Source organism: Cetorhinus maximus, chromosome 4 (genome assembly GCF_964194155.1).
Source record: "Cetorhinus maximus chromosome 4, sCetMax3.hap1.1, whole genome shotgun sequence".
Taxonomy (NCBI): Eukaryota; Metazoa; Chordata; class Chondrichthyes; order Lamniformes; family Cetorhinidae; genus Cetorhinus; species Cetorhinus maximus.
Window position 1 is genome coordinate 69,718,133 of NC_135882.1, and position 288,358 is coordinate 70,006,490.

The following is a 288,358-nucleotide window of genomic DNA, read 5'->3' on the forward strand; positions in this document are numbered from 1 at the left end:
TCCAATGAATATAGACCCAACCTACTCAACCTCTCCTCATAAGAAAATCCCTCCCTACCCGGTATCAACTTAGTGAACTTTCTCTGGACTGCCTCCAATGCCAGTTCCTTAGATAAGAGGGCCAAACTGTTCACAGTATTCTAGGTGTGGTCTAACTAGTACCTTGTATAGTTTTAGCAAGACTTCCCTACTTTTATACTCCATTCCATTTGAAATAAAGGCCAACATTCCATTTTCCTTCCCTATTACCTGCTGAACTTGTTTGCTAGCTTTTTGTGATTCAGGAATGAGGACCCCCAAATCTCACTGTGCTACAGTTTTCTGCAGACTTTCTCCATTTAAATAATATTCATCTCTTCTATTCTTCCTGCCAAAGTTCATAACCTTACATTTTCCCACATTACATTCTATCTGCCAAGTTTTTGCCCATTCACTTAACCTGTCTATAGCCCTCTGTAGATTCTTTGTGTCATCCTCACCACTTGTCTTCCCACCTATTTTTGTGTCATCTGCAAACTTGGTACATTCACGTCCCTCATCCAAGTCATTAATACGTATTGTAAATAATTGTAGCCCCAACCCTGATCCCTGTGGCACTCCACTAGTTACAGGTTTCCATCCTGAAAATGCCCCCCTTATCCCAACTCTCCGTCTTCTATTAGCTAGCCAATCCTCTATCCATGCTAATATACTACCCCCAACACCATGGGCTCTTATCTTATTAAGTAGCCTTATGTGTGGTACCTTATTAAATGCCTTTTGGAAATCCAAATATATTACATCTACTGGTTCCCCTTTATCTATCCTGCTTGTTACCTCCTCAAAGAATTCCAATAAATTTGTCAGGCATGAATTCCCCTTCATGAAACTATACTGACTCTGCTTGACTATATTATGTATTTCTAAATGCTCTGCTATTACATCTTTTATGATAGGCTCTAACATTTTCCTAATGATGGATGTTAAACTAATTGGCCTATAGTTACCTGTTTTTTGTCTCCCTCCCTTTTTGAATAAGGGTGTTACATTGGCCATTCTCCAATCCTCTGGGTCTTTTCCAGAGTCTAAGGATTCTTTGAAGATTACTACCAGTGCATCCATTATCTCTGTCATGGCTTCCTTTAATATCCTAGGATGCAACCCATTAGGTCCAGAAGACTTATTGACTTTTAGCCCCCTTAGTTTCCCTAGTACTTTTTCTCTAGTGATAGTTATTGTATTTATTTCCTCCCCCCACTTTGCCCCTTGATTATTCAGTATTTTTGGAATGCTATTAGTGTCTTCTACTGTGAAGAGTATTTAGTATTAAGAGTATTTAGCAAAGTATTTATTCAACTCTTCTGTCATTTCCTGGTTACCCATTATTATTTCCCCAGCCTCATTCTCTGAGGAGCCTATGTTCTCTTCCTTTTTATATATTTAAAGAAGCTCTTACTGTTTTTATATTACTTGCTAGTTTACCCTCAAAGTTTATTTTCTCCCTCTTTATTATTATTTTGGTCATCTTTTGTTTGTTTTTAAAACTTTCCCAATCCTCTGGCTTACCACTAATCTTTGCCACATTTTATGTTTTCTCTTTCAATTTGATGCTATCCTTAACTCCCTTGGTTAACCATGATTGGTTTATTCCCCTTCCTAGGCCAGGATTTCCCGGTTGGCAAGTGGGGGGGGGCGGGGCCGGCTCACTGACGCATAAAATGACGCGGAATGATGTCGGGCGGAACTCCCGACGTCACCCCGCCTCATTTAAATTTTCAGGTTGGCGGGGGCTCAGCAGAATCAGCTGTGTGCCCGCCGACCCGTCAATGGCCAATTGAGGCCATCGACAAAGTAGTTAAAGTAATTAATAGACCTGCCTGTCTAACTTAAGGTTGGTGGGTAGGCCGGGAGCCCTGGCGGGCTTAAGAAAAAGCATGAAACCTCATCCATGGACGGGATGAGGTTTCATGTAGGTTTTAAAATTTTTAATAAAATTGTCAATGAAAGTGATGGACATGTCCCAACCCATGTGACAGTGTCACATGAGGGGACATGTCAAGGAAGTTTATTTCTTCTGTTTTTAAAATTTTTTCAGACAGGAGCTGATCTCCCTGAGGCAGCACTTAGCCTCAGGGAGACCTGTGCGCTCTTTTGTGTGCATGAGCGAAAGAGCGCACTCTTGGCTCAGGGAATCCCACCCCACCCCCCCCACCCCCCCCCCCACCACCTGCACAGGGAGCACATAGCGTTATGACCTTAATTGGCCTGCCCATGTAAAATGGTGGCACGCCTCCACGTGCTCACTCCTAAAATTCCCCCCACAATGGGGGGGAAATTCTGCCCCTAGATTTCCTTTTCCTCACTAGGATATACCTTTGTTGTGAGTCATGAACTATTTTCTTAAATGGTCTGCCATTGTTCATTAACCACCTTTTCTGCTAAACTCCTTTCCCAGTTCACTCTAGCCAACTCTGCCCTCAGCCTTTTGTAATTACCCTTATTTAAGTTTAGCACAGTTGTTTCCAACCCAAGTTTCTCACAAACTGAATGCTAAATTCTACCATGTTATGGTCACTATTTCTAGGGAATCTTTTACTCTGAGATCATGTATTAAACCTGCCTCATTACACATTACCAGATCCAAAATAGTCTGATCTATGGTTGGACCCACAACACATTGTGCTAGGAAACTGTCCTGAATATACTCTGTGAATTCTTGCTCGTGGCTATCTCTGCCAATTTGATTTTCCCAATCTACATGAGGATTAAAGTCACCCATGATTAATGTCCTGCCCTTTTTACAAGCTCTCATTCACTCCTGATTTATTCTCTGTCCTACAATATAGCTACTGTTAGGGAGCCTATAGACTACACCCACCAGTGTCTTCTCCCCCTTATTTCTTACCTCCACCCATATGGATTCTACATCTTCCAATCCAAGATCCTTTCTTGTTACCGTACTTATTCCATCTCGTACTAACAAAGCTACACCACCAGCATTTCCCTCCTGCCTGTCTTTTCAAAAAGTCACATATCCCTGAATATAGGCCTTCATAGCGATAGGATTCGAGGACAGGAACAGGGATGTCCTGCTGCAATTATACAGGGCCTTGGTGAGACTACACCTGGAATATTGTGTGCAGTTTTGGTCTCCTTATCAGAGGAAGGATGTCCTTGCTATAGAGGGAGTGCAGCGATGGATTATCAGACTGATTCCTGGGATGGCGGGACTGACATATGAGGAGAGATTGAGTCGGTTAGGATTATATTCGCTGGAGTTCAGAAGAATGAGGGGAGATCTCATAGAAACCTATAAAATTCTAACAGGACTAGACAGGGTAGATGCAGGAAGGATGAACCCAATGGTGGGGGAGTCCAGAACCAGGGGTCACAGTCTGAGGATACGGGGTAGACCATTTAGGACTGAGATGAAGAGAAATTTCTTCACCCAGAGAGTGGTGAGCCTGTGGAATTCGTTACTACAGAAAGTAGTTGAGGCCAAAACATTGTATGTTTTCAAGAAGGAGTTAGATATAGCTCTTGGAGCGGAAGGGATCAAAGGATATGGGGAGAAAGCGGGAGCAGGCTATTGAGTTGGATAATCAGCCATGATCATAATGAATGGCGGAGCAGACTCGAAGGGCCGGATGGTCTACTCCTGCTCCTATTTTCTATGTTTCTATTTAGTTCCTAGCTTTGATCGCCTTGTAACCATGGGGAGAATTTTCTCCCCATTTGGGGGGGTTGGGCGGGAGCAGACGCGGGCGTGTGCACAGTGGATCGCCGCCCGTGATCAGCTGGGTGCCGCCATTTTGCGTGGGCGGGCCAATTAAGGCCCGCCCAGCGTGATGCACCCCTGGAAGCACTGAGCACTCCCTGTGCAGGCAGGGGGGTGTTGCCTAAGTCGGGGCCTGCGCTCTTTCGCGCATGCGCATAAAAGAGCGCAGAAATCTCCCTGAGGCACAGAGCGGCCTCTGGGTGATTAGTTTAAGTTCAAAAAAGTTTAATAAAGGAAAAAAAATTTTAAGACATGTCCCCTCATGTGAAACTGTCATATTTTATTAAAAATTTTTACAAGACTTCAAAAACCTTCATGAAACCTCATCCCGCCCATGGATGAGGTTCCATGAAAAATGCAAAGGCTGCCTGGGCTCTTCACCTGCCCACCAACCTTAAGGTTGGATGGGCAGCTTAGTTTATTGCTTTAATTGACAGTTAACTGGCCTTAATAAGCCTTTGACAGTTCAGCGGGCGTGCAGCCAACTCTGGTGTGCGCCCGCTGAACTAAAAATCTGAATGACACACGGTGACGTCAGGACGCATGCCCGATGTCACTGTGCATCATTTCACGCTTCAGCGAGTGGGCCCCGCCCCTGCTCGCCGAGCCAAAGATTCTGACCCATGTCACTGTAACGGATATAAGATCATACATATTAACCTCTATTTGTGCGGTTAATTCATTTATTTTGTTCCAAATACAATGCGAATTTAAGTAAAGAGCCATTAATTTTGCCATTTTGACATTTCTCCCTCCTTTGATTTTTTCCCTCCTTATGCTTTTTTATGTTTGTACACTTTTTCCCTTCTTGTCAAACTCTGGGTGTAATTACCTAAATAGCTGCCCAGCAATGCTGCCATATCCTTTTGCTCTGAAAGCCTATACATCTCTTCTCCAGAACCCTGCTGATAGATAGGAACCATCCCCAAGACTCTCTGGCTGCAGTCCTGCTGCAGGTGTTCCCTCCCAGCTATTAGCCAGGCTGCTAGGTGGGAAATGGATCAAAAAAGTTTTAGTCGTCCAGTTGCTAAGTTTGGCAGGACCTCAGTGCCTCTGGCCATGCCAGGTTCTTCAGTCATTATCAGCTTCTCCCATACCCTCCTCACCCACCTGTAAATATTGGAGACAATGGTGGAAATGCTTGCTTATCTGATTCACAGGTGAGGGTGTCGGTCAGAAAGTTGTGGGGAGCCCGCAATTTAGGATTCTGCCACATTCTGATTCAACAGCGGGTCAGTGATATCACCAATTATTGTCCTGCCAGGAGGTCAGCCCGATTGAAAAGCTGGGCCTTGAGTCGAGTGGGGAGCTGGTTAGTGAAGGCTACAGCAGCAGGTAAGTCCACGCCAGGAACAGGGCTTAGGGAGGGAAGAATGGAACAATTGGGGAGGGACTTCGATCAAGGGTAGGAGGAAAGAGAGGGATCAATCAGAGAAGTAGTCATATGCAGGGTGGTTGATCGGGGGGAGGGTTGAGGAGAGAAAGAGGGGAGTTGATCTGAGGAGGTAGTGGGGTTTAATTGGAAGTGTGGATGATGGGGTTATTGGGGGGAAGAGGAGCAGGTGGAGGTTCATCAGAGAAGGACAGGGTAGGCTTCAATATTTGGGCTACCAATCCCTCAGAGAGAGGTCAGAGCCTGAGGAGGGTGAGGTCGTAGGCCTTGTGTTGGAGAGGACCATAGGCCTGACGGCTGGGGGGGATCAGAGATCTCAGTGCTGGGGTGCGTGGTTTTGATGTGAGGTGAATCAGGGGTCTCAGATCAGGAGAGGGAGCCGGGGCTGCTGAAGGAGAAGCAGGTTAATTGTGGGTCAAAGAGGCAGGAGCACTTATATTCATGTAAGTTATTTATCCTTCCCTTAGTTGAGCCACGAGGCCACTGCCTGGTTCAGGGCAAACAGATATTTAAGGGGGTAGTGCAAACAGGCCCCTCATTTGCACATGCAAAGGGCCTAACACCTGTTTTGAGATAGATAAATGATGCCTCCTGTTTGTTGTTACCCCATACGATGCAGTGGGAAATGCACGCATGCTTCCTGCCCGCTATATTGGGGCCTTAGTAGTCCAAGTAATATCTGAAAAATGTACCAATTTCTAGGCCATGCTGTAGAATTATTAAAATATGGAATATTGCTGAAAAAAGAGACTTTTTTGTTGAAGCTTTTTGTCTTGCACTCATCAGGACAATTCACAAGAATACCAAATGTAAAGGGAACAATTTATACTGTATGAGAAGATAGTGCTGATTGGTTGGCAAGTGGTTCTGATTGGTAGAGACATTACCATGGATGATGCATCAGTAGATTGTAACTGACAATTAATTGCCAAGCATTGTTTGAAATTTAAACCAGGTGCCTGACTCTGATTGGTCAAGGCATTGCACTGAGGAATGAACCAGCAAATGACTGTCACTTATTTTGTTTAGCTGAAACAGGTGCAATGTTTGTACATGTTTTTTCTGTCTGCAAAGAACAGGGCCCTGTGTATTAATATATGTAGCTTCCAGTACACGCAAATGTGCCACACTGAGACTGACTGATAATCTTAAATTGGTTGTCAGCGTAATTCTTAGCACACTGAGGATTATTTAGCAATTGTTGCCAATTGCGGAATTACATCTAATGTTGGACATTGTGTTTTGAGTTTTGCAAGCACAGGCTGGTTGGGCATGGTCTGTACCTTGCCCATTGCGAACAGTGGAAGGGACATGTTGTTTGATATGATCCACCAGTCTTTGAGACGTATTGGCACACCTAGCATCACACTGGAGCACTGAAATTCATATACTACATTACTCATTTGTGTGATAGGCAAAATGTCTTTTTGGCTTGATGGCAGCATCCTATTAAAGGTGAATACCACTCGTATTGCTACTGCATCGTAGCAGCGTGAAACAGCTAACTTCACCTGTTGCTCAATCTTTTGAGATAACTTGCCTTTTCAGGGTAATCTGAGGTAGACTGGGCACTTTTTAGGGCAGAAGTGATGGCCTTAAGCCCGTTCATGAATTTGTGTGATATACAGCACGGAATGATCTGATCAGGATAGCCATTATCCCACAGGATGCCTTTGATGTGCCCCACTTCTGTATCAAGGATGCATAGTGAGCAAATCGCTTGGGCTCTATTTATGAGGTTGTGGCTAAGGCCAGTCTTATAGCACACATCCCAACACGTATATTGATCAGTTCCAGTAGTCTTGCGGTAGAGAGTGGTGGAGATCCCCCTTGCAGATTTATCAACTGGTATGTCAAGGAAAGTGAGTTCATTTAACTGCTCCATTTCAAAGGTGAATTTGAGCACAGGATGGAGCCCATTAAGACACGTAAAGAAATTATTACATGCAGCTGCAGAATTAAATATAGCAAACATATCATCCACATATCAGAAATATGCAAGGGCTGGGAGCTTAGGTGTCATTCCATTGGAGACACATTTCTCATGGAACCCAACAAAGATATTTGCAAGAGCTGGGCCTAGAGGGGATCCCATGGCAACACCATTTTTTGGGCATACATGGGGCAGAATATTGCACTCATCGGGAGGGCACATCCCCGACCCGAATGAGCATAAAATGATGCACGATGAAGTCGGGCAAGCATCCCGACGTCATCGCACACTCGCGTGATATTTTGGTCAGTGGATGCGAGTGGGAGTTGGCAGCGTGACCACCAACAATTAACAGGCCTATTAAGACCACTAAAGTTGTAATTAAATGAAACTTTTTGCTGCCATCTTCCAGTTGGCGGGCAGGCGAAAAGGCCAAGCGGCCTTTGGATTTTTTGCAAAACCTCATCCACGGGCGGGATGAGGTTTCGATCAGTGATTTAAAAAATAATAAAAAAATTTCAAACTAATTTGTAACATGTCCCTGCTTATGTGACAGAGTCACATGAGGGGACATGTTATTAACATTTTTAAAATCTTTACTTTTTATGTTCAAAAAGCTTAAACCTTTACTGCGCACAGGGGCTCACCTGCGTAAACTTCTGCGCTTGCCCTCCTTACCCCTCCCATATAGACAATGCTGAGCGCTGCAGCACCCAATTCACATTGGCTGGCTGTTAATTAGCCAGCTAGCGTGAAATGGCGATCGCGGCCCAATCACGGGCAGCGGTCCGATTCGCAGCCACTCCCGCTCGCCCCCGATGAGCCTGCCTGGTGACCGGATTCTTGGCCATGGCATCAGTAAACCTGAACTCAACTGTGCGATTTGCCAAGTTCCTAAGTTTAATGAATGCTATCCATGCAATGATGGCGGGCCTAGATCATCATGATATAGTGCTGTAGCTCGTATATCTATGGCTTCCTTAAGTGGAACATTGGTGAATAGGCTAGCAATGTCAAATGAGCAATGGGCACAGCATTGCTATTGATATGCAAGTCCTGTATGACCTTCACAAATGTGAAGGAATTCTTGACTGTGCATATGGAAAAGTTGCTCAAAACTCATTGTAGCAATTTCCCCAGCCATTTGGCTAATTCATGTTGTATATAACTGGTCATAGATAAGATAGGGCAGCCATACATACGCGGACGCAGCAAGCCTTAAGGGCAAACCCTGTTTTATATATCGTGTGGCAGCACATCACTCTTACCCAAGTCCAGCAAACATTTTATTAGTTTACATTGAAATAAGGCTCTTCAGTCATGTTGAGCAGCAGGTCCAATGGATACAAATTTGGACACATCATTAAGAATGATGTGTACTTTATTGATATAGTCATGCTTATTAACGATGATTATTCATGTTCCTTTGTCAGGTTTAATGATGTGTATGTCCAGATTGGTCTTAAGGCCTTGCAATGTTGCATGTGGAAATCAGACAGGTCATTCGAAATCCTGCAATATGCGTGTGCTAGATCAGTTAACTGTCAGTCACCATCCACTGGTGCATTCTCCATGGCAACTCTGCCAATAAGAGTCCATTTGCCAACCAATCAGTACTCTCTTCTCCTGTAATATAAATCGTTCTTCCCTTTACATTTGGTATTCTTGTGAATTGTCCCAATGAGTGCAAGATGAAAAGCTTCAACAAAAAAAGTCCCTTTTTTCAGCAATACTCAAGTTCTGTACTGCCAAGTAACTAAAATAGAGGTTGATTCTTTCATTAAAATAGCAGAAGTCATCAAATATATTAAGTGTTTGTATGTTAGTGCATACTGTGCACCACAAAAAAAGGCTGTGAATGGAATTCTACTACAAAGTTACCCAAAAAGTTTGAATAACATTATAAATGCATTTCCACTCAGACAATATATGTGTTCATTAGGATAACAGCTCACCTCCTGACTCTCCTGACTGTCCACCACCTACAAGGTACAAGGCAGGAGTGTGATGGGATACTCTCTAATTGCCTGGATGAGTGCAGCTTCAACAACATTCAAGAAGCTTGACACCATCCAGGATAAAGCAGCTCACTTGATTGGCATCTCTTCCACAAATATTGACTCCCTCCATCACTGAGAATCAGTGGCAGCAGTGTGTACTATCTACAAGATGCACTGTAGAAACTCACCAAGGCTCCTTAGGCAGCACCTTCCAAACCCATGACCGCTGCCTTCTAGATGGACAAGGGCAGCAGAATCATGGGAACACCACCACCTGAAAGCTCCCTTCCAAGCCACTCACTATCCTGACTTGGAAATGTTTTGCCATTCCTTCACTGTCGCTGGGACAAAATCCTGGAGCTCCCTTCCTAACAGCACTGTGGGTGTTCCTACACCACAAGGACTGCAACGGTTCAAGAAGGCAGCTCACCACCACCTTCTCAAGGGCAGTAAGGGATGGGTAATAAATCCTTGCCTATCCAGCAACGCCCACATCCCATAAATCAATTTAAAAAGTTAAAAATTTCCCTTAGTTTTCACATGAAACATCAGCATTAGGCGCTTCTATAGCGCAGCCAGATAAAGAGTAACGTTCCCTCTACTTTGGCCCAGGCATGTATCTTAAGACCAGAGGCAGAAGGTTATTCCTGTTCCTGTACTAGTGAAGTTATTTCCACTCCATGCACCAGATATGCTTATGGCCTCAGATGAGAAATTGTAGGCTATTCTGTACGGTGGATTCAAGCAGACTAGAAACTGCATTGAGACTGATCGTTTTTGTTTTTTACATAGAATAAATACAGTCAGCAGAGATTTTCCTTTTGTTAGTCAGGGCTCAATCCAAACCTTTACACCTATAGCGGAAGGGATGGTAAGTGACATGGTACTTCATAAATTGCGAGATATCACTCCCACTGATGAAAATGAAACTGAAGATATAAAGAAAATTTTTTCTGAGGAAATTCAGAGAAAAACAAAATTTTCCTGCTGATAAAACATATCATAACCAACAATTCTTTCACAGATGCACATGTTAAAAAAGCCCTGTTGCATTTGAGAACAAATGGGTGAACATAACCAGTGTGCATGTCCACACCATTTAAACAATGAAAGCACCAGGTAAGTAACAGGATCTAGACAGGAAGTCAATGAAACTATGAAAGGTCTCCTATAATGAGCAAAATCAAACCAATATACTCTGAGTATTTGCCCTTCTTATCGACAAAGGTTGCCTTCAAACACTACACATCTTTTCCCATATCAATCATCACTTTAAATGGATAAACCATTATCAATGATGAACGCATTTTTAAAGGCCACAAGGAAGGTACTTTGAGACAAAGAACCGAAACAGGTTTGGCTATACAGCACAAAGTGTTAAAACTGCTCGGAGGTATGGTATAAAAGAATTCTCCAAAAATAACACAAAATCCTATCTGTTAAAGATGGCATGGTCCAATCATGCATGAAAAAGTGGAAACTGAGATATAGAACTAAGCTGATGAAAGTGATTTATGTACAGAATTAAAATATTGGCATTTTTATGGAGTGAAATGTCACAGCAGTGCTGTACCTTCAAGTCTTACATTTCCTCTTTGAATCCATGTCAGCCTTCTTATACACTAGAGAACTTAATCAATCCTTCCAGAACCTATAAAATAACACTGAATATTTTACTTGCAATGTATAATAGCTGGCCAGGGTGCATCCTGCTCTCTCTCTTATATAAAATATATATTTTATATATATATATGTATATATAGGAATACACATTATGATGAACAGCAATTTATTTCCCTTTTATCATAAAGCATTACAACAGAACTAAAACAATTATTCAGATATTAATCTGAATCTAATACTCTGATGTTTAGATTTTTTTTGCAAAAAGACCTGGACTTTGCAACAACTGAGCATACCCTAAGGCAGTTAGTTTGCTGTAAAGGTTAAGAAGAGTTCAGATATGAAGCTAGCATGTTCTAACATGTGCAGACCAATCTGTCCAATCTGATGGTGAAACAAAAATTAATCAGTAAGCCTATGATTGTTTTAAAATCATCAAAACATTTGTGGTATTTTGAAGAAGAACAGTTTGGTAGAAGTAAATTGCATGGCATCAGTACACATACTGCCTAAAGCCACAACAGTATTAAAGAAGGAAAATGTCACATAACTTACATAACCCTATATCATCAAAACAATAACTGCGCTATTATGTTCACCAATAACCTGCCCTGACATATGCAGATCTATAAAGATCAATTGATTTTAAGTGAAAAGACAAACTAATTGCTCTCTTACGTCAGTGTCTTTTACACAGATGAAAGGAAACATAAACATTGAAAGCTAAAGTCAACCGAGCACAATTCCACATCTTGTCAAAAGGTGAGATTCATTTCTTACAGCAAGATCAAAGTTTTTGTAGCCTCTATGTGATCAGGCAATTTCAACAATCTCCTTGAAACCATGGAATGTGTTAGCTGAAAGGCTTATAAATGAAGCAATCTAAATAGCCTTGTTGATACACACTTCTTATATCAAACTCCAACTAGAAATAAAATATATCATTCTGTAGTTATAGAATATAATTGTAAATGAAATTGACATTTAAAAGTTCGCCCTTTTAGAACCTGGCTGAATAATCTAGTGGGAGCATCTATTACTGAAGTGAGCAACATGTCTAATTGGTTGAGAATCATAGCATTGAATTTTATCAATGATAGTCAAGTCCTGCCACTGCGGTGAGAAGCGGAGCCAGCCCCGCTTCAGCCAGTGGTGGACCCTCAGGCGGCATTTTATCGGTGGCATCCAATTAAGATGCTGCATTAATGGCAGCCTGCCCTCAAGAGCCGCCAGCCTAATCAGAAGGCCAGCAGCTTAGCAGCCTCAGTGGTGCCACTGCTAGCAGTGGCCATTGCTGAGGCTGCATCACTTGTGAAAGGGTACCATAATGTCTGAGCACACTCAAAATTAGGTCAATGTGGCTGGGTGAGGGTGGGGCCTGATCGGGAATATTGTTGCCATGAGGATGACTTTTGCCACCATGGGCATCCCTGTGAGGTATGGAGCACCTATCAAGGAGGGCTCCCCTCAAAACCTGCTGGGGGCAGCCAGGGTTTACCTGATTGTCTCCCCACATGGCTGTGGGCTCTCTTGACGGAGCAAAATGTAGAAGGAGGCAGGAAGAGGCCCTTAGTTGGCCATTTAATTGCCTCAATTGATGGCCTATTTCCCACTGCCATGCAATATTGCCAGTAGCAGCAAAGTGTCAGGCTCCCTTCCCGATGTCCACTCCCACCAATTTGCAAACCCTCCTACCTCCCAGGCCATTGCTGATGGGCCAGGAAAATTCAGCCTGCAGTGATCTACAGTCTATGTACATTATTTGTGCCCTTACCTCAGAAGGATAAATTCAATTACATTTGAGAAAGGCAGATCATCTTGCACATTAAGTAACCAGTAAAGAAAAGTAATAGCTGATTAGTAGCTGCATCTGCTAAAACACAATAGGATTAGCATTTCAAAAAAATGCTATAGTTTTATTATTTATATCTCTTTGTTTGCCCATTAACCTTTAGACTGCTGTTATGTCTGAGATGAGAAAGACGACGGGCAGTATGTTACAGACTTAGTCCTTGGCGCAACAGCAGACCTTCTGGTTGCTCTTTATGGAGGTCAAACAATTAAAAGCTCGCCTCTGGGTTTGCCATTCAGTTTAAGGGGATCAAGCAGGAGGAAGAATCAGAAGCACAAATTAAGGATCAATATTAAAGGGACACCAGCAGCACTCACAGTGGCAGCACTGTCCAGTGTGATTTGTTCAGTCAGAGGCACAAAATAGGGGGAGAATGGTTGAGAGGCAGGGAAGGGCATCCCTTGTTTCTCTGGCGATGATGTTGGAAGCAGCCAGGGCATGGAGGAAGGTGTTTTTTTCCAGAGGATGGCAGGAGGCCTCACCAAAGAAACCTCGGCTGGAGATTGCAGAGGAGGTGAACAGCCAGAGTGTGATGTGTAGGATGTGGGTTCAGTGCAGGAATGCATTCACTGACCTCTTGAGATCTGGCAAGATGAGTGCTATGCAACTCCCAGTGGACAGCTATTACTCTCTAGCCGCCTTAGCAATCTCCAGCGCAGACATCCTCTGAGGCATACAGTTTGCAGCCACACAGAGCAACATCTCCCCAAGTTACACCTTAAATCTACATCAAATCAGGCAGCACTGACACTCACCATCAAACTGCTGACCTTACACTCCCCATCCCACAGTGACCACCTGACAATTGTTGTGCCTACTCCCTGATCAAAGACTGTACTCCTAACAGTTCTAACTTTCTGCCTTTTCGCTTTACAATTAATGACCATTTAGGGGCCTCTGGAATTTTACCCGTAGCAAGGGAGGCCAGCGCCAGGTGTCCAACCACCAGGTGAGACCTGGCAGCATCATTGCTGTGGCAGGGGGGGTTGCCTCCTATTTGGGCATCCTGTGTCTATTGGGGGCACCCCACCCGCACCCCCCACTATCCTCAAGGTGTTCCATCCATCGTAGCATATCCCCTCTCTCCCAATCCAGCCTTCCAACCACCCTTGTCATGTGGTTTGAAAGCAGTTGATAGTCACAGAGCTCCAGTTGCCACATGTCCAATGTGTACACACTGTGCTCAGCTGAAGCGTGCCTGGGTCGGTGTGTTGCGGGTTTCTCTGGAATGCAGATCTATGGCAGTACACAGAAGTGGAATCTCTGGAATGTCATGCTCCAATGGCTCCTCCTCCTCTTCATCCTTCTCCTTCAAGGAAGCAAGGCGCTCCTCACATCCCTCCATTGGCGGTTCCACTTCTCTTTGAATTGCCAGGTTGTGCAAGGGGCAGCATAGCACCACTATGTGGGGGATCATTACCAGCTTATATTGAAGATTGAAAAATACATTTTGAGTAAGAAGGTTCCAATAATTCCTGTCAGGTGCCTCTGCGTTGGAGAGATGCACTGGTTAGCAGTCAGGACTTCAGTGGGTACCCCTTGCTGCCGAGGAGCCATCCACCAAAGCTGTGTAAAGGTGTGAAGAGCTGAGTCGAAGGATGGCAGCTCCCTGAAAACTTGGTATACATCTGCAATATCCTGTCAAAGTAGTTGCGTACCTGTTGCACATTGAAGGTGTGGAAGCCAATACACAAATACATTTTGCTATTCTGATGGAGCCTTGGTCATCACCTGGGTGTAGTCTATCACACACTGGATCTGAGGAAATCCAGTCAGGGAGGCAAAGCCAAAACCATCTGAGCTTAACTGGCTGCATCCACCCCGAACTTAATGTACTTGGATGCCTTCCCAAACAAGGCATCCATCACCTGGCTGATGTAGTTATGGGCTGCAGGTTGCAAGATTCTGCAAATGTTAGCAGCTGAACCCTAGAATGAACAATACTCAAAAAAATTGAGAGCTAGTTACCTTGACTGCCAGGGAAAATGGGTGGACGCCTGTTCTTAGGAGCCTTGTGTCTTCCTCCAAGAGGACGCAGAGGTCAGACTCACCTGAAGCGGCAACTGCAGTCTTTGGAAGCACTGCTGTTCTGAGAGGTTCATGATGCTGACCCTTGACCTAAAGACTCTGCGCAGAGGGTATCACCTTCTTTGAGGTGTAGCCCTGTGGCCAGTCCATCTGTTGCATGCAGCTGCCTCTGGCTGTGTTAAATGCTGCAGCTGCTGCTCCTCTTGCTGCCCCTGTTATTGTGGCTGCTCAGCTGAAGGACACTGCAGCTCATCCTCACTCTGCTTCGCATTATGTGGGCCCTATGTCCTTGTGTAAGCTCACTGGCAATAAAGTCCATAGCTCTATAAAGGTGTCCAAGTCTCCTCAATGAAGTGGCATCAAGTAGCCTTTCCTGAACATAATCTATTATATTTACCGCAAGAGCCTGCTCCTGTCAACATTAGCTTTTGCCTATGGTCAGCCTAAGGCTTGTCACTTTCCCCCTTTATTCTGGTGATTTCAAGTTTGTTTCAACCCTCAATGACTTCCCACTATGTACTTGCCTCCTGTAACTTGCTGAGTTGCCGACACAACATGTGACCCATGTGCCTTTGGGCAAGTGGCACTGCAGCGTAAAATAGCTCTTGATCAACATTTTAATTTTTTCAATTGGTTGACCAACTTGACCAAGAGATTTCCGACTGCACTCCCAACACACCCCTGGGAAAGATAGAAGGAGCTAGGAAGACATCGGGATACCAAACCAATGGAAGTTTCCGCTATTTTGCCCAGCTCACACACCAGCAACCTTCCCACCCAAGACTCAACTTACACTGACCTGGGAAAAGTGAGAATGAAAGAAGATTAGCAGTGAACAAAAATAGAGCTAGCAAAGGTTTTTAATAAGTGCATAAGAAGTAAGAGGATAATCAAAGAAAGAGTTGGACCCCTTTGAACCTATCACAACAATTTTTCAATTAGTATTTATTACGAAAACATCTGTGCACTGAAGTCAGAAGTAATGAATCCACTACCACCTTTAGGGATTTTAAGGATTAAATTAAAACATTTATTAACAAAAGAAAAGAAAACTTAAACACATAAGACTATAGTTACACAGTTACATCTAGTTTTATAATAGTTCTCACAAGATTTCGACTTAACAAGACTCCCAACTACATACCCCTGCCAGGGAACAGGCCAAATACATTCTTAATCTATAAAACATCCAGCAATATTAGCACAAGCGCCCACTGTTGCTATAAGGGAGGGATTTCACAGCTTCTTTCTCCCTCTCACTCGACAATGGAACTCCAACGGCCTTTAACACAACCTTGGTTACTGGAACAGCAAACTTCTCCAGGGTGGCTAGAGGCTTTTCCTACAAGTCTGTTTCACAGTGCACCTTTCAAGATCTCATACGGCCATTCCCCACACAGCTTTCCATCTTTCTTTAATATATTTCCTCCCTTTTGATGTGTAAACCCCATTGTTTCAACCTTTCTTTGGAAGTTACTTTTCCCAGAATATGAAAATCTTTCATGTTGTCATTATGGCCAGCACTTTCAGGAAAAATAAACTTAATAACTTTGCCTTATTTATCTTGCCAGTTGTAAACATTTTATTATGTCCCTTTCATCAAACAACCTGTCAAATTATCTAAAAATGCAAATTTCATTCATGCTGTATCAGCTGAGACTTCATCCTAGTTTACCCATCTCCATTTCAAATGCCTGTTTTACTCCTGATCCCTTTTGATGATTCAAGCCTTGCAGTCTGACTGTCTGCAGTTTAATTAAACTAGACACACACACACACAAACATACATACACACAGTCTCCATAAGCCTGCTTCAGTATTCCACGGTAATATTAGGAAAAAAAATGATGTTTCCTTTACACATCCATTCTTAAGGAAAAATGAACCGCTATATTTCTAAAAGACAGGTTTATTTTCTTAACCCATCTTACATTACTTATTATATTTATCTATATACACAAAACTTTTACACTACCAGGTACATGCATTAACATGACAAAGCCTCTGTATCAACAGAGGTCATTTCAGTCCAGTGTCTACTTTTCGAATGTCCTATTTCCTTTGATCTTTAAACTCTTGACAAAGCATCTGCAATTAAGGTTTTTCATCCAGCCACATGTATAAACTGCAAATTAAACGGTTGCAGTAATAAACTCCACCTGTACAGTCTTGCCCTCCAGTCTCGAAATTGGTCCAGAAATTTTAAAGAATTGTGGTCTGTATAAACAATTGTTTATGAAGAATTGCTTGCAACATAAACCTCAAAATGCTGCAATGCTAACACGAGACCTAGAGTCTCTTTTTGATGGTTGAGTAACTTTTCTGATGTTAATTCAGCTTCAGCTATTGGCCTTTCATTCTAGTTTCATCTTCTTGTAACAACACAGCACCATACCCAAATCATTTGCATCAATTGCCAACTTAAACTGCTTGGCATAATTAGGTACTGCCAAAACTGGTGTGGTAGTTAACACAGTTTTTAAACTGTCAAATGCATTCCAACACTCCTATGTCCACTGAAGTTTCTTGCTCTTTTTTACTAGTTCAGTCAGTGGAGCAACCACACTGCTAAAACTTGGTACAAACTTCCAATAAAATCCAATCATTCCCAGAAATCTCAAAACTCCCCGTTTTGATGTAGGCACTGAGAAATTCACGATGGATTTCATTTTCACATCTCATGGGGTCAACTGACCACGTCCGACAGTCTGACTTAAATATGTAACTTGCCCTTTTGCAAATTCACTCTTTGCCAAGTTAACCACCAAATTAGCTTCTTGCAGTCAATCAAATAGTTCTTTCGCATGTTGAAAATGCTCCCCCTATTTTTGACTGAAAACTACCAAGTCGTCAAGATAAACAGCACAATTGCTCAGTCCTGCAATTACTTTGTTTATCAGTCTTTGAAATGCTGCTGGTGCATTTTTCATATCAAATGGAATAAATTTGAACTGATATAGTCCACCTGGTGTTACAAAAGCTGAGATCTCTTTTGCTTTTTCTGATAATGCTACTTGCCAATATCCTCACAGAGAGTCAATCTTTGTGATAAATTCTGGTTGTTCCACTTACTCAATACAATCCTCCAACCATGGAATAGGATATGAATCCACTTTTGTCACTGTGTTTACTTTTCAATAATAGATCTTTGTGATCCATCTAGTTTCAGTAAAATCACAATAGGTGAACTCCAATTACTGCAACTAGACTCCATGATGTCATTCTGAAGCATGTATTCGATTTTCTTTTGCACTTGAGCTAATTTTACTGGATTTAATCTATAAGGATGTTTTTTATTGAACCTGAATCTCCCACATCTACATCATGCACAGCTAGATTTGTTTTCCCCAGTTTATCACCACAAATAGCTTTGCATGACTGCAATAGCTTTTCCAAATCACCTTGACACCTGCCAGGAAGGTAAATCAATGTTACATTTAAATTTTTAAGTACCCCCTCATTGTTCAATTTAATTAGAGGAAAGTCAATTTCAGAATCCTTCATTTATGTCTCCTTTTCCTTATCTACCAGTACTAATACGTCCTTCTTGTTATCTTTCCTGTCAAAGTACTTTTGAAGCATATTTACATGGCACACCATCTGCTTCTTTCTTCTAACTGGAGTATTTGTTAAATAATTTATTTCACTCAGTCTCTTTTCAATCCTGTAAGGCCCACTAAGCATTGCCTTTAATGGTTCACCTGACACTGGCAACAAGACTAACACCTTCTCTCCAGCAACAAAACTCTGAGCTTTTGCCCTCTTATCTGCATTTGTCTTCATCAACCGCTGTGATATCTTTAAATGTTCCTTAGCTAGCTCACATGCTCTGTTCAATCTTTCTCTGAATTTTGTCACATAATCCAGGAGAGTAGCTTCCAAACTTTGACCCATTAGTTTCTCCTGAATCAGCTTAAGTGGTACTCTTAATCATAGACTAATTCAAAAGGACTAAACCCTGTTGATTCATTAGGGGCATCCCTAATAACAAATAACAAGAATGGAATCCCTCAATCCCAGTCCTGAGTATAGCCTTGACTATAAGCTCTCATCATAGATTTCAAAGTTTGATGCCATCTCTCTAAAGCACCTTGTGATTCAGGATGTTAAGCTGATGACTTAAACTGCTTTATCCCCAGGCTGCTCATTACTTCATTAAAGAGCTGTGATGTAAAATTTGAACCCCCATCCAACTATATTTTCTTTTAGTAACCCATATCTTGTAAAGGATTTGGTCAACTCCTCTACAATCCTCTTTGCTGTCATATTTCGTAAAGGTATCAGTTCCAGAAACCTTGTAGACACATCCTTGATTGTCAGCAAGTACTGATTTCCACTTTTGGTCTTAGGGAGGGGCCCTACACAATCAATCAGGACCCTGAAGGTTCCTGAAATGCTGGAATCAGAATTAAAGGTGCAGGTTTAATCACTGCTTGAGGTTTTCCTGTTACCTGGCATATATGACATGTTCTACAGAATTTGACTACATCTTTATGCAGTCCAGGCCATAGAAATGTTTCTGTATTTTCACCTGAGTTTTTCTAATTCCTAAATGTCCAGCTATTGGAATTTCATGAGCCACTCTCATTATTTTACTTCTGTATCCAGATGGGATTATTGTTTGATGTACTGCCAGCGGGAGGCCCTTCAGCATTCAAAGATCGGCTGCCCCACAGGCCAAGGGAGCAGCCAATCTATAGATGGAGAGAGAGAGGGAGAAGACAAGGTAAGTTTATTTTTATTTTTTAAAATGTCACAGCTGCCTGGAGATGATCCTGGAGGGGGAATTCCTCCAGAGGACGACAGTGGCTGCAGCTGTGGCCCAGCAGCTGTTATGGCTCTGGGGGTGGGGACCCTTTTGTAATTCATCGTGCCCCCCCTCCCATTTCCTCCTTCGACCCACTACATTGGTCCAGGCCAACATGGGTCACCCTCATTGCTGACTGGAAATTTCAGTTGGTGTGGGAACTGGGCCTTAACAGGTTGCATAATTAACAATAACCAGCCTTAATCGGTTGCCTGTCGCTTTTTGGCAAGCAGCCAATCTGACCCTGAGCCACCCTCATTAAAATTGGCTCAGGTTGGAATCATGGTGGGGAACCAGCACAGAGGCTGACGATGCAAAACTGCATGTCCTCCTGCCTCTGACCTGGACCCTGTCCCATTTAAAAATCCCAGCGATGTTATGATTGGACAGGCTAAATGAACCCGTTGTTCTTATTTTCCTGTCCACTGTTGTATGTTCATGTTTTGTCAACAATTAGCAGATTTTAAACAGTTGAAGATAGAAGTAGGATTGCATGAGTATCTGATAAGAAGCACGACAATGTCAACAATTTGCATTTACGTAACATCCTTAAAAAGTAAACTACACTAAGATACTTCACTGGAGCATTAACAAACACAATTTTGCCCAGAGATGTTGGGGGCTAATGGCATATCTTTGGGTGACTCCAGAGGTAATGGCACAGGCAAGGGAAGAGAAGGCAATGCAGGTGATTCTCTGATTATAACTGCATTGATATAGGAGATAATTTTAAACTTAACACTGAATTGTAAAACTGGCTTTGCATGTAGGGTGCCTATAAGAGAAGCTACCTGACTTTCCTTTGCACACCCAATGCTGGTTTAGCACTCGAGCTGTAAGTCGACAATCAGCCCCATAGTATTCAAAAGGATATTTTTAACATGTTACTACCAGGGTGGGAGGAGTGCGCGAATTATCAAGTCCCGCTACTATGCTGGTCATACCATTAATTTAAATGTTTAATTTTCTCATCAAAATGGCCAATTGTGTACCTTTAACTCTAGTACCCAGAAGAAAAGAGACTCTGACCAGGCTTCTTTCAAAAACTAAGAATGATTTATTTATTTTAAAACAGAACTTCTTTCAACAAGTTGCAAGTACTGGTTAACACGCAACTATAATCGAGGAGTATAACTATCTATCTCTTCCTAAAGAATTCCCCCAGCACACACACAAACACACACACAGACAAACAAAGGACAAACAGGTAGAGTTTCTCCGCAGTGATGGGCATAATGAAATAAAGGATAAAGTCCACAGGGCCTTGACGCTGTCAACCTGGAGTTCCCTCATGTGAAGATAGACCACAGGTCCAGGTGGATGCCTGGACATTCTCACCACTTGTCTCAGCTTTGGAGGTCCAAATGCAAACTAGTTACACAGATGAGGGTTTTCTGGCTACAGATTGATAGCCACACACAATTTTAGGCAAGGTAGAGAGAAGGAGCCAGTCAAGGCAGCCTTCCTTTCTCAGTTTGTTCTTCAACAAGACTGCCTTTAAATAAGCAGGCTCAAACTTAAATTTATTTTCATCTCTCCCATGTGATTGTTTTTTTTTCTCCCAGCTTTTCATTAATTAAAGTGCTTCGCAGTTCAACACAAACTCCTTCACAAGTACCATATAGGTCAGGTGATTTTCTTGGAAGAGGCCTGCTTGTTTACAGTTCCAAGGTGAACATATGACCGTCTTTTGAAAAAATCCCAGGTTAACATCCACGTATCTAGATCCTTCCATTTGTAAAAGAGAACTTCAGTCTTGAGAGATCTGATTCTAACATGCCTCTGCCCTTAAGAGATGAAACGCCATTTCCAAATATGTTTCATCGCAAAACATACACAAAAAGATAAGTAAAACATATAAACAGAATTCAAACATTTGCTCCTTATACAGAATCTGTTTAGTTCTCTGACTTTCTTGCTTTCCAGACAATTATAAACAATTTTTACTTGGTAATACATCAGCAATTATATTATCTTATCCAGAAATATGAATAATCTTCAAGTTATAATGTTGGATTAGCAAGCTCCATTGGAACAGTCTGTCATTCTGAGTCTTAAATTTTTCCACTAAGGCCAAAAAGTATATACTAATGTTTCTTTACAACCATGATGGATGTAATACCTCAAAATGATTAGGAGTTAGTAACAATCCCAGGGTTTCCTTTTCCTTCGTAAAATATCTCTTTTGACGCCGATTTATTTTTTTAGAAAAGTACCCCACTGGCTTCTCTGTGCCTGATTCATCTTCTTGCAATAAGGCCGCACCCACCCCCAAGTCACTAGCATCGATTACCAGTTTGATGGGTTTGGTGAAATTAGGGGTGGCTAATACTGGTTCATTAGTTAGAATCACCTTCAGCTTCTCAAAAGCTGTCTGGTACTCTCATGATCATATCACCTTTGCTTTCTTTTGCAATTAATCCATTAGTGGAGCCGCTATTGTGCTAAAGTTTGGCACAAATTTACAATCGAAAACGCACATCCCTAAAAATCTCATGATTTCCCATTTGGTTTGAGGGACAGGGACATCAAAGCCAGTGCCTTCACTGTTCTTGGCAAGACTTGTCCCTGGCCTACAATATGCCCTAAAAAGGTCACTCCTGTTTTTGTGAACTCACTTTTTGCAAGGTTTATTACTGGGTCTGCCAACCGTAAATGTTTAAATAAGGCTTTAAACGGTCTTTCCATGTGTTTCTATAAAGCAATACATCGTCCAAGTAAACCACACAGTTAGGAACATTAGTGATCACCTGATTTGTTAGACTTTGGAAAATGTTGGGAGCAGTTTTTAGTCCAAATGGCATTATTCAACATTGGTATAGCCCATTAGGCGTGACAAAAGTCGATATCTCCTTAGCTCGCGATGTTAAAGGTGCTTGCCAGTATCCTTTCGACAAAACTATCTTAGTAAGGAATGTGGCACTGCCAACCCTGTCAACACAATCTTCTAGACGAGGGATTGGGTAGCAATCCGTTTTTGTTATCGCATTAATCTTTCTACAGTCTATGCAGAATCTGGTTGACCCATGAAGTTTAGGCACTAACGCTACAGGAAAATACCCAACTGCTTTGACTAGGCTCAATTAGATAATTTTCTAACATGTATTGAATTTCTGCTGTCACCTCTGCTTGTTTCTCTGGACTTAAGCAATAAAGATGTTGCTTTATAGGAGAAAATTTCCACATTCACATCACATGTGGCTAAAGTTGTAAACACTGGTTTATCCCTACAGGCCCCTTTAAATTCTGTAAGTAACTTCACTGGATCCTTTCATTGTCCTACCTCTAAGTATGAAAATATGGTATCTAACTGTCCTAATATTTGTGTTAGCTAACCGGAGAGTGGGAGGTTCAATTTGTGAACTGTCTAAGTCTCCTTCTACCACACTCTCACTGTCTCTTTCATCCTCAACTATGCTTACAACCTGACATACTTGCTCTTTCCTATCTTCCTCCCTACAATGGTATCGTAGTAATATATTGATGTGACATAGCCAATTTTTCTTCCTTTGATCCGGTTTATTTATCAAATAATTTACCAACCCTCTTAATTACCTTGTATGGACCACTGAGCCGTGCTCTCAGAGGTTCCCCCTGTAACGGCAATAACACTAACACTTCATCCGCTGGTTTTAATGTTTGGGTCACAGCTTGCTTATCTGCCCATTCTTTCATCTCGGTTTCAGAAACTTTAAGATGTTCTTGAGCCACTTTGCAGGCTCCGGTGAGCCGTTCCTGGAACACAGACACATCATCTAACATATTGGATTCGTCTTCTCTCCTAAAACTTTTCTTTGATTAATTTCTGAAGACCTCTTTTCTCATGTCCGTATATTAATTCAAAAGGGCTAAAACCAGTAGATTCATTTGGTGAATCTCAGGTAGCAAATAAAAGAAAATCCAGCCTTTTGTCTCAATCATGGGGATATTCATAACAATATGCTTTAATCATTTATTTGAGAGTTTGATGGTACCTCTCTAAAGCTCTCAGTGTTTGTGGGTGATATGCTGTGGACTTCAGCTGTTTTATGCCAAACTACTCATTATGTTCTGAAAAATTTTAGGCATAAAATTGGAACCTTGATCCAACTGGATCTATACCAGTAATCCATATGAGTAAAACATTGGGTTAGCTTCTTTACCACTACTTTAGCCGTAATGGTACTTAAAGGGATGGCCTCTGGAAATCGGGTTGTCATATTCATAATAGTAAGGATATACTGGTGTCCTGCTTTCATTTTTGGTAACGGTCCCACACAGTCCACTAACAACCTACTGAATTTTTTTTTTATTCGTTCACGGGATATGGGCCTCGCTGGCTGGGCCAGAAGTTATTGCCCATCCCTAGTTGCCCACGAAAAGGTGGTGGTGAGCTGCCTTCTTGAACCACTGCAGTCCATGTGGTGTAGGTACACCCACAGTGCTGTTAGGAAGGGAATTCCAGGATTTTGACTCAGTGACATTGAAGGAACGGCAATATATTTCCAAGTCAGGATGGTGAGTGACTTGTAGGGGAACTTCCAGGTGGTGGTGTTCACATCTATCTGCTGTTCTTGCCCTTCTAGGTGGTAGTGGTCGTGGGTTTGGAAGGTGCTGCCTAAGGAGCCTTGGTGAATTCCTGCAGTACATCTTGTAGATGGTACACACTGCTGCTACTGTGCATCGGTGGTGGAAGGAGTGAATGTTTGTGGATGTGGTGCCAATCAAGCGGACTGATTTGTCCTGGACAGTGTCTAGCTTCCTCAGTGTTGTGGAAGCTGCACCAATCTAGGCAAGTGGGGAGTATTCCATCACACTCTGACTTGCACCTTGTAGATGGTGAATAGGCTTGGAGGAGTCAAGAGATGGGTTACTTGTCACACGATGCCTAGACTCTGACCTGCTCTTGTAACCACAGCATTTATATGGCTAGTCCAGTTCAGTTGCTGGTCAATGGTAACTCCAGGATATTGATAGGTTTTTTATGGTTCCTCAAAAACTGGTATAGGAATTAAGGGTGCCGGTTTGATTGCATGTTGTGGTTTTCCTATCATGTGGCATGTATGCCATGTTTTACAAAACTGCACCACGTCCTTATGAAGACCTGGCCAGTAAAACTGCTGGTTTATCCATGTTTGAGTTTTCCATACCCCTACATGTCCTGCCATAGGAATTTCATGTGCTATCCCTAATATCTCTTTACGATATTTGGGTGGTACCACTACCTGATGAACAAGCGTCCACTCCTCATCTGCAGGTCTGTAAGGAGGTCTCCACTTCCTCATTGGAATTCTATTTCTAACATTATATCATTCTGGAATTGCCCTGGCCTCATCTTCAGTTTGGGCTGATTGTGCTATCTTACTAAACTCTGCATGAGCTTGTTGAGCTTCAACTAGAGAAGATTTGTTAAACATCACTTTTAGATAATCTAAGTCTGTAGAGAAAGTTTCAGCCAGCCAAATATCTGTCTGTGGTTTCACTTTGACCTTTGTTGTTTGACTTTACTTAGCCATTGCTCGGGTCATCACACATGAAGAAAAAAATCCTGGAACCGTTTCCTGTAACTGCTCCGTCTCTTTAACCTCACTTGGGCTTTCCGTAACTATGGGAGAAGCTACTACCTTCGCTCCAGCTAAATCATTTCCCAGGAGTAAATCAACTCCATCAATAGGTAACTGCTGAACAACCCCTACCGTCACTGTCCCAGACAATAGGTCACATTCCAAGAGTATCCAGTACACAGGTACAGGTATATACTCTCCACCAATACCATTGACTAAAACTTTGGCTTTTAATGGCTTCTCTGGTAGAAAAAGTTATGCCTTTCCCCAGCAAAAGTGTCTGAGTGGCTGCTGTATCTCTAAGTATGGTTATAGGTTTAGCTATCTCATATGAGGGATGGAGGGTTACTTCTCCCCTCGACAAAAATTCTTTATAACTCTCATGTATCTTATTCACCTCTCCTGAACTCACAGCAGTGTTCACACTCGGTTTCACAGCTGCAGTTAACACTACAACTTGGTCTGTTGTACTCTCAGTCAGAGCTCTTTTTCCTGGATTAGCCTTGTATACCCCAATAAGTCCTATGCATCTCCTGTACATCTTCCAGCAATCTGTGTCCCACCTTGTTACAATGGAAAAACGTAGGCCTTCAAATATCATTTCCACCCTTAGCACCTTTCTTTCTGGCCTGAGGAGTTTCCGGTGTATTCCCAGCTGTCCCTTCTCTTCTCTGGCTACTTGCCTTCCTTTCACCTTCCCAACTTCTAACATTCTCGGGTTTGTGGGGATGATGGAAAAAAGGTTTAGATTTATGGACCAGCCCATAATCATCAGCCATCTCCATTGCCTGTATAACTGTTTTAACCCTCTGGCCTTCAACATGGGTTCTAACTACTGGAGGAAGTGAATCTTTAAATTCCTCTAAGGGAATTATTTCTCTAAGAGCTTCATACATTGTCTCTATCTTTAATGCCAGTATCCAATGGTCAAAATTGTTTTACTTTACCCTTTCAAGCTCAATATAGGCCTGCCCAGGCTGTTTCCTTATATTCTGAAACTTCTGCCTGTATGCCTCAGGGATTAACTCATATTCACTCAGAGTAGCCCTTTCTACTGCATCATAATCCACAGAAACCTCTTCTGAAAGTGAAGTGTAAACTTCATGAGCTCTGCCCACCAACCTACTCTGTAAGAGTAATGTTCAGATTTCATCTGGCCATTTCAATTGCTTAACCGCTTTTTCAAACGAAATAAAGAATGCCTCTACACCCCTTTCCTCAAACTTTGGGACAACTTGCACAAGCTTAAACATCTCCCCACTGGGGTTTGGGTTGGAGGTTTTTTTGTCATTAGAACCTTCCTCAGCATCTGAGGCCTCTTTTTTAAGGTCCAGCCTTTTAAGCTGGTATTCCCTTTTTAGCTCCTTTTCTCTCTCCTTTGCCTCTGTCTTTATCATTCCCCCTTGCCTGAAATTCCAGTTCCAGCTTCCTAAATGCTCTTTCTCTTTCCTTCTCTTTTCTTTCTCCATTCTCTTCTTTTTCTTTTGCCTCTAGCCTTTTCAATTCCAATTCTCTTTCTCTTTCTGCCTTTTCTCTTTCATTTTTTTTTTTTCATCTCCAGTTCAAGTTTTCCCATTTGCAACTGATTCTTAGCCAATTCAATTGACTCACCGCCTAGAAAATGTGGTCTCTCTGGTATCCCTTCCTGTTTCAAATGCTGTGCTATTATCTCAACTATGTCTGCTTTTCTTGCCCCTTGGGTAACTCTAACTCCAGCTGATCCACTGATTCCATTAGCTCACTCTTGGTTAATTTCTGTAAACCAGTCATGGTTACATTTTCCACCTGTAAAAAAAGCCTTAGCAACTTCCAATGCCATTTTAGTTTAGGCCTTTTATCCCTTACCAATTATTATTCCACGTTCAGTCACCCACTGTTTGCATTTCAAAATCTCGCAAGGGCCCCCAATTTATGTTAGGAATGGGATGGGAATAGTGCGCGAATTACCAAGCCCCACAACTCTGCAGGTTGTACCATTAATTTAAATGTTTAATTTTCCCACCAAAGTGGCCAATTGTGTACCTATACCTCTAGTACCCAGAAGAAAAGAGACTCTGACCAGGCTTCTATCAAAAGCTCAGAATGATTTATTTATTTTAAAACAAAACTTCTTTCAACAAGTTGCAAGTAATGGTTAACGCACAATTGTAATTGGGAAGTATAACTATCTATCTCTTCCTAAAGAATTCCCCCAGCACACACAGATAAACAAAGGACAAACAGGTAGAGTCTCTTTGCAGTGATGGGCTTTGGAGGGTGGGCATTATAAAATAAAGGATAAAGTCCACAGGGTCTCAATGCTGTCGACCTGGAGTTCTCTTGTGTGAAGGCTGGTCCTGGTGGAGGCCTGGGTGTTCTCACCACTGGTCTCGGCTTTATAAGTCCAAATGCAGACAAGTTACACTCAGATGAGGGTTCTCTGGCTACAGGTTGATAGCCACACATAATTTTAGGCAAGGTAGAGAGAAGGAGCCGGTCAAGGTCGTCTTCCTTGCTCAGCTTGTTCTCCACAAGGCTGCCTTTAAACAAGCAGGTTCACAACTTAAGTCTCCCATGTGATTGCCTTTTTGTCTCCCAGCTTTTCATTAATTAAAGAGCTTTGCAGTTCAACACAAACAAGCAACTCCTTCTCGAGTACCATCTAGGTCAGGTGATTTCTTGGAAGAGGCCTGCTTGTTTATTGTTCCAAGGTGAAATTATGACCTTCTTTAAAAAAATCCCAGGCTACCATCCAGATTTCCAGATCTTCCATGTTGTAAAAGAAAACTTCAGTTCTGAGAGATATGATTCAATAAAAAGAGACAATAGGTAGGGAAGTCACCAGGCCCAGATGGTGTGCATCCCAAGATAATGAATGAGATTGAGTAAGGTACACAAAAAGCAGTGAGCCGAATCCTCAGAAGATTTTGGGATTACCCATGATAAAAATAGATACTAGAATTTGCTCATGGATTTTCCAACTGGACACCATTACTTTGAAGAAACACACCCTGCCTGTGGCAATCTAGGGAGTTCCTGGTGTGAATATTTTTTGTCCGTTTTTAGTTCTATAGCTGCTTCTTTAAATCAAATCAAAAAACAAGAAGAATTAAATTGGTTAACCCCTGAAACTGGGTGCATGGTTCCCAATGTGTGACTAACCTGTGCCCATGTGATCCCTGTGGAGATCCATAAACCAAAATAACCAAATTTACCGAATGACTCCCCCAAAAAGAAGAAACTACTAGACAATATTTTTCACCTTTTTGTAATGTTTCCTTTAATACAAAATCAATGTCAATTAATCATAAATTAACAGGCAAATCATGATTGGCACAAACTATAAATTACACTTCGAATAGTAGGTAATAGAATAGTAAGATAGTAGACTATCTTACAGATGTTTTAAGCACTCCACTCTGTATTGAGAGCCCCAGTTTCAGACCTTCCAAGCTGAATTCCAGTCCCTTTCCTTCAAGGACTTAGCTGATTCTATGCAGACATCAGCTTCCACATAAACAGGATTTTGCTGTGCAATCTTCCACATGTGGCACATTGATTTCTGGAACCTTTTCCATTGTCAGCTCCTGTTGTATGGGGTAGAGTGGATCTACCAGAATCACCTTTACCTTCACATGGTGTGGCTGATTCTGGACATTCAATCACTCAGAAGTGAAAGAAACAGTGGCAGCAGTTCTATGCATGCTGTTTACCACTCAGGAATCCAGCTCTTCAACTCGACTTGCTGATCATCTTCTATTCTCCAGCTCATCTGCTTCCTCTTTGTGTCTGGTCACACGGCTTCTGTATTTCCAGTTGGAACTACTTCCAGGTCAAGGGTCACCAGGTCACATGGACCATTATTTTTTATTATCTAAAAATTGCAATTTAACCCTTTACAAGTATTAGAAACTCTTAAAAATCCTTTTCAAACACTTTTTTTTAAAGACTCACCAAATATTTTAAAGTAATTACAAATTTTCCTTACTGTTATGGCTGGTTCAAAAGGTCATCATGCCATTGAATGCAATGCAGACAACACATCAACTTCAAGCTACCTGTGTGGTTTTATTATTTCTGTGAGCATCCAGTGTTCCTGCACTGTTCATAATTGGCGACACACACCAGCAGAGTGCCCACTACTGTTAATACCTAAGACCACATAAAATGAACCTTTGTTTTATTCGTTCATGGGATGTGAGCATTGCCAACTAGGCCAACATTTATTGTCTACCCCTAATTGCCCTTGAGAAGATGGTGGTGAGCTGCCTTCTTGAACTGCTGCAGTCCATGTGGTTTAGGTACGCCCACAGTGCTGTTAGGGAGGGGGTTTCAGGATTTTGACTCAGCAACAGTGAAGGAATGGCAATATGTTTCCAAGTCAGGATGGTGTGTGGCTTGGAGGGGAATTTCCAGGCAGTGGTGTTCTCATGTGTCTGCTGCTCTTGTCCTTCTAGATTGTAGTGTTCATGGATTAGAAGGTGTTGTTGAAGGAGCCTTGGTGAGTTCCTGTAGTGCATCGTGTAGATGGTACACACTGCTGCCACTGTGTGTTGGTGGTGGAGGGAGAGAATGTTTGTGGATTAGGTGCCAATCAAGTGGGCTGCTTTGTCCTGGATGGTGTCGAGCTTATTGAGCATTGTTGAAGCTGCACTCATCCAGGCAAGTGGGGAGTATTCCATCACAAACCTTACTTGTGCCTTGGAGAGAACAGGCTGCTCTGGAGGTGTTGGTGGAAGAGCTGGAAAGAAGGAGAGATAATCTGTTCCCTAAGGGGGGACAGTACCCTTCAGATACTTGCTCAAAAAAGCAGTGGCAAAAAATAGCAGAGGAGGTCACTGCCATCAGTGAAGCCCCAAGGACCTGGATGCAATGCAGGAAGAAGTTTAATGATCTTACACAAGTTGTCAAGGTCAGTAAGTGCATCTTCAAATGAAATATCCCAGTCAATGCACCACTAGTCTCAACCACCAGGCAAATCACCATATCCCAATCACTTATGTACCAACAATTTCCACCAGAGTTTCATGCACTTTATCTTACTTTCACCCTGTTGCAAGCCTCATATCCACATCTCACAGCTTGCATAAACTGATAACTATTCAACCACGGCAACCACATCACTCAAAGAGATTGTATAACACTCCCTGACACAAGTCTTTCTCTTTGACAGGACAAGGTGGCACACAACCTAAGGCTGCAGGAACATTCCAGAGTGGAGCAGGCACGACTGCATTTCCTAACTGGTGGTCCTGTCCATTATTGCAAAGCCCAGTATTGAGGCTGAAGCCAATGATGGGGCTGAAACCATCAGAAATGACAGTATTCTCATGCTTAATCCTCCTTCTCACATCCCACCTTCACTTCTTCTTACAATCTCTTTTGATTTACAAATTGCAGATGGTCTAAATACGCACGTCTTATTATTGTTATGATCCCAGCTGATGTTACTACTGGATAAGTCAGATCTCAGGGTAGAACCTGGATCAATAGATCCTAACTTTTATTTTTTGTTTAGAAATATGGAGAGAATTACTGAACACATTCACAGAATTCTGCTGGTATACTTTAGCAGAAGAATAAAACATTTATTAAACAAGAAAAGATGAACTTTATTACAATACTCCACCACAACCATACCTTTACAGATATATACAGATTTGTAAGGATAACACAAGTTACAAAATCTATCTTATAGTCTAATGTTCACAGTAAATACACAGTCCATGTAAGCAAATAGGCAACCTGTGGTCGGACACCCTACACTCTGAAACCAAATGACAGATGCCACCCAAGCAGATGCTATGGATTTCTTATCAACTCCCCCAAGATGATAGACACACTGTGAGCCAACTGGTCTCACAGAAACTCGGTCTTTCACATGAGGGTTTCCAATCTCCACTTTCAAATAACTTGCCTTAGAATCTTCCCCCAAACAATGCTTTCACTTGTCTTCAACAAGCATCCACCTCCAAGTGTATGAACTCTCCTTCCAATGTTCCTCTTTGCTGGATTTCCACGTGCATTCAAGCTTCGCCTTCCGCACACTCTCTCAGACACTCATGCCAACTGAACACCAGTAGTTCCCAGGCCCATAGTAAGGAGTCACCCACCTTTGGCTGTCTCCTCGGGGCTTCTGGTTTCTCGCAAGCCTATTTTGCTTTAATTCTGCTTCCTGCAGATTTCTCTCTTTAACTTGGAGTCTTTCCCTCTGTTCCTCGCTTCCACTTCCACTGAACAGGACATGTTCCCGATTCCTGTTCTTGTTCCTTGACTTAACTGTCTTCCTGGGACTTTCTTTCCCCACTCCCTGGTTTCTGGGACTTGCTTCTGTTCTTTTGGGAAATCTGCTGCCTTCAGCTCCCTCTCCTGTCGAGTTTCCTCACCCAATGGTATCCACAGACCAACTGAAATCAACCTGCTTTTCTATTTTTCTCTGTCTTTCTATAAGTTTCCTGTTGCTGTAAGATGTCAGGGATTTGAGGCCTACTGAGAATGTAGGAGTCATGGAATCATGCGCAGACCTGTAGGATGTATTTTGGTGGTCGAAAACCAGATGAACATTCAGTGAGTGGAAGCCCTTACGGTGACATAGTTGACTGCTTGTTGCCACGGAGATCTGAGCGCCATGTGAGTGCAGTCAATGGCACCTGCACCTGTGGGAAACCTGAGATCTGGGCAAATCCCAGCACTCTTGCATCCTGGCTTTCCTGGTCCGGGGAAAAATGTACAAAGTTGTGTACCTTCGCAAAGATGATGTCCGTGAACTCATGGATGCATTTGTGGGTGGAAACTTGCGATATCCAACAGAGGTCACCTGTGGAGCCCTGAAAGGAGCCACTGGCATAGAAATTGAGCGCCATAGTCACTTTCACGGCCACTGGCAGTGGATGTCCTCCTTGTCCCCGTGGCACCAAATCCTGCAGCACATGGCAAATGTGACTGACCAGTTCCCTGGACCTGTGCAGTCCTCGGCGACACTGGTTCTTGGTCATCTGCAGGAATGACAAGCTCCATCAGTAGACCTTGGGTCTACCTAGGCACCGACCAGCAACAGCTCGCTGTGGCTCTTCAGCCGTCCCTTCTTCCTGAGGTGCTGCTTCTCCCTCTGCCCAGCCAGATGCCTCCGTCCCTCTCTGCTCCTTCATTTCCACTCTCTGTAAGCCATGAGGCATACAGTTAGGTCACCAGGCTCCATGCTCCCGATGTATTCCTCCTGCAGGATGAAAGAGAGACGAGTGGGTTAGCTTGGATGTACTAAAAACCTCTGTTTGTTAAGTCTGAAGGCCCCTTAATGCATCCCGGAGAGTGCTGGCCACCACTTGGATGGCCAGAGTTTAGTGCGCTGCATGGCTGCACGAAAGCCCACCCACCTCCGTTCCACTACATCTGACCGATTGGTAGCAGTTTTGTCCATTGGACTGCATGCTGTTCTCTCAGCTCAGGTGCAGCCATTCTCCTAACCTGTACTGCAAGGCTGCACTATTAGATTGAACCATGGGGGAGACTGGTCCAAACCTGAATGATGACATTGCAAGGGGCTGTGAGCGTCTCCACCAGTGACTGCTCCACAGCCAGCTTCCGCAAGCAGATTGTACAATGTGTGCAGGTGACCAATTGTTCTGCAGTCCACTAAAATGGACACTTGAAGGAAACAAACTTCTAGGCTACACGGATAGAGCAGGGGAATGGGACTGCTCTCCAGAAAACAGCATGGCCTCGATAGGCCAAATGGCCTTTTTCTGTGCCACAATGACTCTATAACTGCTTCAATAAGGCACACCATCTGCCTGTTTTTTGGTTTCCAGGCCTTGAGTGCCCACCTCTTTGACCTGGCTGATTTTCGAATGCAGTCAGATGAAAGGTATGAAGATCTGTATCAATGTCTGATGGCTTTCTTTGAGGAGAACTCCTTGCTGAAAGTGGGCTCAGTCATCATGATCTACCTCTTGATGAGATATCACCCTCACTAGAGAACATAGTGACACTATGTTGACTACAACTCATTCATCCTAGCCTACCATGTCTAGTGAAGCAGAGGTATGGCACCGACTTCAGGTCACGCATGCTGGCATCAGTTAAGCCAAAGATCTTCCGAGCCTTGGATCTGCTGTTAGATGGGATTCACACATTTGCTGATACCAAGACTCTTTGCACTGCTGCTTCCTCCTTCCAGAGATGCCTGACGGTTTCACCCTCACCTAACAAGACCAGACTCCACAGCTCTCTTTCTTAATGCACATGACATGTGTCATGCTCATTACGCAAGCAAGCGGGGTGATCAGATAAACATTTCCTCAGCAAGTATAATTATCTGCCATTTCAAGACTGCCAGGATATGGTTAAAGCTTGTATGAAAGCTGGTTGATGATGCCAGCACAGGTACTTATTTAGGTGAAGGGGATGAAGAATCTACTGATGTTTTGTTGGAATCAGCTGCACTCGTGTTATTTCATCGGTCACTCTACTTAGACACATTCTTCAAGTGACCAAGTGACCATTGACAATGGCACCACTGGCAACATGATCCGTTCTTCCACAGTTATGAGACTTGATGTCCTAGTTCAGAGTTTATCCCAATCTCCTCAATAGGCTGACGGTCCATTACCTAAATGTGCTGTTGGTGAAACATACTTTTCTTTGTCCAGAGACCATCAGAACCTTGCCTTTGGAGACTTGGTCATGGAGAACCTTAATGTTGAGGTACTTACAGGCACTCTGCTTACGGAAAGAAACAATGTGTTAACTCAACCAGCCAAACACCTAGTGCTAGTTGGTGACTCCACCAAATATGTTTCTGAATCTCAACCCCATGCTCCCTCCAGCCCATGCAGAGTGAGACAAGCCCATGTCATTCACAATCCCTCAAGGTCAATGATAACCTGGTAGGGGGATTTCCTTGAGATGACCCGACCAGATGATCTTGCAGACCTCAGGACATTTGCAGTTTCTTGTTTCTCTTTTGCTTCAGGACCAAAGTGTACCAAAGGGCATTGTTGGAACACTTTGCCTCCATACATATTTTGACTCATGTTGCTGACAAGATTCTCATCAAGAACATCCCTCGTGAACCACAAGTCCTGTCTTGCAATGAGCATTTTGCTCAGATACGACCTGTCTTCAGCCCTAGCCACCAAGATTCTCAGCCTTCTCAGGACGACATGACACAGCCGCTTAACAAGCAATGCAAATGTAAGCACCGTCAGCTGTTCTTGTAGATCCGGATCACACCTTGCCTCAGCACACTCATTTCCAGTTCCACATACTTCTTCTAGAGTAAGCTGACATCTTCGATTCAACATTCCCAGATTACAATGGCAAAGCTGGATCCTTCAAGGCTATTGTCAACATGGAACCTGTACAACTTCCGCAATGCAAAGGTTGCTTTCCCGAGTGTACCAGAGACAAGCTTGTCGAATTGCAATAAAAGTTCGATGATCATGAAGGCCTTGGAGTCTTTGATCGACCTGAAGATGTGGGGAGCATGGTGGAGTACTTTAACCCAGCAATTTTTACGAAGAAGCGAAATGGGGGTTTTCAACATGTCACAGCATCCGTCGATGTTGGCTGCTACAGTAAGCCGTAACCTTTATCCATGCCAGATGTTGACTCAACCTTACGCAAGTTTTCCCAGTGGAAACAGATTATTACAACAGATTTGACCAATGCCTTTTATCAGATTCCATTAATGCAATCTTCCATGAACTACTGTTGAGTGGTCACACCATACAAAGGTGTTTGTGCATACTGGATCCACCATGTGCATGCCTGGATCTGAAACCACTCTTGCAGAATTGACATGCCATGTCCCAGGTGATCTTCTAGAGGAGGACATAGTCAACAAGCTTGCAGGTGACCTCTACTGTGATGGTAACAGCCCTGAAGAACTTCTGCACAGCTGGTAAGGTGTACGACATACTCTGTCACGATGTGATCTGCGCCTATCTGCCCTTTAAACTGTCATCTGCCCTAAGACTACAACTATTCTGGAATAGAATTGTCCCCAGGCCACTTTGCAAACTAGCCCACACTACGTGGCCATCCTCTCCACCTGCTCTCTACTGGAGAAAATATCTGGCATGAGCTTACAAGATGTTTTTGAGAGCCCTTCCTCAGTGCACCTCGTACACAAACCTCTTGGACGCTGTTACTGGCAGACATCAGCCCAGTGAAAGGATTGAGCGAACAAGTGATTCCCAGACAAGCTTCCAAATGGTACAATCTGTTCTCTCATCTGCTAAAACCATTATCCTTTTCTGGCCAGACGATCAACTTTGGATTGTCACAGAGGTCGCTGTTAAAAATCATGGCTTTTCTTCCACCCTGTATGTGACTCGTGGCAACAGACTCAAACTTGCTGCTTTTATTCGTGCCAGGCTGTGTGGTCGTCAGAACATCTGGTTGCTTTGTGAAATTGAAGCTCTGTCCATCGCAGCTTCTAACAAACACTTCAACCTATATATTGTGTAATCCAAGCACTATGCTTGTGTCCTCACACACAGCAAACCTGTGCACAGGCCTTTGAGTTGTGCAGGGGAGAATTTTCTGCCAGTCCCACATGTCACTACCTTCTTTTTCACAGTCAGCCACTACCATGCCTTTGTTAGACACCTAGCTGAGTATGTGAATATCCCATCAGATTTTGCAACCATCATGCACCTGACTGTGAGGACCCCACATGCCAAGTCTGTTCCTTCATACTCTAGACCTCAAACTCTGCTGCTTACTGGGTATCCTTTGATGACATTGTCTCAGGCTCAGAAAAAGGCTCTTTCACCAGCAGGCAGAATGGCTAGCTATCCAGCCCGAATGTCCCCTCCTTCATTGCATGCAAGCCCACTGGTTGCACCTGTTGCGCACCCTTCAAAGAAAATATCCCTGATGTCAAACGCTATCCCTAGGTTGCTACTATTGCACTGGATGGTTTACTTGAGATTTGTTGTAATGAACCCACTGCCCTCTCCAGAGAATGCATTATCATTACACATAATGATCTGGAATACCTTATCACTGCTCTCCACCTATGTCTTGGTCACCATCATATCATCAACTCAAACCTTCTATACGCTTGACATAGTTATCTCCATTGAACAAGTCACAGTTAGCTGCTGTACTTGTATTGATCTCCTGACCATCCCACATACTGTCATCACCCAGTGTTCTAGTGACCCTCCAGAGGTGGTTGGCATCTTATTTGCTGGTGACATTATCAAGCGTAAGCAACAGCTCACATCAGTTGTATGAGAGTGTGTCACTTCCTACACAGCTGCTTGCATCATTGCCAACAAATGTCATGTCACTCTTCTCCAGCTGTGCATTGGGTTTTGTCCACTAGATGGTCTCCAAGCTGTCATATGAACTGATCCTGCCCCTGGGTTTTTGTCCTGTTAGGAGATAAGCTGCTTCAGGAACACTGCATTTCCATTGAGCTCAGTCGATTAAAAAACCCCAACAAGAACCTGGGAGCAGAGAAGGCAGCTTGAGAACTGGAGGGCAAGCTTATACACCTCAAATCATATTGAGGCCCCTATAACATCCTTGGCCCTGTCTATCATCAACATACACTGACTCAATTCAGTCATTGTTCCCAAAGCTTTTCTGCAAGAGAATTATGGACACAGAGAGCAGTTCACCAATGTTGTCATGAAAATACAATAATTCTCATAATATCATTGTGATTTATTGCAAAGGTAGGTTAAAAGTGAAGTTTGGATAGTTTCTCTGTGTACATATATGTGTGTGAGTGTGTGTGTGTGTGCGCGCGCGTGTGTGTGATTCAATTGAATTGGAGACGGCTGGTCTGGAGGCTTCGAGTCATCAAAAAGGAAGCTGGGTTTGAAATGCTAAATACGTAAACATCGCTAAAGTTTTAGAATGTGAGGTCTAAGGAAAAATTGCATTTTTAGATAAACCAGAGTAGTTTGAATTTCAAAGAGATGGTAAGATGTTATACCTAGCCAGAAGAAGCTAAACCAAACAGCGTGTTTATTTTTCCCAAATGTTACTAATAAAATTAGTACTATGAAAGATTTACGTTATGAGAAAGGTAAAGTTCCATAGACATATCGGAACAATGGAATTTACATTAAACAGGGAAACATGTATAAAGGAGATGAGGCCATATGTCAGAGGAGAAGGCATTCTCAGATCTAACACAAGTGTGTAAAGCCTCCAGCCTCTGTGCATCAAGTTGCTGTCGACAGGAACCGAAGCTGAGAAAACTCACTTTGAATTCCACTATTTTATTCTATTCTATTATTCTATTTTATTATTACTGTTGCCTTAATGGGGGTGTAACTGGGAGCCGGGTTAATTAGGGGTTTTAGGAGTTATTAATGTAGTAATTTGTAAACCTATGTATGTGCTTGACATTTGTTCTTTGTTAAAAAATGTTTAATTTAGTTTTGTAAAAAATCTCTTGGTCTTGGTGGACTTATTACTACTGAATTCAAGGCACACATCTTGAAACAAAATACAATTTGCAAAATCGTTGTGACCACGTGGTCAAGTTTCCCTTGTGGATTTGATCTGCCTGGCACACATCATCTGCTGCATCATAACAAATATGCAGATTCTCCTATCTGACGGCAGGGGAATTGATACTCAACATCAATTCCGCCAACACAATCACCCATATAGTCAGAAATCCAAGGCCCCTCCAAGGGGTGCAAACAACCCTCACCTCAGCTAATGTTGGTGGTTCGATCTACCTTCACATCAATTGCAATAAGCCACAGGCCCACCAACAATACTTGGTCACCTCTGTCGATGACAGCTGGTGCAATATTCACAAGTTCAGTGGTTCCCAGCTACATAGCACAACTTATCGAGTCAAGACATCTGAATTCTACAAGGTCCCTTCCTTCTGCACTGGCTCTGTGATCTGCTCCGCTTCTGGCTATGCTCCTACCAGCCACAGTGAATGCCTCCCACCAGCCCAGCCCATTCCTGCAAATCCTAACATACCGGCAAAGCTTTCTATGCCTTTCACAGCTCCAGTGCTGTCAACTACGAAGTCAACTGTGTAAACTCCATAGCTTATATTGGGTCCCTAGGTGCTGTCCCACTGACTTCAGGACAGATACATGAGCCATCCCCCAATGGGGAGACGGCAATGCTTGATCCAGAGCCATGATCTTTATCGCCTAGTCCTGTGTTGCAGTCCCCAGCACAGGCTCCTGATTTCTTATAATCATCTGATCAAGTCTTGCAGGCCCCTGATCTGATGCAGCCATTGGATCTGGTCTTGCAGCCCCCTGCCCAGGCTCTAGTCCTGAAGCACTGGCTTTTAGCGCACCTAGCCAGGCATCTACATATTCCACAAGCCCTGTTCCCTTGGGCCTGCTTTGAGGAAATTTGATGTATAGGGGAAGAGACAAAGAAAGAGGTCATGCATTATCGGGGAGTTGAGGGTTATAAGGAGCCGGCACAAAAGAGGGGTTGGGGCCTGGAGCAGATCATCCATGACCTTAATGAATGGCAGGGCAGGCTTGAGGGGCCAAATAGCCTATTCTGGCTCTTATTTATTATGTCCTTATGTTATTTTATATGTTAAAGCCCTCTGGTTGCTGGGAGCCCATATCCCATGAGGGCATAGCCATTTTGTACTGTTTATCGTGCAGTTCGATTTTGTGGCTGCATTTGAGCCTGCTGGTGCGGATATCGAAGAAATGCAGGCAGTGGAGGAACTGCGGCGGTGATGATGAAAACGCATTGTCATTTCCACATTCGTAGCCATCAACTCCAATACTGACACTGCGTATAATTTAGAGTATAGAATAATGGTGATACAGTGGGCGCAAGTGCGTTGGAACCATGGCAGGGAAAAGGATAGCATAGATGCCAGCTGGCTGGAGGATATGATTGCATACTAGTCCTGCTCCACAGGGCTTTGATGGATCAAGCTAAAAAGAAAGCTGATGACACCCAAATACTTGATGGGCTGAAAAGACGGCTGGAAAGCCCCCATTCAATGCTCAGGAGAATGGAGGACACTGGAATCAACTTGGCACTGGGCTTTGCACCAAGCTTGGAACATGAAACGGGTAGACAGTTCCATCAACTGACCTGTGGAACCAAACATGATGCAGCATCTGATGGCTGATGTCTCAGCTTCCACTGCAGCATAAGGAGCATCCACTGAACATCTGAATGTTTCAGTCAAAGGTCAGACTGCTCTCGTGGACACGCAGCTTGCTACCATGAAAATTTAGGCTGTTGCCATCATGGTTCTGTATAGCCATGTGCAAAAGGGTTTCCAGGGCACTGAGCACTGCAACAATTTGTTCTACAGATCTGCTCCCTAAAGACCCTCTGCAGATACGGTCTACTACTAAGAGCCTTTCTCCTACTTCTTCTCCTTCCTCTTCTAGCTGGTCTTGGTTTGTGCATGACCATACCAAAGCTACCAAAAAGTACGTCAGCAGCCAGACCAGTTCCTATAGGTTATTTAAATCCTAAATAACCGTGGAAAAGCGACCAAAAAATGTAGAATTGCAGCAACATCCAGAGAGATATTCGGCAACCTAAAAGTAGTACATAATCCATTTAAATAGGGCTCATGGGATTGGACGGACGGGGGTGGGGACATTGGTCCTTCATCGCATTTAATGTTGCTCCGCTCTGCAAAGGATAAGAGCTGCCAGCAGTTAGGATGCACACTAACCAGCTTACAAATATAGCATGCTGACATACTTCCCATTGGAAGAGTGTTCTCATATACCGGACATCATATTGGTAATTGGGAAAATGCCTCGTACATCTAAAAAAGGGACATTATAGAGCCCATCCCGTACACGGTTAAATGAAAATTGATTACACTTCAGAACCTTATTCTCATTCTGAACTGTGTTACAATGTTGGAAGTTTTGTTTCTTACAGACTGAAAAGAAACAACTTAGACGATGTATGTGACTGATTCAGTTGCTTTTGACCGACAGCTGTTTTCTAAACCTGATAGGTATGACATTCAACATTCAAGTTGTTCCACTAACTCTTTCCCAGGATATTAAAAAGAGCTTTGTTGAGTAAAATGTTAACATTAGGAGCACCTGATACTGATGTAGCTACTGGTGTACCTGTGGTGCAATGTCACATGGCTAAGAGATTGAGATCTGGTGCAAAGCAGATGTACAAGCTCATGTAGAGTACTGAGATGTACATATAGATCTATAAATAAACAAGAATGGTTTTTACGAATGCCAATACAACTACGAATTGTAGCATCCTTAGGGTAACAGGCAAACCCTAAAGAAACCCCATCCAGACCCAAATCCAAGAAAAAACATGGTGGCAGCTGGTGGTTTCTGTCAACTGTTCATCTGCACCATCCAAAACACGGTGGCAACCGACAGACCATAAAAACCCAGAAAAACTCAAATGGAGGACTGCAGACCTGAGGGATCTCTGAATCCTTGGAGAAGGACAGGAAAAAAGATTGAAGACTCACCTGAGTGAGACAACGTGGGTGTTGCAGCAGCAAACAGACACGCAGACATGGAGTGCAGTCAGCAGTGAGTACAAATCACAATAAAATAGCCAAACTGCTGAAGCAGCAACAGACCCAGAGCTTAGGGTAAGCTTAGAGTTCAAATTGCCATTCCCAGAACCATTATGAAGTGCGGAAGGCTTGCAAGAGCTCAACACTGAGACAATTGGAGGAAGAGACTCTCTAGATACAGAGCAGCTTCAGTTTGCATAAGAAGGAACAGAAGGATCAGGTCAGTACATTACTCTATGCAGTAGGGGCCATGGCTGACAATGTTCTTACAAGACAGGGCATCGATGAGGTTTCGAGCTCATATGAGAAAGTCCTCCAGGCATTCGATTCGTACTTCAGTGTTCAAAGAATTTGATCATTGACTGAATGAAATGTAATAAATGGAGGCAAAAACCAGGCGAATCCATGCATTCATTTATAAATTACCTGTACACGGAGAATTGCGTCAATCCTTAGCGATAAATTGATATGGTTGGCGTCTTAAAGGAAACTCGATCAGGTTCTTTGCAAATGAGGGAAGATTTAACTCTCACAACGGCAGTACAAATAATGTGACAGACCAAACCTAGGAAGCAAAACAAATCAGTCGTTCATGGAGAAAGTAACGTCGGAAAAAAAGAGAAAGCATTATAATTCAAAAGCCCATGAAATCAGGAAAAAGCACACCAACTGCCATCTTGAGATGCTCTAAGTGCGGCAGGAAAACACTGCACAAGTGGGGAGAATGCCCAGCAGGGGTTGTTGAGTGTAACAACAGTGGTATGTTAGGGCATTTTAAAATAGTCTGCAGATCCAAACTTCCTTTAGCTCATTGGAAGAAAGAAATAACAAAGAAATTAAGTAAAATCCAAGAAGTGGAAGAGCCACAGGAAAAACAAATAATCTTCTTAGGAGAAGTTTACAAAACAAAAATTAATTATTGGAGAGTTAATTTAGAAGTTGATAGTCACCCCAGACAATTCAAGCTAGATACTGGGGCAGGTGTTTCAGTTTGATCTTCTGAATTTAGATGGCTTAAAAATATCACATTACAGCCATCCACCATCCAGTTGCAAGGCCCAGGAGGGACTACAAGTAATTGGCCAACACTTGGCAAGTTTAAGTTACAAGTATAAAGAAATTGTGGAACCCCTGTATGTAATCAAGAACCAGGAGTCATCACAATTGAACAGAAAAGCATGCTTACAGGTAAGGCTCATTTACAAGGTTGATGAAATTGCTGATGAGCAGTCCAGTAATATATTCAGAAACAAATTTCCATTCCTGTTTTCAGGCTTAGGGCACTTGAAAACAGAATATTACATAACCCTAAGGGCAGATGCTAAGCCTTTATGTCTCTTCACAGTGAGGAAGGTCCTTCACCCACTCTTAGACAAAGTCAAGAGCGAGATTGAACATATGTTACAACAAGGGGGGTCATCTTTCCAGTAACCATACCAACAAAGTGGTGTTCTGGAATGGTTACAGTACCAAAGGCTAATGGTTCAATTAGAATCTGTGTGAACTTGACACAATTAAAGAAGCCAATAGAGTGCGAGACCACCTGATGGCATTAGTGGATGAAAGTCTCCTCAAATTAGCAAAAAAAACCCTCTTCGCAAAATTGGATGTTAACAGCAGTTTTAGGTGGTTGCCTCTAGATAAAGAATCCAGATTTCTAACTACTTTTATTACCCCATTTTGTCATTATTGTTTTGACAGGTTCCATTCGGAATTGCTTTTGCACCTGAGATATTCCAAAGATCAATGTCTCAGATCTTGCAAGGCAAGGAAGGGGTAATATGCCATATGGAAGACATTCTTGTACATGGATCATCAAGGAAAAACATGGCTGTCAAGTGAGAGCAGTCCTCAAAATTCTACAAGAAGCTGGGAGCAGGTTTACATTAAATGACAAATGTTAATTTGCAAAGAATATGATAAAATTCTTAGACCACATCGTGCAAGCTTCGGGAATTACAACCAACCCACAGAAAACCAAAGTCATTAGAGAGTTCTCACAACCTAAAAACATCACAGAATTACAATTGGTAAACCAAGTGGGAAAGTTCCTACCAAACATTATGAAAACCAACGAGCCGTTACAACAGCTGTTTCCACTGGTGGAAGGATCGAGAATGAGAGGGCACAGATTTAAGGTTAATTGCCAAAAAACAATGGAGACACGAAGAAAAACTTTTTCATGCAGCGAGTGGTTAAGTTCTAGAATGCACTACCTGAGAGTATGGCAGAGAAAGGTTCAATTGAGACATTCAATAAGGAACTGGATTATTATCTGAAAAGGAAGAATGTGCAGAATTATGGGAGAAGACAGGGGAATGGCACTAGGTGCATTGCTCATTCAGAGAGCCAGCGCAGACATGGTCGGCCAAATAACCTCATTCTGTACTGTAACAATTCTGTGATTTTTGAAGTCTACTTTAGCCAATTCTGTCTTTGTACCTTTATAATTGCCTTTATTTAAGTTTAAGGCACCAGTTTCAGACTCAGGTTTTTCACCTTCAAACTGAACATGAAATTCTATATGTTATGATCACTCTTCCCTACAGGCTCCTTTATTCTACATCTTGATCTTCCGAGCCAAGATAATCTCTCATTCTTTATTAAAATAACTTCCCTACCTACGTTTCCTTTCTTCTTATTCTTTCAAGATGTCAAATACGCTTGCATATTCATTCCCAGCCATCTTACCAACCAATCACCTACATGTTGATCTAATTAATGCCTCTAGATGTCAGCTCTCAGCTCCTGCTGCCTCTTTCTTCCACTCTTGGACCACTCCTTGTCTTATAAAAAGACCAGAACAGCACCTTTTCACTCTCACCAAACTCCTGAGTTACATAATCTATAGAAGCTATACTTTGTTGAGTTGGCCTGTGTGTTACTTACTCCATGCTTTACCAAATACCTCCTGTATTTTTACCAGCAAGAATTCCAGAGACTTCTGTCAGCTCCTGCTGACCAGGTAACCAGTTCTAATTAGTCACCTAATTAACTCTGCAGCTGCCACCAGCAGTCAGTTTGTTTACCATTAACTAACACTGTGAAAGAAACAGCAAGTTAAGGTTAAAGTTACGTTAAATGCTAAATGCAAAAGTTGACTAGAATTTAAAAACAGATCAACCCTTAAAACACTTTGAATTCCCTCATTCACCAAAATCCTGAGTGAAGTACTCTGTCGAAGCTATACTCTGTCAAGCTGGTCACTGTGCTACTTACTCATGTTGAATGTATATTGGCTGGCCGATCTCTTACCATTCATTTTGCATTCCTACTTCAGCAGCATTTCACTCCCAATGATTCTACGTACAGGGGTAGGGGGGATGGACTAAACAGTTTAATTTATTTTCAGGCAGTTGAACATGCTTTTGAAAATAAACCTAATGCAGTTTTAAAATTGCCCAAACATCAGAGGCACTTAGACCAATAATTTTAGTGGAGGCGCTAATAAGTTTAAAATTAATATTCAAAAGTGTGTTGAAATATCAGACAGGCAGAGGATCCATTAAGTGTCAGTGCATTTGTAATAAACTTTGTGTACCAGACAGGTTTTTGTTAGAAATAGTTAACTTCATTTACAGAGCTCGTGAAGAAGCTACACGCTTGATCCAGGTCCACGGCTAGGAAGCTCCGCCCTTAAGATTACCTGCGCTTAGGGCTGATTCATCTGTACAATCACGTGATCCCTAAAACAGTATGAAAGGTTTTATTTACCATCACTACATTCCTCTCCCTTTATTTTTTTACATCTCTTATTTACAAGAATATCTTAATCCATAACACATACAAATATGCACAGTTCATGCGATTATAGATTAAGCCTCTGAAGTGGTTTTCTAATTCACTTAGAGCAACGCAGCTCTATGACTTGAGATTCTACTGAATCGATTTTAGCAGGAACTGCAGCATCAGGGACATTCCTAGACAACGGAAGTTCAGAATTATTTACTTCAACGGAGACACCAGGCATGTCTTTTCTAGGTCGATCTGGCACCTCAGGAATTAAAGGTTCAACATCAATTTCAGGTGGAGTAATGGGTTTTTGGAGTGTATCTCTACTCCTTAGATGATCCACATGTTTTTGAACAATCCGGTTTTCCACTTCCACTTGGTGTGACAAAGGTCCTGTTTCAGAGAGAATTATACCAGGAACTCAGCTAAGCCCATTTCTAAAATTTTCCACAAAAACTGTCACTCCTACAGTAAATTTTTGAGCTTTACTGTGAATATCATGATTCATTTTCTGACTACTCTGGTTTCTCTCTACCTTCCTCTCTAAGTTAGGAAACAGCAGACTCAACCTTGTATGAAGGCAGCGTTTCATTAGTAATTCAGATGGTGTTGAACCCATAGTTGCATGAGGAGTCAAAAAAAATCGCGAAATTCATGTTTCTAATGTTCCTTCAGATAACTTCTTCATTCCTGTTTTAAAAGTTTGCACTCCTCTTTCTGCTAACCCTTTGGATGAGGGATGATATGGTGCTGTTTTAATATGTTTAATTCCATTTAAACTCATGAATTTCTGGAATTCCGTACTGGTGAAAGCAGTACCATTATCCAAAACGATGACTCCTGGTAGGTCATGTACAGTAAAATATTGGCGCAGCTTTTCAATAGTTGCACATGATGTTGGTGATCTAACTTCATACACATCCATCCACTTAGAATGCACTTCAATGATCAATAAAAACATGGTACCCAAAAATGAACCTACAAAGTGTTTATGTAGTCTAACCAAGGGACGACCAGGCCGCTCCCACGGATGGAGTGGAGCTGAAATGGGCAACTTCTGTTGTTGATGACACTGGAGACAGTATTTAACCATTTTTTCTATATCACTGTCTATACCTGGCCGCCAGATGTATCATTGCACAAGCATCTTCATCTTCGAAATACCTGGTTGCGCACTGTGAAGCTCTGTCAAGAGTGGTTCTCTTCCTTGCGAAGGGCCAATGACTCTTGCTCTCCACAACAGGATTCCATCTTGACAACTTAATTCAGTTTTCGAGCGTAGAATGGTTTTATCTGTTCAGGGACTGGTGCATTCGACCATCCTTGCAATACCTGTTCTTGGACTTTTGATAAAATTGGATCCTGGTTTGTCCAATTCTTCATTTGCTTCACACAGACCGGCAAGGAGTTCAGGAAATTCAAAACAAGTGCAACTTCTTGAGGTACTGGAGCATGTGTAATGCTATCTGGCAAAGGAAGACAACTGGGTGCATTTGCATTTGCTATATATACACCTGGACGATGCATAAAAGTGTACTCATATTCCGACAAAATCAAAGTCTATCGTTGAATTCTGGCAGAGGCTATCAATGGATTTGGTTTATCTTCACTAAATAAACCCGTTAGTGGCTTGTGATCTGATGCTATGGTGAAATGTCAACCATGCAAATATTGATGAAATTTGTTTATTCCAAATATTACGGATAAACCTTCCTTTCCAAGTTGTGAATAACCCTTCTTAACCACAGAGAAGGTTCTGGGGACATAGCCTATTGGCCTTTCAGAACCATCTGCCATTCTGTGTGACAACACTGCTCTCACACCATAGGGAGATGCATCACAGGTTAATATTAATTCTTTTGATGGGTCATAATGTACTAGCAGACATGATGAGTGTAATAGTTTCTTGACTTTTATGCCTTGTTGTGCCTTCCATGACCATCTATGGTTCTTCTTCAATAATAAGTGTAAAGGCGGTAACACTGTTGACAAATTTGGCAAGAAGCAACCATAATAATTTATCATGCCCAACAAATACTTGAGTTCAGTGACACTGGTAGGAGAGGGCACCTCCTTGATTGCCCTGATTTTCTCCTGTAATGGATGTAACCCTTGGGCATCCACTCAATGACCCAAATAAGTGACTTCAGTCGCTTGGGAAGTACACTTCTTTTTCTTCAACAGTACACCAACTTCCATAAATCTCCTCAAATCCTCTTCTAGGTTGGCCAAGTGTTTGGCTACCATTGGTCCTATGATCAGGAAGTCATCCAGGTACACTACAACTTGGTGAAGTCCTTGTAGTAGGCTTTCCATGGTTCTTTGGAAAGTCATACAGGCAGGTGATACACCAAAGGGTAGGTATGTATATTAGTAAAGGCCCTTGTGCGTGTTGATGGTTGCATACCCTCTAGATGTGCTGTCCAGCTCTAGTTGTTGCTATACATGGCTCATGTCCAGTTTGCCATAGGATTTTTCTCCAGCAAGATTAGCACACAGATCTTCAATCCTCTGGATAGGATATTTATCTAATTTAGTAGCCTTGTTCACAGTTAATTTGTAGTCTCCGCAAATGCGAATAGTTTGATCTGGTTTCATCACAGAGACTATGAGCGCTGCCCATTCTGAAAACTGGACTGGCTGGATGATGCCTAGCTTCTTTAAGTGCACAATTCTGCATCCACCTTCTCCTTTAGGGCGTAAGGTACAGGTCTGGCCGTAAAGAACCGGGGTGTTGCCTCCGAATCTATGTATATTTTTGCTTGTAGGCCTTTCATCTTTCCCAATTTGTTACGAATTAGGCTGTCATACTTTTTTAACAGCTCAGGAATTCCCCCTGTTCCAACTTGAAAAATTTCTGCCCAGTTGAGCTTAATTCCTTTTAACCCATCATGGCCTAGAAAAATCACTGGAATCACTGAATTACAACAATCACTGGAAGCTAGGCTGTCTGTTGCCTGTAGGATACAGGTACAGAGGCGATGCCTTTCACTCGTATTGCTTCTCCAGTGTACGTCTTCAGCTGAGCTGTGGTTTGCTCCAGATTCAGTGGCTGGGTACCTTCACTTAGGTTTTTAAATGTGTGTTCTCCCACCACTGTGGTTGATGTTCCTGTGTCTACCACCATGACAAGAGGCTTCCCATTCACTCGAAGGGCGACGGTGATTGTTTCAGTTTTTACTGCTTTGACATTTTATAGGGAATAGATATCAGTATCAGCAGCTTCTGGTTCAGTTATATTGTGCTCTTCAATCATCTTGGTCTGCTGTCCGAAGCATTGCTTTATAACGTGCCCTTTTTTGTGACAGTAGTGACATTCTGCCCCTTTAAATCTGCAGGTTTCTGATACATGATTACCCTACATCTGTAACAAAATAATTTATGAATTGCTGGTGAGATGCTTCCAGTATTCCTTCTTGTTTTTCAAGCGGTAGAGACTGTTCCGCGCTTTGTGATTATCTCCCTGATCTTCGCGCCACGCCTGGTGGCAGATTCCCACCCCAACTGGAGAACAGTGCCATGTTGCACACTCAGCAAAGCCTGCGAGTCCCTCTCAGCACTCTCCATTGCTAGCGCTATTTCCATGGGGCGCTTCAAATCAATATTAACTTCTGCAAGTAAATAGTGCTGAATGGCTTTGTTGTGTACACTGCAAACCAAACAATCTCACTACATGTCATTGAGAGTGTCTCCGAAGCCGCAGTGCTCAGTCAACTGTTTTAACTTCACGATATACATTGCGATTGACTCACCCTTCGGCCCTTACTCTGGAGTTGAACTTAAATCTTTGCATAATGACCGATGGCTTCAGCTGAAAATATGTCTTCACGAGGTCTACCAGCTCGTTAAAAGATTTGGAATGGGGCGTGTTCGGGGCTGTCAGACTATGGTAAGGTTATGTGTCTTGATCCCGCAGACACTTAGAAGAGCTGCTTTCAGCTTCTCCTCCGCTGTTATTTCACAAAATAGAAACCTCGGCGTTCTGCGTACTGGCTCCAGTCTTCCATGGACGAGTCATACAGGCCGATTCTGCCAAACAGTGGCATGACTGGTGAGTATACTTTTCTTTCTTTCCTTACCGATCGCTATATTCACATTCGGGAGATGAGGTGCAGCGTCAGAGCTATTTATCCTCTTCACCAATTGCAATAAACTTGGTGGACCGGACAGGTTTCTTGTTAGAAACAGCTAACTTTATTTACAGTGCTCTTGAAGAAGCTGCATGCTTAAATCAGATCCATGATTAGAAAGCTCTGCCCCTAAGATTACCTGTGCTTAGGGCTGATTCTTCAGTACAATCACGTGATCCCTAAAACAGTATGAAAGGTTTTACTTACCATCACTACAGCATTGATATCAACAACAGTAATTTCTAGAATTTAAGCATATCCATGTTCACTTTGTTATACCTTTTTTACCCTATCAGGGTTAAGAATGTGGAATAATTCAGACTGAGTGCAGCCGCACCTAGAATGCTGAACTTCAGCTGCCTGTTCTTTATTGGGCTGACCTTACCATATGTTGTAAGGTCAGCTCATTTAAATACATTTTTATTGCTCATAGCTGTGAACCTGCAAGGTGCAGGGGTCAGGTTATCCAATGCCAGTAACTCTTAAAGGCTTCTGATTGCCCTTAAAGGGGAAGGGAAATGCAAGGTGCAGATGCAAATCAGCACTGCAGCCAAAAGCTGCATTCAAGGTGTTTCTGCAGGATTACTCCCTCGAAGGCTGGATCTTTGGAATAATTGAGGTGGCTCCCCAAATCAAGAGTACCTAATGTAGGCTCATTGGAGCTGACAGGGAAAGCCAGTCCAGTCATACCTGAGGTTTGAATGTTTGCTCAGAGAAGGTAATGCAGAGGTTTCCTGGACTGCACAAGGCAAGTGTATTCACACTGTATATAATGTAAAAGGGGAAGGAGTTCCAAAGTACAGCTTATCGACCTTAATTCCCTCTTCCTTATTTGTTCTTTTTTTTATTTTGACTTTCTGATGCAATCGGAGACACCTATTGAGTCTGGAATTCCTCATTATCTGCATCAGTTGATTCATTTTTCTTCTACTCACCTAGTTTGGCCACATTTTGCAATCTGTTTTTTATATGGTGACAGATGTAAGGGTCTACCTAATCTAGAAACTGACCTGTTTTTGAAAAAAAAATTCTAGGTTTAAAAGAAGTTACTTAAAATGCTGAACAAATACTGCAGGCAGCTAGGATCATGATTTCCTTTGCACCTGAGCAGCTTGCTCCATTGGCTCCATAATTGACAATAATCGTAACCTCAGTCAATGTAAGAACGGTGAGATATTCTCTACTTCTGGCTGATCAGTTAAGGTATTCTGAAAAAAAAAACAGAACATGCTAAAAACACTCAGCAGATCTGGCAGCATCTGTGGAGAGAGAAGCAGGGTTACTGGGTTGGATTTTTACCCCCAGCTGGGGCCAGGAATGGGGGAGGTGGCGCTGCTGGTGTGGAGTTTCGCTCTGCAAGCCTGCATGCTGATTTCACCAGCTCCACCCTGATCCCCAGATCATTATCCCAGTGGTCAATGCAGGGTGGTGGGCAGGGTTGGGGGGGTGGGTTGGCAGGGCTACCCACCTGCAAGCAGCAGATAGCCGATGATCCAAGGCCTATTAAGGCCTATTAAGGCCCATTAATGGAGGCAGACTGGGATTTTCCAGTCAATCTCCAAAGGCAATGGGGGTACAGTTTAACTGCCTGGAAGCGGGCCCCTGGCAGCAGGTGGGGTTGGGACCAGTGCTCCAGGCACTCCAGGCAGTGATCCTCCCTGCCTGCCTGGGTGCAGCAGCAGTCACAGACCACCCTGTGGAGGGGCTCCGCCACCACCACAGTGGTGGCCCAGCTACAAAAATCATTTTGAATATAAAGTTTGAGAAATCTGGAGATGGAGTGCCTCCATTTTGAAGCGCATCCCCCTCCCCCACCCGCCCCTGCTTGCCATGAATAGTACCAACTGCTGCTTTCAAGATGGATGGCATCCTATTAGCCTCTCAGCTTTGCCAGCCTGCCTGCCTGCCATCCTTAATGGGACAGCAAGCTCTGTGACCATTAATTGGCCACTCCAGAGAAATTCACAGGTGACTCACTGTTTCCCAAACACTCAGGCTTCTGACCTCCATTTGAGCCTGACAATGAGCTCCTGCCCAATGTTTCAGGTTGATGAGTCTTCATCAGAACCGAGACAGGTCCAGACTCCCCCCACAAGGAAAGCCTCAGCCTCCCTGCCATGATCTCCCCACCCCATTCACCCCCGAATATGCTGAGCCCTGTGGAATGAAACAGAAGTCAATCCCAGTCCTTGCCGCTGGTGGATAGTCTGAGGTCCTGCAGTTTTTTTTTGCCATTTCTCATTGATTTCCCACCTGGAATGATTGAGAAATTGGCCAGTGGAATTTAAAGAAGCCATGGTGGGAAAATACCCTGGCACTCATTTTCAGAGTGTCATGTGTGTTTCTAAGCTGGAGCTAAAATCGTGACTTTAGGGGAAAAAAGGAAAGACTTTGCATTTATATAGCATCCTTCACATTGCCTAGATGTCCCAAAACTCCTTACAGCCAATGATATACTTTTGTAGCATAGTCACTGTTGTACGTAGGAAATGTAGTAGCCCATTTACTCGCAAAATCTCACAACCAGCAATGACCAGATAATCTGTTTTAGTGGTATTGCATAAAGGATAAATATTGGCCAAAATAGTCTTGTTCTTCTTCAAATAGTAACAGATAATCTTTTATGACCACCTAAGAGGGCTGACTGTACCCTGGGTTATTGTACCTCCAAAAGATGACACATCCACCAGTGGAGCTCTCCCTTGGTGCTGACATGAGGAATGTCACCTTAGAGTTTGTGCTCAGATCTCTGGATTAGGACCAGAACGCATAATCTTCTGACGTAAAGGCAAGTTTGCTACTTACTGAGACAGAGTTTACACCCTGTATTATTACAGACGCAGAATGATTGTAGAAACTTGGACTTTTCAACCTAGAAAAGAGGCATCCAAGAGCCAGGCTGGAATCATCCCAGAATTGCACTAAGGGCGGTAGTGGGCGTGAAAAACAACGTTTTACCTACCGGCCATAATGGTGGGTTTTCGCACCGTATCATCCGCTTCCCACCTCATTAATTATGCTCCAGGGGAAACACACTGGCCAAATTTCTCATGCAACATATATTGTTGTTCCTTCTACTGTTGCTTCTTATTGTGAGCTGTCCTGATGTGTGCAAAATGAAGGCCGGAATTTTCCAACCCCACCCCCCGCCCCTACGACGGGGCTGGCGAACCATTGAAATCTCTGTTCCCATCAGCGGGACCAGGAGATCCCACCAGCGTGAAGGGCTGGAAAATTCCAGCCAAAAAGTTTCGACAGCATGTCCCTTTTCTCAGAAAATTTTTAATTCAGTTAAAAAAAATCTGGAAATAAAAAGTTGGTATCAGACACAATTTTGATTATCTGAGATTTTGACGGAGGTAAAAATAGAATCTTTATGATTCAAACAATAGCTGCACTAACAAAGTATTTCAAGCTTTGCATGTGGACTTTATGCTACAGGGCTGGAGTGTCAGCATCTTCTCCTCATAGGGCTGAGCACCATTCTCCTATAGCAGCTGCATGTGCAATTCTAGTTGCAAAACAAGGTTATGTAATGTGCAGCGCAATGTGATGATATTAGGCAGTTTCTTACAGGCTACTTGAAGAGAACCATCAGACCTGACCAGGTAATGAATCATTACTTCCGAATTCCAATGATCTGCTTGATAAGGGTCCTGCTTGAGAAATGGATCTAATTGTACTGGAGTTTTGCTACCGTGTGTGGTTTCCTAAGAGGTATCAAAAGCCAGGTGTGCATTTATTTCCAAGCAGCCGGCTCTTAAGTGGCTGTGCGTAGGATTAAAGAGCAAAGAATGGATGATTGATGCTATATCAAAGCATAAGAGCAACTTCCAGGAAAGTAGGCACAGACATGAATGACGTACTGCTGCTCATTACACATCAGTTGAACATTTATCAAATGGTATATATATTTGCAACGCTTGAAGGCAGTTGTCTTGTGTGAAGAAGCCTGTGGGACAATGTGCATGCAGTCAATAATATCCTAGACATGGGGAAATCCTGCAGCCTCAGGAATTGCTAGAGTCCTAATTTACTACTTCCGAATGTCCAAGGAGAAAGTGATGGAAGTGTTTGCTTTATAAAACAAGGCATTAATCACCTGTTTAATGCAAGCATGCACTGCAAATTGACTGGTGTTACTGATATCTCCAGTGGCAGCCTGGAAGGAATCAAAAGCAAATTGTTCAGTGATGTGTTAGTTGTAATCGTTCAATGCAACGATGTAGCTCTGCCACTGCGTCCCAAGAAAAGTCAAGCCTCTGCTTGTTCCTTGGCGAATGGCAAGTCCATTTTCCTGTGCCTCTATACTTGATTGGGGGAGCATGGCAATGGGGGGAGTAAGTGTTTTCAGGAGCACGTCACCAGTTTCCTGGCTCTTCACATGCAGCTCTGTTTCCTCTTCTTCCTTCCCAATAGAAGTGCCTCAATGAAGAAGAAGGCTTGTTGATATAAGTTTCGAAAGCTTGGTGAACACAAGTCTAAGGTTTTAATTGTTGAGAGTAGGAACTGAAACTATTGGGGCAGAAAACTCAAGTAATCGTGCTAGGGCCTCAACTGTATCACATGACTCCAAGTTGCCTTCACTTGTGAGCCCCTAGTCTGTTTCATGCAGGAGCCCAGCAAGTCAGGAAGTATTTTCCCTCCAACCAGGATTATTGGATCACTCCAGGTAACAAACTCTGTATGACCAAATCTTTGAGGAGAATTTTCTCCCCGTTGGGCCGGCGGTTCGAGAGTGGGCACCGGCGGGCGTGTAGCCAATCACCGCCTACGATTGGCTGCGCACCGCCACTTTGCGTGGGCAGGCCAATTAAGGCATGCGCGCGAAAGAGTGCAGCAATCTCCCTGAGGCACAGAGCTACCTCAGGGAGATTACTTTGATTATGAAAAGTTAAATTAAAGAATTTTTTAAAAATCAGCCATGTCCCCTCATGTGGCAGTGTCACATAAGCTGGGACATGTCAATGAATTTTAATAAAAATTTTTATTAAACATATAAACCCTTCATGAAACCTCATCCCGCCCGTGGATGAGGTTCCATGAAAAATGCGAAGGCCGCCTGGGCGCTTCGCCTACCTGTCGAGGGGCAGCCCAGAAAAATACCTCAATTAGTTTAATGGTGGCCTTAACAGGCCTTTGACAGTTCAGTGGGCGTGCAACCCACTCCGGTGCGCGCGCGTTAAACTGAAGATCGGAATGACGCACGGTGACATCGGGACACATGCCAGACTTCACACGCATCATTTTACGTGTGGGCGTGCGAGCGAACGGAAGATTCAGGCTTTTGATTTTCAGCGTGTAATCAGTAATTACTTTATGTTTGAACTGAATCTTCCTCACAGTTACACAAAAGCCTTTCCACCTCAATTAATAATCAGGATAAACTTTACCTTAAAAAAAAATAAAAGGTTTGTTTTAGGTTTTTTCAAATAGTTTTGACAAGTACTGTTAGAAGAGAACCAAGGCACCAAGTGGACTGAATAAGGTTAGTAATGCTCGCACTACGGGAACTACATTAAGCTGAAAGAGCTACGAGTCTGGGAAAAAACATTAATTCCAAGCCCAGACTTTTAGGAGAGGCTGAAGAATCAGGTTTAAAAAATAAATCATGATGAATCAGTAGATAAGTAGCTTTCCAACAATGTGGGTCAGCTGTGGCTCAGTTAGCAACAGGGGCAACAGCGATGGCGTAGTGGTATTGTCACTGGACTGGTAATCCAGCGAGCTAGGGTAATGCTCTGGGGATCTGGGTTTGAATCCCACCATCTGCTGTGGTGGGATTCAAACAGTACATCTACTAATTAAAAATCTATTGATGACTATGAAACGGTGGTTGTAAAAATCAGAAATCTGCTGTCCTTACCTAGTCCGGTCTGGCCTACATGTGACTCCAGACCCAATGTGGTTGACTCTTAAATGCCCTCTGAACAAGGGCAATTAGGTATGGGCAATAAATGCTGGCCTAACCAGTGATGCCCACAAACAAAGGTGCCCTATTGAAATTCACTCTTCTGTAATCTTAAAGAACTCTATCAGGTCACCCCTCAGTCTTCGCTTTTCTAGTTACTGTAAGTGTGTTAAAATGTGTCTGTTAAAGTTGTTAAAATGCCCTTTAAGAGCCCTTTAATGTAGACAAAGAAAGGTTTGATGGCACTGCTTTGAAGAAGAGCAGGTTAATATTTGGTTATTATTTATCCCTCTGATTAATATTTATTCCTCCACCAGATCATCTGCTAATCATATTGCTGTTTGTGGGACATTACTGTTCGCAAGTTTTCTGTCACACTTCCAACATTATGACAGTGACTATTTTCCAGAGTACTTCATTGGTTAAGGGTAGCCTGTAGACGAGAAATTTGAGAGGACCAAGGATAGATCCTTAGGGAACACTAGAGGTAACGGTGTAGTAGCAGAAAGAGGCAATTGCAGGTAATCTTCTGGATGGGACTGGATAAATAAAAATGGAATCAGGGTGCAGTCCATACAGCCAGGTGATGATGGAGATATTGGAGCAGAATTTCTTGATTGACTGTGTCAAGGGCTGCCGACAGGTCGAGGATGATGATAAGGGGTAATTTACCTCAGTCACAGTCACACAGGATGTTATTTGTGAATTTGATAAGAAACGTTTAAGTACCCTGGCAGTGGTGGAAACCTAATTGGAGGGATTCCAGCAAGGAGCTGAGAAAGATGGGCTTGGAGTTGGCGTGTTTTATGTTTTTGATTATCAGGTTCGCTTTGACCAGCAAACGCTAGCTGTGCTATTGATAGAAACACATTAGTTGGTGCTTGAAACAATATAGGCAGAAAGACCTATTAACTGAACAAATACTGGTGGTTTATTGGAACTAAGGACAGATTACTAACATCATGTGCGCTTCTTCAATCACCTCCAGCTCTAGACTTCCAGTTACCCGAGAAGCCTGCGCTGTGTAGCGATTGGTCAATACAGTCACATGGTCAACTAACTACATTCTCTTAAGTACATAGTACTCAACTTTACCACATCCCTCCCTCTTTACTTGAAAGTACAGTTGTCAAGCATCACATCATCCCAATTATTTACATGAATACCTATTTACATGTCAAGTCTCTCAGGAGGCTTCCTCGGACATATCAAGCGTCGTAGCTCAACGGCCTCAGCTGGTTTTTCTGAGACCCCCTTTTCAGGGGTCAATAGGCTCTATGGTGGAAGTGGGCAAGTTTGTGACTTTGACTGTCTTGGGCCCAACAGGCCCCACTGGTATTTCCAAATCGTGTGACATTTCTTCCACGTGTGGTGTAGACTCAAACGCAAATGATAATGGCATTCCTTCTTGTGGGACTGTCTCTCTTCTCTGGAGATGATCCTCATGTTGTCTAATTACTCGGCCATTTACCGACACGTTATAGGAGAGAGGTCCTGTCAAGGCACTCACTTCGCCTAATAGCCAATTGGGCCCATCTCCAAAGTTCTGCATGAGAACTGTGTCTCCCACCGTGAAATGTATTTCATGATTATGGTCATCATGTCCAGCCTTCTGGACCTCTTTGCTTCTCACCACCCTCCCTCATAAATTCAGCTTGATAAGAGTTAGACGGATGCAGAGACGTCTCTTCATTAGTAATTCAGTGGGGGCAATACCGGTGGCTGTGTGTTGCATCGTCCGGTATGCAAACAGGAACCGTGACAATCTGGTGCTGATGGAATCCCTGTCCACCTTTTTCATCCCGGAATTAAAAGTTTGGACTGCCCGCTCAGCCAAACCATTAGAGGCGGGGTGGTAAGGTGAGGTTTTGATATGCATTATCCCGCTAAAGGTTGTAAACCTGTGGAACTCCCCACTAGTAAATGTGGTCCCTTTGTCTGACACGAGCACCTCTAGTAACCCGTGCACTGCAAAACTCTGTCGCAAATGGTCTATTGTGGCAGCAGACGTGGGTGACCAGATTTTGTAGACATCGCTTGGAGTGGGCGCCTATTAGTAAAAAGAACATTGTGCCCAAGAAGGACCCCACATAGTCGACGTGGAGGCGCACCCATGGCTGCCCCGGCCATTCCCAGGGGTGCAATGGGCTAAAGGAGGTAGCTTTTGTACCTGCTGGCATTGAAGACAACTTTTGAGTAGGGTTTCAATGCCTGCCTCCATCCGTGGCCACTACAAGTAGCTGCGCATGAGCATCTTCATTCCACTAACGCCAAGGTGAGCGCTATGTAATTCGGCCAGTAATGGCCTTCGCCCTCTTGGGGGCACGATAACCCTTGCTCCCCCGAGCAATATGCTGTCCTGGCAGGTGAGCTCATACCTGCAATTTAAATAGGTTTCATGTCATCAGACTTTGGCTCACCTGACCATCCATTCAAGACCTGCTTTCAGACGCGAGATAAAAGTGGAGCCTGGCTTCACCACTCACGGATTTGTTTCGCCTGGACAGGAGAGAAATCTAAAAAATGTAGTGCTAAGACAAGTTCCTGGGGAATTGGAACCTTCATGTTGTTATCTGGCAGGGGGAAGCGGCTCAGCGCATCAGCATGTGCGATCTGGCTTCCTGATTGGTGAATAAAGTGTATTTGTAAGCAGCCAATATCAGTGCCCACCTCTGGATGCGAGCAGGTGCGATGGGGGTATCGCATTATCTTCTCCAAATAATCCCAGCAGAGTCTTGTGGTCGGATATAATGTGAAAATGGTGACCGTGAAGGTATTGATGGAATTTCCAAACACCAAACACGACAGACAAGCCCTCCTGACAAAAGCAAAATACTGCGGATGCTGGAAATCTGAAACAAAAACAAAAATGCCTGAAGATTCATACGGACTCGAAACGTTAACTGTATTCCTCTCCACAGATGCTGTCAGACCTGCTGAGACAAGCCCTCCTTCTCAATTTGAGAATATTGTCACTCTGCAGCACTGAGCGTGCGAGATGTATAACCAAAGCCATCTACCATCCAATGTAAAAGTACAGCCCCTACTCCATAAAGGATGCATCTCCAAGTTAAAATCAATTGTTTCTTTGGATCAAAGTGGACCAGTAGGACCAATGATCTTAACAATTGCTTTACCTTCAGAAACGCATTCTGATGTGGAACTTGCCAAATCCATTTATGATTTTTCTTAAGCAATGCGTACAATGGAGTCAGTACAGTTGATAGATTTAAGAGAAATCGGCCACAGTAGTTTATCATGCCTAAGAAGGCCTTTAGTTCTGTAACATTTCTTGGAGCAGGTGCCTCGCAAATAGCCTTGACATTTTCTTTCATGGGATGCAGGCCCTGCGCGTCAACCTTATGGCCCAAGTATACTCCCTCTTTGGCTTGGAAAATACATTTTTATCGCTTCAAGCGCACCACCGCTCGTGAGTAGTGTTTCAGCACCTCCTCCAAATTAGCTAAGTGTTCTTCATCATCCAGATAATCGCTGAAAGCTAGTATGCAGGTATAGCAGGTAATAAGGAAGGCAAATGGAATTTTGGCATTTATTGCTAAAGGAATAGAGTATAAAAACAGGAAAATGGTGTTACAACTGTACAAGGCATTAGTGAGGTCACACCTGGAGACCAGGACTGTGCATAATACTCTTAGGCATGGTCTTACTGTATTTACACGCATTGTTGAACCTACCTGATAATAACTGTGGAAATCTGTCTTCACAAAAACCAGATAAGGACAACAGCTGACCACCTGCTGCCAGAATACCTGCTGATCACATGTACCCTTGGTCTGGCAGTCCCACTGACAGTAATGGTCAGCAGTGCCCTCAAGTCTGCCTCCATCTTCTTGCATACATGGAACAGTGCTGACTTATAAGATAATGCCGTGGAGTGGTGAACAAGGAAGATCTACATGCAACCACTTCCTGCACCACCACTGTAGCCACCATCTGAATTGCCTACTCCTGCTCCTAGTTCTTATGTTGTTATGTTCTTATAAACAATGACATGGGACAGTCCTTGAAGCAGATTTTCCACAGTACGCTAGAAAATAGCACATGCCGATGAGACCCCAAAGGATAGTTGAGTATATTGATACAATCCTCGATGTGTATTGATGGTCACAGATTCCCTAGAGCCTTCTTCCAACTCTACCTGCTGGTAGGCATGGCTCATGTCGAGTTTCGAATATGTGATGGCTCCTGCCAATTTCGAATATAATTCGTCAATCTTCAGTACCGGGTGTCTATCAAGTTTGGCCACTCTTTTTACTGTTTACAGTTACTTATAGTCACTGCATAAGTGAACTCTTTGGTGTGGCTTAAGTACGGGTACAATGAGTACTGCCCACTTGGAAAATTGCACCTGTTGCAAGATACCCAACTTTTCCAGCCCATTTATCTTGGTCTTGACCTTGTCCCCCAGCATAAGGGACTGGTCTGGCTCTGATAAATCTGGGGGTTGCGTTAGGGTCTAAGTGGATCTTGGCGTGTTGCCCACGAATCCTTCTGAGCTCGTCACTGAAAACGGAAGCGTATTTTTGTAACAATTCCTGTAAGTTTCTCATTCTGATTTGAAAAATCTCAGCCCATTACAATTTAATCTTTTTGAGCCAATTGCAACTAAATTAAACTGGGACCCATCCCAGCTACTACTATAAGGGGTAAATTTGCAGACTAATCCCCATACAGGACCAGAACTGGACATATCCCTTTCATTTTTATTTCTTCGCCTGTATACATTTTTAATTCAGTGTCCGATTCTTCCTAACTTAAAGGATGGACTCCTTTATTCAAGTGTCTGAACATATGTTTTCCTATGACAGACATTGATGCCTCAGTATCAACCTCCATCTTGATGGGTTATTCATTGACTCTAATAACTACCTGGATTGGCTCAGTTCTATCCACTTTCAGGTTGTATAATGAATAGATGTCAGATTCTGCTCCCTCTGGTTCTTCAATGAGACAGATTTTGTGATTTTTACCTTTGTTTTTAAAATGCTGTCTCAGCCTATCTTGACAGTGCCACATTATGTGACCATTGCAGTGGCAGAAAAAGCATTCGATATTTCTGAACTGTCGATCGCCTGCAGTCTGCCTGGATGCATTTCTCTCATTAGTGTTATAGGTTTTCACTGTAGTACTGTTGTTCTTCAATGGTCTGTACATAGTGGGCGTTTCCCGCCTTTATGCGGAGTCCGACGTTATCGTGCTTTTTGTTACCGGCCCTTCCCGCCATACAAGGTGGACGGCGCCATTTTGTGTATCTTTTATTGCCTCCGAGTCTCTAACAGTACTCTCCATGGCTGTTGCCAATTCTAATGTCTTACTGAAGTCTAGATTAGTTTCAGAGCGCAATCTCTTTTGAACAGCATCGTCCCCAATTCCGTATATCAATCAGTCTCTCAACATGTCATTAGTTGAAGTTCCGAACTCACAATATTCCATTAATTCCTTTAAAGCAGCAAATAGCCAGCGATTGTCTCTCCTGGAAGCCTATTCCTTGAATTGAATTTAAAACCCTACATAGTGACTGAGGGCTTTGGCTTCAGGTGTTTTTTTACAATGTTTACTAGCTTGTCAAAAGCCTTCGTTTCGGGGGTGTTAGATGACATGAGGCTGCGGATCAGCCCGTATGTTTTGCTTCCGCATGTGGACAAAAGAATCGCCCTCTTCCTGTCCTCCCCCGTGATGTTGTTAGCGGTAAAGAAGAACGCTAGGCATTCGATGTAATGAGACCAGTCATCGGAAACAGAGTCGAATGGTTCAAGATGCCTAAACCGCAGCATACTCGTTGACTAAGGAGACTGCACTTTCAAACAGCTTTCAAGGTAGTGGTGAAGTAACGTAGCTGGCTTACCACGGCTTTCTTGATTGCCATCAATTGATCCGGTTTATCCTCATCGTCAGTTTTATGGTTTTGGTTATCTTTGTCCAGTGAACGCTAGCTGCGCCCTTGATGTTAACACATTAGTTGGTGCTTGAAACAATATAGGCAGAGAGAACGATTAACTGAACAAACACTGGTGGTTTATTGGAACTAAGAATAGAGCACTAACATCATGTGTGCTTCTTCAATCACCTCCAGCTCTAGACTTCCAGTTACCCAAGAAGTCGGTGCTGTGTAGCGATTGGTCAATACAGTCACATGGTCAACTAACTACATTCTCCTCAACGTATATAGCACTCCACTTTACAACAGGGTGCAACAACATGTTCAAGGATTTACAGAGGAAAGGAAGGTTTGAGATGGGCAGTAGCTGGCCAGGACAGTGGGGTTAATGGTTGGGTTTTTGAGGAGAGTGGTGATAATGGCAGATTTGAAGGAATGGGGAAAGTGCCCGAGGTGCAAGAACTGTTAATAATATGGCCAGCAGTTTAGTAGGAAGAGGGCTGAGAGAGCATTAGATGGGTCTCATTTACAAATGTGCTCAGACAGGGCATGAGGCGAGAGAGGAGAGAAATTAGAGGAAGATGTGAATTTGGGTTCAGGAAAGGGGGAATCTTAGAGGAAGTTTATCCTGAAGAGCTAGGGGAAGAGTGAAAAACAGTAGAGATAGCTGAATATATAGTAAAAAAAATCTATAAACTTCTAGGTGGAGGAGGCAGTGGAAGCTGGTTTAAGAAGACAGTTTGTAGTGGAGAAGAGAAACTAGGACCTGAATTTTCAGCTTGGCGGGCGGGATCAGCGGGCCCGAGATCAGCCGGGAAATGGACCGCCGACTGCGATCGGCCCCCAACCGAAATTTCGCACTGGCTGGCCAATTAATGGGTCAGCCAGCGCGAAACGGACGCTGAAAAGCTCAGCACTGCCGGGGTGGTGGGCCGGCGATGACGTCAATGCAGGTGCGGGCCAGCACTGATGGAAAGCTCCCTGAAGGCAGAGAGCTTCCCCAGGGAGCTGAAGACCTGAAACAGTAAAAATAAAGGTTTCAAAAGCTGAAAAAAGTGTCCATGCATCATAATCAGTCACCTGAAAATTTAGCCTATGAAAATGCTGTCCACAGAAATTAATTTATATTTTATTTCATCATGGAAGTTTCATCCCAGCCTTGAATGAGGTTTGTTGAAAGATGCAAATCCTGGCCGATTCGCCCGTCCTCCAGCCATAAGGATGTATGGGCTACATAAAATGACAGACAATTGCGCCGTTACAGGTGTTATTTTTACATTCCTGGATATTCTTTGAAAAGTAGGCAGTTTTAGCATTGGCGAACAGGACCCAATAATACTTTAGGTGACGCAGCCTGCAAGGGAATTCAAATCCGCATCCCTTAGACCTAAGAGAGCAAAGTGGGGTTATACCATGACAATGGTGACAGAGTATAAGAGGGCAGTTAAGAGTCAACCACGTTGATATGGGTCTGAAGTCGTATGTAGGCCAGATCAGGTGAGGACAGCAGATTTCCTTCCTTGAAAAGCATCAGTGAACTAGATGGGTTTTTACAACAATCATCGATCATTTTTGGTCACCATTACTGAAACTAGCTTATGATCCAAATACCCATCATAAATGTTCTCTCAAGTGGAGTATAAAGGCCTCTATTGATTCACTAAACAAAGTTATGGTGTATGCATTACAAATTACATAGAATTACAAACAAATTACAAATTGGAAAAAGGTTGACATAAACAGTCAAGAGCTGATACATTTACAGGAAGTAACTATAAAATGATGGCTAAAAATGAGTGAAACAACGAGCAAAAAAATAAAATTATTGTACAAAACGTGCAAAGCATCAGAAATAAAATAGGGAACTGGAGTTAATAATTTGTTTTTCGGAGCCATGTGTATCAGGGATGTCTACGTAAAGAATAGGACTGGCAGCTAAATATTGCAGGTTTAAGCCAAGCACAAAGCTTTATTTCTCAAAGGATTGAATTGAAAAGAAAGGAAGTTATGCTAAAGCTGTATCGAGCCTTGGTTAGACCACAATTGTAGTACTGTGTACAGTTCTGGTCATCATATTATAAAAAGGATATAGGGGCACTGGAGAGGGTGCAGAGAAGATTTACAAGGATCATATCAGTAATGCATGAGTATACATATCAAGAAAAGATTGACAGGCTGTGTTTCTTCTCTCTTGAAAAAAGAAGGTTGAGGGGTGACCTAATAGAGGTCTTTAAGATTATGAATGATGTTGGTAGTGTGGATACAGAGAGAATATTTTTCCTTGTGGGGAACAGCTTAGCCAAAGGCCATCAATATGAAATAGTCACCAAAAGATCCAATAGGGAATTCAGAATAAAGTTCTTTACCAAAGAACGATGAGATTGTGCGATCACAGGAAGTGGTTGAAATGAATAGTATAGGTGCATTTAAAGGGAAACTAGACAAGCATTTGAGGGAGAAGGGAGTAAATGGTTACAATAGTAGATTTAGATGAAAAAAAGATGGGTGAAGGCTTGAGTGGAGCATAAATAACGGAATGAACCAGTTGGGCTGAATGGGCTGTTTCTGTGCCATATATCCTATGCAATTCTATGATGTAATTTATTTAGAAAGGATAGTCAAGGAAAAGGTCGATAGCAGTACTGATTAGAGACAACATAATGATGACACCAGAAAAAAGGAACATAACTAATATTAACATAGAAACAGAATCCATATTTTTAATGTAATAATATGGGGATTTGCATGTCAATGACAAGCAAATATCTTAATTGTCCTTCCCTAATTGGCCTTGAGCAGGTAATGGTGAGTCGACTTCTTGAACTGCAGCAGTCCATGTAGTGAAGGGACTCTTGAATGCAGTTAAGTAGGGAGTTCCAGGATCTAGATCCAGTGATGATGAAGGAACACCAGGTGATTAATTTACAAGTGAAAATGGTGTGTGATTGGGAGTGGAGTTTGGGGTTGTATGGACCCTTGTCATAGAGGTTGTGGGTTTGGAAGGTGCAGTCAAAGAAGCCTTGGAGAGTTGATGCACTGCACCTTGTAGATGGCACACTGCAGCCAAGGTATGCCTCTGATGGAGGAAGAGAATGTTTAAGGTGGTGAATGGGGTGGGGATAAAGGGGCTGCTTTATTGTAGATGATGTTGAGCTTTTTGAGAGTTGTTGGAGCTGCACTTGTCCAGGCCACTGTAGAGTACTGCATCACACTCCTGCTTCAAATATTCACTGTGTTAATAAAAACTTAAGGCTCAACCTTTGACTAGATTTATTAACAATTTTGATAATAAGATAGAAACACACTCAAGTTTGCCAATGACACAGATGGACAAGCAATGTAGATGGAAGCAGTAAATAAAGAGATATTAATAGTTTAAGCAAATGGAGAAAACTATGACAAATGAATTTCAATATAGGCAAAGGGTTACATCTCTCAAAATGTAGAAGGTTAAGGGATAATTTGAAGTTCTCAAAATATGAAGGGAGACAGATGGAGAGAACCTATTACCACTGGTTGAGAAGTCTGGGGGAGGCAGTGGCATAGTGATAATGTTACTCGACTAGTAATCCAGAGATTAAAAACAGAGAGTGCTGGAAAAACTCAGCCAGTCTAGCAGCATCTGTGGAGAGAGAAACAGAGTTAACGTTTCAAGTCCAATATGACTCTTCTGGGAGTTCTCAATATTGACTCCGGACCCCATGAAGTCTCATGATATCAGGCCAAATATGGGCAAGGAAACCTCCTGCCTCATATCCCCAGCCCACACCCCCACCCCTCAGCTGATGAATCATGGTAAAAACCAATTGAAAGAAGCATTGAGGGTGGAAAGGGCACAGGATGTACTTTGGATGGGGGAATTCAATGTCCATCATTCAGTAGTACCACAACTGATCGAGCTGGCTGAGACCTAAAGGACATAGCTGCCAGACCAGGGCTTCAGCAGCTGGTCAGGGAATCTACAAGAGGGGAAACCTACTTGATCTTGTCCTCACCAATCTAGCTGTTGCAGATGCATCTGTCCACAACAGTATTGGTAGGAGTGACCACCGCACAGTGCTTGGGGACGAAGTCCTGACTTCATATTGAATATACTCTCCATCGTGTTGTGTCACACTGCCAATGTGCTAAATGGAATAGATTTCGAAAAGGTATAACACCTCAAAGCTGGACATCCATGAGATGCTGTGGGCCATCAGCAGCAGCAGAATTGCATACAACCAGAACCTGTAACCTCATGGCCTGGCATATCCCCCACGCTGTTAGGAGTTCAAAGTTGGTTCAATGAAGAGTGTACAAGGGCATGTCAGGTGCAGGACCAGACATACCTAAAAATGAGGCATCAGCCTGGTGAAGCAGCAATGCATGACTAAATGCATGTCAAACAGCAGAAGCAGCATGCGATAGACAGAGCGAAGCAATCCCACAACCAACGAATCAGATATAAGCTCTGCAGTCCTGCCACATCCAGTCATGGATGATGGTGGACAATTGATCACCAATCTGGAGGAGAAGACTCCACAAATATCCCCATCCTCAATGATGGGGGAGTCCAGCACATCAGTTCAAAAGCTGAAGCATTTGCAACAATCTTCAGCCAGAAGTGTCGAGTGGATGATCCATCTCAGCCTCCTCCTGAGGTCCCCAGCATCATAGATGCCAGTGTTCAGCCAAATTAATTCACTCCATGTAATATCAAGAAAGGGCAAAAGGCACTGGATACTGCAAAGTCTATGGGCCCTGACAATATTCTTGCAGTAGTACTGAAGACTTGTGCTCCAGAACCAGTTGCGCCCCTAGCCAAGCTGTTCCAGTAAAGCTACAACACTGGCATCTACCTGGCAATGAGGGAAATTGGCCAGGTATGTCCTAACCACAAAAAGCAGGAAAAATCCGTCCCAGCCAATTACCAACCCATCAGTCTACTCTCGATCATCAGCAAGGTGATGGAAGGGGTTGTTGACAATGCTATCAAGCGGCACTTACACGGCAATAACCTGCTCACTGACGCCCAGTTTGGGTTTCGCCAAAGCCACTCAGCTCCTGACCTCATTACAGCCTTGGTTCAAACATGGACAAAAGAAGTGCACTCCAGGGGTGAGGTGAGAGTGATTGCTCTTGGCATCAATGCAGAATTTGACTGAGTGTGGCATTAAGGATCCCTAGCAAAACTGAAGTCAATGAGAATCGGGGGAAATCTCTCCACTGGTTGGAGTCATACCTAGCACAAAGGAAGATGGTTATGGTTGTTTGAGGGGCTCCTCAGAATAGTGTCCTAGGCCTTACCATCTTCAGCTGCTTCATCAATGACCTTCCTTCCAACATAAGATCAGAAGTGGGGATGTTCGCTGATGATTGCACAATGTTCACCCTGTTGACCATCTACAAGGCACCAGTCAGGAGTGTGATGGAATACTCTCCACTTGCCTGGATGAGTGCAACTCCAACAACACTCAAGAAGCTTGACAAAGCAGCCCGCTTGATTGGCACCACATCCACATTTACTCCCTCCACCACCGACAAACAGTAACAGCAGTGTGTACCATCTACAAGATGCACTGCGGGAATTCACCAAGGCTCCTTCGATAGCACCTTCCAAACCCACGACCACTACCATCAAGAAGAACTAGGGCAGCAGATAGATGGGAAAACCACCACCTGGAAGTTTCCCTCCAAGTCACTCACCATCCTGACTTGGAAATATATCACCATTCCTTCATTGTCAGTGGGTCAAAATCCTGGAACTCCCTTCCTAACAGCACTGTGGGTGTACCAACCCCATATGGACTGCAGAGATTCAAGAAGGCAGCTCACCACCAGCTTCTCAAAGGCAACTAGGGAAGGGCAATAAATGCTGGACCAGCCAGCGAAGTCCACATCACGTTAATGAATAAAAGAAAATAATAATAATACCTGGGCACAAACTAATGTTCAGAGATTGGGTCCTTCTGTCTTGGACTCTAGGCATGGGGACTTGGTTCTTAGGCTGTAGACTTACTCTGGTGTCTGCTTAACACTTATTTATTAGTACTACTTCTAAACAAGTTACAGAGTAAACATGTAGCTCTTAGGCATGATTCCAACCTCTCTCTCTCTATCCCTCTCTCTCTATCGAGAGAGAGAGAGAGAGTCACATGACTGACTACTGTCACTGGTACATCATCATCTGTCATACACTAGCATAACCCATCTGTTAACCCTTTATATTACAAATTTCACCAATTATGCTATCCTACTTTTTAACAACAACATGAAACTATGGCCAGAACGTTTAACCTGTCAGGCGAGCATGATTGGCGGGACCGGAAGCAGATACAAAATCCGCTCCTGCCCGCAATTGGCTCCCGACAACAATTTCACACTGGCTGGCCAGCCAGCGCAAAACACGCACTGAGACAGCTCAGCACTGCTGGGGGAGTGGTGAGGGTGGGTGTACATTCTGCCTGCATTGCCAGACCCTCCTGCCGTGCACTTCCTGCTGGCCCTGCACCCCATCTGGCTGCGCTTCTTGGTCCATAGATTCAACTCTGGGGTGGTGCCTGTGGGCAACAGGCCTCCTTTCCTTTCTGGCCCTCTCTACCAGAGTACACAATCCCCATTTCTGTACAGATGGTTGCATAGGTTTCTGCACAGAAGGGACCTCTTGACAGAAAGCCTCTGCAAATGCTTAAAAATCAGGTTCTCCAAAACACCAAAAAAATGCCAGAAACGATCTCTAAACCAACTCCAAACAACTATCAGCAGAACTCCTAACTACTCACCTTACCAACATCCTGCTGGCCTTTTATCTTGCCCTGGATATAGAATACATGAAAAACGTGAAGGCTGCCTGCCGAGTGGCCTATGCACCGAGCATAAAAGCACACGAGCCACTCAAAATCACTTGCAATTGCTCTTTTAATGGGCTTAATTAGCCCTTTAACTGTTGGCGGGTACGATTCTGATTTCTGCGCGCATCCACTGACCAAAATATCGCGAGGTGACGCAATGACACTGGGACACCCTCCCAACCTCATCACACCCCATTTCACGACCGTTTGTGTCTACCGTGCACGTGCTTAGTGAGTGCAAAATTCTGGCCTATGTATTTAATTATTTACTTTACATTTCTGTAACTCCCTTTTTCATAAGTAAAGATTCCACTCTACTCTAACTCTTACTCTTCCCTTCCCCAAGTCACAGTGCTGGGGGATTCCATCCCTTACAGCATCCTCATCCTCAGGAAGACAGCTTGGAGACATAAGGGTTTTCTTCTGCATCTGGCAGGACATCATCATCTGCAGAATAAGACAACACTTTAGCATCATTGCTGTCAGCATTGCTGGAAAGCTGTGTGTAGGTATCAGAATGACTGAACTGCAAGGACAAGGCAGATTTTTCAACAAAGAGCTGATTTAGAAGAAAAGGCTGAAGAAAATCGACCTTTGGACGCTCTGAGACTAGCAGAGAAGAACTCAGGACACGCTGAGGAACTTGTTGCTCCCTCGAAGGACTCTAGGAAGAAGCTTCAGAAGATGAATGATCTTCAACTCCAGGAAGGATTGCCACATCTGTATCATCCACTGCTGTATCAAAGACTGAAAAGGCATTGAAGATCTGAGATTTCAATGAACTTTACGGGCAAGGAAAAAAACAACAAAATTCCAGTAAACCTTTCAGGAAAAGAAGAAGCGAAGATTTCCAAATGATATTTCGGGAGAAATGTCCACTTTCTGTAGGCAGTGGGAAGAGAGCCACACTTTTCTATGTACGAAGCTGCTCCATGCTGCTTATTGCCGAGAAGAGTGCTGAGGATATGGAGATAAGACAGCCTCATCTTCTGTAATGTGAGGAATTCCCTGTAGATAATCAACTCTGGGACAAGATTACTGTCAAGGATTCTGCAGCTTCAGAAGTGCTAGATATTCTACCACAGCTTCCATGCTGACCTCCAGCTCTGAAGAGAGGACGGCTTTTATTGGGGCTGAAATATGGGTGCCAATTGGCTTTCACCCTGGGAAGGTACCAAATCTTTAGCAGTGTGATCTTCTATAGATGCTGACCTGGACTCTGGCAAAACATTCTCTCTAAAGATAAAGAGATAAAAGTAGTCAATACATCGGTAGGTTCAGTGAACCAAAATCTGAATGCTGCTCAGCCTCGAAACACAACTGATTCTTCTAAAAAGACAGCAGAGACTTCATGTGGTGCATCCATCAGCAGGAAAGATTAATTAGTCTCTAGGACCTCAACCTCTAAGAGGTCACTCAGTAATGCAAGGGGTCCTTCCTCATCACTCTCGAGGAAGAGCCAATTCAGGTCCAACTTGTCTTCATGGGGATGGTTACCGTCTGCGGCAGTGCTTCTGTATCCTCCACCTCTGGCCTTACTTGGTGAAGAACTGAGAGATTCATAGCTTCTTTGTCTGCCTGGGGTCTAGTAGATGGTGTCTCTGTGAAAGAAAGGAACTTACTGCTAAATGTATAAACTTTCTCAGCTTCTGGAGGTTCAATTTCCACTGCTTCTAAACAAAAGGTTGAAGACTGTTGCATGAAAGACAGTGAGTCTTTCAAATGATGAAGATCATCCATTTTTCCAGGATCCTAGAAGTATATCACATCACCACGCAATAAGGATGTGCACTGATTGTGAAGAACGTAGAGAGAATCAATGATCTGTTGCCCCTTGGAACTTGGAACTTGATGTCTGATGGATAATGGGTCATGGCTGAGGCCAGTCGGGGTCATGGCTGAGGCCAGTCGAGCTCATCTGCTTATATCACAGAATCACAGAATTTTAACGGCACCGAAGGAGGCCATTCGGCCCATCATATCTGCAACGGCTCTCCAAATGAGCATTATGACCTAGTGCCATTGCCCTACCTTTTCAGCGTACCCCTGCACATTCAAATAATCATCTAATGCCCCCTTGAATGCCTTGATTGAACCTACCTCTACCACACTTCCAGGCAGTGCATTCCAGGCCTGAACCACTCATTGCGTGACGTTTTTTTTCACATCACATTTGCTTCTTTTGCAAATCACTTTAAATCTGTGCCCTCTCATTCTTGATCCTTTTACGAGCGGGAACAGCTTCTCTCTATCTACTCTGTCAAGCACCCTCATGATTTTGAACATCTTGATCAAATCTCCTCTTGACCTTCTTCTCTCCAAGGAGAACAATCCCAACCTCTTCAATCTATCTTCGTAACTGAAGTTTCTCATCTCTGGAACCATTCTTGTAAACCTGTTTTGCACTCTCTCCAATGTATTCACATATTTTCTATAATGTGGCACCCAGAACTATACACAATACTCCAGCTGCGGTCTAACAAGTGTCTTATATAAATACAGCAGCTTCAGCGTCAATTTTAAAAGAAGTATCGAAGCTTTGAACTTGGGCTGTACCTGACCAGGAATCTGGGTTAAGACTATCAACTTTCCTTAGGAACTCTGTAGGGCCATCGTTTTCTTGACTTTCCATTTCTTGGAAGGAATGTGTTTCACAAATACTTGCTGGTCTGCGACTTTGATTAAAATTGATGGATTTGCAGAAGTGCTTAAAATGTCCAATTTTGCCACACTAGAAGCATTCCCCATTCCCTGCTGGGCAGCCCTGGTGTCTATGCTGGGTTTTTGCACCACACCGCAAGCATCTCAAACTGGCTGCCAGTGTGGAGTTTCCTGCCCTATCGGTTTGTTTGGCAGGCTTTCATATGGCTGGAGCCACTGCCCATGGACCTACCTAATTTACGGAGTCATGTGAAGCCTCAGTGTTGCCATGAATTATAGCCTGATTAAATGCTCAAGGCTCAGACTGCCTCGCATACTGGACCACCTGACCCAACGTAAGATCGTCTTTGGTCTGCAGAAAGTCGAAGAGTTTCTCCTCCCAAACACCCATGACTATGCGATCATGGGTTAGCTCGTCCTTCAGTGCCCATATCCACAAGAACTAGCTCGGCAATATAGGTTGGTTAGGGCTAATTCAATTGATTTTCCCCAGGTCATTGTGAGTGATGGTTAAAATGTGCTTGTTTAATTACTAAATTTTGCTTCGGGCTAAAATAGGTGTCAAAGGCTTTAATAATGGAACCAAAATCCTCAGTGGATTCCTGCACAACCTGCCTTAGGAGAACAGCATCTGCTACTGGACCTACTGGATAAAGAAAGCTTCAAACATGAAGCTTTGGCTCTTTCTCGTGAAGACCTGATGCTGCCCAGTACCGGACAAAATGGCATTTCCATAACCCCCAGTGCTGGCTTCTCTGCGGGCCCTCAAGGCAGTCAAAAGGTGGGGCAAGGGCAGGGACTGCTCACTAGGTATGGTCATTGTTACCTCTCTCCAATGTGCCTCCTTCTACAACTGGAATTTCTCAAGCTGTTTTCAAAAGTTTCTTCTCTCTGTGGTTATTCAATAACAGCGATGTATATTTTACAATATCCCACCGCTGCCACCATGTTCTGAGATTGCGTCCTTCTATTTTGGACTCTTGGCATGGAACTTGGTTCTTAAACAAAAGCAAAAAACTGCGGATGCTGGAAATCCAAAACAAAAACAAAAATATCTGGAAAAACTCAGCAGGTCTGGCAGCATCTGCAGATAGGAGCACAGTTAACGTTTCGAGTCCGAATGACCCTTCAACAGAACTAAGTAAAAATAGAAGAGAGGTGAAATATAATCTGGTTTGAGGGGGTGGGGGGTGGCGGTGGGACAAGAAGAGCTGGATAGAGGGCCAGTGATAGGTGGATGATGTCACAGACAAAAGGAAAAAGAGGTGTTGAAGGTGGTGATATTATCTAAAGGAAAGTGCTAATTAAGAGTAGAAAGCAGGACGAGCAAGGTACAGATAGCCCTAGTGGGGATGGGGTGAGGGGTAGGGATCGAAATAGACTAAAAGGTAGAGATAAAGTAATGGTTCTTAGACAGATTGTAGACGTACTTTAGTACCTGCTTAACACTTGTTTATTAGTAAATCTTTTAAACAGGTTACAGATTCGGCACATAGCTCTAGGGCATGATTCCAATCTCTCTCTCAAGAATCTAACACATGACTGATTGATTTCAGTGTTACATCATCATCTATGTCATACGTTAGCATATCCCATGTGTTAACCATTTATCCCACAAATAGTGATGTTTTCCTTGGAACTTAACAGGTTAAGCTCTGATTTGATCGAAGTTTCCAAGATACTAAAGGGAACAGATAGAAATAAACTATTTATGCTGATTGTGGAGTCTAGGACTAAGGCAGGGTCTAAAAATTACAGCTAGGCCTATCAGAAGTAAAATTCAGAATCATTTCTACACACAAAAGGGTGGTAGAAATTTGGAACTCTCTTCTGCAAATGGCAATTGTTAATTTTAAATCTGTGATTAATGGATTTTTGTGAGTGAAAGATATTAAGTGGCATGGGCCCAAAATGGGTATGTGAAATAGCTGGCAAATCAGCCATGATCTCATTGAGTGGCAGGAAAGGCCTGAGAGACTAAATGCCTACCCCTGGTCCAGTGTTTCTTTTTGAGAGACCTGGGGTTTTATGTACATAAATCTTTGAAGGTAGCAGGACAAGTTAAGGAGACTTTTAAGAATCCTCCCTGGAGCCTTGGGTTATAGAGACATAAGGCTGCATCCTTTTTCCTGAATGCTGTCTCCAAACTACATTATGCTGTTTGACTGCAGCCTCCAACCAAGGAGCTGACTAGAAACCTGCAGCAAGAATGGTGGAAGGGAGATCCCAGGTGTCCCCATGGTTCAGCAATGCCTTGCTATAGGCTCTCCTCCAGGCTGCAAGGGCAAGGCAAGAGATCCTCTTCCCAAGGGACAGGAAGAGGAGACCAGCCCACCTGACCAAGCAAGCCTGGAGGGAGATTGCAGAGGCTGTCAGGAGCCATGGGGTTACCTAAAGAACCTGAATAAAGCACTGCAAATGTGTCAACAACCTCTTTCGGTCCACCAAGGCGAGTATTCCAAACCTCCCTACTCTTTAGGGCTTGCAGGTGGCAACGTAAGAGGGTGTGTTTGGTGAAGAGGGAGTGAACACCCAGTTGGTGGCAAAGGGGTCAGGCAGCATATCCTGTCAGAGGCGTGGCTGCACCTTGATAAGAGGTGACTGTCTGTCATTTCTGACCTCTACAAGATCATTTGAGAATGGCCGTATGTAGGAGGCATTCATGTACCCCTATCATGGGCGATTTGGTTGCTAGAAGCATAGACATTGTGCTTGTCTCCAGGGGAAATGAACAGTCTTCTTTCTTGTGCTTGCCAGAGAAACGGGCAGAGGACAGTCAGGAAAGCATCAGGACTGGTGGAGGGGCGCCGTATCTCCAGAGTCTGATTCCAAAGGAGGAGGAGGAGGAGGCCATGTAAATGGCAGGGCCCCATGGCTGCCATGTGATTGATGGTGAGACAGGAATGCCAACCCAAGAGTGAACAATTGCAGTGGCACAAAGGTACATCTGGCACGCACAAGGCCATGTGTCTACCACTGGACACATGAAGCTTCATGTCAGGTGCAGTTGGGGTGTGAAGATGGGGCCCTTAACACTTAAATGTTTCTATCCTCTCATTTAGGTCAGAGGCATAGTGAAGGACGAAGAGCATAAGAAACTAGGGGCCAACTGGCCATGTCTGAGGAGGAGGAGGGATCACCGTCACATCATTCTCCCACACTCTCCACCAGTGCAGTGAGTATTCATTTAGGATTAGAGTCAGTGTCACAATCTGCTGAGCACATCACAGATATTCCTGAGCTGTGACAACCAAGATCAATGATACGAGGTGAATGATGTACTTTTGGAGTTGGATGTGACAAGGCAACTGCAAGAGAACATCTGGCGGAGATTCTAGAATCAATGTATATACTTCCACAGACAATGGAGGAATCCATCCAGGCCATGAGTGCTGCCATGTCTCCGGCATGTGCATAATTGGCTTCCTCCATGAAGAGATTAGTAACCCTATGGAGAGCCTGATCCAACAGACCAGTCAGTAGATGTTGGAGATGCAGGGAGACCTGCATTTCATCACCTTGTCCATGTGCTCAATGTAGTAGTGGCAAGGCAAGAGGGGTTGAGGCGCTTGGTGTCTCTACCAGGTGTTGGTCCTTCTCAGGTCAGCAGGGAGGTACAAGTGTGCATAGGAACATTGGACTTACGAGTAGGCCAATCAGCCCTTCAAGCTTGCTCCGCCATTCAATCAGATTATGGCTGATCTGGCTGTGGTCTCAATTCCACTTTCCTGTCTGACCCCCATAACCTTTGGCTCCGTTATCCATCAAAAATCAATCCAACACTGCCTGGAATAAATTCAATGACTCAGCCTCCACTGCTCTCTGGGGAAGAGAATTCCACATACTAATGACCCTCTGAGAGAAAAATAAATTCTCATCAGTCTTAAAAGGGAGACCCCTTACTCTTAATCTATGTCCCCAAGTTCTTGTCACTCCCACATGTGGAAGCATCATCCTGGTATCTACCTTATCAAGTTCCCTCAGGATCTTATATGTTTCAGTAAGGTCACCTCTTACTCTTCTAAACTCCAATGGGTAAAGGCCCAACCTTTTCAACCTTTCTTCATAGAATAAGCCCTTCATCCCAGGAATGAGTCAAGTGGACTTTTTCTGTACTGCTTCTAATGCAATTAAGGAGACCGAAACTTAGTCTTCCACGGCCAGGATTTTACGGTCCCTCTCACCCGTGGGATATTACAGTCCTGCCGAACTGAATGGAGATTTAAATAGCTTTGCCGCATCTGCTGGGAAGAGACACGTTGCGGCGGGGCCATAAAATACTGGCCCAGATGTGGTCTCACCAATGCCCTGTACAGCTGCAGTAAAACATCCCGACTTTTATATTCCATTCCCTTTGCAATAAATGCCAACATTCCATTTACCTTCTGCAATCTCCCCCTATTTAAATAGTATACTGTTTTTTCAGTTCTTCCTGCCAAAGCGGACAAGTTCACATTTTCCCACATTATACTCCACCTACCAATTATTTACCCACTCTTTTAACCTGTCTATATCCCTTTGGAGACTCTCTACCCCCTCTTGACAACTTACTTTCCTACCTATCTTGGTTACATCAGCAAATTTAGCTACCGTACATTCAATCTCTTCATCCAAATCACTGATATAGATGATAAATAGCCGAGGCCCCAGCACTGATCCCTCTGGCACTCCACTAGTTACAGCTCGCCAACCCGAAAAATACCCATTTATCTCTACTTTCTGCTTCCTGTTAGCTAACCAATCCTTTATCCATGCTAATATGTCCCCATCCCCCCACCCCCTTCACCATGTTCTCTTGTGTAGTAACTTTGATGTGGCATCATATTAAATACCTTCTGGAAATCCAAGTACACCACATCTGAGAGTTCCCCTTTATCCACCTTACTTGTTACTTCCTCAAAAAACTCAAATAAATTAGTTAAACATCATTTCCCTTTCACAAAGCCATGCTGACTCTGCCTGATCACTTTTTGATTTTCTAAGTATCCTGCTATAACCTCCTTAACAATGGATTCTAGCAATTTCCTTATGACAGATATTGGGCTAACTGGCCTGTAGTTTCCTGCTTTCTGTCTCCCTCCTTTCATGAATAAATATGTTACATTAGCTATTTTCTAATCCACTGAGACCTTTCCAGAATCTAGGGAATTTTGGAAGATTATATCCAATGCATCTACCCTCTCTGCAGCCACTTCTTTTAAGACCCTAGGATGCAGGCCATCTGATCCTGGGGACTTGTCAGCCCTCAGGTCGAATCATTTTTCCAGCATCTTTTCCACAGTGATGGTGATTGTTTTAAATTCCTCCCTCCCTTTCACCTATTGATTTTCAAGTATCTTTGGGAAGCTTTCTAAGTCTTTTACAGTGAAGACAGACACAAAATACTTGTTCAACACCTCCGCCTTCTTTGTTTTTATTATCAATTCCCTAGAGTCATTTTCTGGAGGACCAACACTAGATTTAATTACTCTTTTTCTATTTAAATGCTAGTAGAAACGCTTACTATCTGTTTTTATATTATTAGCTAGTTTTGTCAGGTACTCCACTTTCTCCCTCCTTATTAGTTTTGAATCATTCTTTGAAGGTTCTCAAAATCCGACCAACCTTCTGACCTACCACTAATCTTTGCAGATTTGTACAGTGTTTCTTTCAATTTATTGCAATCCTTAACTTCTTTATTCAGCCACTGATGATGAATCCCTCTCAAAGAGTCTTTCTTCCTTATTGGGATAAATCTTTGCTGAGAGTTATTAAATATCCCTTTATTAAGTCTGCCACTGCATCTCTACTGTCCTACCTTTTAACCCAGTTTCTCAGGTCACTTTAGCTAGCTCTGCTTTCGTACCTTTATTCAGATTTAAAACACTAGCCTTAGACCCACACTTCACTCCTTCAAACTGAACATGTAATTGTATCATGTTATAATCATTGTCACCTAAGGCTCCCTTACCATGAGGTTATTGATTAATCTTGTCTCATTGCTCATTACCAGGTCTAGAATAGCTTGCTCCCTGGTTGGCTCAGAATGTACTGCTCTAAGAAATTTGTCCTGCATACACTCTATGAACTCATTTTCCAGCCTATCTTTGCTGGGTAGGAGGTGTGACTGCCTTCTGCTTCTGGGGGTTCCTTCAGGGCTTTCCAGGTGTGTGCAGAAGCTCCACAGCCCCCTGGCAGTGACTTCAGTAGCCACATAAGCAGTGGAGGGTCCGACCTGTCAGGCTTCAGGCAGCAAAAGGACAGCTGCCAAGATCATCCCAAACCACGGGGCAGCAAGGTCAGCAGCCTGTCTCCATCTCAGCCACAATTGCAGGAGAGCACCTCGTAGGAGTAAGAGGATTGAGAAGAGCACCTAGCTGCACCTGGGGTTCACGGGCGATTACAGTATGTAGGTGTTAAGTTTCGATTCTGTTATGCCACTCAGATATCTGGAGTTAATTCAGCCTTGAATCGTATGTCCTCTCCTGGGGATAGACAATTGTGTGCAGGTGTCTGCTGGCATGCCCATCTGCGTCCTTCTCCAGCATGCCCAACCTGAAGTTAGCCCTCCTGCTGGTCCTGAGGTTCCTGATATGAGACCGCCAGTGCCTGGACCTTCCTCCCCACCTCCTCCTCTAGGCCCTGAAGACTGGATGGATGAGGTAGGAGAGGTGGCCTCTCTCCTAGTTTTAGGCCTTCCATCCAGATGCAGCCCCCCCATCCCCCCACCCCCCCACCGAGTTGTTTCTTTAGGCCAGAATTTTCTGGCCCTATTGCAACGGGCGTCATGGTGGGTGTGAGCGGACAATATGGCAGGATGGCCAAAAATTGGTTTCACACCGTCATGAAACCATCCATTTGCTCCACCCATCAATTGCAGGCCACGTTTCCTGCCACTGCACATTGGGAAAGTCATTTTAATACACCTGGATCTAATTATAAGACCTGCTCGCCAGAATCATCCCTCCATATCAAATTTACCACCCACGTTGGCGTAAAAACACGTCAGCCCAGAACACATCTGGACAAGTGTGATGTGCAGAAGTCAAGACTTACCGTTCGGGCCTTGCTCACATCGCAGACATCCGAGAAGCAGAAGATCCTGGAACCCGACAGCTACTGGAGCCTGGAGGAACATGTGCTTCACATGCTGGGTGGATTTTCATGGACATGGCTCTGCCACGAAGCAACTTATGGAAGGTAGGAGGTCTCCATTAAGGGGGCCTCAAGGTGGGGGACAGAGGGGGTCTGCTTTAGAAAATCACAATCTTGGCCATGGGCTGTTACAGATGATCCTTGGGGGAAAGGAAGGTCCAGCAGTGAGTAGGAGAGGAATGTGTACCGGGTTTGGGGAGGAAGAGGAAGCTCTAGGTCTGACTGGGAGAGGAAGGTGTACAAGGGGGGTGTGAGGTTGGGGGGCGAGGGAACAAAGGTGTCAGAGATGAGGTTGGGAGGGGGGAAACAAAAGTGTCAGGGGAGATGAGGTTGGGAGCAGTGGAATGAGGGTGTCATTGGGGTGAGGTTGAGACGTGCGGTGGGTGTGTGGGGTGGAGGGTGTAACCGGGAGAATACGGCAACTGGGGAGGTAGGTGTGAGGGGGGAGGCATAAGGAAAGGAGGTCAGAGGGTGGAAGGAATTTAGAGGGAGGGCAGGACCTCAGTAGGGGAAGAAGTTCAGAGGAGGAGGGAAGAGTTTGTGAGGGGGGGAAGGGGTCCAGGAGGAGGAAGGAGTCTGAGGTAGGAAGGAGTTCGAAGGGTGGAATGAGTCTAGGGGGAGGAAGGAGTTCAGAGGGGGGAAGAAGTCAAGGGGGAGGATGGAGTCCAGGGGGAGGAGGGAGTAAGGTTGGAGGATCGAGTAAGGGGGGGATGTCCAGGTGAACGTGCAAGGGAGGGGTCTGTGGAGTCAATGACTGCCTCCTGGGGAACAAACTGAGGGTGGACGTGCTAGAAGGGAATGGTGGGTTTGAGAGGAGGCAGAGTGAGCTGGAAGTTTGGGAGGGTGAGTGTGCAATGGTGGCAGTAGCAGGCACAATGAGGGTGGTTGGTGAGGACTTGGGGGCAGACATGGACCCTGGGGGTGGGAAGAAGGAGGTCGGGGAGGTCAATGCGGATGGGGATGGGATTCTTGGGAAGATAGGGAATGTGCACATTCACCTGGACATCCTGGAAAGAAAAGGGTTCTGGTTGGCAGGTGACAGTGAGAAGGTGGAAGGACATGGGTTATTGGGGGAGGGGAAAGCTGAAAACAAACCTCACTATAACCATGCTTTTGAAATCGAAAGTGAGCGGAGCCTCATGTTGGCCAGCACAGATGCTGCATGGGAGTGCAATCATTGGGTGGGCAGAGATGCAGGTCAGCTCAGACAGACAACTGAAAGAGAACCCTGGCAGGCAGCATTGAAAATGCTTGGGACATTGAGATAAGTGCAATGGGGGAGGGGGCTCCACATGTGTGGGAGAGTGCTTGCACAAAGCTCTGAAAGGCCCTGCCACACACATACCTCTCCCTCCAGAATCACTTGTGGTCCAACTGCATACAGCTGAACTGCTAGTGGGGTGTGGGGGTGGGTGGATACAGGGGGAGGACTCACAAAACTTGTAAATGAAGCTGAAAGATACCATTACACATTACTCAGTGAAAGTGAATATATTTTCAAATTATAAAGTGACAAGTACAACCACTTGTGATCAGAAATTCTTAACTTTTCTAGGCCTACTAATTCTTCTAGGTGCTGCCTTGATAACCACAGGAGGGATGGAGACAGCCTGTGCAATGGTTGGCCCTGTTGCTTCTGATGACATAGCCATAGGTGCTCCAGAAAGCCAAGGCCTTGAGGGCCCCTGCTTGCTCTGGCTGTACTCCTGTGGGACAGCTGCTCCCTCTGCGGTGACAGAGGATGAGTTTGAGGGGGGTCACAGGCAAAGGAGACTTGGGGGGAGAGGACAGTCTCTGAGATTCCTGAGTGGATGATCGCTCCTTCTCCTTGGGGTGCCCAAGGGCCTCGGCCTGACTCCTTGAGGGGAAGGGGCACCTGGAGGGACATTGAGGTGCCCCATTCCCTCTCGTGTTGCCACTGCAGGAACTCACCCATGGCAACCGTGATGGAGTGCAAGTCTGCACGCATCTCTGTATTCTTCTGAACCAGGGTCTCCATCTGCCATCCTTCCCATGGAGACCTCAATATGCTCACATGTGGGCACCACTTCATCAGAGAGCAGGTGGACGCTTCCGACTCACATGCCACTCTGTTGAGGGCTTCCAACAGCTCTGCGTGATGTTACCCCACCTTCTGCTGACTCTCCACGATCAGTTGGAAGGCCAAATCCAGAGGCTCATCATCTGACTCGGACCTCACAGATGCCTCTTCCCCAGCAGTCCTCCGAGTGTAGGGGAGCTCGGTTGAACCTGCCTCTTCCCGCTGCGGACACGTATCTATGCAAGAATCACCAGATTGTGAACCAAAGCCTGCTGTAGATCTAGGTCTCACCGAGGTGTGTATCTCTGTGCTAGTGGAGGATGTGGGTAAGTGCTGTGACAGGTTGCCCAGGCTGCTTATTTCCAGCTCTTCAATAAAGGAGGAGTCCTTTTGGCTGGAGGTGAAGACCTGGATGGAGCTGAGGGACTGGCTGGCTGAGGGTGTGGTCACTTGGCAGAGCTCCCTGTGAAGCAAAGTGGAAATAATTAGTGCATGGCAGCAAAGTCAAAAGCAGGAGAGAAAGCACTCACAGTTGCGTTAAGAGAGCGATGATGCGGTGAACAATCCTCACGTGTTTGTTCGCCGCTGACCTCACCATTGCCGCAGGCACGGTCCACGTCACCAGTCAGCGCAATGGCACACTCCTCAAAGTGAGTGAGGGGTCTAATGTGGGACACTTCACCCCGGTCTGGGACCTCCCCCTGCTGTTGTGAGCCAGCTTCTCCTGCAAGAAAACAGATGGAGAGAGTGTGAGCAGGGTCCATGGCACTGCATAGAATGTTTGTGTGATAAGCGAAGCCATGGACAGGATGAGGACGCGAGCTCCAGAGGATTTGAGCCTGATGAAGGTGTGTGTGTGAGTTAATGGTGTGGTCCCTTGAGCTGTGAGATCTCTGTGGATGTGTGATAGGCTTGTGAGCGTGTGAGTTGAGAGTAATGAGAAGAGTGATTTACCCTGGCAGAACGGAGATCATTCATCCTCTTTTGGCACTGGGTGGCTGTCCGCTTTTGCAGGGCATTGGCGCTGAACACTGCTGCCACCACCTCCCAGCTGGACCGATGATCTTGCTTGGTGGTCTTCGCCCAGAGCGGAGGTAGAGGACATCGTAGCAGTCCTCCACTGCACCCAGTAGGCACTCAAGGGAGGCTTTGCTAAATTTGGGGGCTGCATGTTCCCTCCCTTTTTGCAGGCATCAGTTTCCAGCAGCTTCCCAACCCTTGAAGAGTGCTAGCTCAGTCCAGGGGTGCCCTTTAAACATGGCACCTGATTCACTGGAGGCCTGAGGTGAAGGCAGGGCGGGCGAATCAGAGGCCGCCCAGCCTGTTTCCCAGGAATGCGTTATTAATGAGGAGAGACGTGCTGAGACTGGGACAATAAGGCGTGAATAGCCGACATTGAGGGCGGCGGGTAAAACGTCCTTTTTCCCGCCCGCTACCGCACTTAAATCAATTCTGGGATGATTCTGCCCTTTGCTTTTTTGAAGCCAGTGCCATTGCATCCATGTGACGCTGGCAGCACCTCCCCCCTCAGTGCCTTTTCCCCCACTTCTGCCAACATCTGGCAATGCCCTATGTGCACCACCCTCCCTGCCACCACATGCTGGCTCACTGGATTGCTGCCGGAGAGAGCCAGTACTGAGTTTCTGCCTCCTTATTGCCTCCTTTAATCTGATGAGGCTCTGAAGCCCCAAGGTTCTCGTGTGCCATCAGGAAAATCCAAAACGAGTTGTAAAATTCTAGTTATTTAGCCTGTTAAATACCTTAATTGCTGTCCCGCCAGCTCAATGTGCAAAGTCCATCCTTCATTTCGTCACCATTGGTAAAATCCAGATGCAATGTAAAGTCATCAAACCTTCGGGCAAATACATCCTGCTCCCATTTTTTTTGGCCTCGACCCTCCCACCTCTGAACTCATTCCAAGTGGCCCAGTAAAATTCTGGCCGTGGAATGTAAAAGCAGGGAAGTCATGCTAAAGCTTCAGAAACACAGGTTAGGTCCCAGATGAAGCATTGTGTTCTATTCTGGCTAGCACATTTTAGGATGGATGTCGAGAGAGGGTGGAGAGGAAATTTGTTAGAACGGTGCCAAGGATGAAACGCTTCACTTTCATAGAGACTCAAAAAGAAACTGGGTTTCTCTCCTTCGAGCAGAGAAAATAAAAGGGAAATGGGATAAAATAATAGTACAACACAGGACAAATCCATTCAGCCCATTGAGTCTGTGCCAGCTCTTTCGAAGAGCAATCCAGTTCATCCAACTCCTCTGCACTTTCCCCACATCCCACAACAATTTTTTCTCCTTCAAGTATTTATCCAATTCCCTTCTAAAAATGACTATTGACTTTGTTTTCACCATCCAATCAGCCAATGCATTCCAAATCCTAATGATTTATTTTTTAAAAACAATATGTCAGGTAGTTTACCAATCACCTTAAATCTGTACCCTTGGGTTGTTGACCCTTCAGCCATTCTATCCCAGTAACTGTAATTGCTGGAACTGTTTGAGTAAATCTCCTCCAAAGTCTTCACATCAGAAATGGACGTGATGCTCCAGCTGAGGCTGAACTTGTGTTTTATATAGCATAAATTCCTGACTTTTGTGCTCTAAGCCTCAAATCTGTCCTGTCACCTTCAGAGATTTGCGCACAAACACCCTCCAGATCTCTCTGTCCTTATATCCCCATTAAAATTGTACCATTTAACTTGTATTGTCTCTTCTCATTCTTCCTACCACAATATATCACTTCACACTTTTCCCTGTTGAATTTCATTGCCATTGTCCACCCATTCTATCAGCATGTCTAAATCCTTTTGAAGTCTAATACTCTCTTCCTCACTGGTAACTACACTTACAAGTTTGAGTCGCTACAAATTTCAAAATTGTGCCCCGTATCTCATGCCATTAATATATATCATAAACAGCAGTGGTCTCAGTACTGAAACCGGGGGAACACCGCTGTATACCTCCCTCGTGTCTAAGAAACAGCCATTCACCGCAACTCTGTTTTCTAACCTTTAGCCAATTTTGTATCCATGCTGCTTCTGGCCATTTTATCCCATAGGCTTTTTTGTTAACAAGCCTTTTCTTTGATATTTTATCAAATACCTTTTTGAAAGTCCACATACACAACAGCAACTGCACTGTCCTCATCCACCCTCTCTGTTGCCTCCTCAAAAAACTCAATCAACAAATATGTTTTGCCCTTAAGAAATGTGCTCTGGCTCTCCTTTATTAGTCCATACCCATCCAAGCAGCTGTTAATTTTCTCTTGGATTATTGTTATTATTCTCAAAGCTTTCTCACCATCAACATTAAATTGACTGGCTTGTAATTGCCAGGCTTATCCTTCCCCTCATTAAATCTATGTTAGTTGTATGATATGCAGGTGGTGGACATTATCTGGGGTTATAAGACCATAAGACATAGGAGCAGAAATTAGGCCATTCGGCCCATCGAGTCTGCTCCGCCATTCAATCATGGCTGATAAGTTTCTCAACCCCATTCTCCCATCTTCTCCCCGTAACCTTTGATCCCCTTACCAATCAAGTACCTATCTATCTCGGTCTTAAATACACTCAATGACCTGGCCTCCACAGCCCTCTGTGGCAATGAATTCCATAAATTCACCACTCTCTGGCTAAAGAAGTTTCTCCTCATCTCTGTTCTAAAAGGTCTTCCCTTTACTCTGAGGCTGTGCCCTCGGGTCCTAGTCTCTCCTACTAATGGAAACATCTTCCCCACGTCCACTCTATCCAGGCCTTTCAGTATTCTGTATGTTTCAATCAGATCCCCCCTCATCCTTCTAAACTCCATTGAGTATAGACCCAGAGTCCTCAAACGTTCCTCATATGTTAAGCCTTTCATTCCTGGGTTTAATTTGAGCCCTTATAAATAAACACATTCCCAGGTTGCCTGTATTTTCTATGGCCTAGCGGAACCTGTGTTCCATGTTTATGTAGTGTAAGCGAGGCTACAGCCCTTTTTTAACTGTTCGAGGGGGCTGTTCTGGATGTACTTCAGCCCCATACTCCTGATCTTTGGCCACCTGGTGCAGAGGGAGGAAGGCAGAGAGGAGGACCTCTTTGTTAGCTTGTTCCTGGGCCTGGCCAAGGTGGCCATCACCCAATGCAGGAAGTGGGCAGTTGAAGGTGTCATCCAGCCCAACTGTCTGCCCCTTTTCCATAGCTATGTTCGTGTCCGAGTGTCTCTGGAGAGGGAGCATGCAGTATCCACTGGTATGTTTGAGGCCTTACGCAGCCGGTGGGCAGTGTGGGGGCTGAAGTGCTTCATCAGTCCTGAAACAACATTTTAATTTAATTATATAAGTTTTCTTTAAAGTTTTGTCTTTTGTTACAGTGCCTCTTTAAGGGGCTGTCCATTTGTTTAATTGATTTATTTGTTAATTAGTTCATTTTATTTTACTGATCTACCCAAAAGAGTATAAATAGCCACAAATTAAAACTGCACCTGTTGGATTAGGAGGTATATGCTTGTAGCACATAACTGTGTAAATAAATATAAAAATGCGTAAAGATTGACTCTAGTTCTATTCTTCTGCAAGGACAAGTTGAAGTGAATAGCATAAATGCATTTAAAGGAAGCTAGAAAAATGGACGAAGGAGAAAGGAATAGAAGATTATAATGAGAGGGTAAGATGAAGGGAGGTGGGAGGAGGCTTGGGGAATATTAACATTGACCATGGACCAGTTGATCCAAATGATCTGTTTCTGTGATGTATGTTCTATGTAATTCTATGTAAAAAAAAGTTCAGCCTGACCAGACTTTGTTGGTATTTATCCCTCTCGTAAGAATTAGTCCTGATCCCTTTGCACACCTGTTTCCATATCCCCCTTTCCTTCCATCATCTTTGTAACTTATTCTCAAATGCTGACATAGAATTAGAACTTCCTCAAAGGTGCTCCCACTCTATAATCATAACATCAGTGAAAGTGTGGCAGTAACTTCATTTGCACATGGAAATAGGATTTCCTCTGCCAATGAAATTAGTGATGGAGTGGAGCTTTGGTTCAATCATTAACTGTGGTAGTGCATTCCACAGCCTCGCAACCTTTTGTGCAGGAAAGTTTCACTTGCTTTCTGCTCTGAATCCCTTGCATTTAATGTCATGTCTATATTTAGTGGTCTTCATAATCATATGACATTAGATACCATTGCTCTGAAGAGATCAAACAACGCTTTATCTGATCAAATGCCAGAATTTCAGAAGAACTTCAGTCCCATTGCAATCTCCAGCTTTTAGTTATTAGATGCTGAAATCATCAGTTTGGGGAAATCTCCATGGTTGCTTTCCCAGGTCAACATCGCAACTTTATTATTGAATTTTGTTTGCAGTTGGTTTCCTGAACAAACATTCATTCATACAGGAAATTCAATTAAATAAACTCGATTGATTGAACCACATATGAAAGAATTATATAGTTCCATCTGCAGATATATAAAGCATGCAGAAGTCAACTATTAATTCCGTTTGAGATCTTCCACTCTGATATTCAATAGGTTTCATCTTGTCATGGTTCATGCACACTAAACCCCTGATATTTACTTCAATGAAAACATCTGCAATTCAAACCAATGAACCTATCTGAAAAAGAATCAAAGACAAATTTGTACAACAAGACTAAGGAAACAAACCCATGGATTTTTCAACATGCAAACCCAATGTGACCTCTAATTAAATGAAGCAAGCAATTGATACATTACATCACCTCCTCCTGTTTCTCAGCTCATATTGCACTAGGGACCTACTTCTCCTCATTCTGTTGCATACTTACTTCTCTTTATATTGTAAAGTCGCATAGAAGACAATCGCGGACAACTTTGTTAGGCTATAGATGAACACCCAACTGGGCAATCCAAGCAATGAAATCATTGCTTCAGTATCCTGCTGGTGGATTGCACAATAATTCTAGTTGAGGCATATGTCACACTACATTTTCACCTGTTACTATATGGAGATTTCAACAATGGAGCCATCAGCAATGCTTGAAGAAAACAGCCCTGGTCTCCCAGCAATCAGCTACTGAGCAATCAAATAACATCGATACTGTGTGCTGCTTCAAGGTGAAGGCATTAGCATGGGAGCCTACTGAATAACAGGCAGTTACAACAGCAACTTACTCCTTGCATGCATGAAGGCATCTCAGAATTCTTTATAATGAGGAGAGAAAGGATCCAATGGACATCAGTCATGGGAAAAAAGGAGAAAGATGGTGAGGCCAATTCAATCATGGAAGAGGATTATGAGGAGGATTTTGAAAGAAGGGAGAAATGTGGCAAGGCTGAGGGAGCTGGGCAGAACATTTCAGAGGCCAGAGTGTCTGAATGAGTGGTTGCAAATTATAGAGCAGAAGAGAGCGATTGGTATTAAAGGATCAGAGACTGTATGCAGACACATAAGGCAGGAGATAATTAAGGTGGCATGAGAGCAGCAGGCAGCAGTGAGGCCATAGAAATATTTGAAAACAGTGGTGAGAGTTTTAAAATAAATATACTGGGGCACAGGGAGCCATTGGAGATGACAAAAGTGTTACGAGTGTGGGGCTTTGAGTAGGTTACGGCACCATCTTAAAGGTTTTAAGTGAGCTGAATATTTTGTTAGGTTGATGCAGACAAGACAGATGGAAGGGAGAGAAGAAGGCAAGCTTCCAGTAATGATGGCTTGAAGTAGGATTTCAGTAGCAGAAGAGGACAGATGGAGCAGGGCCAGAGAATAGTGCTGAAGAAAAAGTAAGCATTTTTGGTAATGGAGCAGAATGTGAGGGAAATCTAAACTTGAGATTGTACAGGACAGTTGAGTGTCTCATCTTTTGACATAGATTGATATGACACAAGGGGAAATTGATATCATTGAAATTAAAGGCACAAGAGATCCTGAATGGCCTCAGTCTCGTCATAATTCATTTGGAGGAATTTTTAAACCATCCATTTATTCACTGTGCTATTTAGATGGTCAGACACCACCTGAACATTAATTGAATTAAATCTCATTTATATAGCAATAGAGTTGACATGTGGAGCTCTTGATACTAAATCAGTGTCACCTGCAATGCTCTATACTCTTAGCAAACCTGCCACTAGGTAAAAGTTTGGTGGCCTGTTCAATTCTGAGAGAAAGTGATGAAGGTATTGCCCTTACAAACATTGCACCTGTCACTTTCATGATGCAACTACAGTCTTTAGGTCGACTGATTTCACAGCTCTCTTCTGTAGTAGCTTGGATGGAATCAGCAATATAGAAAGTTGTGGTAACCTCCACAGCCATGGGAAGACTTATCCCTGCAGAGCAGCAGGAGCTGAAGACAAAGCTCTGTGACAACACCTCTCAAGAAGCAGAGGCGATAAAGACAGATTTTCTTTGACAAGCTCAAGTAGGAGTATTATTGTGTTTTGTGCCTCGAAGATACGCAAAGATGACACACACCCAGTTCTATGTGTGAACAGGACTTTATTACAAAAAAGCTTTTAAAATGTCAGCAGTCACAAGCTTCCTTTGAGTTTCTCTTTCGCTATAACCACATCCACAGGTTTGACTAACAGTTTTGAACAGTTAACAGATGTATATAATCAAACACTGAACATTTGAACAGAACATCTTTTCCCCCTTGTAAAAGTAAAATTCCTTATTTTAAATTAAAATATCTTAAACAACAAACATGTGTACATCAATTCATTTCTTGGAGTTCAGAGTATCTGTTTTCTCTAGCTACAGAAATAGTCTTTAAGGTATAAAGGTCACTGATAACAGTGCTTAGATCTGTGCATTTGGGGTTATGGTTCTGTATGACCAACATCATGGTCACTCATTGGAGAAGGAAATATAGCCTCATAATCACTGCCCTCGAAATATCCTAGACTGCTTGCTATCAAGCATCTTGCATTCTAATTTGTGTTGTTCTAAGTGTTGGTACTAAGCAACTGTTTGAGCTGTTTTGGTCCTGATAGAGATGATGCAAGCTTGTGGTTGTGATTTGGCCATATAACGCAAACTCAATCTTCAACTTCAAATAGTATTTTCTTTGTGCATGTTCACCTGTCAAAGTACACTTTTGCTTTATCATGTTGCTTTGCAATTTTGTTTTTTCTCTTCTGCTTTTGCTCTGACATTCTAATTGTATGGCGATGATGGCATAAGATTAGCGAGTGGCATGTTAAAATTATGACCTATCATAAGTTTGGCCAGTGTCTTTCTAGTCAGACAGTATGGAGTGGATCAATATGTGTGAAGTAGGATATGAATGCATAATGAGGCTTGGCTGAGAGCCCAGAATTCCATTGTGTGTTGAAACAAATGCACAGAAGGGAAACCATTGCTTGATTGATAAGTTTGCAAGCTTTTTCTCTGTGAACTGTTTTGTCATTGGCTCGTGTTTATTTATACAAGATAAAGAGGTGTCAAACGCTTATAGCTTATGTTATTGATACTTTAAAGGTCTGACTGATTGACATTTTTATAGGGTTGTTGCAGCAGCATTTTTTTAAAAGTAAAGTTACGAATGGCTGTTTTCTTAAGAATGCTATTGTTACTGTAGGGTTCATTGGTTCTGTACAGTGTATATTGGGTGAATAAGCATGGGTGTGCTATGAGTTGGCATGGAGGGTATGAGGAGCGACTGGGGGTGGGTGCAGGGCATGAGTTGGCATGGAGGTTGAATGGGGAATGGGTGGGGGGGTGAGCAGGTGTGAGGGGTGAGGGCTAGAGGACCTAATATTTAGCAAAACGACTGGGACAAAATCCCAGCAAGCCAAGGTGGGCCTTTTAAACAGTCCAACTTGCCACACAGCGGCACCTCTGGGCACCTTTTCCTAATGTGGGAGTGTTGAGCTGGGAAATTTCCCAACTCAGAATGTCCACTTCAGTGGTGAAAATCTGGCCCTATACTGCTATTTTTGTATCCTAGCAGGTGGCATCGGGAATATGAAGTCCTCGCTTTCCTAGCTGCCTAAAATCAGCCTACAAGATCTCATCTCTCAATTCATCTATGTCATTGCTACCGATATAGACCATGATCTCTGGTTGTTCACCCTCCCTCCTCAACATTTTTAAAAATTCATTCAGGGGATGTGGTCATCACTGGCTAGGCCAACATTTATTGCCCATCCCTAATTGCCTTTGTTCAGAGGGTATTTAAGAGTCAATCACATTGCTGTGGGCCTGGAGTCACATGTAGGCCAGGCCAGGTAAGATTTCCTTCTCTAAAGGACATTAGTGAATCAGATGGGTTTTTACAACAATGAACAATGGCTTCATGGTCATCATGAGACTTTTAATTCTAGATTTTTATTGAATTCAAATTCCACCATCTGCTGTGGCAGGATTTGAACCCGGGGTCCCCAGAACAATACCCTGGGCCTCTGGATTACTACAGCTGCTCAGTGATACCCTTGATTCTGGAACCACAGAGACAATATGCCATCCCAGATCATGTATGTGGCTGCAAAAAAGCCTGTCTTTTCGCCTAAGTATTTAATCCTTTATCACTATTGCTTTTCTGACCTTCCTACCACATCCATGTATAGCTGAGCCAACTATGGCGTAGTGGAGTTGGCTCTAGCTCTACTCCCCAGAGGAACCATTGCCCCCAACAGTATTCAGAACTGAATGCTTCTTGGAGAGCAAGATGCTTTCAGGGACTCCTGCACTACTTGCTTAATTCTCATTGACTGTCTGGCAGTCACCCATTCCCTCTCTGCTGGTTCATCCTTAAGCTGCTAGGCAACCGCCTTCTGAAATATACTATCCATATAGCTCTCAGTATCATGAATTCACTCCAGTAAAGCCAACTACTGCTCAAGCTCTAAAACTGGAGCTTGAGTTCTTCCGTCTGACGACACTTACTGCTGCAGTGGTTGAGTACATGAGAAGCATTCTGGAGATACCATGTGGAACATGACTCTATTTGTTAGACTACCATCTAAAAATTACTAAAAATAAACTTAAGACTTGTCCATGATCTGAACAAAAGATAGATTCATCAGCTAATCACCAATCAGTCATTCCCTTATGCTGACGTCACTTTAGGAGCTTTTCTTTCATCTTCTCTCCCTGACACATGTGCTCTCTTACATCTGGGCTTTCCGTCATGCCTCAGTTATTAAAATTCTCACTACTGTTTTCAAATCCCTCCATGATCACTTCACCACCCTTTATCACGCCCCCCTCGCTTTCTCTTTAACCTCCACCAGACTTACAACCCTATGAAATCTTTGTGCTCTTCCAATTCTGGCCTCCTGCACATTCCCAATTTTGATTGCTACACCATTGGCAGCTGTGCCCTAAGCTCTGGAATCTCCTCCCCAACCCTCTCTGCCTCGTATCTCTCGCTTCTCCTGTAAGGTGATCCTTAAAACCCATTTCTGACCAAGCTTTTGCTCACATCTGTCTAGTTTAGCTTAGCATCTGTCATAGGGAAAATGCTGGAATCTATTGTTAAGGAGGTTATAGTGGGACACTTGGGAAATCTCATTGTGACCAAGCTGAATTAACATGGTTTTGTGAAAGGGAGATCATGTTTGACTAATTTATTGGAGTTCTTTGAGGAAGTAACAAGCAATGTGGATAAAGGGGAACCTGTGGATGTACTGTACTTAAATTTCCAGAAGGCATTTGACAAGGTGCCACATCAAAGGTCATTATGCAAATTAAAGACTCATGGTGCAGGGATAACATATTAGCATGGATAGATGATTGGTTAGCTAACAGGAAACAGAGAGTAAGCATAAATGGGTCAATTTTAGGTCAGCAAGATGTGATGAGTGGAGTGCCACAGGGATCAGTGCTGGGGCCTTAACTATTTACAATTTATATCAATAACTTGGATGAAGAAACTGAATACATGATTGCTAAATTTGCTGATGATATAAAGATAGGTCAGAAAGTAGGTTGTGAAGAGAGCATAAGTAGCCTGCAAAGGGGTATAGATCGGTTAAGTGAGTGAGCAAAAATTTAACTGATAGAGTATAGTGTAGGAAAATGTAAACTTCTTTGCTTTGGCAGGAAGAATAGAAAAGCAACATATTATCTAAATGGAAAGAGATTGCAGAGCTCTGGGGATCTGGATGTCCTGATTCATGAGTCATAAAAAGTTAGTATGCAGGTACAGCAAGTGATTAGGAAGGCAAATGGAATGTTGTCGTTTATTGCAAGGGGAATGGAATATAAAAGTAGGGATGTTTTGTTATAGTTGTACAGGGCATTGGTGAGACCACATCTGGAGTACTTGAACAGTTTTGGTCTACTTATATGAAAAGGATATAAATGCATTTGAAGCAGTTCAGATAAGGTTCACAGGGCTGATACCTGGGATGACGGGGTTATCTTATGAAGAAAGGTTGGACAGGCTGGGCCTGAATCCATTGGAGTTTAGCACAATGAGAGTTGATCTTATTGAAACATGTAAGATCCTCAGGGGGCTTGACATGGTAGATGCTGAAAGGATGTTTCCCCTTGTGGGAGAGACTAGAACTAGGGGACACAGTTTAAAAATAAGGGTAACCCATTTAAGATGGAGATGAGGAGAAATCTTTTCTCTCAGAGGGTCATGAATCTTTTGAACTCTCTTCCCTGGAGAGTGGTAAAGGCAGGGACAATGAATATTTTTAAGCCTGAGGTAAATAGATTCTTGACTACAAGGGAGTCAAAAGTTATTGGGGGTAGGAAGGAATGTGAGTTGAAGCTGCAATTAGATCAGCCAAGTGCCAGGCAATGATCACCTCCAACAAGGAAGAATCCAAACATCGCCCCTTGATATTCAATGGCATTACCATCATTGAATCCCCCACTATCAACATCATGGGGGTTATCATTGACCAGAAACTGAACTGGACTAGCCATATAAATACTATGGCTACAAGAGCAGGTCAGAGGTTAGGAATTGTACGACTAGTAACCCACCTCCTGACTCCCTAAAGCCTGTCCACCATCTACAAGGCTGTTGGAATACTCCCCACTTGACTGGATGAGTGCAGCTCCCACAACACTCAAGAAGCTTGACACCGTCCAGGACAAAGCAGCCCGCTGGATTGGCAGCACATCCACAAACATTCACTCCCTTCACCACCGATGCACAGTAGCAATAGTGTGCACCATCTAGAAGATGCACTGCAGGGATTCACCAAGGCTCCTGAGACAGCACCTTCCAAACCAATGACCACTACCATCTAGAAGGACTAGGGTAGCAGATAGATGGGAACACCACCACCTGGAAGTTCCCCTCCAAGTCATCTACCATCTTGACTTGGAAATATATCACCGTTCCTTCATCATCGCTGGGTCAAAATCCTGGAACTTCCTTTCTAACAGCACTGTGAGTGTACCTACACCATATGGACTGCAGTGGTTCAAGAAGGCAGCTCACCACCACCTTCTCAAGGACAAGTAGCGATGGGCAATAAATGCTGGCCCAGCCAGCGAAGCCCACATCCCATGAATGAATTAAAAATAAATAAATAAATAAATAATGCAATGAAAGAACTGTTCACGGTTCTCAAGCTGTAGTCTAAACAGTGTATACAATTTGAGCATAAATTCCTTGCTCTTATATTCTATGCCTCAGCTATAACAGGAAAGCTGCCATATGCATTCTTAGCACTTTATTAAGCAGTCTTACTACCTTTAAGGATCTGTCAACATATTTTCCAAGGTCCTTCTGGACTTCCACACTACTCAGTATCTTTCCACTTAATGTTTATTCCCTTGGTTCGTTGTACCACCCAAAGTGCGTCACTTCACACTTCTCTAGCTTGAATTCCATTTTTCTGCCCAACTGACCAGATGATTTATGGGCAGGATTTTTAGGTCGGCGTGTGGGTATGATCGGCGGGCCCGGGAGTGGCCGGGCAACAGCCCAGCACCCGCGATTGGCCCCCGACCATGATTTCATGCTGGCTGGCCAATTAACAGCCAGCCAGTGTGAAATGCTCAGCACTGCTGGGGTGGGGACAGGAGGAGGGCGGGCGCTGATGTAAGCATGAGCCCAGGGGAGCGCTTAATGAAAGCTACCTGAAGGCAGAGAGCTGCCTCAGGGAGTTGAAGACTTCAAAACAATTAAATAAAGATTTTAAAATCACAAAAAAAATGTCCAAGCATCGTAATCAGTTACCTGAACATATACATGTTAAAAATTCTGTCCACATATTTTTCTTTTTCTTTCATTTAATAATGGAAATTTCATCCCTCCCTTGAATGAGGTTTCATCAAAAATACAAAGTCCGCCTGGCAGATTCGCTCGCCCGTCAACCATAAGGTTGGACGGACCATGAAAATTCGGGGGCAATTGGAACTTTGACAACTTTAATTGTCTTCTTAATTGTCAGCGGACGTGCTTCCGACATGCTCGTGTTGCCAACCGAAATATCGTTCGAGCGCAGGATGACGTCAGGACGCTCGTCCAACATCATCTCGCGCGATTTCACGTCTGATCGGGTTGGGCACATGCCCGCCCGCCGACCTAAGAATTTTGCCCTATATCTTCCTGGAGTCTGAAGCTTTTCTCTTCACTGTCAACCATACAGCTAATTTTTATATCATCTGCAAACTTCTTAATAATGCCTCCTACATTTGAGTCTAAATCATTAATATAAACTACAGCAGCAAGGGACTGAATACTGAGTCCTGTGGAACTGCACTGGTAACAGCTTTCCAGTCGCAAAAACACCTGTCAACCAATACACTTTCCTGCCTGCCAATAAACCAATTTTGGATCCAATTTGTCTCTCTCTAGGATCCCAAGGGTTTGATGTTTTTGACCAGCCTGCCATTTGAGACCTTGTCAAAATCCTTGCTAAAGTCTATGTAGACCACATCCACTGCACTACTCTCATCAACACTACTTGTCACCTCCTCAAAAAAATTCTAAGTTACTTAGACATGAACTTCCCTTAACAAATCCATGCTGATTTTCCTTGATTAATCCATGCCTTTTTAGATAAAGGTTTATATTGTTCCTCAGAATTGATTCCAATAATTTGCCCACAACTGAAGTTAAATTAAATTAAGCCCTCAGCCTATAATTATGTGGATTATGCCTTCCTCTCTTTTTAAGTAACAGTACATTGTAGGCAGTCCTCCAATCCTCTGGCACCACTCCAGGGAGGATAGAAATGGAGCCCCCAAAATGCTTCCCTTGTTTCTTTTAACAACCTGAGGTATCTTTCATCCAGGCTTGTTAACTTATCTTCTTGTAAGGATGTCAAACCCTTTGATACTTCCTCTCCTACAGTATTTATCCCACCCAATATTTCACGGTCCTTAACTACAACATCATTGCCCCCTCTTTTTTGAAGACAAACACAAAGAACCTTATCCACATCATCACCACCATTCATAAGTTACCTTTTTTGTCTTAATAGGCCCTACTCTTGCCTTAGTTATCCTCTGCTTTTTTTATCTTCATAAAACGCCTTCGGATTTTCCTTGATTTTATTTTTCAATATTTTTTCATGCTGTCTCTTTACTTTCCTAATTTCCCTAATTTTATCCCTGCACTTTCTGCATTCTAGATTTTTTGCAGTATTAAAGGGTTGGAATTTACAGGGCGCCATAGACCCTACAACTACCATCTACCAACTCCCCTCCCCAGCCCCCACAGCTAAAAAGCAGAATTATAGCTGCCTCGCAGCCATTAAATGCTCAGTTGTCAATTAAGAGAAGTGAGGCAGGTCTTCCATTCCTCAGGAACAAGAAGCCTTGCCTCAGAGAGCTGCCAGCCAATCAGAGGCTGGAAGCTCTTCAGTAACAACAGTGCCACCTAGAGCAGTGGCTACTGCTGGTACTGCACTCGGGCCTGAGGAGGCGAGCTGTGCTAGTTCTGGGACTGTGGTGAGACTGGCATCTCCCTTGGTGCCAAGCTGGCGAATGTGGGAGGGGAACCTCGGGTTGAGGAGGGGTGTTACACCTTGGGGTGGGCCCATTAAAGAGGGACCTTTCCATCCACCAACCACCAGCCCGCATCAGCAAACCTGCCAGGCTGGCCACTTAATGTTGGCCTCTCCCACCTCTGATTAAATGCTGGCAGTGGCAGGCTGAGGCCCTTAATTGGGAACTATGTCCACAGCCTCTGGTAAAATTGCAGAGGGGCAGGGGCAGGTAGGTAGCTGGTGGTCAGGCCATCTGCTGGATTTTACATACCTCCACCCCGGTCGCCACCACTCACTGCTGCCTTCAAACCCACCAGCAAGGGTCATAAAATCCAGCCCATGCACTTGGGATCTGACTGGAGTTCTTATGATAATACATGCACCACACTTTCCGAATATGTGTATACCTCAAGTGAAAACTGCTCTTTTAGATTCATCCTGCAGTTGGAGCATGGTGTAATTTTACCATTCAGGAGATGCAGAAAACTAGCGTTAGGGTTTCAGCAGCCCCAATGTACAGCCTGCTTAATTTTCTTTTCCATTGACTTCAATGAAAAGGATAATGGGACGGGGGTGTTAAAGAGATCCACTATCAATCACCAACAGTAAAAATCAGTTCCTGTACATTTAATTGCTAACTGCCTGCAGAGTGGTGGTTTTTCACATTTAGTATGGAGTAGATTATTTTTTCCTGATTTAGTGAAATTGCTGTCAAATCCATGAAAACAGAGAATAGTCTCTAGTGAAAATATGAAACATGACAGATGGTAAATTAGACATTATAATAATCAAGATAGAGAGAATGAACATTTTTGATACATCTGCAATAAACTACCGAGTGGGTAGGGGGAGTAAGTACAAGCTATTGATTTGTTTTGAAACTTAGGTGTACATATTGGAAGGAATTAAACAGGGAGGAGAGAGATCTCTGTTGGAGACCTAGGCTGATTTCAGCAATTCAGCCTCGCTTCCTTTTTGCCGGCCAGTGGCTTCTTTCCAACCATTATAGGTGGAGCTGGCTTACTTAAGGCAGGTCAAAATGACAGTGTTTAAATTTAGTCATGGGAAATGATCAATGCTGGGGAAAGTTTATTCTGGAACAAAAGAAATCAAGGCCGTTTTGCAGATGAGAAGCGGGGATGGGGGGGAAGGGTTGGGTGGGAGGACTCATGTCAGCAGAGACCCAGACTTCCCTTTTGTGAGGCCAGGAAGCGTGTTCTTGCTCCCTTTGATCCAGCTGCAGAGAGCCAATGGCTTACTTTAGAGGGCCTTTTCTTTTTCCTCCAGGTTTTACTGAGTGGGGTGCCACAGCAGGCACTGTTTAATAGGCTGTTAAAACGCCTCCAGGATCCTATATACATCATAGGACCCTGATTAGCATATATTAATGAGACTCCTGGCTGAGTCAGGAGGACACCTTGGTTGTCTAAAGAAAGAGCCCAATTAAGATGGGAATAGGATGATAAGATTCTACAGATTTTTAACTGTGCACATACCCTGGCTCCCACTTGGCAGGGTGGATTAAAATGGCCCCTTTGTTGTTTGGATTTAAGCTTCAACTGTCATTGTGAGGGTGGCTTCAATACCAGTGCTCACATAGTTGGAGCTGGAATTGATTTTTTAAAAATTGTTTAATCTTATATAATATTAAGCCTTGCAGAGATATTTCATATTGTCCTTTGGCTGTAGCTACAGTGATAGATATGGTGGAAAAGGGGATATAAATCATAGCAAAGGTAACTCGAAAGATATAAAACACAAAGCAGAAAATTCTGTGGCACCAGGATCTGGTAGTTCTTGAAGGGCCAATTAAATTAATGACAGGGTCAGAGAAGCTCTATGACAAGTACCTCAGTGTAAATCCTTTTGGGTAGACTGGTCCAAATTGATACAGGAAACCAGCAGACTTATTGGTATGAACCCAGCATCAAAAACAAAAATTGCCATTCCAAAACAATTCCTCAGAAATGCTTTTACAAAGGGACGAATTAATTATACTTTAGGAAGATACTCACTGGCTCCCTTTAGGAGTTTCCTATGGAGAAATTATCAAAACATAATAGCAATCATTAAGGTGGGAAGAACAGCAGGATTTAAATTTATTTGCCAACTTCCGGGAAAAACTGACAAACAAGAGTCCATACCTGACTATCTACATGAATAAAAGGTCACTCATAGCCCTAAACAATATATGGGAACATTCTCAATGAGGAGTGCAGAACTGATCAACAATATTCCCAGTTCCATCAGCAAACCTTGTACTGGTTCAACTCTTCTAATAGCAAACTCTAGATCATCTGACCGATTAACATTAAATTTGAATGTTGGTGGGAAAACGTTTAGTCAGGATTGCCTGATGGTTGTCCCTCCTGCCGGTTGTCCCTCCTGCCAGACTGTGATTTCATTTATCGGTATGGGGATCAGATATATCAAATACATTTACATTGAATGTATATATGTATAGGGTTTTATGAAATTTGGTACAATTATATGGTTTGACTTATTTTGGTTGCAATTACATGTCTATATAATTGAACTTATTTATAGTTATATATTCTCTATATTTTTGAGTTAATTCTGTGGGAAGCTGTGACTGCAGGGCCACCAGTTGGAGAATCAGTTCCAAAATGTTGTAGCCAAAATCTGACTTGTGCTCCCTTCAGGCATGGTTTTACCACTGGGAGCTCAGGAAAGCAGAATTAACCCTTTTAGTTAGATATTATGTAATAACATATTGCAGATATTTTTCATGCTCATCTATTCTTTTCCTAATTGTTATATAATGAAGCAGTCCATGTCCAAATGCAGCAAGACATGGACAATATCCAGGCTTGGGCTGACAAGAAGCAAGTAACATTTGCGCCACACAAGTGTCAGGCAATGACCATCTCCAACAAGAGAGAATCTCACCATCGCCCCTTGATGTTCAATGGCATTACCAACACTGAATCCCCCACTATCAACATCCTGGGGGTTACCATTGACCAGAAACTGAACTGGACCAGAAAACTAACTTCTGTGGCTACAAGAGCAGGTCAGAGGCTAGGGGCAAAATTTTACATCCCGTGGGCATGTGTCTGACCCAATCGGGCGTAAAATAATGCACGGCGACGTCAGGCGAGTGTCCCAATGTCACTCACGTGATATTTCGGTTGGCGGGCACAAGTGGGTGCCGGAGCCACACCCGCCATTAATTAAGAGGCCACTTATGACCATTAAAAAGCCAATTGATGGTAATTTTTCAGATTTCATGCTCGTCGCACAGGCAAAACAGGCAAGCGGCCAGCTGACATTTTCAAAAGCCTCACCCACTGGTGGGATAAAATGGGTCAACAGCACCGCCAGTATCAGTAGTGGAGAGCTTGGTACATATTTTGCTGCTGGTGACTTATTGGTATTCGGCAACTTCATCTCTTTTCGGGGCTTCATTGTTAGCATTTGCAGGCTTCATTTCAGGACTCATTGGTGTCTCCAAAGGCCCCCGGAGGATTCAGACTGTGTGGATCCTTCTGGGCACCAGACGACCTTCTGTCATCCTGGTAATGGGGGTTGTACTCTCTGCTGGTGACACACCCTCTGTGGAGGAAGAGAGGGGCAGAAGGGAGAGGAGACCAGATGTCCCAATGCAGCATCCAGGGGAGGGATGTGTGGCAGGAGAGGCGCAGGCACAAGGGGATCAGGGCCAGCAGGTGGTCCAAGGTAGAAGGCGCAACAGAAGACACCACGATCCTGCTGCCAGGGTTTACAGGCGGTAATGCAGCTACCTCAATATGTCCAAGGTGCCGTGCCGAAGGAGGCTCCACCTTGCAAGGGAGAGCGTGACCTCCATTTGTCAGATGATTGGCCCTGAGATCAGCTCCAAATCTGTGGGTGAACACCCCATGCCAGTGGCTCTGAAGGTCACAGTGGCCCTCAACTTCTATGCCTCCAGTGGTCAATGGGGGATCTTTGTGGAGTGTCCCAATCAGTTGTCCACAGTTGCGTCAAGCTGATGACAGAAGCTCTGTTGGGCGGGTGTTGACCTTTATTCTTTACTGTACGGACGAGGCCAGCCGGGCTGAGTGAGGCAGAGGCTTTGCAGCGATTTCTGGGTTTCCCCGCATCCAGGGGGCAATCGTCTGCACACATGTGGCCGTCTTATGCTCATGGTGCCTTAAACTTACATTTGCAAGTGCTAAGTCTAGGTGTTCCTCCCTCACTGGCACTGGCTTTGGAGACAGCCTGCTGACTCTGGTGTCTTGTTGGCCTTGATGACCTTGGTGGCCATCCTCTGGCCAGTGGAGTATGTGCTTGCCCCACCTGGGAGGGAGCGGCTAGCGGCACGGTTGGCATCTCCCCAGTCGTCACAGCCTCATCAGATGCCACAGTCACTGGCAAAGGGACAGAGGAGCTGCTGCCCTTCAGAGCACCTTGACAGGAGCCCACAGAGACAACAAGCAGCTCGTATGCCAATGTGAGGTCGCTCTGGACCTCCCTGTTCATCATTGATTGCCGGGCGCCTAGCTGGAATACTGGGCACCTCATCCATCTCCACATCGACACTGACCACCTGATGTCAGTGCCTGTTGAGGGATTGCAGGTATGAGTACAACCCCAGGAACCCCTGATTCTGTCCCTGTAGTTGCCTCTCCATGAGAGTCGCCACTCTCTCAATGGAGGAGGCAGTGTACTCGGCCATGAGGGTCAACACAGTGCTTATGCTCTGCATGGACTCCTCCATAACGGAGACCATGGCATGCCTACCCTCATGGATCTCCACCAGATCCTCCAAGATATATTGCTGGACATCCAGCATCTGCCGCCTAATGGATGACTCCAGAGGCTCATCATCTGCCTTCGATGGAGCATCGTCATGGTCTCCAGCAGTCCTCCGACTGCCGGCGCCCTGGGCACTCTCTGCTTCCACCTACACCTCAAGCGAGTGTAAAGTGCACTCTCCACTGTGCATCGACATTCTAGTCGAAGATCTAACACCCACCGAGGTGCTGGTATCTGTGCTGGTTCAGAGAGGAAGTATGGTGCAGGTGTATCTGGAGACTAGCGGGCCTCTGGCGTCAGGGGTGGGTCTTTGGGGTCCTGCGATTGGGTGCGTGGTGGCAAACCTAAGGGAGAACAATGGCATGTCACTAGTTTAAGTCATCACACTTTTACTATGCATGCCAGGCACCCTGGTGAGACAATGGAGATCTGCATCATGGTGCCATCATCTTTCAATAATCAATGGGGAATCCAGTTTTGAGGCTCCCATCAATGTTGAAACTACACACGAATGTTTGCACCATCTGAAACTTTCACCTCTGTGCATTGCACACTTACTTTCGTCTGACACCTCAGCCTCTCCGCGGTTGGTTGACCGAGGTGTGTGACGCCTCTCTAGGTCCAAGGCCTCCTGCTCATATCCGGAAAGGATTGGGACATTAGCTGGGCCTCCATTGGTCCACGACCTTTCTATATTGTTATGGGCGGTCTTCTCTTGAAAGGACAGAGGAGCATTGATTAGTTCCCTCTCTACCTGCAGCACAATTGCAGCCTGGCCAACCCCACCTGAGAAACATCCCGCAGAGCACATCCGAATCCTGGCCCTCAAGCTGCAAAGCACTCAGTCCAAGCAGCCAGGGCTCACCCCCTTCACCAACCCTGGCATCATTGACAATTGGCACTCAGACTTTAACACCCCTGAGCTCCACGGGGCGACGGCCAGACACTTTGCCACACTGATCCATGCCAACACGGTACTCACTCTTCCCAAGCACAGCAGGTCGATAAACCTCTTGTGGTACTGGACCCAGGTGCACCGCACCACATCATTGCTGCTGACCAGCGCTGCCTCCTCCTCCCAAGATCTTTTTGTCAGGTGTGGTGGCCTCCTCCTTCTGTCCCTGGGGACAAGGGTGTCCCTCCTGGCAGCCACCTCCTCCAGGAGGACCGCGAAGCACTCATCAGAAAACTGGGAGGCCAAGTGCCCACCCGAGCAGCCCTCCCACCTGGCGTCCGCAGCTGCATTACTCTTCTGCTCGCCTGCTGGCAACACCGGAGTTCTCCTTGTCGCCAGCAGCTTTCCAGGGCCGGTTTTAAACTGGCCTCCAGGCCGCCATTAGAATCGATGGCCAACATTCGCCAGCCGCTTCCCAACCAGTGAAGAGCTGTGTTTCATGTTGGGTGGGCCTTAATTGGCCTTCCAGCGTGAAATCATGGTTGGGGGCCGATTGCAGTCAGCAGATTATTTACCAGCCGCTCCTGGGCCTACCACCGTGCCAGACCAACAACCTCAAAATTCTGCCCTAGGAATCCTGTGTCGAGTAACTCACCTGCTGACTCCCCAAAGCCTGTCCACCTCCTACAAGGCCGGAGTGTGATGGGAGACCTTCCACTTGCCTGGATGAGTGCAGCTCCAACAACACTCATGAAGCTTGACACCACCCATGGTAAAGCAGCCGACTTGATTGTTACCCCTTCCACAAACATTCTCTCCCTACACCACCAATGCACAGTAGCAGCAGTGTGTACCATCTACAAGATGCACTGCGGCAACTCACCAAGGCTCCTTAGGCAGCAAACCCATGACCACTACTATCTAGAAGGACAAGGCAGCAGATACACAGGAACACCACCATCTGGAAGTTCCCCTCCAAGCCAGTCACCATCCTGTCTTGAAAATATATCACCATTCCTTCACTGTCACTGGGTCAAAATCTGGAACTCTCTCCCTAACAGCACTGTGTGTGTACCGACACCACATGGACTGCAACATTTCAAGAAGGTAGCTTCTCAAGGGCAATTAGGGATAGGCAATAAATGCTGGCCCACATTCCATGAACAAATAAAAAAAAGATGAAATGTACAGCAAGTCTATGTCTATAAGAAAATCAAGTTACATGCACAGATGTGTTTATTTATGGAGGCAAGTGCAGTACAATGGGCATTAAATAATTTTATTTCTATGGGCGGAATCATCCCAGATTTGCACAAAGTGCAGTAGTGGGCACTAAAAACGTTTTTACCCGCTGGCCGTGATGGCGCGTTTTTGCGCTGTATTGTCCCATTACCGCCTCGATAATTATACAGCCACAGGAAACATGCCATCTTGCTGGCGGGCAGCTTCCAATTTGTCCCCCATGCTGTTACCTCACTGCTCCCTCATGCAGGGCCCCATTTTAAAATTTCAACTGTGTATACAGTTCTCATTACAGGACTGCTCCGGTAAAGACATGGCCCCAAAGGCCAAGAAAAGTACAGCCCCTTGATTCAGTGACGCATCCCTGGGACGCCTTTTGGATGCCGTGGAGGCCCACAGCAATGTCGTCTACACCTGCTCTGGCGACAGAAGGCCCATCAGTCTCACCACCCTATCTTGGAAGGCAGTGGCAGAGGTGGTCAGTGCCAATGCTGCTCGTAAGAGGTTGGCCATCCAGTGCAGAAAACGGATGAATGATCTCATCTGTGTCGCCGGGATAAGTCAACCACCTCATCGCTCTAAACTCACATATTCATTGGCATCTCACTCACTGCCAGCTCAAGGGACATCATGACTCTCTCTCTCACACACAGCCTCACATCTCCATCTGTCCTCATCTCTGGATACTGCCCCCCCTCACCACCTTGAGGCCACTAGCACAGATCAACATGTGCTCCCATACAAACCGTGGGATACCCCTCTTCTCCAGTTCAGCACTCGTCCTAAAGCCTCTTCCCTTGCCTGGGACCACTTCTCTCCCTTCCCCAAGCAAGCCCTAGCGCTGCAGCTCCCCGCCTTACAGCTGGTCTGGTAGAGACCTGCTCGTGAGCCCCCCGAAAAGTGATGTGGTGCTGCCCGCAAAGCCTGGTGCTGATGACCGCGAGTGTTGCCCAAAGCAAGGTAGGCGAACAAACCTTGAAGTCTTGAACGAAGTGCAGCTCACCAGGTGTACGTTGCTTATGTACAGTTGTGAAACACGTCAGTGTGCAATTACGCTGCCGTGCCCGGATGATCCAGTGTGGGGGAATGATTCCAGCGAGCATGGTTTATAATGAGATGCTAAAGTATTGAAATTAGGTTCCCGACGTGCAGCTGTGGGAAACGTGGCCCACCATTGACGGGTGGAGCAGACAACCGCAAACTGGTTTCATGAAGGCATGAAACCGATTTTTGGCCATATCGTTTCCCAACACCCCCCACAGCCCGCCATGATGCACAACACCAATGGGGCCAGAAAATTCCAGCCTATATCTACATGTGCTCAATTTTGTTTTCATTTATTAGTCACATCGAGATCCCTGGTTTATATACATAAGTAAAGGGAAGTAAAGAGGATATGCTTTGCCCAAACTATTTTTAACATTAATTATCTCTCCCCCTTCCACACTGGAAATCACAGAATTGTTGCCCATGTTACCACTACAAATCTTTAAACATAGCTGTGCCTTTAATATATATACATAAAATATCTGTCAGACATGATTCTCGGCATTGGGGAAATGGCTTGCCCCGAAGCCTCTGCCACAATTTGGAGGTGCAGTTTTAAAACTGTTACAGAGTCATAAAATGATTTTAAAAATTACAACACAGATGGAGGTCATTTGGAAATGACTGGCTATCTATTCTAATCCTATTTCCTTGCTATTTCCCCATATCCTTTGATTTTTTTTCCGTTTTTCAAAGATTTATCAAAATGCCTTTTAAATTATTTTATAGTCTCTTCCTCAATAGCTACTTGTGGTAAAGCTTTCCATGTTGTAATAACCCTCAGTGTATAAAGATTTCTCCTAATCTCCCATTCATTTTCCCTTTCATAATCCTGAGATTACACCCTCATGCTTCCAATTTGTCAAATAGCGAAAAGAATTTATTGTGTTAAAACCTTTCATAATCTTGAAAACCTGGATTAGATTCCCTCTTAACTTGCTCCATTCAAGAGAAGAAAGGATATTGAACCTGGGTTTAAAAATTTATTTCCAGTGCATCATTGGAGCAAGAATGTCACTTCAACATTTAAATTGGTTTGGAGAGCATTTTTCCAGGTTTGAATCTCTAATAGCTACACTGCTGTCACCAATAGGACCTTGCTGCAATGTGTGTGACAATGCTACCTGCAAGTCATTTTACCAAATGCTAATAAGGAAGCCCAGCAAGGGAGTAGCCATAATCCATGGCTTCACCCTCAATACACCAAGGGTAATTTCAAACACAAGTAAAAGAGATGTATTTGTTGCCAACATCGGCTGCAACTGGCAGACTTTGACCCTGTAACCAGGAGAAACATGATTGCTTGACTTACAAGAAAACGGGTGAGAATATATTTTATATTCCTAAAGAGAGCAGGCCTTGCTTCTGACAATCCTTGAATTTATGGGACCATCAAGCTATTTTCTCCACAAACACAGCAACAGATTCTGTAATAGTCAGAGGATTCCCAATCAGCACCAAAGGAGCAGCAGTACAGGGTAGAGCGAAGAAGATTAAGGGAGCATTTGAGGAGCAAATGCCCTTCAACATATTAACCCCATTCCATATAAATTACTGACCAGATTACAAGGGTCTCGAAAGGATCTCTGTGTTTGAAGAGTACAGTTTACCAAAGAATAAGTTAAAGTCCTGTGCCACCTTCTCCAAATGATCTGCAATCAAGATCATTTGTCTGAAAAGCTCTGCCATATCTGTGCAAGTTTAACACCAGGCTCAATTTTATGCTATTGGTTCATTTCAAGCAGCTAAGGGAGAATCGGTGGAATATTATACAGAATCCGGTCTGAGCATGTATTTGTAAGGGAACTGACATTCCCTTTCGAAGACAAAACACTGCGCATGCTAGAGGTCTGAAATAAAAACAGAAAATGCTGGAAATACTGAGCAAGTCAGGGAGCATCTGTGAAGAGAGAAATAGATGCCAGAATTTTTCCAAGGTGGCACAGGCCCTGCTACTTGGGCCAATAAGGGGGTGACCCCACTTTGGTGGATGGTGGAACCTGGGGCTGCATTTTATGGGTGGCAACGAGTTAAGCCAGGTCTGTTGTCTTATCAAGGATGGCCGCCCTACCCCCAAAGCTGTTTGCCCAATCAGAGGGCTGGCAGCTCAGTAGCCTCAGAGGTGCCAAGGCGGGTGGTGGCCAGTGCTGGTGCTGCATTGACAAGGGAGATTAAATGACAAAAGAATTGGTGGTGCAGGGCCAAAGGAAGTGGTAATGGGACAAGTAAAGACACAAAAGATGTGTCTAGTAAAAATGTGAGCGGAAAAATGATAAACAGCTGCCTTTTGAAAGCAAAAAAGAAAGTCGAGAGTAAAACCAAACCTAGCAAATAAAAAGTAAACAAATGGGTCAGATGTTATGGTCTGTAATTGCTGAATTCAGTGAGTCCAGAAGCTGTAATGTACATAACTGAGAGATGAGCTGCTGCTCCTTGATCTTACTTTGAGCTTTGTTGGAATACTGCAGGAGGTAGAGAACAGAGAGGTCAGCATGAGAGCAAGGTGGAAAATTATGATGACAGGTGACCAGAAGTTCGGGATCAAGTTTATGGACTGAATGGGGGTGTTCTGCAAAGCGGTCACTTATTCTGTGCTTGGTCTTCCCAATGTAGAGGAGACCACATTGTGAGCAGTGAATACAGTTGACTAAATTGAAAGAAGTACACGTAAATCACTGCTTCACCTGGAAGGAGTGTTTGGGGCCTTGGGTAATGAGGAGAGAGTAGCTAGAAGGGCAGGTGTTGCATCTCCTGCGCTTGCATGGTAAGGTAGGAAGGGAGAGGTGTTGGGCCGTGATTGACGAATGGACAAGGATGTTGTGGGCCAGGCCTTTGGAACGCTGAAAGGGGACGGGAAGGTGTGTTTGGTGGTGATGTCATGCTGGAGGTCTATCCCATTTCTCTCGCTTCTGCTCGAACGCTTCACCTCCATTCCAGACCATGACAGCGTTCCCCATGTCCTCATCTTCCATCTCCTGACCCCCATAATTAATGGATCAGCTTCCGTCATTTTTGATACCTCCAGCCTGACGCCATTTCCACTGCCTCTGGATGGTTTGAAGGTATTTTTTTATTCATTTATTCACGGGATGTGGGCTTCAATGGCTGGGCCAGCATTTATTGCCCATTCCTAATTGCACTTGAGAGGGTTGTGGTGAGCTGCAGTCCATGTGGTGTAGGTACACCAAAGTGCTGTTAAGGAGGGAGTTCCAGGATTTTGCCCAGCGACAGTGAAGGAACGACGAAATATTTCAAAGTCAAGATGGTATGTGGATTGGAGGGGAACATCTAGGTGGTAGTGATCCCATGTATCTGCTGCCATTGTCCTTCTGGATGGTAATGGTCGTGGGTTTGGAAGGTGCAGCCTAAGGAGCCTTGGTGAATTCCTGCAGTGCATCATGTTGATGATACACATTGCTACCACTGTTCGTCAGTGGTGTAGGGAGTGAATGTTTTTGGAAGGGGTACCAATCAAGCAGGCTGCTTTGTCCTGGATGGTGTCAAGCTTCTTGAGTGTTGTTGGAGCTGCACTCATCCAAGCAAGTGGACAGTATTCCATCACACACCTGACTTGCGCCTTGTAGATGGTGGACAGGCTTTGGGGAGTCAAGAGGTGGGTTATTCCCAAAAGGATTCCTAGCCTCTGACCTGCTCTTGAAGCCACAGCATTTATATGGCTGGTCCAGTCAGTTTCTGGTCGATGAACCCTGAGGATGTTGATAGTGGGGGATTCAATGACGGTAATGCCATTGAATGTCAAGTGGCGATGGTTAGGTTCTCTCTTATTGGAGATGGTCATTGCTAAGCGCAAATGTTACTTGCCATTTGTCAGCCCAAGCCTGGATATTGTCCGGGTCTTGCTGCATTTGGACATGGACTACTTCAGCATCTGAGGAGTCATGAATGGTGCTGAACACTGTGCACTCATCAGCGAACATCCCCACTTCTGACCTTATGATGGAAGGAAGTCACTGATAAAGCAGCTGAAGATGGTTGGGCTGAGGATACCACTCTGAAGAACTCCTGCAGTGATGTCCTGGAGCTGAGATGACTGACCTCCAACAGCCACAACCATCTTCCTTTGTGCTAGGTATGACTCCAAGAAGTGAGAAAGCATATCCTTACTATCATAGATATTGGATCTCTGGTTATGATTTTGCAAAATTCCCTCGATTTTAGATTGATCCCAGTCAGATTGGAAGTTTGCAAATGTAACACTGCTATTCAAGATTGGAGGGAGAGAAAAAACAGGGAACCACAGACCAATTAGCCTGTCAACGGTTGTCAGGAAAATGCTGGAATGGATTATTGAGGAAGTCTTAATGTACTTGGAAAATCACAGAATGATCAGGCAAAGCCTACCTGGTTTTACAAAAGAGAAATGGTGTTTGCTAAATGTATTAGAGTTTTTTGAGTAGGGTAGATAAAAGGGAACTAATAGATGTGGTATGATTGGATTGCCAAAAGACATTGAATAAGGTGCCACACCAAAAGGACAATATGCAAGATAAACACTGATGGACTTGGGGGTAATATAATATAATGGCTGGAGGATTCATAATTGGATGGAAGGAGAGAGCAGGGATAAACAGGGCATTTTCAAGTTGGCAAGCTGTAATTCATGGAGTGCCACAAGGATTAGTGCTGGGGCCTCAACTATTTACAATCTACTCTCATTACTTAGAGGATGAAACCAAGTGTAACGTATGATGACACAAAGTTAATTTGGAACGTAAACTGTGAAGAGGACACACAGAGGCTGCATAGGGATATACAATAAAAACGAAGTACTGGATATACTCACAGGTCTGGCAGCATCAGAAGAGTAATATTCAATTTAAAATGTTAACTCTGTTTCTCTCTCCACAGTTGCTGAGTATTTCCAGCACTTCCTGTTTTTATTGCAGATTTCCAGCATCTGCAGGATTTTACTTCTATATTACTGTAAAAAGGTATAGACAGGTTAAGTGAGTGGACTACAAGGTGGCAGATGAAGTATAATATGGGGAAGTGTGAGGTTATTCACTTTGATAGTAAGATGAGAAAACACAATATGTTTTAAAAGGTGTGAAACTTTTACATTTGAATATTCAGATAGACTTGCTGTACTCGCATAAGGAACATAGAAAGTTAGTGTGCCGGTATGGCAAGCAATTAGGAAGGCAAGTAGCATTTTGGACTTTATTGCAATGCGATTAGAGTACAAGAATAAGGAATTGCTACAATTACATAGAACTTTAATGAGATCACACCTAGAGTAATGTGGGCAGTGCCTATTACATTTCTAGCTTTTCCCAGTTCTAGTGAAAGTTCATGTAAGTAATTTCAAAATTTGCAGATGATTTGATGCATTGTGAACTGAGAGGAGGATAGTATAGAACTTCAAGATGATGGAATGGGTGAACAGGTGGCAGATGAAGTTCAATGTGGAGAAATGTATGTGATTCATTTTTGTGGGAAGAACATGGAAAGGAAGAAAAATATAAAATAAAGGGTACAACTCTAAAGGGGACCTGGGTGTATATGTGTGTAAGTCATTGAAGGTGGCAGAGCAGATTGAGAGCGTGGTTAATAAAGCATACTGTATCCTAGGCTGTATTAATAGGGGCATAAGGTAAAATAGCAAGGAGGTTATGTTGAACTTGTATAAGGCACTAGTTTAGCCTCAGCTGGAGTATTGCATCCAGATTTAGGTGCTGCACTTTAAGAAAGATGTGTAGGTATTGGAGAGGGTGCAGAAAAGATTCACGAGAATGGTTCCAGGGAAGAGGAACTTCAGTTATGAAGATAGTTTGGAGAAGTTAGGACTGTTGTTCTTGAAGAAAAAGTTAGAGGAGATTTGATTGAGGTATTCAAAATCATGAGGAGTCAGGACAGAGTAGATAGGGAGAAACTGTTCCCACTCATGAAAGGATCGAGAACAAGATGGCACAGATTTAAAGTAGTTAGTGAAAGAAGCAAAAGCGATATGAGAAAAATCTTTTTCACACATTGGGGGTTAAGGTCTGAAATACTCTTCCTGAGAGTGTTGCGGAGGTAGATTCAATCAAGGCATTTAAAAGGGAATTAGACTGCTATCTGAAAAGGAAGAATATGCAGGATAACGAGGAGAAGGCAGAGGAATGACACTTGGTGACTTGCTCATTCAGAGAGCCAGTGCAGACATGATGGGCCAAATGGCCTCCTTCTGTGCTGTAACAATGCTGTGATTCTGTGACCTGAAACATTAAGGAGGAAATTATTAGAGATTTTACATGGCCCATGCGCTTCTGCGATTGGCAGATGGGCCAATCAGCCAGGCAGCCTTCATGTTTTCACTTCATACGTGATCCAGGGCAGGATAAAATGTCCAGGATTTTGAGGGTTGAGGTGTTATGAGCTGTGCTGTCAGTTGCTTGAATTTGCATTACAGAGAGAGTTTGCAGCATTTTCCTTGTGCAAATTTCATTGGAAAAATATTGCAGCTCCCTGTGGCAGCTCCACAGCAGTTGTCAGCCTTCATGGAGCTTGTTGGAAACACCCAGTTTCGCCTTTACTTTTCTCGGCGTCTGCCCTTTTCCCACTCCCACTGGCAGTGCTGAGTGTCTCTCAGCGTGTGTTTCATGCTGCCTGCCAGTTAATCAAACATGCCTGACAAGTGCAAAATTCAGGCCATTAACTCTGTTTCTCTCTCCACAGGTGCTACCAGGCTAGCTGAGTATTTCCAGCATTTTCTGTTTTCATTTTGGATTTCCAGCATCTGCACTATTTTGCTTTTGCCCCTCCTCAAAGACAAAAACAATGAACTGCCCTCATCTGGCCTCTGTGATCTCCCAGGTGCTGTGATGGGTGGCACACTGGAAAATATTGCTGACATCTCTCACTACAACCTGGAATGACCGGGAAACATAAAAAGCTAAAGTTGGCAGTGACTTTAAAGGCCACTGGCAGGATGCCCCTGTAGTATAAGGGTACAGCACATATAGGGTTAATGTAGGATTGAGTACAGTAGCACCCGCACAGTAATGTAAGAGAACACATGTCAAGCACCTAGGGGTCAGTTTAGTGTTGGATAGCGCCGTGTGTATAACCAAAAGTGGAGACAGCTCCTAGCTTGAACCCATTACTGTATATATGTACATAGTTTTTGTAGTTAATAAGTGCATACATTTAACCTACTTAAGATGACAAAGACCGCATTAAGACCTACTGAACAGTATCCAACACCATACAACATGGTTGCAGCTCATGGAAAATCCGAACACTCGCAAAAAATGCAGAGAAAAACTAAAATCCTGCAAGACTAAAGGAAAATTCGAAGAAGCATTCTGACCTGAAGGAAAGCTTGAGAAGCAGACCTGCAGAATAAAATTGCCAGAAAAAAGCTCCAAAGAAAGGCTTAGAAGCTGAAGGCAGAAATTTAAAATTCCTCACTGTAGCAGAAGACTAGGAAGTTCAGGTTCGATTCCCACAGAGTCAGCAGACCAAGCTGGGTGAGCTAAAACTTTTAAGTTCCAGGAGACAGCAAATCCTGAGAAACTTTTAAATGGTTCAGTGGTGAGAAATTGCCATTTAAATACTCTGTTAGAAAAGCCTGACCCTGAGTCAGGCCTGAATATGTGGCATTTGAGCTTGCTCCAAGAAGGGAAAATAAATTAATCAATTTGGAAGAATCGTGACTAAAGAATCCACTTTAAAGTACAGCAAAAGCCAGGATTCGAAGCTTTCGTACCCTAAAGCAGAGTGCTGAAATGGAGAATGCTGCAGCTAGCCAATTCAAGCAGCCATTGTTCAAAACTTTTTTTCAAGACTGAACATGAGTGCCATTGCAATGGGAGCCTTCCAAAACCAGCAAGCGCAGGTAAACCCTTTGTCTTCTAACGAACAGCGAGGCCATCTTGAACTTCAGTAACTTCTTAAAGCCGAACCTACATTTTAAAATTTTTTAACCATGGATCAGAAATCCACTCTTCCAGATCAATTTGGATTTGCCCAAGGCCCAGATCAATCAGATAATTGAGGACTTTGGAGGAAAAGATTCATTAGATACATGATTGCTTCGGTTCTGGATAAATAGACAGAAGCTCAACAAGTTAACACACTACTTTATTTGGTAGGCCCATTAGTGGAGGGCATTATTGCTAGACAAGGATTCAACAAGTCATCAGCTAAACTTAAAGATGTACTAAAATCGTTCAATATTTATTTTAACCAAGAAGCAACAAAATCTTTGCAAGGGCTAAATTTAATAAGCATGTCCAGCAGCCAGGAGAACCTGTGACTGATTCAAAATTATCTGTACAGGATGGCTGAAGGCTGCGAATATGGAGACCTAAAGTTTGAATTTATCAGGGAGAGAATAGTTGAAGGGGTAGCAGACAATGCACTCTCAGGCATGCTGCAATTGAAGGAAGATCTAACCCTCAGAAAAGCTATCCAGATTGTTAAGCAGTCTGAACTCCGTGTGCAGCATAGGTCAATTTTAAAAGGAGAAAGTAAACCATGGTACAAAGGACACCCCTAGTCCAGTTCATTAACCAGCACAGAAACAGGGACACTCCAGGCCAAGGGAAGCAGTGTCCTAACTGACCAGCAGAGCGACCATCCCAGCACTGTGGAACAAAGCATCCCCACAGCTGAGATAAATGTCTTGCAATTTCAGCCCAATGCTTTCAGCGTAACAGAATTGGACACTTTGGCAAATTGTGCAAGGCCAAAATATCTGATTGCACAGAAGACCCAAAGGTGGTTCATGAGGTCGAGACTGCACGCCAAGAGGCCTCACAGCCATGCTTCTTGGGCGAGGTCAAAGATCTTGGATTTTCTTATTGGAATGCGAATATTTCAGTTAATGGCACCTCACAAACTTTAAATTGGATATGGGAGCCAATGTTATGGTCTGATTGGACAAAGAATCGTGCTGAGATACCTCTGGCTTCTAACAACAGTCACAGCACTCTATGGGCCTGGAGGAATACGACTTCCAGCCATAACATGATTCTGGAACCATTAAAGCATGGCAGCAAACAAATCTTCGAGCTGATGTATGTGATCCGTAACCAGTCTTTTCCTCTCTTGAGCAGAGATGCCTGTGTAGCCCCGAGTCTCTTAAAAATGGCAGAAGATGTCAGGACAACCGCTGTCATAAATTAAACAAAACAGCAAGTTCCCGAGAACTCAAGCAAGAAAGAATATCCTGTTTGGGACTTGCGTTCTGAACTGTCTTCTCTCTTTGAAGAGCAGGTTTTGTCCATTTTCATTACAGGTGCCAGAAAGCCCTTGTGGTCAGACCGGTCAACCACACAGATGGTTACCACGATGCCTCCAGTGGAGGTTAGACAAGAGAGCAACCAACAACCAGAAGAGCCTCAACCTCCGGCCCAGACGACTGTTGATGAGGTGAACACTGTGACCACAGAGCAAACGCTGCAACTCCGGCCAGCATGACAGTGCCACAAACGATGCTGGAATCAAGTAGCAGTTTCCCATTGCTGACAGCACACCACACAGCCTAACACAACTGTGAGCTTACTGAAAAACCACATCCTCATAACAGGAAAGGCCATCCTGTAAGACATTACAATAACCCACACGACAGAAGAAGAGGAAGAAACGACATGGAAATGAGCACGATGTTCTAACACCCCGGAAAAATGGGATAAATCAACAACTACCTATCACCACAACTGCTGAAACTACAAAGAGTGGTTCATTACTAAGGAATGAAAAAAGGGGATGAAAATATGCCCAGGTGCCAGTACAACTTTCAAATCAATAGAGTTTACCTGCAACGACAGACACAACCGCTCCTCCGACCGTAGTGCAAATGGGACATGGAAGGGTTTTAAGGCCTCCAGACCACCTGAACCTATAAACTCAGAAACTTGAAGGGAGCAGATGGGTTACTAATAATGATGTAAATACAAGGGGTAAAGTAGGATAACTTGAAATACATTGGATAAAGACTTAGTGGGAGGTGAGTATAAGGATTTGGCACATATAGGGTTAATGGGGGCCTGAGTACAGTACCGTCTGTCATAATAGTTGATTGTGGTAGTGGACTCCAGCATTAGATATTATATGGTACTCTGTGCTAGATAGGGGGGTCACTTGACCTGGGACTTGAAGGTCATATCGTACATGTTGGAGCTTGTCTTGATCGAATTCAGTTACTGCAGAGCTATGTGTTTATGTTAGGAAAATTAATTATCAATAAAGTTAACCTGTGTGCATCATTGAAGCAAAAAACAAGACATGGTGTCAGCTGTAAATTGAACACAACAACGGAGGTTCTGAAACCACCAACAGAGCTCAGTTTGGAGGGAAATCTTGCCAAAAGCTGGAAGAGATCCCGGCAGTGATTCGAGCTGTACCTCACAGCAACTGGCAGTGATAAAAAAGGCCCTCAGGTACAGTCTTCCAACTTTCTTCACGTAGCAGAGGAAGCAGCCCTAGAAGTCTATAACACATTCACATTTGAAAGTGATGAGAAACAAAATTACTTGAAAGAAATAATGGAAAATATCGAAGCCTGCTGCAGCCCTAAGAAAAACATCAAGTATGAAAGATATCGATTTTTTTACATGCACGCAAGGCAGTGACAACATTAGTCAGTACGTAACTGAGCTGAGAAAATGAGCTAAATTGTGTGAATTTGGAGAACTTGAAGAATCACTCATCTGAGATAGAAAAATTTGCTGAATTGTAAATGACACTCTGAGAGAACGGCTTTTGAGAGAAGTTGATCTTACGCTGGAGAAAGCAATAAATATCTGCAGAGCGGCAGAGACAATGAAATGCCTGATTAAACAGATGACAGAAGATGATAAGGCGCAGTTAGATGCAGTTAAACAGAAACAGCCCCAGCAAAGAACAAATAGACAGTCTGAAGATAAAAATGCTATTAAAACATTTAAATGCAGCCGATGCAGAATACAGCTTACCACGTAGTTGTCCAGCCATGGAAAGCAGTGTAAGAACGGTGAAAAAATAAATCACTTCACTAAGATGTGTAAATCGAAGAAAGTGCACACGATTGACACAGACATTGAAACTGAACTTTTCGTTGGTGCAGTAACAACAAATTCCAAAGAAGACAGAGAACAAAGAGGGGTTATGAGAAAAGCTGGTAAAAGTAGGGGAAATCCCAAGATATTCTATAAGTATATCAATGTGAAGAAGATAACCAGGGAAAAAGTAGGACCCATTAGGGACCAAGGGGGCAATCTATGGGTGGAGCCAGAGGACATCGGTAGAGTGTTGAACGAATACTTCACATCCATCTTCACCCAAGAGAATGAGGATGAAGGTATGGAACTCGGGGAGAGAGACTGCTAGGTTCTTGAGCAAATTGATATAAGGAGTGACAAAGTATTAGAGGTGTTGGTAGGCTTAAAAGTGGACAAATCTCCAGGTCAGGATGATTTGTGTCCCAGACTACTGAGGGAGGCAAGGGAGGAGATCGCAGGGGCTCTGAGCCAAATTTTTAATTCCTCTCTGGCCACGGGGGAAGTGCCAGAGGACTGGAGAACAGCTAATGTGGTTCCACTATTTAAGAAGAGTTGTAGAGGTAAGCCAGGGAACTACAGGCCAGTGAGTCTCACATCAGTGGTAGGCAATCTATTGGAGAAAATTCTGAAGGAGTGAATCTATCTCCACTTGGAGAGGCAAGGTTTGATCAGGGATAGTCAGCATGGCTTTGTCAGAGGGAGGTCCTGCCTAACAAATTTGATTGAATTTTTTGAGGAGGTGACCAGGTGTGTAGATGAGGGTAGTGTAGTTGATGTAGTTTATATGGATTTCGGCAAAGCCTTTGACAAGGTCATACATGGGAGACTTATAAAGATGGCAAATACACATGGGATATAGATAATTTGATAAGATGGATTCAAAATTGGCTTAGTTTTAAGAGACAGAGGGTGATGACAGAAGGCTACTTTAGTGACTAGAAGCCAGTGTCCAGTGGTGTACCACAGGGATCTGTGCTGGGTCCCCTATTATTCGTCATTTATATAAACGACATAGATGACTATGTGGGGGGTAGGATTAGTAAGTTTGTGGATGACACAAAGATTGGCCGGGTGGTTAACAGTGAGGTTGAGTGTCTTGGGCTACAGGAAGATATAGAGGGGATGGTCAAATGGGCAGATAAGTGCAGATGGAATTTAACCCTGAAAAGTGTGAGGTGATACACTTGGGAAGGAGTAATTTGACAAGGAAGTATTCAATGAACGGCATGATGCTAGGAAGTTCTGAGGAACAAAGGGAACTTGGCGTGTGTGTCCAAAGATCTCTGAAGGTGGAGGGAAATATTAGTGGGGTGGTGAAAAAGGCATATGGGACACTTGCCTTTATCAATCGAGGCATAGATTACAAAAGTAGGGAGGTCAAGTTGGAGTTGTATAGTGCCTTGATGAGGCCACAGCTGGAGTACTGTGTGCAGTTCTGGTCGCCGCATTATAGGAAGGATGTGATTGCACTGGAGGGGGTGCAGAGGAGATTCACCAGGATGTTGCCTGGGATGAAACATTGAAGTTATGAAGAGAGGTTGGATAGATTTGGGTTGTTTTTGTTGGAGCAGAGAAGACTGAGGGGCGACATGATCGAGGTGTACAAGATTATGAGGGGCATGGACAGGATGGATACCGAGCAGCTGTTCCCCTTAGTTGAAGGGTCAGTCACGAGGGGACACAAGCTCAAGGTGAGGAGCAGGAGGTTTAGGGGGGGATGTGAGGAAAAACCTTTTTACCCAGAGGGTGGTGACGGTCTGGAATGCGCTGCCTGGGAGGGTGGTGGAGGCGGGTTGCCTCACATCCTTTAAAAAGTACCTGGATGAGCACTAGGCACATAATAACATTTAAGGCTATGGGCCAAGCACTGGTAAATGGGATTAGGTAGGTAGGCCAGGTGTTTCTCACGTGTCAGTGCAGACTCGATGGGCCAAAGGGCCTCTTCTGCACTGTGTAATTCTGTGATTCAGCCTTTGGAAACGATACTTAAAAAGCCCCTAAACTGTGCACCACCAAAAATCTAAAGATAACAGAAGCACCAAGTCAGAATTAAATACAAACTGGGCAAGGAAATGTCCAGTGTAGACACTCTGTCACGTGCACACCTACCCATCACGGAGGAAGAGGATAAAGAAACGGAAGCACAGGTTCACATGGTGACAAAGAACTTACCTGTGGCTGTAACCAAACTGGATGAGATCAGGGAAACGACCAAGAACAACGCCACCCTGAGAAAACTGCAGCAGGTTGTGCAAACTGGCTGGCCCATACATCGGAGTGGAACCCCTTCTGCTATAGAAGAGCACTGGAACTTTCATGAGGAACTTCATGTAGCAGGAGGAATATTTTTCATGGGAGAAAAGACACAGAGGGAAGAAATGCTGCAGCGCATACATGAAAGTCACCTCGGCATAGAAACATGCAGGAGAAGAGCTCGAGATGTAATGTATTGGTCTGGAATGGAGTCACAAATTAGGGAAATGCTGAATGCATGTGCAGTGTGCCAGAAGTACTGTAAGTTGCAACAAAAAGAACCACTTCAACCACAGTGTTCCAGAGAGACCCTGGCAGAAAATTGGAGTGGACTTATTCGTATTTGACAACAGTAAGTATCCACTAGCAGTAGATTATTACTCAAAGTTTTTTGAGGCTGTGCTGCTGAGCAATGATAGTAAGAGCATCACTGTAATAAATCATTTAAAATCAATTTTTGCTTGCCACAGCAAACCTGAAGTGCTCATCTCAGATAACAGTCCACAATGCTCAGGCACCAAGTTTTGCAAATTTGCACAGGACTGGGAGTTTTGCCACACTATGTCAAGTCCCAAACATCCAGTCCAACGGAATGCTGAAACATACCGTGCGGACCTTAAAACACCTGTTGAAGAAAGCAAAGGTAGACGGAAGAGACCCCTACCTGGCTCTGCTGGATTTCAGGAATATTCCATTAGAGGGCATTGGATCATCTCCAGTACAGTCCCTGATGGGAAGATGACTAAGAACTAAGCTTCCAACTGCGCCCCAACTGTTATTTCCACAGCCAGTGAGCTACCGCATGCAGGACCTGCTCAAACTGAGACAGCAGAAACAGCACTTTGATTGAGGTGCCCGACCTCTGCTTGACTTGAACATGGGAAAGACAGTGAGGATTCATATTAAGGAACCTGGAATCCTGCTGTTGTCACAGGAATCATGGGAGAACCAAGGCTTTACATAGTGCAGATTCCAAACAGACAACAGTACAAGAGAAACCAGAAATACTTATGGAAAACAAATGAAATGCAACCCTGCTCTGAACGAGAAAGAGTAGCTGAAGATCAAAAACCAGAATGCACCAGTGAAGCAACAGATAACCTGAGAGTCCTGAAAACTATCCAAGGGCTGATAGTGATACAGAGCTGGAGAAGGCCCATTGTACTTCAAAAACACCTCTGTCACCATTCAGAACTTCCAGTGAAAGAATTGTGAAAAAACTAAATAGATGAGTAAAAGACAAAAAAGACTGATCAAAACAGAGTGAGAAAGAATGGATAAGAGACTTTGTGTACTTAAGTTGAACAAAAGTTTTTTTTTAAAAGGGAAATGTCATGATATTAGTTGACTGTGGTAGTGGATTCCAGTATTAGATACTGTACTGTACTCTATACTAGATAGGGAATCATCTGACCTGGGAGTTGAAGGTCAGATAGCACATGTTGGAGCCTATCTTGATAGAACTCCGTTTCTGCAGAGATATGTGTTTTTGTTAGAAAAATGTGTAATCAATAAATTTAGCTCAGCTACAATGTTGACGGCCCGTGTGCATCATTGAAACAAAATAAAGACCCCATCCACGCAGTGATATAAGTGAACACATGACCCACACCTAGTGGTCAGTTTAGTGTTGGACAGAGCCGTGTGCACAAGCAAGCATGGAGACATTTCCTAGCTTGAGCACTTTACTGTGTATATGTATATATTTCTTGTAGTTAGTAAATACATACAGACAATGAAGACTTCATTAACACTTACCAAATGGTATCCAACACCCTACAACAGTCTCCAACCTGCTGTGAGGCCCTGGCTGGATTGTAGGAGGTGCCACAGCTCAGTGTCTACCAACTTTTTGAACCTGAGTCACCTCAGTTCATTGTTCCTAGGTGAGGTGAGGGCTGGAGAACTGTTTTCTGAAAACTCTTGGTGGGTTGGGTCTTCTGCGGACAGCCACCCTCCTCTTCCCTCTTCACTGAGCCTCCCCCCTCTGCATCCTCAGCTCCATATCCTGGTCCTGTTGCAGATCAAGAGACACTGCCACCACAGCCACCTTACCTGGGTCAGATATTCCTCTGTCTTCCCTGACTGTAAGCACCAGCTCTTAGAAATCAACTCCAAATGCACAGCACTGAATATCCACAAACACAACCTAAGCAAAAGTTAGTCAAAAGGACCTCAGCTGCACCTTGTTGACTGGCCTATAATTAATACATCCTGTAGCTAAACGCTCAACCTTTGTTAAGTGGCATGCAAATTTGTTGACTGGACCTCTGTGGTTCCAATGTGGAAAATGGGCATCACATCAGCTGGTAAGGCTGTGTGATGTCATGACTTCATCACTTCCATTGTTTCCGAAGCTTGTAAGCGGCGCCCACGCAAGTGTTCTTCTCAAGCTGGTGTGCTACATGAGCAATGCAGCCATGGTCGGCAGTGCTGCATGTACCCACAGGGAGTGGTGCCACTGATCCCAATTTCACACCCATTGAGTTGAGATTGTGGTGCTTCCTTAAAACTGTGAAAGAAGAACAGAAGATGGAGAAAATAGAGAGGGCAAAAGCACCTGAACACAGAACATTCCCCTCACAGCCAGTTCAAGGACACTAATTGTAGAACTTACTGTCTGGCTGTCTTTTTGGTCAGAATGGGATGATGCACTTGGGACAGAAAGAAAACTGTTTTTGTTTAATAGAGGGATAAGAGTCCTGAAATGAATTAAAAACAATTTAAATTTCTAGGCAATTATTGTAGGCTGCTTGTGCCTTGTTCTCATGGTTTGCAATGTCATTGGATTAAATCTGCGCAACTGGTCGACATATCTATGAATAAACTTATGTTGGGTTGGGTAAATTTTATGTTCATTAATCAATCAGATTAGAACAATGCTTGCTTCTCACCACTTCAAAATTCCAGAACCTAAAATGGCTGCATAACTCAGAATTCAAAATAATGGCAAAGGCATAATTTACCAAGTGAATAGGCAACTCGAAGAGTGCATAACTCCACTGCATTGTGTCAACTCAATGTTATTATAATCACACAGCTCTTCCTTGAGGTTTTTCCCTGCCTAGTTGATGTTCTGTAACTACAAAGCTGAAAAAAGAATTATTTTTATTAAGAGTTTCCATCTCACCAAGGAGGCTTCTGACCAATCAACATCTAAAAACCTGCTCTGAATACTCTGCTCACATTTTAACAGCTATGACAAATCTTACTGTAGTAACTGGTATCCATAACATTCTAAAACAATCAATAACATTCTAAATAAAACAACCCACAACATTCTTTAAAAAAAATGTCAATAGGTCCTGTATCTAATGTTAACAGATCCTTTAAACAATTCTAGGATCTGGATCCAGATCCGCATCTTTTCCAAAAACTAATCAGTCTTTCCTTGGGAAGTTTTGTTGAAATCTGTCCATTAGTTTTTGAAATATATTGTTTACAGAGAAACAGACTAAAAAGGGCAAAAATATTAGCTCCACCCACCTCCAGTGGCAGAGATAATGAGAACAATTCAGAGCTGATGGCAGATTGCAATTATTTTTCTCTTTTTATGGACTAAGTTTTTAAATAACTGCTTCTTCTCAGTCAAATATTGAGAGTCAAAAATTTATGATTGGTGCGTTTAAGAAACTATTGTGTTTCAAATCATGTACACTAAGCACACAATTCATTTGTAAGATTCGACAAAACTCATTCTACAATGTAATGTCATGCTCACTGCACTCATTGAAAACCCTACATTTCTCCCCAGTGACTTATATTAATGGAGATTTTTCACTTAACTGTATAAAAGATTTTTTGAGTTTTGACCTTCCACAGTTGTTAAAGATCTTTGCTACAGTTCTAGACAAGCATCTGAAGGTATAAGGCATCTCCATCATAACATAAATAAACAACTGAAGAGAGCACTCAGTCGAGCGCATACCTCCACCACAATATGTTAAGTCAATATTATTACAATTGTGCAACTCTTCCTTGAGGCTTTTACCTGCCTGGTTGATGCTCGGTAACTACAAAGTTGAGAGAATTTTTTTTTTTATTAAGAGCTTCCATCTCACGGAGAAGGATTAAGGCCAACCCACATCCAACAAGCTGCTCTGAATACTCTGCTCACATTTTGACATCTGTGACAAATCCCACCACAGCAGCTGAGACAATTCACAACATTCTAAAACAATCAACAGCGTTCTAAAGAAAACAGCCCACAACATTTTTTTAAAAAGTCGAGTTGCTCTATCAATGTTAGATCCTTTAAAAAAAATCTAGGATCCATGTCCGGATCTGCATCTTCATCAAAAACTAATCAATTCTTTCTTGGGCCATACCCTTTTTGTGTACAAAGTTCTGTTGAAATCCATCAGTTTTTTGAGATATACCTCCACCCACCTTCAATGGCAGAGATAATGAACTCTGAGGGCTATATCGGGCAAAAGCAGCTTTTGCCTTTTCTATTAACTGCTCCAGCAGTTCCTAAAGATTCAGAGCAATTAGCCAATATGTAAGAAGTCTTAACAAATCCCATGTCTGTAATGGAAATAACCGTAAAGTGAATAGAGATTTATAAGATAATGAAGGGAATCGATTGAGATTGAGTATACAATTTGTCCCAATTAAATAGTTAGGAAGGATCGAGAGTCACAATTTTAAGTTTTAGAAGACCAGATGTAGACTAGAAGTCAGGAGCAGGTTCCTTTCCTCGACCATAGCGGACCTCTGAAAAAGTGTGTAGAGTGCAGTGAGAGCTGGACCTGCTTCTGGCTGGGGAGGAAATCATCTTGTACAAAGGTTAGGTTGTGTATAGAATTATCAGAGTCAGAATGATTTTCTGGACTAGCTCCAATTATCTAAGGGGGTCAGAGAGAAAAATGCCAGGCTATTTTTTCATCACAACTTGGCCTGAGCTTTTATCTGTTATATTCTTCTCTCCCAGGAGATCACGTGGGCCCAGATTTTTCTGTGGCAATGATGATGAAACTGTCAGCACTCACTGTCATTATTACACTGAAACTGACAGAAACTTTGGGAGTTCTGATGTGTGCACAATAACACAGAAACCCAGAAGCTACTGTCAGTTAGTCTACACTCCTCAATAAGGCACACTGTAGAGGTTCCCCCAGACAACAATTTCCATTGCAATAATATAATTGATGAAAACTTCTACTGTACACTGTTAGCCTTGCTGTAAAAACACTTTAAAAAGTAACTTAATGTCGAATGAGATGTAACCAGCTTTTTAACAAACTTCATAATTACGGTTAAATGCCTTCTTTGGCCTTGAGTAATTAATTTTATTTAATGTCAAATTTCTCCACACTGTTTAAAAAAATTCACATGCTATTAAAAACAGAACCTTTTTCTTTTTTTTCCAAAAGTGTGCTTATCTTTGTTTTGTCTGCAATGCTAATGCAGTCAAACACTTATTTCACTGTCTGAAAAATTAAATTAAATATGAAAGATTTTTTTTAACTTCCTGTTTTGTGGCTGCTTGTGAACACTTCAATTGGATTGGTTGCTTACTTGTTTGCTGATATCACTGCTGCTGCCCCTTGACTTGGCACCAGATTTAAACAGCTGCCAGGAAAGGGAAAGAAACACCACAGAGGTTTTCCTTTGAGGCCGGTGGATGTCGTAATATGACTTTAAGGGATAGCGCATGATATCACTAGACGGCGTGTCGTGTAATCCAGTCTCTGTTTCATTTTGGCCTGCAAGCATAACACAGCACAAACAGCTCTGTTGCTGATATCCTCAAGTTTTCAATCCATGTACATATGTTCTTATGTACCTGGTCTAGATAAATGAACCCACAACGTGATTGGTGCCTTTATATCATTATAAAAACATGACAGTGACAAACATCTTTGCTTCACCACTGACTGCAAAATCCATGCCTTGGTTTAGCGTAGAATGGAATGTGTGTATATTGTGATGCACAAATTATCATAATGGTGTGAGGTAGACCAGACGATCTCTTCTTGTTCATCACTTGTTGTATGTTTGTATTAATCTTAATTCAAAACTGCTCCTTAATTATTTGTTTCCACCAATAATAAGAAAAAAAGAAAGGACAATTTGTTTCCTGAGATCTAATCAGGCTCATTCAGCTTGTCATTGGGGATCATAGTAACTAAATAGTCCGAGGTTACGGTCTTAAAAGGATACTAAGGAGGGATATTCAGATATGAATCATGCTAGGGGAAATCTCTTCCACATCCAAATAAAAAGAATCAATTCTTCTTAAAATAAATAATAAAATTCCTTTTTATTATTCTTATTATCCCTTTCTTCAGCAATTACTGGGATAAATAGACCCGGAGCTGGATGTTACAGCTGTAAAACAGACAGGCCACCACCCTACGCTTACATAAAATATGGCGTGATGACGTCGGGTCGGCAATCCGTTCTCATCCTGCCAGTTCCAGATAATGCAAAAGGCAAGTGGGCACCAAAATCGGAAGACTGTCCACCATTTGAAAAAAACAATTTCGCAGGCTATTGAGTTTACATAATTGACTGCAATTTTACATTGCCCACTCCATTCCCCTATAGTCGCATGGGAAAACAGTTAGGAGTGATTTACATCAGGTATGAGGAGGTATCACAAGGCTAGATGAAAAGGCTTGCAAACGGGACCATGACTGCTTGTAGCATTTGGTTGTGAGTGGACTTTATTTCTTTAGTTTTTATAGGCTGACATTATAAGTGAGAGGGTGAGAGGGAAGGGAGTCTGGAGAGAAGGCTAACCTAGAGGTTGAGGAAGCTCCTCCAGTGAGGAGGAATTTTTAAAAATCATTTATGGGATGTGGGTGTCACTGACTAGGCCAGCATTTATTGCCCATCCATAACTGCCATTGAGAAGGTGGTAATGAGCTGCCTTCTTGAACTGCTGCAATCCCTGTAGGGTAGATACACCCACAGTGCTGTTAGGGAGTGGGTTCCAGGATTTTGACACAGCGATAGTGAAAAAACGGCGATACATTTCCAAGCCAGGATGGTGAGTGACTTGGAGGAGAATTTCCAGGTGGTGGCATTCCCATGTATCTCCTGATCTTGTCCTTCTAGATGGTAGTGGTCGTGGGTTTAGAAGGTGCTGCCTATGGAGCCTTGGTGAGCTCCTGCAGTGCATCCTGTAGAAGGTACACACTGCTGCCACTGTTCATTGATGGCGGAGGGAATGAATGTTTATGGATGGGGTGCCAATCAAGCGGGCTGCTTTACCCTGGATGATATCAAGCTTCTCGAGTGTTTTTGGAGTTGCACTCATCCAGGCAAGGGGAGGGTATTCCATAACACTCCTGACTTGTGCTTTGTAGATGGTGGACAGGCTTTGGGGAGTCAGGAGTTGAGTTACTCACTGCAGGATTCTTAGGCTCTGACCTGCTCTTGTAGCCACAGTATTTATATGGCCAGTCCAGCTCAGTTTCTGGTCAATGGTAACCCCTGGGATGTTGATAGTGGGGGATTCAGTGATGGTAATGCCATTGGATGACAAGGGACGATGGTTAGGTTCTCTCTTGTTGGAGATGGTCATGCCTGGCACTTGCGTGATGTGAATGTTACTTGCCAGTTCAGCCCAAGCCTGGATTTGTCCAGGTCTTGCTACATTTGGACATGGACAGCTTCTGTATCTGAGCAGTCACGAATGGTGCTGAGCATTGTGCAACCATCAGCGAACATCCCCACTTCTGACCTTACGATGGAAGGAAGGTCATTAATGAAGCAGCTGAAGATAGTTGGGCCTAGAACTCTGCCCTGAGGAACTCCTGTAGTGATGTCCTAGAACTGAGATGATTGACCTTCAACAACCACAACCATCTTCCTTTGTGCTAGGTATGACACCAACCAGCAGAGAGTTTACCCTCTGATTCCCATTGACTCCAGTTTTAAGACATAGGAGCAGAAGTAGGCCATCTGACCCATCGAGTCTGCTCTGCCATTCAATGAGATCATGGCTGATCTGATAATTCTCAACTCCACTTTCCTGCCTTTTTCCCATAACCCTTGATTCCCTTACTGATTATTCTAGGGCTTCTTGATGCCACACTCGATCAAATGCTGACTTGATGTCAAGAGCAGTCACTCTCACCTCACCTCGGGAGTTCAGCTCTTTTGTCCATGTTTGAACCAAGGCTGTAATGAGGTCAGAAGCTGAGTGGCCCTGGTGGAACTCAAACTGAGCATCAGTAGTCAGGTTATTGCTAAGCAAGTGCCGCTTGATAGCACTGTTGATGACCCCTTCCATCACTTTACTGACGATGGAGAGTAGACTGATGGGGCGGTAATTGTCCGGGTTGGATTTGTCCTGCTTTTTGTGTACAGGACATACCTGGGCAATTTTCCACATTGCCTGTGTTGTAGCTGTACCGGGGCAGCTTGACTAGAGGTGAGGCAAGTTCTGGAGCACAAGTGTTCCATACTGTTGCCAGAATATTGTCAGGGCCCATAGCCTTTGCAGTATCCAGTGCCTTCAACTGTTTCTTGATATGGGGTGAATTGAATTGGCTGAAGACTGGCATCTGTGATGCGGGGGGCCTCTGGAGGAGGCTGAGATGGATCATCCACTCGGCCACACTGGCTGAAGATTTTTGCAAATGCTTCAGCCTCATCTTTTGCACTGATGTGCTGGGCTCCTCATCATTGAAGATGGGGATATTTGTGGGGCCGGAACAAGACAGACAACAACAACAGCCAGTCCATGGTAGGTGAAGACACTATCCTGCACAGAGTCTACAGGAAAAGGGGAAGGGTGAAATACCTTTAGCTGTCAGAGAACCAGCATCTTCACACTGTGGGCAGAATTATCCCAGATTTGCACGATATGCGGTAGTGGGCAGGTAAAACGTCGGCCGCAATGTTGGGTTTTCAAGCCATATCGTCCCAAACCTGCCACATTATTTATGCTGTTCTGGGAAGCACGCCGTTTCCATGGTGGGCCAGCTCCGATTCACCTGCCACGCCGTCACCTTGCCACTTCATCACGTCGGGCGCCATATTTAAAGTACAGCCGTGCTCTGTGTTTCCAACCCAGGACTGCAGCAAAAAAGACATGGCCCCAAAAGGCAAAAAGACTGCAGCCCTCAAGCACCCTTTGGATGGCATGGAGGCCCGCAGTGATGCCCTCTAACCCAGCTCTGGCTGCAGGAGAGGCAGCAACATTATCACTCTGGCTTGGTAGGTGATGATAGTGTGATCAATGCCAATGCTGCACAGAAGAGGTTGGCTATCCAATGCAGATAGAGGACGAATGATCTCACCCGTGCTGCCAGAGAAAGGCAACCATCTCATTACTCTAAACTCACACACTCAAGCCCATCACATGTTCACTGGCATCTCACTCACTGCCAGCTCATGAGATATCACCCATTCTCACACACATACTCTCACATTGTCCATCTGGCCTTATCTGCTCTATAGGCTGCCTCCTCAGGCATCACCATCTTGAGGCCACTGGCCATCTTGTACGTACAGGCCAACATGTGCCCCCACACACACCCTGGGATACCCTCCTTCTCCAGTACAGCCCTCATCCTGCAGCCTCTTCCCTTACCTGAGGCCACTTCTCCCCCTACACAAAGCAAGCCCTAGCCCTGTAGTCATTGAAAAGCCACCCACATATGGCTGATCTGGTAGACACAGACCTGCTGTGAGTCCCTTAAAAATGATGTGATGCTGTCTGTGAAGCCTGATGCTGATGACTGCGAGTACTGACCAAAGCAAGGTAGGCAAACAAGTCTTGAAGTCCCAAGTGAAGTGCAGCCCACCAATTGCACATTGCTTATGTGCCGTTGTGAAACATGTCGGTGTGCTTTCCCTCCGACGTACGTGGACAAACCAGTTGCGGGCTGGCCTTATAATGATATGCTGATGTATTCCAATAATGTTCCTGATGTCCGATGACAGAGAACACAGCCCGCCATCAGCGAGCTGAGTGGACAATCGTGAACTGGTTCCACGCCGTTGTGAAACCAATCATGCATATAATCCGCTCACGTCACCAACCACACCCGATGCCAGCAGGCAAGGAAAATCCCAGCCTGTGTCTCTACAGGGAGAGAGTGACCTTCCTTTGTGAACTGTGGGCTAGGGAGATCAGTTCAAATTGTGCTGGTGGCCACCTTATGCCTGTCACTCTCATGGTGATTGTGGGTCTTAAACTTTTATGCAATAGACTCAAACCAGGAACCAGCCATATTTATCCCTCAATCAATAATAATAAAAACAGATCATCTGGGTATTATCACTTTGCTCTTTGTGGAAACTTGCTGTGCACAAATTGGCAGCCATGTCTCCTACATTACATCAGTGACTATACCTCAAAGGCACTTAATTGGCTGTAAATCACTTTGGGACATCCTGAGATCCTGAATGGTGTTACATCAATGCAAGCCTTACTTCTTTTAGTTTTGAAAATTTTGAAATAAATAGAATACAGTTACCTTTAAATAATCAGATAAGTGGAGTACACTGAGAGTGAATTGATTCACTTTCCAATATCCCCTTTCATTCTCCCTATAGTGAAGAATTTTGGAAATTATTATAACTTGACTCATCCAGTGAGAACCTGACAGGATCAGATTGGCCACACATTTTACACTCTTCGATTTTAATTTCCATTGACTTGAAATGGAAAATTTTACCAGACTGGATGTCAAATGGGAGGTTGACCTGATTCTGACACGATAGTTTCCAGCAGGAATGTTAGGTTAAAGTTATTCCTTTGATTTCTGCTTGGCACAGATGGTGATGCCAAGAACCAAGACCAGCTAGGAGATGAACATAGGAATTATACTCAAAGTACAGTTTACCATTCATTGCTAGTTGCTTAGGTGACCATGAACGAGATTATGCAGCCCCAGTCTGCAACTTGGGCCATTTTGAAGAGTAAGCCAAAGTCAATAAAATAAGGAAGACTCAATATTCTGGCAAGAGGAATATATAATATGAGCAGCATGAAGTTTGGTCAGTTCCTTTCATCATCCAGGTTGGCAGCTGCAGCATGAGCAATGTATAATGTGCACTTCAGTTAAACACGACTAGAAAAAGATACATCACAGTGGGAGGTCACTTGGCCTATCGTTGCCTATGCCAATTCTCTAAATGAATGATTAGCTTCCCATTCCTCTGCATTTTTCTCCTGAACTCTTATTCCTCACTCGTTTTCAAATGCTTATCTACCCTTTTTAAAGCTTTCATGGATTTTTCTTCCACCACTATTCTGGACACATTCCATAACCTACCATGAAAAATAAATTCTCCTAACTCTTCCTTCATTCTATTGGTGATAAAGCTTAAGTTTATGCTCCAATAGAAATCTTTTCCTCTATTTATCTTATCAAAGGCCTTTATAATTTTGAACATGTGTATCAGATCTTATCTTTAACTTCTTCGTACTAATGGAGAGCTGTAGTTTCACTATCTCCTCTTATTACTTCATGCCTTTCATTCTTGGCGTCATGCTTGTGAATATCTTTTCACCTCCCCGTGGCCTTGACGTCCTTGTAAGGTAAGGCACCCAAGATGGTGATAATATGGTAGAGTTGCCTCTATGGGGCCCACTGGGCTGCCAACAGACATAGCACTACAACTGAAAAGAAGTGGCTTGCTTTTCTATTCAGGGGCCACTTGAGAAGCCCAGAGTACTCCAAATAAAGCATTGCCCCGCCCTTACTCCCTGCTTGACCATGTATCTAAAAATCAAGAAAGAAATCTCCAGCAGAGCTGGAGACATCTCTATAGATCATCTGGTGAGTAGGAGGGAGGTGGGACAATTAAACGTGACTGACCTGTGTGCAACATCTTTAGCCTGCCCCCAGGACTCTCCAATAAATTGTATAGGTTTAGCTTTACCCCTTTGCTAGTATACTCTATAACCTATTTTGAAATCTTGGGATCCCATATGCTCTTTTTTATAGCTTTTATTAACTTGTCCTCCCACTGTTGAAGACTTGTGTATTGCCCACCTTGGTCCTTCTGATTCTCTACTCTGTTTTACCATTTAGTGGAATGGAGATCAGATTGCTTGTCAGAGTTGGTTCATAAATCTGGGCTGAGATAATTAATTGGTTGCAAGAGATTAGTTGTTCACTCATTGCCCTTTTTCGTCTTGACAATTGAGCTATTGTGTAAGTTAAGAAAATATAGAGAAGAAATTCGTACATGATGTGACCGTTGTTCAGACATAAAATGGATGCAATGATGACAATCTGTTAAGGTGTTGAGACCGTTGCTAAATTCATCTGGCTCAATTTTAAGGCATCCCATACTTCTGCCTAAAAATAGAAGGCATTAGATATGTAAATAAGGGGCCTAACACCAGGACCCCTCTGGAAATTGGTTTCCTATGATTGAAGCAGATGCCAGTCCTTCTCTAGTCAGAATTTTGCAATAGCTGCTGCAGCCTAAACAGTGGCAGCCATCAGTAGATAAGCTAACATTTTAAAAATGTTCAAAATAGAATTGTAGTGCAGAGTGCAGACAGGAAGAACAGGAGTGTTCTCCTGACTCTACAGTCCTCATGATCAGCCCTTACTCATCTAATCTCTCTCCTGGGCCTAATTGTTTAGCCACTACTGGTGAGACGAGTGAATATTCAACTTAGTAAATTGTATGAACTGCCTGTGGGGGTGTGACAGATGCCTGCAAAAAATATTACTGAGGCCTAAGGACCAATTTCAGGCTGGCCTTGGGCCTCCCAGTCGCAAAGGATCAGTGGCAAAAGAACTGAAATTTTGCTCGGGGTTAAAAATGATGAATTCAATATCCCTGATGTTGAGCTGGAGGAGGTTATGATTCATTGGACAAGCAATCTGACAGCACAGAGGCAAATTAAAAGTTGTGGCTTTGTTGGAGTTGGGTGGCCTTGGCTAGTATGTGGATGCTGACCCCATACCTGTGGATGATGTCACATCAGGACAGGAGAAGGTGGAGGTCAAGGATAGAATCCAAAGGTGATGGGGCAGAGGAGGAAAGCAAATCATTGCTTGTGATGCACTTGCTAAATTTGGATATAGGAATGAAATCATGCCAACCTAGAGGCTGAGGCTGGTCTGAGATTAGTCCTTAGGCCTCATTAATACTTTCTGGGCAAGCTGCAGGCATTCTTTCATTTGCTTCTGTACTGTCAGACTGCTTGTTCAGTGAATTCCAACATCCTTCAGCTCACCGTCAGGGATATTGAAGCCATTACCTTTAACCCCTACCAAAATATCAGCTCCTTGGCCAACAGAAGGCCCAAGGCCTGCCTGAAATTGGCCTTTTGGCCTCATTAATATATTCTGCATAAGAAGCAGGCATCTGATGCATCTCCAAGGGCAGCATTTCAGCAAGGTGAATATCAACCCTCCAGTAGTGGCCTGAGGATCAGTTCCAGAAGAGGGTTAGAGTATGAATATGAAATAGCTGGTCAAGAGGACTGTGGAGTCAAAGTGCACTCTTGTCCTATGAAGCTGGATGACAGAGTGGAGACATTGGTACAGGATGCTGTATTCAACCATGTTAAATATTGTAGAAAGGTCATAAGGAATAAGGGCGCAAAAAGCATCAAGTTCATATACATTGCTGATTGGCTGGTACCATCAGGGGCAGCTTGAGATGGTTCAAAGACATGGGCAGAATTATCCATGCCCATGGTATGAGTGGACAATATGGCGTGAAGGCCAAAAAACGGTTTCACGACGTTGTGAAACCTGTTTGCAATAGTCCGCTCAGCCCATCGATAGCAGGCCACATTTCTTACCATTGGACGTCGGGAATCTTGTTGTAATACATCCGCAGACATTATAAGGCTAGCCCACTGGAATCATCCCCCTCCCAGCTGGATCGTCCACACACCATGCCGACGTGTTTCACAACAGCTTATATAAGGCGTGCATTTGGTGAGCTGCACTTTGAGGGGAACTTGGAGGTGAATCCACAGTAACGTTGTGCAGCGTTCGTGTGGGTCACCTATTGGACTTCAAGGTTGAGGTGTGTTGGGGAGGCAGCATGGGGGGGGGGGGGGGGGGGGGGGTGTAAGGGTTGCCCTGCAGTTCAAACAATTTGGGGAGTGGGGTGGGTGCTGGGCAAGGGCAGCCCTGTGGAGGAAGGTAGTGCACAAGTATGTGCAGGATGAGGTGGGGGGGGGAAGCGGCCACGCATTAGTGAAATCTTGTATAAAGTGACCATTCCTCTGCAGGTAAGACAGTTCAGGTGCAGCCACATTGACATGCATGGAGTCAGGCCTGTAGCTTATCTGCCCACTTAAGCAACGCAGAGACATCAAAGTGTCACCAAGTGCTCCAGAGCATTTCACCCCTCAAGCACAGACTGCAAAGTAATGAGCATTTTAGTGGACTGCAGAACAGTTGGATGACTGGGCATGTTGTACAATCTCCTTGTTAAAGCTGTGCGTGGAGTAGTCACTGGTGGAGGTGCTCACAGCCCCTTACAATGTCATCATCCTGGTTTGGACCAATATCCCCCATGGTTCAAACTAACAGTGCAGCCTTGCAGTGCAGGTTAGGAGAATGCTTCCGCCTGAGCTTAGAGCACAGCATGCAGTCCAGTGGCCAAAGCTGCTGCCAATTGGCCAGGTGGAGTGGGACGAAGGTGGGTGGGGTCTCGGGCAGCCATACAGCGCATTAATCTTTGGCCATCCAAGTGGCCAGCACTCTATTGGATGCTTTAAGGGGCCTTCAGACTTAAACAAAGAGGTTCTTAGTACACCCAAGCTAACCCACATGTCTCACCATGTGGCGGCCTCAGACTGCAGCAGAGCGACAGTATAACGAGGCTCATGCTACAACTGTAACTTGGTGGAGCAGACCATCGTGATGCAGAAAATGAGGTTCCGGTGCCTGGACCGGTCTGGTGGAGCCCTGCAATATAGTTCACAGAGGGTGTCACGCAGCGTCGTCGCCTGCTGCGCCCTTTACAACCTGGTGCTACAACGGGGAGAGGAGCTGGCTGAGGAGGAGATGCAGGAGCTGGAGCTCTCCTCCAATGAGGAGGACGTCGACAGTGGTGAGGGTGGGGAGGTCCTCGAAGGTGACGATGATGACAATGAGGCCCTCACATTGGCCAGACGAGTCAGCCATGCCTAGGGGGCCCTCATAGCTGCTAGAATTGTGGAAGATGATGACGACATGCAGTGAGGACACTCCATAAATCTTCACACAGCCTCCGAGAATGTTTGACTCCTGTCTGGCTGAGGGCAGTTTGTTTGCACTCTGTGATCAGTGTCATATCGTGGAGATGCAGCCATGAAACCTTAAAAGCATCTGATCATTCATCCGCCTTCAGCACCTGACCCCTTCAGGAGCACAGCGTCACTGGTCACAGATGCTGAAGAGATGGGGTGAGTCCCACCTTAAAGATGCCGAGAGCACACAGAGAGAATGACGGAACTCTGTGACGCCTGCCCACAACATTCTGGCACCAATGACAAGCACCATCAAGGTGCAGGAATCAGTAATGTGTCCAGGGCGTGTGAGGCCGGACCATCACTTAGGTCTGAAGCCTGCACAAAGCTCAGAAGAGGCCCTGGACTGAGACACCTGCCTTTATCTTGTGCAGAAAGGTTTCACATCTGAGTGACAAGAACATTGCTCATCAGGACAAGGAGCCATAGGCAGGGAGACATTCTTGGGACTTCATTTACAATAGTAAACATTATGTATAAGTGATTAACACCCATGCCCAAGCTGTGCAACCACATCTTAACTTTCCTAACCTTGCCACTATATCTTGGTGCTCCCCAGACATCCACAGCAGAAGTGGAGGCAGCCTGCTGACTGCTACGCCTTGGTGGGCATCCACTGGAGGGCTCCGGCCTGCTTTCAGGGTCCTTCTGTGTGGTAGTGGCACCCTCCTCAGTCTGTGAAGCTGGAGCTGCTGGGGTCACAGGAAGAGGGGGTTCAGATGGGCCGGACAATCCCAGAGTCACCTGGATGGATGGCCCCAGAGGATGCACCTGCTGATCCTCCTCCCTCTGGGTGCCCAAAGGCCCCAGTTAACTCCTTAAGGAGAAGGGGTAGCTGGAGTGAGATTGAGCTGCCCCATCCCCTCGCGTACACACTGTTGGAGGCAGCACTATGGCATCAGCGATGGAATTCAGCCCGCGCAATAGTGCAGGAGCAATATCCTGGACCAAGGACTCCATGGTAAACCCCTCCTACCAGTATTGGCTTTGGTGCGTTGGCATGCCGGCGCTATCACCTCAGCCTGAAGGTGGATGGACTCCTCCATTGAGCCTTGCAATCTGAGGAGTGCAGCAGACATCCTTTCCTGACGTTCGAGCTTGCCTTTGTAGCTCTAGCAACTGTGACATGACCGAGTCCAAAGGCTCGTCATCTGACTCGGACTCAGCAAATTTCTGGCCTCCAGCAGTCTTCCAAGTGCCGGACGCCAGGGAAGTCCCTGCTGCCGCCTGCTGTGGATCAGAAATGCGATGTGCTCAGCAGATTGTGATCCCGAGGCTACTCTAAAGCTAAGTCCCACCAAGGAGTGTGTCTCTGCGCTGGTGGAGGGTGTGGGTGAGCGCTGTGATGGGTCTTCAGGGAGGGTTTCAGTGGATTCCTCTTCTGAGCTTCCCTTGGGGCTGGATTGGAGGCTTTGGGTCGTGGACTCTCTTGGCAGTTTCCCAGATGTGCCTGCAGAAGCAAGGGAAGATAATTAGTGCATGGCAGTGGCCTGCGAAACAGGACACATCACTCACAGCATGGTTGTCTGATGGAAGTTGCACTGCTGGATCTTCACTTGGTAGAGCAGCGCTGACCTCACCATCAGCACAGGACTGATCCAGATCGTCACTGGCCAGCTGGATAGCTCTGTTTTCAAAGTCTGTGTGGACCTTGATTTCGGGCATTCCTCCACCAATCTGGACCTCTCCCTCTTGTTGTGTGCCAGCTTGTCCTGCATGAATAGAGATGGAGAGAGTGTAAGCAGGATGCCTGCCAGGCCAAATGATAAGTATGCCTGGCATGTATGGGTGGTGAGTGGTCCCATGGATGGGATGAGGACAATGAAATTGTGTGGGGGAGAGTGAATGATGTCCCTTGAACTGGCAGTGAGTGAGGGCCCTGTGGTTGTGTGATGGGTTTATGAGTGTGTGAGTTGAGGGTGATGAGAAGAGTGACTTACCCTGGCGGGATGGAGAAGATCAATCATCCTCTTGCAGCACTGGGTGGCTGTCCTCTTTTGCAAGGCGATGGCACTGACCACTACGCCTCCCAAGCCGGGTTAATGATGTTGCTGCCCCTCCTGCGGTCAGAGCTGGGCTAGAGGACATCACGGTGGGCTGCCACTGTGTCCAAAAGGTGCTCAAGGTTTCATCATTAAACCTGGGGGCTGCAGTCTTCTTGCCATTTGGGACCATGTCTTCCGTGCAGCAGTCATGGGCTGGAAGCACTGAGAGGTGAGCATGTGGCTGCACTTCAAATATAGTGTGATGAAGCGGTGAGGTGATGGCATGGCAGGTGAATGAGAGCCCACCCACCATGAAAACAGCATGTTTCCCGAGAATGCATAATTAATACAACGGGTTTGGGACGATACGGTGGGGAAAATGCTGTTTAAACTGTCTGCTATTGCGCTTAGTGCAAATGTGGAATAATTCCGCCTATGGAAGTTAAGGCTGTTGTGATCTTCATAACTATTGACTAGTGGATGGGTTTTGCTGCAGATCTCTTTACAGCATGACCAATCGGCTTTGTCTCCATTGAGAATTGTGACCTCCATGAGTCCCACTCCTCTGACATATCAAGGTGTGTATACCTTGTGTGATCAGTAAATATTGATGATCAGACCATAATGCAGAATATCTCTGGTTTGGTTGGACCTGCTTTGCATCCCTCCATTGCTCCTCCTCCTTTTCCTCCAAAAGATATGTGGTAAACCTATTGTGCTGTAATTAATTAATTGTTATAATAGAATTGGTAGCAGTTCAACAGTTGCTAAAATACATCTCATTGGCTAAAGGAAAACAAGGAAAAGGATAATTAAAGATTATTGTTGCATCCTTCACGCAGAGCTCTTTTAAAAAAATACTAACCTCAACACAATCAAATCCAGTAACCCTGGGGTGCCCATTTTATACTGATGTGGAAGTGAAGCAGAGATAAACATCAAAAACATCGGAAATTTGTAAAGGATATGTCATTTAGAGCCCCCAACTATCCCTCCTGACACCGTCCACTCTCTAACTACACCCCACCCCTCAGTACCCCCACCTCCCGACTGCCCTCCACACCACCCGATTGCCCTTCTGACACCCTCACCCCCCGACCACCTGAATAACCCCCTCCCCTCAACAACCTCCCTCACCACCTGACTACCCTCCTCACCCCACCCATCCCCCCCGACTATGCCCCTGACCACCCGACTATCCAACTACCCCCTCAACCCATGACAATGCCCCAACCCCCGACTCAACAACTACCCACCAACGATCCTGCACTGCAGGCCTCTGGGAGCAGCTGAGCTGCACATTTCGCAGGAGGACCAGGGCGGTTGTTTGGACAAGAAATGTGCTGCTCCAGGCTAAGATAAGTAAAATGGAGTGGAGTTGCAATCCGAGTGGTTGCCACTTCACTGAACATTCCACCCATTAACATCTCAACATTGACCTGTCGAGATCAAAAGTTAAAATCTCTTAAAAATATCAGGAAGACTTTAAGATTAGTTTGTATTAACCCATAAAATGTTGATAAATCTGTTGCCTAAATATAGACTGTGATCTTTTAACCCATAAGGAGAGCATTAACTGAGTTTTAAGAGGACTACCACCTATGTTTAGGAAACATGCATTTACCAATATTACATGGGATAATGCAAATTAATCTATGAATTTATAATCCAGTTCAATTTATTAGCCACTCCAATTTAAACAGTTGTTAACAAGATAAAATTGCAAATTCTTCATTCCTGCCATTGAGAGAGGAAGATATATGGGTACTGGTCATTTCTATGAAGCACAGATACTTCTTTATAAGCTTCACTCTGTACTTTAATTGTTATTGATGAAATGAAGTGTTTATACCTTTTAACAGGATTATGGATCCCACAGTTCCAACAGTACTAGGTCATCATATTGCATATCAATCTGAATGTATGTTTAAAAATTAAGCAGGGAAATTAATGAGTTAAAATAATGCAGATAGGAATTTACATGAAAATATTAATAAGTGTACATAGGACATTAAACCCACTGGAGGTTTCCAACTATGTTAGTGGACTGAAGTATTTTGAGAGTGACCACTTGTGATTTTCACTTTATTGTGTTTCAAGCATGGTGATAAGTGGACACTTTCACTTTTGACTGATCTTCAGTGTTCAGTAAGCTAAGGTTAGGTTCATAGCTTGGAATGAGGCTATGGGAGTGTTTTTAACCCTTAAGTATCATGAGAGATTTTAATACACTAAAAGGACCATTTAATTGCAAGTTGCTGTTGTTCTCCCCACCTGGTGGTCAGCTAAAATTACTTACCCTGGAACCATGGGGAGCCAGCAAGTTCTGATTCGTATGTGCTCTCCTGAACATGCCCAAATTCAAAAGGGCCCTTTCCAACTTCTGCATGGCGGGTCCTGATGATATTAGTGGGACTGAATTACAGTTTTCATTAGATTGACTGAGTGGGAGGCAGCAGAGAGTTTTTTGCCAGGCTCGCACAGTGGTGGAGGATCTGGGCCACAAAAGACCTAAATTGATTAAAATGACTTAAAGTTTAAAATTATTTTAGTTTTTACTTTCCTTAAGGAGCCAGGGAGAGCAGGAATGGTCCTCTGAACCCTAGACGAGAAGCTTATGCACTCCTGTCGCAAACTCGGCTCCCCTATTGGTGTTGGCAAGTGACCTCCGGATGTGTGATTTTCCGCTGCTTCACTCTGATTCCAAACTGGAATGGGTGGGAAGTTGGCCAGGGTGATTAAAAGGGACCTGCCTCATTCTCCAGTTGGTGGGAAGTTGGCTCGGCAACTTTGTTTCCTACCGACAGTTAAAATCCAAGCCTGCTCTATTGACTGCAAAACAAAGGAGAGATTTTGCATTTTAGGTTGGGGCCCTGATGTCAGGGGTTGAATGGGGATTCTGATTCTGTCACCGTGTCAGGAGCAGTCATCCTATTCCCTGAATTGACAGTGCGTGACCAGAGGGCACGGACCATCCAATTAATGTTAGCAGGTGAGCTCTCAAAGCTGGACGGCCAATAGGAGATCCTCTAACATGGAAGGAGCTGCAGCCTACCATTGCAGGTAAGAGAGAGAGAGAGACAGACTGTGCCTCCAACTTGAGGCTCCAACTTGAGGCTCCCTCTCAGCAACTTTAAAAACCTTTGAAGAAAAATGGCTGCAGCTGCCAAGCCACCATTGTGGAGGGCAATTCCTCCATAGGGCGGCCTGCAACCACAGCTATGGCCAGGCGGGTGGCATAGGGATGGGGAGAACTGATTGGGGGGCTAGGGTGAGTGGGGGGGGGGGGGGAGGAGGGCGGGGCCTCAAAGGCCTTTCTGGTCTACTCATGGGAGGCAGCCTCCGGGTAGCTTGGGGGCCCTGACACTAGGCATTTAAATTATCTTAAGCTACTGCCACTTAGATGGGTAACTGTTCCACCTCCGAACTTCCATCAAAATGGCTCGCAGTGGGAGCTGGCAAACCTCCACACCAGCCTTCGGCACAGAATTTTGCACTCACCTGCCTCTGTTCGCAGCCCCATATTGGGATGAAAATTCTGCCCCAATTCAAAAGCATGTTGGTATTTTGACAGCATGTTAGACTCCATTTTGTTGAGCATGGTTATACATGAGGGAGCTAAAACAAGTCGTTCTTTGTTGAAAGTTTTCCAGCCTCAACCTCTCTGAACTTTATGTTCATCACCAAATTTTCCCACATTTCACTTCCTCTTTTTTTCATGCCTATCAAGCGTTGATTTTTGAGATTTATAGGGATTTGTGTACCTGTTAGGGCAGTTAAAATCAAAGGCCAAGAAATTTATTTTCTTCCCTCTTCTCCATAATACATTTTACATCTTAGATGACTAAATAAATCTATATACAGTCGTCCTTTTTGTTCCCTTTCAGTCCAATAATTCAGACTCCATCTGGAACTCCAGACTCCATCTGGAGTTACTTTTGGGAACTCAAGAAGGATGTATCAGCCTTGGGAGATTAACCAGAATGGTAACAGGGTTTAAAGTGTTAAATTATGAGGACAGATTGCATAAATGTGGCTTGTACTCTCTAGAGTTTAGAGGGTTGAGGAGAGATCTAATTGAGGTATTTAAAATGATGGATTCAATAGGGTAGGTATGGCGAAACTATTTTCTTTGGGTGAGCCAACAGACCAAGAAGGGACAACATTAAAATTAAAGCTAGGTCATTTAAAAGTGAAATCAGACTTTTGCAGACAAAATTTGCTCCCCCGAAAAGCTGTGAATGCCGGTTCAATTGGAGCTTTCCAGTCTGAGATCAATAGATTTTTATTAGGTAAGGACATGAAGGGATATGGAACAAAAGTGGGCAATGTTGAGGTACAGATCAGGTTAGATCTAATTGAATAGCAGACGAGGCTCAAGGGGCAGAATGGCAGACTGTTGTTTAAACAAAATGCAGGTGAATCAGTCCTAAAAGCTCTTCACTCTTTGTCCTGTTATGCTGCTACTATATAACTGTCTCTTGGTGCTTGATAATGCTGACATGGGGGAGAGAGAAAGGTGCTTGGCTCTGCACTTAAATCAACCACTTGGGTTTTGTACTGCCAAATGTCTCCTTATAACTTGACCCATTTGCTGTCATGGCAGTCTCTTTACTGGGCTTTGGCTTTGACGAGCTGCCAGTTTTCTGAAGTTGCTTAGTTTTCTCTGTGGAGCTCTTTTCCTAACCAAATGTATTAACTGCTGTATGAACACCACTCCTTTGGGTTTGCAGCAGCACACTTTGACTTGTAGTTAGGATTCTCAGGAACACAGAAAGCTCTAGAGCCTGTACTATTAGCAAGTACAGAGTCTTTATAGCGAGCACAGATCGAGTGGATGTAGGCTTTCCTGCATATAGCAGCAGCAGGCAGTCTGACTAGATGGCAGAGGCACCATGAATGAAACTGTGCTGAAGGAAAGACAGATCATATTTTTAGTACATATTTTTAAATTCAGCTAAAGGGTTGCACAAAAAATGAGCCAGAGTCCAGGGTATTATATTTTACTAGGCATTGAGTGAATGCTCACCCACAGTGCATACACTGTTCCCTATCACTGGCACAGGAAGAAAGACTGATGAGAAAGGCTCCATCTGCTTTATATAGGGCCCACCAGGGTTCCTGGTTCCTTCTGACATTTACTGTCTCCTGTTTTCTGTATGTTGATCTATCTCCATAGTAAACATTTCAGCCAACTGGGAAAGTGAGGAAATGATTTGTTTTTAATTTTCTGTATATAATCATTATATTTTTTAAAGGTATCATTGCTTCACTTTTAATTTTTTTCCAATTACTGTACTTCATTCAAATCATTTTTCTCTTAAAAGCCATTTAAATTTTAATGTAGTAATCTGCTTACTGACAGACCTATTCCAAAGCCAGCCTGTGTAAACAGAAATGACTGCTTGATTTAGATGAGAAATTTACCAGTAATTGACAGGTACATAATTGGAAAAGCGACTCCATAACCTTAATCTAAAATACAATATTTATATGTTAAGATTTTGGTAAAATACATTCCTATACATGGTGTAATTTGTACTATCTTACCATTTTAAAATTAACTGGAAATTACCAGCAAAGCTTTTCTGGCCTACCTGAACCGACTGTCAGGAGATGTTACCTTGCTCAGTGTGTAACTGAAAATTATAAACTCTGATAACTTTCAGAGTGGAAATGACATGCTGGTATATATTAGTAAAGGACTATGAAGTATCTGGCCACTGCCTCTAATTCATAGTTGTAGAGTCTCATTTCCACTACCTTCTACATTTGCAATAATTTTACACTATCCAGTGTAACTTGTGTCATGACACTGTACAGCATGGTGCATGGTGGTATCATAAATCTTTGAAGCCATTTTTTAAAAGGCTACATCTCAAAAAATAAAACTGGAACTTAAGATGGCTCCTCAGAGCTACCAGAGAGTTTTTATGGATTAAACCATTTTATCCCTGAAGGGGACAAAAAACATGGATACCTTTTCTGATATTGACTCCCCACGGTTTCAATCAGGGGATAAACAAAACTCCATTGACACCTTCATTGTAAAAATGCAAATTTGCCTTGACAAATCTAAAGGCTTTAGCCACCTAAAAAAGCACAGATGGGAGAAGACTTCATACTGTTAATTAAATTACCACACCCCTTATTTGGGACATGGATGTGAGGTCAAAGCAAAGAACTGTGGATGCTAGAAATCCAAAACAAAAACAAAAACACCTGGAAAAACTCAGGAGGTCTGGCAGCATCGGTGGAGAGGAGCACCGTTGACGTTTCGAGTCCTCATAAAAGGAGGTGGGGATGGAGGAGAGAGTTCATGATCTAAAATTGTTGAACTCAATATTCAGTCTGGAAGGCTGTAAAGTGCCTAGTCGGAAGATGAGGTGCTGTTCCTCCAGTTTGCATTGAGCTTCACTGGAACAATGCAGCAAGCCAAAGTCAGACATGTGGGCATGACAGCAGGGTGGAGTGTTGAAATGGCAAGCGACAGGGAGGTCTGAGTAATGCTTGCGGACAGACCGAAGGTGATCTGCAAAGCGGTCACCCAGTCTGCGTTTGGTCTCTCCAATGTAGAGGAAACCACATTGGGAGCAACAAATGCAGTAGACTAAGTTGAGGGAAGTGCAAGTGAAATGCTGCTTCACTTGAAAAGAGTGGGCCCTTGGACAGTGAAGAGAGGGGAAGTGAAGGGGCAGGTGTTGCATCTTCTGCGGTTGCATGGGAAGGTGCCATGGGAGGGGGGTTGAGGAGTAGGGGGGTGATGGAGGAGTGGACCAGGGTGTCACGGAGGGAACGATCCCTACGGAACGCTGCCAGGGGGGGTGAAGGGAAGATGTGTTTGGTGGTGGCATCATGCTGGAGTTGGCGGAAATGTCGGAGGATGATCCTTTGAATGCGGAGACTGGTGGGGTGATAAGTGAGGACAAGGGGGACCCTATCATGTTTCTGGGAGGGAGGAGAAGGTGTGAGGGCGGATGCGCGGGAGAGGTCACCTGATAAGTTGGGCATCTTGGCTCCCTACTAAAGATATAGCAGAAAATTCAAACTACTTTTTAGAGGCATCTTCAGAAATGCAGACAGAATTCCATCAGAGAGAAAGAGAGGGTCTGACAGGCAAAGCCATCATCAAGGGTCATCATCCAGCGCAGTGCTGGACCTAATTCTGGGAAATGAAGCCGGACAGGTGGCTGAGGTGGTGGTGGGGGAGCATTTCAGTGACAGCGACCACAACATGGTACAACTTAAGCTTGTTATAGACAAAGATATAGACAAGTTGCAAAAATATGTTTTGGATTGGGGGACAGCGGATTTTGGTAAAATAAGGCAGGATCTGGCCAAGGTAGACTGGGAACAGCTACTTGAGGGAAAATCTACATGAGACTCACTGGTCTGTAGTTCCCTGGCTAATCTCTACAACCCTTCTTAAATAGCAGAACCACATTAGCTGTTCTCCAGTCCTCTGGCACCTCCCCCGTGGCCAGAGAGGAATTAAAAATTTGGGTCAGAGCCCCTGCGATCTCCTCCCTTGCCTCCCTCAGCAGTCTGGGACACAAATCATCTGGACCTCTCCAGCTGCTCCTTCCCCTCAAGGAGTCAGGCTGGGGCCCCCGAAGGGAGGAGGAGCGGCAGCTGGATACTCCTGGATCATCCACACGAATCTGAGGCTGTCCTCTCCCTCCGAGTCCCCTTTGCCTGTGACCCTCTCAACCTTGTCCTCTGTAACCACAGAGGGAGCAACTGGCCCACAGGAGGACAGCCAAACCAAGCCAGGGCCCCCAAGGCCTCCGCTCTCTAAAGGACCCATGCCTAACTCATCAGAGGCAACAGGGCTGACCTCTGTACAGGCTGTGTCCACCCCTGCTGCATATGCCAGGGCAGCAACTACAAGATTAAGGCATTCAAAAATTAAGAAATTCTGATCACAGTTGGTTGTATGGGTGAACACATTTTGTCACTTTACAATCTGGAAATATATTCACTTTCACTCAGCATCATTGACAGGCTTCGCAAGTCCTCCCACTGCAATCCCCCGCCCCCAACTAGCAGTTCAGCTGCACGCAACCGGCCCACAGTGATTCCTTCCCGCATCCAACTTATCTCAATGCCCTGAGCATTTTCACTGCTGCCTGCCAGGGTTCATTTTCAGTTGAACATGTGATCTGACCTGCATCTCCATCCACCAACTCATTCCCATGAAGCACCTGATCTCACCCGCCACGACTCTCGTTTCACTTTTGATTTGGCAAGCATGGTGCAACTAACATTTGTCTTCGGGACCCCATCCTTTCCCCTGCCCCAGTCACCCATTTCCCTTCCCCATCACTGCTGACACCCCCACACGCCCCGGCATCACTTTCCACCTCCTCTCCGTGACCTACCAGCCACAACCTTTTCTTTCGGGGATGCCCACGTGAATGTTCAAGTTCCCTTCTTTCCCAAAAATTCCACATCCACCTCCCTGATCTCTTCCATTCCACCCCCAGGGTCCGTGTCTGCCTCTGAGTCCCCACCAATCATCTTCGCTGTCCCTTCTACCGATATCGTCGAACCTTCACCCTCCCACTCTACTGTCTCACTCTGCCCTCGGTCATTCTCACCATTCCCTCATCCATGCCCACCCTCAGTTCACTCCCCAGGAGGCAGTCATGGACTCATCAGAGTCCTCCCTTGCAGATTCACCTGGACATCCCCTCTACTGGACTCCTTTTCTCCTTGAAACTTCTTCTCTCCTTGGAACTCCACCCCCCCCCACCACAGACTCCATCCCCCTCCTCACCGGAACTACTTCCCCTCCCACCCCCCTCCAATCATGCTTCCATGCTGCTTCACGAAGGAGCAATATCCATGAGAATCCATCCAGCACGTCATGGACGTTCCCCAGGGTCCCGTTGCTGTCGGGATCCAGCATCTTATGCTCCTCAGATGTCCACGATGTGAGGAAGGCCTTGGCGGTAAGTCCCGACTTCTGCACATGACAGTTGTCAAGACATGTTCTGCACCGGCATGTTTTCCCACCAACCTGGGCGGATGATGTAGCGTGGGGGGATGATTCCAGCGGGGTGGGCTTATAATGATATGCAGATGTATTGCAATGAGGTTCCCAATGTCCGATGGCGGGAAACACAGCCCACCATTGACAGGCAGAGCGGATGGTTTCACGATGTTGTGAAACAGATTTTTGGCCTTCTCGCCATATTGTCTGCTCATGCTGCCAAACGCACCCGACGCCAGTGGGCACAGAAAATTCCACCCATAGTATCATAAAGAAAAGGTATATTTTGTTTAATGAAATAGTTTTACTTCAGTACCAACAGTTGCCCATTTGTAATGGGTCGGTGCTGAATTTACTTTTTTTTCATAGTATGTTGGCATTGTTTGCTAGGCCAGCATTTGTTGCCTGCCCCTAATTGTCCTGAGAGCAGTTAAAAGTCAACTGCATTGTCATGGATCTGGAGCCTCATGTATGCCAGACCTGATAAGGATGGTTGATTTGCTTCCCTAAAGGACATTAGTGAATCATATTGGTTTTTACAACACTTGACGATAGTTTTATGATCCCCATTGCTGTCTCTAGCTTTAAATTCCAGATGTTTTTAAGTAATTGAATTTAAATTCCACAAATTGCTGAAGTGGGATTTGAACCCTTGTTCCCAGAGTGTTGGCCTGGACATCTGGATTACTAGTCCAGTGACATTGCCTTTAAGCCACTGTCTCTCCCTAATGATATTTTTCAGGTACAATATGGAAAAATTGGCCCAGTGTGAGATCAATAACTAATTGCTAAAACTTTTCCCATAGTTTTCTTTCATTCTTAAAAGAACAACTTAGCCATCTGTTTTCCTGTTTAAAAGCTTTGACAGATGTCTGAGCTTTTGGCTGTTTTCAAAGACGCAAATAGATTTGTTTACACAGCTATCCAGGGATTTGTCAGTTTGATGATTTGGCTGTCTTTCAAAACACTAATGAATTCTGCACTGCAGGGTTTATTTACACAGCTGCCCACAGAAGTGTGATTTTGTTTATCTTGACAGATTTAGGATCATCTGAGAGGATAATGGTTTTTCAAATGCCTCCTAAGTAATGCTTGTTTATTTTGACAGATTGGTGAGATCTCAAAGACTTCCAAATGTTGCTATAGTGCTTGTGAGTTTTGTATATAAAGTGCATAGTGTGTGGTTGGGTGAGAGGTGTGAAGGGGCTAAAAAGGGTTGAAGGGATTGAGGGAGGGTGAGGAAGTGAGGGGGTAGAGGGGATGAAGGAGAAAGGGTGAGGGTACCTTAACACTAATCTGGAGAATTGGGTTGGTGCCTCAGCGATCGGAGGTGGGCCTTTTAACTTGGCCGCTCTGATACTGATTCGCCTCCATCTCCGCCTCGGGCCTGCTGCCTCCCATTTGTTTATGAAAAAATGGATCTTCAGTAACAGGATAAAAAATTCCAACTAATATTTCAAATCTGTTGGAGTTTTTTGAAGATGTAAGCAGTAGAATGGACAAGGACAAACCAGAAGATGTGGTGTATTTGGATTTTCAAAAGGGATTTGATGAAGTACCAACTAAGAATTTATTACACAAAACTAAGGCGCATGATATTGGGGGTAATGTATTAGCATGGATTGAGGTTTGGTTAATGACAGAAATCAGAGTAGGAATGAATGGGATATGTTTGGATTGGCAGTCTATAACTAGTGTGGTACTGCAACGATCAGTACTTGGGCCTCAGCTTTTGACAATTTATAGCAATGACATAGATGAGGGGACTGAGTGTAACGTATCCAAGTTTACTCATGATATAAATTTAAATGGGAAAGTAAGCAGTGAGGAGGATGCAAAGAGGCTGCAAATGGACATAGATAGTTTGGGTGAGTGGACAAGAACATGGCAAATGGCGAAGTGTGAAGTTATCCACTTCGATAGGGAAATAAAAAAGCAGAATATTTTTTGAATAGTGAGAGACTGGAAAATGGTTGCATTTAGAGGGACCTGAGAGTCCTTGTGCATGAATGAAAGTTTGCATGCATATACAGCAAGTAATTGAGAAGGTAAATGGTACATTTGTTTTTGTTATGAAGGGATTAGAGTATAAGAGAAAAAGTCCTACAATAATTATACAGGTTACTGCTGAGGCCACACCTGGAGTACTGTTTGCAGTTTTAGTCTCCTAACCCAAGGAAGGACATATTTGCCTTAGAGGAGGCACAATAAAAGTTAATTAAACTGGTTTCTAGAATGAAGGGATTGTTCTATGAGGAGAGATTTAGTAGACTAGGCCAGGATTTACTGGAGTTTAGATGAATGAGAGGTGATCTAATTGAAACATATTCTGAAGAGGCTTAACAGGGTAGATGCTTAGAAAATGTTTCCCCTGGCTGGGGAATCTAAAACACCGGTTCACAGTCTCAGAATGATGGGTCGGCTATTTTGGACTAAGATGAGGAGAAATTTCTTCACTCAAAGAATTGTGAATCTTCAGAATTCTCTACCCCAGAGAGTTGTGCATGCTCAGTTGTTGAGCATATTCAAGATGAAGCTGATAGAATTTTGAGTACTAAGGGATTAAGGGGTTTGAAGACAATATGTGAAGGTGGAGTTGAGGCAGAAGATCAACCACAATCTTGTTGAATGGTAGAGCAGGCTTCAAGGGCCAAATGGTCTATTCCAGCTCCTATTTTTTATGTTTTTATTATTTTCCAACAGTAACTAAAAATTGTTTTCTCACTGTAGAACATAAGAAATAGAAGTTGGAGTAGACCATACAGTCCCTTGAAATTGCTTCACCATTCAGTACAATCATAGCCGATTTTATGTCTCAACTCCACTTTCCCGCCAGCTCCCTATATCCTTTGAGTCCCTTAGTATCCAAATATTTATCAGTTTCAATCTTGAATATACTCTACAACTGAGAACCCACAGCCAAATGGGTAGAGAATTCCAACGATTCACAACCCTCTGAGTGAAGAAATTTCTCATCTCCATCCTAAATGATTGATCCTGAGCTCATGCCCCTGTGTTCTAGATTCCTCAGACAGGGGAAATAATCTCTCAGTGCCTACCCTTGCAAGTCCCTTAAGAATTTTATATGTTTTATATATCAGATCACCTCTCATCTTATAAACTCCAGAGAGTATAGGACTAATTTACTTAGCGTCTCATTAAAGCACAACCCTTCCATCCCAGGAACAATTTTAGCGAATCTTTGCTGTACTGCAACCAAGGTAAGTATATCCTTCCATTGATATAGAGACCAAAACTGCACACAATGCTCCAGGTGTAGTCCCTCCAAAGCCCTATATAATTGTAGTAAGACTTCCTTATTCTTCTACTTCAAACCCCTTGTAATAAAGGCTAACATGCTATTTACCTTCCTAATTGCTTGCTGTACCTGCATGCTAACTTTATGTTGCTTGTACACCCAAGTCTCTCTGAGCATCAACATTTAGAAGTTTCATGCCTTTTAAAAAATATTCTGCCTTTCTAATCTTATGACCAAAGTGAATAACCTCACGCTTCCCCACATTATACGCCATCTGCCGCCTGGTTGTGCACTCAGTTAACCTGTCCACATCTCTTTGCAGCTTCTTTATGTCCTCCTCTCAGCTTACATTTCTATATAGCTTTGTCAGTGAGCTTAGATACATTACTCTCAGTGCCTTCATACAATATTTACTCATTAACCTTAGCTCCTTGACTGTAAGACAAGGCACTTTTTGTACCTTTTTAACATGTTTGCAGCAAACAATCCATTCTCTTGCTATTCATTGAGTTAAGTCTCCAATGTGAAATGAAACTACATTAAACTCTATTAGCATACGAAAGCTTAAAATATGCATATAAAATTTAGCATTATGGACAAATTAATTTTATATAAATGAAAGTAAAGAGAAACTAAAAATATTTGTTACCTGAAAAAACAGGAAATATACAACAGATCCATTAGAATCTGTGAAGTGAATAAAGAGGATAACATTTTGGTTGTAGACCTTTGTCACAACTGGTAACGTGAATGAAACATTGACATGCTAATATTGTAACGTCATTTAAACCCACAACTGTTTTTGAAGCCATATTTATACAGTAGCAGTATACAGATGTACATCAAGGATCAATGCTATATTTTTCAAATGAGACTACTGGTAACCAAATGACACATGACCAACAGCAGCTACTTAACTACACAACAGGTGACTGCATCATTGTACTCACAGATGCACACCAAACGCCAAACCTTTACTCACAAGAGCCGCATATTTAAAAATGAAATTTGTCGTTAAATTTTATAAAATAATTGATAAACGTAAGCAGCTATTTCAAGTCTGGTATACAAGAAACATGGTACAGGGTCATAATCCAACTAAAAATAAACAACCTGTCATTCCTAATTGATTCTTGTGGGATTACTTGTTTATTGTAACCTAAATTTCCACGAGTGTTCTGTTGCTCAATTGCCATGGGACTCAAATTTTCACACTGTGAGCTACAACACCATTACATCAATGAAAAAGGATTTGTGCCAGTGGGTGGCATGGAGAGGTAGTTACACAAGGGTTTCCTGGGTCAACTCATTTGCATATGTATTTGCATGGTCCATGGCACTAAACACTTTTCAATGAGGTGATTTGCTGGAGTGCATATCTGTGCATACAGATAGTTCAGCCTGCACACTTCAGCAGTAGGTTGGGGAACACCTAGGGAAGGAAGGGACAGTGATTACTTACTTGAATCTCAGATAACATCACTGCATATCTCATCAATCTTTTCAGCATTCTCTTCAAGGATGTGCCTATGCAGACCCAGTTACACCGAGCAGCAAGAGAAAACAGCAAAAAGCAAGTCAGCAAGCAGACAAGAACAACATAGAACTTTGCTCCCCTCATCGGAGGAAATTGAAGTCAAGAAGCAAATAAAACAGAAAGGCAGGAAATACATACCAAGCCTGTCAGCATCTGTAAATAGATAATACATGGTCTGACATTTGGGTCCATAATCTTCATTAAAACCTACGTTGTTCACCACCATATGTATTCACCTGTTGCTTGAGTTATCCATGCATAAATTCCGTAGGTTCTGAAATTCCTGGGATGGTTTTTCGAGGAGGGAGAAATGGGGTGGAGCAGATAGGGATGGAGCACATCATCTGCTCACTCACTATGTCCTATCGAGATTCTTGTAGTTAACAACAACTTATGTTTATGTACTGCCTTTAACATAATAAAGCATCCCAATGCACTTCACAGGAGCTTTAAAAAACAAAATATACTGAGCCACATAAGGAGGTATTAGGTCAAATAACCAAAATCTTGGCCAAACAGGTCAGTTCCAAGGCGTGTCTAAAGTGAGGTAGAGAGGCAGAGATGTGTAGGAAGAGAATTCCAGAGCTTAGGGCCTAGGCAACTGGAGGTGCTGCCATCAATGGAGGAGCGATTAAAATTAAAAAGCTACACTATTTCATGTGCAACTGGTGTGCCGACCTGCAGAGGGAGAAATTTCACTGCCATGCCTCAGGCCTGGAGGGCTTGACAACAGCCAGAGAGAAAAAAATGAAAGTACTACTGTTGTGTTGCAACTCTAAATTGGCCTAGGAATTTAAGAATGCCCTTTATCCTTGTAAACATTCTTGATATCCTTGTAAACATTCTTGATATCCTTGTAAACATTCTTGATATTCAGCATTACTAAGGGCATAGATAAGGAAACCATGTTCACTACATTAAAACACTTCAAAGTACTTCAAAAGGACTTTGTTGGCTGTAAATTACTTTGGGGCCCTGAGGCTCTGAAAGATGCTGTATAAATGCATATCTTTCTTTTTTCATTTAGATGCTGCCTGTATTTTCCTCATTATCATTCCTTTAAAGAAGGAAACAAAGAAGTGACAGTGACATGAGGAAAACCTTTTTATGCAGGCTAGGATCTAGAATGCACTGCCTGAGAGTGCAGTCGCAGTAGGTTTAATCGAGGCTTTCAAAAGAGAATTGGATAATTATTGTAAGAGAAAAAAATGCACAGTAATAGGGAAAAGGCAGGTGTGTGGAACTAGATGAATTGCTGTTGAAAAGAGGTGGTACAGACATGATGGACTCAATGGCCTTCTTCTGTATTGTAACCATTCTATGATTCTAAGAAACCTCCTTACAGTCTAGACTGTATGTGAATCCAGACCCACAGCATTATGGTCGACTCTTAGCTTCCCTTTCAAATGGCCTAACAAGCCACTCAAGTTGTGTCAAACCACTACAAAAAAAACAATAAGAATAAAACTGGATGGACCAGCTGGAATTAACCTAGACTTCAGTGCCACACATGACAAGAGTGACGTCCTCCTCACTAACATCTGGGAACTTGTGCCAAAATTGGGAGAGCTGCCCCAAAGACCAATCAAGTAAGAGACAAACGTGCTCACATTCACAGCATTATATATATCAGCCAACATTCAAGACTCCTCCATCACCATCTCTACAATATTCTACCTTCAAGGCAGACCCACAAAGATGGCATCACAGGGAATTACTTTGGGAGTCCTCAAAATTGACTCTTGATCCCATGAAGCATGTCAAACCTCCTGATGATTACCACCTACCATCATCCCTCAGCTGTTGAGTCAGTGAACATCACTGAGATGGAGACTTCAATGTCTATCAACAAAATTGACTGGGTAGCATCAATGCTGGCCTGATTCTGAAGGACATGGCTACAAGACTTGGCTTATGGAAAGAAAATGAAGTAAAGAGATTCTCCTCCTTGCCAATAAATCTGTCCATTATGGTTGTGGAGATGAAGTTCTGACTTCACACTGAGAACACCACTGTGTTGTGTGATGCTACCATCATGCTAAATAGAATAGATTCAGAATAGATCCAGAAGCTACAAACTGGGCATCATGAAGTGCTGTGGGTCATCAGCAACAATAGAACTGTATTCCACCACAATTTGTAATCTCATGGAATGATATATGTCTCACTACCATTACCATCAAGTGAGGGGACCAACCCTGGTTCCATGAGCAGTGCAGAACAGCATGCCAGAAGTTGCACTAGTTGTACTGAAAATGAGGTGCCAACTTGTTGAAATTACAACACAAAACTGCATGCATACTAAACAGCAGAAACAGAGCTACGCAATCCTACAACCAACAATTAAAAGCTCTTCAGGCTGTCACATCCTGTTGTGAATCATGGTGGAAAATTAAATAACTAATGGGAGGAGGAGGCTCCATGAACATCCTCAGCAATGGTGGAGTTCAGTACATGAAAGCAAAATACATCTTGAAAAGACAATTTCAGCCAAAAATGCAGAGCGAATGAGGCAACTTGATCTCCTGCTGAGATCCTCATCATCACAAATGCCAGTCTTGAGCCAAGCTGAGTCACTCCACATGATATCAAAAAATGGCTGAGCACACTGAATTCAGCAAAGGCGATGCACCTGATAGCATCGTGACTGTACAGGTAAAGACAATTGTTCCAGAACTAGCCATGCCTCAAGCCAAACTGTTCCAGCACAACTACAATCTACCTGACAAAATGGAAAATTGCCCAGGTATGTCCTGTCTACAAAAGGAAGCCATCTACAATCCGGTTAGATTACCACCCATTAGGCTACTTCCAACTATCGGCAAATTCATATAAGGTGTCATCAACATACTATCAAGTGATACTTACTCCCAATAAGCTGCTCAATTCTGCTCAGTTTGAATTCTGCCAGGGCAACTCAGCTCCAGACTTCATTATAGCCTTGGTTCAAATGTGGACAAAAAACTAAATTCCAGAGGTGAGTTGAGAACAATGGTCCTTGACATCAAGGCAGCATTTGACTTAGTATGACACGAAGGAACCTTAGTAAAATTAAAGTGAATGGGAATCAGGGGGAACCTCTCCATTGGCTGGAGTCATACTTAATACAAAGGAAGATGGTTGTGGTTGTTGGAGATCAATCACTTCAGCCCCAGGACATGGCTGTAGAAGTTCCTCAGGACAGTGTCCCAGGCCCAACCATCTTCAGCGGCTTCATTGATGTCCTTACCTCTATATTAAGTTCATAGCTCGGATGTTCACTGATGCATGTACAATGTCTTGTTCCATTAGTCATTCCTCAGACAATGAAGCAGTCGTGTTCACATGAGCAAGACCTGGACAACATTCAGGTTTGAGTTCATAAATGACAAGTAATATTAGCACCACAAAAGTGCCAGACAATGACCATTTCCAACAAGATTGAGCTTAAGCATCTCTCCTCAGCATTACTGTCATTAAATTCTCCATCTTCAGTATTCTGGGGATCACTATTGACTGGAAACTGAACTGGACCAGCCACCTAAGTACTGTAGCTACAAGAGCAGGCCAGAGATTGGGAATTCTGCATCTCTTGATTCTCAAAGCCTATTCACAATCTACAAGGCACAAGACAGGAGTATAATGGAATACTCTCCACTTGCCTGGATGAGTGCAGCTCCAACAACATTCAAAAATCTCTACACCATCCAAGATGGTGCAGCCCGCTTGACTGGCAACCTTTCCATCACCTTAAACATTCACTCACTCCACTACTGATGCATCATGTCTGGAGTCTGTACCATTTACAAGATGCTCTGCAATAGCTCACCAAGGCTTTTTCAAAAGCCCATTCCAAACCTGCAACCTATATCATCTAGAGGACAAGGGCAGCAGGCACATTGGAACACCACCACCTCTGAGTTTCCCTCCAAGTCATTCTAACGTGGAGCTATATTGCCATTCCTTCATCATCACTGGGTGAAAATCCTGGAATTCACTACCTCTCAGAATTGTGCACGTACCTTCAGTGCAAGGAACTGAAATGGCTCAAGAAGATAGTTGAGCGCAATCTTCTCTAGAGATTTTAGAAACAAGCAAAAAAGGCTTGCCTTTCTAGTGATACCCCCCTCCATGAATGAATAAATAGCAAATAGCAATCCTTTTAAAATTTCAGACAATTCTTCCTGAGTTTTGATGAACACCACATTTAACACATGATAGTAACTAAGCGTAAACAAACAATTAACACATCCTTTCTTGTCATTGGACTCTGCAGTAGAATATTCTATTCGTTTAAAATAAGCTTTTAAAATGTGCTAAAATTCTTTTTTTCAAATATTGGATTCTTGTTTTGGAAAGAGCTCAGTATTGCTAATTTAGGATATGCAGTAATTATCTGCTTCATGATTGGTTACCAACCATTTTCATAAAACCACTAAGTTTATATGCAGAATATTAACGGTTAATTAAAATGTGGAACACAATTTTCTATTTTCACTGATGTGAGACATCAGCATGGACAAATGTGAATATAACATTATTAGCTGCAGAAGAATATGCAAATATTGATTGTCGTTGATGGTTTTAGCAGTAAACTATTGACCGAGGGATTACAAATGTGATTGTGCTGTTATATTAGCAACCAAAGCATGAGAACATTATTATCCATTCAAATTTGCTTGTATAACCTGAGAGTCAATGGTTTACTTATAGTAAGAAATCTGTATTCAATATGTCTTTTATTACATGATATGACTAATTACATACTAATGTTTCAAAAATTGGGAAAGCTTTAATCAGTTTTGTGCAATGAGCACGGTTCACTATGTTAGAATCCCTAAATTACATCAGTGCCTACACTTCAAAAGAACTCCACTGGACGCATAGATCATTGAAGGTGGCAGAACAGGTTGAGAGAGCAGTTAATAAAGCATATAGGATCCCGGGGCAGAGTTTTGCCCTTGGCGGGAGGGGGCGGTCAGGAAGCTGACCGCTGCCCGCGATCGGCATTGCACTGCGATTTCACGCTAGCGGGCCAACTAAGGCCCGCCCAGTGTGAAACACGAGCGGCAATGCTCAGTGCTGCCTGTGCGGGGGTGGGGAAACTTCACACATGCACGCGAGTGAGTGCTGCATAATGTGCCTCAGGGAGATGAAGTGCTGTTAAAAAAAGAAAATGAAACAAATAAAAATGTAATAAAACATGTCCCCTCATGTGACTCTGTCACATGAGCAGGGACATGTTGTTGAATCAATTTTAAAACTTTTATTTTATCTTTATTTGCTTTTTGAAACCTCATCCCGTCCATGGATGAGGTTACCAAAAAAATGCAAATGCCGCTTGGCCTTTTCGCCTGCCCGCCAACCGTTAGGTTGGCTGGGCAGTGAAAAATTTAAGTTAATTGATCACTTATTGGCCTTAACAGGCCTTTTAATTGTCGGCGGGCGTGCTGCCGACTCCGGCATGCACCCACCAACCGAACTATCGCGCATCGTGCGCATTGACGTCAGCACGCTCGGCCAACTGGGACGTCAATGCGTGTCATTTCACGCTCGTGCAAGTCAGGCACGCACCGGCCAATGAGCAAAGATTTCTGCCCCTGGGCTTTATTAATAGGGGCATAGGGTACAAGAGCAAGGAGGATATGCTGAATTTGCATAAGACACTTGTTAGACCACAGCCTGGAGTATTGTGTACAGTTCTGGGTGCCACATTAAAGGATGTGAACATATTGGAGAGAGTGCAGAAGATGTTTACAAGAATGGTTTCAGAGATAAGAAACTTCAGTTACGAAGATAGATTGGAGAGGTTGGGACTGTTCTCCTTGGAGAGAAGAAGGCTAAGAGGAGATTTGATAGAGATGTTTAAAATCATAAGGGGGCTGGACAGAGTAGATAGGGAGAACAAAAACAGTAGGTATGGTCTTTCTTCAGAGGTCATAAGGACTCGAAATGTTAACTCTGTTTCTCTCTCCTAGACCTGCTAGACCTGCTCAGTTTTTCCAGCATTTTCTGTTTTTGTTTCAGATTTCCAGCATCCGCAGTATTTTGCTTTTAGATGGGGAGAAGCTGTTCCCACTCACTGGGAAGAATTTTCTTCGGGCGGGCGTCCTGACGTCACTGCGCGTCATTTAGATTGTCAGTTCAGCTGCACGCCTGCCGAACTGTCAAAGGCCTATTAAGGCCATTAACAAAGTAATTAAAGCTGTTAAGAATCCTGCCCGTCCAACCTTAAGATTGGCAGGCAGGCGAAGATCCCAGGCGGCCTTCGCATTTTTCATGAAACCTCATCCACGGGTGGGATGAAGTTTCATGAAGGGTTCATTAATTAAACATTTTGAAAAAATTAATGGACATGTCCCAGCCCATGTGACAATTTCACATGAGAGGACATGTCCTTAAAATTTTTTTTTACCTTTATTACATTTTTCACAACTTAAACTAATCTCCCTGAGGCACCTCCAGGGAGATTTCTGCGCTCTTTCGCGCGTTTGTGTGAAAGAGCGCAGGCCCTGATTCAGGTAATCGCTCCCCCGCCCACACAGGGAGTGCTCAGCGCTTCCAGGTGTGTGTCACGCTGGGCGGGCCTTAATTGGCCTACCCACGTAAAATGGCGGCGTGCACCCGATCGAGGGCACTGATCGGGTTCGTGCTCGCTCCCCCCTGCCCCTGCACAACCCAACGGGGGGGAAAATCAGCCCATTGTCATGAAAATGTAGGGCCGTGACTTTTTTACAGCACTTGCTGCCTTAAAGCAATTAAGTTTAAAGGGCCAGGGAAACTGACAGCCCAGGGAGAAGGTAAGTGTCTAAGGTAAGTGGATAGGATTTGTGGGTTGGGGGTGTACAGGGGTGGTCCGGGGGGGGGGGTCTGAGGTCGGGGCGGGGGGGGGGGGGGGGGTATTGGAGGCGCCTGGGTTGGTGGGGGGGGGTTGGAGGTTCTGAGGTCGGCAGGGATCGAAGGGTCCAAGGTCGGAGGGGGGTTTCTGATGTTTGGGGGGGGTCCAGGTTCAGGGTGGGGGGGAGTCGGGGATGTGGGGGAGTCCCCTGAGGTCGGCCTGGGCCTTTACAATAGTTACCTAGAAGTTAGAAGATTTTTAAATTCTTCTAACATTTTCTGGGTAACTTTTGGTGTAACCCCGATGGAACCATCCAAAGTTTGTGATTTAAATCACAGTTTCAGATGGTTCCCAGTGCGGTGCAATTGTCCAGAGGAAGTTAGCACTTCTGGGCAACTGCCGTGCAAACCCTTACCTGGGAACCTACTCCCCAAATCCAACACTGAGGAGCGTAGAAGTTATGGGCTATAATAGTTTTCATAAAATTATTATGATTTATTGTAAAGGTAGGTTAACAGTGGGGTTTGGATTAGTTTCTCTGTGTGTATGAGTGTGTTTGGCATTTTTAATTGAATTACGGACAGCTGGTCTGGGTGCTTTGATGTATCAGAAGAGAAGCTAGGTTTGAAATATTAAATACGTAAACATGGCTGAAGGTTTAGAATGTGAGGTGTGAAGAACATTTGTATTTTTAGATAAACCAGAGTAGTGAATTTCAAAGAGATGGTAAGGTGTTACACCTAGTCAACAGAGGCTAAGCCAAACAGTGTGTTTATTTTTCCCAAAGATTACTGATAATATGAGTACCATGAAAGATTTATATTATGGAAAAAGTAAAGTTGCAAAGACATATTGGGACAATGGGATTTACATTAAAAAGGGAGAAATATGTATAAAGGAGATAGGTTATGTGTAAGCAAAAAAGCATTCTAAGATCTAACAAGCGTGAAAAGCCTCCAGCCTCTATGAACCAACCTGCTGTCTCCAGGAACCGAAGCTAAGAGAATTCACTTTGCATATCACTTGTCCAGGATATTGTGTGCTTTGCCTGGGCCTGTTGAAATCTATGTTGTTTTACTGTTGCCTTAACAGAGGCGTAACTGGGAGCTAGATTAATGAGGGGATTTGGGAGTTATTACTGTAGTAATTTGTAGACCTATGTATATGCTTAAAATCATTTATTTTATTAATAAATGGTTAATTTAGTTTTGTAAAAATCCTCTAAGACTTAGTGGTCTTATTACTACTGAATTCAAGGCATGCATCTCAAATTGCAAAACAGTTGTGGCAGCTGTTTCAAGTTTCCCTCTGGGGCTTGAGCAGCTCAGCATTTACCATCCACTGTGCCATAACATCATAAAAGGATCAAGAACGAGAGGGCACAGATTTAAAGTGATTTGCAAAAGAAGCAAAATGTGATGTGAGAAAAACTTCTTCACAAGTGGTTCAGGTCTGGAATGCACTGCCTGGAAATGCGGTGGAGGCAGGTTCAATCGAGGCATTCAAGAGGGCATTAGGTGATTATTTGAACTGAAACAATGTGCAGGGGCACAGGAAAAAGGCAGGGCAATGGCACTAGGTCATAATGCAGACACAATGGGTCGAATGGCCTCCTTCTGTGCCATTAACATTCTGTGATTCTGTGATAAGATCATCTTTGGGCCATCCTGAGATCATAAATGGTGCTATATTAATCCAAGCTCTTTCTTGTTTTGTCCACTGGTATCGTTCCTTGAAGGCACTCTGAGCTGAGATGTCCAACTTCTAGTACTGGATAAGCAGAACTTTACTCCAGCTAAATATTGGGAAGACAGAACCAGAAACAGTAGAACCATAGACATTTAGAGAACAGAGCAACCCATTCGGCCCATTGGGTCCATGGCCCCTCTTTGCTAGAGCAATCCAAACTAATCTTATAGACTTCTATTTTCCTCCAAGTTAAATATTTGTCCAATTTTCCTTTAAAAGGTAAAATGGTCTTTACCTCAAACCTTATGTACAGTAAAGTATTTCATGCTCTTCCGTGTAAAACAAATTCATCTAAACCCTCTGCTCTTTATAACTTTTATCCCTTTATAGTTGTCGCTATCCAAGGTAATGGTGTTTCCCATTCCTTCTTCCCAAATGCTTCAGAAGTGGAAAAACTTTGTTTTAAACTTCTCTCAGCTATATTCGAGTTGAAATGTCCCTAGCTTCTCAACTTTCTTCTTATAACTATAGTTTCTCATTCCTGGCATCAATCTGATGTATCCATGATGTACATGTTCTATGGCTTTAAAGTTGTTTCTCTAAAGGATGCCTAAAATTGCATATACTTATTACTCTATACCCGTAATCCATGTTTCTATTAAAAAAATGCAAAATGCTGATAGCCTTTTTTTATGACTTCATCGAACTGCACTCAAAGTTTCAAGGAATTATATATTTGAACTCTTTAGTTTTCTATTCACCCAATGTCTTTCTATTGATTGTATATTCCCATTTCTGGTTTGTCCTTCCAAACTATACAGCTTCATATTTTCCAAATTAAAATGTGTCTGCTTCCTGCCTGGATGTTCTGCTAATTCATTGATGTTTGCCTGACACTTTTTACAGTTTTTGTTTGCCAAAATGCCTGTTATATAATTGCTAGATTTTGAAAGTCTAAATCCAAATAATCTATACACATCGAGACAGAAGTGGACCTAGCACAGTCCCCTGGAATACATCACTTCCATGCCCTTCTGCAATCCAGGTGACACTTATTTATCTAATTCCTCACTTCCTGGCTACTAACTATCTTTCTGTCCATTTCCTCGTAAACATAGAACATCCAGCAGAGAAACAGGTCATTAAGCCCAACCAGTCAATGCCACCATTTATGTTCCACTCAAGCCTCCTCTCATTCTTCCGTATATAACTCCAACATAACCTTCTATTTCTTTTTCCCTCATATGCTTATCTAGCTTCCCCTAAATGCTGCTCTAATTGCTATCCACCTCAACCACTTCTTGCGGTAGCAAGTTCCACATTCTCACCACTCTCTAGGAATTCTTCTGAATTCCCTTCCTGATTTTCTGGTGACCATCTTATGTTGATGGCTTCTGGTTTTGCTCTTCCCCACAAGTGGAAACACACTGGGCGCGAATATCATTTACCCTGATTTTTAGGTATGGAGACTGTGATTCGGAACTCAGATGACAGGGCTGGACTATAGGAAAATGCTAATGACTAAACATCAAGATGCTTGATGTATTGGCAGGTCTGCCAAAGACCCCACAGTCACTGACTAGGAGAATGGAAGAGTCTGATCCCAATGTAGTAGAGGGCATCGTGTTGAGCTTGGAGTCCATCCTTTCTACCATGGAAGTGGTGGTCAACTTCATGGCAGCAATGCCAGACTGACCTATGATGGAGTGTCTGCTGGCCGCTGTCTCAGATTCTACTGCAGGACCGGTGGAGTGCTGCAGTTGATGAGATCCCTGATTGCTGGCATGTAGTATCAGACTGTTGCCATCCAGGCATAGACAGCTACCGTCGTGTATGCGAACCTCAGTACTTAATGGGGCATGCAAGCTGTTACAGTAGTCTAGTACTCTATTATCCAGAAGGTTACAAGGATTGCTGATGGGCCATCCCATGGAACTGGGTTTGTGCCCCTTCTGTCCTCTCTCAAGATGACAGCATTCCTGCTCCCATCACTGTCACTCCTCCCGTGCCGTCGCTGTTGCCACTCAGCCAGCGAGGCCACACTGCTGTCACCCCGTGCCGAGGTGGTGCAGTCTCATCCTGGTCTTACCTCCTTGGGCGTCGTTGTACATGAATCACAAAAAGTCAGCATGTAGGTACAGCAATTAGGAGGTTAAATAGAATGTTGACCTTAATTGCAAGCGGAATGGAGTATAAAAGTAAGGAAATCTTGCTACAACTGTATAGGGGATTTGTCAGACCTCACCTGGAGTACTGTGTGCAGTTTTGGTCACCTTACTTATGCAGGGACATACTTGCATTGGTAGTTCAGAAGGTTCACTAGGCTGGTTCCTGGGATGTGGAGTTTGTCTTATGAGGAAAAGTTGAGCAGGTTGGGCCTATACTCACTCATTGGAGTTCAGAAGAATGAGAGGTGATCTTATTGACACATATGAGATCTTAAGGGGACTTGACAGGGTGCACTTGTGGGGCAGTTTAAAACTAGGGGACACAGTTTAAAAATAAGGGGTCTCTCATTTAAGACAAAGATAAGGAGGAATTTCTTCTCTCAGTGGTCCTTAGTGTTGGGAATTCCCTTCCTCAACAAGCACTGGAGGGCTGGGTCCTTGAATATTTTCAAGGCTGAGTTAGACAGATTTTTTATTGACAAGGGAATTAAGGATTATGGGGAGCAGGCAGAAAAGTGGAGCTGGGGCCAAAATCAGACCAGCCATGATCTTATTGAATAGTGGAGCAGGCTCAAGGGGCAGAACGGCCTTCTCCTGCTCCTATTTCTTATGTTCTTATCTCTGATTACAGAAGGAGGGGGAAGTTAAGTGAAAAAAGGAGTTTCACAGTTTACAGATCCTTGGAAAGTATAGGTTAAAGTCAGATGTTGTGCAATGACACTCAACAACACTCAAGAAGCTTGATACCATCCAAGACAAAGCATCCCACTTGATTGGCACCCCATCCACCACTTAAACATCCATTCCCTCCACCACCAACGCACAGTACATACCATCTACAAGATGCACTGCAGCAACGCACAAAGGCTCCTTTGACAGCACCTTCCAAACCCACAACCTCTATCACCTAGAAGATCAAGGGCAGCAAATGCATGGGAACACCACCAGCTACAAGTTCCCCTCAAGCCACACACCATCCTGACTTGGATCTATATTGCCATTCCTTCACTGTCGCTGGGTCAAAATCTTGGAACTCCTAACAGCACTGTGGGCATACCTACAACACAGCAGTTCAAAAAGGCAACTTACCACCACCTTCTCAAGGGCAATTAGGATGGGCAATAAGCCAGCCCACATCCAGTGAACGAACAAATGAAAAAAAAGTCATGATTTAACACAGTAAAGGTACAGGGAGGAGGAAGTGAATGTGGGATGTTAAGAAGGAACAAGAGCGGAATATGCTGAGCAGCACTAAGTGTAGTGCTATGAAACAGCTTAGGATCACTGAGCTGGCAGCTGATGTTTGAAAGCTACCTCTTTTAAAACTTGGTTTCAATTTTGAGGAATTCCCATATTATTTGGCTTATACTCTTGTCTAGCTTAGTGGCCTATGTTGTTATTTATTAAAACTGTGGTCGTAAAGTACATAACCTGAAGTCTTAGCAGAAGCCTTTTGTGAATTTTAGATAAATTTACTGATTTTAAGGTGGCCTGATAATCGTTAGCACTGATACTTATTAGAATTTAATATCACCTTATATAAAAATGTTCTAAGCTTTCTTCATTTCCTTTAGTAATTTAATTAGTTTCAGTTAAGCATGTGCTATGCATCAAGGGATAATACATTTTTAAAAATCTATCTGGAATGTCATGATAAATCATTTGTTTGTGGGATTTAACTATGATTTGATTTTTTGCAAAGCGCAACTTAGCTCATATACCTTTTTCCGGTTGTTAAATAAAGACACATTATGCTTCCATGGCAACTTCATAGATGCTGGGGTTGTTAGCCATTCAAATGTTCACACCAATTTCCCTTCAGTCAGCTCAAGTAGCTCTCTCCTACCCCCAACCTAAAACAAGTACTCTAATGAAAAAATGGCAAGGTTAGTGGGGAAGAAGCACTCATATCTACTACAGTATGTAGATATGAACAAGAGGACTCCCAGCTCTTGTAGTTTATTAATCCAAAGCTGTCAACTTAGCATCAGTGAGCTTTTCCTATCAAGTACCTGTTTGAGAGTTCTTAAGTGAGTTTATCATTACACCCCTAAAATATGTATAATACATTTTGATTCAAAAGAATTACAAAAAATCTATAATAATAAGTTACTCCACAGACAACACAAAAATTGAAATATATAAAATCAGATGCACGTTCTCTAAAAATTTAATGGATAATACCTTTATTATTTTTCCTTTTATGAACTGTAAAATATTGTCTACATTTATCACTGAATACTACTCTCTACCACTAATGCACGTGGTCAGACAGATGCATATGAGCTGAACCCTCATATTGAAATGATAATTTCAAGTTTCAATGTAGTGTAAAGTGGTGGAATGACCTTATGTAAATTAAATTAAAATGGTGCTTTTGGAGGACTTAGTATTGCAGTGGATTAGTACATTACTCATTCACCTTTGGGACCTGGGGTCAAAAGGAGATCAGGCTGATGAAATGAAAGATTCTCTCTGACAGTCCTACATGAAATAGGTTGTCACTCACAGCCCAGTTCCTAGTGGATGCATAAAACTACTCATTATTTGACAAAGTTTTTCACTGAGTTGGCATCTTATTCAGATAAATTTTAAGAGTGTCTTTTATGAAAACAGAAAATCTTCACTGCGCAGGAACCAATGTTCTTCTGAAATTATTGCTACGGCAAATTTCTGAGCATTTATTATATTGGTCTAGGCTGTACCTAATTTGAGTGTGTTAGAAAAATGTAAGTTCAGCAGTCCAGTACTACCAACAATGAGCCTCATTCAAAAGATGCTGGGCTATGTTAATGCAGAATTTAACTTGAATTTGTTCTTTTCATCAATACTAATAACTTTATCAACAAAATACAAATAATATTATGTCTGAAGTGCAGTTTTCCTCCACTTATCTCCTGTCCTTGGAATATGGGAAATGGTGCAATTTTACCAGAATACAAGTGAGGGGTTTGCGATAAACTACAGGGGCTAAGAAGACTTTGAAAAATCAATTATGTCAGAGAAGTTCTTTCTACACAAAATTAGGCATTGACCTTGGCACAGTTTGTAGGACTATTGCTTCTGAACCAGACAATTCGAGATTCAAACTTGAGCATGTAAACTAGGCTGGCATTTCGATGCAGTACTCAGGGAATGCCATGTGGCCAGAAGTGCCATCTTTCTGATGAGGAGTTAAGTTGGGGCCCTGTCTGCATGTTCAGGTGGATGTAAAATATTCCACAATAGTATCAGAAAACAATCAGTGAAATGTCCTAATATTCCTTCCTCACTCATGTGAGGCCAGTGAACTTCTTGAGCCAATGCATTCTGATCCTCATTACTTGACTTCTGGCATTGGCCTCCACAGCTATCTGCTTCTATTGCCTTTTTACTGTGTTTCTTCAGGAACAGGGCCTCCTTCCCCTTTGTAAATAAGGAAAATTTCTCCTCTTTTCCACCTCTTCCACAGGGGCATTCAGTGCAGCATCTGAAAACCCGATAGCTTGCCCTCTCCCCTGTTGTACTATTCCTCACTCTTTCCCAGGTCAGGCTGTCTTCAACAATTATGGCCAGCACCTGCTCTTGCTACATCCCCTTTAAGAGGTACAGCTAGCTTTAAACAGGGCAGGCTAGCTTTAAGGTGTCCCAGCCACTTACAATATTGTCCCCTCTACCCCAGCCCCAACACTTACGCATCCAGCCAATGAGGAATAGTTAGTGCTGACTGGACGCAGAGACCACTCCAGAGATCAGGAAGAAGTTAACGTGCTGTCTACGTTGCCATCAACAGGCATGGTTAATTGCACATCAGGAACCCCATGCCTGTTTTCACCCCCATTCTGTTTGGTATGTCTCCTTTTGTAAAGCAGTAATTATTGAAAGCCACAGTGCTGTACGAAGCCTTGCTACCTTATTACCTGACTCTTCTTTTTCCAGTAAAGAGACGGTTCTTTCAAAGTATTTAATGGATTGCATTTTGTTAATGTCTATTTCATCAATAAAGTTATACTAATGACATAAAGAAAGAAGATTACAGATTAAGCCTAAATTAAGGGTTTTGCCATTATTGAGACATTTTGTTTGAACCTATATGGAGGTTTATGTCAATGAAAAGGCTCATGCCAGTAAATACTGCAGGTCATTTAACTACAGGAAGTTTAATTACTATTAACCTCGAATGTGGCTGATTACAGAACTAATCTACAGTGCTGCTGACAAAAGAACTAATCTAAATTGAAACTGAATGTTGGAAAACTGAATGGATGACCATTGAAAAACAGAGATAACATTTTTGTTTATATGTGAAAATGTGGATAGGTACAGATCTCCTATTTTCTTATTTAAACTTACTGGTACTGGCTAATTTGGATGTATAGCGAAGGCATGTATATTGTTGTTGCAGATATCAAATATACTAGGTGAATATACTTGCAATATCTGATTTCTTCTGTATGAGAATTGATACAAGAGATAGAATTTCTGCTTTGGGTGCAAAAGGCAATTCCTGTATGAATTGCACCCGAAATTGCTCCCATTTTCTGCTTTCCTGAATTTCTGCTCAAACTCATTTGCATATTGCCAAATGCAAAATTTCCCATGAAACAGTGCAAAATGGCAATATTTTAGAATATTTATTTTTCTAAAACAGAAATTTTGCTTTCATTAATATTTCTTGATATATTTACAAGTGGTAACTTTGCCAGTCTTGATTAATATAGCAGAAAGTTGTTTTATCACAAAATAAAAGCATTTTAAATCATGGCGTCAATCCATCACCTGGGAGTGACACCATTTAAAATGACTGAAAATGACTTTTAAAAATATGCATAACTATTTGCTAGTTACATTGGAGTACAGTAGTCAGTTTCTTAGTAATTTATATAAAAAATTATTAGAAATGTTTCAAAATGTTATCTCTTAATGTTCTTGCACCCAAAATCACCAGCTAATTTTTGAAACCTTCTTGAAGGCTTGCGAATGTGATCAATCTGCAGAAACTCCCAATAATTAATTCACCCTGGAAAGCATGGCCAGTTGTGTGGGACTCTATTCTAATGCAATGCTTTTTAAACTAGCGTATTAGATTGCGGAATACTGATTTGTGCTGAACTTAATTTGCGTTTAAAATTCCACAATCAACTGTGCCAGCTACACCAATATAGGACGAATTCCACTTGGAAAAAAACACAATTGAGTGGTAACTCCAGATATAAGTGTGTGAAATTGTGATTTTGGATGAGTGTGATGAATCCACATTTCAATCCAGACATCAGATCTGAGGAAGACATCCTAACGTGATAGTTCTTTGAAGGAGTCACATGTGTTGTGGATAAAGGGGAACTGGTGTATGTACTGTATTTAGATTTCCAGAAGGCATTTGATAAGGTACCACATCAAAAATAAAAGCTGATGGTGTAGGGGTAACATATTAGCATGGATGGAAGATTGGCTAGCTAACAGGAAAGAGATAGTAGGTATAAATGGGTCTTTTTCTGGTTGGCAGGATGTAACGAATGGTGTGCCACAGGGATCAGTACTGAGGCCTCAACTTTTTACAAGTTATATAAATGATTTGGATGAAAGGACCGAAGATATGGTTGCTAAATTTTCTGATGACACAAAGATAGGTAGGAAAGTAAGTTGTGAAGAGGACGTAAGGAGACTACAAAGAGATAGGTTAAGTGAGTGGGGAGATATGACAAATGGAGCATAATGTGATCAAATGTGAAATTGCCCATTTTGGCAGGAAGGGTAAAAATGAAGCATATTGTCTAAATGGTAAGAGATTGCAGAGCTCTGAGATTCAGAGGGATCTGGATGTCACAAAAGGCTAGTATTCAGGTACAGCAAATAATTAGGAAAGCAAGTAGAATGTTATCGAGGGGAATTGAATATAAAAGTAGGGAGGTTATGCTTCGGTTGTACAGGGCACTAGTGACACCATACAGTATTGGTCTCCTTATTTAAGGAAGGATGTAAATGCATTAGAAGCAGTTCAGAGAAAGTTTATTAGACTAATACCAGGAATAGGTGGGCTATATCTTGGATGTTTGCGGATTGGGAGGAGATTACAGAGAAAGAAAGTGGCAAGGCCATAAAAGGATTTGAAAAGAAGGATGAGAATTTTAAAGTGGGAACATTGTTTAACTGCGAGTTAATGCAGGCCAGCAAACAGCAGCTAATATTCCTGCAGCTAGTACCAACCCATTATCCAGGTGGATGAAACCATGAGACACATGCAGCATAAACTTATATCTATATAGGGCCTTTAATGTAATAAAACATTCCAAGGATCTTCACAGGAAGGGTATAAAGCAAAATTTGAGATCAAGCCACACAAAGAGATATTAAGGCAGATGACCAAAAGCTTGATCAACAAGGTAGTTTTCAAAAAGCATCTTAAGAACATATCAGGAGCCGGAGTAGGCCCTTCTGGCAGCTCTGCCATCCAACAAGGTCATAACTGATCTTCTTCTACCTAAGCGCCACCTTCCAGCACTATCCCCATATCTCTCAATTCCCTTAGTACCCAAACATCTAATACCATTTGTCTTAAATATACTTAAAGGAGGAAAGAGAGGTAAATAGGCAGAAAGAATAGGGAGGGAATTCCAGAGCTTAGGGCTGAGGCGACTGAAAGCATGGCCACCAATGATGGAACAATTAAAATTGGGGGTGCTCAAGGCACCAGAATTAGATGAATAGTGATATTTTGGATGTTTGTGGAATGGGAAGAGATGACAAAGAAAGTAAGTGGCAAGGCCATAGAGGGATTTGAAAAGAAGGATGGGAATTTTAAAGTGGAAACATTGTTTAACTGTGAGCTAATGTAGGCCAGCAAACAGCAGCTAATATTCCTGCAGCTAGTGCCAACCCATTACCCAGGTGGATGAAACCATGGGACACATGCAGCATAAAGAACCTACTTCATCACTGACCCAACAGCAGAGGTTCCTGGTTTTGACCTCCCTCAAAGATGGTGGACAGCACTCAACTGAACCCACAGAGGGCATTGATGGTGCAGCCACCTGCTCAGCAAATAAAAATGAGGGGTGACTCGAAGTGCGATTGTGAACATGAGTCCCAGACCATGTAACACATCATGTCAACCTGCCCACTAAGATCAATTGTGAGGGGCACCCCAATTCTCCACTCAGTTTCACAGGGGGCCATCAAATGGAAAGCGCAGTTAGACAGCACATTACAAGCTTCTCCTGTCAGATGAAAGTAACAGCAGTAGTAGTTTAGAATTTTTTACATCTACCTGACTAGGCAAATGGATTTGCAATCTATCAGACCAAATCTTGTTGGAGAGGAGCATCTCAGGGCAGATGCTGTTAGTTAGACCATTCCCTGCATGCCTCAGCTCAAGAATGTTTTGAGCCATAACATGCTAGAAGAGCAGGTTATGGAAGGGTGAGGGCAACTGGGTATCTGAGACCTGAGCGAATGGCGTGACCAACATTGTATCACCTTAATCAATGAGATAAGGATTGAGTAAAAAGAGAAAAAAAATGAGTGGGCATTAAGAGGTAGAGAAAAAAGGTGACAGAAAAGAAGTAAAAAATGTAATTTTTTCTATTTTTAAAATTGCTAACAATTTACTCCATGTGGAAATGTGATTATACAGTTTAAATTGTTCATTTCTTGGGCAAGAGAGTTGATTGGCATTCCATTAACAATAATCAGGGCGTTAAAAGGGTACTTATGCTATTAATTTCCAGATTTAACTTTCTGTGGTGAGTCCAGCAAGTTCTTAAAGTTAACGGGGTAACTAAGGGTGTGATGCCATTTGAGCAAAACAAATGAAGGAATGGAATAAATCTACTAGCAAGTTCTGAAGATTTGCAACTCATGCCTGTCTCTTAATCCCTTGAATTTGCTAGCCAACTTGCACATTAATAATGGCTTGCATTGTTAAAATTGAATCATTTTTCCAGCAAGATTCGACCCAACATCTCATTCAAAAAACAGCACCCTCTGACCATGCTGTATCCCCTATGTATTGCACTGAAATGTTAGCCTGGAATATACGTTCAAGTCCTTGACTGGAATGTGAACTGACATCTTCCTTACTTAGAACTAAAAGTGCTGTCTCTGAGCCAAGCTGATACTTTACCCATTAGCACATCAATTAGTAATACTTCAACTAGGAGAAGGAAGAACATTCAGAATCTGTCACATTGACCTCCTATCCCCTTACCAAAGCAGGAGGTTAATTGTGTAGAGACACAACAGACAGACAGGCTTTGTTATAGCCAGCCCTTTCAGGCCTAACTGTAATGGGCGGAGAAATTCTCTTCCCATAACTACTTAGAAGGTTTGATTATTTGAACCTTTCTTCAAACAGATATCCATTACATAACTTGTGGAAGTTGAAGGGAAAAATAATACTGTTATTTACTGTAGAATCTCAACCATGCAATTAGTACATTGATCAAATGGAAGTAGCAATGATGGATGAGAAGGTTCAGTACTTAAGAATAGCACATTGCCGAAATGAATGCATTTGCAAGAATAAAGACGGTCTGATTTGAAGGACTAATTTATTCTTTAAAGATCATAGCATGGAGTTTGTAGTAGCAGTACATTGTTAGAGTGAAAATGCTAGGAAGCAGTGAACAGTTCAGGCTGTGGGTGTTGTACATTGATAAGAGTATGAAATTTGTTGAGAGTAAGGAGCTTAGACTGTTTGAAAGGGTCAACAACCATTTGGGTGTAGTAGTCTAAATTCAGAAGCATAAATTATAAAAGTTCAGTGCACTAGAAAGAAAAAGAGCAGAATGTATTAATAACCTAAATCTAGTAAATTATCGTGCAATAAATTCTTATTAATAACTTTTTGTGGATGTATAAGGATAGAACTACCCTTCTTTAAACTACTAAAGATATGCTGAGTTCTGATAGCTGGAGGTGGCACAAAAATTGTAGGAGGTCCTCGAAGGCGAGGATGACAGTGATGAAGCCATCGCACTGGCCAGACGAAGCAGGCATGCTTGGGAGGCCCCCATAGCTGCTAGATTAATGGAGGATGATGACGACATGCAGCGAGGACACTCCATAGATCTTCACATAGCTTCTGTGAATGTCTGACTCCTGTCTGGCCGAAGGCAGTTCACTTGTGTTCTGCGATAAGAGTCATATCATGGAGACACAGCCGCAAAACTTTAAATGCACCTGGTCCTTTGCCAGGCTTCAGCACCGACCCCTTCAGGAGCACAGTTTCACCAGTCACAAAGCCTGACAAATGGGGGCCAGACCCACCTCAAAGGTGCCAAGAGCACACAGAGAGATTGACAGAGCTCTGTGACGCCTGCCCACGACATTCTGGCAGCAATGACAAGTACCGCTGAGGTGCAGGCATCACTAATGTGTCTAGTGAGAGTGAGGCCGGACTGTCACTTTGGTCTGAAGGCTGCACAAAGCACAGGGAAGAGGCTCTGGACTGATACACCTGCCTTTATCTTGTGCAGGAACCAAGGTTTTCACATCTGAGTGACATGAACACTGCTCGTCAGAATAAGGAACCATAGGCAGGGATACATTCTTGGGAGTTTATTTACAATAGTGGACATTATGTAAAAGTGATTAACACCCATGCCCAGGCTGTGCAACTATATCTTCTTCCCTGGAGAAGGAGCACGCGGTGTCCCCGGCACCATCGAGGCCTTCTGTGCTCGGTGGGCACCGAGGGGACTGGGGTGCTTTATGTACCCCTTTAGTTGCATTTTGATTTGATGTTGGTAAGTTTCCTTTGCATTTGTCTTTTGTTTTTGCAGTTTCCCTTTAAGGGGCTGCCTTTTACTTTGCCCCTGATTTTGTTAGTTTAGTTTAATTGTTTTGACTCAAAAGAGTTACATCTTCTCATTTACAATAGTGAACATTACGTACAAGTAATTAACACCTGTGACCAGGCTGTGTAGCCTTCCTAACCTTGCAGTTACGTCTTGGTGCTCCCCGGCCATCCATAGTGGAGGCAAAGGCAGCCTGCTGACTGCCCCACCCTGACTGTGATGACCTTGACGGGCATCCTCTGCAGGGTCGAGACCTGCAGGGCTCCAGCCTGCTTTCGGGTCCTGCTGTATGGCAGTGGCACCCTCCTCAGCCTGTGGAGCTGGAGTTGCTGGGGGTCACAGGAAGAGGGAATTCAGATGGGCCGGACACTCCCGGAGTCACCTGGGTGGATGGCCCCAGAGCGTGCACCTGCTGATCCTCCTCCCTATGGGTGCCCAAGGGCCCCTGACTGACTTCTTGAGGAGAAGGGGTAGCTGGAATGAGATCGAGCTGTCCCAGGCCCCTCTCACGTACACACTGTTGGAGGCCAACTATGCCATCAGTGATGGAGTTCAGCCTGCGCAGCAGTGCAGGACCGATGTCCTGGACCAAGTTCCCCATGACGGCCGCCATCCTACCAGTGTTGACCTTGCAGCATTGGCATGCCAGCGCTATCACCTGAGCCTGAAGACGGATAGACTCCTCCATTGTGCCTTGCAATCTGAGGAGTGCAGAGGACATCCCTTCTTCATGTTCCTGAGCTTGCCTTTACAGCTCCAGCAACTGATACATGACTGAGTCCAGAGGCTCGTCATCTGACTTGGACACAGCAGATTTCTGGCCTCCAGCAGACCTCTGAGTGCCGGAGATCTGGGAAGTCTCTGCCTCCGCCTGCTGTGGATCAGACATTGCAATGTGCTCGCCAGATTGTGATCCTGAGGCTACTCTAAAGCTAGGTCCCACCGAGGTATGTGTCTGTGCGCTGGTGGAGGGTGTGGGTGAGTGCTGTGACGGGACTTCAATGAAGATGCCTTTAGATTCCTCTTCAGCTGTTTCCAGGGCTTGATTGGAGGCCCAGGGTCCTGGGTTCCGTTGGTTGTTTCCCAGATGTTCCTGCAAAAGAAAGGAGAGATAATGAGTACATGGCAGGGGACTACGGAACAGGACACATCACTCATAGCACGGTTGTCTGATAGATGTTGCACTGCTGTATCTTCACTTCGTAGAGCACCTCCGACCTCACCGTCAGCGCAGGACCGGTCCAGATCCTTGCCGGCCAGCTGAATGGCTCTATTTTCCAAGTTCATTGGGACCATGATTTCAGGCATTCCTCCACCAGTCTGCAACTTTGCCCTGCTGTTGTGGCCAGCTTGTCCTGCATGAATAGAGATGGAGAGATTATAAGCAGGACACCTGCTAGGCCAGATGATAAGTATGCCTGACATATGTGGATGGTGAGTGGTCCCATGGATGGGAAGAGGACAGTGAGGGCATGTGTGAGAGAGTGACTGGTGATGACCCTTGAACTGGCAGTGAGTGAGGGTCCTGTGGATGCATGATGGGTTTGTGAGTGTGTGAGTTGAGAGTGATGAGAAGAGTGAATTACCCTGGCAGAACAGAGGAGATAATTCATCCCTTTACGGAACTCTGTTGCTGTCCTACTTGCAGGGAGTTGGCACTGACCACCACTGCCACCGCTTGCATTAGTGATGTTGCCCCTCCTGCGGTCAGAGTTGGGGTAGAGAACATTATGGTGAACCTCCACTGCGTCCAAAAGTGCTCGAGGAACGCTTCATTAAACCAGGGGGGGCGGCTGCAGTCTTCTTGCCTTTTGGGATCATGTCTTATTTGCAACAGTTCTGGGCTGGAAGCACTGAGAGATGTTAGTGTGGCTGCACTTTAAATATAGTGCCCAGCGTGATGAAGCAATGAGATGATTACATAACGGGCAAATGAGAGCCCGCCTGCCATCAAAATGGCATGTTTCCCTGGAATGCCTGATTAATGATTGGGATTGGGACGATACAGGTGAAAAGCCACCATTGCAACCGGTGGGTAATATGTCCATTTTCCCACCCGCTACCCCACTTATTGCAAATCTGGGATGATTCCGCCCAATGTCTCAGCAAAGCCAGAGGCCTGGAACTGGGCAGCCCTTTGATTTTCAGATGTGGATGCAGAGGTCATACTGAAGGTCGTGAGGGAGAGGGGGTATGTTCTGTTCCCAGGGAGTGGCATGAGGAGGCTATCCAGCAAGCAGTATGGATGGATATTGCTGACACAGTCAGGGAAGAAATATGATCTGCAGAAGTTGGATCCAGTTTAGGAAGACGTTCAATGACCTGATATGCTTTGGTAAGCTGAGTGCTACCCCCCAAGCCTCAGGACAAGCCTTTGGATATTCAGCACCCAGCAGACACACCAGCTGAGGAGCCTCAGGGCACATGCTGCTTCTGAACATGGGACATGTGTACCCAGGGCACTTCCTGACTCCACAGTGAGGCTCAGAACCTGAGAGGCTGCTGCTGAGGACTTGCCAGCACTGAAATCCATAGCTTCAAGGAGCAGCTGGCAATGGTCACAGATGTCAGCAGTGCCTGATGATGCTCTCTTTTGTCTTTGCAGGAGGAATAAGCTCATAATATCTGAGATAGGGCCCAGGCTGGTGGAGATGTCCCCTACCTTCATATCATCACACCTATGGAGGACGAAGTGTGGGAAATAGCCAGGGTTGCAGACTACAAGGAAATTGGTCATTGTGAAATGGGCACTCATGATGAAGATGGTGATTAATGAGAGTAATGTGTTCATTAAGGGGGTTTGGGGGGGTGGGCAGAATTGCAATCTACCTAATCTGATATCATAGGGAACCCTGAGATGCATTGGGAAGACTCAGCACTGCAGAGGGCTTCTGCTCTCCAAGGCAAATTCTCATGGTGTCTGCTTACGTCAACCACAGGTGTACACGTTGACCCAAGGAGGCCAGCTACCTCACCATCACTGGGCCAAGAGGAGCAGCAAAGCTCAGAAGAAGCACGTCACATCTTACAAGCATACAATCCACCAGCATAGCCATTCCTTGTGGCCATCCAATTGCCCTTGGCAAGCTTTACTCCTGCTCTTACGCCACACAATCCCAGAAGGGTGACCACCCCTGCACTGCTTGAGTGCTTACAGTTTCCCTGCTGTTGTGATATGATATGCATATACCTTTAAGGGGGTGTTTCTTAAAGTAGTGTCAATCATTACTACCTTGACAGTATGTGATATACTAATTCCATGACTTGTAGTCACTGTGCAAGCAGTAGAGGTCAGACACGTATAAAAGCCGGAATCTTCTGGCCCTGGTAGTGTCGGGTGTCATGGTGGGTGGGACAATATGGCGAAAAAGCTAAAAATTGGTTTAATGCCTTCATGAAACCAGTTTGCTCTCATCTGCTCTACCCATCAATAGTGGGCCGGATTTCCTACTGCCGCACGTTGGGAACCTAATTTCAATACTTTATCATCTCATTATAAACCTCGCTTGCTGGAATCGTCCCCCCATATCAAATTTACCTCCCACCTCGGCATGACTTCAGTATGGCATGCTTCACGACTGCCTTTAAAAGGCATGCACTTGGTGACCATACAGGGGGACTCAGAGGTGAGTGTACACAATCTAGTACAGCACTCATGAGCATCGCCCATTGGACATCAAGGAAGAGGCGCCACACATTCATTGGCAAGTCACTTTCTACCACAGCGCACCGAGAGACTGGGAACTGTTTAGAGCCCCTCGGGCTGTACAGATCAAAATGAAAGGCTGTAAATGACTGTAATATTGTTTGTACTGATGCACCTGGTGATACATTTTGTAAAAGTTTAACCTGGATTGTACCCTTGTAATGTTGTTTTTGAAATGGTTTTGAATGTGATTGAAGATTTTTATGAATAAAGTATATTTTTACAAAAAAAAAAAAGTCACTTTTTCCCAGCTGGCCTTCAGTGTGGTTCTGGGAAAAGGGCTCCAATGTGGGGTCAGACCAGGGGGTGCAGGGTGCAGTGGGGGGGTGGGGGCTGTGGCCAGGGATGGAGGGCAAAGCAGCACAGACTGAAGGAAATACTCAAGCACATGTCGGAGTAGGAGGCGAGAGAAGTGGCCACACACTTGGAAAAGCTTGTCAAAAGCAAGCATTCCTCCACAGCTGAGACTGTTCAGCTGCAGCTCCATTGACGTGCTTGGAGTCGGGCCTCTGAAGCTTTTCTGCCCACTCAAGCAATGCAAAAGCATGAAAGTACAACCAAATGCTCCAGAACCTTTCACCCCTCGGACACAGACTGCAAATTAATATGCGTTTTAGGGGCAGTAGAGCAATTGGCCGACTGGCAAGTTGTACAATCCCCTTGCAAAAGGTGGCCATGGTGCAGTCACTGGTGGAAGCACTCACAGCTCCTTGTAATGTCTTTATTAAGGTTTGGACCAGTATCCATCATGGTTCACGCTAACAGCGCAGACTTTCAGTGCGGGTTATGAGAATGCCTGCACCTGAGCTGAGAGCACAGCATGCAGTCCAGTGGCCAAAGCTGCCACCAATCGGTCAAGTGGAGTGGGGCGGAGGTGGGTGGGGTTTCAGACATGAGCACACTACACACTGACCATTGAAGTGGTGGCCATCACCCTCCTGCATGCGTGAAGGGGCCTTCAGGCTTAACCAAGAGAGGTTCTTAGTACACCTATGCTAACTCACGCATCTCTCTTTTTGATCCTGCAGGAGGAGAGCAACAGGATCATCGAGCCGGGTGATTTAGCGGTATACCTCATGGCTTACAGGGAGCAGAGGGGAAGAAGATGAGCATAGCAGAGGCACCTGGCTTGGCAAAGGGAGGAGCACCTCCCTCAAGAAGAAGGTGTGGAAGGACCTGTTGCATGCGCAGCTGAAGATCCACAGCAGCCATTGCTTGTAGGTGCCTTGCTAGACTCAGGGTCCATAGGGTCACCTGTCATTCCTGCAGACAAGTGAGGACCAGTGTTGCTGAAGACTGCACATGTCTAGGGAACTGGTCTGTCACATGCCACCTGCTGCAGGATTTGGTGCCACAGGGACACAGAGAGCATCCGCTACCTGTGACCGTGAAAGTGACTGCAGTGCTCAAGTTTTACGCCAGTGGCTCTTTTCAGGGCTCTACAGGTGTCCTGTACGGGATCTTACAAGCATCCACGAGCAAGTGTATCCAGGAGGTCACGGACATCATCTTCACAAAGGCACAGAACTTTGTATATTTCACCTGGGATCAGGAAAGCCAGGAAGCAAGAGCGTTGGGATTTGCGCAGATCTCAGGTTGTCCACAGGTGCAGGGTGCCATCGACTACACTCACATGGCACTTAGATCTCCATGGCAACAGCAGTTAACTGCGTCAATGCAAGGGCTTCCATTCACTAAATGTTCATGCAACCACCACAAATGCAATGTACAGGTCTGCGCATGATTCCCAGGGAGCATCCACAACTCCTACACCCTTAGCAGGTCTCAGATCCCTGACATCTTCCAGGATCCACAGAGGCTGCAAGATTAGCTCCTCAGGGAACAAGGGTTACCCACAGAGGACGTAGCTGATGATGTCTGTACGGCGGTGGTATAACAAGGTTCATGCCGTCACCCAGGCTTTGGTGGAGCAAACAATAGGTATTTTGAAAATGAGGTTCTGGTGTCTCAACAGGTCCGGTGGAGCACTGCAATACAGTCTCCAGAGGGTGTCGCACATTATCCTTGCTTGCTGCTTGCTCCGCAACCTGGCGCTGCAACGCAGGGAGGACTTGGCTGAGGAGGAGATGGAAGAGCTGCACGTCTCCTCCGATGAGGAAGACATCAAAGGGGATGAGGGTGAAGAGGTCCTCGAAGGTGAGGATGTCAGCAATGAGGCCGTTGTACTGACCAGACAAGGTAGTCGCGCTCGGGAGGCCCACATAGCCGCAAGATTCGTGGAGGATGATGACAAGATGCAGTGAGGATAGTCCTGACAGCCTCACCTTGCATCTGTGAATGTTTGACTCCTGTGTGGCTGATGGCAGTGCACATACCCTCAGTGCTCAGGCTCATGTCATGGAGACGCAGTGGAGGCCCTAATAGTCGTTAGATTCCAAGAGGATGATGACGCCATGCAGTGAGGACATTCCAAAGACGTTCAGCAGATTGTGACCCTGATGCTACTCTAGAACTAGGTCCCGACGAGGTGTGTGCCTCTGCACTGTGGAGAGTGCGGGTGAGCGCTGTGCCAGGTCTCCAATTATGGTGTCATCAGATTCTTCTTACGAGGTATCTTCGGGGCTTGAGTTGAGGACCTGGCTCATGGGCCCCCTCGGCTACTTCCCAGATGTGCCTGCGAAAGAAGTGATAATTAGTGCATGGCAGGCGACTGCGGAACAGGGGAACTCGCTCACAGCAAGGATGCCTGACATGTGTGGGTGGTGAGTGGTGCCATGGATGGGATGAGGACGCTATCGGCGGGTGAAGGTGTGTGTGAGAAAGTGAATGGTGATGTCCCTTGAAGTGGCAGTGAGTGAGATCCCTGTGTATGTGTGATGGATTTGTGTGTGTGAGAGTTGAAAGTGACGAGAAGAGTGAATTACCCTGGCGGAATGGAGGAGAGCATTCATCCTCTTCCTGCACAGGGTGGCTGTCCTCTTTTGCAGGCCATTGGTGCTGATCACTGCTGCCACTGCCTCCCATGCTGGATTGGTGACCTTGCTTGTTGGTCTTCACCCAGAGCGGGGGTAGATGACTTCACAGCACGTCTCAACTGTGTCCAATAGGCACCTGATGGAGGCAACGTTGAATTTGGGGACAGCACGCTTCCTCCCTTTGGCAGCCATGAGTTTGCAGCAGCTTCCGATCCCTTAGGGAGAGTTAGCTCCGTGCAGGGGCCCCCTTTAAATATGACACCTGGATTACTGTAGACCTGAGGTGACAGCTAGGCGGGTAAATCAGAGGCCACCACACCAGCGAACCAGCCTCTTTGCCAGGAATGCATTATTAATGAAGCGGGACACACCATGAATGGGATGATATGGCGGGAAAAACTGCCATTTCGGTCAGCAGGTAAAATTACATTTTTTAATGCCCACTACTGCACTTAGTGCAAATCTGGAACGATTCCACCCATAGAGTCTCCGAGGTAACAGTACTTGTATATAGTCTTAACTCCAAATAAAGAATCCACATTATTGTTTCACTAATCCTTGTGTATGATTGGTACATTTACATCGAAGAAGGAGAAGAATATGACATGATGCCAGGGTGGCAGCACGGTTTTTATAGGTTTGACTGAGCAGACTACAAGCCTCAATCCTTTCATATCCGGCAGAAGAAAATAACGGTTGTGAAAGTGAAATACCTATCAAAACTCACCATGTGTAAACATTCTGCAGCTTTTTAGGGATTCTACACACACCGTCCCTTCATTCTGAAATCACACCTCGTTCCAACCCGCAGGCATTGGGTCCCGGTAAAGTTGTTCAAATCTGGGAGAGTTTAATTAATAAGTCTAACTGCCACAAAGTTTAAGGAGGAACAGAAGTTAAGCAGCAGATTTCAAGTGGTTTCACTTTAAGTAGAACTCCACAGACAGAAGAATTCATTACTGCTGAAGATAAATACTGTAGACTTGCATGAGAAAAATAATCTATTCAGTAACAGCTCCTAACAGCTAGAAAAATTCTGTAAATGTTTCACTGTTTGCTATCATTTTTGAAGTCTCCAGCCATTTTCCTGCCAAAAGCACTGTTTTGTGGGTAAAGCTTAGAGCTAAAACCAGGAAAAATCAGAAAGAGCTCAACAGTGCCACCATTGCAGTCAAGCAGTAACCTATAACAAGCTAAGACAGTGGCCACTAAAAGTACTGCAACTCAGCACTAAATTAATTCTAAAAGACCTGGAGGAAACTTGAATAGCTGTTAACAGCCCCAGATAGCATTAAAAATCCTTCAAAAAGGTAAAAGATGACCACAAAATGTCCAACCCTCAACTGGAAGGCAACGGATTTCCATCTGATGTATCTCCCGCACACCCGGCCGCATTTCCTGCACCTGTTGTGTCGTGGATGACTCCAGAGGCACATCATTAGCCACCGACTGAGCATGTGCCTGGTCCCCTGTAGTCCTCCGACTGCTGGCACCGTGGGCACTCTCTGTCTCTGCCAGCTCCTCCAGCGACTGTGAAGTGTCCTCGCCGCTGTGCCCTGGGACACTAGCCGATGTTCTAATTCCCACCGAGGTGCTAGTATCTGCACTGGTGCCTACCTGGCAGAGATGGTGTGACGCTGGTGAGACGCCAGGCCCTCAGGTGTGAGAGGGGACCCCTGCTGCTCCTCCTCCCAGTCCTGCTCTGCTAATGCTGAAAGGAAGAACAAGGAGAGCTGTTAGGAGCTGTTACTGAATAGATTCGCCAGTTCACGTGGAGACAATGTCAATGTGCATCCCTGTCCCCCAGATCATTATGCACTCATCCTTCCATAAGCAATGGTCAAGCCATGTTGCAAACTTCAATCACTCACATTCAGCACTGCCAGGGCTGTTGGGAGAACAATGGTGACCTCACTGCTGGGCATACATACCTGTCTGTGGCATCCCAGCCTCACTGACACCGGTGGACCTGGGCGCATGGCGCCTCTCCAAATCTGGGGCCTCCTGCTTGAAGCAGCTGAGAATCGCCAACTGTGCCAGGCTGTCGCCAATCCTCAACCGCTCAGCGGCATTATATGCATTCTTCTCCTGAAAAGGAAAGAAGAGCATTGATTAGTATTACTTGTACCTGGATTCTCTTCGCGGACACCCCACCCCAACCAGAGTGGGACATTGCATGGCTCCAGTGCCTCCTCACCCCTCTGCTGCTGAACACTCACACAAAGATGCTAGACCTGTCCACACATCTCCCCCACCAGCAGCCCCCTCCAATCCCATCCCCTTGGCCAAATGTGGCCTACATTACATTAGGCGCCAGTCGAACCTTCCATAGCAAGGAAGCGCAAGCATGCGAGCACAGAGGACAGCAGATCGATCAGTGCCACGGTACCTTGAAGCTCCCCTCCCAGCATGTCATCGCCCTGACTTTGACATGTCCTGGAGTTCCAGCACTGCGTCTAGGGGCAGCTCCTCCAGGTTGCCCCCAAATCAGTAATGTGGGTCTCAGTGTATCACATGCTGTGGGTGCAGAACCCATCTCTTCACCACCCTCTCAGGGTGACCTCGGCATGGGCAGAATCTGCTGGCCCACCCAGCGAAGGACACATGCCTTCAATGATTCAATGCAGTCACTACACTCAGACTTGGGGTGAGGGGGCGCCAGGGGGGAAAGCCTACCTGCTGGGTCAAGTGATCAATGCCAACATGGTATTCACATGGTACTCACCCTTCTTGAGTGCAACAGGTTGTTGAAGCGCTTGCGACATTGGATCCAGGTGCGCCACACCACGTCGCGGGAGCTCACCACCTCCGCCACCTCCTCCTAGGCATGTTTGGTCATGTGGGGCGGCCTCCTCCTCCCGTCCTGGTGTGACATCCGGCGGGAAGCGCTATGTGCTTCCTGTGCGGGGGGGGGGGGGGGGGGGGATTCCCCAAAAGCGAGAGTGCGCTCTTTCGCGCATGCGCACAAAACAGCTCACATCTCCCTGAGGCAAAGTGCTGCCTCAGGGAGATCGCTTACACTTTTAAAAATATGAAAAATAGAAAAAAAATAATTCCCTAACATGTCCCCCTCATGTGACAATGTCACATGAGATGGGACATGTTCATAATTTTCATAATAAGTTTATTAAACTTTTTAAAACCCTACATGAAACCTCATCCCGCCAGTGGATGAGGTTTCATGTTTTTTCTATTGCCCGCCGGGGCTCCTGGCCTGCCCACCAACCTTAAGGTTGGACGGGCAGGTCCTTTAATTGTATAATTGATCCTGTCAATGGCCTCAATTGGCCATTGACAGGTCGGCGGGCCCGCAGCTGATTTTGCTGCTCCCCCACCTTCCTGAAAATTTAAATGGGCTGGGATGACGTCGGGCATTCCACCCGACATCATCCCGCATCATTTTATGCGTCGGCGAGCGGACCCCACCCCCTGCTCGCCGACAGCAAAATTCTGCCCATCAGGTCTGTCCAATGATCGTGTTAAAAATCTGAACAAAATATGCTCAACAGTTAAAGATCAATTACGAGTGAACTTATGCTCAACTTCAGAATACACTGTCTGGAATTCATGCCCTTTAGGTAACCACTATTGAAGGCTGTTGACCAATTCATAAGTAGATGCAGAGACAAGGGATGGGATTGCAACTTCACAGCAGCCAAGCTAGCTGACAGAATAGTCAAGCTTGTGATGGCATCTACCCCAATGGAACCATTCCAAAAAGACCTCTTGGATCAACCCAAAGGTTACACCATGGAAGCACTACTACAAAGCGGATGCAAGTTCTTCCTCTATCAACATCTTGGGGGTTACCATTGACCAGAAACTATATCTGAACTTGCAAACCTCATACTGCAGACCCAACATGGAATTGCTATTCGGCAGACAAGTGCAGACAAACCTCTCCAGTCATCGCTCGTTGATGCTCCCAGGAGTACATGATGCATTACTCCAAAATCAGGGAAAGATGAAAAATATCCATGACTGGCATGCGGGTAATGAATTAGTCAACCTGAACATCGGAAAGAAAGTTCGAGTACGACACCCAACTGATGACACCTGGAATCCAGCAGAAATTGTTAGCATTTGCCCAGAACCAAGATCATATCAAGTACAAATACCAAATGGCATGACAGTGCGACGAAATAGATGCCAAATCTGAACAATACCAGAATTAGAAACAACAAATAATCCTATGGCACAGAGAACACAGTTTAAAATGCAACACAAACAAAACACTCCTAACCAACATTCTGAAAATGTACAGCAGCCTCCAGCAAAAATCACTATGACTAAGTCTGGATGGACAAGCAAACTGCCAATATGTTTCAAAGACTTGTAAATTTATTTCTCTATGTTAAATTACATTCAGACACAATGTTATTTTGGTTTGCTTTCATGTAAATGGTTTGAGTCTTTAAAGGTAAATCTTTAGTTAGAAAAAAAGGGGGATGTTGTGATATGATGTGTATATACCTTTAAGACAGCAATCTTAAACTACTATCAATCATTACTATCTCAACAGAATGTGATATACTAGTCCCATGACTTGTAGTCACTCTACAAGCAATAGCAGTTGAGTTCAGACATGTATACAGAGTCCCCCAGTAAACAGTACTTGCATAATAGTCTTATCTTCAAATAAAGGACCCATGTTGTTGTTTCACCACTTTTTTTTTATTCATTCATAGATGTGGGCTTTGCTGGCTGGGCCAGCATTTATTGCCCATCCCTAGTTGCCCTTGAGAAGGTGGTGAGCTGCCTTCTTGAATCGCTGCTGTCCCTGTGGTGTAGGTACATCCACAGTGCTGTTAAGGAGGGAGTTCCAGCAACAGTGAAGGAACGGCAATATATTTCCAAATCAGGATGGTGAGTGATGGAGGGGAACTTCCAGCTGGTGATGTCCCCATCTATGTGCTGCCCTTGTCCTTCTAGATGGTAGTGTTGTGGTTTGGAAGGTGCTGTCTAAGGAGCCTTGGTGAATTCCTGCAATGCATCTTGTAGATGGTACACACTGCTGCTACTGTACAACAGTGGTGGAGGGTGTGAATTTTGTGGATGTGGCGCCAATCAAACGGGCTGCTTTGTCCTGGATGGTGTCAAGCTTCTTGAGTGTTGTGGGAGCTGCACTCATCCAGGCAAGTGGGAAGTATTCCATCACACTCCTGACTTGTGTCTTGTAGATGGTGGACAGGTTTTGGGGAGTCAGGAAGTGAGTTAATCACCGCAGAATTCCTAGCCTCTGACCTGTTCTTGTAAACACAGTATTTATATGGCTAGTTCAGTTCAGTTTCTGGTCAATGATAACCCCCAGGATGTTGATAGTGGGAGATTCAGTGATTCAATGCCATTGAATGTCAAGGGGCAATGGTTAGATTATCTCTTGTTGGAGATGATCATTGCCTGGCACTTGAGCGAACCAATCCTTGTGTATGATTGGTGTGTTTACACCGAAGAACGTAACACATGCCATCTGTGCTACACCAAGAGCACCTTTCCCCCAGTGGGTGAGTCCTTCTCTGCACCATTCAGTCTTTTATGGGGCCTAGCTAATTCTCTGGAGTGACCATGACTGGTTTCCCACTGTCTGCTCCAAACAGCATTTGCAGCCCATGCGCCCCTGTGAAAATCTCAACATCCCCCTGGATGAACTCTTAATGAATCCTTGAAGCATCTTAATTGCTTTTCTAAATCACTCAGGTGTCATTGGGAACCCGCTGTACCCATCCCACCATCCCTCCCCCCTCCTGGATAATTGCACATTGATAAGTGTGACATGGGTGGGGGGGTGGTGTTAAGGGTGAGCTGATTAAGATGTATAAACAAAGAAAGACCTTATATTGCATTCCTATATGTCAGTCCTATCCTCTGATTTAATTGTGGTTTTGTTTGAGTAATTAGGAAGGCCCCTCGTTGCCACTTTTCTAACATCCAGTCTCTTTAAATTCCTTCTTTAAACTATTTCATCTACAATTGGTATTTTTGCTAATTACCTTTAATAAGCTTTAAAGGTCCATAATATATTTGATATGCAAAATATATTACCCTGGAGAGGTTGGAGATGGCATGATAGTTTGCAAGGACAGAGGGATTAAGGCTAAAATTTTTGATGGGAGTGTTGAGGATGGCAGTTTAGGGAGGGCGGAGAGACAGTACCTGAGTGGAGTTAACCAGCTATAATGTCAGCTAGCATGGGAATCAGTTTCAGAATTTAGTTGTTCAGCAGTTTAGTAGGAATGGAGTGGAGAAAGCAGGAAGTGAGCATCTGACTGTAAGACCAACAGAGAAATTTCCTTCCTCTTACTTGGGTAGAGGGGCAGCTGTCCACTGTTTTGCAACATGCTTCTAATTAAAATTAAAGTGAGTAGTGAAACTGGCAGGAGAAATTTGCAGTTAAATAAAAATAATGGGACTAATCTTAGGATGCTATGTGGTGGTGTATCATGTGTATTATATGTCATTAATTATTATTTTAAATAAAAATTATAAAAATGTATTTTTTCATTGTGGAATAGAGACCATGAATATGTTCAGCGTAATCTTTAATTATTTCACAACTTAGCTGTCATTTCTGACAAACCCAACCACAAACTATAACCTGTCTTTTCTCTTTTCCAGTGTTGATGGACCTGATGTTTATTTTAAGCATTCGATTTTGTCATTTCTTTAGGACAGCATTAAACAGATACTCCAGTACACTGATAACCCAAAAACTCATTTGTTATAATGTTGACATAACACTAGACAACAATGTGGCATAAACAAAGTAAAATGCATATTTCATGTTCCGCACAAAGGGTGCGCATGAAATGCTGCTGCGCTGTTACAGGTGCTGATTGCATATCTGAAATTGGACTGTTGTCTACAGTGGTTTTTGAGTATACTTTTGACCAAAACATTTTGCTGTGAATAAGTCCCAGCTAGTAACTTGCTCCTTGAACTGTTTGCTTCTGCCTCATTTAGGTCTCATAGGTTGCATCTCTAAGCTCTCTAATCCCACGAGAGAGAGAAAAAAAAGCTCTGCTGGTATGCACAAATGCACATTAAAATACAACAAAAGCAGCATAGCAATGTTGTAAACCATGGCATCGCCACAGAAACATTAAGCTGTAGAAATTTTCCAAAGGAAAACTGCAGCACAGAGGAACCAGATTTGAATATTCTTTGCATCTTTAACTGAAACTAGTACCTTCAAAATGATGTGCAAAAATGCTCAAATGAGAATGTGTCTTGTTGAAAATGGTCTTTGCTCTGAATGATGACTATGATACATCCTTGTTGATTGGATACATGTTTAAATGAAGGAAACTACAAACCTGTAAAATTATATTTTCATTGTTGATAACACTACTCTTTTTGAAATAACAGAAGCACAATACATGAAAGGATAATTCTGTTTTCAGTCAGCTCTTTTACTGTTCAAATCTCCCTATTGATTTCTAATGCTACTAAAGAAAATCTCTCTTTAGTCCTGTGAAACAAATCATATAATCCTTTCAAAAAAGGACAATTTTTAAAAAAGGTTTGCATAATTGTTACAACAATGAGGTCACATACTATAACACCTCACTCCAATCTGTAAAGAGTCAATGTTTCCTTTCCATTTTAAAAAGGTTCAATTACAGTGCTAGTAAAATTGCATGGATTGCCAATGCCTCCTATTGGTCTTCTCCTATCAGCCATACCTAACGCTCTTCAACCAGTGTATGAATCAGGCGCTAAATCTTCTCAGAGTGTCAGCTACCTTCTTCATCAATATGATCTCTGGCTTTCACCACTTTTCCCTTGAAATCCAGCTGTGTGGCTAGTTATGCATGGGAAACAAACCGAGTCAAATGGTAAGATATCCATTTGATTATGAAACACATTACTAAACTGAAAATGTCCATATGCAACAAAAAGGCTCTTTTTACAATCCATCTATGGTACCATGCAGCCTGTAATTCTGTACATAACTTTTGTGAGCAAAGCTATCAACCCCCTATACATCTTATTCTGTCCATTGGATGATGGTTACAAAATAAGGCAATGGCAAAAAGGTGAGACATGCTGAACTTTACATTAATTCACTCCTGCATTCCTACATATCTGTAATACAGAACTTACACGGTGTATGCTGCTGCTAACAACCCACACTACATTTTTGAAATATAGTCAATATCTTACATATAATATGAGCCAATTATCCGAGTATATATGTATATTAAATTTCACTAGCTTTGACCAAAACAAACTTTGAATATTTGAAATTACATTTTCTGTTAAATTTATGATTTCATGAAAGAAAATACCTTTTTTATAATCAAAGTTAAAGACAATTTTCAATATATGTGAAAGGAAGAATATTTATTACCTTTACTGAAAATATTTATTTGAAATGTTATCTGCCTTAGGAGAAAAAAACTGTTTATTTTACATGCAGTATCTTGTTCATGTCTTTCACCTGTAATTCATACAATGAATATATATACATTTCTAATTTCAAAACAGTAAAAAGAAAGGTTGGCTTACAGATAACGGGACCATGTTTACTTCATATTGATTTGCTATAATTTCAGTATTTTAAATCGTTAGTAAAATGAATACCTTTTATCTGGAAAATTGCATTAATATAACACAAAATAATGTGAAAACATTAATGATCTTATAAAAGTTGAAACATACAGTTCAAATGTTCTTTCTTTTAAAAGTGACAAACTAAATTTATCTTTTGGTTCACTACATAATTGTTATGCTTAAACTCAGTTGATAAAAATTCAAAAGCTTTCTTTGCCAGGATGGAATATAAATCAAGATAATAATATACTTTTAACAGTAATTCTTTGAATGGAGGTGTCAATTATTAATTTTGGAATTCACTATGTATTTCAACATGTAGTTCAGGAAAATATATCTCTTTAATTGCAACTATTATGAAAATAAATTCTTGGCTTTATGAAATGCTTTTGTGCAAGTTGCCTTTCAGTCTGCTTTATAATATTCCATTTGTTTATTTTGTTAAAGACAGTTAAAACTGATCAATTGTCATTATTTATCTAACCGGAAACAGATAATCAGCTAAAAACCTTTGACACCAAAGCAATCCATGATAGTAAAATGTCAATGGCGGAATGAAAATTCCAATTGCACTTTGTCAGTAGAACGATCAGCTCATCTCCCCTTCATTCTATGCAATGGTAGATTACTAATTTAATCACATTTGCAAGCCAACTTGTAGCCTTTAAAAAATGAACACGGGAGACTCTGCCATATCTTCACAGTGTTGATAAAATACAGCTTGGAAAAAGTGTGATACAGAACAGATGAATTGCGTAATTACTACTGTCAAGGCTTTTATTTTATTTTAGTATTAGAAACAAAAGTGCAAAAGCATAAATCTAAACATGGAGTTACCATACAAGCTCCACAGCACGATATTGTTTGAATGCATAGCATCTTTCTATCGGCTTTTGTCCAAATATCTATGTATTTTCTGAAGGTTTCGCTTGCATAGGATGAAATTTAGAAAAAAGGGTTTACTGCATTGGTAAAATGTACAGACATTTTTAAAAAATTATTCAATATACTTCAAAATAAATGCATAGTGTTGGAGCATTGATATAGTATTCATTCATTTACCATTAAAGGCTTCAAGTGATTAAGTATGCAACATTGAAATGACTGCAAAAGCTGAATCTGGGCTGGCAATGAACATAAGTCCTCTTCATTTTTACCTCTTTGTTTTGCTCGGTATTGCTTAATTTAAGGAGAAACATCAAAGATGCAGCTGACAGCTTTGAAGCACAGGATAGAAAATAGACCTGAATGGTCCTTTACAAAAGCTCGACTCCAGAATCTAGCCAAGCTCAAACGGCAAATGACCCTACCATTGCTCCCGTTACAAAAAAGGGTCAGGCGCAGTTTTAGATAAATAATGCATGTGACTTAGAAATTGTTTCACAAGCAACAGAAAATGTATTCATAATGAGTCCAGTTTCTTTGCCATTTAATTAAGATTTTTTTTTCCCAAAACAATTTGATATAAAACGTACCTCTTATTAAAAATGGATGGATAACATCATTTGCAAAACAGTCACATTTCTCAACATAAGTTTGATTTCACAAAAAATCTTTGGGGCAATAATAAATGGATGTTTTGTCTAAAGAAGCCGATATGCATCCTAAACTCCAAAGTTTGAGAAATTTACATTCATATTAGAAACAATTACATGCACCATCATCCAGACATGAGCTGTGTCATGAAATTCATTGATGCACTGTATGGGCCCCTGTATTATTCTGGCCTTGCTCTCTCTAGTCTACACAGGCCGAGACCACACAGCAATGGTGTTTCTACAGCTAACTGTACTTAAACTTTGTGTCTGATCAAGTTAAGTGTATTGGATTTGAAAACAGTTAGTCAATTGTTTCTAGTCCCTAGGTGGTGGTTTATGGTAATGTTTGCATCAATACTAACAAAAGCCATACTGCAGTACAAAGTACATCAAGGAAATGAAAGACAAGGCTGCCTGTTGTCAGCTCTGTCTACAATAAAAGCAGGATTTAGAGCTGGGGCAGAGATCGTTAGGAAACTGCAAAATGAATGAACTGCAGAAATCATGGGGCCGATGGTTCATGGTAGTGGTTTAGGGACTGGCTAATGGCCTGGGTTGTACCCTAGCTACGAGATATATGAACCCAACTCAGTGATCATACAAAAAGGTCAGTGAAGAGAAAAACGCATGAGGTAGCATAATAGGGCTTCATCATTAAGAAATAGCAGGAGGAAAACAAGTTCTGATTCATGCAAATCATTAGTTACAGTGTTCCTGATTAGCTTGACTGCTAAAAACAGAAGGTCAGAATATTCACTGATTAAATAAGACCTTTTAATACCTTATCCTAATTAAACTATTTATAATAACAGTAAATCAAGTATTCTAAACTGAAAAATGCAAATATCCCATTATCTTAGGCCAAAACATAAAGAAATGGCACTCACATTACAAATTTGATTTAAATGATCAATAATATTGTTAGATGAATCCAATGTACAGTAAATAATGGATTAAAACCAATACAGTTCAATGAAATGATAATTGCAAACACCTATTAAACTATATTAACAGTGTGAGCCATGTACTTATCATTTGAAAGCCATTAGAAAAAATTAGAGAGTCAAATCACAATCTTCAATATTCATAAATAATGTCAAAGGAAGGTTTGTCTTATACCACAGATTTTAGTTATTTTAAGGATTCTAGTAGAAGGTCTCATGAATGAATATTTACAATATTTTTATGTTAATGTCTGAACAAAAATGTATTTTTGACTTTTAATATGTGAAAATTAGTAAATACCTAATAAATAGCACAAAGCTCATTCAGAATGATTCTACTGAAAGACAAACATTTATAGGCTATTCCCCCACTGATGACAGAACAAAATGCAGATAAATTCACCTGAATCCATGGTAAAATTACTAGTTCAATTATGAAGCAATTTTTAAAACTGAACTAAAAGAAATAAATGCTGCAATAATATGACATTATTCATACAATGAATCTATTAATATACGAGCATCGTTATCCTTTATTTGAAGTCTAACCTCAGGATGCCTGCTGTGTTGCTGGATGCTAGAATGTCGGAAGAAAATAAGTGAAAGCACATCTCATCATGGGGTAAATTGTCTGTCGAAAATAAATGTACTTAGTTTCTGATTTGAATGCTGCTTTCTGCGAAAATAGGCTGGATTGTTATCATTGTCTGTGAAGACTAATCTTTCCTGAGCGGAGAAAAAAGCCATGTGCAGATGAACAAAAGCCATAGTGCAGAATGCAGGTAGGCCGATATCTGTTCTATTGTATTTAATGTCCCATTTTAATCTATTTCAGGCTTTTAATGTCATTGAACCAGCTATGAGATGTACTTCAGACATTAGCAGGAAAATTAAATGCAATGTAAAACAAGGTATAATTCAGATGGACTAGAAAAATATTTTTTTAGAATAAATAGACAAAAGTAAAAACCTTTTCTTTTAAATTTTAGTAGGACAGAAATCATTTAAATTATAAATGTGATCTGTTAAGGTATCATTTTTTATTCTCTTACAGTCATATGCCATCACTTAATGCCCTTTATGGCAAATAATTTTTTGATGTGGTCAACATTTATTACTACACATTTGTTGGTGAAGAAATGCTAAAGCACACTCAAGCTGCCAGAATATGAAAAATAAACTGTGTGGGTTTAATACAGGGCACAGAAATACCATATTCAACATCATAGATAAGAGTTTGATTAGCACATGGAATATATTCGTGAAAATATATTTCATAGAAGCAGAAAGATCTATGGCAACAGAGAAGGTCATTTAGCCATGTGTTTGTGCTAGGCAATTTAAGCTCAATACGTGTTGAAATTTTGGGCAGAATGTAATGTCTCCCCCAGATGAGTTCAGAAACAGGGGGGCTTGTAGGCAGCTTTCCTGCCCAGAGGCCAATTGAAGCTCTTACGTGGCTCTTACTTAAAGGCCACTTAAGGGCCTTATCCTGCGGTCACTGGTTTTTGACCAGTGATGGAGCAGGGGACTTGCCCTTTCGGGTTTGCCAGCAGCCGACAGTGGGATCCCTCATTTACAGGTACTATGTGCCCAATCAAGGAACTAAGCATCAGGAAAGGTAGCCCGTAGGAACCAACCCACTGTTGTTACTTCTGATCCCTCTCCCCTCCTCGTAAGTGATCCCCTCCCTGCAACTCCTGAGGGGTGTTGACAGGATGAATGTGGAGAGGATGTTTCCTCTTGTGGGAGAATTTAGAACTAGGGGTCATTGTTCAAAAATAAGCGGTCACTCATTTAAGACAGAGATAAGGAGAATTATTTTCTCTCAGATGGTAGTGAGTCTTTGGAATTCTCTTCCTCAAAAGGCGGTGGAAGCAGAGTCTTTGAATATTTTTAAGGCAGCACTAGATAGATTCTTGATTAACAAGGGGGTGAAAGGTTATTGGAAGTAGGCAGGAATGCGGGGTTGAGGTTACAATAGATCAGCCATGATCTTATTGAATGCTGGAGCAGGCTCAAGGGGCTGAATGGCCTATTCCTGCTCCTAATTCGTATGTTCATATGTAACTCCCATCCCCCCACAGTCACTTCTCTTCAGGATCCACCTGCGATCCCTGGTGAAGGCCACACTGTAGTACCAGCAGTGACCACTGCTTCCAGCATCTGATTGGCCAGCAGTTCTTGGGGGTGGGATTTCTGCCCTATTGGGGGATTAGTTTGACAGGAGGCCTGTGCTGCACAGGTAAGTGTCTGACTGGAGTGTAATAGCATCAGGCCTTCTGGAAAAAACAACACGGGGTCCCACCAATTCTCCAATTGGTGGACGAGACACCACGTCAACTACACTAAATCCCAGTCCTTCTGTCTTAAAGACATTCCAATTATTTGTTTTTGGTGGTGAGTGTAAGATTCTCATCAAAAATTAGTTATATTGTAGATACAGTTCAATTGTTAGATTTGTTTTGTCAAAGTATGATGAACTGATTTTGTATTTAAAGGCATGTTCATTGACAATATACAGCCTTTATCCACAAATTTAATTACTAATATAAGTAAAAGATAATCATCCATTTTTAACCAAATATAAAATGATTTCTCAACTTCTCCTCAACTCTCTCCCTCCCTGTCCCCCACCCTTCTGAGCATGACATCAATTGTATTTTCTGACGATGAAATTACAAAACATTAATAATCAATTTGCTTCCAAATTACCTGTCCTTTAAAATCCAGTTATAGGGAAATACTGCCAATGAATAGGATGTCTCATTATAAATCCAGGAAGACTTGCAGATATGGAAACCACCTCAGAAGTTGCCATTGTATGCCTAGACCAAAACTCATCCCAGAATTCAAAAGGTATCTCTAACTGCATTCTTGTTATATTTTTATCTTTGATTATTATTTTCAATAACTCATCACCCTGTCAAAACATGAGTCTAATTTTGGCCAATTAAAACAATATATAGCATTATATAGGCATAAAATGATTGCATGGAAAGTATGGGCGGAAAAAAGTCTTATAACTATCAATTGACCTGTACAAAAAACATGGAAAGAGTCACCGTGAATCAAAATATCCACAAAGCAATAATTTAAATATTTCATTCAGCAGGCACGCACCGGAGGTGGCTGCGCGCCCGCCAAAATGTCAAAGGCCTATTAAGGCCATTAAGGAAGTTATTAAAGTAGGAAGAACGCAGCCCGTCCAACCTTAAGGTTGGCAGGCAGGCAAAGGGCCCAAGTGGCCTTCATGTTTTGCAGGAAACATCATCCATAGGCAGAATCAATAAATTAATTTCCCCACCTTTACAAACATGTCCAAACTCATGTGACACTGTCACATGATGGGACATGTTTAAATAAATTTTTACTTCATTCATTAAAGTTTTTTATTGTCTATTCAATCCCCCTGTGGCAGCTCTGTACCTCAGGGAGATTGCTACGCTTTCTCGTGTGCATGCGCGAAACAGCGCAGGCCCCGACTCTCCCTCCTCTCCCCACCTACATAAGTAGCGCTGAGTGCTACCTGTCACACATTACGCTGGGCGGGCCATAACTGGCCTGCCGGCGTAAAATGGCGGCACGCAGCCAATCGCGGCGGCAATTGGCTCGCCTGCCCCCGCCCGCACCTGCCCAGCCCGCCCTAGGAAAAATTCTCCCCATAAAATTCTAGGAGCTATAGTTACTGATTAATGCATAATGATAATTGCACTGGTGTGCAAAAGGGTAAAATTAGGCTGTGCTCCTAAAGATTAATTTGGATCACAGTATGAAAATGTGTGAAAGATTTCAAGTCAACAAACACATTAGACTGAAAGGGAAGATCTAACAAAGAATTTACTTGCCCTATCTTATTGGTGGCATAATAATAAATCTTCAAAATGAATGCTGTGGTCAATAGACATGATAAGTGAATTATTTGAATGTACACACATATTTGAAAAACCAAAGGATTTTGTTGCAAATCACTTAAAATACTAATGATATTAAAGGAGTTTTTAAACTTATGCAAATTACAATAAACTACCTCATTTGACTAAAGAGACTTTATACTTCAAAGGATGAACAATCTGCAATTCATTTAGATCTCTACCTGCATCTTGTCGACAGATACATATTGCATGATTAAGTCCATTTTCTTGAACTGCATTATATTGGGGTACTTAAATTTCACACAATTACAATATTTTGATAATTGTTACTTACAATTGCAAAGTTATATGGGCATTTAATATTTTTGATTTCTTGAGCATAAGTATAAAATATAATATTTTTCTGTTAAACTGTATTAAAATACAACATACTACATTCCATAATGATTAAGGAAATTTACATTACAAAAATTGCTATAATTTTATATAAATTATACAATCTGTTCAAGATGACAGGATGCTTTTTTATAAAAGGGAAAATTTGAAAATTTAAGGACGTTTGAACATTAACTGTCATTATGCTGTGCTTTGCTGGTTATTTTGTTTGATATGCATCTTGTGACCTGTATATAAAATTCATAGTTTCAGAAGTGACATGTGCGAGTCCTGGACACGCAGGGGAAAAGGCATATTTCCTGACCTTGTAGCCATGGCAACCTTTCACTGATTGGTAGCAGGCAGGCTCGGCATTCCTTTGACACCGGAGGCAACAATGTGAGGTTACAGACTTTGATGGAAATATGAGAATTTTTCTAACATATTATGGGTATTCAGAAAGATCAAAACTTGTCCAACAAATATTAATATTAAAACTCATCAACTCCATTAGCCAGGTTTTTGATAGGTGCTGACTGATTTTACTCACATCTGGCAGCAATGAGTCTTTACATTTTAAATTCTTGAAAACTTCTAAACTTTCACTTTATTTCTGCATCGGGTGCTCCATAAGTGTGACACTCTTCGTTTCAGCAGCAACTTCTACTTCAGTTGCAAAATATATATAACTTGGACTATTTTCTCAAAATAGCTGTGAGATTTGTTATAATAATGAAAAGATAAGACTTATCAAGGAACATTCCGACTGTAATTCTTCATGGAGAGGAAATGAAAATCTAAAACAAATTTTACATTAATTGTATTTTTATCTCTATAAAATGCTGGTCAAAAGTAACAAAATTATGAGAAAAAATACCAAATATGTCTACAATGTTTCTATGACAATGTTCAAAGTAAAAAATAGTTTTATGTTATGAACATTCCTATCCTATCAGCTAATATGTAAAACACTGCAGTTATGAGATTAAAAATGCATTAACATTTACAACACATGGAAAAACTGAACAAAAGGAGGTTTCAACTTTCTATACAGGCACATTTAAATGATACTTCTTTTGTTCCTGGTCAGCAGTTAGATATTATTGGAAGCAATTGACTATTTGCCAGAGATACTTCAATCCAATAACTTGGGAGTGGAAAAGTCACGATTCAATTACTGCAATCAGTCACAACTGGGGTAAACTCATATTTTCTGTGTATGACTGCTAACTCCACTGCTCTCAAGATCAATATTTTACTTGTGTGAAAAGCTAAACAAAAAACAAATTCACAGAAAAGTACCTGTATGGTACTACGTATTTTGGCATCTCTGGTGGCAGTTAATTCAAATCCACACAACAATTAGACAGTGAAATTCTTCCTAGAATGACTTAGAATAAAAAGTTAACACAAGTACAAGAAAGGAAACCCCATTTTATATTCATATTGACTTTTAAGCTTAAGTATCAAGCAGGAGCATTGTAACCCTCCAGCAACCTTGCTTAGGGTCAAACTTAGATCAACAGATACAGACCAAAACTGTTTATTCTTGCCCAACCTGAACTTGAATCTGTTTCCCTGGTAGCATATGTAGCAAGGACACCAGCTAGCCCATTCCAGCTCATTCAGAGACACATGGATGGAACAATTTTGTTCCTTAGTTAACTAAATACAAAATATTTTTTAAAACTGTATTCACATGAGGAATGAGGATCAATTAAATTGAAATGATAAAACTCTTCTTTAATCACAAAAGCACTTGTGTAAAATGACACACAATGGTCAATGGCAATGTATAATGTTCTAAAAGAAGTTTAAACACTGAGGTTTCTATGAATAGTTCTTTATCTGTTGAATAATCTAATATTTTCTTGTTTGAATGAAGGAAAACCATAATTCAGTCAGGCCTGCAGTACACAAGTACTTAGGATCTTCTTCCAAGATTTGTAAGTTTATAATTTCTTCAATCTCCTCACCTCTACTTCTGAAGGCAGTTTGGAAAATTATTATACTCAAATGAACAAATCAGAAAATGGTCAGCTGGCTGACCGATTCATAGGGCAGGATTTTCCCGTTGGCGTGCGGGGGCGGACCCCGCATGTCCACACGTAAAATGACGCGTGGTAACGCTGGGCCAGCGTCCCGACATCACCGTGCGCTATCGCGATATTTCATTGGGCGGGCCCGCGATGATACTCGCTGCGCGCCGCCATTAATTGACAGGCCATTTAAGGCCCTTAACTCAATCAACGCTGATTTTTTGGCGCCCGTGCAATCTTCAGGTCAGCGCACAGGTGCAACGGGCAGGCGGGTAGGACATATTTGTATAAACCTCATCCACGGGCGAGATAAGAGGGCTCATTGGGGTCGCGAGTGTGCTCTCTCAACTATTGATTTTTCAAAGTTATTGAAACTTGCCTGTGTGATCTGCAATACTTCAAAATGCATACCAGCTGCTTTGTCTGGACTCTTAACCTTCAGGTCAGCACTCTGCAGTGACAAATGTTTTTTGAGCCTGCAGGTCTCAGGAAGCCTTCCCATAGCCTGGGAATGGGAGCTGAGCTCTCCACTGGAGGCACCTCCTCTGAGGAGGAAGGGAGGGTTAGAAGGGAGAGGAGGCCAGGAGAGCCACCTTTGGGAGGACAGGCACAAGGGGCGCAGGGCCAAGAGGTAGACCAAGGTGGAAGGGGCCGCAGAAGACTCCATCCCTCAAGGGAGACAGTCAACTATATCTGTCAGATGATTGGGCCTGAGATCGCCGCTAACTGTGTGGGTGGACACCCCATGCCAGTGGCTCTAAAGGTCACAGCTGCCCTCAACTTCTATGCCTCTGGCTACTTCCAGGGCTCGGTGGATGATCTTTGCAGTGTCTCCCAATCAGCTGTCCACACTTATGTCAAGCAGGTTACAGACACTCTGTTTAGGTGTGCATTGACCTTCATCCGCTTTCGTTCGGACCAGGTAAACCAGACACAGCGAGCCAGACGCTTTGTAGTGATTTCTGGCTTCCCCCGTGTCCAGGGTGCAGTAGGTTGTACACATGTGACCATCAAGGTGCCAGCAGGTGAACCCGGTGCATTTGTCAACAGGAAGGGATTCCACTCCATGAACGTGCAAATAGTGTATGATCACAGGATGTTGATTTCACAAGTCTTGCAAGGTACCCAGGGAGCTCCCATGACACCTACATCCTCAGACACTCCCAGGTGCCAGGGCTCTTCAGTGCTCCAGCCTGGCTTGATGGACGGCTGCTGGGTGACAAGGGCTATCCCCGCAGAAGGTGGCTCATGATGCCTCTCCGCCATCCAAGAATAGAAGCTGAGCAGCGGTACAATAGGAGCCACACCTCCACAATGGCTGTGGTGGAGAGAACCATCGGTCTTCTCAAGGTGCACTTCCGATGCCTGGACTGCTCAGGGGGTGCACTCCAGTACCCCCCAGATCATGTGTTGGTGATAGTGGTTGCATGCTGCACGCTTCACAATCTTGCGCTGGAAAGGGGGGGACACAGTGGACGATGAAGACATCGACACAGTGGCTGCGGCTGCACACGATGAGTGCAACAGTGAGTCCAAGGATGAGCATGCACAGGGAAATGCTGAGGGTGTTGACGCTGACCCGGGCATACTGCAGGGAGGCAGGAACACCCGGGAGGCTTTAATCCAATGAACCTTCAGCTAGCACACTGCAGATGGACCTCGAGGACAAGCCTAGGCTGTAGGCTCCATACTCGAGATCGAAGTGCCAAATCTGCTAGGTTAGGAACAGTAACTAAGGGCCTTGTTAATAAAGCTGAATGTCCCACAAAGCACTCCTAACATTTTTGGAAACTATACACATGCAGCTCCTCCAGCGACTGTGAAGTGCCCTCATCGCTGTGCCCCAGGACACTAGCCGATGTTCCAACTCCCACTGAGGTGTTAGTATCTGCACTGGTTTCTGTCTGGCAGAGATGGTGTGATGCTGGTGAGACTTGAGGGCACTTAGGTTTGAGAGGGGGCCTCTGCTGCTCCTCCTCCCGGCCCTGCTCTGTTGGTGCTGAAAGGAAGAGCAAGGACATTGGATCAGTTAACGTGGAGACAAAGACAAAGTGCATCCCTATCCCCTCTATCATTATGCGCTCATCCTTCCATAAGCAATGGTCAAGCCATGTTACAAAATTAAATCACATAACATTCAGCACTGCTATGGGTGTTGGGAGAACAATGCTGACCTCACTGCTGGGCATACATAGCTGGCCTTGGCACCCCAGCCTCACCAACACCAGTGGACCTGGGGGCATGGCGCCTCTCCAAATCCAGGGTCTCCTGCTCAAACCGGCTGAGAATGGCTAACTGCACCTGGCCGCTGCCAGTCCTCACATGCTCTGCCCCGTTATGAGCATTCTTCTCCTGAAAATGAGAGAAGAGCATTGATCTGTGCAAATTGTACATGGATCCTCTGCACGCACGGCCCACCCCAACCAGAGTGGGACATATCGGGGCTCCAGTGCCTCCTCACTCCGCTGCTGCCGAACACTCACACGAAGGTGCTAGGCCTGTTCCCCATCCCCCCCACCCCCACTTTGGCCACATGCTGCCTACACCACATTAGGCACCACACAGTATATCCTTCCATAGCAAGGAGGCGCAAGCACGTGGGGCGCAGAGGGCAGCAGATGGTTCATTGCCATGCCACCTTGAAGCTCCCCTCCCAGCATGTCATTGTCCTGACTTGGACATGTTCTGCACTTCAAGCACAGCTCCTATGTGCAGCTCCTCCAGGTTGCCCCAAAACAGTCATGTGGGTCTCAGTGTACCATATGCTGCGGGCGTAGAACCCATCTCATCACCACCCTCTCAGGCTGACCTCGGCTGGCCCACCCAGCGAAGGACACATGCCGTCAATGATTCAATGCAGTCACTATACTCAGGCTTGGGGGCTGGAGATGGTGAAGGGTGCGCAGGAAGGGGGAAAGCCGATCTACTGGGTTAAGTGACCAATGCCAACATTGTCCTCACCCTTCCAGAGCGCAACAAGTCATTGAAGCACTTGCAACACTGGATCCACGTGCGCCGCAACATGTCACGGGAGCTCACCACCTCTGCCACCTCCTCCCAGGCACGTTTCGTCATGTTGGGGGGGTGGGGGGGGCAGCCTCCTCCTCCCATCGTGGGGAAACCAGCACCTCCCGCCGTGCTGCCACCTCCTCGAGGAGGGCAGCAAGGCAGTCATCGGAAAAACGAGGGGCACACTGGCCCTCCGGCCTGGCCTGCCCCGATGGACTACTCTCCAGCCTAGCCTGCCCCAATGGCCTACCCTATGGACTTGTGTCAGCTCCACTGCCCCTCTGCAGAGCCTTTCGCCTAGCCATTGAGAGCAGCCTTTCCTTTCTGTGTACAGGCCGCTGGGTCGCCATTGGACCCGGAGGGCTGAGCGCACCCGCCGCCGCCTGCCCACTCCTGCTATGCACAGGAGTCATGAAGTAGGCTGGGTGGGCCTTAATTGGCCCGCCTGTGTAAACTGGCAGCATGGACCCGATAGCAAGCAACGATCGGGTCTGTGCCCGCCTGCGCCCACTCTAACCCCTTCCACCCGCCATCCAGAAAATTCTGCCCACAGATATTGTCAATAGTTTCATCACAGCTGTTTTACCCTATTGCAAAACTGGCCAATCAAAATTCAAAACCACTAGTAACAACTTGTAACTTGTCACCTATCAGCCAATGGAAAACAACGATTCTCCCACCTGTCTGAAAGAAGCTAAAGCAACTGTGCACTGTCACCAATATTTCTGGGAAAAGGCAATTATTTCCCGCAACACATTTACTGAAATAATAAATGTTATATAATTATTACAATGCTAATTTTTTAAAGATTTGCTGATATCTGATGAAACGACAATTCAATTGTCTTAATACAAAAAAGTCTCTGCCATATTTTTTAAAAAATCATAAAATAATCAAAAATTCCAAACAAAATTGTTACACCGCCAACCACTGACAACACATAGAGCAAAATATTTTGATATGCTGCAGTTGCCGAATGTACCCAGTGAAAATGGCTCTTCTAGGGGAACATCTTTTCTATTTATTCAGCATGGGGAAACCATTTATTGTCTTGTAAACATGAAAGCTGCAGTGAATATAACTTACATAGGAGGCACTGAAATCCTGATTTTTATTTTTCTTGTTAAAAGATCTGAATAATGCAGAAGTCTCTGCAGGGCTTGTGAATTAAATTGTCTTTCCATTTATGAAATTAAAGTTCTATCTCCATTCATGGTCATGTTCTGTTCTCCATTCACTTTAAAGCATTCCTTCCAATACCATATTACAATTCTATCACACACAAAAAATGTCACTGTGAATTTAAGTGGCTACATTTCAAAAACTAGCCACTTGAACCAATTTGCAAGGCAGGTGCATTGAAGATAATGAACCAGACCCCAATTTTGTTTGTAAGCAGCACAAAGTATATATTTGGGTTGTATTTCTGACAAGATTATTTTTTTCTTTTATGCAGATTGACAGAGCTAAGCGATTCTACAGCCAACAGATCGGATCTAAACTCTGCAGTCCTGCCACATCCAGTCATGAATGGTGGTGACAATTAGGCAACTTGCTGGAGGAGAAGGCTCCATAAATATCCCCATCCTCAATGATGGGGGAGCCCAGCACATCAGTGCAAAAGATAAGGCTGATGCATTTACAAAATCTTCAGCCAGGAATGCCAAATGGATGATCCATCTCAGCCTCCTCTAGAGATCCCCAGCATCACAGATGCCAGTCTTCAGCCAAGGCGATTCACTCACATGATATCAAGAAACAGCTGAAGGCACTGGATACTGCAAATGCTATGGGCCCTGACAATATTAAAGTGATGGAAGGGGTCATCAACAGTGCTATCAAACGACACATGTTTAGCAATAACTTGTTCACCAATGCTCAGTTTGGGTTCTGCCAAGGCCACTCAGCTCCTGACTTCACTACAGCCTTGGTTCAAATGTGGACAAAAGAGCTGAACTGCAGAGGTGACACGAGAGTGACTGTCCTTGACATCAAGGCAGCATTTGACCAAAGACTGGAGTCAATGGGAATTAGGGGTAGAAATCTCCGCTGATTGGAGTCTAGCACAAAGGAAGAGGTTGCAGTTATTGGAGGACATTCTGCAGGAGCTCCTCAGGGTTGTGTCATTGTTTCAATCATCTTCAGCTGATTTATCAATGACCTTCGATCATAAGGTCAGAAGCGGGGATGTTGGCTGATGATTGCACAATGCTCAGCACTATTCCCGACTGTCCAGATGCTGAAGCAGTCCATGTCCAAATGCAACAAGACCTGGACAATATCCAGGCTGACATGGCAAGTAACATTCATGCCACACAAGTGCCAGGAAATGACCATCTCCAGCAAGAGAGAATCTAACCATCACCACTTGACATTCAATGGCATTACCATCACTGAATCTCCCACTATCAACATCCTGAGGGTTACCATGGACCAGAAACTGAACTGGACTAGCCACACAAATACTATGGCTACAAGAGCAGGTCAGAGGCTAGGAATTCTCACATCCTGACCCCCCAAAGCCTCTCCATCACCTACAAGGCACAAGTCAGGAGTGTGATGGCATACTCTCCATTTGCCTGGATGAGTGCAGCTCCAACAACACTCACAAAGTTTGACACCATCCAGGACAGAGCAGCCCACTTGTTTGCAACCCATCCACAAACATTCACTCCCTCCACCACCAACGCACAGTGGCAGCAGTGTGTGCCATCTACAAGATGCACTGCAGGAACTAATCAAGGCTCCTTAGACATCACCTTCCAAACCCACGACTACTACCATCTAGAAGGATAAGGGCAGCAGACACATGGGAACACCACCATATGGAAGTTCCCCTCCAAGCCACTCACCATCCTGACTTGGAAATCGATCGCCATTCCTTTACTGTTGCTGGGTCAAAATCCTGGAACTCCCTCCCTAATAGCACTGTGGGTGTGCCTACACCACATGGACTGCAGTGGTTCAAGAAGGCAGCTTACGCCACCTTCTCAAGGGCATTTACGGATGGGCAATAAATGCTGGCCTAGCCAGCGACGCCCATGTCGCATGAATGAATTTTTAAAAATGCCTATACTGGAAGTACAAGACCGAGTCATTGAAATGCTGGACACTCTTAAAGTATCTCATTATAGGGCAAATTTGAGTCATTACTGTTTGTTTTTTGCATTACTTTATCCCTTGTATAATTTGAACAGTAAGTGACATTCCCCACTTTAAATGCACTTGTTCCTGTCTTTGCTTTTAATTCCTGTGGATGGCATTGCATCCAATCCATAATTAAAGGACAATTAGCTGTGCATGAAATCTGATTGGCAGTTTCTTTTTTAATGCCACATAAGCCAATTTGTGGTAAATATTTCAGATCACAGGAGCATATCAACAAATCACACATAAAAATATATAGCAATGGAACCATTTGCCAAAACATATTGCTATGCTACCAGTTATTTTCATTGCTGCATAAATGCAATCTCCACTTTGGAATTGACTGCTCGAACTGTGGGGTGTCTTATGGTCTGCAATGACAGATGCATTTATTGGTGTCCTCAGGTAGAATGTCTAGACTTAGAGAGAAAATTTTCTGTTATTACATAACAGCTGAATACAAAAAAATGTTATTTTCTTAAGAATTTAATCTACACAAACAATACTTGGCAGTTTCCATGATTTGAAAAATACAACAATTGCTAGTGAAAGTGAAATGCATTTAAATGTGTGCAAAAAATAAATTGAATCAAATGTATGCAGGAGATGTGAGAAACTGCTGAATGTAGTTATTAAGAAGATCAAAGCACAACATTCGTTCATTACAGTTTAAACTTCAGATTCTTGGCTCACCCTTTGTTATGGCCAGAATTTAACAATTAACTTCATATGTGCAGGTCTCTTCGGGACCCATTTAGAAGACCCTGTTTGCAACATCACCTCAAGCATGTTATTCTTTTAAATTTAAAGGACTGATCTTTACTATCAGCATTACATTTCCAAGAAGTACAAGCCAAAGATCAGACCAAACAATGACACGTTTAAAAGGAAAATCTTCTCTCTTCTTCATTTTCACAGATAGCAATTTTTCAAGTAGATCACAAAGTGTCGCTTGTTTTTTTGTTTTATTTAGAAGCTACATCATTTAAAAATAACAGTAATAGGGTAGAAGTTAGAATGCAATTTGGCTCTATTTTGACTTAAAATAGGCACAGTGTGTACCAATTTTTAGGCATGAGTGCCTTTGTCAAATATGTGATGCTGACATGGGCACTGCCACGATGTAGCTTATTGACTTTTTATGTCCCATGGTGGCTGATTGAATTTAGTGTTGGATCAATTTAAATATGCAAAGAAGAGTCCTGTGTCTATATTAGTACCTTTCTGCAAGATTCATGAAAATCTAGGTGGATTGTGCACTTTGCGTGAACCAGTTAATGTCTCCAATTCTATATCAGCATTTCCCCTCCTGTGGACTCAGGAAAAGTAGAAGTGCTCCTCCTGGTTCCACCGCACTGCATTCCCACATTTGTCTCTGCTCACACATCAGGTTTACCTGAGGCTACTGCACAGAAAGCAGCAGGCCCAAATCTGATCCTCAATGGCGGATGAACTGCCTCAGAGGTGAGAGAGGCAGTTTTCCTCTCTTATTAAAATGAATCCAGCCAGAGGCCCAATTTCAAATAATCCTCGGGCTCTAGTTTCTGGTGTGCATTTTAATTGCGCTACCTAATTTGAGCAAAATAATGGATCAACTTTCTACCTGATAATATTTCAGATTAGCTTTCTAACCAATTAAGCATATTTAATTTGCCAAACAGTGTTTCAGCTTTAGCAAAATTATAAGTATTTGTCTCATATATAATACTTCAAATGATCTTTTGATTGTAACATAATCACAAAAAACATATGACTAATAATAACTTGATTCTGCACACTTGGGCTAAAAAGAAATGCTTATCAAATCCTTTAAATTGGTATTACTAAATTTTATTTCAAACACTATGAATGCTTGAACAACTGTGTTGTATTTTATTAATATCATAATTCAAACAGAAATTCAGTTAACCCCCCTGGTGCTCCCATCACAACTGAAAGTTGCAAATTCTAGGTGGCAGTGCCTAGACAGTAATATCAAATTTTAATAACAAATTCTCTCCTCCAGAAACCTCTATTTTGAATGCGAGCATAAATTGGTATGGCTGACCGCTATTACTTTTGGAAGCAATCTGACTTCTATCCACCTTCATCTCAACATATCTGCTGTATCCTTCTATGGTATTATTGATAGCAAGAAAGGTCATATGATAAATGAGTGACAAAAATATCAGAACATATTAAGCTGGGGTTTTGTTATCAGTATCTGAGAAGATACCAGAATTTTTTTATTTTTCTTTATAATTTTGGTAATGTTTTTCTGGCTAGGTAAGCCAGTAAATGAAGGATAATTTTTGGGCTCTGATTATTTGTCTTTCCTTGTGACACAGCAGATCTAAGAATACACATTAATAACAGGGAGCATGCAGTGGTCTGAGTTAAAAAGTCACCAGCATCTAGTCTGACTCAAGTCCACAAGGTGTTATATTGATGAGATATCTTGCCTTAATTTGCAGAAATGAGAATTGTGCAAGATATAACAGAAATATTATTAATGGTGCTCTATTGAAGCCAGTGAGATCTGCATTAATCAACTCGGGGAAGTGCAAGCAGACTGTGATGAATTCAGAGGTACAACGCATTCTGCTGATTTTTTTTTGCAATGTGTGACAGAGTAGTGGAACATAAAATTACACTGGAAAAGTCCCCCGGATAGACCTAAACAATAATCAAATTAAAATCAAAAATTTGAAATCAGTTATATGAAGAGATAAGAAGCTGATGATATTTTGCTTTTACTCTCTTTTCTCTTGTATATTCATTATAGGTTAAATTGGTAGCATTTTCTAAATTCTCAATGCTTGCTGTGATTGCTGTCATGGCACTATATTTCCAACTAAAATCTCGCTATTTTAATGTTGAATGTCCATTACCATGAGACAGAAAGACATGAGAGAATGACATAATGCAGACACAAAACACTTGATCATTTAAATTCTGAATCTGACATTTAGGTCACTGAAATTGAAGAATAAAAGCTTCAAGCTTCATTTGTTCAGATCAAAAACCATATCTGCCAATTATTTCATAGTTACAGTGCTGGTGTTACTGCATGAATATTGTTCCAACTTACCTATTAAACAAAAGATACCCTAAATAATTAAAAATTGTTTAATTATGATCTTTCAATTAACTTAACAAGCATAACAATGATGCTGGAAATGTAATGCGTAATTCATATCTTATATTTTAGTTCTAATTAAACTTACAAAGTTACTATGATGCAAAGTTCCTAAGTTTAAGCCTCAATGGAATCTAATTAATAATATTATTGCTATGTTATTAGCTGTTGAAGGGTGTAAAATAAACCTACTGGATCTTACCTTGAACAATTGGAAAGTCAAAAACTGGAAAAAAAAAAGATAGATACAGTGCAAATTATTTTGGCCCCACTGTCAACTTTGGAGGTTTACAAAATATCTTATCCTGTCAATTTGATTTGGTAGTAGGATGAAAAATGTCAAAAGTGAGGATGACAAATCAGTCTAGTGAGGAAAAGTGACTACCAGACAAGAGATGTCATTTGTCACGATTGCCATTTGGCTGCTGGTTTTTAGATTTTGTTTTTGTTTTTAAGATGAATGTTGTCTTGATGAAAGTAATCTAATATTATCATTTTTACAATTTGTTGTACTAATAAAAAGGCTGATTTCTTCAATTTTATAATGAATATTTTAACCAAATGCAAATACCTTATGTATTTCTAAACCAAATTATCAGAAGAAATATCTTTAACCTTTGTGAGTCATTCATTTAACCTCTCCTGTGTTCAACTTTTAAGAGTACAGCACTTAAATTCCTTAAAAGTGCCGTGAGGTAGAGGTGGGTAGTCTCTCTTATGCTATAGCCAACAGCATAGCAATTGTCAAAGTCAGACACAGCTGTGCATGTCTCCCACAGCCGCTGCATAATATGGGTGGTAATTAAGCCACAGCTTCAAGGTTGCATGGGCACAAGACAATTCACCCTAATGAAGTATCGATTGGTTGCAGCCGAGGTAAAATAAGTTGACATTCATTTAGAGGTAGCCTGGGCAAATACAACATTGTACTGTTGTAGAACAAAGGCAATGACATCAAATTTTAATCTCGCAGAAACAATTTAGAATCATATTTATAGCGTTATCTACTTTCTTAAAATTAGAACTAATTACGTAGTTACTGTTCTGACATTGGAGTATTAAATCAGTGGAATTAATGTTTATTGGCAGATGCTACAAAAGCAAACGAAGTTCAGCATGTCAATTACTGTAATAATCTCCTGACCACATGCTACTGAATTGTTGGTTGGTCTGAGTGCAGCAAATTAAGTGGGATCTTGGAATAATTTTATGGTTGTTGACATTAAGCTGTTAATCTTAATGTATCGTATAAAACTGCTGGAGTAATGCAGGAGAAAAAAATTATGAATTTAAGTGGAAAGGTTAGAATATGGAACCTAAGCAGCTGTCATTTAGCTGTAAAGATATCACTGTAAATGTTCTTTCATATGCTGGAACTTCTGTATCCCTCGGAGAAACAAACTTACCAGGCCATTAGTCCTCATCATACTTATTTTACTGATCATATTGTTCTTGGGCATTCAAAGCAGAATTTCTAATATAAACAGAAAATGGTCTATGAATCATCAGTCATGATGTGATATTGTTAATTCTAAAACCCTTTACAATAGTTTCTTTCTGCTTTGGATGATTATTTTCCAGCAAAAAACTATTAAATCAAAGATGCGTTTCAAAGTTTTGTGCAATCACATCATTTTTCATTACCAATGTCACTCCTTAGAATAATAGTTTTGAGGCATAGTAGTTCTATTAATGCAACAAACTAGAAAACAGTTTGCCTCTCCACTTCATTCTTCCAATAAAATATTCTAGCCAAATCCATTATAATAAAATGTCATTATGGAGTTCAAAATTCTGTGGCAATGTTTTGACTGCTTTTGTTAGTAACTTAGAGAAACATCAGATTCTTAACAGTCGCTCCTATTTGCAATATATTCACAGAAATTAATATTGAGTTTATCTAAAATGCCTATGATATTATTTTACATATGATCATGATAATGGTTACTTTTTGTTTGCATTCTTAGAAAATTCTAAAATAGAGAAATATTGTTCAGCCCATTTTTTCAATAAAACAAAATAAATTTCAAATTTCAAAATTCCTGGAAATTTACAAATGGAAACTACTTAACTCTGCTGCAACAATACAATTATTGCATTGTGTCATTTCACTAAAAAAAACTCTTGGGTTAAAAAAAAAGTCGTCTAAAAAGAAAATTGGACTGTTCAAAGTTTTTGAAGTCTTGGGCTCTTATCAATATATTACAATGTATCAACTTGTTGGTAAAATGTACAATTAAACCAGTTTAGAAGATTATTTACCCTTTTGTTTCTTTAAATTCAGTTGTTTTTAAGCCACTCTTAATTTCAAAACCATATTCTTCAGATATTCTTTGGATTAAATGGCTGAATCAATCTAACCAGGAAAAGTTGGGCTTTCTAGCGTCTAATCCCTCTGGTATTAAGTAATCAGTTATATAGAGCTCCTCAAGCCTCAGAAATTCTGAATTCTCATCTTCCCACATTCTATTAATCACAAGTGAGATGCTAATAGGTATTCCAAAACATTTAATTGTCCTTCTGCCATCCCATCATTGGTGGCCGTGACTTCATCCATCGATGTCCTAAGCCCTCCCAAAGCCTCTCTGCCACTCTATCTCTTTCTCCTACTTGAAGGCTCTGCTTAAAACCTACCATTTTGACCAAGCATTTAGTCACATATTCTAATTTCACTTTCTTTCAATTTGCTTCAATTTCTGTCTGGTTGTGCTCCTGTGAAATGCTTTGGGATGTTTAACTACATTAAAGATACTATATGAATACATGTTGTTGGTGTCCGCCCATTGATCACTACAAGAGCAATCACCAAATAAAAATATTGGAATGGATGTGGAAAATATTATTTCCTGGAAGAGATGTCTTATATATCAAAGTTTTTTAATACATAAATTATCAGAGGAAGGTATACTGAAAATTGATATTATTAAAAAATCTTTCCATTAATAATTCAGGTCCTACAGGTGGAGATTTGGTAAATGCTTAGCTTGACCAACATATTCATATTGCTGTTTCATTAATGAAATCCCCACAAGGAATGATGACCAATATAACATTACAATAAATGAGAACAAAGCATTGATCATTCAATGGTCAAATAATTTGCACTTGATTGTTCTAACATTTATTTAAAGTAATAAGCACATGGATAATTAGACTGTCTTCCAATAGTGATATTTTGTTTATTTTTAATTAATGCTATCTAATTAAAAACTTAATTATTAAAGTAAAATGTTGCTCGACTAATTCTGTTGATAAATTCTTATTTACAAATTACGCTTTCATACCCGAAAAAATGTGTTGTGTATGCTGTTAGGAATTGAGTAGGTGCAGCATCCAATATTTCCAAGCCACAAAAGATCGAAGGTCTCAAATGTGATCCTTAGTGTATGTTGTTGTCAACTGGAGCCATAATAGGGTTGCTGCAATAAACACTGTTACTCCAGCGGGGAAAAATCCAGGGACTATTAATGGAATGAGAGAGACTTAGGGCAGAATTTTCCCAAATTTGCACTAAGTGCGGTAACGGGCAAGTAAAATGGCATTTTACCTGCCGGCCGCGATGGCAGGTTTCACTCTGTATTGTCCCAAACCCACTTCATTATTTATGCACTCCCGGGAAACACGTCATTTCCACGGCGGGCTGGATCTCATTTGGCTGCCCGCCATCGCCCCACCACTGCATCACACCGGGCACCATGTTTAAAGTCCAGCTGCAAGCACAGCGGTCACTGTTTCCAGCGTACCACTGCTGCATGGAAGACATGGCCCTGAAACTGAGGAACATTGCAGCCACCCCCGGTTTAATGACGGGTCTTTGGAGCAACTTTTGGTTGCTGTGAGGCCTGCCGGGATGTCCTGCACCACCGCTCTGGCCGCAAGATGGGCAGCAACGTGTATAATCCGGCTTGGCAGGTGATGGCAGCGGTGATCAGCGCCAATGCCCTTCAGAAGAGGACAGCCACCCAGTGCCGCAAGAGGATGAATGATCTCCTCCGTTCCACCAGGGTAAGTCGCTCTTTTCATCACTCGCAATGCATATATTCACAAACTCCCACAGGGCCCTCACTCACTTCCAGTTCAAGGGACATCACCATTCACACTCTCACACTCAGTGTCATTGTCCTCATCCGTCCATGGGACCACTCAACTCCCACACAGGTCAGGCATACTTGTCATTTGGCCTGTCAGGTGTCCTGCTTACACTTTCTCCATCTCTAACCATGCAGGACAATCTGGCACACAACAAGACAGAGAAGTCGCAGATTGGTGGCGGAATGCCCGAAATCAAGGTCCTCACGGACTTTGAAAACAAAGCCATCCAGCTGGCTGGCGAGGATCTGGACCATTCCTGTGCTGTTGGTGAGGTCGGCAGTGCTCAACCAAGTGAGGATCCAGCAGTGCAACATCCATCAGACAACCATGCTGTGAGTGATGTGTCCTCTCTCAAAGGCCACTGCCATGCACTAATTATCTCCCCTTGCTTTCACAGGCACATCTTCCAAACAACCGACAGAGTCCATGACCCAGGGCCTCCAGTGAAGCCCCGAAGACACCTCGGAAGAGGAGTCTGCTGAAACCTCAATTGAAGACCAGTCACATCAGTCTCATGTCACCAGTGCAGAGACACACACCTCGGTGGGACGTAGCTTTAGAGTAGCCTCGGGATCACAACCTGGTGAGTACATCGCACTATCTGATCCACTGCAGGCAACGGCTGGGACTTCCCAGGTGTCCGGCACTGCTGGACGCCAGAACGTTGTTGGGTCTGAGTCAGATAACGAGCCTCTGGACTTGGTCATATCACAGTTGCTGGAGCTGCAAAGGCAAGCTCGAAAACATCAGGAAAGGATGTCACTGCACTCATCAGATTGCAAGGCACAATGGAGGAGTCCGTCCGCCTTCAGTCTGAGGTGATAGCACCAGCATGCCAATGCACTGAGGTCAGCACTGGTAGGATGGCGGCTGTCATGGAGACCTTGGTCCAGGACTTCGCTCTTGCACTGCTGCGCAGGCTCAACTCCATCGCTGATGCCATTGTTGGCCTCCAACAGTGTGTATGCGAAAGGGTTGCCAGGTAGCTCGATCTCACTCCAGCTACCCCTGCTCCCCAAGGAGTCAGCCTGGTGCCTCCGGGCACCCATATGAGAAGGATCTGCAGATGCAAACTCCAGGCCCATCCATCCAGGTGACTCCGGCAGTGTCCGGCCCATCCAACTCCCTGCTTCCTGTGACCTCAGCAGCTCCAGCTCCATAGGCTGAAGTGGATGCCACTGCCACACAGCAGGACCCTGAAAGCAGGCCAGGGCCCTCCAAGTCTCGGTCCTCCAGAGGATGCCCACCAAAGTCATCACAGACAGGGTGCTGCAGTCAGCAGGCTGCCTCTACCTCCGCTGTGGATGTCTGGGGAGCACCAAGACGTAACGGCAGGGTTAGGACAGTTAAGGAGAATTGGTTGCACAGCCTGGGCACAGGTGTTAATCACTTGTGCATACTGTTCACTATTGTCAATAAACTCCTAGGAATGTCACCCTGCCTATGGCTCTTTGTTCTGATGAGCAGTGTTCTTGTCACTCAGATGTGAAACCTTTCTGCACAAGATAAAGGCAGATGTCTCAGTTCAGGACCTCTTCCCTATGATCTGTGCAGCCTTCAGACCAAGTGATGGTCCGCCCTCACACTCCCTGGACACTTTACTAATGCCTGCACCTTAACAGTGCTTGTCATTGCTGCCAGAATGCAGTGGGCAGGTGCTACAGATTTCTCTCATTCCCTCAGTGTACTCACAGCACCTTTAAGGAGGGGCTGGCCCCCATCTCTTCAACATCTGTGACCAGCTGCTGAAGCACTCAGGTGCTGAAGTCGCAGAAAGCATCAGATACTTCGAAAGTTTCATGGCTGCATCTCTGTGATATGACCCTGATCACAGGCGCAAGCGAGCTGCCCTTGGTCAGATAGGACTCGGACATTCTCATAGGCTTTGTGAAAATTTTTGGAGTGTCCTCAATGTATGTCGTCATCATCCTCCTGCAATTGAACGACTATTAGGGCCTCTACTGCGTTTCCATGACAGGAGTATTCTCACAGACGGTATTCACGCTGGAGTCAATCATTCACAGTTGCAATGTGAGGATCTATGGGGTCACCTCACTTCATGTCATCATCAAGTTCCTCAAATCTAGCAGCTATGAGGGCCTCCCGGGTGCGCTTGCCTCATCTAGCCAGTGTGAGGGCCCCATCCCCATCATTGTCGTCTCCGAGGACCTCCTCAGCCTCATGCCCTTCGGTGCCCTCCTCATCAGAGGAGACGTGCAGCTCCTCCTCAGCCAGCTTACCTCCTCGTTGGAGCACCAGGTTGTAAAGGGCGCAGCAGATGACAACGATGAGTGACAGCCTATGTGGACTATATTGCAGGGCTCCACCAGACCAGTCCAGGCACCGGAACCTCAATTTCAGCATCCCGATGGTCTGCTCCACCAAGTTGCAGCATGGGCCTCATTATACCATTGCTCTACTGCAATCTAAGGATGCCACACGGGTGTCACCAGCCATGGCCTCTGTGGGTAGCACTTGTCCCCGAGGAGCCATCCTTGCAGCTTCTGTGGACCCTGGGAGACTCCAGGGATCTGTGACCGACTGAGGATGTAGGCTTCGTGCAGACTCCCTGGAAACCGTGCACACTCCCTGGAAACCATGCGCACACCTGCAGGATGAGTTTTTGGTGGTCACATATCATCTGCACATTCAGTGAGTGGAAGCCCTTGCAGTTGATGTAGTTGACTGCGTGTTGCGACAGAGATCTGAGTGCCACATAAATGCAGTCAATCGCACCCTGAACCTGTGGGAAACACGAGATCTGGGTGAATCCAATCGCTCTTGCATCCTGGCTGTCCTGGTCCCGGACAAAATGCACAAAACTGTGTGCCCTCGCAAAGATGGCATCTGTGACTTCATGGATGCATTTGTGGGTGGAAGCTTGAGAGATCCCACAGAGGTCACCTGTGGAGCCCTGAAAGGAGCCACTGGCATAGAAATTGAGTGCTATGGTTCACTTTCGCAGCCACTGGCAGTGGATGCCCTCCATGTCCCCATGATGCAAAATCCTGCAGTAACTGGCAGATGTGAGCCACCAGTTCCCTAGACATTCGCAATCTTCGGCGACACTGGTTCCTGGTCTTCTGCAGGAATGAAATGCGTCATCCATAGACCCTGTGTGTCGCTGGGCGCCAGCACATTGTGGCTTTTGGGCGGTGTGTGTGGGAGCCCCAGCTGCCCCTTCTTCCTGAAGTTGCTGCTCCTCCCTCTGCACAGCCAGGCACCCCTTTCGCTCTCTCCTCTGTCTTCTTCGTGCTCTGTGGGCCATCAGGCAAACAGCTAGTTTGCCAGGCTCCATGATCCTGATGTACTCCCCCTACAGGATGAAAGAGAGAGACACATGGTTAGCCTGTCCTGGTCAAGTGTGACAGCCCCTTAATGCTTCCTGGAGAGTGCTGTCCACCACTTGGATGGCCAAAGATTAGTGCGCTGCATGGCTTCCCTGTTAACTTGAACCATGGTGGTGACTGACCCAAACCGGGATTCTGGCATTTCAAGGGGATGTGAGCACGTCCAGCAGTGACTGCTACATGGCCAGCTTTAGCGAGAAGATTGTACAAGGTGTGCAATCCAACTGCCCTGCAGTCCACTAAAGTGCTCATCAATTTGCAGTCTGTGCCAGGGGGGCGCATGGTGGGGGAAACTCTGGAGCACTTGGTGGCACTTTGATGCATCTGCATTGCTTGAGGGGCACATAGGCTAGGAGCCCAACCCCAATCATATCAATGTGGCTGTGCCTGAACTGTCTAATTTACAGAGGAATGGTCACTTTCTACAGGTTTCCCGAATGCGTGGCCACTTCCCTTGCCCACCCTACCCCCCACCCTGAATGCTTGTGCGCTATATTCAATGGCAGGGCTGCCCTTGACCACCCCCCTTTCCCCAGTCACTTCAGAGACAGTGCTGCCCTTAGCCATCACCGGGTGGACCCCTGGCACCCCTGAAGCCTGCAAAACAACAGGCGACCCTGGCAAGCTCTGTAGAATGTTGCTGTGCACTCACCTCCAGTTCACCCAAAGTGATGGCTGCCAAGTGCACGTTGCCTCTGTGCTGTGTGAAACATGTCGGCGTACTTTCCTGCCAATGTGGACGGATGATCCAGTGGGACAATCCAGGGGGTGCAAGAGCCTGGCAGGATGGCCTGATAAGATATGCTGATGTATTCCAATGAGGTTCCCGACGACTGATGGCAGGAAATGTGGCCCACCATTGGTGGGCTGAGTGGACAATCGCAACCTGCCGTCCCACTGTTGTGAAACCGATCGCACCATATTGTCCGCTGACACTACCTACCACGCCTGACGCCAGCAGGCATGGAGAATTCCACCCTTAGTTTAGGATGAAACATTCACAAATAAAAGACAGTCACTTGGAACATGTGCTGGAGGGAACTCATGCAACTGGAGCCCAATGGGATTCTGGAGATGAAGAAACTTGGACAGGGGAAATAAGTTGAAATAAATTTGCAATTGCTAAAATTTAATATAGGGATGATGTTAGCTACCTTTCACAACTATGTTACTTGAAAAATATTCAACTGAAATGAAAGTTTATCTCATGTAAAAGTATCATGTTGAAAATAGTCTTCTGTGAAAAGATTATTTAGGGAGTGAGAGCACTTTTGTACGGATGACTTTTAACCAATAAAACCCTTTTATTTAAATTGAGCTCACTGGAGTGATTTGATTGGCAGATTTTGAGATTCACATCTGCTGCACTGACTGATAGGCGGACGAGATTGAATTGTAGGGGAGTACTTCACCTACCATGGATGATGAACTTATTAACTGAAAATATAATGAAATCACACTTAAGAGCTTAACCATACCAGCAGAACTGCATTGGTTCCAAATACGCTTTGGTAGCATTGTTCGAGGTAAGTATTCCTGTGTGTCAAATATTCTGGGTTTTCCTAAATTGTTGGGTACCCACATCTTATGGTTATTATTCATGCATTGTTCTTGACTTCACTGCTAAGAAAAAAATTACATTTTATCTCCCCATTGACTCCATCACATAGTCACCATCTCATAAATATTGTACTTATGTCAGTGTTTGCCATCACAGCAGCACAGCAGATAGATGCTGCCTTTAATGCTACCCAAATCCTACATTCTGAATCCCACTGGAATGCTTTTATTCAGTGCAAGCTGCTGTGAAAGTATTAACATCTAATGTAATACCTCACAACTATGGCATTCTGAATACAAATCACAAGATTCATTATTTTTTAAATCACTTCCAGCATTCTAATAGACATCTTGAGAAATTAAACATATTCAAATATTTTCTAATGTATCACTGGCATGCTCAAGTGAATAATAAAATAATTCATAAAAGCTCAAGTGAATAATAAAATAATTCATAAAAAAAACAGCATTTTGAAACATTTAGAGGCATATTTTTCTCTTTTCTGAATAAAACATTAATTGCCCTGTTTTTATTGATTTTAATAGACCAAATGAAAGTGCCATGTATGGCCGATTTTGCTGCTGATGACTTTGAATACGATCCATTACTGACAACAAAAGAAAACTGGCCAATCATGAAAGACGGATATAATAATGCTTCCTTCACACTTTTGAAGTACCTAAGTTGTCACTTAACTGCAACTGAACAACTTTTCACCCTACAAAACCATTCCAAAAGGATACAGTGAAAATCCAGGCAAATGCTTCCAGTAACCAAAAAAATCATCACTGATAGTGTATTGTAAAAATGTAATAACATATTGGTCTGGAGGAAACTAGGTGATGTAACACCAAATTTACACCAAACACAAGGAACATGGCAATACTTCACAGTCTGGGTGAATTCAAGAGAGAGCTCTGTGATCAGCAGCCTGAAGGAAGAAGACGGCTCAGTAAAGTCATCACAGTCCGACATTTTGAGGATCAGCAAATCCTTTTATGCCGGATTGTATGACGTGAAGCCCACAGACAGCACGGCCTCCAAGTCCTTCCTGTCCTCTATCACGGAGGTCTTAGACGACAGTACACGGGAGAGCCTGGACAAACCGCTAACTCCTGACGAACTGACTAAGGCCCTTGAGTCCTTCGGGAAGAGTAAAACTCCCGGAAGCGACGCTTGCCGGCGGAGTTGTATTCGGCTCTGTGGGACTGGATCGGCCCAGACCTGCTAGAAGTGTACGAGAGTATGCTCCTGGCCGACAGTATGTCAGAATCCATGAGGAAAGGCATTATCACCCTCATCTACAAGCACAAGGGGGGAAGGGAGGAAATTAGAAATTGGCGACCCATTTCACTGTTGAATGTGGACTATAAGATTCTGTCCAAGGTCATCGCCAATCGGGTCAAATCCGCTCTGGAATTGGTGATCCACCCTGACCAGACCTGGACTGTGCCGGGCAGGAAGATTTCTGACAGCCTCGCACTGCTCAGGGGTACGATTGCCTATGTACAGGACAGGGGTGTGGATACCTGCCTCATCAGCCTGGATCAGGAGAAGGCCTTTGACAGAATATCGCACACCTACATGGATGTGCTCTCCAAAATGGGGTTTGGGGAGGGAATTCACAATAGGATCCAACTGCTCTACACTAACATCAGTAGCGCAGTCTCAATCAATGGGTGGGAATCAGATAGCTTTCCTATTAAATCTGGAGTCAGGCAGGGCTGCCCTCTCTCCCCTGTCCTGTTTGTGTGTTGCATAGAACCCTTTGCTGAGTCCATCAGGAAGGATCCGGGCATAAGAGGAGTGACGATCCTAGGCAGTGGAGGCACTCAGATCAAAGCCTCCCTATACATGGATGATGTCGTCGTCTTCTGCTCGGATCCGCTGTCGGTGCGCAGACTGATCCACATCTGCGACCAGTTTGAACTGGCCTCGGGAGCCAAAGTAAATCGTGGGAAGAGCGAGGCCATGTTCTTCGGGAACTGGGCTGACCGATCCTTTGTCCCCTTCACTGTCAGGGCTGACGGCCTGAAGGTGCTGGGGATATGGTTCGGAGGGACCAGGGCATGCGTTAGAAACTGGAAGGAGCGAGTGTCTATGGTGAAAAGGAAACTGGGCGTGTGGGAGCAACGCTCCCTCTCCATTGCGGGTAAGAACCTGGTCATCAGGTGTGAGGCACTCTCGCTGTTGCTGTACGTGGCGCAGGTCTGGCCCATTCCACACTCCTGCATGGTGGCGATCACCCGAGCCATCTTCTGCTTTATCTGGAGGTCGAAAATGGATCATGTCTGCAGGGATGTGATGTACAAGCCTCTAGATAAAGGGGGAAAAAATGTGCCCAACATCGCCCTCATACTGATGGCCACCTTTGTGTGTGGCTGCATCAAGCAGTGCGTAAACCCTCAGTACGCAAACACCAAGTGTCACTATGTGCTGAGGTTCTACCTGTCCCCGGTGTTGCGAAGGATGGGTTTGGCCACGCTGCCGCGGAACGCTCCAAGTAGTTGGACCATGCCATACCACCTGTCCCTCGTGGAAAAATTTATGCAGAGAAACACCTTTGACCACAAGTCCATCAGGCAGTGGTCGGCACGTAACGTCTTAGAGGCCCTGAGGGAAAAGGAGAGGGCGGATCCTGTGGTATGGTTCCCTGAGCAGACTGTCAAAGTCATTTGGCAGAATGCCTCATCGCCAGAACTTTCCAACAAGCACCAAGACATAGCTTGGCTGGTGGTGAGAAAGGCCCTCCCCGTCCGATCCTTCCTACACGCCAGGAGTCTCACCCCCTCGGCACGTTGCCCTCGAGGTGGCTGTGGTGGGGATGAGACCGTTGTTCACCTCCTTGTAGATTGTGCCTTTGCAACAAGGTCTGGAGAGAGATGCAGTGGTTTCTGTCGAGGTTCAGCCCGAGCAGTTCTGTGACACAGGACTCTGTGCTCTACGGGCTGTTCCCAGGGACACACACCGAGACAAACATCAACTGCAGCTGGAGGATCATCAACTCGATGAAAGATGCTCTTTGGTCTGCCCGAAACAAAGAGTTGTCCCCGACCGAGTGTTTCAAACTGGCACATTCCAAAGTCCAGGACTACGTGCTGAGGGACGCACTAAAGCTTGGGGCAGCTGCCGCAAAGGCGCAATGGGGAAGGGACACTGCCTGAGACCTTTCTGCCACAGTGCACCGAGGGACTGGGAACTGTGTAGAGCCCCTCAGGCTGTACAGCTCAAAATGAATGTCTGCAAATGATTGTAACATTCATTGTTTGTACTGATGCACCTTGTGATACATGTTGTAAAAGTTGAACCTGATTGTACTTTTGTAATGGTGATTTTGAAATGGTTTGGAATGCGGTTGAAGATATTTTATGAATAAAGTATATTTTTGCAAAAAAAAAAGTCTGGGTGAATTCAAGGTTTAATACTTCAAAGAGCTGAGATGAGATCAGGAAGAAGTGCTACAACAACAACATTTAATGGTGACATAGTGGTAATGTCACTGGACTAGTAATCCAGAGGCCCAAACTGATGGTCTGGGGACAAGGTGCAAATACCGTCACAGCAGTTGGTATCTATAAGACCGTGAAATGATCAGATTATTGTAAAAAAAAACCATCTGGTTTGCAAATTCCCTTTAGGGAGGGAAATCTGCTGTCCTTTCCTGGTGTAGCCTACATGTAACTCCAGACCCACAGTAATGTGGTTGACTCTCAACTGCCCTCTGAAATGGTCTAGCACGCCAATCAGTTGTATCAAATTGCTACAGAAAAGTTGAAAAGGGATAAAACGAGACCAACCATCAGGCATTGACCTAGACACTGGAAATGAAAATGGCGCACTATACACAGTTGACCCCGCAAAGTCCTCCTTACTAACAGCTGGGAGGATTGTGTCAAAATTCGGAGAATTCTCCCACAGACTAGTCAAGCAAAGGCCTGAGATACTCAGTCTCCAAATCATGCCTTACAGCCAAAATTCCAGGCACCTCGATCACTATGCCTGGGTACATCCTATCTTATTGGAAGACCTACCAGAGGTGGCGGCACAGAGGTATACAGTTGAGAGGGAGTTGCCCTGGGAGTCCTCAACATTGACTCCAGATCCTATGACGTCTCATGGCATCAGATCAAACATGGGCAAGGAATACTCCTGCTGATTACCACCTACTGCCCTCCCTCAGCTGGTGCATCAGTACTCCTCCAAGTTGACAAGCAGTTGTAAGGAACACTGAGGGTAGCAAGGGCACAGAATGTACTCTGGATAAGAGTGGCTCGATAGCAACACTACTGGCTGAGCTGGCCAAGTCCTGAATACATAAGAACATAAGAAATAGGAGCAGGAGTAGGCTATTCGGCCCCTCAGGCCTGCCCTACCATTCAATAAGATCATGGCTAATCTGTCCCAGGCCTCAACGCCTCTTTTGTGCCAGCTCCTCATAGCCCTCAACTCCCCGATATTTCAAAAATCTATCTATCCCCTCTTTAAATGCTTTCAGCGATCTAGCCTCCACAACTCTCTGGAAATTCCAGACATTTGCTACCCTCTGAGAGAAGAAATTCTTTCGCATCTCAGTTTTAAATGAGTGTCCCCTTATTCTGTAACTATGTCCCCTAGTTCGAGATTTCCCCACTAGTGGAAACATCTTCTCAACATCTACCCTCCCAAGCCCCCTCAGAATCTTGTACGTTTCAATAAGATCACACCTCATTCTTCTAAACTCTAATGAATAAAGGCCTAATCTGTTTAGCCATCCTTGATAAGTCAACCCCTTCATCCCAGGAATCAGCCTAGTGAATCTCTTTTGAATTGCCTCCAATGCCAGTATATCCTTTCTTAAATACACGGACCAAAACTGTACACAGTACTCCAGGTGCGGCCTCACCAACACCCTGTACAGTTGTAACAAAACTTCCCTTTTTTTAAACTCCAACCCCCTAGCAATACAGGCCAAAATTCCATTTGCCTTCATTACTTGCTGCACCTGCATGATAACCTTTTGTGTTTCATGCACAGGAATACCCAGATCCCTCTGTGCTGCACTTTTTTGGAGGCTCTCTCCATGTAAATAATAGTCTGCCTTTTGATTCTTCCTATCTAAGTACATGACCTCACACTTTTCTACATGTGTGTTAATCAATCCTCAATCCATGCTAATACTGTGAGCTCCTATCTTGTGCAATAACCTTTTATGTGTCATTTTATCAAATGCCTTCTGGAAATCCAAATACATTGCATCTACCAGTTCCCCTTTGTCAGCTCTGCTTGTTATATCCTCAAAGAACTCAAGCAAATTTGTCAAACATGATTTGCCTTTCATATGTTTTGATTGCATTAAGCTTTCCTAAATGTCCTGCTTTTTCTTCCTTAATAATGGACTCTAGCATTTTCCCAACTACAGATGTTAGGCTGACTGACCTATAGTTTCCTGCTTTTTGTCTCTGTCCCTTCTTGAACAGGGGTGTCACATTAGTGGTTTTCCAATCTGCTGGGAACCCCCCCAGAATTCAATGAGCTCTGGAATATTTCAATCAATGCCTCCACTATCTCTCAGCCATTTCCTTTAAAACCCTTGGATGCAGGCCATCAGGTCCTGGCAACTTGTCTGCCTTTAGTCCCATTAGTTTGTCAAATGCTTTGTCCCTCCTGATAGAGACCATGGCATTATTTTTCCTCCCATTAGCTCTTCGCTTATCTGATATCTTTGTAATGTTTATAGTGTCCTCCATCGTGAATCCATTTGCTAGATTAGGCCTGTGGGAGCTGATGAGAGAACCAACAAGAGAAACCTACTTGACCTCGTCCTCACCAATCTATCTATCACAGATGCATCTGTCCATGACAGGATTGACAGTAGTGACCACTGTATAGTCCTTGTGGAGAGAAAGTAATTTCTTCACACTGAGGATACTGTCCTTGTGTGGCACTACCACCATGCTAAATGGGATAGATGTTGAACAGATCTAGCAACTCAAAAATGGGCATTCATGAGGTGCTGTGGGCAATCAGCAGCAGCAGAATTATATTCAACCATGTCTGTAATGTCAAGGCCTGTCAGATTCCCCACTTTACCATTACCATCAAGCCAGGGGATCAACCCTGCCTTAAAGGGGAGTGCAGGTGAGTATGCCAGGAGCAGCACCGGGCATACCTAAAAAATGAGATGTCAAACTTTGTGAGGCTACAACACAGGACTACGTGCATGTCAAACAGCAGTCGCAGCATGCAATAGATAGAGCGAAGTGATCGCACAGCCGATGGATCAGATCTAAGCTCTACGGTCATGCCACATCCAGTTGGGAATGGTGGTGGACAATTAAACAACTATCTGGTGGAGGAGGCTGAATAAACATCCCCATCCCCAATGATGGGGGAGCCCAGCACATCAGTGTAAAAGACAAGGTTGAAGCATTTGCAACCATCTTCAGCCAGAAACGCTGAGCGGAAGATTCATCTCGGCCTCCTCCTGAAGTCCACAACCACAGGTGCCAGTCTTCAGCCAATTCAATTCACTCCATATGATATCAAGAAATGGCTGAAGTCACTGAATACTGCAAAGGCTATGGGCCCTAACAACACCCTGGCAATACTACTGAAAACTTGTGCTCCAGAAGTAGCCATGCCCCCATCCAAGCTGTTCCAGTACAGATACAATGGTAGCATCTATCCGGCAATATGGAAAATTGCTCAGGTGTGTCCTGTCCACAAAAAGCAGGAAAAATCCAACACGGTCATTTATCACCCTCTAAGTCCACTCTTGATCATCAGCAAAGTGGTGGAAGGTGTCACTGACAGTATTATCAAAAGGAACTTACACAGCAAGAAACTGCTCACCGATGCTCAGTTTGGGTTCCCCCAGGGCCACTTGGTACAAACATACAAAGATGTGAATTAGGAGCAGGAGAAGTCCATGAGGCTGCTCGAGCCTGCTCTGCCATTTGATAAGATCATGGCTGATTTGATTGTCACCGTAACTTCCCTGTCCCCACGCTATACCCTTTGGCCGGGATTTTCCTTCCCTGCTGGCGTTGGTGAGTGGACAATATGGTGAGAAGGCCAAAAATCGGATTCACGACGTCACAAACCAGTTTGCGATCGTCTGCTGGCCTGTCAATTGCGGGCCGCATTTCCCTCCACCGTATGTCGGGAACCTCATTGTAACACATATGCATATCATCATAAGGCCAGCCCGCTGGAATCATCCCCCCTGCTGGATTGTCCACCCATGTCGGTATGATTGCTTGCCGACATGTTTCATAACAGCATATAAAAGGCGTGCACTTGGCGGGCTGCACTTTGAGGGGCACTTGGAGGTGAGCACACAGTAACGTTGCACAGCACGCGCCCGGGTCACTTGTTGGACTTCAAGGTTGAGGCGCATTGGGGGGAGGGGCCAAAGTCTGCCCTGCGGTAGAGGCGACTTGGGGGGAAGGGGTGCAAGGGCTGCCCTGCAGTTGAAGGTAGTGCATAAGCATGTGCAGGGTGGATGAGGGAAGTGGCCACGCATTAGCAAAATCTTGTATAAAGTGAGCATTCCTCTGCAGCTGAGACAGTTCAGGTGCAGCCACATTGATATGATTGGAGTTGGGCCTCTAGCTTCTCTGCCCACTCAAGCAACGCAGAGGCATCAAAGTGCCACCAAGTGCTACAGAGCTTTTCACCCCTCAGGCACAGACTGCAAACTAATGAGCATCTTAGTGGACTGCAGAGCAGTTGGACGACTGGGCACAGTGTACCATCTCCTTGCTAAAACCGGCCATGGAGGTGCTCACAGTCCCTTGAAATGTTATCATCCCGGTTTGGACCAGTCTCCCTCATGGTGCAAGCTAACAGTGCAGCCTTGCAGTGCGGGTTAGGAGGATGCATGCACCTGAGCTGAGAGCACAACATGCAGTCCAATGGACAAAGCTGCCATCAATCGTTTGGGTGGAGTGGGGCGGAGGTGGGTGGGGTTTTCAGGCAGTCATGCAGTACACTAATATCTGGCCATCCAAGTGGTGGCCAGCAGTCTCCGGGATGCATTAAAGAGCCTTCAAACTTAAACAAGAGAGGTTCTTAGTATATCCATGCTAATTCACGTGTCTCTCTCTTTCATTCTGCAGGAGGACTACATCAGGATCATGGCGCCTCGTGACCTAGCTATATGCCTTGTGGCTTCCAGAGAGCAAAGATGACGGAGAAGAGAACGGCGGAGGAGCCCAGATGGGTAGAGGGAGGAGCAGCACCCTCTGGAAGAAGAGGTGCTGGGGCTCCCACACACACCGCCGAAGAGCTATAGCGAGCCGTCACTGGTCGGCGCCTAGCTGAACTCAGGGTCTATAGACGCAGCCTTTCATTCCTGCAGATCATTGAGAACCAGGGTCGCCGAAGGCTGCGCATGTCTAGGGAACTGGTCGGTCACATCTGCCACCTGCTGCAGGATTTGGCACCACAGGGACATGGGGGGCATCCACTGGCAGTGACTGTAAAGTGACAGCGGCACGCAATTTCTATGCCAGTGGCTCCTTTCAGGGCTCCACAAGTGACCTCTGTGGGATATCACAAGCTTCCAGCAACAAATGCATCCATGAGGTCACAGATGCCATCTTCGCAAGAGCACATAACTTTGTGCATTTCGCCGGGAGCAAGACAGCCAGGATGCAAGAGCGATTGGATTTTCCCAAATCTCTGGTTCCCACAATGCAAGGTGCTACCGACTGCACTCACATGGCACTCAGATCTCGATCGTAACATGTGGTCGACTATGTCAACCGCAAGGGATTCCATTCGCTGAATGTGCAGCTGGTGTGCGACCACCACAAACGCATCCTGCAGATCTGCGCCTGGTTTCCAGGGAGTGTCCCCGACTCCTACATTCTCAGTTGGTCACAGATCCCCAAGTCTTCCAGGGTCCACAGAGGCTGCAGGGATGGATCCTCGGGGACAAGAGCTACTCGCAGAGGACATGGTTGATGAAACCTGTGCGGCGGCCTCAGACTGCAGCAATGCAATGGTATATCGAGGCACATGCTGCAACTTGCAGCTTGGTGGAGCAGGCCATTGGGATGCTGAAAGTGAGGTTCTGGTACCTGGACCAGACAAGTGGAGCCCTGCAATACAGTCCACAGAGGGTGTTATGCATCGTTGTCACCTGCTGCGCCCTTTACAACCTGGTGCTGCAACGGGGAGAGGCGAGCTGGCTGAGGAGGAGATGGAGGAGCTGGAGGTCTCCTCCGATGAGAGGAACGCCGATGGGGGTGAGGACGGCCTCAAAGGATACGATGATGGGGATGAGGCCCTTGCACTGGCCAGATGAGGCAGGTGTGCTCAGGAGGCTTTCATAGCTGATAGATTTGTGGAGGATGACAATGACATGCAGTGAGAACACTCCATAGATCTTCACATAGCCTCTGAGAATGTCTGACTCCAAACTGGCTGAGGGCAGCTCGCAGCTCACTTGCGTTCTGTGCTCATGGTCATATCATAGAGATGCACCAATGAAACTTTAAAACCATCTGATCCTTTGTCCACCATCAGCACCTGACCCCTTCAGGAGCACAGCATCACTGGCTACAGATGCTGAAGAGATGGGGGTCAGCCCCACCGTATCGGTGCTGAGAGCACACTGGGAGAATGACAGAACTCTGTGACGCCTGCCCACGATATTCTGGCAGCAATGACAAGCACCGTCGATGTGCAGGCATCAGTAATGTGTCAGGGAGTGAGAGGCCGGGCTATTACTTTGGTCTGAAGGCTGCACAAAACACAGGGAAGAGGCCACGGATTGAGACACCTGCCTTAATCTTGTGCAGAAAGGTTTCACATTTGACTGGCACGAACACTGCTCATTAGAACAAGGAGCCAAAGGCAGGGAGACATTCTTGGGAGTTTATTTACAATAGTGAACATTATGTACAAGTGATTAACACCCGCGCCCAGGCTGTGCAAGTACATTTCCTTAACTGAGGTGTCAGCTGTGGCTCAGTTCATAGCACCCTCGCCTTTGAATCAGAAGGTTGTGGGTTCATGTCCCACTCCCGGAAACCAAGAACTGTGAATGTACTCGAAAGAGTTACATGAGATCTGTTGATTACTCGAAAGAGTTACACTTCCTTAACTGAGGTGTCAGCTGTGGCTCAGTTCATAGCACCCTCGCCTTTGAGTCAGAAGGTTGTGGGTTCATGTCCCACTCCCGGAAAGCAAGAACTGTGAATGTACTCGAAAGAGTTACATGCGATTTGTTGATAACGCGAAAGAGTTACATTTCCTTAACCTTCCTAACCCTGGTGCTACTTCTTGGTGCTCCCCGGACATCCACAGTGCAGGTGGAGGCAGCCTGCTGACTGTGATGACCTTGGTGGGTGTCCTCTGGAGGGCCAAGACGTGCTTTCAGAGTCCTGCTGTCTGGCAGTGTCACCCTCCTCGGATTTTGGAGCTGGAGCTGCTGAGGTCACAGAAAGTGGGAAATCAGATGGGCCGGACACTCGGAGAGTCACCTGAATGGATGGCCATGGGGGGTACACCTGCTGATCCTCCTCCATATGGGTGCCCAAAGGCCCCCGGCTGACTCCTTGAGGAGGAGGAGTAGCTGGATTGAGATCGAGCTGCCCCGCACCCCTCTCACGAACACACTTCTGGAGACCAACTATGTTATCTGCAATGGAGTTGAGGCTGCGCAGAAATGCAGTAGCGACATCCTGGACCAAGGTCTCCATGGCGGCCGCCATCCCACCTGTGTTGACTTCGCTGCATTGGCATCTCAGCCTTACGGTGGACAGACTCCTCCATCGTGCCTTACAATTTGTGGAGTGCAGCATACATCCCTTTCTTGCACACTTATTTCAGGAGGATGTCCTGCCTTAGAGAGCTTCTGGCCAATCAGATGTAGTCCCATAAGCACCAGGGGGAGCATGGCCACAACCAAAACTACAAAGCAGTCCCATAAAGCAGAGGAGCTGGGGCTAAGTCTGTGGGTCTCAGTGAGGGGGTGGGGGGGGTGAGGGACATGGACGACCTTTGGAGGGGGATCCTCTGATGGGATCCCGGGACCCCCAAGAGAGAACCCCCTTGCCTGATACTAGCCCACACAACTAAAGCTGCCTGGCTTTCTGAGTGGCATGGACCCCCCTCCACCCTCCATCCTTAAGATGAGACCCTTAAGTAACCATTAATTGGGTCAATTAATTAAGTGGCCTCAAGAGGCCCAAGACTGGTTGAGCTTCCCAATGCCTCCCCCACCCCTCATAAAATTTCAGACAGGTTGGGGGCGTGTGAGTAAGTGGCAGGAGGGCCACCCACTCAATTTTACATGCCCCCTTACCTCCGAATTTATTGGTGAGAGTGTAAAATCCAGCTCATTGAGTTCTGGGATGGTGATGCTGGCCTAGCCAGTGACACCCATGTCCTGTGAAAGAATAAATAAAAAATAAATCATGTTTGACAAATTTATTAGAGTTTTTTGAGGGTGTAACTAGTAGAGTAGATAAAGGGAAACCAGCTGATTTAGTTTACTTGGATTTCAAAAAGACATTAGATAAGGTGCAACATAGAAGGTTAATATGCAAGACAAGGGCTCATGGAGTTGAGTATAATATATTGACATGAATGGAAAATTGCTTAATGGACAGGAAACAGAGAGTAAGGATAAATGAGGCATTTTCTAGTTGGCAGGCTGTAACGAGCGGATTGTTGCAAGGTTCAGTGCTGGGACCTCAATTATTTACAATCTACATTAATGACTCAGATGAAGAGACTAAGAGTAATGTAACCAAGTTTGCAGACATTACGAATCTGGGTGAGAATATAAACTGTGAGGAGGACACTCAGAGGTTGCAAAGAGATGTAGACAGGTTAAGTGGGTGGGCAACAAGGTAGCAGATGGAGTAAAATGTGGGGCAGTGTGTGGTTATTCACTTTGGTAGCAGAAAAACAGAATACTTTGTAAAACACGTGAAACTTTTAAATGATGATGTTCAGAGACAGCTAGGTGTATTCATACAAGGAACACAAAAAGTTAGCAGGCAGATACATCGGGCAATTAGGAAGGCAAATAGCATAGAGGCTAGAGTACGAGAACAAGGAAGTCTTGCTACAAATTTATTGGACTTTGGTGAGACCACACCTGGAGTGGTGTACGCAGTTTTGGCCTCCATATCTAAGGAAGGACATACCAGTCTTGGAGTTGGTGCAGTGAAGGTTCACTAGATCGGCTTCTGGGATGAGAGGGTTATTCTATGATGAGAGGCTGAATAAATTGGCTTAAAATTTCTGGCGTTTAGAAGATTGAGACATGACCTCATTGAAATATACCATATTTTGAAGGGGCTTGATGGGGTAGACACAGGTTTCCCTGGCTGGGGAATTTTGTACACAGAGCACAGTCTCAGGATAAGGGGCCAATCATTTAGGACTGAGATGAGGAAAAGTATCTTCACTCAAAAGGTTGTCAATTTTTGGAATTCTCTCCCTCAGAGGGCTGGAGAGCTGTGGATACTTCATTATTGCGTATATTTAAGGCTCGAGGGTCTGTATGGTCTACTCATACTCCTATTTCTTATGCTAATATCTTGCTTGTCTGTATCAAAAGTACCAAAACCCTCAGGACAAAACAAATCAGTTATCTTTGCTCAAAGTAAAAATTAAATCAAAGGACACAAACCAATTTGTTACTTTGTTCAGGGTTGCAATCCAATCTTTATGGAACTAAAGCTAACAGTTCATATCTTTCCACTGGGACAAGTGGTGTTGGAACTTTCTGTCATGGCTCAAAAACCATCTCTCTGAAACCTTTTATTCATTGAATTAAAGGTAACCATGTGATGTGGATTGTTAATTGGTTGGAGACAAAGAGTAGGGGTAAAGGGTTTTCTTCTGATTGGTGGGAGTTGACAAGTGGTGTTCCCAATGGATCAGTAATGGAGTTTCAGCTTTTTACTATATATATATTAATGGACTGGATGCAGGAATAGAGTTGTACATCGAAGATTTCAGATTGCATTAACTTAGGAAGCACAGTAAGTTGTGTGAATGAGAGCAGAATGTTACGTAAAGACATAGATAAATCGAGTGGAAAAAACCTTTGTCAGATAGCGTACAATGTCAGTAAAAGTGAGTTCATTCATTTTGGACCTGAAAAAGACAAATAGGAATACTTTCTGAATGGTGAAGAACTAGGAGCTTTGGAGGAGTAAATGTTTGTAAGTGCCCATCTATAAAATTTGCCAAAATTAAATGCACAAGTACAAAAATTACTTGAAAATGCTAATGGCACATTGGCCTTCATCTCAGGGTTGGTGATGGTGGTGTTAGAATTCAAAACTGAGTCGGATGGTTCAGTTCTAAAAAGCTCTGGTCAAATCCAATCTTGAGTATTGCATTTGGTTCTGGGCACTGAAAAGGTATTAGTCTTGGCAGGGCTAAAATGCAGATTCATCAGAATGAATACCAAGGCTTACAAGTTAAATTATGAGGAAAGGTTGCATAAACCTAGCTTGATCCTAAGTTTAAAAAGTTGAAGGGTGAACTAATTGAGGCATTTGAAATGGAGAAGGAATTTGATAGCATAGATATTATTTCCTCTGGTGGGGGAATCCAGGACAAGAGGGCATAAATTTAAAATTAGAGCAATGTCATTTTGAAGTGAAACCAGAAAGCTCTTTTTCAGAAAATTTGCTTCCTAGGTGCTGGGACAAGTAAAATAGTCAAGATTGAGATAACTTTTAGTTAGGTAAGGGCACCGAGGCACATGGAACAAAAGCAGGTGAATGGAATTGAGGTACAAATCCACCCCAATCTAACAATGGCAGAAAATGCTCAAACAGCTGAATGACCTACCTCTATACTATAATACGTGTCTGTAAACTGAAGAGGATTCTTATCTTGACAGTCCTAGAAAGGTCATTAAATGGTTTTCCTGCACAGCAATGATGGGAAGAATTTAATGGTGGTGATAGGGGTCTTGACCATCAGCGTGGGGCCCATTGTCACCTCCGTTGACAAAGGCCCCCCAGAATTAATTGTCCATCAAGAATTTGACTGGCCAGCGGAGGGCCTTCTGCAGGATTTTGGACCCCAGGGATGGAAATCCTGGGCCCCTTCGCCCAGAGCTGCCGGCCAATAAGAGGCTGGCAGAACTCCATTGCCCATTAGTACCACCAGGGGTGGTGGCAAATGCAGTAGTGCACCCTCCAGAGGCCTAAGATCAACGGGGGACCCCAGGCCACAGGTGAATGAGGGTGGGACAGGGATTGTGGGGAGGGGGTTGCTGGTTACTGGTGGGGGAGGGGTGTTGGAGAAAAGGACAGGAGGTAGCACTCACCAGGCCCTCCTCCATCCCACAGCCAGGTCCCTTGATCAGACACTGTGCCTTTGAATGAGGGAACTCCCAGGGGTTAATTCCCTGGCTTGGTGGTAATGTTAGAGTTGGGGATATGCCAGGCCATGAGGTTACAGATTGTGGTTGGGTACAATGCTGCTGCTGCCGCTGATGACCCACAGTACCTCATGGATGGCTCACAGTGCCTCATATGGTGATCAGCAGGGGGTTTCCTTGCCCATGTTTGACCTGATGCCATGAGACTTCATCAGGTCCAGAGCTGATGTTGAGGACTCCCAGGGCAACTCCCTCCCAACTGTATACCACTGCGCCACTATCTCTGCTGGGTCTGCCCTGCTAGTGGGACAGGACATAACCAGGGACGATGATGGTGGTGTTTGGGACATTACCTATAAGGTATGATTCAGTGAGGATGACTATGTCAGGCTGTTGCTTGACTGGTATGTGGGACAGCACTCTCAATTTGGCACTAGCCCCCAGATGTTAGTAAGGAGGACTTTGTGGTCGACAGGGCTGAATTTGCCATTGTCATTTCCAATGCCTAGGTCGATGCTGGGTGATCCGTCCAGTTGCATTTCTTTTTATTGGCCTTTTAGCAGTTTGATACAATTGAGTGGCTTGCTAGGTCATTTCAAAGGGCATTTAAAAGTCAACCATATTGCTGTGGATCTGGAGTCACATGTAGGCCAGACCAGATAAGGACGGCAGATTTCCTTCCCTAAAGGGAATTAGTGAACCAGATGGGCTTTTACAACAATCGACAATAGTTTTATGGTTATAATTAGACTTTGAATTCAATTAAAAAATCTGGAATTAAAATTCCACCATCTGCCGTGGTGGGATTCAAAGCAGGGTCCCCCAAAGCATTACTCTTGGTCTCTGGACGACGAGTCCAATGACAATGCCACCTACCCTGTCATGTGTTAACTTGTTCTTCCTATGACGTTTTATTTAATCCTCAGCAGTGCTATACCTCAGGAACCTTTTCCTTCAATAATTCCAATTGAGAGATTGGTCAGGACCATAGGTGAGACCCATTGGTGGTGGTAGTGAAGAATTGTGTTCCATCTTAAAACATTTTAATGTGTGGGTGTCCCTTTAAGAATGAAGGGGATTTCAATATGGGCATCACCAATATTGTTGAAGATGGGATGTTTGTACATTTCGCAGTTTTGGTGCGAAATTCAAAATGACAATGACTTGTTCCCTGTATGGACGAGAGCGGGGACTGTAGGGAGGATGAGCAAAATGACCATAGCACTGTGGTACAGGAAGCCATTCAAGTAGGAGGAGAAGAGAGAAATGTAGTTGTAATCAGGGATAGTATAGTTAAGGGAATAGATACTGTTCTCTGTAGCCAGGATTGAGAGTCCCGAAGGCTGTGTTGCCTACTTGGTGCCTGGATTAAGGATATCTCCTCTGGGCTGGAGAGGAATTTACAGTTGCAGGGGAAAGATCCAGTTGTCGTGGTCCATGTAGGTACCAACGATATAGGTAGAACGAGGAAATTGGTTCTGCTGAGGGAATACGAGCAGCTAGGGGCTAAATTAAAAAGCAGAACCAAAAAGGTAATAATCTCCGGATTACTACCTGAGCCACAAGCTAATTGGCACAGCGTCAATAAGATTAAAGAAGTAAATGCGTGGCTCAAAGGTTGGTGCGGGGGAATTACATTTCACCATATTTCTATTTTTCTTTAGTTCTGATGAAGAATCATACGGATTTGAAACATTAACCCTGTCTTCCTCTCCACAGATGCTGTCAGACCTGCTGAGTTTTTCCAGCAATTTTCGTTTTTGTTGGTGTGGGAGAAATGGGTTCGAATTCATGGGATATTGGCACCAGTACTGGGGAAAGAGAGAGCTATTCTGTTCAGACGGGCTCCACTTGAATCATCCAGTGACCAGTGTTCTGGTGAATCACATAACTAGGGTTGTAGTTAGGGCTTTAAACTAAGTATGGGGGGGAAGGTTCAGTTGCATGGAAATATAAAAAAAATCAAGGTTTAAGGAGAGGGTAAGAGTGCAGGCTGGTGACGAGGCTGGTTGTTACCAAAAAAGTGAAAGGAAGGGACAAAGTGTGTGAACGCCATGTTGCACCAAAGAATCATATAAGAGTAGGGGAAATTGACAATAGGGCAAACTTAAAGGCTTTGTATCTGAATGTGCGTAGCATTCAGAATAAAACTAAGGAGTTAATAGCGCAAAGAGAGATAAATAGGTATGATTTGGTGGCGATTACTGAGATGTGGTTACAGGGAGAACAGGTTTGGGAGTTGAATATCCAAGGGTACTCAGTGTTTCGGAAGGATAGGCAGGAAGGAAAAGGTGGTGGTCCAGCTTTGTTAGTAAAGGAAGAGATCAGTGCTATAGTGAGGAATGATATAGGCACTGGAGAGCAAAACGCAGAGTCTGTCTGGGTAGAAATAAGAAATAGCAAGGGAAGGAAGTCCCTGGTGGGAGTAATCTATAGGTCCCCAAACAGTAGTTCAGCAGTAGGGCACAATGTAAGCTGGGAAATACTGAGAGCATGTAAGAAAGGCACGGCAATAATCATGGGTGATTTTAATATGCATATAGATTGGACTAATCAAATTGGCAAGGGGAGCCTCGAGGGAGAGTTCATAGAGTGTTTTAGAGATTGTTTCTTGGAGCAATATGTTGTGGAACCAACCAGGGAGCAGGCTATTCTGGATTTGATTTTATGTAAGGAGATAGGATTAATTAATGATCTCATAGTAAAGGATCCTCTCGGGAAGAGTGATCATAGCATGCTAGAATTTCAAGTTCAGTTTGAGAGCGAGAAACCTGAGTCCCACACTAGTGTTCTGGAGTTAAACAATGGTAACTACATAGGCATGAGGGCAGATTTGACCCTAGTGGACTGGGCAGGAAGGCTACAAGGTAGGACAGTTGATGAAGAGTGGCAGATATTTAAGGAGATATTCAATTCCTCCCAAGTAAAATATATTCCAAAGAGGAAGGAAGATGGTAAGAGGGGGAAAAAAGCATCCATGGCTAAGCAAGGAAGTTAAAGATAACATAAAGGCAAAAACTAAGGCATAGCAAATTGCAAAGGTCAGTGGCAGGCTGGAAGATTAGGAAATTTTTAAAGATCAACAAAGGGTTACTAAAAAAATAATAAAAAGAGCAAAAGTAAATTACGAAAGAAAGCTAGCGCAAAATGTAAAAACTGATAGCAAAGGCTTCGACAAGTATATAAAAGGAAAGAGAGTAGCTAAAGTGAATGTTGGTCCCTTGGAGGATGAGGCTGGGGAGTTAATAGTGGGGAATGCAGAAATGGCAGAGACGCTTAATGAATATTTTGCCTCAGTTTTCATGGTGGAGGACACTAGTACCACCAATAGCAACGGGCAGTTCAGAGCGTATAGAGAAGGAGGAACTTAGAACAATCACCATCACCAGAGAAAAAGTACTGAGCAAACTATTGGGATTAAAGGGTGACAAGTCCCCAGGACCTGATAGCCTACATCCCAGGGTCTTAAAGGAAGTGGCAGTGGAGATAGTGGATGCATTGGCTATAATATTCCAAAATTCCCTGGATTCTGGAAAGGTTCCAGTGGATTGGAAAAACGCTAATATAACACCCTTATTCAAAAACAGGGGGAGGCAGAAAGTAGGAAACTATAGACCAGTTAGTTTAATGTCTGTCGTTGGGAAATTGTTGGAATCCATTATTAAGGAAGTAGTAATGGGGCATTTGGAAAGTCAAAATGCAATCCATCAGAGTCAGCATGGTTTTATGAAGAGTAAATCATGTTTGGCTAATTTACTAGAGTTCTTTGAAGATGTGACAAGCAAAGTGGATAATAGGGATCCAGTAGATGTAGTATATCTGGACTTCCAGAAGGCATTTGATAAGGTGCCGCACAAAAGATTAATACACAAGATAAGTTCACATGGAGTTAGGGGTAATATATTAGCTTGGAAAGAGGATTGGCTAACCAATAGAAAGCAGAGAGTTGGGATAAATGGGCCTTTTTCTGGATGGCAAGCTGTAACTAGTGGGGTGCCACAGGGTTCAGTCCTTGGGCCCCAACTATTTACAATCTATATTAATGGCTTGGATTCAGGGATAGAATGTACTATAGCTAAATTTGCAGTTGACACCGAAATAGGTGGGAAAGTAAGTTGCAATGAAGAAATAAGAAATTCACAAATGGATATGGACAGGTTCGGTGAATGGGCCAAAATTTGGCAGATGAAGTTTAACGTAGATAAATGTGAGGTTATCCATTTTGGTTGGAAGAATAAAAAGGCGACTTATTATTTAAATGGAGAGAAACTTCAGAATGCTTCAGTGTAAGGGGATCTGGATGTCCTCGTGCATGAATCGCTGAAAGCTAGTATGCAGGTACAGCAGGTAATAAGGAAGGCAAATGGAATTTTGGCATTTATTGCCATAGGGAAAATAGGGAACAATGCAACTGTACAAGGCATTGGTGAGACCGCACTGGAGTACTGTGCACAGTTTTGGTCCTCTTACTTGAGGAAGGATGTAGTTGCATTGGAGGCGGTTCAGAGGAGGTTCACTAGATTGATTCCAGAGATGCAGGGCTTGTCTAATGAGGAGAGATTGAGCAGTTTAGGCCTATATTCACTAGAGTTTGGGAGAATGAGAGCAGATCTAATTGAGGTATATAAGATGCTAAAGGAGATAGACAAAGTAGACGTGGAGCGGGTGTTTCTCCTTGTGGCACATTCTAGAACGACAGCCCATAGTTTTAGGATAAGGGGTGGTAGATTTAAATCATAGATGAGGAGGAATTACTTTTCTCAAAGGGTCATGAATCTGTGGAATTCACTACCTCAGAGTGCAGTGGATGACGGGACGCTGAATAAATTTGAGGAGATAAACAGATTTGTAATTAGTTATGGGTTGAAAGGTTACGGGGAGAGGGCGAGAAATTGGAGCACAGGCCAAAATGAGATCAGCCATGATCGTATTGAATGGCGGGGCAGGCTCAAGGGACTGAATTGCCTACTACTGCTCCTAGTTCTTATGTACGCTGGGGAAGAAAAAGCCTCAAAATAGCTGTGGGCCGGGTTACTTCTCAGGGTCGTTTTAGTTGCAATGGCAGGCTACGAGTCTGGAACAGATGGGGAGAGCAGAATTCTCGCTAGCAGGAAGGCCAAAAAATCGCAAGGGACCCAATTTGATTTTTTCAAAAAATTCCTGTGTTCAATTTCTTTTTTTCTCTTGTCCCGGACTCAGGGCGCCACATGGGGAGGGTGCTGAATTGGAGTTTGGGCTAGTGATGAAATGCATAATGGAATTTCTGCCTGAAGAAATTTTTTTTAAAATAATTATTCACAGGACTGGCTTGCCTGGAACTTTGAAAGGATTTTATCCCACCCTGCATGCTGCTGACTGCTGGTTCTGCTTTGTTGAAGCTGATCTTCAGTGGAGACTTTTACTTGAGCTGAACTTCTAGCTTTTTTCTGCTGCCAGGATCATATGTCTCTGGAGCTTCTCACATGAGTTGTCACAGTGTCTTTCTTCTTGAGCGAGGTTGTTTCAGGGCAGAATTGTTGTTGGTGTCCTTTTCTTGGGAGTTCTTCAGTTTTATTGACAGGATGTGGATTTTTATCCCTTGCTGCCACCATGATCTGTTCTGATATTGCTACCCGTGATGTGTACTACCTGGACACCATGCAGCAGTCCTGTTGAAGTTACAAAGAAGTCTTCATTAACGTTACTATTTACAGATAGGGTAAAGGTATGGAGAGGACCCCATACTAGGTCCTAACATGTTGCTACCAATCTCTAGACAGCCCTTAACTCTAGGTCATGTGCCTTCTTACATCACTGTGTGGGTGGTACTGTACACAGTTCAATATTAACCCTTTAGGTACCAGATCCTTCTACTATAGTAGGTGGCAGGGTGGGTAGGGTAGCAGGTGGCAGAGTGGGTAGGGTAGATGATAGGTAGCAGAATGGGGAGGATGGCAGATGGAAGGGTGGTATGTGGTAGGGTGCTGAGGTTGGGTCAGTTTGGGTTGGGGGGGGGGCAAGTCAGGGAAAATGTATCAAGAAAAACTGCTTCATCTTACTCAAGGCCTGAATCTTCCAAGGAATGGCAATCACCATCGGATTGCCACTCGGCTCCTACTTTTCTGTGCCAAGCCAGAGCTCCACATTTCTGGCCTGGACTTTCTATCCCAGCTTCTCCAGAAATAGAGTGTAGCTGAGATGGAACCGCTTCTCGCTAGCCCTGGATCATTAGGGGGAGACAAGCCACACACCTACTTTTACTGCATGAGCTGCTGTATTCTGGTAAGTAAAGAATTTAAATGTCTCAAAGCTTCTTTGAAAAGCTGCAGAGAGAATGTAAATGGGAAGGGGAGTAGGGTGGGTGAGGCAAGTGGTTAAGGGGATTGCTGGGTAAGGGGATAGAATTAATTGAGGATAGGTGGGTAAGGTAAGTGGGTAGGGTGGATAAGGTAAGTGGGTAAGGTGGGTGAGAGATAAGGGAGTAAGGGGTATGGTGTGTGAAGGGGTAGGATGGCAGCTGGGTGAGGTCAGGTCAGGTCTTGGAGGAGTCCGGGACCAGGTGTGGAGTTGGGTGGGGGCTAGTCAGGTTGGATTGGGGAGGCAGTTGGGGCATCAGGGGTAGTCAGGGAGGGGTTCATTGGGGAATCGGGGGTTCAGGGAGAGTCATGGGTTTGGGTGGAGCCAGGGGGTTGCGGGGGAGTCGGAGGGTCAGGTTGGGGAATCAGGGGTCAGGTTGGGGAGACGGGGGATTGGGGGAAGGTTGGTCGGGGAAGGGGGTGGGTGGTGGGGGAGACGTGTCAATTGTATGGTTACCCAGGAGTTATACTAGGACTTTTCTGTCTAACATTTCCTGGGTAACTATCCAGGTAAGTGAGTTGGAGCTGTCCAAAGTCTCCGACTCTAACTCAGAGTTGGAGACATTTTCGGAGGGTCCTGGGGAGCAGAGGATTTGCTCATCAGAAGTTCAGACTTCCCAGGCAATTTGCATGGAGTCATTCAATCCGGACTTCCGAGGGGTCCAGTAGTGCATCTTGGGTGGGGGTATACATCTGGTCTCCAACTATCTGGAGACCGCAAGATCTGGGCTTCTATCTCTTTTGTCAGTCACCTTGGGAGGAAAATTCACCAAACTATAAACGTTACTGTTTGACTTTCCAATTAAATACTTCATGGAACAACTTCCAAAAATTATATATGGCACATCTGCTTGTTCCTCCTCATCTAATCCATCACATTTTCAAAAATCTCTTCCAAATTTATTAAACATCACTCACTTTTAACAAATCCACACTGGCTGTCTTTGATTAACCTATACATTTCTGAATGCTCATCAATTTGATTTTGAATTATGGATTTTCATAGTTTGCCCACAATTGATGAGAGTCTAACTGGCCAATAGTTACACATCTTATCTTCCTCGTCTTCAAATAAGATTGGTACCAGCCATTCTTCAAGGCCCAGCATTATTTGCATATTTAAGAAGGTTTGAGAAATTGTGGCCAAAACCTCTGCTACCTACTTGCCAACTTCCTTCAACAACCCAGACTATGTGGTGTCAAAGCCCAATCATTTATTTACCTTGAGTTCTGCTCAAATTTTCAAAATCTATTTCTTTTTCACAGTTATCATTAATAATTATACCTTTAGTACACCTAGATTCTCACCATCTTCACCATTCTGTAAAAACATGCAAAATACTTATTAACACCCCCCACTGCACTTTCAACGTCAGTAAGTAGATTTGTTCTTTATTCCTGAGCTATCAACCCTCTCTTTAAAAAGAAAGCCTTGCAATTATATACCACCATTCATGACCTCAGGAAGTCCCAAAGCACATTACAGCCAATTAATTTAGAAGTGTAGACACTGTTGTGAACTAGGAAATGCAGCAGCCAATTTGAGCATAGCAAGATTCCACAAACAACAATGGCATTATGACCAGTTATCAGTTTTAAAGATTTTGGCTAAGGGATAACTATTGGCCAGGGCAGCAGGGAGAACTCCCCTGCTCTTCTTTGAAATAGTGCCATGGGATCTTTTATGTCTACTTGAGAGGACAGAGGGGGCATTGGTTTAACATCTCCTCCAAAAGTCAGCATCTCAGAGTTCAGCTTTCCTTCAGTACTGCCTAGATTATGTGTCCAAATCCCTGGACTGGATCTTGAAAGCACAACTTTCTAACTCAGGAGTGAGAATGCTACGACTGAACCATTGTTGACATCTAGTTTACTTTGTATTCACCTCTTATTATTTTATTTTATATTAGCTGGTTTTCTTTCATATTCCCTGTTCAACCCCTTGCACCTCCCCATTACACAATCTGTATCATGAAGTTATTCAGTGTTGTTAGCCTTAGTTTTATCATATGTCTCCCTTTGAAGTTTTAATTTATTCTTAATTTTTCTATTTATGGAATCCTATCCTTTGATGCACACCTTTTTCATCTTATAGGAATATATTTGCATTATCCTCTATCCATTAAATTTTTGAAGATTTCCACTGATACAGCATTTTTAAATTAATTCAAAGAGATGTTATAGATTTCCACCTCCCCAGGATATGTCACTATCAACCATAATTCATTTGTTAAATATTCAATATCAACTATTCATTTAGGGAGACTTAATTTATGAATAGTTTATCCCTAACTCTGCTCACAAAGTATACACAGACTTTTCCATCCAAGCTGACTGTTATCAGGAAACTTTTTCAAGGTAAGAATTTGATATTTCATGTAGCCACATTATCAGAAACAAGATCTATCAATCTATGCATTGATAGGTTAACTGTAAAATAGAAGATCGAGAAGTCCAAGCTAACTGTAGACCTGGGGTCCCTCAGTAAATCTAAACACTAGGGGATGAGGAGTGTTTTTTCTGTAGCAATGTTTCGAGTAGGCAGATTGTGATGTCAGTCAGCATGTAATATTGAGTTGACACCAGGACTGTCACTTCCAATCTTGACAATTGAACTAGCACCTTCTCTTAACCTACAAAGCTGAATATATGTTCAGCAGCAGGATGGAGACCTCAACAGCACTATTTAAAGGGATCATTACTTGCAGGTTAGTTGCTGATTACTTTCTGCTGGATCTGTTTGTGTTTGTGGCCATGCTTGGAGTTTTGAGGAGTTGGTTGAAATTAGTGAAGTCTGCAGGGAGTGGTGCTGAATAGATAGAAGGCTTTGTTTGTGACTGCAAGGTTTCTGGTCTAACCACTTGCTCCCAGCCATGGATGCTATAGTTACAATTCCCTAGAACTACATCGTGAGAGGGGATGGAGCAGAGGCAGCAAAGAAGAGGACAAGAGTTCTCAGCAGGAAGCCTTATTCACCTAAAATCTTCCCGGAGTATTTCTCTTACCTCCACCCTAACACATGAGCAGTGTGTGCATTGGCTTTGCTTTATGTAGGAGGTGCACACAGAACTCTGCAACCTCTTGCAACCAGACCTGCAACTTCAGAGGAGAGCAAAGATGGCACTGCCTGTGGCTGTGTAGCTGACCTTCACCTGAATTTCTTTGTGTTGGGATCTTTCCAGGCCAGAGCAAATAACATGTCTAATGTCTCCCAGTTTGTTGTCCACTGCATTATCAGAGAGGTGACAGAAGCTCTTTATGCCAGGAGAGGGGAGTTCTGAACAGAGAGAAGCAGGTGGAGCAGCACCAGGATAGCAGGATGCCATTGAGTGCACACAAGTGGCTTTGAGGGTACTGCTTCTCAATGCTGAGATGTACTACAAATGGAGAGATAACCATTCACTGAATGTGTAGCAGCTGTGTGGCCACACACAGTATGTCATGTATATCACGCTGGTCAATGCTCGCCATCCTAGTAGCAGTCATGATGCTTTCATTTTGCCCCAGTCTGTTATACCCTCCATTTTCCAACCACCACATCAGAACAGAGGGTGGCTACTGGGTGATTAGGGTTATACACTTTACACCTGACTCACAGCTCCACTCTGCACTCCACTACATGTGACAAGAATATGTACAATGAAGACCATGCTGCCTTAAGAAATATCATACACATTGGGATGTTGAAGCTCTGCTCTTTTGACCACTCTAAGGAGGCTCTCAGTATTCGCTGGAGTGGGTGAACCCATTTGTGGCAGTCTGCTATATCCTTCACAATTTGGCCATCATGAGGGAACAGCCTTTGCCACTTGTGATAAGGTGAGCACCTCAGGATGAGGAAGAGGAAAAAGTAGAGGAGGAGGAAGGGAGGAGGCAAAGGGCACGTCCATATTTCAACAGAGCTGTCTGACAACACCTCATTTGACTCAAGTTCCCATGAACACAAACCCAAATCCCCATTGTACAACAGACCCACACTCTACCATTCCTGTTACATAGCATCACAGTGTCCTCTTGACCACAATGCTAAATAAAAGCCATCCAATATTTCATACAATACTCAGCTCATTTGTACATTCCATAAAGTCAGTCTACCGAGTTTCTTTGTCTATCCTACTGCTCTTATATGCAGTGCTACCCCAATGGCTGCAGCACAGCTGTTGAAAGGCTGCTGACTCTCAGTTGGGGAGACAGCAAATAGCCTTGCAAGATTACCTTGAGCAGTTCTGGGCCTACACCATCTCAACATGGACATGGCAGTCTGGGTGGACTGACAGGCAACAGAAAAAGCACTGGTGGAAGATAAATGCTGTCATCCTGAAAGAGAGCACACTCACTGCCACTTCCCCAGGGGGGCACCTCAGCGATCTTCTCTGTTTCTCTCTCCACAGATGCTGCCAAACCTGCTGAGTATTTCCAGCATTTCCAGTTTCAACCTCAGCAACCCTAATAGTATGCTCATGCACAGATTGTTGGACTGCTGTGAGACCTTGCATCCCGCTTTGAGCACTGGTATCTGCAGCCATGATGGCAACAGGCTGCATGGAAACAGGCTGAAATTTCATGACCTCAGTTTGAAACTCAGTTTCCACTGCAGTACTCAAACATTAGGTGGCTTCTGCTTATGCTGCAATAGAAGCTGAGATATTGGACATCAGACGCTGCATCATGTTCAGGTTCACAACTGTTCTCATGAGTTGGTCACCCCTTCCACACTGGAAATGATGGGCTCCAAGCTCTACCCAAATCTCTATGCCAAGTTGGAGCTGGAATCCTCCATGCTGCTTGACAGTGACAACAGACTTTCTGGCAGGCTGACCAATGAACCAGGCATTTCTGTGTCCAGACTTATCAGTTTTTTCCTTTAGGCCACCCCTTCAAAGTCCTCATGTGAGTCCTTTGCAGCAGAACCTGTTTGCAACCTCATCTTCCAGCAAGTTGGCACCTGCACTACCCTTTCCTCCTGCCTTAGCTGAAGGGCAAGGAAGTGACTCATCACATGCATCCTGTCGCTATGCCACCTTCTAAAGTATACTGTTACAATTATGATGTTTATAAGATTATTATAGTTTGAGGCTGTAGCTTTAAATTTATAGTAAATGGAGAAAAATCATCAGGATCAGCTTTAGTGCTGGTGGCATATTTAAAAAACTTTCAAAAACTGAAGAAAACACCTGGACACGATCACTCGAAGTTACTACTCAGCAGAAAGGGAATACGGGAACATATTGGAAGCTGGGAGCAACTGTGGACTGTTTGCTAAAAGCACTGCAATTCCATAGAGAGTGCAATGAGTTAAAAGTATAAAAGGGGAACATCACTTTCTGTAGTTTAAAGTATAAGCTGCCTAAAAAAAGTGTTTAGTCATTAGTGTTTTTTTGGCTATTTGTTACAGCAAAAGTTTTATAGCATGAAATCGTGTTGTGTCATTCTTTCAGCTAATAACACGAACTTTAAACCTCTTTCAAAGCTTTTGCCCTAAACAGGGGTTGTAACAAAATGGAGTGCCAGTGTCTGCACTGGTGGCTGTGAGTGCAAGATTGAATGGCAATATTACATCATCATCAGTCTCTTGTCCCTCTTGACCTTTGTGCTCCCACACCACTGCCTGACCAGGTGCAGTTCTTGGGTATCTGAAAGGAGAAAGGCACAAAGGTAGGGTTACAGGTTGGGAGGGTCAGGAAATGGGGGTAAAGTAAAAAGTGTATTCTTACACCATCTGCAGCTTATTTTTCTACAGAGATTGTGATTTGAGGGGCAAGAAGGACGTGAGGAGGTGCATTAGGTAGAAACATACCATTATTACCTTCTATGGTCTCAGTCCCATCGCAGACGATGGCCCCAGAGACAGCTGCTCTAATTGTGGCAAGCAGCATCTCTTCCATGATAGTGTGGGCATGGAACTGTGCTTGACCCTTCCTGTTAGCTGAAGCTGCCTCCGGTTGTGTGCGTTGTAAGATGTATATGTAGGTCAGTAGCTCTCATGAAGAAGTTCTGGGTCTTCCATAGTTTAACAGTTTATTAACTATTTGTAACTATATACATATACACAGTGTAAGGTCCAAGTTAGGAACTGTTTCCATGCTTGCCTCTACACATGTCTCTGTCCAGTCCAACACTGCCCATCAGACTCACATCATGTGTTTCTTTACATCACACTGTGAGCAGTACTGTACCCAGTCCCACATTAACCCTTTCTATGCCAGACCCATATACCAAAATGTGCAGCTTGTCCTGCAAGAAAGAAGAAAGTGTCTCAGTGTGATGCAATGTGAATAGGCTGATGTGGCTGTCATGGTTGTAAAGCTAATAATGTGTCCAAGCTGTGAAATGTGGACGTGAGGCTTGCGTCAGTGCTAAGAGTCCGAGGGTGAGGTAAAATGACGAATGTGAGTTATGAGTCGTGATTGTTGAATATTGTTGGTAGGTGAATGAAGGGGGTATGGCGAGTTGAGCAATGAGTGAGGCTGGTGGTTCAGTTGTAAGGATATGACATTTACAGATGAATTCACTCTCCTTGATCACTGCTGCGAGGTTATTAAACTTCTCGCAACAATGTCCACATAGACCTCCAGGACACCTGTGGATACAGAACATCTCTCCTCCTCTCTGTGTTTGCCACCTGTACCTCAATTGCTCTATCAGAAAATCCAGAAGCCTGCTGACTGTCATGTTGCACAACCTTGACTCGTCCTGTAGACCCAACATTCTTCAACAACAACTTCCACTGTCTGCTGCAGGCAGAATGCACCTCCCCTTCAAGTGTTGTTGGCTAGCTTTAAGTGGTGCTAGCCTTGTACAATCTTGGGACACTTAGTTCACACCAAACAAGCAGCATATGCAGCACTGTGCTGCATGCCACTACCATTTAAATTAGCCAGCAGCACCAAGTTTGCATGCTGCCTGTAAACTGACATGGGATAATCATGTACCCTCAATTCTCACATCTGTTTTGGGGGAACTCATGAAATTTTAGTTTTTGGTCAGTCCCTACACTGTAGCTATTAATGAATTAGAAAATCTAAATGAGAAAACTTTACATCTGAACCTTTACATAAGGATTTATTAGATACCAAGTAAGGATTTTCTAATTTAATTCATAAATAAACTCAGAATTGATACGTTAAATTTATAATAGATATGCATCAATGACAGACCAAATAGAAGAGTATAGATTTTAAAGGTGGATGTTTTATTTACTAAATTAATGTTATGTAAGTGATTAATTGCTGTACTGAGACTTAAGTTTTCACATTAAGTAATTTAAAAGTATAGATACATTAATGGGAAAGCTAGAAAATATATGTTAAAACAAATCTAATGTCTGAACAGTGACTGAAGCAATTTCTGTTTCTTCTCTGAAGCAAAAAATTCTGTGGACTGACACTTAGGCTGAATTTTAACTTGTTGACATAAAGGCATGGGGGAGGCTAGAAATGAATAGGAAACCTGAAGGTTTCTGCAGCGGGTTTGTCAGTGGCTTTTTAAACCAGTCACTGAATTAGCATCTGACTTCCAGGTTTCCTGACCAACTTGCATGAGTGCATGTGAATACCTCAGCTGAAGTATTTAAAGTGAGCCTGCGAAGATGACAGTTGAAGGATTGTCCAGGTGTTTCAATAGAGGAAGAAACCGCATAAAAGGATTCCCAATGTGGAAAGGCTGCATCTCGCTTCAGACCTGTCTCCCCAACACTGACATTGGGCTGGGTTTTACATTCCCCTGCCGGGCATGTATTAGGGGTGGGTGGGGGGCAGTTGGTGGGGGTGGCGGGGGGGCTGGTGGCACGTAAGATAGGGCAGGTGCCAGGCCCACCACCTTCCTGCACACCCCAGGCACACCACCATAACACAGATGGGCGGGCACCAAAATTGGCAGCCTGCCCGCCATATTTAAATAAATAATTGAGGGTAAAATGAGCTTGTTAACAAGCCAATTCACCCCCATGATACGCTGCCCATGACATAATGCTGTTGGCGTGGGTAGTTCAGCAAGAATGGGCAGGCTGTTTCGTTCAAAACTTTTTAGAATGGTGGTAAGGAAGGGGGGTACTAACTTCAGGGCGTGCCTTTTGTGCAACAGGGGGCAGCCCCGCTAAGATAGCACCCCTGTCTTCCTATCCATCTGCCCTCCAAAACACACCAACCCCATCCCCACTTCCTCCCTAAGCTGGCCAAACCCTCCCCGCCCAATATCCCGGATTTACCTTACTCCAGGATCCATTGGTCCACAGGCTAAAGTGAAACTAAGACTGGATCACATGACACACTTCCCCTCCAGGGATGATATGCTGCTATCCCTTATAGATATATTACAACAACCCCCTTTCTTTTTAAAGGTGCTTCCCACCCCTTTCAAAGAGGTAGAACTAGTTAAAATACATGTTCACGTTTAGTTATCATTATATAAGTAAGTGTATAGAACTGGTGAATCTGAGTCACAGAATCACAGAGTCTTTACAATGCAGAAGGCGGCATTCAGTCTGCGCTAGCCCTCTGAAAGAGCATTCTATCTAGGCCCACTCCCCTGCCTTACCCCTGTAACCTTGCACATTCTTTTTTTTTTACAGATAGCAATTCAATTCCCTTTTGAATACCTCGATTGAAACTGCTTCCGCCACCCTCCCAGGAAGTTCGTTCCAGACTCCAACCACCCTCTGATAATTGCCACCTTTCGGCAATTATTTTGAATCTGTGCCCTTTAGTTCTTGATGCTCTCGAGTGGGAACAATTTCTCATTATTTATCCTGTACACACCTCTCGTGATTTCGAATGCCTCTATCAAGTTTCCTCTCAGCATTCTATACTCCAAGGAAAACAGTCCCAACTTTTCCAATCTATCCTCATAGCTACAATTTTTTATTCTTGTCTCTAAAACATAGAGGTATTCCGCTGGTACACCCAGGTCTTGTAATGAACACCTTGTCTGGAGTTTTCTTTAATAGCCCACAGTGATCTGTGGGGTTGTCACCTTGGATGTTGTTCCTGGTTGCATTATGGATCTTGTTCTAGGTGCAATAGCTCTATACGGTGATTGAGGAGCTGAAACTGATCTGGTGAGTCCTCGGTTACACCTCACCATTGCACCTTTGTGTGTAATACCTTCATAGGACCTTGGTTCTGAACCAATCCTTGTCATCTCGGCTGACTGCCACGTACCTTCTGTAGAATCCTGGGTGCGAACTTGTTGTCCCAACTCTAAACTTAGCAAAACAAAAACAGAATTACCTGGAAAAACTCAGCAGGTCTGGCAGCATCGGCGGAGAAGAAAAGAGTTGACATTTCGAGTCCTCATGACCCTTCAACAGAGGACGCGAAACGTCAACTCTTTTCTTCTCCGCCGATGCTGCCAGACCTGCTGAGTTTTTCCAGGTAATCCTGTTTTTGTTTTGCATTTCCAGCATCCGCAGTAGTTTTTTGTTTTTATCTCTAAACTTAGCAATCCTGAACCTGCATTTTTATTGGTGGTCATCACCTCTTGCAGTTTTAAAAGTTGCTCTCTAGTTTCTGAGAGAGTAGAAGAGTAAGAGCTTCCTGTAAGGAGTCCATCCCATTCTCTCAGTTTCTTCGCCTCCGTCGCATCTGTTCTGATGATGCCACTTTAAAAAACAGTTCCTCTGACACGTCTTCCTTCTTCCTTAACCAAGGTTTTCCACCCACGGTGGTTGACAGGGCCCTCAACCGTGTCCGGCCCATCTTCTGCGCATCCGCCCTCACACCTTCCTCTCCCTCCCAGAACCATGATAGGGTCCCCCTTGTCCTCACTTATCACCCCACCAGCCTCCGCATTCAAAGGATCATCCTCCGCCATTTCCGCCAACTCCAGCATGATCCCACCACCAAACACATCTTCCCTTCACCCCTCCGGCGGTATTCCGCAGGGATTGTTCCCTCCGGGACACCGTGGTCCACTCCTCCATCACCCCCTACACCTCAACCCCCTCCCACAGCACCTTCCCATGCAACCGCAGAAGGTGCAACACCTGCCCCTTTACTTGCCCTCTCCTCACCGTCCAAGGGCCCAAACACTCCTTTCAAGTGAAGCATCATTTCACTTGCACTTCCCTCAATTTAGTCTACTGCATTCGCTGCTCCCAATGCGGTTTCCTCTACATTGGAGAGACCAAACGCAGACTGGGTGACCGCTTTGCGGAACACCTTCGGTCTGTCCGCAAGCATGACCCAGACCTCCCTGTCGCTTGCCATTTCAACACTCCACCCTGCTCTCATGCCCACATGTCCGTCCTTGGCCTGCTGCATTGCTCCAGTGAAGCTCAACGCAAACTGGAGAAACCTCATCTTCCGACTAGGCAGTTTACAGCCTTCCGGAATGAATATTGAGTTCAACAATTTTAGATCATGAACTCTCTCCTCCATCCCCACTCCCTTTCCGATTCCCCTTTTTTCCAATAATTTATATAGATTTTTCTTTTCTCACCTATTTCCATTATTTTTAAATGTATTTCCATCCATTGTTTTATCTCTGCCTTTTAGCCTATTTCGATCCCTTCCCCCCACCCCATCCCCACTAGGGCTATCTGTACCTTTATTATCACATTCCTTAGATAATTTCACCAGCTTCAACACCTCTTCGCCCTTTTGTCTATGACATCTTTTGGCAATCTCCACCTGTCACTGGCCCTCTAGCCAGCTCTATCTGTCCCACTCCCCCTTAAACCAGCTTATATTTCACCTCTTTTCTATTTTTCCTTAGTTCTGTTGAAGAGTCATACGGACTCAAAACGTTAACTGTGTTCTTCTCCGTAGATGCTGTCAGATCTGCTGAGTTTTTCCAGGTATTTTTATTTTTGTTTTGGATTTCCAGCATCCGCAGTTTTTTTGCTTTTATTATATTAAGAGTAGGTAAATTGGTACACACTGATCTGTTGAATATGAGCTCTGCTGGTGATGGAATAGTTGCACTTAAAGGTGTCACTTTCGGATGTAACACTGCAATGGTGGTAGATCTTGCTTGGTCTGTGAACATTTGAGAATTAGGGATTTCACCATGTGAATCACTCATTCAGCTAGGCTGTTAGATCTAGGGTAATGAGGAGAATACGTAGGATGATCGATATTCTACTTCTCATCTATATCCTGAAATGGCTGACTAATAAATTGCAGACTGCTATCCATAATGATCTCTCTTGGCACACCAAATAAACTGAATATGGCACTTAGAGCATGTGCAACAGCTGTGCTTGGCATATTGTGCAATTGTGGAATAATAGGATACTTGGTAAAGTAGTCAGCGATGACAATGAAGTCAATGCCATGAACATGAAAGAGGTCAGATGCGATTTTGGACCAAGGATGGGTAGGAACTTCGTGCAGAAACAATGGTGCTTTGTGCTGACTTGGCCAGTGCTCTTGACATGCCTCGCATTTCTTTACGACAACTTTAATGTCATTGTTCATACCTGGCCAATAGACTGTCTCTCTTGCGAGTCTTCTTGACTAATCAATGCCCATGTGTGACGAAGTTGTTGAAGAATATCAGGTGCAAAGATTCCGGTATGATGACCTGTCTGCCTTTAAAGATGACTCTCCGGGAGATGCCTAGCTTGTGCCAGAAAGGCCAAAATGGTCACACGTGTTTGTGGACAGGCTGAATTGAGTCAGGCCATCCTTCAGTTATAATTTTGCACAGTTTCTGTAGTGTGGAATCTTTCGCCGTTTCTTCTTGTAGCTGCTGGCATTTGCATTGTACAAAATGTACCAGGTCAATTGATGGACTTGCATCCTCCTGCAAGTGTAATGTTGCAGCGCCCTTGAAACTGCCAATTTTGTTGAAACATTCTGGATATTTTAATGTTAGGTCAGAGTTGAGGTAATAGGAGTCGTTTCTGAGGTTGATCTGCTGTATGAGATCTGACTGATTCCATGTATTGTCACTAGTGCAAGTGTAGGTAGCCTGGATCATGTTGAGATCAAAAAAGAGGTGTTAGGCGTCTTGAAGAATATTAAGGTGGATAAGTCCCCAGGGCCAGATGGGATCTACCCCAGAGTACTGAGGAAGGCAAGGGAGGAGATTGCTGGGGCCTTGACAGAAATCTTTGTATACTCACTGGCTACGGGTGAGGTCCTAGAGGACTGGAGAATGGCCGATGTTGTTCCATTGTTTATGAAGAGTAGCAGGGATAATCCAGGAAATTACAGGCCGGTGAGCCTTACGTCAGTGGTAGGGAAATTATTGGAGAAGATTCTTCGTGACAGGATTTACTACCATTTGGAAGCAAATGGGCGTATTAGTGAGAGGCAGCTTGGTTTTGTGAAAGGGAGGTCGTGTCTCACTAACTTGATCGAGTTTATCGAGGAAGTGACAAAGTTGATCGACGATGGAAGGGCAGTGGATGTTATATTATATGGATTTCAGTAAGGCCTTTGACAAGGTCCCTCATGGCAGACTGGTACAGAAGGTAAAGTCGCACAGGATCAGAGGTGAGCTGGCAAGATGGATACAGAATTGGCTTGGTCATAGAAGACAGAGGGTAGCAGTGGAAGGGTGCTTTTCTGAATGGAGAGCTGTGACTAGTGGAGTTCCGCAGGGATCAGTGCTGGGATCTTTGCTGTTTGTAATACATAAATGATTTGGCGGAAAATGTAACTGGGCTAATTAGTAAGTTTGCAGACGACACTAAGGTTGGAGGAGTTGCAGATAGTGAAGAGGATTGTTAAAGGATACAACGGGATATAGATCGGTTGGAGACCTGGGCAGAGAAATGGCAGATGGAGTTCAATCTGGACAAATGCGAGGTAATGCATTTTGGAAGGTGTAATACAGGCAGGAATTATACAGTAAATGGCAGAACCCTTAAGTGCATCGACGGGCAGAGGGATCTGGGTGTACAGGTCCACAGTTCACTGAAAGTGGCAACGCAGGTGGATAAGGTAGTCAGGAAGGCATATGGCATGCTTGCCTTCACTGGCAGGGGTATTGAGTATAAAAGCTGGGAAGTCATGCTGCAGCTGTATAGAACCTTGGTTAGGCCACACTTGGAATATTGCATGCATTCTGCTCGCCACATTACCAGAAGGATATGGAGGCGTTGGAGAGGGTGCAGAGGAGGTTTACCAGGATGCTGCCTGGTCTGGAGGTTATTAGCAATGAGGAGAGGCTGGAGAAACTCGGATTGTTCTTACTAGAGCGACGGAGATTGAGGGGCGACTTGATAGAAGTTTACAAAATTATGTGTGGCATGGACAGAGTAGATGGTCAGAAGCTTTTTCCCAGGGTGGAAGAGTCAATTACTAAGGGACATAGATTTAAGGTGAGAGGAGAAAACTATAGAGGAGATGTGCGGGGCAAGTTTTTTACGCAGAGGGTAGTGAGTGTCTGGAATTTGCTGCCAGAGGAGGTGGTGGATGCAGGTACGATAGTGGTGTTTAAGATGCAGCTTGACAAATATGTGAATAGGATGGGAATAGAGGGATATGAACCCCGGAAGTGCAAAACGTTTTAGTTGACAGGCAATATGATCGGCGCAGGCTTGGAGGGCCTGTTCCTGTGCTGTACTTTTCTTTGTTCTTTGTCACGGCATGCCAAGAGACTTACAATCACCAGGCCTATAGTCTCCACTATGTAGAACATCTGTGACACCCAGGAAGATTGAATGTACTTGCACTCCAGGTCTATGGAACCTGCACATGGAATTAGTGAACTATTGTATACTGAAAGTTTCACAGCAGTAGGTTTCGCCATGGCCTTCCATGTCTTTTAGAACTCACAGGGGTAGTATGTTGGCACTTGTCCCTGTGTCAATCTTGCCCAATAACGGGTAGTTACCAATGTTCTTGGGACACGTAATTCGAATCTTAGTAAACACTTTGGATGGTGTTACAGTATTTATGTTTTCCACAAGATTGGCAGTAGGAAACCTATCGGCAGAATCGTCCCAGAATTGCACGAAGTGCGGTAGCGGGCATGACAAAAGACATTTTACCCACGGGTCACAATGGCAGGTTTTTGTGCTGTATTGTCCCCTTCCCGTCTCACTAATTATGTAGCAACAGGAAACACGTCATCTCGCTGCCGGCAGTCTCCGATTTGCCTGCCATGACGTTACGTCATCACTTCCTCACTCTGGGCGTTATATTTAAACTGCAGCCCCAGATTGCTCCGGTCAAGACATGTCCCCTAAAGCTAAGAAGAGTGCAGCCCCCCTCCGATTCAGTGACACATCCATGGGATGCCTCCTAGACATCGTGGAGGTCTGCCGTGATGTCCTCTAACCACGCTCTGGCTGCAGGAGGCCCATTAGCTGCACCACTCTGGCTTGGGAGGTGATACCAGAGGTGGTCAATGCCAATGTTGCACACAAGGGCTGGAATTTTCCAACCCGCCTGTGGAGGGTTCCTCTGCGGCAAGGCTGGCGAATCATTGAAATTTCCGTTTACATAGATAGGAACGGAAGATCCCGCTGGCATGAAGGGCTGGAAAATTCCGGCCCAGAGGTGGGCCATCCAGTGCAGAAAATGGATGAATGTGCCACCAGGGTAAGTCAACCATCTCATTACTCTAAACTCTCACACTCACAAGATCATCACACATTCACTGGCATCTACTCATTCCAGCTCAGGGGACATCACCACTCACTTTCTCACACATACACCCTCACATCTCCATCTGGCCTCATCTCCTCTGGAGACTGCCTCCTCAGCCCTTACCATCTTGAAGCCAATTGCACAGATCAACTTGTGCTCCTCCACACACCCTGGGATATCCCTGTTCCCCAGTACAGCCCTCACCCTGCAGCCTCTTCCTTTGCCTGAGGCCTCTTCTCCTGCTTTGCCAAACAAGCCCTAGCCCTGCAGCCATTGAAAAGCTGACCGTGCCTTAGGTCTGGTCTATTAGGCAAAGACCTGCCCATTAGCCCCCCTAAATGTCATATGGTGCTGCCTGTGAAGCCTGGCACTGATAACCATGAGTGCTGCCTGCAGCAAGGTAGGCAAACAAACCTCCAAGTCCCCAATCAAATGCAGCTCGCCAGGTGCACGTCACTTATGTACAGTTATGAAACACACCGACATGCTTGGACGATCCAGCATGGTTTGGGGGTGGAGGTGAGGTGGGGGTGGTGGTGGTGCGGGGGATGATTTTGGCGAGCAAGGCTGATATGGAGATAGTTAAGTATTAAAATTAGGTTCCCGATGTGTGGCAGCGGGAAACACGACCCGTCATTGATGGGTGGAGTGGATGATTGCAAACTGGTTTGATGACAACATAAAAGTAAATCTTTGCCTTCTCGCCATATTGTCCGCTCACAGCCCGCCAACAAGACTGGAGGATTCCACCCAATGTAGTAGGAATGACTTCCAAAGTGGTGAAAGCATTCTTTCAGAGCAAATCCTAGGACCAAAAGCCTTTCACTTGTGCAAAGAAGCAGGTGTGATGTTTCAGTTCTTATAGGGCTTCTGGCCTGGCATTTGTTCAACCCCATCAATTCCTGCTGTTATCTTGTCTTGCTTTCATTAGTGAATTTCAGGAAGTCCAGGAAAGGCCCACATTCACAGTTCAATTCTAATAACCAGTTGGAATCTTAATTGACTTTCAACATATTTAAATTGGTACCCACCTCTCCCATGGGGGTCTCTCACATGCAGCCAAGCGCTGTGAACTTAAAGGTGGAAATCGGCAACTTGTAGCTGGCTTCCCAATGCACTGTCAATGTCAGCCCTTTAAATCAACCTCCCGTTACCAAATCCACTCACATTTTTACGTTAAAATTCCTGCCTCATGGTCAGAACTTTGGATAGTGCTTAAATCTCACTCTCAAAAATGCATGGAATATAATGAGAGGAGCAAAGGCTCAGATGAAAGGTCACAGACCTGAAACATTGGGTGAGATTTTACCAGCCCCTGGGTGGCAGGCTGGGATACAGTTTGGTGGTAAAAAGCTGGGGAACCGTGCGGGAGGACTGCACCGTTTTACCAGTGGTGGGAACAGCAACAACATAGCCACCTGTCAATTGGGTCGGGTGGCCAATTTAAATAATTAAAGAACCAATTAGGGGCAATTTTCCCCAGCCACCAGCATTTTGCCAGCATCGGAGTAGCCCCCTACCACATGGGGAGACTGCCAATTGCATGGAAGTGGCCTCCTAGTAGCTTTCTGGGGTTGGGGAACATTGTATTCAGAGACTCCATGGCCCAACGAAGTGGCACCTGGAGGTAAAAGCAGTCTACACAGCTCAGACGCCACCCTTGGAGGGGTTATCCCTTCAATTTCCAGAACCTGCCTGCCTGGCACCAACACAGGAAAACATTTTGCAACTCCCCTGCGGGAGCACCGAAAATAGAGGTGCCCTCTCATTCTCCTTGTAGTGTCAGCAATGGCCACTTCTCTCAGTGATGCTGCTGAGGCTACAAAGCTGCCGGCCCTCTTACTGGCCGATTAAGAGGCTGCTGGGAACATTGCCACTACAGTCCCACTGCCCACCTGTGCGGCTGCATCTGGATTTATCCCCTGTTGGTAAAACCCCAAACATTAATTCGGTTTCTCTCACCACAGATGCTGCCAGACATGCTGAGTATTTCCAACATGTTCTGTTTTTATTGCAAAGGAGGAGATGCTGGATGGCGTGGGCTTTAAGACCCACAGAAGGAATATGGGAGTTCATTGAATGAGCTATTCACTTTTGCACACTGAACATTCAGAACATCCATGGGGCCAATCATCTGTTGAGATCTTGTTGTAAGAATAGGTCCGTTGCTCACTGAAAGTATCCACTAAGATCTTTGTTTTTATTTATCAAGGCAGAGTTGATGTGCCTCTACAGGTATATGTGAATGCTATGCAAAGTAAATCCATTAGAGACTTATTCACTCATTTTTGCAGAACTGCTTCATCCAATTCAGGGTCGCGGGGAGTCAGAGCCTATCCCGACAGGCAATGAGCGCTAGGCCGGGTACACCCAGGCCAAGATGCCAATCCATCACAGGGCACACATACACATGCACACACACACGGGGACAATTTACCATAGCCAATCCACCTAACTAGCATATCCTTGGACAGTGGGAGGAAACCGGAGCACCGGGCAGAAACCCACGCAGACACAGAGAGAACGTGCAAACATTCAGACACCTGAGGTCCGGATCAAACCTGGGTCCCTGGAGCTGTGAGGCAGCAGTGCTAACCACTGCGTCACTGTGCAACCCTCCACTAGAGACTGTTCCTCCCAATTAATTCCATCATCTTTGCAAGAACAATTTTGCATTACAAGTGCATTCTGATCAATAATCAACTTTTGAGCAGTTCACAGGAGAGAGCCTATCCACCTCCTCTTGACATTCAATGCCCTTACCCTCATCGATTCTCCCACCACTAACATCCTGGGGTCACCGTGGACCAGAAATGCAACTGGACCAGCCACATAAATACTGTGGCTACCAGAGCTGGTCAGAGGCTTGGTCTGCTACAGCAGGACACTTAAATCCTAATCAACCTATTCTTTAGCTTTTTTCTTGCAGTGTGTGGCCAATCTGTTTAAGTGCGTGAAACCTTTGATTTTTTTGTGTGCCCGTGCAAGAAAGGCAGCATGATGGGGTTCATATGCGCAGTTTGCTGGGGAAGTTTTGGTTTGCTGCATGGACAGGCAGCTGCACAGCTTAGAAGGGACATTACCTCCTCAAAGCCTCAACTGGTACGAAGATTTAAGTTTTCACATTAAGTAATTTCAATGTACAGATAATTTAATGGATGAATAAGAAATAATTGTTAAAACAAATCTAATAGTCTGAGTAATTGCTGAAGTAACTTCTGCTTCTTTGTGCACAAACGGTTAAGGTTAAATCTTTGGATGAAGTGTTTAAATCCCACTCATTAGGATTCCCAGCAACTTAAAACAAAATCAGGGATTGAGGAGCAAAGGACAGGGCACTGGTTGTATCTCCAAAGTGACTCCTCAAAGCCTGTCCACCACTTTCAAGCCACAAGTCAGGAGTGTGAGGGAATACTTTCCACTTGTTTGGATGATTGTAGCTCCAACAACACTGAAGAAGCTCGATGCCTTCCAGGACAAAGCAGCCCATTTGACCTACATCCTATCCACCACATTAACCTTTACTTCATTTATGTGCACCATGGCTGCAGTGTGTACCATCTACAAGATGCACTGCAGCAGCTCGCCAAAGCTTCTTTGACAGCACCTCTCAAAGCTAATTAGCGATGGCCTACAAATGTTGGTCCATAAATGCAGAATAATGGACATTCACTGGGCTGAACAATTTGGTGCGCACGCATTCCAACAGCATGTTCAGATAGTGATAGCCCTAATGGTTGTGCTATTGCTTCCCGTTGAACTGGGGATCCTCCAGAGGCATGTACAGTCAATGGCATTCTACAGTATCAGGAAGTCAGCTATCCTGCAAAATCCATGTGCTCTTTCATTCTACTGTTTGCTCCTGAGAGGAAATCCCTTCTCCTCCCACAGAATAACTCTCTGATGCATCTATCAATGGTGAACTGTGAAATGTTATTGATGTCATCTGCTCTTGCCCATTGCTGCAGAATGTTATGATAATGGTGATTTTCATGGCCATTGGGAGGGCTGTCCTTGCTCTGGTTTGGGGCTCCAGGTTGGTGTGAAGGAGGTGGTACAACTCCACGATGACCTACTTGGGTCATAACTTCAGAGATCCATGGTGGCGTTCCAGGGGGTCACTCCAAAGATGCGTTGGGGTACCCCTCCCAGACGTTTGCAAGTAAGATTTGCACGGCAATTGCCCTGAAGTGCAAACTTCTCGTGGGTAATTACACTGCGCTGGGAACCATCTGAAAATGCGATTTAAATCGCAAACTTCAGATGGTTCTGACTGGGTTACATCGATAGTTACCCAGAAAAGGTTAGAAGAATAAAAACCTCGTCTAACTTCTGGGTAACTATTGCAGACCCACGCCAACCCTGCCATGGGTTTCCCCTCACACCCCTGAACTCCCAAGGGACTCCCCCAACCACCCCAGCTACCCCTGCACCAAGGGACTCCCCCCTACACCTAAGGGGCCACACACCCTAATGGGAACTCCCCAACCCACGGAATTCTCCCCTCCCCATGGGGACTCTTTCCACCCCACTCCCCAGCCAGGCCTGAATCTCACTCCCTCCCCTGCCCTCCTGCCAGACCCAACTCTCACCTCCACCCCACCAAAGCCCAATATCACCCTCACCCCGACCCCATTCCCCACCCCCGCGGCCCCCCCAATCAGATGCCAACCCAACCCATTCCCCTTCTCCGCAAGGCCCAGCCCGACCAACCCACAAGTCCCAACCTGACCCCCCTTGACCCAGCATTCTTTCCAAGGCCCCACCCGACACCCACCTCCTCCGAGACCTGACCCCTCCCCCTCACACCTCACCCCCCAAGGTCCAACCCAACCATCCACCCCCTTGAAGCCCGACACAACCCCCACTCTCCAGTGTAATGCACTGGTCTTTCTTCCTTTCCTGGTGCAGCAAAGATCTCCAAATTGCTCCAGCATCCCAAAACAATGCTTCCACAAACTTTCCCGTAGAAAAAGTAAATTAAAAACACCAGTTACAACTTGTTAACTGGACCTGTGACTGGTACCTTGAATAGCCCCAGAACAGGGTCTGACCTGTTTATTATTTTTCACTGAGCGGGCGGGCGCGTGCCCGAGCATAAAATAATGCGTGATGGGGTCAGGTGAGCGGCCCGAGGTTATCACGCACTCGTGCGATATTTCGGTCGCCAGGCGTGAGTAGAAGTCAGAGCCACGCCCGCCATTAATTAAGTGGCCAATTAAGGCCATTGAAAAGGCAATTGATACCAATTTTACGTTGCCCGTGCAATTTTGAGCTTGTTGCACAGGCAAAACATGCAGCCGGCCAGCCGACAATTTGCAAAACCTTATCCACGGGTGGGATAAATAAAGTCAGCAGCATTGCCAGTGTGAGTAGTGAGGAGTTTGGTAGATAATTTGCTGGTGACTGATTGTACTTGCCAGCTTCATCTCTGTTCGGGGCTTCATTCTTAGCATTTCCAGGCTTCATTTCAGGTCTCCTTGGTATCTCCAAGGACCCCAGAGGATTCAGACCATGTGGACCCTTCCAGGTATCAGACAGCCTTCTGGGACCCTGGTAATGGAGATTGTGGTCTCTGCTGGAGGCACCGCCTCTGAGGAGGAAGAGAGGGGCAGAAGGGAGAGGGGTCCAGGTGTTCCAATGCAGCTAGCAGGTGAGTGACCTGTAGGAAGAGAGGCGCAGGCACAAGGGGCGCAGGGACAGAAGGAAGTCCATGTCATTAGGGACCGCAGAAGATGCTACTATCCTGCTGCTAGGATTTAAAGGCGATGATGCAGCTACCTCATTATGTCAGAGGTGCAATGCCGAAGGAGGCTCCGCCTCTAAAGGGAGACAGTGACCACCATTTGTCAGATGGTTGGGCCTGACATCACCTCCAACTGTGTGGGTGGACACCCCATGCCAGTGGCTGTGAAGGTCACAGTGGCCCTCAACCTCTCTGCATCCAGCTCTTTCCAGGGGTCAGTGGGGAATCTGTGTAGAGTCTCCCAATCAGCTGTCTATAGTTGCGTCAAGCTGGTGGCAGAAGCTCTGTTCAGGGAGGTATTGACTTTCATTCATTTCTGTACAGATGAGGCCATTCAGGCTGAGCAAGCCAGAGGATTTGCAGCGATTGCTGGGTTCCCCCGCATCCAGGGTGCAATCAACTGCACACATGGCCATCAAAGCACTGGCGGGTCAGCTGGGTGCCTTGATTAACAGGAAGGAATTCCGCTCCATAAATGTGCAGATAGTGTGTGACCACAGGATGCATATTCTGCAAGTCTGTGCAAGGTATCCTGGCAGCTCCCATGACGTGTACATCCTGAGACACTTCCAGGTGCCGAGGCTATTCAGTGCTCCAGCCTGACTGGATGGATGTCTGCTAGGTGACGAGAGCTATCCCTTGAAAAGGTGGCTTATGACACCTCTCCACCACCCAAGAACCAAGGCAGGGTAGCGATATAACAGGAGCCATGCCTCCACGAGGGTGGTGATAGAGAGAACCATAGAACTTATGAAGATTCACTTACGATGCCTGGATTGTTCAGGGCGAGCACTACAATAACCTATCAGAGTGGGTGTCACTGATCATAGCCGCATGCAGTGCTCTCCACAATCTGGCACTGGCATGGGGGATCCAATGGAGGAAGAGGATATTGATGCTGCTTCACAGGCCACAGACAATGAATCCAGTAGTGAGTCCGAAGAGGAGCGCGGTGAGGAGAATGCTGAGGGCGTGGAGGCAGATCTCTGGTAACCTCTAGGGAGTCAGGGACACCAGGGACGCCTTGATCTGACACTCCTTCAGCTAGGCTTCCAAATACGCGCTAACACCTCATACCAGGACTGCTAACTCCATACTGGATGTCTGAAATGACACTTTCCTTTGATCCCAAAGTGCACTCAGTGTCTGTGCAATAAAGTGTAGAGCCACCCATGTCCAACAAACTCAGGTCATTACGACAAAAGAAAATTTATCTCATTTTGACAGTCCAAACAAATTAACAGAACATTCTCTGGTCTTCAACCCCAGACCAGTACACAGAAACGAAACATTGCACAACAGAAGATCACTCATGAACAGTCCCTCTTGTGCTCATGGTGCCTTAAACTTACGTTTGTGAGTGCTACGTTTTGGTCCTTCCCCCTCACTGGCAGCGGCATTAGAGGCAGCCTGCTGACTCTGCTGTCCTGTTGGCCTTGGCGGTCGTCCTATGGCCAGTGGAGACTGTGCTGTTCCCGCCTGGGATGGAGTGACCAGTGCCACGGCTGGTATCTCCCCAGTCACCGCAACCTCATCAGATGGCACAGTCACTGGCAGAGGGGCGGAGGTGCTGCTGCCTTCATCCAGAGCAACCTGAGAGGAGCCTGCAGAGATGACAGGCAGCTCGTCCGCCAACGTGAGGTCGATCTAGACCTCCAAGCTCACCACTGATGGATGGGCACCTAGCTGGGATACTGAGTGCCTCATCCATCTCCCACACTGACACTGACCATCTGAGGCCAGTGCCTGTGTGAGGGCTTGCAGATCCAAGCGCATGCGCAGGAACCCCTGATTCTGTTCCTAGAGCTGCCTCTCCATGAGAGTCGCCACTCTCAAAAAAGGAGGCAGTGCACTCGGTCATGAGGGTCAATGCAGTGCTGATGCTCCACGTGTATTCCTCCATAACGGAGGCCATGTCACGCATACCCTCATGGATCTTCGCCAGATCCTCCCACATATCTCGCTGGACATCCAGCATCTGCCTCCTAATGGATGACTCCAGAGGCTCATCATCTGCCTTCGACTCAGCATTGTCCTGGTCTCCAGCAGCCCTCCGTCTGCCAGCACACTGGGCACTCTCTGCCTCCACCTGCATCTCAAGCGAGTATGAAGTGCCTTCGTCGCTGTGCACCGACATTCTAGCCGCCGATCTAACACCCACCAAGGTGCTGTAGTCTGAGTCGGCGCCTGGTTCAGAGAGCAGGTGTGACGTAGATACACCTGGAACCTGGCGGTCCTCTGGTGTCAGGGGTGGTTCTTTGGGGTCCTGCGATTGGGTGCGTGGTGGCAAATCTAAGGGAGAACAATGACATGCCATTAGTTTAAGTCATCACACTGTCACTGTACATACCAGGCACCCTGGAGAGACCATGGAGAACTGCACCATGGTGCCATCATCTTTCAATGACCGATGGGGAATCCAGTTTTGAGGCTCCCCTCAATTATGAGACTACACAAGAATGTTTGCACCATCCGAAACTCTCACCTCTGTGCACTGCACTCTCCGTCTGACATCCCAGCCTCTCCATAGTTGGTTGACCGAGGTGCATGCTGGCTCTCCAGCTCCAAGGACTCCCGCTCGTACCTCGTGAGGATTAGGAAGTTTTGCGATCCTCCGCCAGTCCGCGATCTTTTAATGTTGTTATGGGCCATCTTCTCCTGAAAGGCTAGGGGAACATTGATTAGTCCACTCTGGCCTGGCCAACCCCACCTGAGGAGCACCTTGCAGGGCACATCCGAGTCGTGGCCCTTGAGCTACAAGGCACTTAGTCCAAGCAGCCAGGACTCACCCCTTTGGCCACCTCTGGCGTCATTGGCAGTTGACACTCAGATCCTAACACCCCTGAGCTTCACGGGAGTTGGTAGGGGGGAGAGAGGAGCGACAAACCTTAACCCTTCAACACACTGATCCATGCCAACATGGTACCCACCCTTCCTGAGCGGAGCAGGTCATTAAACCTCTTGCAACAATGGACCCAGGTCCACCACACAAAATCATAGCTGCTAACCAAGCTCTTTTTCTAAGGAGTGGTGGCGTTCTCCTTCCATCCCTGGGGGTGAGTGAGGGTGTCCCTCCCGGCAACCACCTCTTTCAGGAGGACCACGTGAGTGCCCACCTGACCTGCCTCCCGTCTGGCGTCTGCAGCCGCACTGGTAGCCATAATTTTCTGTTGACAACGTCGAAGAGGTCTTCTTCGCTGGCAGCCTTCCAGGGGCTGCCTGGGTCATTTTTAAACCGGCTGCCCCGTCGCCATTGGGCCCGGTGGCCGACAGGCTCTGGCTCCCGCTTGGCCCTTCCCGACTACTGAGGTGTCGCATTTCACGCTGGGTGGGCCTTAATTAGCCCGCCAGCGTGAAATTATGGTCGGGGGCTGATTGCGGGCGGCAGCCTGTTTCCCAGCTGCTCCTGGGCCCGCCAACCGCGCGCGCCCAACAAACTCAAAATTCTGCCCAAAATAATACTTATTCTTTCAGAAGTGATTAACAAAGATGCTGATTGCATATGTATTGACCAAATTTGATATCCTGGCACTGCATCAGCCCATTTTGGCTGATTGATGTCATGTTAGTGTCCATTTGATGCATTCAAGCACATACAGGGGCACATTTGCAAGTATCGTTCTATATCAGTAACTCTGTCTGAGCCATATAGAAAATGGCCAGTGGCATTTTCCACATGGAAACCTGCAGTAGGTCCCCCTCACACCACTAAGAGGGATGTTACGCTACTTAATTCCACAACCAAGGTGTTGTTTTTTATCCTGTCACAGCGAAACAATCATCCAACACACTCCCCAACATCTTGGAGATCTCAGCTGCCATGTTATCTGAAATAGGTAAAGACATTCTTGTCAGAAGAGTGGGATGATTTGTTCATCATTCTAGCTTGTGTTTAAAACGATGAGCTATCAATATTTTCCAATGAAATCGATATCATTATGGGCAACAGTTATAATTACAGAAACTGAATGTGTAGAATATTTTTAAAGTAAAAAATGCAATGACTACTAATATAGACCTGCAGGTAAAGGATGAAATGTTCCTGCTATAGGATGGCTGCCAGATTGAGGGGAAGTTGTTGATGTGAGAGAATACATGGCAAATCCTAAACCCATCTGAAAACAGTTTCAATGATAATCAAGTACTCTGCTTTGGGAGAGGTGTCCTCTTTTGAAACAACTTTCTGCTGTTTGTGAAGAAATAGCTAGTTATACAGAAATATATATTTCAAGCTCTGTGAATGTTATTTAGTTCACTATTTTCATAGACTCAGTGATAATGTTCAGTTTGATCAAAATTCAGGATGATTCCAGTTTCCATTTGAAATATTTTGGTGCCAAGAAGAAAGGAGAGTTGCAGTTAATTGTTATTGTAAATGGGCACTTTATTTGTTATGGTTTTGAATTCACAGGCATGGACTGGTTGGGCCGAATAGCCTGTTTCTGTACCTTATAACCTATGTAATCCTAATAATAGCACTTTTTTCCCAAGGCGTGTTCAATTATTATTCCTTAAAAGGAAGAAGTTATTTTGCCATAAATACTCAAATATGAGCAATCGGGTTAAGAGTCCGCCATGATGTACACCCATTCTTAATCTAAGCATACCTGTTGTCTATCTGGTACTCTACTTGCATCAATGGCTTGATTGAAGTACAATTGGTGGCAGGCAAGTAAAAATTGATATTACTAGTGAATATGGCCACTCAGATTACTGTCTTCTTGTGGTTTATGAGCTCTGAAATTGTAGAAAAATTCTCACCCCCTCAAAGACTCTGAAATCAAATGGCTCGATGTCGAGAAGCTCAAATCATTATCAGTCAAGTACAATTTCAAACTTAAACAATGTAACTGCTTTCAGGCACTGGCGGAGCCCACAAGTGACGTGGTGACTGACCAGGCCATTTTTAGAGATGGCTCAGTGCCACCACAGAAGCTATCCATGGAGGTAGGCATTCTAGGTATTTCAAAAGGATCATGGATGAGACACTCATTGTTCTAGGAAGACAACTAGGTTCCAGAGCTCACTGAGCTAATACAACAGAAAAAGAGAGGCAGGGAGTCAGTCACAACTGCAGGATCAGACAGAAACAGCAACACAAAATAACAGCACCAAGATATCACATGCAATAGTGAAATGACTGCAGAAAAGAATATCCAGCCTTCAAGCGGCCCCATAGCAGCAGCTACTGGAGGCTGTTGATCAATTGTAATGACCAAGCAGGAATACAGCCTTGAGCTGCTTACATCCTCACAAATAGTTCCACCCTAGGAGCTCATTGATAGAACTAAAAGTGTAAGGTGTTAATATATAATGGGAACCCCTCCATTCTTGATGTAATTAAAGAAGCTTTAGCCAACTGAAGGATGAAAAGTGATCAACATATTTGACATCTCTCCAGAATTCTAGAAAAAAACACCATTGGACGGATATTTATACTGTCAGATGCCAGTTAAATGACACAATTATAAGCAAGCATTATAAGCTGTCAACATTGATTTGAAGAAGCTTTTGTTTCAGTTAATAGAGAGTGCCCATGGCACCAAAATTATATAATTAATCAGATAGCTTTGTGTGTCCACAAGAAGCCAGGTGCAAATTGACAAGCTTTCTGAACCCTTAGGTGGAAAACATGAAAATAAAAACAGAAAATGCTGGAAAAACTCAGCAGGTCCGTCAGCATCTGTGGAGAGAGAAAAACGGTCAGGTCTGCTGAGTTTTTCCAGCGCTTTGTTTTTATTTCCGATTTCCAGTAGCCGCAGTATTTCGCTTTTATTAAGATTGTGCACTCACCCAACTTTATTCTTGCTTGGTGTTGAATACATCGTGAAGTCAACAGCAGAAAAAGTGGGTGCGGAATCAGCCTAGACAATGATCATATGTATGTACTGGAAAATTTCTGTTATGCGCCATGATCCGGGAATGGGAGATGCCGGTTAATCAAATAAGCCGGTTAACGGAGATGTCAGGTGGGTGCCGCGATGTCATCCAATCAGGAAGCTCCAGCGTATCACACGTGTGTTGAGGTCTCACGAGAGGCTCAGGAATGCCCAAATTTGAAGTGTGGCGCCAAGGCGAAATGGGCCTGTCCAACAGTAGGAGGTTGAGACCGCAGCGAGGACAGGCTGCCGAGAACAACCACCCGTGAGTTTGACATCTCCAGTCAAAAAACAGCGACAAACCTGACCTCAGAATTCCGATTGGTAGTTGATTGCCGTAAGCTTTTTGCATTTGCAAGCTCTCCAATTACTCCCTGTCCCATATATTGAGATTGAACAGAATTTGCAGTCTTCACTCAAATATGTGAGTTCAGATCAAAGTAGTGAATTGATATGTGTCAGTTAGGACTTTACAGATATTTACTCACTTCAGACCATGCCATTAAGGTTGGCAGAGCCTCTATGAACCTGGCCTTGCCAAGTTTGTTGCCTGCTACTGGGACTCATCACATCCTTCCTGCTAACCCTCCCCACCATCACTTCAGCCCCTCCCACACACACACTCTCCACCCCCATAAAGATTGAGGTCATATAGTCATTTGATCAATCATAGGAAACAAAAGTCCTCAATATAGCTAATGAAGGAAGTATATGATTGGGTGATGCTCTGGAAAATATGAAAGGTTTTTTTTAAACTGCATATTTTTCTTGTAAAGATAGGCAAAACAAAATTTGTTTACATATACATTCTAACAATGCCTTCATTTATGATGATTCTATTCCAATAGTATATATACAATTTACATGGGTTAAAGATTTATTTTTTACTACAACTGCTAGGTATACTCTTTCAGTTTATTAAATTGTTCCCATATTGGACAGTTTCTTTACATCATTGTTGTCAAAGATTCAAATCCTAGTGGAGGTCATGCTAACCTCACAGCAATATGCTGATGACTTTTCACACTTACTGTCTGGTGAGCCCCAAAGCTGGTTTTACTGACAACCTGAATTTTGTACACTGAGGGAGAGGGTTTCCTCTGGTTCTTATCTGCCCCATCTAAAAGTTGCATTGCTGGGATGATGTAGATATACTGCCACCATTTCAACTAACTATTCTCACTGACCTTAATTCTGCCATTCATTAGATTTTATGCCAACATCTATGAATAGAATTATTTTAATTTTTGTGCTTTAGCAAAACTATCAAACCGCATAAAGACATTCCTTTCCTTTGTCCTATTTGTCCTTCTGAATGGCTAGATCCTTGATTTTGAAAACATTATTTTTCCCCATGGCTATTTTTGACACCATAGATGTAAACTATGAGGATAAGGCTAGAAACATCTGTCAAAAGTATTATTGGATAAATGTTGACTACATTCATATGATATTCCTTTGTGCATTATTTCAAAATAGCTGTTGACCTCCTGCTTATTTTCTTAAAGGCCTGCTAAACTAGTGGACAAAGGATGGTCATGTGTGTACTTTAAGTATTTAAGTTAATATCGGCAACAGTAACTTTCAGGCCTTGTGCCATTGAACTGTTTCCTTGATTCCTTTTCCATCCAACAATTAAATTGCAGAATCAGAGGTCATTGTCTCTCAGAATAATCACAGCTCCAACCAACTGAATCCCAAAACCATGTCCACAGAAACCAATCAAATATCGGAATAATCTCAATTGTGTCATGTCTGCTTGGTTCTGTCAGAAAAGCACAAATCACATCAACAACAAAAGAATTGTGTAGCATTCAGCTCTATGTCACTTTCTTGCCCTTAAAAATAAAATGTTTCATGGAGCAAATCAGGAATCCACAAGGATAACAAATTTAAAAAGTAACCTTCCCATCCACAGGTCTAGGCCAACCCATAGTCACCTGAGCTAAGAGTCTGAGGACAGCTCCCGCTGTGACAACCTTTCAGCATTTTAGTTAAGTTTTCCACATTTTCCATTTAGTGAAATGGCGTCAAAATTAGCCTTAGCGCTTCTGAGTTAGAGAATGGGGAGAAGAAATAGCCAGGATACCTGATTTTCAGAGATGACAATAACAAAGTTTGTGAGAACTGGTGGGGAAGGTAGGAAGTGTGAAGGGCAAAGCGAAAGGCAGAGAGACTGGAATAAATGGTGCCTGGAAACCAAGCACAGAGGAAAAGAGACAAAATGGAACTGAAAATCCATAGGCCCACTGGCACGTTCCTATATCGCTATTGGTGTCTGCCAAAAAAATTCAAGTAAGATAACCCGATGTCATCCTGGATATTCTGTTGGGGTCGAGATCAAAGGCCAATACAACTATTGTGGCACACTTATGCTGGTGGCAAGGTATGAAGGATTTTATTTCCCAATTTACTTTTGCCTGTAAGCAACACTACAAGCAATAAATATAAACAGTGTAGATGTGGTTAAAAGCTCTGAAAACTGGACCCAAATAATAATATATTCGAAGTAAGAAAAAATACTATAGCAGGTAGTTTTGTCCTTTGCTAGAGATCAATGTTCCCATTTAGGTTCTCTGCTTTGCATTGTCTCAAGGCAGAATCCACTAATTTTATTTGGTAACATGAAGCACTGTTAATAAGCCTATTTGAAAGGATTTCTATCACACTGTCATATTGATATGCCAGAATGCCTGAGAAAAAATAGTCTCACACTGTGCATTAGATATTCAGATACCATGTGTAGATTTTATGAATTCCTGCTGCCAGCACTATGTTTGATGTACTGGGAGGACATATTTGGGAATTTAGCTGTCAAGGTCAGCATATCCGCAGGATCGCCCAACCATTTATTTCAGTGGATGTAAAATTCTGTGAGGTCCACTAACCTTGGTACTCAAATTCCCAATGTGTGCTCCGAAAATGCATATGAAGCTCTGAGCATAAACTTGTAAACTCAGTTTATTTTCATTTTAACCGGTAAAGAGGTAATATCTGTTATGAACACCTAACACACAGGACCTTAGGAATTGCTAGATGAAAATGACTATGGTCTATCTTGTTCACCATCTACCACAGTCACATGATACAATGATAGTGGGATTGCTAACTCATCAAAGCAATCAATCTGTGTCTACAACAGGCCCAGACATGAAGGAGGAAAACCTTAGTATCAGAAAACTTTGGAAATGTGGCTCCAAAGACACCTGTTCATCCCAAATCTGCTACACTTACCATAAATCACTTGTACTCAATATGTGTCCCGAAATATTATTTTCTGAAAATAGTCTATTTAATTTGTATTTGAATGAATTAACATTTATCTGTTTCCACTGTCCACCTAGGAAACTTGGTCCATTGATTTGTCACTTGTTCATTTGATATTAAACCCTGCCCTCACCCGAATGACAGATGGGGGAGGGTGGGGGTGTGGGGTGAAAGACTTAACTAGAATGAGTTCCCAACATGCCATGCACATGCCTGCCACTTGTTTTATGTTGTGGGAGGACAGGACAACTTAATTTATTTAAATTGAACTCCCACCTGCAAATGGGAACCTGATTTAAAATTTACTATTGCTGCACAGGTTCCCAGCAGTCAGGAAATCCAGCAGTGAAAGGGAGGTGGCTACTGGCTGCTCCACAAAATAATTGGTTTACACAGTCCTCCTTGTGAGACAATTGGGAGGAGCAAGAATGTTTTTCTCTTCCCTTCAAGGAAACCTTCCACCCACAACCCCATTCACCAGGTTCCATCTCCAAGGGCCTCCAGCTGTGATCTCCTGCTGGTGATTCATCCTGGCCTATGACCATTTGTCTAGCTGCTGGGTGGAAAATGGAACTTTAAGTGTTAATGAGATGCAGCCATTTAGTTCAGCAGGACCTCTATCCCCTGCGTTACTGGGTTCTTCATCCATTTTCTGTCTCCTCTCCACCCCCATACCCTCACCACTTCCCTGTAAATATTGGAGCCAATGTTTTTACTGAGTTTTCAATTGACACCACGCCAAGCGCAGGCTATTTCTTCTGGCACCCGTATGCTATGTTCAGGTGTAATTCACTGATGCTTTATACAGTCTTAAATAAAAGGAACAGTAAAAGATCAAAGAAATCCAAATCTTTCCTGTGGCATTTTTCTAGCCTTGGGCCAATCATTTGCTAATCTGGAGAAGTAATATTCGGCCTCACGTTTAGGGCTTATTTTGACTACTTCCTCACAGAATGTACTTTAACTGGGCTGTTAAATATTATTCTGTGACCCCAGACTGCTCAGTAGTAATGCTGAGGGAGATCAACTAATATTTGACAAAAAGTAGAAGGGCTTTTCACACATCTGACCTATTAGGGTTCAAAGTTTTATTTCAATTTTACAAGAACTCCACAATTATCAATGGAAAAGCTAAAATAATTTTAGAGCCAAATCAGACATCATGGGCTGAGTTTTCCAATGGACTTTGGAACCCTGACGTCAGGACAAAATGGAGGTCCCGTGCCCACTCTTGCCGGCAGAAGGAATTACTCAGTGATTTTAGCACAGGCGGCCTCCCAATTAGCCACCTTCAGGCCACCTATCCAACTAAAATGGCAGAAAGGCTCTACATGCTGCCATCCAATGTGGCATCTCAGAAGCCTCAGCAGTCTCACCAGGAGAGGAGTGCGCTTCTGAGACAGGCTGGAGTCTCGAAGGCACTTCTACATGGAGGAACCCCCAGACAGATGATTTCAAATAAAAATAATCAGGTGACCGCCTCCATGAAGCCAGTGGTCTCCCCTTGCCGCTTCACTGCTGGCAAACTGCCAGCAGCCCCACTTAATGGCCCCTAATTGGCATCTTAAGTGCTTTAATTAGATGCTTACCTCCTTGGGGAGGGCAGCCGATCTGGCGTGGAGCAAGTTGCTGGGAAACCTCCTGGTGGTGGGTCTGATTAAGGGACCTGTCTCAACATGGCTTGCCTGCAATTTACAGGCCATCCCCAGCTTCCTTTCCTGCTACATGAGGGCTGGTAAAATTCAGCCCCATGTTAAGGTAACATCGACCCCAGGGGGACTGAGTGGTTTAATGGGTTAAACACTGACCTTTCACCTCAGGGCTTAGCTAATGTTATGAGTGTCTTCATTTATTCACACCCTGCTCCTTGCACCAAGACTGCCTTGGCCAAAGACTGGAATGACATCTCAGTGACTGTCATGCATTATCCCTCGTTGATCTGCTGTGTTTATCAAGGTCGACCTGACCATCACCCACTGGAGGTCCTGATGGAGTAGGTCCAGAGAAGGGGAAAAGGTCTCTCCTCACTCTCCTGCCTGTCCTGCAGCAGCTGACAGTGTTGCTGCTTAGCAACAGAAAAGCAAAATACTGCAGGTGATGAAAATTCGACATAAAAACAGAGAATGCTGGAAATACTTATTAGGTCAGACACAACATTTGTGGACCTGAAATGTTCACTTTGGGAGCCCTAGCAAAAATCTCATGATCAAACGTTCCGTTTATTCCTGGTGACTCCTTGAAGGTCTCCAATAAAGTGGGGTAGCACAGCACTCTCTTTAGGAGAAATCCTCTGAGAATTTGCTGAACAAATGTTGGTCGAGTATTGATGAAGGCTTGGCAAACTGAACCAGAATATCTCCCGATTGTCTCAAAAGACCTCTTAGAAGCACGGCTCCAGCAAGAAGTGAGCATAAAATGGCGAGCATCCCTTTAACCAGTGCTTGAAAGCAACATCAACACCATGTTTTTGCCAGACAGGTCACTGATGGGAGAGGGTGTTAGCCACAAAAACGCTATGAAGCCATTTTAATGTGTGCTAGCAAGCAGTTTAAGTGGTAATCAGCCCCTTAACGAGGCTCCAGGCGGCCATCCCTACTGCAGGCATCTTTCATTAGACCCAGAATAAATCAGCAATTCGGCTCAAGTCTTGGCCACATCAGAGGTTTATTAACCCCTGAATATGCTGTGGACAATTTCCCCCTCATAGTTAACTTTTTGCAACCTTGGTTAAGTCTCTGTAATAAATCATGACGCTTTACGATGAAACCCCTTCTCCAGGCTACGTGCAGTCACTAGCTGGCTGTGCTTCTCAAGGTTGTGTCTCAAGCTTTAAATGGTTATTTGACAACTTCTCACTGGACGAACAACCACAAGCTTGGTCCAATACTAGGTTAATCTTCAAGCAGAATGAGCGTAGGTGTTTTACACACTGCCATGTAACATATAGTTGTCCAAAGTAAGTGAAATAATCTTTGCCAGCAGCTAACAATTAAATGACAAGAACGTTATCTTACAAAAGCAAAATAATTCTAATGGAGAACATAAAGCATAATGTTACACTGAGCTCAGACCCCAAGGTGAGCCTGTAGACCAGGGGCTGAATTTGTGTTTGCTGTTCTTTTATGGAAATATGGTGTGAAGGGATGCAGGCTGTCTTTTCCCACTTGCCACTATAAATCATCTTCTAGCACACAGCAGGGCCACAAACCTTTCTTTGGTCTCCCCAGTGCTGTTGCATGATCATCCAGCATGCGATACACTATTATACACTGTGCCGTAACATTTCTGTGATTCTTTGGTTAGCAAGACAGGAAAATTTAAAAATGAGATTAGCTGCACTTGAACAGCTGGACTACTGAAGTGAAGTTACACCCTAATCTAGGGAGATTCCCAATGCTACTGAGTTACCGACTGTTGATATTTGTCCTGGCTCACAATAGGTGACTGACAGTGCTGATTAAGTATTATTGCAATAGTCACGCTAAGCAAGTAACCAAGCTTTGATTGGATTTGTTGAAATGAGAAAGTGTAACCATTCTGATATCTAAAGTTTAGGATTTTTCAAAATTTATCCATTAGAAAAAAATTAAACCACTTTAATCGTGTTCCTCCAAGTATTCCCATAATGGACAATGGATTAAAAAATAGTTATAGTCTGTTTTCAGACAGTGCGCTTCTATGCATGGCAGAACCAGGAAGCTCAAGGTGTCATGATGATAACTGATTGTTAAGTAACCTCAGAGATTAGATACTGCATGATATATTCTGTATTCCATATTGGCTCACAAAGGTCAAATTGTACAAGCTTAGAGGGCTGCAATGGTTGTGCTGATAGTGGGGGTGGGGTGGTGGCCAAGCTGGCGCGGAATAAAGTCGGAGAATCGAGTCAAATCTAAGTTGTTAAGTGACATCATTGATGGCTCTGACAATAACACCACAGAAGTCTTGGACCTCATTGTAAAAATAGTGCCAATCTGCCAGAATCCAATTTTGGCTGGCTGCCTCTCCAACAGTGTCCTTCATATATGTCCTGGAGAGGAGGAGAAAAGAAACAGCAGAGTTGGGGAGGAGAGGGGGCTGAGTGCAAGCCTGCAGTAGCATTCCTTCTGGTTCCACATCAAAGGCACTATATATTTTTTAAAAAACAATTTTGATAATGGCTTCCAGCTGGTAAGGCCACATGTAGACCAGGTATTGGTCAGCAGAGCACACTGGGTGCTACTGAATTTCCTGGAGTGATCCTGACACTGATGTTGGGTCCCCCATTCATATTCACAAAGGGCCTAGTGCTTCTTTCAGGCAAGTACAATGGATGCCTGGGAAGCTGTCTTCATGGATATGGCACCACAGGCACTGATTGGTCTCAGGATATTATGCCTCAAAATTTGTCTTTGAAGCATTTATTTTCATAAAATTCCCCCCTCAAGGACCAAACTCTCTTCCAAATTTTTCCTATTTTTTGAAAATTGGATCCCAGTTTCCTAGCTCTCATCTGCCTGGGTGCTGGCCAGATGGAATAAGGCTGCAGTGTGCTACAGCTGCCCAAGATTATGGTGGGCTGAGTCATTTGAATGACTTGGTTGCCTCTTTGATTCAAGCCTGACCCTTGGTAGGAGTCTCATGCCTCAAAGTCAGGGAAGAAACTTCGCTGTATTTGGGGCCTGTTTAAAAGCACCTGCTTCATGTCCTGACATCCCTAAAACGTAGATAAGAAATCTACTTATAGAATCCTACCGTGGTTACAGCACAGAAGGTCATTCAGCCCACCATGTCTGTGCTGGCTCTTGCAAGAGTAACTCAGCCTCACTCCCCACCCTTTACCCATGGCGCTGCAAATTTTTTATCTTGAGGTGCTTATCCCTTTTGAAAGTCGCAATTGAATCTGCCTCCTCCACACCCTCAGGCAGTAAATTTCATATCCTACCCATTTGCTTCATAAAAATGCTTTCCTGCGTTTTGCTTTTGGTTGTTTTGCCATTAAACTTATATTGTCATTCTCTGGTTCTCAGTTCCTCTGTCAATGGAAACAGCTCCTCTCTTCTAAGACCATTGCCTACCACTCTCTGATCCTCCAATTGGAATAGAGCCTAGGACATAGCCGTAAGACCGTTTTCTTCTGGGCAACTCTCTAATGCTGATATTGACAACCCATCTCTTATCCACAAAGGAAGCCCCAGGAATGACATGACAATGTGAATGAGGCACAGCTTGGGTGCTATGGGTGCCTATCCCTATTTCCTATGTTCGACACTTTTGAATAAGCAAGGTAGAGGTATCTTCCACTCTCTCTGGAAAATCAGCATTGCAGATTGATCTTATGTTATGCCCTGATTTTCTTTTCCAACAATGGATAGGAACTGAGTCAGTAAGAGACAGCTGATCTGTAGCACTTGGTTTCCTTACTGACTAGGCAAGTTGAAATCAACGCCCGAGTTTCCTGGATGTTAATCGCAGGAAAGTCAATCCTTTTGTTTGTAAAGAATTTTGAATCTGTCAGTATGGTTGTATAATTAGAAAAATTTTGGTTTATTACTTGGATTGTGCAGATAGATTTATATGCAAAATATACCTAGCACTGATTTCTGTTATGACTGGGATGGGAGGAGTGTGCAGTTGATCTAGCCCCACTACTCTACAGGTCTCAACATTAGCTTAAGTGTTCAGCTCTTTCACCAAAACGGCCAATTATTTACCTTCACCACTATTACCCAGAATAAAAGAGACTTTAATCAGGCTTCTTTCAATAAACAACAAACTTATTAGTTTATTATAAATCAATCTTTTTGAATAGAAAGGTAAAGCTTATCAACTATAGCATGGAATATGAAATTATACTAATTACTCTTTTGAGATACCCCAAGTATATTTCTCCCCCTTCCTCCCTCCCTTCCCTGTCTCTCACACAGACACACACAAAAATAGGAATGGAGGAATTCTGCCAAAGCTAAAAACTCAGTGGTTCAAAGGCAAAGGATAGATGGTGGAGTCCTTGAAATGGTGTCCAGGTTATATGGTTGGTCTCTCAGCACAGATCTGTGAAACAATCAATGACTCTGGCACTGCTTTTCAGGTGGGCTTGTGGAACACTCACAGGTACTCTATCCCAGCATGTAGCAACTTAGGAGCAGCTTATATTCAGTTCCGAATGCAGACTGGCTCTGGACTACAAAAAGGCTGCTGTCTTCCTTCTCAAGCATTTGGTCCTTCTCTTCACAAAGCAAACCCAAAACCAATTTTTAAACACAGTCTTGCAGGCATGTTTTTATTCAGAGCCATAAAACCCATGTAACTCCCTTTGTACACAGTTCACCAGGTCAAGAGGTTGACAATTTTTTTAAACAACTGCTTAATTACCCTTTCTTGTAAAAGGATGCTTTTTCCAGGTATTGCAATCGGGGTTCTGCATTAACTCTTTAAGGGACAGTGTCATTTGAAACACACATTCTTCTTGAATGTCCTTAGCCCTTGAAGATGAATCATTTTTTGTGATTAAAATATTCATGACACCTCTTATTCAAAAATTGATACTATAAAACATTGTGTTAGGAACAAAGGAACAGGAGTTGGCCATTCAGCCCCTTGAGCCTGTTCCACCATTCTTTTTGATTGTGGTTGACCTGTTTCTTATCCTCATCTATCCATTTTAGTTTACCCTTGACATGCTTGCCTGACAAAAATCTAACAGTCTCAATTTTCAACTGACCCAGCCTCACTTAACAGCATTTTGGGAGATGAAAGTTCCAGTTTCCACTGCTGTTTCTGTGAAGAAGTGGAAATAACTCCTGAACTGCTTAGCTCTAATTTTAAAGTCATGTCACCTTATCCTGAACTCCTTCACAGAGGCAGTAATTTTGCTCTATCTACCCTATGAAACCCTTTAAGCATCTTAAACGCCTTAATTTGATTGCCCCTTAATCATTTATATTCAAGTAAATACAAGTTTGTGCAACCTGTTCTAATTTTCTCACCCGTCCAAGGTCAATATCTCCTTTTTGGGGTGCAGTGCGCAGAACTGAATGCAGCACTCGAGTTGGGGTCCAACCAGAATTCTGAAAACTAACTTGGGGCCAGATTTTATCTTTAAGTGAATAGGTTTTGAGCCAGTTAAAATCAGTCCAATTGCAGCCCATAATTGTTGCTTCTGTTAGCCTGAAGCAAAGATTTTCAAACTGGGCCGCGATGTCTGGGGGTTTGGGGGGGTGGGGGCGGGTTGGGGGCCTGGTGGCGGTGGAGGCAATTGTGAAGGTATCATACTTTTTACAATCGTTACATGTTTGTACTTATTAACTTGCCTATATTCCCGATTGTTATTTCTACTGACCAACCAAGGTTTATTCAGGACGGCATGGAGCACATCGAGCGACTTTGTTGAGACCATGCAGTCGAAATCAAAAGGTTGGAAGGAGCACATAAGCCCCCAAACACCTCATCTGCCCAACCCTTTAAGCACCACTCGTCCTGCATATGGCAGAGTCTGCAAATCACACGATGGACTTACCAGCCATCTCAGAATCCATCACACCAGGGTGGAAGCAAGTCACCCTCGATCCTGAGGAACTACTTAAGAAGAAGACATCTTAACAAGAGGGACTATGAAACTGTTTTCATTTGGCAGTAAACGTTAGTCCAAATCTTCTAGTCTCTGGATTAACGAAGATTAGCATCAGGATCCTGTGGAAGTCCTGAATCACAGAAATACATGAGAATTCCCAAGGAAGTTTAAACTTCTGATGGGCTGTTTCCCTGCTGTCTTGGGCCCTCCTGCAAATGTCCCCGACCCTGAACTCAGGGCAGAGACTTAGGTCAGATTTTTTTTTTTAATTCATTCACGGGATGTGGGCTTCACTGGCTGGGCCAGCGTTTATTGCCCATCCCTAGTTGCCCTTGAGAAGGTGGTGGTGAGTTGCCTTCTTGAACCGCTGCAGTTCATGTGGTGTAGGTACACCCACAGTGCTGTTAAGAAGGGAGTTCCAGGATTTTGACCCAGTGACAGTGAAGGAATGGCGATATATTTCCAAGTCAGGATGGTGAGTGACTTGGAGGGGAACTTCCAGGTGGTGGTTTTCCCATGCATCTGCTGCCCATGTTCTTCTAGATGGTAGTGGTCATGGGTTTAGAAGGTGCTGTTGAAGGAGCCTTGGTGAATTCCTGCAGTGCATCCTGTAGATGGTACACACTGCTGCTACTGTGCGTCGGCGGTGGAGGGAGAGAATGTTTGTGGATGTGGTGCCAGTCAAGCAGGCTGCTTTGTCCTGGATGGTGTAAAGCTTCTAGAGTGTTGTGGGAGCTGCACTCAACCAGGCAAGTGGGGAGTATTCCATCACACTCCTGACTCTGTGCCTTGTAGATGGTGGACAGGCTTTGGGGAGTCAGGAGGTGAGTTACTCACCGCAGAATTCCTTGCCTCTGGCCTGTTCTTGTAGCCACAGTATTTATATGGCTAGTCCAGTTCAGTTTCTGGTCAATGGTAACCCCCAGGATTTTGATAGTGGGGGTTTCAGTGATGGTAATGCCATTGAACATCAAGGGGCAATGGTTGGATTCTCTCTTGTTGGAGATGGTCATTGCTTGACACTTGTGTGGCGCGAATGTTACTTGCCACTTGTCAGCCCAAGCCTGGACATTGTCCAGGTCTTGCTGCATTTAGACATGGGCTGCTTCAGTATCTGAGGAGTCGCGAATGGTGCTGAACATTGTGCAATCATCAGTGAACATCCCCAATTCTGACCTTATGATGGAATGGAGGCCATTGATGAAGCAGCTGAAGATGGTTGGGCCTAGGACACTACCCTAAAGAACTCCTGCAGTGATGTCTTGGAGCTCAGATGACTGACCTCCAACAACCACAAACATCTTCCTTTGTGCTAGATACATGGGATTTACCTGCGTACTTACCCAGGAAATGTTAAACAGTTTAATACCTAGTCTAGCTCGGTGGGTAGCCAGTGTAACTCCACTAAGCACCACAACTGAAACCCCCAATCACCACCCCCCCCCCCCCGCCCCGCCCAAGCCAGAACTGATGACCCAGGACCACCCAAATAACCGCCTCCGACATGACCTGACTACTGTCCCAACCTGACCATTCGCTCACCCACACACCCAATTCCCATGACCCATCTCACCCACCAAAAGATTTAAGGCCTTTAAACATTTACCTGAATATAGCAGCTCCTGTCATAAAAAAGGAGGCATGCCCTCTCTTTCCCCTTATGCTCACTGGATTTACCCTGGAGAGGTTGTACTGCCCATTTCTGCTTCAGCCAGGGTCGGAAGATACGACCGAAAATGGGTAATATTGTTGGGTCAGAGAAGACTTCGTGGGCAACGGCAATGTGCCCAACGTTGCCTCTGCCTCTGACTAGAAGATTTCAGCCATTGTCCTTCTATTGTTCTTACATGGAGCTCCCCGAATGGTTCAATGTTTACAAGAGTTCAAACACATTACGGCTTGAAAACGTCCAATCTACATGATAACAGAGGCTATTTTTAAAAGATAAACATTTCATTTTTCACAAGCCTTTGGGGATCTCCGTTGAATAGAACAATCTATGATACAGAGTTTGGTGTTTAATAGACTCTGGAAAACAAATAGAAAGGTTGTCTGATAAGGTTATAGGTCTTTGAGTTCAAAACATACTGCATCCTGGCAGATTTGCATCATAAAACGTTGCATGTAAATAAAGTGACCCAGAATTTCCATTTGTTTTAGTGCAATTGGCCCAAAATCAGCCGAACCAACAGTGAGGAATTTCAAACGTAAATTAATCACCCAGCACTGTTTCGTCTTGGGTTCGGGCTCTAGATAGGGTTTCTTTAGGGTTTACCTGTTACCCTAAGAATGCTACCATTAACTATTATTTGTGAAAAGCATTTTTTTTGTTGATAGATCTATATACATCTCTGTACTCTACACAAGCTTGCACTTCTGCTTCCCACCAGATCAGTCTTTTAGTCATGTAACATTGCATCACAGTTACATCAGTATCGGGTGCTACTGATGTTAACCCTTTGGTCTACAAGCGCAAATCAAGTTTCCAAGCTCTTTTGCACAAATTTATAAAACATCAAGCTGGAAGCCACCCACAAAATCTGCCTTGTCCCCCAGGGTGAATTAATCACCACAGTGAGTGCCCGCTAATTATGCTGGTTTGAAGACCTTCAAGGATGCTCTTAAATTCAAGCCAACTTTTTTAGGTGTAAGCATATTAATTTGCACTTTTAAAAACTTTCAAATTTGGCTTTATTAATTTACTAAGAAACTGACTACTGTACACCAATGGTGAGAGCGTTAGCACAGTGTTTATGCAGAGTAGCCAAATTGTGATATTAGCTAGTGTCTAATATTAATTTGATGCCAGCACTGTCATTTTTGACCTCGTTACTTCAGCTATCGGGCTCTCTTGAACACACACAGCATGTGTTCAGCCGTATGAGCGACCACTCAGTAGTGCTACTTAAAGGGGTAATCATAACTTCCAGGTTAGTTGCTGATTTATTTCTGCTGCTTCTGTTAGTTAGTGGAAGTTTTGGGTATTTAGAGAAGTTGCTAACAGCTGCTGAAGACTGCAAAACCTTGGACATACTTGTTCCCAGTCATGAGGGTTATAATTGCAATGCCCCTTAAGCTACAGCAGGAGAGGGGAATGGTGCAGAGGCAGCAAATAAGAGGACAAACTGCTCACAGAGGGAGGATGGGGCCACTCAGCAGGAGGCCTCATCCACCTAGGATCTTCAGGGAGAGCTTCTCCTGTAATAAAAACAAAAAATGCTGGAACTCAGCAGGCCTGTCAGCATCTGTGGAGAGAGAAACAGTTAACGTGTTGAGTCGGTATGGTGGTGGAGGGAGTGGATGTTGAAGCTGGTGGACAGGGTGCCAGTCAAGCGGGCTGCTTTGTCCTGGATGGTGTCAAGCTTCTCGAGTGTGGTTTGGTGTCTGTGATTCTCAAAGGAGGGGCTCACAGAATGTTGCTACCTTATGTAACGAGAGTAGCTTCACAGCACAGTGAGAACGTGTTCCCAGAAGCTGTGAAGGTGACCATGCCCCTTAATTTCTCTGGATCCTTCCAGGTTGGAATTTTTGACATTGTTAACACCTCCCATTTCACTACCCCTTGTTGCGTCAGCGAGGTAACCAAGACTCTTTCTACCAGGAAAAGGCACTTCATTGTCTTCTGTCTAAATTGAGAGAAGTAGGCTGAGCAAACCTATGACTTTGCCAGGGTAGCGGGCTTCTCTATGGTGCAGGGTGCCATCAGCTGCACACGTTTGTTCCACGGGTGCTGCCTCTTGATGATGGGATGTATCAAAACTGCAAAGGTTTCCACTCATTCAGTGTGCATTTGGTTTGTGACTGCATACAATGCATCATGCTGTTGAATGCCCACTATCCTGGCAGCAGTCATAATGGATTCATTCTGTGACAGCCCACTAATCCAGCAATCTTTCAATCACCTCACCAAACCAGAGGGTGACTACTGGGTGATGAGTGATTTGTTTTACACCTGGCTCATGACATCCCTCTGCAACCCAATCACATTGGCCAGTTCTCATGTAATGAGAAGCAAGCTGTCATGAGAAACATCATCAAGCAGTGTTGATACAATGGTTCTGCTGAAACAGTCCCTCTGGAGGGGCTGTCTAGTACTCAGCGGAGCTTTTGTTATGATTCATGGTGGTCTGCTACATCCTCCACAACCTGGCCATTGCCTTGACGCATACCTTGCCACCAGGGATTTACTGAGCATTTCAGGAGGGGGTGGAGGAGGAGCAGGAGGGTGAAAAAGGGAGGAACTACATCCGCATTCCAGACAGGCTGTCTTTAAGTGCATCTTTGGACTCCAGTTTCAGCTCCCCATTGGATAACCATTGTACCAGTTATGGGCCATCACAGCATCATCTTGACCACAATACTGAGATAAAAGTCACCATGATATAACCATTGCATTATCCAACAAAATATCCATGTTCTGTACAAAATTCAATTGAACACTCTTAAACATTCCCTCCATGCCTATCTTTTGGATGCCTTTGCCTGGTCTTGTGTTCCTACGCAGTGCTATCCCAGTGGCTGTTGCAGGGCTGGTGGAAGGCTATTGACTTTCACTCGGGGACACTGCAGATGGTCTTGCAGGATGATGTCCAGCAGTTCTGGACCTAGATGACCTGTCTTCAGACTGCACCACCTCCGCATGGGTGGCAAGAATCTGGCCTGGCTGGCTTATAGGCAACAGCAAGATCACTGGTGGATTGGCAGTTGTGGGACTGCAAATTCTGTCATCAAGAGAGAGGACAGCAGCACCATGGAACCACAGCTGGGCAGCACCTCAGCAATCCTAGTAATCTGTTGGAGGACAGATTGCTGGACTGCTATAAGAAGCTGAAACTCCTTTGAACGCTGGTATCCACAGATGTGATGGCCATAGTCTGAGCCTGGAAAGCACCAAGCTGTGCTTGCGTGACTTCAGCCTGAGCTTCCACTGCAGCACTTGGATGTTGAGTGGCTTCTGCTTTTGCTGTAATAGAAACCGAGTCATCAGATATTGCATCATGGTCGGGTCCTCGAGTTTTCTCATGGCATTTGTCACCACTTCCATGCTGGAAAGGGTGGGCTTCAAGTTCTGCACAAAGCCTTGTGCCAGACTGGCGCTAGACTCCTCTGTGCTTCTTAACAGTGACGGCAGGCTTTCTGGCAGGCCTGCCAATGCATCAAGCCTTTTAATTTATATGCCCATTAGCCTTTTTTTTTCTACACCACCCATCAAAGTCTTTACCTGACTCCCCTACTCCAGAACCCGCGTGCGACCTTGCCCTCTAGTGAGCTGACACCTCCGTTACTCTTGCCTCCCTTGATTGCAGATCATTCATGCCTAGTGACTCACCATCTGCATATCTCACCTCTGAGTTGCCCACTAAAGCATGCATTTTCAGTATCTGAACAAGTGGCCACAAGTTTGAGATTGAGAGATGTTTCTTCTTCATCAGTCCTTTGCTCCTCAGACTTCAGCCCTCCCATCCCACTGCATGGCCAGGTAGTAGTTCTTGGGGATCTGAAAGGAAAAAGGCACACATCTAAGGTTGGCTGAGGGAAGGGGAGGAAAAACAAGGGGTGTGTGGTGAGCCATCTGTAAATTATAAATGACGCAGGATTGTGGGTTGAGAGAGGATTGGGATGTGAGAAGGTGGAGCCGTTAGAAACATGCCATCATCCTTGATGGCTTCAGCTCCGACACTGGCTATGGCCTCAATTTTACCACGTCAATGATTTCCAGTATAGTATCCTCCATCAGGGTGAAGACAAACAGTCATGCCTTTCCCTGCTGGTTTGGTCCTGCTGCTTCCAATAGTGTGCCACCTTGCCCTGCAAGAGTGGAGGAGGCTTGTTAGTGATTGTTGCCCAATGTGTTTGAGTGATGTGCTTGCCACACTTGATTAGCTGATAATGCATGTAAGGTGAGAGATTGTGCATAAGACTTCTAGCAGTGCTGAGCCTGAGCGGTTCAGGTGAGACTAAGAATGTGAGATGAAAGTTATAGTTGATGGAGGTTGTTGGTAGGTTAGTGATGGGAGTGTGGGTGCATTGAGCAGTATGTGAGTGAGGCTGGTGATGCAGCTGGTAAAATATGGCATTTGATGATGCTCACTTACCTTGACCATTTATGTGAGATCATTAAACTTCTTGAGCCACTGTATCCAGATGCCTACTCTCTCCTGTTGCCTGAATGTTGGCTGGGACTCTTGCAGAGATTATGTCAAATTAGACGCTGCTTTTAAGATCGGCTGGGCCTCCAAATCCCCGACCTTGCCAGATTTGCCACCCGCTAGCGGGGCTCTCCACACAGCCCTTCCAACCTCCTATAAAAATCGGGGCCCATGTTTCCTTGATGCCAAGATTGTTGTTCTTTATATCGGTTGCATATAATTCTAAATCCTGTATTTTCTGACTTGCATTAGTATAAAAATATACAATCTTATCTCGCAGCCTCTAATTACACCTACTTGAGCTATTATTTAATACAGACTTCTTTCTTTACCTTGAATAACATAGTTTACCGCTACTTCCTAGTTAGCGATACAGACTAGTAATATCTGCTAAGGAAGTTGTAATCTAATTGCAATGTTAAGCCCAAAGCCCTTGAACCACGCTGCAAATCTCATCATGCATGGTGAGGTCCTCACCAAATCACAGAAGAAATTGTGCAATAAGACCATGTTCCCATGGTAACCTGTCGGAATATTGTATCTACTTCAAAAAAAATATTTTTACCTAATTGAAGAAAGGATGCAGCAAGTCCAGGCTATTTTGGTAGGAAAATGCAACTTGTCTTACTTTTTGCAAATTAATTAACACCTTTGTATGTTGTCTATCTCACCTTAGTTAAAAACCAGAGTTAAGACCAAAATAATCCAATACAAATTTTCATAATTTAACCATTTACACCCTGGTATCACTCTGGTGAACCTGTGCGTCTCATTCTTGGTAACATCTTTGTACTAAAAGGCTAATGAAATGTTGGCATCTATCTCAAGAGGTTTGGAATTTACCAGTGAGGAAGTGATGGTTTCAGTTGTACAGAGCCCTGAGCAGACCCCATCTGGAGTATTGCATTCAGTTTTAGGTATCAGAGAAGGGATTATATTGGCCTTGGATAAAGTGTAGTATTAGTTATGACAAAGGACTAGAAAAGCTGATACATTATCACTCAAAGAAAGAACATTCTGAGAAGATTGGAGTGAGCTGTCCAAAATTATGTGGGGTTTTGATGAGGTAAAAATGGAGAAGCTATTTGCACTGGTTGGTGATACAATAACTAGATGGTATAAATTTAAGATTGTCAGTATAACGATGAAGAGAGAGGTTAGTGTTGTAAGGGTTTGTTCAGTAGGTCTCACACAGTTCAGAGTCTTGTAAAGTTGAATAGTAACTGTTTATTGGTAACATATAACTATATACATACATAGAGAGTATAGCCCAGATTATAAGCTAACTCCATGCTTACTTTTATACAAGTCTCTGGATCATGTCTGCTCCATGTCCTAACCTGTCTGTGTAGATCTCGTGACATGTGACTCTCTACATAACACTGTGGGTGGTACTGTTCTACAGTCCCATATTAACCCTTGCTATGCCAAACACCCTTATACCACATCTCCCTCCAAGTCTTTACCCAACATACTTACATTCCAACCTTTCTTTACATGCTCCCCTTCTCTCCTGCCTTGGCACTTGCTTGTCTCCACTTGATTTGCTTTTTGCGCTCATTGGAGTTGAACCTTCCCTTATCAACAACCCAGCTGCTTTATACGGACACCACAGGCTTGTCCTGTTCCTTCTGGAGAGCATATCCATTCCACCCCTTCATAGTATGAACACAGGTTTTCTTTTTCTGTTGGGTCTGCCATGATCTTTCTGGAAGTTGACGTTTCCAAAATGGAACACTCATTTCCACTTGTTTCACAATTTTAGCCAAATATTTGTTTACTCCCTTTCCCTTATTTTCCAATCCGTTTTTCAAGCTTTACATATCTTTTCATTCAGCTCAGCAACTACTCTGGTGAATTCATTTGTGTTTGTTTCAGAGTTATCTGTGAAATCCTTATATAAGCTTAACAACTTCATCTGGGATTTCAGTTCTTTTTGGAATCTTTCTTCCATGGTCACTGACTATTCCTTAGGCTCTTTAAATTCAATCATTCAATCCTCAATCTGTTTCTTAGAATTTTCCTTTTCTGCTTTTAAAGTCTGGATTTGCTGTTCCATACTGCATATCTCATCTTTCATATTCTTCAGATTGGATCGAACTTCAAGAATTTCATCAGTTTTGGTTGTTAGTTCTGCATTAAACCAACTGTTCTGATTCATCAGCAATTTCTTCAGTTCCAGGCATTTTTCATGATACTTAATAGAAATTTCTGCTACTTGAAGTTCATCAAGTTCCAATTGAAGATCTACTTTTGTTAAATTTGCTTCTACAAGGTTATCATTTAAGCATTTCAGATCCTCTTTCTAGTGTTCTCTTTCCTGTGAGTGACACTCCACTGCGCTCACAGAAAGAGGGGAGGCAGTGGTGTAGTGGTATTGTTGCTAGACTGGTATTCCACAGACCCAGGGGAATTCACTGGGGACCCAGGTTTGAATCCCGCCACAGCAGATGGTGGGATTTGAATTAAATTAAAAATCTGGAATTAAAAGTCTAATGATGACCAAGAAACCATTGTTGATTGTTGTAAAAACCCAGCTGGTTCACTAATGTCCTTTGGGGAAGGAAATCTGGTTTGACCTACACGTGACTCCAGACCCACAGCAATGTGGTTGACTCTTAAATGCCCTTTGAACAAGGCAATTAGGGATGGGCAATAAATACTGGCCTAGCCAGTGACGCCCACATCCCAGGAACAAATATTTTTTTTTTTAAAAATCAGGCCTCGTTTTTCATTAGCAGACTCATATTTTATCCATGAAGGTTAGTGCTCTACACAGATCAGTTTTTCTTTAACAGAGCCGAATTCCTCTGTGCTATCTTTCCAGCTCACATTCTGTAATTTACTTCTGCTAATTGTTTGAGTCTTTTCAAGCTCCATTGTAAGAACTTCGACTTTCAGTTGGGTATGCTACAGAAGTGGTAAAGAACTCTCTTTCTGTCTGTCGCACTGGAGCTGCAAGTTTCACTTTTTGTTGCTCCTGTGCACAAGTCTTCTTCATTTCCTTCCTTTCCCTCCTGCAGTTCCAAAACTGTTGTTCAGTGAAGTTTTCATTGTCTCAAACTCTTCAACAGGAATGTACTGTTACTGTATTCCCTCTTTCAATGCCTGGATAGCTGATTGCAGCCTGGCATTTTTCTCCTGTGATCTTTCACTTTGCAATTTGACCTCTGCATACTTCCTCATCACTTTTTCCAGGTGCTTATCCTTTTACCCGTAGCATTAACAAACCTTTTCTGCTTCTTAATATATATCTTTGAAATGTTATGTTTTTCCAAGTTTTCTTCCAAATGGCCAACCGTTTTCTACAGTTCTGTAGTCTCTTTCCTGTACCTCGTGTCTGTCTTCTGGAATGTAGAACATTGCTGAGTCTTCTCTGTGAACTGGTTCTTCAGTTCTTTTAGTGACATTAAATTCATTTTGTTTCCCTTCATAATTTTCCAGAGGAACAAACTTTGACCTGAGGAATCCTTGGAGCGTGTGAAGCTCATTCAACAACTTTCCCTTTTCTTTGCGAAGCTCCATTGTTTTTGCATTTGATCTTGAAGGACAATCAACTATTCTTTCAGCTGTTTATTTTCTTGTTCAGCTCTTGCCATCTCACTCTGTGCTTCAGTACATTGCTTTGTTGCTACTGATCATTCCAAGGCAGCTTTTTCTGAAGTAGCATTCAACATCTTTTCTAACACCATGTTTTTCCAGGGGCAGTATTGATTCTTCAAAGAACCCTTCAAGGCACCAAATTCTTTGAGTGCCCTTTCTGGCGGTCTGTTGTGCCTGTCTGTATTTCTAGTTAAGTTTTTCCCGCTCCCCTTTTGATTTGCCAGCAATGAAATTCAGAGTTGTTATTTTCTTCTTGTGCTTTTTTGAAGATATGTACGGAGTCTGCACACGATTCAGATTTTCGCTTATTGCATCCTTCTCAACATTCAACCTTTTTGTTTCTTTCAAAGCCTCCTTATACCACTGTGATGCCTCAGAAATTTGTTTGTTCAGATCTTGAACAGTTGGTTCACTGAAGAATTTAGTTTGTAATGTGAGTTCAAAGATACATGTTTAGCTTGAATCTTATGTTTCAAGTCTTCCAATTTAGCTTTGATACAAACATTTTTCAATCTTCTACATTTTCTTTGTCGACCTGCAGCTTGGAACACTCTATGACTTTGCCTTCAATCAGAGCTAGCTGGCATAGCACTGCCACCTGCTTTTGCATTTTGAGTAATATGTCAGCATTTTCAAAAAGATATATTTCTAAACCTTCCAGCTGGTCCTGTGCCTCCTCTTTCCTCTGCACTAAACTCTTTGGCTCATGCACTCCATTGTGCTGACCTGGTCTGCTGACGTTGTGTGGTTTGTTTGGGTATTGTCTTTTTCTCTTTCATTGTCTTATTGGGGGTGTTCTATTCTTCTTTTTACGCTCTGCATGCTCCACAATTTGAAGATTAAAATACTTGTCAAAGACGTTTAATATCTAATCAAAGCTGGCTGAAGATTCATCAATGCTTTGCATTAGGATTACTTCATCCATAAATTCACCAAACGAATATAAAAACTTATTAACCTGGACATCCTCTGATTTCCATCTTAGTCCTGATGTACTCCTGTAAGTTAAAAATTTTCTTCTCCAATATGCCCAATTTTGCATCTGGCTTGGCGTTTGTAATATCCCAAATTGATTTGGTAGAGTTGATTTGTAATCCATGGTTGCATTTCAGCTCAGGAGAGTACAGTTTTAAATGCTATTCCAATTTTAAAGATGGCGCTGCAGTAACTGTTTTTTCACTCCTTCCTGTGCTCGGCGGGTTGTGATCACAGACCCGACCTCGAGAGGATCCATTTTCTGCAGCGAATTTTAAAATCAATGGTTTGGGCTGTTTTCAGCATGTTTGGAGAATTTATGAGCATTTAAAAAGCAATTCCTGACTTGGCTGAGGTTTTTAACGAGCTCAGCCACCACATGGTATCGTGCCGACTCTGAACCCGTGCTGGCTGTGGTGATGAACAAAACGGACTGTTCTGTCTTAGAACTGAATTTTTGTATTCGCTTGTTAGGTCCTTTGACTCTGCAATCAATGGGGATTTACAATGGATCTCCACATGCTCTGCACAGTGGATTCTCTTTTCTGCTCTTCAGTCTCCATGTCTGCAGTGGATTTCTTTTCGGTGATCTCCAGCTGTGTCTTCAGTTCAGGTGCACTTCAGTCAGATCAAAATGCTGATCCTTTAATTTTTCAGATTCTGGAGTCCTGGTCCAGCTTCTCTGAGACTATGGATTCTTCCATTAGCTGCCACCATGTTGTAAGGGTTTATTCGTTAGGCCGCATGAAGAAGTTCAGAGGGTTGTAAGGTTGACAGTAACTGTTCATTGGTAACATATAACTGTATACATACGTACGAAGTGTAGCCCAGCCCAGCTAACTCCATGCTTACTTCGACACAAGTCTCTAGATCATGCTTGCTCCATTTCCTAACCTGTCTGCTCTGTGTGCAGATCTCTTACCATGTGACTCTTTACATCACACTACGGGCGATACTGTTCTCCAGTCCCTAACTAATCCTTGTTATGCAAAACACCCTTATACTACAGTTAGGATTTTTGTTAATGCAGAGGTTTATTAAGAAATTAAATTCCATAATAGAAATAATGCTGGAAGAAGAATCCATAATAACTTCTCAAAAAGAAGTGGTTAAATATGTGAAAATAAATTAAAAGGTGAGAAGGGCAGGGCTAGAGGAATGGGACTAAATATTTATGATCCGAAATTGTCAAACTCAATACCTTATGGGCTTGCCTTGAGTTCAACAATTTCAGATCACAACCATTACTTCCATTTTTCTAACAGTTACTAATAATGATTCAGCTTTTGTTACTTTCAGCTCTTTCACCTGTCTTTTTCTTTTCTTGTCTCATTACCACCCCCTTTTGTCTTGCACCATTATCTCTTTGGTCATTTAATTTCCTCTGCCTTCCACCCTATCACAGCCATTACTGGCTGAATCTTCAGAGGAGTGGCAATCACCGTTGGATTTCCACTCCACTCCTTTTGTTTTACACACTGCCAGAACTCTGCATTTCTGGCCCGGATTTTCGAACTGGGCCTCCTTCAGAAATGCAGAGCGTACCTGTTTTGGGAGTCCTCCTTCATAGGACAGGATCGTCAGGGCAAGCCAAGCCACACTCTCTTTTTACAGCACTAGCTGGCATATTTTGGCAAGTCTTCGTTCACTAACACACTGAAGTGGCAGGGCAGTAGGGTGGCAGGCTGATGAGGTCAAATCAGGTCGTTTCCAGGGGCGGGTGGGGGAGGAGGGGGAGTCGGAGTCGGAAGGCCGGGGGGGTCAGAGGATCAGGGAGGAGTTGGGGTGGTCGGCTGGGGGCGGAGGGGGGGGGGGCGGTGGGGGTTGGTGTTAGTTATATAGTTACCCAGGAGTTACATATGGTTTGTTTTTTTCCTTTCAAACATTTCCTGGGTAACTATTCTGGTAAATGAGTCGGAACCCTCTGAAACTCAGAGTTGGAGACTTTTTTGCAGGGTTCCGGATGCAGAGGAATTTCCCCATCAGAAGTTGATACTTCCTGGGCAATTCCCACGGAGTCCTTCTGTTGGGACATCTTCCGGGGTACCTCTGGGGTATGACTATCTGGATACAGGGGCGGGTGGGGGAGGAGGGGGAGTCAGATGGCCTCCATCTTGTTCTTTTCCTCCTCTGGCCTCTTTCCCTGCTTCTGTACTTGCTTCAAACCTGTTACACCTCTAACCTTTTCCAGTTTTGATGAAAGGCCACCAATCTGAAACATTGGGTGGTTTCTTCTGCTCTTTGAAAAATTTCAGATGTGATTATTTCCAGGCCCTGACCCCACACAGGCGGGGTAATAGCTGGAATCTCCTGCAAGGTGAATAATTAACAGGACACCTCTGCATTCACTGTCCAATTAAGGACAGCGGGCGGGTTCCCGAGGTGGGAGACCCAATAGGAGCACTGTTATGACCGATGAGGTCGATAAAGTGGAGTTATTTTTTTTTAAATATCCCAGAGGGAAACTTTAAACAACTGTCATAACCTATAATTTTAAGTGTTATGTTTGAGATGCGACTCTAAATTCAGGAATCAGACCACCAGTTCTTAAGGTTTTACATTAAATTAATTGAAACATTTCATTAATTTACACAGGTTAAAAAAAAATATATATACACATGGCCACAAAATACCACTATCTTAACTTTTAACAAATTCCCAAACTAATCTCCATTAAGGCAACAGCAACCCATAGACTTAACCAAACACCAGGCAAAGTATTTTCACCTTCTGAATTCAAAATGAGGTTCTTCACTGTGGAGCCAGTTGGAGGCTTGCAGTTGCCTTTTGATCTTACATTGCATCTCTCTGCACACCCTAAAACTACTGAAGTTATACCTATCACTGATTGAATTCAAATTCTCATTGTCCCACCAGTCTCTTTGAACTTTACCTGTTAACAATGAAACCCCATTCATTGTATCAAATTTTATTAGCATTATAAACATATTGCTCGGTAGCTGCTGGAAAGGCGTCAAGTTTTCACCCCACTTCTTGAATGCTCTATTCAAAAAATGCAAATACACTCTACCTCTCTGTTTACATCTCAAACTAGTACATATCAAAGCACCCAGACTAGCTGACTTTAATCCAATGACACACCCGCAGACTAAACCTCTATTTTAAAAGAAAAATATTTTCCAAAATATTATATACATTTATAGCTTCTTGACATCCCCCTTCTTATCGAAAAATGAACTGTCACAGTTCTAAAAGATGGCTTCATTTTAATAACCTATCTCACACTATCTCCTACACTCATTACGCTAATACATTAGCAGATGCATGCATTAACATAAATATATATATATATATATATATATATATATATATATATACACAAATCCTTGGTATCAGCAGAAATTACTTCAGCTCAGGGTCCAATTTTTTTAAATGTCCCATTTTCCTTTAAGCTTCAAACTCTTGATAACGCATCTATGAACAGATTTTTTTTCCAGCAATATGTATAATACGTAGATTAAATGGTTGTAATAATAGACTCCATCTGAAAAGCCTGATACTTTTGTCTCGAAATTTGTCCAAAAACTTCAAGGATTATGGTCTGTGTTTACAATTGTTTCTGATGAATTGTTTGCAACATAAATTTCAAAATGCTGCAATGCTAACATCAAACTCAAAGTCTCTTTTTCAATTGTTGAATATCTTCTCTGTTGTACATTCAACTTCCATGAAAAATACCCTATCGGTTTTTAAATTCCAGTGTCATCTTCCTGTAACAGTTACAGCCCCAATGCCTATATTGTCAATGGCCAACTTGAATTGCGTGGCATAATTGGGTACCACCAACATTAGTGTTGTTGTTAATACAGTTTTCAAACTATCGAATGACTTCTGACGCTCCAATGTCCATTGAAACTTCTTGGTGTTTTTTTAATAGCTCAGTCAGTGGAGCAACCACTTGGCTAAAATTTGGTACAAATTTCCGGTTAAACCCACTCATGCCCAGAAATCTCAACTTCTCATTTTGTTGTAGGCACTGGGAAATCCATGCTAGCCTAGACTTTTGCACCTCTTGGAGCTCTTACCATGTCCAATGGCATGGCCTAGATATGTAACTTGCACTTTTGCAAATTCACTTTTAGCCAAGATCATCACCAAATTAGCTTCTTGTAGTCGAGTAAATAATTCTTCCAAATGCTGTAAATGCTCCTCCCACGTCTGACTGAAAGCAATTAGATCATCAATATAAACCGCACAATTGCTTAGACCCCAATTACTTTGTTTGTCAATCTTTGAAATGTCGCAGGTGCGTTCTTGATACCAAATGGCATGACTTTAAACTGATATAGTCCGCTTGGCGTTACAAAAGCTGATATCTTCTTTGCCCTTTCCAACAATGGTACCTGCCAATATCCTTTTAGCAAGTCAATCTTTGTGATAAATTTCGATTGTCCCACTTTCTCAATGCAGTCTTCCAACTGTGGTATGGTGGGATATGAATTCACTTTTGTCACCGCATTCACCTTTCGATAGTCCACACACAGTCTTTGTGTTTCATCTGGTTTCAGTACCAGCACAACAGGCGAACTCCAGTTACTGCAACTAGACTTAATTATATCATTTTGAAGCATGAAATCAATTCCTTTTTGTACTTGTGATAACTTTGCCGGATTTAATCTATAAGGCTGGTGCCTCGCTGAAAATATTTCTATATATACATCATGTAAAGCTAAATGTGTCTTTCCCAACTTATTTCCACAAATAGATTTGTGTGACTGCAATAGCTTTTCCAAATCACTTTGACACTTGCTTGGAAGGTAACTCAATGTTGCATTTAAATTTTCAAGCACCCCCTTATTATCCAATTTGATTAGAAGAAAATCAATTTCAGAGTCCTGCACTTCTACGTCATTCTCACCATCCACCAACACTAATACCTCTTTTTGTTCCTCTACCTTGTCAAAGTACTTTTTAAGCATATTTACATGACGCACCCTCTGCTTCTTTCTTCTAGCTAGAGTATTTAGTAAATAATTTACTTCACTCAATTTCTTTTCAATCCTGTAAGGCCCAATAAATCTTACATTTAATGAATGTCCTAGTACTGGTAACAAAAGTAATACTTTCTCTCCAGAAGCAAAACTGTGAATTTTAGCAACCTTATCTGCTTTCACTTTCATCACTTGCTGTGAGATCTTTAAATGTTCCCTAGCCAACTCACATGCTCTGTTCAATCTTTTCCTGAAATTTGATAGGTAATCCAGGAGAGTAGTTTCTGAATTTTGACCCACCAATTTCTCATGAGTCAATTTCAGTGGTCTCCTTGCCTCATGACATAAACTAGTTCAAAAGGGCTAAAACCAATCGATGCATTAGGAGTGTCTCTAATAGCAAGTAACAAAATGGAATTCCCATTTCCCAATCCTTGGCATAATCAAGACAGTAAGCAGTTATCATAGTTTTTAAAGTTTGATGCCATCTTTCCAAAGCTCCTTGTGACTCCGGATGATAAACTGTTGACTTAAACTGTTCTATCCCCAAACTGTTCATTACTTTCTTAAACAGCTGTGACATGAAATTTGACCCCTGATCTGATTGTATTTCTTTAGGTAAACCATAGCTTGTGAAAAATTTAATTAACTCCTCCACAATCATCTTAGTTGTAAAATTTCTGAAAGGTATTACTTCAGGAAACCAAGTAGACACATCCATTATTGTTAATAAATACTGATTTCCACTTTTAGTCTTAGGGTGGGATCGTACACAATCAATCATGACCCTGGTAAAAGGTTCTTCAAATGCTGGTTTTGGAATTCAAGGCGCAGGCTTAATCACTGCTCGTGATTTTCCTGCTACTTGACATATATGACAGGTTCTACAGAATTTGACGACATCCCTATGCAATGTTGGCCAAAAAAAACTTCTATCTTTTCCTGTGTTTTCCTAATTCCTAAATGTCGCCACATTGGAATTTCATGAGCAATCCTCAGAATCTGATTTCTATAACCTAATGGGATAACAACCTGATGCACCTCCCTCCAGCTTTCATTTGCTCAGACGTAATTCAACCGCCACTTTCTCATTAATATATTCCCTCGAAGATAATAACATACTGGGATACATTTTGCTTTGGTTTCTGAATAAGCTTTCTGATATAACTGTTTTAATTGCAAATCATTTTTCTGTAACTCCACTAACCTCTTTGAGTCAAACGCTTCAACTGAACTGTCCTGCATTCCTTCCTCCTGAACAATGTTATCAAATACGGTACCAATTGCTAATTGGATTTTGACACCTTCTTCTTGCCTTTGAACTGCCTGCTTATCTTTATTTTGTTGTTCCCTATGGGCTTTTGATCTCATTATAACAATCAGGAAACAATCCAGAATGTTCTTCTGTAACACCTCTGTTGAAAACACTTCTACAGGCTGCTCAACTACCACAGGCATCACCCACATTTGCAATCCAGCTATATCATTACCCAAAATAAACTGAAGCCCTGCAATGGGAAATTTTTCCACCACTCAACTATAACTTCACCCGTCTTCCATCTGCTCTTTAAATTTACCTTCCACAACGGAATAGATTTAACATCTCCATGAACCTCACTTATTATTACCTTCGCCTGCAACACTCCCTTTGAACAGCAAATACCACTATCCCACAACATTAAGGATTGACTAGCCCCTGTGTCTCTTAAAATTTTTAACATATTTACCTACTCCACCCTGTACACACACTAAGCCTTTCCCTTCGCATTCTAAGCCTTTAAACATTTCTGCAACCTGCTCCTCAGAATTCTCTTGAGTAAACTGTGAACACGACCCCACTTGTTTACCTTTCACTGATTCTCCCTGCTTCACCTGTACACAAACCACTGGTTTCTCCTGTGCCTGAACCTCAGAACCCAGAGCACTTTTACTTCCAGAGCTTTTTTGTACCCCACTTTATTACAATGAAAACCCCTCAATTTTCGAATGTGACCTTTACCTTCAGCACCTTTTTGTTCTGAGAAAAAAACTTCCTAGGAACTTCCAGCTACTCTTTCCTGACTACCTGCCTTCCTTTCACCGTCCCACTTTTTATCCTTTTCCAATTTGAAAGGGTTAAGGAAAAAAGGTTTAGCTCTATGAACTAAGTCATAATCATCAGCTATCTCTGCTGCTTGTCTTACAGAATCAACCCTCTGTTTCTCTACATGAGTTCTCACTACCGAAGGGATTGAATCTTTAAATTCTTCCAAACGAATGACTTCCCTAAGAGCTGCATAGGTTGTCTCTATTTTTAACCACCGGTCAAAATTACTTTGTTTCACTCTTTTACTTCAATATAAGTTTGCCCAGGGTGTTTTCTCATCTTCCTAAATTTCTGCCTGTATGCTTCAGGAACCAATTCATATGCACTCAAAATAGCTTTTTTCACCACATCATAATTCACCGACATTTCTTCTAAAAGCGAAGCATATCCTTCAAGCCCCCTACCTGACAACTTAGACTGTATTAATAATGTCCAGTTTTCCTGTGGCCATTTCATCTGTTTAGCTAGCTTCTCAAATGAATAAAGAATGCTTCAATATCTGTTTCCTCAAACTTTGGAAGAGCTTGTGCAAATTTAAACATATCCCTACTGGGTTCTACTGTAGAGATAGATCCTTCCTCACCTACTGGCATCTCTTTTCTAACTGCCAACATTTGCAGTTAGAATCCTCTCTCTCTCTCTCTGTTTCTCTCTTTCCTCCTTCTCTACCTTCACAATTTCTAATTCCCTTTTAAAAGTTATTTCTCTGCCCTTCGCTTCAATTTCGAGCTTTCAGTTCCTTTGCTTGTTCAAATTCTAGCATCTTCATTTGTAACTGAAAACTCACTACCTCCAGCTGTGACTCACTAGTGTCAAGTTTCATTTCCAACTGTAGATGCTGTGCTATACTTTTTAACTATAGCAGATTTCCTAGCTCCTGCAGGTAACCCCAATTGTAACTTATCCACCAACTCTCTTAACTTACTTTTGGTTATTCTCTCCAACCCAATCATAGTTATCTCTTCTACCCTCAGGTCTTAGCAATTGCCAAAGCCATCTTGCAGTCTCACCACTTCTAAAATGCCTCACCAACTCCTGAATTCAAAGAACCTCTTGTACTTGTAAGCTCTAAGATTCACCAATTCCTAACCAATTGAGGAATTAGAAATATAATTTATCCCAGACGAGCCCCCAATTATGACCGATGCAGTTGGTAAAGTGGAGTTTTTTTAAAAATCCCAGAGGGAAACTTTAAACAACTGTCATAACCTATAATTTTAAGTGTTATGTTTGCGATGCGACTCTAAATTCAGGAATCATACCATCAGTTCTCGAGGTTTTGCATTAAGCTAATTGAAACATTTTATTAATTTACACAGGTTAAAAAAATACATACATACATACATACATACACACACACACAAACACACACACACGGCTACAAATTACTACGATCATAACTTTTAACAAATTCTCAAACTAATCTCCATTAAGGCAACAGCAACCCATAGACTAAACCAAACATCTCAGGCAAAGCATTTTCACCTTCCGAATTCAAAATGAGGTTCTCTTCACTGTGGAGCCAGTTGGAGTTTGCAGCTGCCTTTTGATTTTACATTGCCTCTCTCTGCACACTCGAAAACTACTGAAGTTATACCTATCACTGATTGAATTCAAATTCTCATTATCCCACCAGTCTCTTTGAACTTTACCTGTTAACAATGAAACCCCATTCATTGTACCAAATTTTATTAGTAATATAAGCATGTTGCTTGGCAGCTGCTAGAAAGGCATCAAATTTTCTCCCCACTTCTTGAATGCTCTAATCAAAAAATGCAAATACACTCTACCTCTCTGTTTACATCTCAAACTAGTACATATCAAAACACCCAGACTAGCTGACTTTAATCCAATGACACACCTGCAGACTAAACCTCTATTTTAAAAGAAAAATATTTTCCAAAATATTATATATATTAATAGCTTCATGACAAGGACACACTGTACTGGACAGAAAGCAGCCCCATCGACAGGTGGATGCTGCTGATGGAGGTAGGGAAGAGTGAGGGAGCCTCAAAATGGAAGTGCCCTTGAAAGCATGATTAATATTTGAAAAAAATGGAGGGATCACAGCTCATAGGGCCATCCGTGTCGACGGGAAACTCCTCCACAGGAAGGGTTATGGCCAACTCTGCAGCCTTCGCACTTCTGTGGCACATTAATTGCATCGAGTGATATGAGGCCCCAATAGAAATCCTGCCTTTAGCTGTGAGGTCAGCCCTAAACCGCTCCTGGCCTTCCGATTTTGTGGGGCGTCATTCCGAGGAAGGGAACATGCCGGTTGCATCAGCAACTTGCGCCAAATTGGTCGCTTAATTCTTCTAATTGGCTACCCGCCATTGCCAGTTGTATAGTCACTTCCATGTCGATACTCCCACTGGCAAGATAGCTTGGGGGCGGAAATGGATTGGCGAGCCAAGCCGATGCACAAGTTTCAAATTTTGCTCCCGGTCCTTGCCTCAAAACCTGTCGCCACAAGGCCAGGAAGATTCGGCTTTCAACTCTGCATCTCTCTCCACAGATGCCACGTGACCTGTTCAATATTTCTAGCATTTTCTGGATGTATATCTCAAATACTTAATCTAGGTGTTCATGTAAGGTGCTTTGGGCAAGAGTGATAACCTGTTATGAGACAGGTTACACCCTTGTGAATGTGCCAATCAGAAAGACAACAATTGCCTGTCAGGGCAACAAAATAAAAATGCTGAGATCAAATAATCAGGAATGAAAGAACTTGCGTACATTTAAAAGAGAATAATTTTGAAATAGCCTTTTCCCCTCTGATCTTTTACCATGGACAACTGTGCCAAGAAATTTCATAACACTTCCAATATTCACCGGTACTAAGCAGAACAATTTACTTCTTATTAAGTCACATCTTTCACAGTGCAGGCTCTAGTAGAACACACCTGACTATTAGCTTTCACACTTTTCAAAAATGGAACCAAGTATGCTACATATGCAGCCATTTTAGTCCTTGCTCTTTTGGAGCTTTATAAGCTTTTGTCTACACTCAAGCAAACCTCATTGACAACCAGTGTGAGATTTCCAGGAATGAAGCAACTATTCTGAATGAAGAAATTGCTCATAACTTGGGGAAAGCCAGGAAGTTAGGCCACAGATCAGCTATGATCTCATTGATAGGTGCAACAGGTTTGATGGCCTAAATGGCCTATTCCTGCATGTTCTTATAATCTCTCTCCTCACTTAATGATTTATATTGATGACCCCTCATCAATGACTAGCCCTTTCCATCTATCTAAACCTTTAATGATCTTAAAACCATTATAAAATCTCCTCAGCCTACTCTGCTGCAGTGGAAATAGTTCCAATACCTTAAATCTCACTTAATAACAATGGTTACCCATCTCAGGCATCATCCTGGTACATCTATGATCTAGGCCTTTTATGGCTTTAATGAGCCAGCAATGTAGGAGCACTCATTTTGGGTGCTCTCCCTATGCTGGGTCATTACCTTCTGCCAGAATTCTGCTTTTCACTCATATTCCCTAGCCATTTTGAAAAGACGGTAAGTTTTTCTTTAAAATATTTGCAGCATTTGTGAAGGCTACAACAAATTGTGCTCCCACTTGCAGCTCATCTTTTAGTGACTGTTCCACTTTAAATTTTAACTGCAGCCCTTTAAATGTTGCTGATGGGTTCAACTAACATGGCAGGGGGGTGGGAAGCAGCAGGTATAAGTAGAGCGGGAAAGGAAGCTGCATAAAGAATTGGGAGAGACAGATAGCACTTCTGTAAGAAATAATAAAGGACAGAGTAAGAGGGAATGCAATAAGGTTTAAATTAGGTTCACTGTACATGTACATGAATGCATAGAGTGTGGTAAAAAAGACGGGTGAACTGTAGCCGCAGGGAACAACGTGAGAATATGATATGACGGCATTAGAGACCACACACACACACACACATAGACACACAAGCACAGGCAGGACTGGGTACTAAATATTCCTGGATAGAAGGAGTTCAGGAAAGTAGGAGGGGTAGCATTATTGATTGAAGAGAATATTATGGTGCCAGAGAGAGAGAAGGTCCTAGAGGGGTCAAGGACAGATCTGGTTAGAAACAACAGAGGTACAAATACATTGCTGGGTGTATCCTATAGGCCCCCAACTAGTGGGAAAGATATAGAGGAACAAATTTGCATGAAAATTGTAATGAGGTGCAAAACCTATAGAATAGTTGTAATGGAGATTTTAATTATCCTAATATAGACTGTGAAGGAAAGATGCATGGTGTAGAGAGGGAGAAAAGTTTTGAAGTGTGTTCTAGAGATTTTTATCGATCAGTATGTTTTTGGCTAAATGAGGAGCAGACATTGCTGAATCTCATTCTGGGGAATGAATTGTCAGTCAGGGAACATTTAGAGAATAGCGATCATAGTATCATAAGGTTTAGGTTAGCTATGGAATAGGCCAAGGAGCAATCCAGAGTAAAAATAATTAAC